General features: G+C 42.5%; 2 protein-coding genes across 3 annotated transcripts; one reads left to right on the top strand and one right to left on the bottom strand.

Annotated features, from left to right (window-relative positions):
• The first annotated feature begins 124,795 nt into the window (after positions 1-124,795).
• On the top strand, positions 124,796-177,898 carry JADE1 (jade family PHD finger 1). Of its 2 annotated transcripts, XM_081091521.1 has the most exons (10): positions 141,794-141,866; positions 151,287-151,372; positions 154,109-154,266; positions 156,082-156,269; positions 158,080-158,291; positions 161,234-161,401; positions 162,558-162,674; positions 165,718-166,239; positions 171,221-171,338; positions 175,020-177,898. In XM_081091521.1, the coding sequence occupies exons 1-10, from the start codon at positions 141,815-141,817 to the stop codon at positions 175,904-175,906; spliced, it is 2,508 nt and encodes an 835-aa protein (XP_080947647.1). In that variant the 5' UTR covers positions 141,794-141,814; the 3' UTR covers positions 175,907-177,898. The 2 variants fall into 2 exon arrangements, with proteins under 2 accessions (XP_080947648.1, XP_080947647.1); XM_081091522.1 differs by lacking the exons at positions 171,221-171,338; positions 175,020-177,898 and adding an exon at positions 124,796-125,008 and having other exon boundaries at positions 141,789-141,866; positions 165,718-167,970.
• A 6,489-nt stretch (positions 177,899-184,387) lies between these two features.
• Positions 184,388-284,603, bottom strand: SCLT1 (sodium channel and clathrin linker 1). The gene is made up of 21 exons (XM_081093496.1): positions 284,045-284,603; positions 274,144-274,211; positions 270,599-270,657; positions 269,983-270,055; positions 266,525-266,580; positions 264,487-264,622; positions 261,153-261,269; positions 258,765-258,830; positions 250,095-250,165; positions 235,704-235,794; positions 234,069-234,160; positions 230,102-230,279; positions 226,817-226,915; positions 224,361-224,432; positions 220,121-220,195; positions 218,054-218,199; positions 216,720-216,912; positions 211,922-212,118; positions 191,576-191,654; positions 188,795-188,890; positions 184,388-185,150 (listed from the first exon to the last, which is right to left on the bottom strand). Exons 1-21 carry the CDS (start codon positions 284,076-284,078, stop codon positions 185,088-185,090), a joined length of 2,061 nt encoding a protein of 686 aa, XP_080949622.1. The 5' UTR covers positions 284,079-284,603; the 3' UTR covers positions 184,388-185,087.
• Positions 284,604-288,358: the final 3,755 nt, after the last annotated feature.

Below are 288,358 nucleotides of genomic sequence, written 5' to 3'. Positions count from 1 at the left end.
TCAGAGGACCTTATATCTAGTATAATCATTGAGTTTTGTAATCCATGAACTCTAGTTGCAACATATTTTCAATTTTTAACTCATGAAAACACTAGCTACATGGAAAAGAAAGCAAATGCTATATATTGTAACATGAAAGGGACTCCAGTGGAATGAGAAGTGAGACTTTTTATTTGTAAAGACTGGGCTGAGATGCCTAAATTAATATCACAATCTGTAGACTTCATGTTACACTAAAACACAACCAGACTAAAAATGTTACAGCTTTGTTATAAAAAATGAAATTCTTAACAATTATTTCACTCTATCTTATAAAAAAAGGAAGAAAACATCTCTTCCCACCTCTTCAAATATTAGTTAAAATTCCAGGAAACAACTCTATGCTAGGTATTCTTAGCTAAGATTTAAATTAGATTTGGGAAAGTTGTGTATATATCATTTTCAATGGTTTATGGACCATAAAAATATAAATGTGTTTTGATTCTTACTTTTAATCCTAAATTTCCTTTTGTTTATTTATCTATTTGTTTTATTTGTTCTCTAGAAAATGTAATTTCTTCAAGAATTTAAAATATTTAATTATGTATTTTCTGAATTGAGGAGATGAATACACACACTCATCTGACCAATCTAGCCACACAGATGTCGATGTTTGTTCAAAGACTGATTCACCTATAGATAAAAGTATTTTTGAAACATGGTCTACGAAACCAGAGACAAATAGACTCGAAATGGGATTTTGTTACTTACAAATTGCTTTGAGTCTGGTGGTATTTTCAAATTCTGACCTAACTAGATTTGGCTCTATATAGATTAGCTGTTGAAAGGTTTTGCTATACATAGGTTTACAACCATTTATTCACCCACTCATTACACACCATTTTGCCTGTTGAGAACTAGAGAAAAGTGGAATAAGGAGCAGGTCCAGTGAAAACATTTTTTGCTAAATGTTTGTTATTTCTTGGCTAGCATGATAATGATGTTAAACTTTGGAGATGTATGTTTATGAAAATTAAAATTAAATTTGATAATTAGGTTGTTTTGCACAATGACTATTCAATTTATTTAAGCTCCACTACATCCTAGTCACCTTGCCAAACCTTAGAAGGGATATAAGATGAATAAGATAGCTCCCATTGCACATTGTGATCGGTGACCTCAGTACCTAAAGAAATAATTATTTTCCCCATGCATGGTCCTTTAATGTGCTTATTTATGTGCTTATTAATGTTTAACAATATAATAAGCCAACATGAATTTAATGTTTCATGTTTGAAACACTGACGATAATCTACCAGTGTACTACTATTCTATGCCATCTCCCTGCCTCATCACACCTAATATAATCACTATTCTTTGCATTTTATATAACTTTTTGTCCCTATGTGTGTTTATGTGTGTGTGTGTGTGTGTGTGTGTGTGTGTATACACCTACTTAATGAATTTTTTACTTTTTTACTATAAGTAATCTTTGGAACTTGCTTTTTCTTTCTTTTTTTTTAGATTTTGTTTTATTGCTTAAAGTATTACAAAGAATATTACATATGTCTCCTTTTTTTCCCCCCTTGACCTTCCCCCGGCCTCTCCCTCTCCCCCCTCCCCACAGTGTCTTGTGTCCATTGGTTATGCTTATATGCATGCATACAAGTCCTTTGGTTGATCTCTTAGCCCCCACTCCACCCCAACCCTCCCCAGCCTTCCCGCTGTAGTTTGTCAGTCTGTTTGATGCTGCTCTGCCTCTGTATCTATTTTTGTTCATCAGTTTATAATGGTCTTTATTATCCATACATGAGTGAGATCATGTAGTATTTTTCTTTCATTGACTGGCTTATTTCACTTAGCATAATGCTCTCCAGTTCCATCCATGCTGTTGCAAATGGTAAGAATTCCTTCTTTTTCACAGCAGCATAGTATTCCATTGTGTAGATGTACCACAGTTTTCTAATCCATTCATCTGCTGATGGGCACTTAGACTATTTTCAAATCTTAGCTATGGAAATTGTGCTGTTATGAACATAGGGATGCATATATCCTTTCTGATTGGTATTTCTGGTTTCTTGGGATATATTCCTAGAAGTGAGATCACTGGGTCAAATGGAAGTTACATTTTTCGTTTTTTAAGGAAACTTCATACTGTTCTCCACAGTGGCTGCACCAGTCTGCATTCCCACCAGCAGTGCACGAGTGTTCCTTTTTCTCCGCATCCTCCCCAGCACTTGTCGTTTGTTGCTTGGTTGATGATAGCCATTCTGACAGGTGTGAGATGGTACCTCATTGTTGTTTTGATTTGCATCTCTCAGATGATTAGAGACTTGGAGCATGTTTTCATATGTCTCTTGGCTTTCTGAATGTCCTCTTTTGAAAAGTGTCTATTTAGGTCCATTGCCCATTTTTTGATTGGGTTGTTTATCTTCCTTTTGTTAAGTTGTATGAGTTCCCTATACATGTTGGAGATTAAACTCTTATCAGTGATAACATTGGGAAATATGTTCTCCCACGCAGTGGGCTTTCTTGTTGTTTTGTTGATGGTTTCTTTTGCTGTGCAGAAGCTTTTTATTTTGATGTAGTCCCATTTGTTCATTTTCTCTTTAGTTTCCAGTGCCCTAGGAGCTGTATCAGTGAGAAATTGCTTCGGCATATGTCGGAACTTGCTTTTTCATGCAGTATCATACTGTTAAGATTTATCTATATTGTTGTATGTAATTGCAGTCATTTGTACTGCTTTCTAATCCTATATAATAAAGAGGTAATATGCAAATTGACTGTCACACCCTCACACAAGATGGCCGCTACAAGATGGCCAGCAGGGGAGGGCAGTTGGGGGGCAACCAGGCCGGCAGGGGAGCAGTTAGGCATCAATCAGGTTGGCAGGGTAGTGGTTAGACGGGATCAGGCTGGTGGGCAGGTGAGTGGTTGTGAGCCAGCATTCCTAGATTACGAGAGGGATGTCCTGTGGGATCGGGCCTAAACTGGCAGCCGAACATCCCCTGGAGGGTCCCAGATTGGAGAGGATGCAGGCTGGGCTGAGGGACACCCCCCAAGTGCACGAATTCCATGCATCAGGCCTCTAGTCCTATATAATAAAAGCCTAATATGCTAAGTGTCTGGTCGTCTAGTTGCCCATTCAACCAATCAAAGCATAATATGCTAATGATATGCTAAGGCAGGGGTCCTCAAACTACAGCCCGCAGGCCACATGCAAATACAAATATTGTATTTGTTCCCATTTTGTTTTTCACTTCAAAATGAGATATGTGCAGTGTGCATAGGAATTTGTTCATAGTTTTTTTTAAAAACTATAGTCCGGCCCTCCAACAGTCTGAGGGACAGTGAACTGGCCCCCTGTTTAAAAGTTTGAGGACCCCTGTACTAAGGCCTCTCAACTGTTTGCTATGATGTGCACTGACCACCAGGGGGCAGACAGTCAACTGGTCAACCAGTCACTATGACGTACACTGACCACCAGGGAGCAGATGCTCTGACTGATAGTTTAGTTTTCTGCTGGGGTCTGGCTGATCAGGACTGAGTGAGACAGGCTAGACGTGCCCTGGAGCCCTTCTGTGGTCCCTCCCCAGCGCTGATGTGCACTGGTGGGGTCCCTCAGCCTGGCCTGTGCCCTCTTGCAATCTGGGACCCCCTAGGGGGATGCTGGAGAGCTGGTTTCGGCCAGATGGCAGAACAACCTGTTGCTATGACACGCACTGACCACCAGGGGGCAGACACTCAACACAGGAGCTGCCCGTGGTGGTCAGCGCGCTCCCACAGGGGGAGTGCTGCTCAGCCAGAAGCCGGGCTCATGGCTGGTGATCACAGCAGTTAGGGGAACCTCTCCCGCCTCCACAGCAGTGCTAAGGATATCCGACTATGGGGAGCTGGCCTAAGTCATCAGTTGGACATCGAGAGGGCTCCTGGACTGCGAGAGGACACAGGACGGGCTGAGGGACCCCCCCTGAATGCACTAATTTTGTGCACTGGGCCTCTAGTATTTCACATGTGACTATGCCACATTTTATTTTCCTGTAAATCGTCATTTAGGCTATTTCCAGATAGTTTAGTCTACTTTGAATAGCTATACTTTGAACAGTTTTTAACATGTCCTCTGGTATGTATTGCAGTGACTTCTATTGGGCATGCATCTACTTACAGTAGTCCCCCCACCCATGGTTTCAGTTTCTGAACATTCAGTTACCCATTGTCATCCATGGTCCAGAAAGATTACATGGAAGATTCTAGGAATAAACAATTCATAAGTTTTAAATTATGTGACGTTCTGAGTAGCATGATGAAATTTCACACTGTCCCACTCCATCCTGCCCGAACATGAATCATCCCTTTGTCCAGCAGTGTGTCCAAGCTGTACACATTCCCCATCTCTGAGTCACGTAGTCATCAGATTAACTGTCGAGGTATCGCACTGCTTGTGTTCAAGTGACCCAGAAATTATGGAACACAATCCTGGGATGGAATGCAGCATTAAAGTCACCCGTTTGATCACTGGATTACAACCTCTGCAGTAACATTTTGATGAGTTAAAAAGAAAGAGACAGCAACTTCTGATTAGAATGTTTTTCCAAAACAGTTTGGCAAAAAACAAACAAACAAATAAATAGCAAACAAAAACCCTTCAACTGTCAAGGATCCCCAACTATCGAAATCGTCAGCTCCTGACCTCCAGGCATCGACGTTGCCATGCATCACTCGGGGAGCCAGGGTCAGCAGAAGCAGAGGATCCTCCTGGAGCATCATCAGAGGTCAAGTGCCTAACAAGGCCCACATCCCTCAGCTCACTTCATCTCATCACGTTGGCATTTCATTATCTCCCATCATCACAAGAAAAGGATGAGTACATGACAATAAGATTTTTGAGAGACAGTGTTCACATAAGTTTTATTACAATATTTTGTTATACTTTTTCTATTTTATTGTTATTGTTGTTAATCTCTTAATATGCATAATTTATAAATTAGAGTTTATTGTAGGTTTGTGTGTATAAGAACATAGCTTATATAGGGTTTGGCACTATCTTTGGTTTCAGGCATCCACTGGGGGTCTTGGAATGTAACCCCCTGCAGATAAGGGGAAGACTACTGTATCTTGATTTAAATCTCTTTCTGGGAAGCATAGCACATTAGGTGAATTTTCCAATTGTAGAAATTCAAGTTTAAAATAAACATCTTATCCTAAGATGAATACCACCTTAAGAACCTTCTATGGTATGTACTCAAGATAAGGGATATTTACCAAATGTTTTCTTGGGAGATAAAATTGTTAGCAATAATTGGTGACCGATTTTTTTTCCCCCACTGACCCAATTCAACATCAGTGCTATTTTAAGGATACAAAAGGAAAACTGGGGACCAGAGGAAGAGTGATACCAGGTTCACTGAAGCTTAGGATTGCTTGGAAGCTAGTCCAGAATAATTCACCTTCATCTCCTTTGCAGGTCCTCTTATCCTACCCAGCAGCCCTCCTATGTGACAGTGAACAATAGGAACAGAAACACCAAGAAAATAGGCTCTGTCGGATTTGTTCTCTCAGCATCAGTTGACTGCCTGCCAAGAAAAGATTCTCACTCTGAAGAGGTTCTGAGCTTAAAGTCTTGTCATTTGTGAACACGTAAGCAAGAACCCTTTCAGTGCACACGAGCATGGACAAGCGAAAGGAAAGTGAGGCTGGACAGATGCAGAAGCTATACTGCTACTCTGCAGTAGTCTAGTCTTCCATTGCTTTCAAGTGTTACAAACATCTTTTCACTTAAGTAAAAATTGACGCTATAATCTAAATAACAGTAACCTTGTTGCTGAAACTTCCTACTCATTTTTACTTGCAGAAATCATATCTAGAAATGATGCACATTTCTTAGTCCAACTCCCTCATTTCCTGCTTTAACCAAGCATCTTACTTGGCCTTTGGCCCAATGGCAAACCTATGTACCCCCTTTCATACCCACCTCACAGGGTGTTACAAGGGAAGGAAGAGAATGGTTATCTGATTTTGTGCGATGCAGAAAGTAAGGGCCATAGAAAGGGCCGATGAATCAGCAGTGCCACAGGGGACTGACTGCCTACTGCGGGGTCTTCTGTGGCAAGACCTCAGGGAAGAATCTTATGGCCTCTAGCTTCCAGTCATTCGCTGTACTCCCATTCTTTTCTTCTTGGAAAATCATTGTGTGTGTGTGTGTGTGTGTGTTTTTAAAGTAAATAGTATACAAATGCCACACGTTTAGGTGAAATACAGTGCCAACACATTACCAATTATTGCAAGCCCACACATAAAACATAAAGTACTGTTTCTGAATTGCAATGTGTGTTCTACAAGGAGATATTTAAATCAAGAAAGAAACAGCAGAGGTTTCTTTCTCATTTGGACAGTACTTTAGGACATTACAGAAACCTGGAGTTCATTTTCCTCACTACATCAAATGAGCTGCATTTCCCAATTTGTTTTCCATCCTCCCCCCGCCCCCCCAAGAAAGGGCTGGATATAAGCTGTGTCCAATTAAGGTCTGTGCTTACATGTACATTTCTATAGAGTCGATATTATTTGGAAGTTCTTTATGTAACCCCATTTAATATGTATGTAAACATAATATTTACGTTTTATAGATTCAGCCCTATAAAATATTATTATCATTGCATGTTCACCCACCTCCTCTTTCCCATAAGAAAATACTAAAATTTGACTGTAAATGTGTAGAGAGTAGGAAATGTGAATTCCTCCTATAGAAAGAGCATTAACTGGAGCCTTCTGATTCTCGCTGAGAATTAGTGCAGCAATTTTTCTATAGATAAAGGAACCTCTTATCTTATGAAGAGCTGCATTAATTACAACCTGAAATTCTGTTCATGCATCTTCTTTCAGAGCCAAGGACAGAGCAGGGAAAAAAAAAGTGCTGTTGGAAGTCTGTACTCCCATTTTATTTCCCTTCTTGGAAAATAGCTTTTCTGAAAGGTAAACACTACACAAACATCATTTTAGGTGGAACACAGTGCCAAAACAATACTAATTATTCCAACAACAGCCGTGGTTTTAACTTTAAAAGCAAAAAACAAATTCCAATGTTATGAGTAACTTTGTTGATCATAATAAAAGAAGATGCAATTTGATGTCAATAGCAGTATGAGTGTAGGAGGTAATTCTATTTCATTTTCTTTTCAGATGAAACAGAAATGGAACATGGTGATGGAAGCAAAAGAAAAAGCCCAGGTAATAACTAGTATAGAGATATCTACCATCTACATCAAGGCCAAAAGCTTTGGTTTGGGCAGTTTTTACTTTCTAGAAACTGTAAAGACCTATACTTCTTACTTCCCCCCATTACATTACCCTTATTGGGTGATGGTAGCCAATGAATAAATGGACATGTAGGAGGAAAGTGAGAATAATCTATTGAGCAGATATTCATTATAACAGTGTTACTATTATACAGGCAAATTTCACCAATACCTGCTTCCTGTTTTCTTTGCAGCTCTTCCTGAAGTTAGCTCCCTTTCCTATTTAGCACCAACTCTTGCTCAGGCTTTGTCCAATGATTGGTTTTCGTCAAACTGTGTGTGCATGCGAACCTGCCAGATGGTGATGCTGCCTATATGCTCAGGGTTGGGGAAATTTCCTCTCCTGATTTATTTATGCATCTGTAAAAGAAGCCAGGATATTCTTATGCACTGTTACTATAGACCGCGTTCTCCATGCCACATCCACGAAAAGAATCAGGTCAAATAGAATACTTGAAAACATTAAAGAATTAAAAGTAGCAGCAGACAAGCTAACTCTGATTAGCTAATTCTATCAGTTGAAACCCCAGGTAACAATCCCATTACTCTTCTGTAAGAATCCCGAGGTAAGTAAACATGCTGAGTCTGTTAAAATAACTGGACCCAATACGGAATGGAGGTTCATCAAAGTAAAGCCAATTGTGTTTGGATTCTTGGGATGAGTTCATATTTGCACGTGGTGTTGCCTAGTGCAGTAGAAAGAGAACAATCCTAGGTTGGCATTTCAGATCTGCCATTGATTGGCCGATGACCTTGGCCAAGTACCTGTCAATGCTCCGCACTCCCTGCAGCAGGGAAAGTGACACTTGCAGAGCTGCTGGTAAAGGTAGAGATAGTGTCTAGGTCGGTGCCTGGCACATATGGGCTCAGAAATAAGTTGTTGTTGTTGTTATGGTTAGTCATTATCCTGGCACACTACTTTCCCACCACATACCTCTAATATTATAATAAAGACCTTACTGGACTTGAAATAATAAATAAAATAATAAACCGCCTTAAATTTAGAGACCACTTTTGACTGAAAGTACTCAAAACCCATTTCTATTTCTCCTCTGATTAGTTCTGTACAAGGACAGGAATGCTGTCATGGAGAATATGAGGACATCCCAGGTGCAACACAGGATATCACTGCCCAGCCTCAGTCTGGCTGCACGCTTTCACCAGCCAGCTCAGGCCAAGTGAAGGAACAAAATAGCCCCCTGAGGAAGGTGGGCAAAAGAAAACAGGGACCAACTCTTCCCATTTTAGGCCACTAGGGATGGCTCCAATGATCCCACCCACTGCACCAAATGCAAATCAAGTCACCTGAAAAATTAAAGAATATTGGGAAATGAGCAGTTTACACAGAAGCTAAGAACTGAGGCAAAGATCTGGATTTTTATCAAAAATCATTTTAAAAACTTTAGTTCAGAATTAGCCTCGTCATTGCTTCCGTTCTCAGCTTTTCTCAAGCTGTAGAAACAGAGCCAAACTCAGTGCCTTCAGGTTTTTGTTGGCTGCGAAATCATAGGAAGCCCTTCATCTCTCCCTGGTGTTGCAATTCTTTCTCTGTGCCACCGCCTCATACACCACCTGCCTCACGCCAACACGTTGCCTACTATTTTCCTCTCTCCCCTCCTTCCCCTGTGGCCGATTGGCCGGGAGCAGCGGGCCCTCCCGTCGCTGAGTCCAGTGCTTGTGAGGCACCCACGTCTGAGTTTTCCATGACGCACCTGCTGCCGTCAGGCTGGCTCCCAAGTAAATAAATGGCCAAATCTTTTCCAAAAGTGGTTTTGACAAAGAACAGCTTAAACCGCCAAAGATGTTGACAAATGCACTGCTATCTAGGAGAGGGGGTAAACCAACCCATTTGAACGACAAGCGCAGATAAGGCCAGGTCTTTGTCCCCTTGCCTTTTTACATTGATATTCCTGGTGAGGCGAAGGGAAAGCAGAAAAGGAAACAAAGGCGGATCTTTAGTGCTGGCTGCCCCAGGGTTGATTAGGATGCTGATCTGTGTGGCAGGTTTCTGCATTCTCACCCAACTTTTTGGCTACTACTCAAAGGATTTAACAGCCCGTTTGCTAACTAGTCGTGTACAAAGCCGGTCTAAAAATAGTACATTCCAGGGTCTGAATTGGGTGAGTGGAATGAGTGGCAATGACTGTATTGTAGAGGCAGATTACAAGGTACTCTGTGGTACTTGATCTGCAGGGTTATTCACATGCTTCATCTGGTTTGGTTAAAAAATGCAAACACATTTACCAACGTCCACAACCGTTTTGTTTACTTGTGCTCTGGAGTGCTCATGTGTGTGTATGACAGACAAATGTGCATGTTCTATTTTCTGACAATCAAACAAAGCTCTCCGGGGTGAGGCAGATAGCCTAGTGAACCAATGGAGCCCACACCTCTGAGAATCGCTGATGTAGTGCCATGATGGCTGTTAGTGACAGGTTTCCTGCTGCACTGGCCATCCTAAAGGATTTTTGCTGAAGGTAGGAATCCAGAAGAGGCTCTGACAACTGGTGGGACTGCAAGGCCTGGCTGAAATCTCCCTGGAAACCATGTGTGAGAGCTTGAGCCTTGCCAGGCATTTTTCCCAGAGAGAGCAACTCTGCTCATTGTCCAGCTATTCTTAATGGGCTGTGTGGGACAGCAACGGTAAGGTCCTGTCCCTACGTGACCAGGAGGACTGTGGCCACCACAGTCACAGGAGACTCAGGCTCAGCGAGGAGCCTAAAAGAACTTTACAGAAGAACAATATTCTCTGGAACGAAGATGCCAGGAAAGTGTTTAACAGTCTGAAAGAGAAGCCACCCTCCTAGTGTTTTCAGCTGTGAATGGTGCTCCTGCCTATATATTTTGAGGGGAGAATTTTTCTCATACCAAAATATAAAATAATTATTTCCTACATAAAAAATTGGGAAACTCTCTTATTTAATCCAATATAGAAACTCGTGGGTCATTCTGGCAGGTCTACTTCCTCTCAGAAGATGGAAACTGAGATCAGGGACTGCTTTTGAAGGAGTTAGACTACGGAAATGCATCACAGAAGATAAAAACAAAAACAAAAAAAAAACCCCAGCCCGTCACTTGGCAAACACTTGTCCCACCCAAAGTTCATGCCTTAGGTCTGACAGTCCCTAGAAGTGGACATATTGGCACCCCTCTCTCCCCTACTCATGCTCTATGACTTTGGGACAGTTACATAAACTCTTGGACCCCACCCCCCAGTTTCCTCATCTGTAAAAATAGTGAGAATAACACCCACCTCATTAAGTACATTGTTGTGAGGATTAAATGAGGTAATATAAGCAAAGCATGTAGCCCACGGTAATAAATGGGAGGTGTTTAACAGCATTACTGGGCAAAGTCTCTCCCCTGCCTGATGCAATCCTGGCCTCCCTCAACATAGGTATCATCTCATAGGCACAAATGTCTAATTCCTTTTGAGAATTACCACTGTCCTCCTCATTATTATCCTGGGTGTTGAAGAATGAACAACTCAGAAAGCATTAAATCAGAATTTTCTGTCATTTCCCTCTTTATAACCAACTACATGATAACAGGAGCTATTTCTTCTTGGAGATGTCTTGAATGATAACATAAACCATTACTTTGGCCATTCTGGAATTTCCTCAATCTGGCTTTTATTTCTTATGCTAAGAAATTATGATTTTTTTCAATAAGATAGACATTTGCTTACATCCCTAAAGAGTCAGGAAAACAATATACAGTTCATCTCTTGTTTGAGACTGCATTTTTCAAATGAACAAGAGGATATAACTGAATAGACTTTTTTTGGCACATCTTCAGGCATGAGCAGGGTGAGCTCTGAAGAGCCTGATGTAGTTATGGAGACATGGAGAACCAAATAATTTCCAAAATCATGCAAAAAATGAACCCACCATGTTTGTAAAGTTGAGAAGGGCAGATGAGGTAGCTCTATAAATGGAAAAATCAATCTGAAAACAAAGTGTAGACGATACCTCTGCTGGTAGCTATTTTCAAGATGTATGCTCAGCACCTGTGCTGCAGCGTTCTATAGTTATTCTACAAAGAAGGGCCTCTGTTACTACTACAACTTTTAGTGATCATTATTCAAAGTTTACTAAGCTCCTGTAAACAAAATTACCTCATTCAAATGCAAAAAATATCGGAATTAACCTGTGTACGAAATTTTTACATCTCAATACTTAAAGATCACATTGGATAGACAAACAATTTTGAATTGTCCAAGAGGGCATAATCTTGCCTCTAAGGTGCTTCTATTCTCAAAGAGATAAAATGTACACATACAGCAATGGAAAGAATGACATTTTCTTCTTCAATTCATTTGAGGTTTGTTTGTTTTTTGTTTGTTTTATTGTAAGGCTATCTATTAATGTACTGACTGTGTCTAGGCACCAAAGAGACTAAAAACTATCCCTGTAGGCGTGGATCTTGTGGAGAAAGGAATTACTTTCATCTAAAACCACTCAATTTCATTTAATTAGCCACTAAAAAAATTGACAGAGATCACCAAGGCTGTGGACAGTCCACACCAGGGTGGGCTGGTGTGGCAGAGATGTGGTATTTAGTAAGGTAGGTGAGTGTGGCTGCCATGGGTTGAATTGTGTTCCTTCCCCCAAATTCCTCTGTTGAAGTTGTAACCCCCACGGCCTCACAATGTAACTGTATTTGGAGATAGGGCCTTTAAAGAAATAGTTAAGTCATAATGAGGTCATTAGCATGGTCGTAATCCAATCTGACTAGTGTCCTGCTAAGAAGAGGTGATTAGGACACAGACACGCAGAGGGGAGACCGTGGGGAGACACAGGGAGAAGGTGGTCACCCACAAGCCCAGGAGGGTGGCCTCAGAAAAGCACAACTTTGGACATTCTGATCTCAGATCTCGCATCCAAAACTGTGGGAAAATAAACGTCTGTTGCTAAAGCCAGCCAGTCTGTGTCCCTTTTGATGGTAGCCCATGTAGACTAGGGATGAGTAAGGATGTTAAGGTAGAGAAAAGGGGCAATGGGCTCGGCACAGACCTCTCTCCCGTTATTAAATATCTAATTCTTGTTTGCATTTTATTTTCTTTGTTTATGTCTTTGGTGTAGATGGTGGGGAGAAGGGAGATGGGAAAGGAATTGAGAAGGGGCGAAGTGGAAACAGAAACAAAGAGACTATTTGACACCTTACTAGTGTTTTACTAGAGATGATTGGATATGGAAAAGCAGCAGAGAGCAGCAACCATAAAAGCAGTGAGCAGTTTTAAAACTAAGGGATAGCATTAAGAATAAGGAACTATAGAGTGTTTAACAAAATTATTGAAAATCTGAAATGTATCTGCATTCAATAGGAAGTCTTTATTGCTCACTTGTGGCCTCTTGATAAGTTCAACCTTTACCTTCTGAAGATAAATTCCAATATTATCATTATAGTTATGACTTCTGTGATATTTATAATACTCCAGGGTTGCCATCCTGCCACATTATTTTTGTACTGTTGAAATACTTTTTTAAAAAAAACAATGGATATAAATGAAGCAAATGTAATATAAAAGCATTTATATCAATAGCAAAGACATGGCTGGGCTATTTAGTCAAATAGGACTTGACACTCAAGTGATTCTTATTACCCCTGAAACATTTCCCAGTGATTCAGGGGCTTTCAATTGGTTGAGAAACGTAGGTAAGGACAAATGCCAATAGATGAAGATAAAATGCTGCCTCAAAACTAAGTTACTAAAATCTGGGATAACCCCCAAACTCATCTAATATGTTTTATCACCCAGACATAATTTGTTTTCAGTGGTGATGTAAAAAAATCCTGCTTAAGTGACCACATGTGCATTGTTGTTTCTTAAGGTAAGAGCTTATGTTTGGTCTGAGCTCCTATGAGTACTTTAATCTCAGTAGAGAATTTAGAGAAATATGCTCCTTTCATTACAATTTTGCAAATTGTGTTTGGGGTGGGCAGGAAATAGAATTACTGAGAAAGGTTTTTATACTCTGATGAAAAATATTTGTTAGAAACTATTAGAAGAAACATTTCTTACTTTAGAACGCTCTTATTTTTGTTCTCTCTAGGTTGAAAGGCCTGGGCTTCTTCAGAGGTCCCTCCCTGGCCACGGTCTGGAGGCTTCTCATGAGAGACTCCTACCTTGGGCAGCATGTAGTCTCTAGTCATCTTTCCCAGGAGAAAAAGGTAAAATATAAAACATCTTTGGTGCTTTTCTTTGTATCTCTTTCAATAGCACAATGCTCAGCTCGGCAAACGAGAGAGAGAGAGAGAGAGAGAGAGAGAGAGAGAGAGAGAGAGAGAGAGAATGAGAATGAATGAATATTGGCTTTATGTACAATTGCTGCACTTGGAGATGTGGTCTGCAGTGGTAGGAAAATTCCAGCTAAGTTTTATAGAAATTCTGTTCTAGTAAGTATGCTGTTCAACCATTGGCCCCAACCATCACCCCCTAACCCAGCTGCTTCCATAGAGAACACTTTGCTGCATAGAAGGATTGTTCCTGCCATCAAGGCATCAGAAACAAGGATACCATGTCCATCCTAATGACTTCCATTTCAGTTATGACAGGGCCCCACATGCCCCAGAATAATCTGAGCAATCATCCCCAATTCTTCTCCTAGGTTCATCATATCTGGAATGAGAGGAAAGAAAAAGAAAAATAACTCCCTTGTTAAGTGAAAGAGACTGGGCAAGGTACTGTAGAAAACACATTTTAGAAGGTTCACCCAGCCCATAAGGCTCTCCTCAGCTCCACCGCTCACCACAGGCGGAGCCCCTTCAGCCCAGTTACATTGTCTGAGCTCACAGCTCCCTCCCCCTGTACCCAACCAACACCCACTCCTGCCACAGTGAACTTCTGCAGCAGCTGAGACAATGGATAGGGAGTATGGGATTTTGTTCCCTCATTACTGAGGTCTTGGAAAGGGAAGACATAAACCCATGGGCAGTCACATTCTGTCAGCTCTGTTGGCTTAGAAGAGATAAAGCCAGTCCTCACAAAAAGAGGGGAAAAACAATACAGACATACAAAGCGAGGCTACAATGGCTCCTGATGACATTTTGTTTCTTGGTTCCAGCCTCATTACAAGGCTTAGCTGAATTCTTGATTTTAAGAATGATGGGATATCAGTGTAACCTTATAATTAAATCTCTCTCTGTCTCAATCTCTCTCACATTTTTTTCTTAAATTAGCTCAGGTGGGTTTCTGTTACCTGGAATGAAAGGAATCCTAACTAATAAAGCAATGCACATGCGTTACCTTATTTAACATGGTTTTCTCAACAGCTCTGTGAAGTATTTTTAATCTATATTTTACAGATGGAGGAACTGGTATTACTAAGTTGCATAGGCCTTATGCCTTGTACATTTCAGGGATAGCATTTGAACACAAGTTTTCTGGCTTCTAAAACCTGGGCTTTTTCCACCAGGCCCTTGTCCTTGTGGAGGTGCTCTGACAGCTGGGAGGATCTTCCCCACGGCCTTAGAGTGACACTAAAGTTTTACAAACCTGAAGTAACAAAGATTTCAGACACCACAAGCACCCCCTGAATACTTATTCCCTGGCAGGACATCAGTTACTGCCTGTCTTGCCTGCCCCTCCCCACCAGGAACACAGACAGGTATTCGTCTAGGGCTGGAGGAGCTGCTTCTAGGCTCCCCAGGGAACAGGGACCCTCCCACAGAAGAAACAAAATGAAGTCCAAAGGATTGTACAACTTTTGGATATGCTCTATGACCTCTGACATTCAGCCGGGTCCTGGGACACCAGGCTCATTGCACTGAAAACAGTCTTCCCTTGCGTAACACTCAGAGCACTCCTTACACTGGAAAATTTGACGAAGATGAGTCAGTCTATTCTTTCTCAGGAACAGAGGGTCCTTTATCTTTCCACTAAAAGTAGGCTCCACTGAAAGCTGTTATCTGATTCACTTGGTGATTAATTATTTGGAATTCATGATTCAGATTCTGCTGGAGAGGTGAGGATGCTGCCCGTGAGGGGCCTGTGGCCTGGGTTTGGCCAGGGAAGGGCTCTGGGGCTCATGTGTTTCTCAGGACCTGTGGTACCGGTATATGTGTTTGGGGACAGAGAGAGAAAATTGAAGCAAAATGTTAACAATTGTTGAATCTAAGTGAAGAACATATACTTACTACACTATTCTTTCAACTTTGTGTGGGTTTGAAAATTTTCAAAGTAAATTGAAGAGGAAAAAAGAACAAAGACCAAATTGACTTTCACCTTATGAATGAATTAGAAAGCCCAGGTACTTCTTTTCCTGACATACCGTAGATTGGAGAAATCGGAAAATTGGGCAGAATAAACAGGCAGTTTATAAGTTGAAGGTCCTTTAAGTCTATATTTTGACTGATTCTAAGAAATGATCTGCCAGAAGAAGTTTTCTGGTTAAAAATTTAGAGAAACTGCATACTCTATCTCCCTTTTGCAGAATCACAATGAATACCATTAATATGCCAAAGCTCTGATAGAAGACCAAATTCCGGGTTTGGAAAAAGGTAAAGACAATGCTTATTGGTATTCACAGAGACGGAGAAAATGTTTCTTATAAATATCATGCAGATTGAAATACTTAGCACCATTTCCACCAACAAAAACCCCATATTTTATCCCAGTTCTAGATGTTCTACATATAGGATCTGTTTTGCAAACATGACACCTTTGTTTATAACCATGGAGACATATGTTGTTTGCTCCTAATATTATACCGTACGTGTGAAAATGAAATGCCTTCTATATAGGATGCTAATTTAAGTTTCATCCAGTTATACAGACTAAATATTATTACATGAAATTGATAGAATTGCCCTGTCTTAAGTCACACTGTTTACTTTAACTGTTGTAGTAGACTGAGGAGGAAAAATACCCACGGTTTGTTGCTTTACAAGCCAAAACACATTAAGAACATACATCTGCTTTAAAACTACACAATTTCTTTCTTCGTGCCCAAGCAGATTTGCTCTGGGCTCCAGCCGTTTTCAACCTCGGCTCTGTCTCTGACGGCTGCGGTTTGCATTCTGAGCATGAGCCCAGCCTTGGTGCAGGACAGGCAGTCTCAGGCAACAGCTGTCAACTCCCCTTGGGGAAGGCACAACTCTGTCTCAAAACTGGCAGAGAACTGAAGGAGTTCCCTTCCCTTTATGGCTTTTATCTCTCTGGGTAATGGGGGCTGATGCTTAAGGGAGGCAATTCTTGAGCAATAAATCCAATTGCAAAGAAAGCAAGGGAAGAAGGAGGAAAATTACAGTGAAAGAAGTTTCCTTTGTTTACGATGTTTAATTGGATTCCACACTTGAATGAAGAAGGCTGAGTTCTCTCCCAGGGTGACTAGGAAGGGGAAAAGGTGGGTTTCCACTGTCTGTGTGCTTTTTAATGTGCAAATGAGTCAGAACCACAAGTGAGTTTGTGGTTCTGAGTCCCAGGCCACTGGATGCTCAGTAAATATTAATTGAAGAGGATGATGGTTGGGAGGAGTGAGCGTCATTACATTCTTCCAGGCACAGCCCTCTGGGATGCACAGAAAGGTTTCTCTTTCTCTTGCCCCAGGCACTACCTGAGTGACCAGTTCTGTTAATGAGAAAGGTCTCCGTATTCTCACTTGTCTTCCACTTCATCTCCTTCTCAACCCACTCTGCCTTCTGCCCCCAGAGGCTGATGAAAACAAAACAGGGAAGAGTAGAAACAGCAGCTGCTGCAACCTCATTTTCTGTGCGGTCTTTTCCCATGGAACACTCCAGGTGCCCTCCTTGAGCTAAAGGAAATCGTCTCATTCTTAGCAATTTGCACCCCTTCTGATGGAGGATTACACAACTTGCTGTGCCTCCTGTGGGCATGCGATTTCTCCACCCTTGAAGTCAGGCATGGGCGTATGAGCACTTTGGCCAATGGAATGTGGGTAACCTCGATGATGCTCCATCTGAGCAAAAGCTTTATGAGCCTGTTATATGGACTGAATGTTTCCATCCAAAATTCATATGTTGAAGCCCTAATGCCACGCCAATGTGATGGTAATTGGAAGTAGGGCCTTTAGCAGGTAAATAGATCATGGGGGTGGACCCCTAATGAATGGGATTAATGCCCTTATATAAGAAGTGGCATGAGAGAGATGATCTCTCTCTCAGACATGTGATGATACAGTGAGGAGAGGCTATCTACAAACCAGCAAGCAGACCCGCTCCAGATCCTTAATCTGCAGGTACCTTGATCTTGGACTTCCCAGCCTCCAGAACTGGGAGAAAGTAATGTTTGCGGTTTAAGCCATCCAGTCTAGGATATGTTTGTTACAGCAGCCAAAACTAAGACAGAGCCATTGTATGCCTCCATTAGCACTCGTTATTTCCTCTTTGCCAGAAGAATTTTACGTCCAGAAATGGACTGCTCTTTCAACTTCAATCTGGAATGAAGAAGACATGAGGCCAGTTATAATGCAATGTCTTCTTTATTTTAGATCACAGGAAAAAAAACACCTTTGTAGTTGTAACTGAGAGTCAGGGGGGTTGTTTGTTATGGCAGCAGAGCTAACTATTTCACACTGTTTGAGGGGAATCGGAAGATGAAGTTTGTGACTTGAACATTCCACCCGTCCTGGTCTTTATACATCAGGCTGCCAATCTGTGATGAATAACAAAAGCTCCTGCATCCCTTATACCTCCTGTTTTGACAGTGCCTTCCAACAGTCCCCTTGACTTAAATATAGCATAGTATGTTGTATAATGTGATATTCAACTCCCAACAGATCAAATAAGGGCCTTTTCTATGAAGATGTGTCCTCCCAGGTTAGAGAAGGCTTAGCTTTCTCCAGAGAGCCTCATGAAAAGCATTGTATTTTTCTCTTCTCTGAGCAGCAATCCAGATTAACCTCTAGCACTGGAGGCACCAAGAACCTTCGAGCAGAGGGGCCTATGGTAGAATAGCATGACCACTCATATAGCTTTGATTCATCTGTGCTTTGCCTTAGTATAAATGGTCTTTCCCCAAAGGATATGCCTTGTGTAAATTACAATTAAATACTTAGACTAATGTCCTAAATGGGGGAAAACAACCTAAAAATAATTTGAGATCTTTGTGTTACTATTAGTGATCATTATTTATTGGTTTAGGTTATGCCTTTATGAAGATGGTTGCATAAAAATATTGACTCACAGGGCCTCCTTGAGGAACTCTTTGACTATAAAATTCTTATATCCTCATGAATTTAAGCAGATTATGTCATACCAATAGATTGTGAGAGCTATCATAAAATAAGGAGTTGAAACCAACAGATGATTAAAACTGACCATAGGGCCCTAGCCCGTTTGGCTCAGTGGATAGAGCGTCGACTTGGGGACTGAAGGGTCCCAGGTTTGATTCCGGTCAAGGGCATGTACCTTGGTTGCAGGCACATCCCCAGTAGGGAGTGTGCAGGAGGCAGCTGATCGATGCTTCTCTCTCATTGATGTTTCTAACTCTCTCTCTATCCCTCTCCCTTCCTCTCTGTAAAAAATCAATAAAATATATTTTTTAAAAAACAAAAAAAGACCATAGGAATGTAACTATGACCTTTAAAAACATGCTAATTCATGTCTCTGTATAGAAATATTAGCCTTGCCCTAACTGTTTGGCTCAGTGGATAGAGCATCAGCCTGCGGACTCAAGGGTCCCTCCCTTCCTCTCTGTAAAAAAATCAATAAAAAATATGTTTTTTAAAAAAGAAATATTAGCCTAAGTTCTTTCTGTGACATATGTGTATGTGTTTATAATCTATTTTTGTAATAGGATAAAAATAATAAAAAAACCCGGCTCCAAAAATACCACTCTCCCCTTTGACATTTATTGGTGTTAGCAATAATGTCAGGAAGCATTAGCATACTAAAGCAGTACACAAATGCTGCCTAAAGCATATCTTTGGGTTTTATTTTTAAAAGAATTTGATATCTACCCTGATTCTTAATTTTAATGATGTTTTGGGCTAAATTCCTATATATGCTAGATGGGACTATGTTGAGATATGGGATCTTGTCCTATTCATTTTTAGTAAGAACTTGCATAAAGCCCAGTAAATAAGAGAGCCTTAAAAAACGGTTTGGATGGATAGACAGACAGATGGGTGAATGGATAGGTGGATGAAAGAATGAACGGGAGAATAAACAGGTGGGTCTCCTCTCCTCCCCAAAAATAAAATAAGAAAAAAAGTCATTATTTTGATGTTGATATTAATTCAATCTATTTTTAAAAGATGCATATTTTCTTTTAATATAAATTAGATAAATACAAATTAATATAAATTAAGTTGTTATAACCATCATCATCATAGCAATAATTCAGAATGTTTACCTCCAGGCATTTTTCTAAGTGCTGCTCTTTGATTTTTCCCCTGGAGGTCATGGATAACCCTCTTCATGCCCTGAAAGGTTTTCCTTGAGAACCCTCAACAGTGACTCCACAACAAGACCAGATTTCATCATCAGGGAGAGCATCTGGTTTGGAGTTCCTCAGTTATTCTAATGTAGTCATTAGGTGTGAACAAAAGTTTCCCTCATATTACTGTAATTCCTTTTGTAGGGAGGAGCTAGGAAATTCAGATTGGAATATGGTTTCCCTGGTGAGATTTGGTGAGGTCCATAATTGTCTTAATAAGAGGTTGGTTCCCATAGCACCAAGATCTGTTAGGTTTTAATTATCAACTATTTGTTTTATCCTTAAAAATAAGAACCTTTTAAGAAAAGTGTCACTTCCCTCCTTTGTACTCCTCTCTAGCTATTGCCTAGTTCTGTAGCTTTGAACCCTAGTCACCAGTCCATCCTTCTTGAAGTTGACTTCTCCTTTAGTTTTCATGATATCACTCCCTTCTTGTTCTCTACCTGGTTCTCAAACCATCTCTTCTCAGAGTCCACTGCTGGACCCTGTCCAATGTTGGCCTTCCTCAGGCTTTGTTTCCAGCCCTCTTCAATTCCTACTCTAGAGCCTCTTCTGCAGTGCTCTCACCCACTCCCCTGGTTTTAATTTTCACCTCTACACTGGTAACTCCCAACTATGTATCTGGTTTTGATTTCTCCCCAGCCCCAGACGTACAGATTCAAGTGACTACCCGATGTCTACCTCAGGGTGCGCATCACCTTCAACTCCTGCTAAACGTCCTGTATCTTCATTGGTGGCTGCCCTCTCTCTGTTTCCCATGCCAGGAATTTGAAAGTCATCCCCTGAGTGTCACAAACAGCAAACCAAGACATTAAACATCACAATGCTTATCTTATGGCAGTCATTATGCTAGATTTGGGGAATACAGAGATGAAAAAGATATTTCCGCCCTAACCGGTTTGGCTCAGTGGATAGAGCGTCAGCCTGCGAACTCAAGGGTCCCGGGTTCGATTCTGGTCAGGGGCATGTACCTTGGTTGCGGGCACATTCCCAGTAGAGGGGTGTGCAGGAGGCAGCTGGTCGATGTTTCTCTCTCATCGATGTTTCTAACTCTTTATCCCTCTCCCTTCCTCTCTGTAAAAATCAATAAAAATATATTAATAAAAAAAAAGATATTTCCAAACTTCCATTGTGAGGAGAGAGGAAGCAAACAAAAAATGACAAAGACAGAATGATAGTGACACTTAAGTAAAACACTGTGCCCTGGCCAGGCAGCTTCATTGGTTAGAGCAGTGGTTGGCAAACTGCGGCTTGCGAGCCACATGTGGCTCTTTGGCCCCTTGAGTGTGCCTCTTCCACACTCAAAATACCGACTTCTGCGCATGGGCCACAAAGTTTCAATCGCACTGTACATGCGCGCCCACGCGTGGTATTTTGTGGAAGAGCCACACTCAAGGGGCCTAAGAGCCGCATGTGACTCACGAGCTGCAGTTTGCCAACCACTGGGTTAGAGCATTGTCCTGGTACACCAAGGTTGCCAGTTTTATCCCCAGTCAGGGCACATACAAGACTCGACCAATGAATGCATAAATAAGTGGAGCAACAAATCGATGTTTCTTTCTCCTTTCCCTTCTCTCTCTCTCTCTCTCTCTCTCTCTCTCTCTCTCTCTCTCTCTCTCAAAAAAGTCAAATAAATAAATAAATAAATAAAATAAGAAAAAAACAGTAAAACACTGTAAGTGCAAGAAGGAGGGAGAGGGTGATACTGAGTTAGGACTTCAAGAAGAGGCAGCAGCAAGCTGAGCCTTGAAAGATGAGTAGAAACCTCCTAAATAAAAATGGGATAGTGGAAAGGGTAGTATTCCAAAAACTGGGAATTGTTCTCAAAGGCACAGGCTGTAATTGCACAGCTTATTTCATTCATTTATTCACCTAGCTGGAGCTCAGAAATTATCCTAAGCTCAGAGGAGAGGGAATAATGTACTAATAGCTTCGTGTGTGTGTGTGTGTGTGTGTGTGTGTGTGTGTATTTATGTGTGTGCACACGCGCTCGTTGGGTATAGATACAGAAGTGAGTATAGATACAGAAGAAACTAGAACAGTAAGTTGGGGCCAGCCGCTGGAAGCAGATGTTTGTTTCATTTATTTGAATGAAATGTACTTTGTACTTCCTGTGAGAAGGGTAGGCTGCTAAATTGCAAGGCTGATATTCACTTATGCGGTTACAAAATAATGCAAGTTGACATGAAGTTGAAAAAGCACTATCACATGACTTCCTGCCATGCAACAGATAGCAGTAAAATCAGGATTTAGTTGTAGATTCTTTTAGTTGTAGCTGCTTCTCTGGTCAGCTCTGGACAAAAATGCAAGTCAGGTTAAAAAGAAAAAGAAGAGGATGAGGAGAACAAGGAAGAGGGCTGGAGAGGTAAAGAGGAAGAAGAGGAGTGGAAGGAAGAGGAAGAGAAGAACAGGAAGAAGAGGAAGGAGTAGGAGGAGGAAAAGACAGCCAACAACTCTATTGTCCAGGTAGAATGTTCCCAGACTGACACGGTCTTAGCAGGAGTGGGGATGCAGATTGATCAGGCCGGTTTTAATGAGCCTACATACCTGCCAGCCTCACCAGAAGCATAAAATTAGGGCTCTCCAATCAGTGATGGATGCTTTTACTTTATTAGCCTTAAAGGGACATGGAACAAATTGCCATTCTTCAAGATAATAAACTGGCTAGAAAAATTTCTCATAATGGAGTCCCTTGCTTCTTCATCCCTTGGATAAGGAAAACAAGAGCATTTCCTGTAAAGAACAGCACCAAAACAGGTTGTAAAGAGACAACGTGTAAATTTGAGAACGTTTTTAAGCCCAGATTGTACGTATCGCTGAGTCAGAGGCTGAGATAATATACATTGTCTGCAAGGATCAAGAAAGGGAACAGGCTAATGGAAGTGTCGATTGGCTGCCATGATGGACATGGAAACATGGTGCTAGAGCGAGCGCTCTGTGTTGGGTTAATGTCGGGGACATCTAAAGAGGAAAACGAATCAGAGGTTGGGCTTCCAGAAGGATGGGAATAACGTTTGTATGAAAGGGCTGCTGGAGAGCAAAGGAAAGTCATTTCCCCTTTGGGCGATAAGTAGCAGGGAGAGACACACAGGAGAGTAAACCTTGCAGTAGTACTGGCATGAGTTTATCTGAAGAAGCCGTTAATGTGTTTGAACTGAGAACGAGGTTGCACTTATAGACTGTGTAAGTGCAGAATGCACCTCAAAGGGTTCCTGGGGATTTATAACTAAAGCTTGAGAATCCAGAGAGAGACAGTGATACTAACATGGTGTATTTAAAGGAGATGAAATCCAAGGGCATTTGCCAGACTCAAGAGGAACTCCTCTGTGTTCTATCCAAGCTGAACATTCCATTTTTTACAAGGGCTCCTTTGTTGTCATGTTTATACACAGACTAATAAATGCTTGACCTTTTTTAGTGATGAAGGAACAGTCTGTGCCTCAGGAGCATATTATTTCAAGAAGCACAAATGAAGAGAAAGTCCAAACCCCTCTGGGACAGATGGACTAAATATTTTTATATTGGAACCACATGGGGAAAGGCAGGGATGGGAAACAGAAAAGAAGGCCTGATAGGGGAACCTGGACGCAGCATCAGTCTTCTCAGATGTTTCCAGGGACTCCAGGTATGTGAGGAACTGGACACCAACCTCATGAGAGGAAGGGATCAAAGTGAGCTAAACATTTATCTTGATGTGTAGTAAAAGTGGAAAATAAATGAGAAAAATATTTGTGGTCTGGCAAAAGTGTTATTTCTCAAGTTTTGGGTTCTGTCTGAAAAGGACTAGTATTCATTAAGACTTCACTTTCTACCTTGGACTAAGTGTTTAATATGAACTAACTTAAACATCACACTGACCCTCTGATGCAGGCACTATTATTCCCACCCCACTTTTTTTCTTATATAGACATAGAGGTACAGCGAGTAAGTAACTTTCAAAGGTCACAGAATGTGAGAGTGACTTTGAACCCATTTAGCCTGATGCCTCCTGGTGACTGTCCCTCCCTCCTGGGATGCAGCGTTATTCCCCAATCCTTGTTCTAAACAGGAAGTGCTGCTAAATCAAGGGTGAGCTCCAGAGCAGAGGAGATACCTGGGAAGTTGCCTTAAAGTATCCCGCATGCCATGGTGTGGGGCATGTGTAGAATGTGGCATTTTACTCTTACCTACTCAATGTTGTGTCTAACATATTGTTAAGAATCCTTTAGAGAGCAAAGAATACACTAATTGATGATGATGGTGACAACGTTTATTTTAAAAATAAATTTTCATTCAAAAAGCCTTGCATATGGAGGGTCAGAGACCAGTGATGAAACGTGGGACTCCAATGACAGAGCTGAGGCCACAGGTATCGGAAATGCAGCAGAAAGAAGCACTGAAAATGTGAGAGCCCTATGTAACGTGAAGCGATTGGTCTCGCTGTTGGGCATAATGAACTCCCAGCAGCACTCAGTGCCACGCGATGCAGAGTTTATGGCACCCGTGAGACTGCATGAAGAGCAGCTTTGAGTGGGACTGAGAACAGCTCTGCCCAAGGCCAGCAGTATGTTCAGGGGGTGTCCGCCACACCCGTGCATCAAAACCAGCCTGGACTACTCCTCCCAGGGACCTAGGTGCTCAAGCTGTGACTCTCTTTCCTCCATTCTCCTCTCACTCAAGCCCTGTTGTCAGAAGCGATCAGATAAACTCATGCATTTGAAAAGTTTAATCAGTGACACTTCCAGAGGGAGTTGGTTTTGACAGAAAATAAAGCTTCAGAACAAAGGTGAAACAAGGTCCCAGATTTAACTCTCCATATTCAGGAGTGTGACAAACCAAAAGGTAGTTTTTTGTTTCCCATCAATGATCTAATCTTCCCCCTCCAACTTTCCCTCCACATCACACATAACACTGGGTAATATGGGGGGAGGGAAAATCTTAGAATTGGCACTTAAAGCCATCTCAGTCTCTTCTAGTCTTATTTTGAGCAGTTATCCCATCACTTACAACCTACCACCTGTATTAGTTTTCTGTTGCTGCTGTAAAAAGTGAGCACAAATTTAGTGGCTAAAAAAACCGTGAATTTATTATTTATGGCTCTAAAGTTCAGCAATCCGAAATGGGTCTCATTGGGCTAAATCAGTGGTCGGCAAACTGCGTCTCGTAGAGTGTGGCTCTTCCACAAAATACCACGTGCGGGCGCGCACGTACAGTGCGACTGAAACTTTGTGGTCACACTCAAGGGGTCAAAGAGCCGCATGTGGCTCGAGAGCCGCAGTTTGCCAACCACTGGGCTAAATCAAGGTGTGGGCAGGGTTGGTTCCTTTCTCGGGACTCTAGGATAGAATTCCCTTATTTGCACTTTCCAGCTTCTAGAAGTCACTCATATTCTTTGGATTATGATTTTTTCCATTTTCAAAGCCAACAACAATGGGTGGAGTTCTTACATCTCTTCCCTTTGATCTGACTCCTCTGCCTCTTTCTTTCACACTTAAGGGCTCTTGAGTTCACACTGATCCTGCCCAAATAATCGAGGATAATCTCCCTACTTTAAGGTCAATTGATTAGCAACCTTAATTCCATCTGCAATCTTAATTCTCATTTCTTGGGGAGAAGAAAGGTAAGGATTACAAGAGCAGAAGGAACATTTATGGCTCATTGCAGAGGGCAGAAATTCCCATTTTGGAAGCCAAAGCTTCCGAATGTTGGGAAAGATAAAATGGCTTTTCCTACAAGTTCTTCTATCATTCTGGTGTGTTTAAAGGGGAAAAGTACATGACAGGTGGAAAGCATGGTATGTAGAAAGGAAGTTTGGGAGATGTGATCTCAAATACAAGCCCATTCATAATCAAAGAGCAGTTAATAGCCCTGACTGGGTAACTCAGTTGGTTAGAGCGTTGTCCTGATATGCCAAGGTTGTGGGTTCCATCCCTGGTTAGGGCATATATGAGAAGCAACTAATCAATGCATAAATAAGTGGAACAACAAATTGACATCTCTCTCTCTCTCTCTCTCTCTCTCTCTCTCCTCTGCCCTTCCTCTTGCTCTCTAAAATCAATAAATAAAAATTGTAAAAACAGCAGTTTATGACTTTTGCTAATCTAACCCTACCCACACTGCTTTATACTTGGTGAGAAGCTGAAAGTTCATAAAAATGATTGGAAAAATTGTGTTATGCATAGCCTTGGTTAAAAGGAAACAAAATGCAAAGGACATAGATAAATCTTGTAGGAAGGACAAAATGCCAGGAGTCAGTATTTATTGTCTCCTGTGTGTCAAGAACCATATTGTTGCTTTACATACATGAATTATCTAATGTAATCATTGCAGTGACTTCCTTATACATATTAATATCCTGAGGCTCAAAGAAGTAAAACAATGTTCAAGGGTCATGTAACATGAGGCAGACCCAGGACTAGAACTCAAGTCTTGCACCAAAGTCTGCTTTTTGAAAATACCCTACTTTGCATTTAGAAACACTTGTAACCAAAGCAAAATCCCAGGCACCAGAGCTGGTAATCAAAGACCAAGCAGGAAAATTAAAGTTTGGGAACTTAATAAAACACTAGAAAATACTGTATTTCATAAATGTATCACTCAGTTCAGTGACCCCTGAGTTGGAGAATAAGGTGATGGGTGCCTTTTGCCTGGGGTGTGGGAATTTGGCTCCAAAATTAGCCCCGATGGATGGGACAAAGGACTGAGGAATCACTAATTGTGTTCTACATGGAAACTGGTCTGTTAGCCCTCAATAAACATTTTTAGTGAGAACTGTGATGACAAGAATTATGCCGTATTCAGAAAACAACAGTGAAGACGGAGGAGGTCTGGGAGTTCGAGGTGGAGGCTTGTTAACAAGGGACTTTGTGGAGGCTGATTTAAAGCCTGAAACTGCTGAGTAAAGACCAAAGGCCACACCAGTCCTTGCTGGGTAAAGGGGCAAAGTGGTAATGACAGTAGCTGGCCCCAGGGAAATGTGAAGTAAAAGCAGTGGAAGCCACAGAATGCTGACAAATGTTAAAAAAAAGAAATCATAAGAAGTCACATCAATGTCTGTTTCCAAATTTGAACAAAGTGGTGTTCTACTTTTCATTTGCTGGTCACTGCTTCTTTTCTGTCTCTGGAAGTAATTGTCATGTTGTTGTCTTAGGATTCATTACAATGCCAAATGAGCATGTGTAAATCAATACCTCTCCAATCCATATCGTCAGAAAATGAGGTGTCACAAGGAAGCAAGTTTTCTAGTGAACTGAAGTTTAGACCCTTTACGTACCAAGCTCTGTAAAACTTTAGCTATTTTTATGGAAATTGTAATAAAATGGATTCCGCTCTTTTGGACTCATTAAACAGAGTGTATTGAACATTGCGCGACATGTTCTGAATGGCTCTGAGTCCTTGCTGTGACCATCAGCTGTGCCACGGGGCAGTGATACCAGATGTCCTCAGGGACTGATGAGATGTACAGGGTCCCACTGCAATCTTTCCTGGACCCGGAGGTGGTGATTGTCCTCCCTGCCTTTGACCACTGTGGTGGCTTCTGCTTTTATCCCCGGGTCAACTACTGAGCCAGCCCTTTTTCTAAAAGTCAGTTCATATAGGTGCTATGACAAGTAAATATTCATTTTCTTCCTAGTTCATTGACTGCATTTTCTATTTTCTTTTCAGAGCTCTGTTCTTTCTTCGATGATTAAATGTGGGGTCCTGTCCTCACCCCCCTTCTCTTCCTTACATTTCCTCAGTAAATGCCTTCACTTCCACAGCTTCAATACAAACCTCTAGGTAGGTGATTTCACAATTTATATCCCCAGTTCCTAAATGTATTCTTAAATGTGGCTCTATTTTTCAGATGGCCCACTGAATATTTCCACTCAAATATTTTATCTATAGTTCCTCTGAAATCTATTTTTGGCTGCAAACTAAGAAAATAGTGCAGAGAACTGTATAAATGCCCTTGCAGCTTCTAGGTCATTTCATTCTAGATTTTCCTTCAGATAAAAGGGACAGAGAGTGGTGGAGGGAGCCAGCACGGGACTAACTAACATTTGCTGAATGCCTACTGTGTGCAAGGCACTGTGGTCTCTCCTAATTGACAGAGGTGAACATCTTCTAGGATTGCTTTCAAATAGTAGATAATAGGGGCTGATCAGACACAGATAAGGAATCTGCAGGGGTAGCATTGCAGTCACTGAAACTCCAGTGGAGGTTGCAGCCACACCAAAGGAAATGAGATCTCTGTTTGATGCAATAAATAAGAGGTGTCTGACAGCCTTTCAGACGACTTTCAAAGAGTTTCTGCTAAAGGTATCTTAGGGTTTGCAAAAAAAGACACATTCTTCCCGTAAGAAAGAGCTAGTTTCTGGGGAAGTGGATTATAAAATAAACTTGTAGTTCTCCTTTTTCCCCTTGATAAAAGCACTTAGAGACTTCTAGGGCACAAACTAAGGTCCTGGTAACATTTCTTCAATTCTGTGAATAGATTTCGCTCAGTGAACGTGAAATTTCTGGTTGTCATGAGATGGGCGGATGTCCAGTTATATTCTGTGCCACATTCCTCAATGGAGCTCTTCCTGATAGGCCAGCTGCAGAGCTGAGTACGTTCGCAGTCATACCTACTCCTCTAGCTTTGCTTTTCTGAGGGAACTCTGAGAAGCATAATTAATCCAGTCACCTGGCTTAATGTGGAGCAGATTCTGAAGATACTGCGAGAGGACTCTGATGGCCTAGAATGGTTTCTGAAACGATGTTTTCCAGAATAATTTTAAAAAGTGTAGTTGTATCTTTCCTTAAAAATATGGAATAAAATGACCTTTGTTCTGTTTTATTTTCATATCAATAATGCATACAGAAGTTTCCCGATGCACGCATGGTGTGATAGAACGCAGGCTGTTTAGAATCAATGAAGTGCCATTCTCCAAGAAGAAGCGACCTACTAGGTTGCCATATGGCTTGAATTATATTAGTTTATCCCTCTTTTTCTTTTTATTGGATTGAATAAGAATTTTTGAGTGTTAACTGATTCTTTTCCCCCTCCTTTTTGGTTTGTTTATATTGCTGTAAACATTCTTGTAGAGCAATTGTGACTCTTCTCATTGACCATATTCTGAAGGCTCATTCCAGGACACTGCTGTTAAATGTTGTGTGTTGGACATAAATTATCCTGCATTGTTTGTGCTCTTACTGTATTGTCTCTCCTATTGTCAGTGGCTCTAAGGATCATGATTCGTGAATTTGGCTAACCCTGTGAAGCAGATGAGATTTTAGCTCACTCCTTGGTAGCTGCACTGGCTCCATCCCAGCGAAAGCCTTATTTTCATTAAAGGAGCAGACATGCTGAGGAAGAAAGTGCTATTTTTACATAGGGACTTTTTCTACTGAAACCACATGACAACACTATGCTGTTAAAATGATCCCAAGCATGCTGAGTTAGCTGAAGAAACAATACAGTGTTGCCAACACCAAGACAGTACTGCTCTCACACCTCCTTCGAGGTACCCCAGCTCTTCTTGGTGGTCAAGAGGGGAGACTGGGAAGGTTGCTGTTGGGAATATACAAGTTCCAGGTAAAGTGGAGGTCGCATATGGTTGGTTATCTACAAGAATTATTCAAAGTTTTGATTATTGCCACCAGTTATTGAAATATGAAAAATTTTGTTATAAAGGGACCTTTATAACTCTCATCAACATTTCCCCAGGACATACTAACCTGGGATAAAGATAGAAGCATAGCATTAATAGAACAATATTTCTCTGACTCCATTTCTCAATATTCTGCAGAAAACCCATTCCTTCTCAAATTCCTTCTTAGATTAGCCGTGTCTTTAAAATGTTTCCTACGAGTTCTTAAAGAATTCCTCTTAGCTACCATTATTTTACTCCTCTCTAGCTCCTGGCTTCCTGTAGTGGTTTTTATTGTCAATGTGTCAATGACTTAATGAAAATTGATCTTTGTTGCACACTTATGTTTAACAAGCATTTTAGCAGATTTCTCAATCTATCTTCAGTCATAGTGAATCAAATAACACTTGATTTATTTTAATATTTTAAAATTTTTCACATGCATTAACAGGTATGCAAATAGGAAAAGTCTTAAACATAAGGTTGAGATTTATAAAAATCTCATTTTGCAATAAATTCCAAAAATTGCAATAATTTTCACATCTTAGATTATTTGGGGTCAATTCTAATGGCTTTCAAATGTCTCCACAGACACGTATTTTCCACTAAAATATCTTCTCCAGAAAAATTCATCATAAATTTTATTTATATTTGGTAAAAAATTTCTAAAGTTTTTCTTTTTGGCAAATATTCAAGAAAATAACTAAATGGTAGTAGATATTGGCATTGTTTGATCCATTGCATTAGAATGAGTGTCTAGTTTTTGGTGAAATGAATAAGGCATTTAAACATTACCCTTTGATATCTTTTGGCAACATCACAGCAGCATTTTAATAGTTTATACTAGTATCTACCTAACAGTTTGAACATTCATCTGTTGGCTATAGTCCCATAATATTTCATGTAAAACATTTCCAATAACTAATGAGTAAATTTTAATAAAAACCAAAACTTCAGCCAGAGGTACTTATTTAGGTAACTACTAAATTATATCACTGATGTAAATATTTTACTTTCTGGATTTATTTTTAGTTCAAAAGCAATTAAGAACTTAAAAAGAATAAATTACAGTTTTAAAGGTAGCATTCAAATATTCCACCCATGAACTAAAATTTGTGCTTGAAAAACTAAAGTACTGCATAAATAAACACAAGTGTTCACATAAAATGGAGAAATTAAAGTAACTGAAGTTTTGTGTCTTCATCTTTAAAGTCACTGTGCTATCATTATTTATCACACATCAAAATTTTAAATGCAGACATATGAAGTGCCACAGTGGTTGTAGAAATTACTGTTAAAACAAATGTGTAGGGCTGAGTCCATGTGTACGCAAGGTTAATTGGGTCATTGGAAGTTCTCTGAATTCATTTCTAGACAGAATACAATAAATATTTTAAAAATAACAAAATATGCTAATTTGAAGCTTACATAAATTACAACTAACACTAACTGCAGCAATTGTTTAGAATTTAAGCCAACATAAGACTTTTTCAGGGAGGACAATTTTATCACTCACATTGTTTAGAACGGCAGAGAATGGTGATAATAAAAAGCAGACCAACTCTTAGTCGGTTTTATTATGGTTTTAAAATTCTCTAGACAAGGCTCCCCCTTCCAGCCTGGCCTGGGGAGGCTGCTCCATGGAATAGCCGCTTGGTAGAGTGTGCCTGAAGGAGTTCTGTGACAAGCAAACTGCAGAGACTTGAAATTGACAACTATAATAAATATTTAAGTGCAATAAAGCTTTTTTTTTTTAAAGGTTGGGGCTGAGATAGTAATTTAGTGATAAAAATCAAAACAATATTATTTTCTCAGTTTTTAAGGTTTGTTATTAGCCAAATTTGTGGGAGGAGAGTCATTTAAATGTGTTACAAACACCCTGTGTAGGATTGAAGAAAGCATCATTCTCCATGTAAATTGAAGGGGTTGGTCTAGAATTATCTTGTACGGCCCTTTCAGCTCTAACAATGAGTGATAGTTATTATGTTTCTGTGAATGAAAGAAACTAGCCACCCCCCTTCACTTCCCACAGCTCTCCCACCCCCAGTCCTCAGGGGTGGGCTGCGAGAGGAGATTAAACCCACACACCTTTCTGCATTTCTATAATCTCCACACAGGAAAGAGAAGGAAACATAAACACTAACACTTTTTTTCAGGGTCTTTGTGACCCTAAGGATGTCCACAGAGAGGGAGATTGCTCTGCAATGAACCCCATTTCTTATGCAATGGCCGGTCTCCGGTGCAGTCTGAGGACAAACAAAGGGAACTGACATTGTTCTGCATAAAAATGTCAAGTGAGAGCTAGTTCCTTCCTGGGAAGAAGCAGCTTTGAAATTTTGTTGCAAATGGAAAAAAATGTGTGTTTTAAAAATGTATTTTTTAATTTTTCAATTACAGATTACCTTCAGTATTATTTTGTACTAGTTTTAGGTGTACAGCATAGTAGTGAGATAATCATACTTTTGACATAGTGTTCCCCTTGATATTTCTAGCACCCACCTGGTACCATACTTAGTTACTACAATGCTATTGACTATATTCCCTATGCCCTACTTGACATCCCAGTGACTTATTCTGTAACTACCAATTAGTACTGGAAAAAAATAGGTTTGATTCTACTGTTTCTGAAAATTCATTTTTGTGCTTGGAAAATTCAGTGTTTGTGTGTGTGTGTGAGAGAGAGAGAGAGAGAGAGAGAGAGAGAGAGAGAGAGAGAGAGAGATGCAGATACCACTGGACTACTGAGGTGGGGATGAGTGTATCATCACCTCACAGCTCACACTGGAGTTTTCTTAAAGGAATGTAGAGGGTATACATAAAAATAATATCATCTAATAATTATGGGTGTAATCATAATTGCTTGACACAGCAAGTACTTTGCACCCGTGCTTTACACATACCATATTCAACTCTGGATTATGTTAAAAGATAAACTGAGGCATATTAAAAATTTCAAGAATTTATCTGAAGAAAAATTTATTCAAATCAGGCAGCACTAAACCAGAGGTGGTTAGGAGTGCAGCTGACAAGCTCTGGGAGAGATGTTTATAGAGAAAAGGCTGGAGCGAAATAAGGAAATTATTGGTTGGCTGTTTTGGGTTGGTTGTCCTTAGGTTTCAATTTTGTAATCTTGAAGCATTTACAGGCTTAGATTTTGGTTTGCTTACATAGGCCACAACGACATTAGAGCCACCTCAGCTAATAGCTTCCTTGTTTAATTGGTTTACTTAATTTCTCTATCTTGCAGTTGAGGAACTGGGGCACAGAGAAGTTCCGTAACTTGCCACAGGACATACGTATAATTTGTATGTGGTAGATTATCAGGATTTGAATCCAATTCTTAATAACACACTACTTTTTAACAACTAACATTGATCTAGCATTTACTAGCATCAGGCACTATACTAAGTGCTTTACTTGAGGTATACCTCACAACATCTCTTTGAGATCAGTAGGGTTATTATCCCCATTTTATATAAAATACTAGAGGCCCCGTGCACAAAATTCATGTAGTTGGCAGGGGGGGGCGGGCGGGGGGGGGGAAGGAGTCCCTCAGCCCAGCCTGCGCACTCTCACAATCTGACCACCGGACATCCCCCTTGCAATCCAGGACCTCTGGCTCCTAACCGCTGGCCTGCCTGCCGGATCACCCCTATCTGCTCTGCCTACCTGCCTGATCGCCCCTAACCGCTCTCCTGCCTGATTGTCCCTAACCACTCTGTCTCCTTGCCTGATCGCCCCTAATTGCTCGCCTGCCTGATCACCCCTAACCTCTCTGCCTGATGGCCACTAATCACTCTGCTTGCCTGCCTGCCTGATTGCCCCTAACCACTCTACCTGCCTGCCTGATCACTCCTAACTACTCGCCTGCCTGCCTGCTCAGTGTGCATCATAGGACCGGTGGTTCAGCCATTCAGTCGATTTGCATATTACCCTTTTATTATATAGGATAATTATATTAAAATGAGTGAGCCAAGATACAGAGGGTTAAGCACCCCCTCCCCCGCTGCTGTGATTACACAAGAAACAAATAGTAGAGATGGGATTCAAACCCAGATGCTTTCCTGACACAATCTGGGCTCTTAAACACCAAGGAACCGTGCTCCCCTGAAAGTGGAACATTCTCAAAGAGCTGGAAAACTCAAGAAGGACTGGAGAGTGACTGAAGAGACCCCATATGAAGTTTAACTTTGGAGATTTTCCTTGCATTATGGGGGAAAGTCTTTAGCAAACAACTCATGAACTGCCCCCTACTCCCCGCCCCTGCAATGCAGTGTTTTTCAGGCAAGTCTGACCCAAGTGGTGTAGACCCTTCAGTGAGCCCCACTGAGTCTCTAGAGGAGGTAGCAGTGCTCTGTAAACAGGACTGTGTAGATGCAGAGGTTCCACTTTGGGCCGGTTGGAATGTACATGAGAAGGGTCCATGTAAGAGCAGCTCCCAGATGGACCACTCAGGAGTGGACTTAGGAGACTACTCACCCATCCCCCAAATCCTAAGGAGGAGACCCTCTTAGGGGGGCTGGGGTGAGGGGGAGCTGAGGGGGTCTGGCATTTGTTGCACTCTTAGCTCACCTTTGAACCCGGTCTCTTCCTTCTTCAGACACTTTACCATTCAGATACTTAAGGGCAACTTTAAAAGCCCTGCCATCCTTCTCAATCTTATTTTCCTCTTAAGCCCATTCTAACATGAGTTCAAGACATTTAGAAATGACTTTACTCTCTTCAGCCCTGGTGGGCTCAGTGCTCAGCTACAAGACCCTATAAGGAATCACACTGCTTCCCTAGAGCCCCCTCAAAAGCTCATCATTGTCCAATACATTGCACTTTCCTTCCTTCAATGTTTTCTCTCCCCTTGCATTTTGAGTGTTTATGAAGACTTCAATGGTCAGGCAATGTCTGGACTGATATCATTAGAAGCTGTGCAGAGTCAGGCTTAGTCCATACAAACTTCAGACACTGCTTTACAGTAGAGCAGAGTAGTGGAGAGGGCGACCTGCCCACTTTGGAGGGAGGAAAGATTTGTATCAGCCCTGGGACCTGTCTTTTTTTATAGATGCCAGAAAAAGTCTGATGCCTCCTGGGGGAGGAGGAGACATTATTAATGACAGTTGGAAAGAAGTAATAAATATTGAATTGAGGTTTAAGTTGTTAAAGGATAATTTTTTCAAAATTAAAATCAAGACTTTCATACAAATGTGAAATGGACAAGTACCGGAGATTTTATAAAAATCTTTCATTAATGAGGAAACCAATAAGATGTTAACAATCAGTTAAAGAGAAACATCTGAAGAAGAGGCAATTGGGAATGGGACAATGAAATTGCTAATAAATGCAAAGCTTATTAGGCCAAAAAAAATGTAATGTTTGGAATCTTCTTTTCTACAATGGAAAATCAAATGTACCTCTACAAAATGAAAATCATTTGCATCTCTGTGGACAAGAATTATTTGCATCATTGTCAGTGTAGTATAATTTACAGAGTTATAAAGTAGCCCTGTCAAAGGCAGTGAAAGCCACAGACCCCAATAAAATCAGACAAGCCCTGAAGGTCTTCTAGACAATGCTTAGCTTTCTACTGAAAAGACACCCAGTAATCTTTTGCATGTTTAAAGTCTTTCACAATTTTTTTTCTGAAGGATTCATAAATAAAAACTTAGTTATCAAATACAGCAACTTGGAGAGGTGATTTCTTGAATAGACCCCTTAAAATAGTAATTGATATTCAAAGAGGGTCTCTGTTAGTTTGTTACCGCTCTCTTGCCTTACTTCCCATTTCCCCTGTTATCTCTGTTTCAAGCTGTCATGAAGATTTGGTACTGGAGAAATGTAGAAAAGTTTAATATTGCATCCAACAAAGTTTGGCTTAAGACAAGTAATTGTCATATCCCTGTTGGCAGGTGGTTTACTTCTGACACTTTCAAACAACCTGCAGAAAGTTGATTACTTACCCCCCTGTTGGCTGCAATATAGTCTCAAAATCAGGCAAAATAAGGACTGTTTCTCAGCATACTTTATATTCATTTGCTATATACAACTTTAAGATAAAAGTATTGCCCAGCAGTCAGTTTATTGGTGTAAAAAACCCACTCTCTCTCCCTCCCTGTTTTACTGGCAGAGCCCATGGCTGACACGTAAGATGGAACCCCTGAAGTAAGTTTCCCACGTTATCCCCAGCATCTCTTCCTGGCTCCAGGCTCCTGGCACACTGGAGCAGCATTCTCTCCCCCTGGCTCTGAGCTTCACTGGGCCCGTCCATACCTGTCCCCTCCCACTCTTCTGGATCTTCTGTTCACACTAGGAGCCAGAAATGTTCAGGACCACAGTGTCAGAGCCTCCAGGAATTTCCTTTGGCTCAGGGGCAAGGGATCATGCCCACCAGTAGCCAAATATCAAAGTTCATGCCCAGTAGGATGATTATCCAAGCATAAGTGAGGATAAGATATTGAAATTTCAAATAGCTGCATAAGCACAGCATACTGGAGATAATTCTCAAGGGAAAGTACAATGAGATACTATCCCCCTCACAAAGTTGGAAAATATTAAAACAAAATAAAATACCCATTACCAAAGAGGGTGTAATGGGGTTGCTTTTTACTGGTATACTGGTAAAGACACTTGTGAAATTAAGTGGCTCCATGATCAGGAGCCTTAGAATTTCAGACCTCTTGATCCATCAACTTCTCTTCTGGGGATAATTCAAAATACAGTGAAAAGTTCATGCAAAAAAAAGGTGTATTCCAATATTATCCTATATAATAAAAGCATAATATGCAAACTGACCGAATGGCAGAACAACCGGTCACTATGACATGCACTGACCACCAGGGGGCATAGGCTCAATGCAGGAGATGCCCCCTGGTGGTCAGTGCGCTCCCACAGAGGGAGCATCGCTCAGCCAGAAGCCAGGCTCACAGCTGGCGAGCACAGCGGCAGTGGTCGGAGTGAGGGGTCCCGGACTGCAAGAGCCCAGGACTGCGAGAAGGATGTCTGACTGCCGGCTTAGGCCTGAACAGGCAGGCAGACATCCCCCAAGGGATCCCAGACTGCGAGAGGGCACAGGCCAGGCTGAGGGGACCACCCCCTCCCCCCCGCCCCCAGTGCACAAATCTCGTGCACTGGGCCTCTAGTGTATAATAATAAGAAATGAAAACACCCTAAATTCAACAATAAACATCGATAATAGTCATTTGTGTATATTTTCAAATAAGAAGTAGGTATTTAAATAATGAAGAGCTTAAGCAACACAAGAAAACCTGTGATGATGGGATTTTAAAATAGTTTTTATTATAGAAAAAATATCAAACATAAAAAAGTAGAGAGACTAGCATGATGAAACCTCATATACCCATCACTCTGCTTAACAATCATCAACATAGAGCAGATTCATCTCATCCACCCCATTCACTCTCCCACCCAGATTAGTGGAAGCCAGTCCTAGACATTGTATCATTTTATATGAAAATGTTTCTGCATGTACCTCCAAGAGATGATAATTCTTGTAGAAAAACAAAACCATTTTCCACTTAAAAAATAATAATATACTCCTCAGAAAAGAGTATTTAAAACTACCAATATTCCAAACAAATAACGACAATTATTATCATTCAGTAGTTCCTTTGGCCCTATATAATTAAATATTGTCCCACTGTCTCTTGGGTCACCAATCTGAGTTCACAAAGTTATCAGGTTCCAGACCAAAAAATAAGTTCTGTAAATTTTGACTCAGCATCCTGATATAGTTTGAAATTGTCTAAGAGCTACCAGTCTGTATCTGACTCTATTCTTTGAAGGAGCAATAGTTAAGAGTACCCAGTACAGTCTATTCCTTGAGGCTCTAAGTCTCTTTGTTGAAGATCTGATTTCTTGCTTGTAACTTATAGCAGAGCCTGCAGGCAAGCATGAGAAAAAAGCAGAAGGAACCTCTAAGACTGTGGTTAATTGATTACAGTAACCCACAATGTCAGAATGGAAAAGAGCAAAGTTGTCTAATGCATACGTTATTTCAGGAGGGTTTGATCACTGTTTCCCTGAGGATAAGAACATATTATGGACAGCAAGGACAGTGCCAAATCTTAAGGACCTTCCTGTGAAGTGTACGGTCTCTGCAATATTTATATTAGTAACATTTTACCTCTATAAACTTATCTAAAGGAAGACTGAGCATCCCTTCTGATTGCCCAATGCTTCCCATGCTACTCCTGCAATAGTATTGAGCTTATCTATACACTAGAGGCCCGGTGCACGAAATTCATGTGGGGGGGGGGGGGCAGGTCCCTCAGCCCGGCCTACACCCTCTCCAATCCAGGATCCCTTGGACATCCTTCTCGCAATCTGGGACCGCTGGCTCCTAACTGCTCACCTGCCTGCCTGCCTGCCTGATTACCCCTATTCGCCTCTGCCTGCCAGCCTGATTGCCACCTAACTGCCCTCCCTTGCTGGCTGATCGCCCCTAACTGCTCCCCTTTGCCGGCTTGATTGCCCCCTAACTGCTCCCCCCTGATGGCCTGATCGCCCCTAACTGCCTCTGCCTCAACCCCTGCCACTGTGGCTTTGTCCAGAAGGATGTCTGGAAGATGTCCAGTCTAATTAGCACATTACCCTTTTATTAGTATAGATATAAAAGCCTAAGCAACTGAATGATCAAATGACTGGTTGACCAGTTGCTATGGTACACACTGACCACCAGGAGGCAGAAGCTCAATTCAGGAGCTGCCCCCTGGTGGTCAGTGTGCTCCCAAAGTGGGAGTGCCGCTCAGCTGACAGACCCATCCCCACGGTCCACCAGCCAGGTGGCAGCCACTCACTCCCTCAGTAGTCCTGCAGGTCCAATCTCTCGAGAATGGGCCAGGCATCTCCTGGAAGTCAGCCTTGGGCACCATGGCTGCTTCCCCTCCCTAGATGCTCCACAAGGAAGAAATGATATAAAGTGGCTGCCAGGTGGCTCTTGACAACCGACGCGAATGTCAGCGGGACAGATCCAGATCACCAGCCAGCAAGGGCATCCCACCACCTGCCCAGAAGGCTGATCGCATTCCAGCCCCGCCCCCCCCCCCCCCCCAACAGGCACCAGATGCAGGGCTCACGGCTGGCACGTGCCACTGTGGTGGCACAAGCCCGCTACAGGCACAGTAGTGCTAGAATGAGTGCGAGCAGCAGATAGGAGCGGCAGGCAGTGTTGGACTGTGGGTTTCAGCCCAATTCCCGGCATGCCACCCTGAGGGACCCCACCCATGCAGGAATTTTTGCACCAGGCCTCTAGTTAAACAATAATGTGCTATCCAACAAATCTAATGATTTCTAACATTCTCTTTTGTTATAAGGTGAAAGAACAAATCTTTGTCATTTTCCAGACATTCTTTGGGAGTTTCTAAGGTAGTTAGTTTTAGGTGTAAAGCCAGTCTGAGAAATTAATTTTTTTTCTGAATCGAGGGCCTGCATTTAGGAAGGTAAAAGCAACAGATTTAAAAGAGGAGACTGAGTCCATGATTACACTAGAAAAGTTTAGTTACCTATTTATTAAAACAACAATACAATATTTTTAAATGGTCATAGAAGTATGTAAAATAATCTTAAGGAATCTTAGCTGTTTCAGGTGTGAGGAGACTTTGCTCTTAATAATCACAGACAAGATATAATCAACACAAAGTACAGGAAATTAATCTGGTAACTACATACATCTCAGCAATATGAGTGGATTATATGAAAGGTAAATAATAACTGCTCATTACCCTTTTTTCAGAGCTCTAGGGCCAGTTTATAGTTTTAATAGAGAGAAAGCCAAATTCTATTTTTGCATTAGTTCAATATTTGGCAATAAAGGGTTCCAAGTTCTTTTTTAAAAAAATTATCTTTTGAATAAGCCCATCAAAACCGGGGGAACTTGGCCAAAATCTCAACATATTTTATTGCTTCTTTTCAGACAACTATGACAAATATGATTTTCTTTCAGTAAACCTTCTACAGTTTTCAGTACTCAATCAAGTTTTGTCTTTCCCTGTCCTGCTTCATGTTCCAGAACAGACACTTTCCTTTAGAATAAAATTACTCACTTTTTCTTTGAAAAAAAACAAAACAAATTCCTTTACTTTACAAACATTGTTGTTCTTTTCTTCATTATTACATTTTAAAGGCCTGGTGCACGAAATTCGTGCACGAGGAGGGGGGTCCCTCAGCCCGGCCTGCACCCTCTCTCAATCTGGGATCTCTCAGGGGATGTCCTACTGCCAGTCGGACATCCGTCTCGCAATCCGGGACTGCTGGCTCCTAACTGCTCTACCTGCCTGTCTGATTGCCCCTAACCACTTGCCTGCCTGCCTGATCACCCCTAACTGCCTCTGCCTTGGCCCCCACAACTGTAGCTTCATCCGAAGGACATCCAGAATGATGTCCAGAAGGTCGTTTGGCTGTCTGGTCTAATTAGCATATTACGCTTTTATTATTATAGATACCATCATCCATTGTCGCTATTGCTGTCGTATGATGTGGGGTCAACAAAATAGCTTTCTTCCCACCTTCTAAGTTCTTCTATCAGGAGAAAATGTCCAAATTTTATTATGGATGTATGTGGGGGATGTTATAAGATGTAAGACCCAAAATGCATTGGGCAGTTAGGTTTACATGCTATTTTGGGTAAAGGAGAAGTAGGCAAGGGTCTGAGATTTCAAAGGGAAAGTGGGCAATTTACAGGTAGATGAGAAGGAGAAAACATGTGGTAATCAAATTCTTGCTGGGCCACCCAGAAGCAATGGGATACAAACAGGCTTTGCTGTATTTCTCTCTTCTCCCGGTCTGCCACATTCAGTTTATATTATGGAGGTAAGGATATGCTCCCTTCCTTTAAGGAGGTTTTTCTATCTCAGTTCCTTTAGGCAGGTAAAAGGAAGGGTCAAAGGGTCTTTCTGAGTCTTTTGTTTCTTAATTACCAACTTAAAATCAATATCCCAAAAGGCTTATGTTGGGATGGCAAAATTTTGGTCCTCCTCAATGGTCATAATTGTCTATGTTAACTATAAATTTTAAGTAAATTAACCTCTGTTTCACAGAGAAAACTGGGAGATGGATAATTGATAGTTGAGTGTTAGATACAAGCAGGAATAAACATGTTCATTAACATAATCCAAAGGCATGCCACTCCGTAGCATAGTAAAATAAAGCTGTATATATATTTAAAAACTATGTTCATTAATCAATGTTTTAGCATTCTATCTTAAAGATCATCTAGGTATCCTAATCTTATCCAGTAGTTAACTTGATTTCATATTAGCCCAATATTTTAAAGTTAAGGATATTAGAAATTATATTTCAGCTAACATAATATAAAACCTAATGATTGTTGATATAAAAAAGATGTTCAAAATTATAATTCTATTTGGTTAAACACATAATTTTATAATTTTCATAATCCTTAACAATATTAAGTAGTAATATTAACTTGTTTATTAATAAACTAGTATAGGAAGTTGACAAAACTCAGAAAACAAACTTAGACTTTCTAAGGAATAAAATATACAATATGTTAGACTTACTACAAAATGAGGAAAAAAGATATAGATTTTCTTAAACCAAAATTATAAACTAGCCTGATTTATACAAAGATTCACCTTAATTGTGTGAATTTAGATGATTATGTATTACATATTATGCATCTATATTTAGATTGCCATATGAAATGCTTCTGAGTTAGCACTTTCTGAAAGAATTTTTTTGTTATAAAACTAGAACATTTAGAGTATTTAAATTTAATTTCTTTATTTTCTAGGAATTCTGAGAATATTAGATTTATGTAAGCATAGTTAAAGTATAAATAATTGACTTACTCTATAAGTCAATTGGAAGAGAGTTTCTTTAATTTAAAAGACATTTTAATTTAATTTGTTAATACCCTCCAGAGGTAAGAAAATATTTCACACACACAATGAACAATAAAAGCTTTCCTCAATTACCAAGAACTGCCTGACTTTGCCTCTATAACCTCAGTTACAGGTCCTGAGTAAACATAGAAACAAGAAACTCACCAGTCCAGTTCTCAAAAGGCTGTTTTCCTTTCTAGTGGGCATGGAATTTTTCTTAGTTTGAGCTCACAAGTAGGCAAATAGACAAACAAAAAGACTAACAAACTACATTAACTGTCATCTCTCCCCTGATAGAAAATAGATCCCACTTATTCACCTGACAGAGGTCATCAAATAGTCAGATAGCAAAGCCAAATTCCCCATAATAATCAGCCATGTGCATATCAGAATTATATACACATACACAGGATCAAGCCCTACGTAGCATTCTGAGTCTGGCTCTAGGACAAGACATGGCCCAAACCAGAAGTTTTATACTAGTAAGGATGCTTTCTAGATAATGCCGCTGAGACTGGTCTGGTTAGAAACAAGACCTGGACTTACTAGTGCCTGGATCCAGCTGTGAAAAGAAACTTGTCAGTTCAGAAACACCAACCCTCCCCAAAACAAACCCTAACATGTAGCTTTTGCCTATTTCTGTGGTGTAAATTTTCCCATAATTGCTGTATCCAGTCTACCAACACAATTCCACAAGTGCAGAATAGGGGGAAGATGCATGTATTTGATTCTTACAAGCCAATGTATCTGCTCTAGGACACAACTGTGCTTGACCCTAAGCCAATCAAAACAGACAGAGCAGCAGACTTGGCCAAGGACAGAAACAGAAACACAAAATCAGAACAAAGAAAGAAAACCTTTAGCAATGCAGAGTTAGTCATTTGGGATTTGCTCTGGGAGACAAGAAAAGACAGGCCTGGGTTTAATCAGACCGTGAGGTACACTTCTCAGGCCATGCACTGTAATGGTATCAGCAGGCAAATCCATTTGAATATCTCAGTGGGTCTTCCAAAATGGCCCCAGTATTTAATACTTCACGAGACAGCTTATTGTATTTGTGAACAATTCTTGCAGTTAGAAAGCTTTATTTAAATACTCAGGCAAAAATCTATTTTCCTATAATTTCTAACTAGAGGGCTGTGGGGAGGAACAAACTTTACTCTCAAGGTTCTTCTGGCTGGTCTAATAATCAAGTAGTCATGAGACAGACTCGCAAGAGAAAGTGACCAAATTTAATGCATACATATGTATGTGAACCCTGCATGCAGGAGAGGCTCAGAGATAGAAAGGGGGACTGAAGTATATGACATTCTGAGCTAGGGTTGAGATAATGCACCTTGGTGGCTTCAAAGGTTCGTTGCAGGATGAGAAGAAGTTTGCCCTGACATATAGGTGGGTCAGAAAGAGATTATGCCTGATAATCTCTCATTATGGGCAAGGCCCCACATTCAAGTGCTCCTAGGTAGTTAAAGGAAGAGGCAGAGGATTCTCTTGAGCCTGAAGCTAAAATTGCCTCTAGCTCAAAGCAATCTATGTACCACAGAGGCACATCTTTGGGTGGCTGGTTCTGAACCCACAGGGCTTAGGTGTAGTATTCTTAGGACATGCACAAAATAAATCTTAATTTCCTGTATTCAATAAACTTTTAATGTTAAATACAGTTGTCTTCAGATTTTAGAGCTATTTCAACTCATTCATTTTACAGGTAAAGAACTGACACCTAGAAAAGTTAATGACTTGCTTCAATTCATACAGCAAATGTGATTTGTCCCATTGGATAGAATTAGAGATGAAAGTTAAAAATGGTCACAACACATCCCTGTTGAGTCTTTGTTCCTTAGGTCTATTACTACCTCACCTAACATGTTTTCAAGACCTCTCATCATCTCGGTTGCCCTCTTCTCGTAGTCTCTGTTAAGACCATGTCATTCTAAAAGTGAGGTACCTAGCCCTAACCAGTTTGGCTCAGTGGATAGAGCGTCGGCCTGCGGACTAAAGGGTCCCAGGTTCGATTCCAGTCAAAGGCATGTACCTGGGTTGCGGGCACATCCCCAGTGGGGAGTGTGCAGGAGGCAGCTGATCGATGTTTCTTTCTCATCGATGTTTCTAATTCTCTATCCCTTTCCCTTCCTCTTTGAAAAAAATCAATAAAATATATTTTAGAAAAAAAAGTGAGGTACCTAGAATCTAATCAAATACCACAGGTGTCAACTGATTCACGCAGGAAACAGTGTGTGTTCTGAATTCTGGATTTATTAATATTTTATTAACCATTTGAACAACCACTTCACTGTTTAATTCACATCTTTGTCAAATGTAATTTTAGAAAGTTAAAAACATGACTTTTATAGAAATACAGAATGAACACAGGTCAAAAATGTATTCAACTCAATTAATGAAGGAAACATTAAGATGATAAAGCTGGTTTAAATGTATTTGAGGAACTGAGACTTGAGCATAAAGAGCTACACACTTTTTAAACATTAAAAAATTTTATTGATTGATTTTTAGAAAGAGAGAAGGGGGAGAGAGATATCAATTTGTTGTTGCACTTATTTATGCAGCCATTGTTTGATTCTTTTATGTGCCCTGACCGGGGATAGAACCTACAACCAGGCATATTGGGACGACGCTCTAACCAACCGAGCTACCCAGCCAGGGTAAGAACTATATACTTTATTAGCAGACAAAATGGTTTCTCCCCACTTTTGCCAGATACATGTTTCACAAATATTGAAGGATTACATGTTTGCATTGTTGCCAAATTATGAGCTCACATGTCTCATTCTAGCTCTGCTGATTGGTTCCAGTTCTAACATCTGGAGCCATGCAAAGTAAGTTTAATCCAGTTTCCATATGACTGACCTTGAGAACAGTTACCCCATCTTCCAGCAATTCTCTCTTTTAGATTCAATAAGCACACCCTTCATTGGGAACAGCTTCAAGATTTGTCATTTTCATGATCACCTTCCTGTGGATGCTTTCTAGTTTGCCAGTGTGTCCAAGTGTGACTCCCAGTACCAAACAAAACATAACAGATGTCTAATGCTACATATATATCAGACAGTCATCTCACTCACCCTGTTTTGCCAACTCTGGGTTAAATAACAAAGGAAGTTAAAGGAAAATAAACATCCCACATCCCCGTAATGGAGTGGCTTAGTCTCTTAAACTTCCTGGAACATTTTAGAGTTCTCAGTGAGCGCAGGGGCACCCAGTCAAGGGACAGAAACCACATCAATTACTTGAAGATTTAATATAAAGAATTGTTAGCAAGGCAGTGAGTTGTTTTCCTGGGTGACTGAAAGGGTAAAGAGGAATATTAAGCATCACAGAGTAGTACCTGTAGGAAGCGGCAACTGTTCTGTTAGTTTACCTTGTGTTCAAGACTAAGACAGGATTAAACCTGCAAGGATTTCTTTAGAGGGAATGCCGGTGTGAAAGGAAGCCCAGAGGGAGCCAGGAGGCTGGGAGAGTTGTCAGACTGACACAGGTATAACCTGAGTGAAGGGAAAGGGGATCCTATTTTATAAGGAAGTTTCTGCCACGCCATAGACAGGTCATTGAGCCAAAGGTGCAGGTCAGAGGAGCCCATGTCCCCCAGGTCTGTTCCAGTGCCCTGGCACGTTCAGTCATCATGGGGAGCTAGAGAAAAATATCTTTTTCCTTTTCCCTTCCACCTTTCTGGGTTCTTGGCTGGGGCTCTATAACAGAAGACAGATTAATAAGAAGTCATATGATTTATTTATTTTTAAATATATTTTTTATTGTTGATATTATTACAGATATCTCCCATTTTGCGCACCCCCCCCCCTTAATTCACTTAATACAAGTTTTACCTAACACAGAGCTTTCATGAGGAAATGAAGACCTGAAGAAGGGGTTAAACTTGAACGTTAATGTTTTTATGCCTGGTTTGAGGAAGAATAGAAAGTTGTGTGTGTGTCAGGGGGGGGGGGGGGGCGGGGGCAGGGGAGAAGATGTAAAAGGACAAAGGTCTAAGCTGAGGGTAGTAAATGGGAGGGCACTTAGGAACGCCTGTTCTGTCAGGTTCTCCTCCCAGTGTCTTTGGAGATAAGGATGCTCCTTTTCTCTGCGTGTGGGGAAGGCACCTCTCATGTGAAGGTCTTATGACCTGCTTCAGGGACAAGGTCAGAGAATTCTTCCAACACCTGCGGTTTCTCAAATTCCTTCAGCTTAAGATACTCGATAAACCACGGTGCCCTGTTTGGGGTAGTAGGTCCCAAACCCCATTACCATCAACCATGAAATTTGTAAGTCTGGTGTCATGTTGAAATCATAAGAGGCCGGTAGCTACTCCTTCATTATTTCATTAACTAGTGGACCGGTGCACGAAATTCGTGCACGAGGGTGGGGGTGGGGGGTCGCTCAGCCCAGCCTGCACCCTCTCCAATCTCGGACATCGCTCTTGCAATCCGGGACCGCTGGCTCCTAACTGCTCACCTGCCTGCCTGTCTGATTGCCCCTAAGCACTCTACCTGCTGGCCTGATTGCCCCCAACTGCCCCCCCTCTGGCCTGATCACCCTTAACTGCACCCCCTCCCTGCCGGCCTGCTCACCCCCACCTGCCCACCCCTGCCAGCCTGCTCACCTCCAACTGCCCCCCCCCCCCCCCCGGCAGCCTGATCGCTCCTTACTGCCTCTGCCTTGGCCCCACCACATGGCTTTGTCTGGAAGAATGTCCGGAAGATCTCCTGGTCTAATTAGCACATTACCCTTTTATTAGTATAAGTTGGTTGTCATCTTCTACACTTGTGCCAGTTACTCATTTTTTACCTTTAATCCCAAACCCGATCTTTAATGTTCTGCTCTGCATTTCTGCTTTGCCTGTGGCTCCCCGTGAGGCTCTGCAATAGGGGGAGCTGAGGGAGCCTGCGGGGCTGGAGGAGGGAGGAGGAACTGTTTCATCCAGTGGTTTTCTTTCTGCTTCCCTGTGACTTCCTGTCTGCTTATGGTCCTGTCCAGCAGCACGTCTTCCCCAGAGCAGCAGTTTCTTCCCACAGCAGCAATTGAATATGCTTTGTCGTTTTCCAACAGCTGCAGAAGGAGTTCCACCCCCTCCCTGATTCTGGCAGCAGCTGGTGGGGACCCTTTCCTTAGATGTCTGAGTTTCAGCTTCTCAGGATCCTCTTCTAATTCAACCTCTTGCCTTTCCTCTCTGAGCCCTTAGTGTGGCAGCCGTGAGAATGCCCTTCACAGACCTTCAGCAGTAGCGAGTGTAATTAGGGCTGGTAGATTTCACAAGCACAAACAGGATGGATGCCAGTTAAATGTGAACAACAAGTAATTTCTTAATATAAGCATATTCTATGTACTATCTTGGATATACTTATATTACAATGTTTATCCATCATTTATTTGATATTCAAATGTAACTGGATGTCCTATATTTTTATTTCCCTACGTTGTTTTACAGAAAGATGCTGGTCACCAACTCCCATCCATCATTTCAGTTGGATTACATTAATAGCCAGCATGACTAGAGATGGCTGTGCCTTGCTTTTGAAATGTCCTTCTTGACAAAAACAAATGAGTTAGGATCTCCAAGCCCAGGATGAAGATTGGCAGAGAGATAGGGAAGAATACACAGTCTTGTGTTCTGTAGAAAATAACAGTAAACCCCAAAGACTCCACTAAACCGCATCACCAAGGAAAACAGGTGTCAATGACCTCAGGTTGCCAGCGAACTCTAGGCCCTTTGGAAATGGAAGACCTTGTGCGGTATCATAGAATATTAGGGAAGAGGATATGTCATACTTCTAGTGCCTGCCCTTTAGAAAGCATTCTCCCAGACGCTGTCTTATTTTGAGCCCTGTAGATATAACCACACATGGAGTGGGGGGCTGATGAGTGACCTCCATGCAGACTATAATGAGTAATCTTTGAAAGTTTTTGAGTGGAAAGGTGATATAGTCAGAACTGTGTCTTAGAAGAGAATCTTGCCAGAGAGCAAAAAAATGAGGATTTATCAGTAATTCACTCAAGGGGTGAATTACTAACCTAAGCTAGTACCTTTGAGCTAACACCAATCCAAAACTGAAGCATTTTCTCCAAGACAGAGAGGATTTCAGAGGAGATGAAAGGTGTGAGATATTTAATAAGAGGGGAATTGTATCTAGCTTTCAGTTTTCTTAACCCTTTTTGGCATTCCTGTTCCATTCACGTCTATGCATCCACATGTAAATAATGCATATCAACCTTTCAAATGTGAACAGATGGAAAGAAAAGTAGAGATTCAGAGCATTTTGGGTGGGATTTATGGGATCCAAATGAATGAGAATGAAATGTAAGTAGCTGGGGGAAAAAGAATCCTCTGATTGTACGATAATTGGTATTTTCATTTCAAGGGTTTCAAGAATAGAACAGTATCCTCTGCTAATTGCTTCCCGTATTAGTTATCTATTATCACATAACAAATTTCCCCAAAACTTAGTGGCTTAAACAATGATAAACATTTATTATCTCTGGCAGTATCTGTGGATCAGGAAGTCTGGAGCAGCTTGAGGTCTCTCCTGAGGCTCAGTGTCTGAGGCTTGATGGGGCTGGGGGTCCCCTTTCATGGCTCACACATGTGACTGGGCTGTGGGGGAAGGGCCCAAGTCTTCTCCACATAAACCTCTTCTGAAGCTGCTCCAGTGTTCTCATGATATGGCAGCTGCTTCCCCCAGCAAGTGATCGGGGAGAGCAAGCGCCAGGCAGGAGCCATCCTTTCTAATGACCTGGCCTTGGATGCCGTGAAGCCTCGCTTCTGCCGTGTCTGTTCATCAGAAGCTGTTTGCTAAGTCCAGTCCCCAGTCAAGGGGAGGGGAATTAGGTTCCACCTTTGAAAAGGAGGTGTGTTAAAGATTTCATGGACATCTTCTTTAAAAAACACACACAGCCCTAGCCAGTTTGGCTCAGTGGATAGAGCATCGGCCTGTGGACTGAAGGGTCCCAGGTTCAATTCCAGTCAAGGGCACATGCTCAGGTTGTGGGCTTGATCCCCAGTAGGGGGTGTACAGGAGGCAGCTGATCAATGATTCTCTCATCATTGATGTTTCTATCTTTTTCTCCCTCTCCCTTCCTCTCTGAAATCAATAAAAATATACTTTAAACAATTTAAAAAAACAACAAACTTCTTTAACTTAATATAGATTTTGTTATTTTGTGCTCCAAATAAAATTGCCAACTTATTGAACAATTTCACAAAAGCAAGAAAGCTGGGGATTGATGTCTCCAGTTCTTTGGTTGACAACAGTCTGCCCGTTTGCTCTGAGAGATCTCAGAGTTGAGTAGTCGTAGATGAGAACAGTGTAAGCTTGGAATCCAAAGGAAGAGGAGGAGGAGGAGGAGGAGGAGGAGGAGGGGGGGGGGTGGAGGAGGGCAAGAAAACACAGTAGTTTTGTCATTTGAATTATTTTGTTTGAATTTGCATAAAAGGGGCAATTCTTGCAATTCAAGCCACAGTGTCAGAGGAAAGAAAACCCCTAACTGGTTCCTAGGAGTGTAAGCTGTAAGGGATGGAATTTCAACAATTGGATATTTATTAGGAATCAGGAAGACTGTCCCTACCTGGAAAACTGAAACATCATTACCCCAAAAAGGAAACATCTCTGCATTCATGTCTTAGTCTATTTGTCACTATCACAAAATATCAAAGACTGGGTGGCTTATAAACCACACACATTTATTTCTCATGGTCCTGGCAGCTGGGAAATCTCAGGCCAAGTCATCGGCAGATTCCCTGTCTGGTGAGAGCCTGCTTCCTGGACAGCTGCCTTTTCAGTGAAACCTCACAAGGCGGAAAGGGGTGAGGGATCTCTCTGGGGTCTCCTATATAAGGGCACTAATCTCATTTATGAGCGTTCCACCCTTAGGACCTAATCAACTCCCAAAGGCCCCACCTCCTAATACTGTCACTTTGGGGGTTAGCATTTCAAACCATGAATTTGGGGGACAACCATTCAGCCCATTGCATTTCGGCCAAGTGGAGCAAAGACTCCTGAGGGTTTTGAGAATGCTGTCTGGGGGAAGGATAGAAAATCAGCGCCCTGATGACTCCGGTGCTTTTCATCTTCAGCGATGTGTCAGCTGAACTGGGAGCCCTGACCTGTTTTGCCTGTTACTGCTTTCCCTTTGGAAGTTCTGCAGCTGCAGCAATTAGACCCCAAAGATAGATAGATGGTTTAGTTCTCTTACCTTCTGCCTCTTGGTTTGATTCTTGGCTTGTCAGAATTTCTTTGCATCTCCAGGAAACAAAGCTCCTTCGAAGGAAGGCAAGTCAAGCTAAAAAGCAAAATAATATTTTGCTTAGAGCAGCAATGGTGACAAGGACCCTCCCAAACGGGTATTGCTTCCTTCCTTCAGGAATAAGGGAAACATAATTCATGGCTATTGCTCTCTTAGGAGAAGGAAGAAAAATCGTGCACTGTGATTGGGGCGCGGGGGGAGACTTGGAGTCTCAGGAAGATTAAAATGAACTTAGACTGAAAAGCTATCACGGTCATCAAGCGTGGGCGGAAAACTGAGTGTCTACTTGAAAGTCATGGGACTCGATGGCAAGGGCACGATGGTGTTTATTGTAAACTTGTAGGAGAGGCAAGCGTTGGGAAAACTGACTTCTAAGAGTTTAAGGTCTTAGGAGTAGTGGGGAACCCCAGAGGCATCCTCTTCTACTCGGCCTGGACACCTGAATTTGCTCTAGAAGAATAGAGACAGTATTGATCCAAGGCAATCAATCTTCTGCCTCCCTAACCAGACTGATTTTTAACTTTACACCATCTGGGGATTCCCTTCAATGCTAATGAATAGCCCATAAAGGGCTCTATACAGCAGAGGCAAGCGGTAACTTCAAGGACCCAGTTGTGAATTTTTGACAGTTTCCTCCATGAAGAAATCGAGGTTTCATTCTGATCTAAACCAACGTTCTTCCACTTGTCGCCAAATCCACGGGGATCTGCCTTCTTGCTTTCAGGAAGTTCAGTTCTCCCCCTTTTCATCAGTGGGGGAGTCCCTGCCCCCACTGCTGTATTTCGATTGGATGCCTGAAGAGGACGTTCCAAGTGTGGGCCTCTGAGCAGCACTTTTAGAAAAGGTCGTTTTACCTCTGCTCATTCGGTGAAGAGAGCCCTTCCTTTGTTAGGTCCCTTCCCGCTGGAAGTTGGACAGGTTTTTTTTTTCAACAGAGTGAGCAGTCCAGTGTGGAGAGAAGAGAGAATCAAACCACCACAAGAAAGTTAGCTTCAGAAGAGCTGTGCCACAGAGTGGGGCAGGGACCCGGGCATCACAAGCCTTGCCTGACACACCTGGATTACTGCTGAATCATGGATGACCTTGTGAAAGTCCCAGGATTTTCTGGATCTTAGTTTCTTCTCTAATGAGGAACTTGGGCCAGTTGCTAAGGTATGCTATAGTTCTGAAACAACATGATTATATTTCAACAAGCTTCAACAGTTATTGACCGTGTGACATTTGCCACTATCCTCAAAGCCTAACAAATTATGTTCTCTGCCTGGGCATGACCCCTTCTAAAATCAGTGTGAAAACTCTTCCAAAAGGTCCTCAAGAAATAAGCAGGCAATTGGGAGGCAGCTGCATTGTGGTTGTTCGTCTAGCTGAGGGGTGAGGAACCTTTTTTCTGCCAAGGGCCATTTGGATATTTATAACATCATTCTCGGGCCATACAAAATTATTAACTTAAACATTAGCCTGCTATATTTGATCAAACATTTGATTAACTCACCCCTAATACCTTGGCAGGGCCAGACCAAATGATTCCGAGGCCCACAGGCCAGACATTCCCCAGCCCTGGTCTAACTCCACTATAGACCACTCTTCCCCAATTATACCTAACACTTCATCCCATCTCCACTCCCTCAATGCTCCCTCACCCCAGATTCCTAATTCTGCGCCAGGGCCCAAAGTCACAGAGGGAACCGACAGCTTCTTCAGAGCCATCCAGGTAGCATCGCCACCTGTAGATGGTGTTGTAGCAAGATCTCTTCCATTTTAAAAGTAAGAATCATTTGGTGGGAGAGGTAGAGATTGTTTTTAGACTTAGTCCCTTTTGCTACTCAAAATAAACATCTTTGTGCTCAGTTAAAAGCTTTCCAAGATGTTCACAAGAGAAGGGGAAATTCTTGCCAAAAACTTAAGCCCAACCAGACAGGGATACTGAAATTTTGCTGCCTGTAGGAACACGTGGCCAAGCAGGACTCTGGCATGAAAACAGTAATCTGTGTTTAAATGATGGTGGCACAGAGCTGGAGTGGTTCAGAGCTATGTTCAGGGCACACTGTGGATGGGGTCCATTCCGTTTCTAGTTTCAGTTCATAGCACACTCTTGTCTATTTACAGAACTTACAACTCGGCAAACCTTGGTCCTTATGGTTGGAGGGGTACAGAGAAACACTTCTCTCACTCTTCTCACAGCTTTAGTTCTGCTTCCAATTCTCAGCAGTTGCAAAATGCTTAAGAAGATCGTAGCCCAAGAGTCCTGTCTGCAATTTTACAGGGTCATGACCTTGGGCAAGACACATAACCATCTCTGAGCTGCAGTGTTCTCCAGCCATAAAACCGTAAAAATAATGCCTGTTTTTCTTTCCTTTCAAGAATGTGGTGAAGGTCAAATAAAATAACATAAATGTAAACACTTTTCACATTAAAAGGTACTATATGAACACAAGGTATTTGTAATTATCAAATGCTCTCCCCCTCCCCCCCCCCTGAAAAACCAATTTATTTCAACAATAAGTTTCTCATTTCTGCTCTTTCTTGTACCTCATCTGTTTCTGGGTCCTTTAAGCATCGTCATGGTCTTTTTTTAATCCAACATTCTCTTCGTGGTTAATAGAAACATGAACTTGTTACCAAACAGGCCAACCTGCATCTACAGATCTCTCTAGCTTTTTTGGGGGAGACCAATATACAGCCTTTAGTAGAACCTCATTTATTTTGCAGTTACGTGCAGAGCATTTAATATGAATGGGCAGGTCCAACATCAAGGAACACACCATCACATCTAAGCATTTCAGACCAATCAGATATATTGAACTGGTCTAGATAGACTGTGGCTGAATCTTCTCTCTCTGGCCTCTGCTCCTTGAAGTTCAGATATACCTGGACCATTTGAAGTGCAAGTTGAACTTTGTTGTCCCTCAATCCTGCTTTTCTGGAGAAAGCAGGTAACTTTATCCAAGTCTCTGAAATTGCTGTGCACATCCCTTTTTTGATTGGCCCCATACCCCCCTCTCTTTTTCCTATTTCACTGCTGAATTCAGTGTTGGGTTCTGCCAGTGTGGGATTCCTAATACACAATGGGAACAGATTTTCCCTGCATCTACATATCTTAACCACCAGGTCTGAGCACTAAGACCACCTGTGGCAACATAACTTACTACTTGCTCTAGGAAATTCACCCAGGAATATAAACTTACGGAATAAAAAGAAATTTCACTGTTTGCATCAAGAAATTCCCTCAAACTAATTTATATCAACAATAAATTTCTCATCTGGGCAAACAGCCCTGTTCTCAGGACAATCGATTACTTACCTGGGCAAATGGTTCTCTTATTAAATAACTACTTACTTATCAGGACTTCTGCAGGAGCTCTCAGAGCTGTGTCCATCACTCCCAAACTACCATATCATAACTTCTCCCAATCTTAACCTGATCCCCACTTTAAAAGACTCACACTCTAGTCTAACCCCTATACATTTCTGCCTCTGACCTCCCCTCGGAGATAGTCCCAGGACTCTATTGAGGTGGTAGTCTCCCTCATTGCAGCAGGTTTAACAGACTTAGCCATGCTTGATCAACAGATCATTCTGGTGGCTTCTTGGGGAGTTTATATTTGCCAACTTTGTGCATTAATCAGCAAAGCAAGAGAAACAAGGAAAAATTTTTTTTTAAATTTAACATCTGCCATTAAAACAAACAAACAAACAAACGAACAAACAAAAAAACTGTGTAGTCACCCTCACCTGAAAACTCAGAATTTTATTGGAGCTCCTTATTCTTATTAATACGATTTGAAATAGTTCTTATTTTGGCTTGGATAGGAGGTAGTACACTGTAAGTGTTTTATTGTTTGGACCTTCTAGATGGTTCCATTCAGTCTTGGGTCCTTCAAAAGATCTTTCTGTTACTCACTATTCTATCCATCGTATTTCCATTTTATGTCAGAAAGTAATTAGTTGTGTTCATGTGTAATTAGCTAACATTTGAGGAATTTAATAATCTTGAGAAGGGCTATATCAGAGCTACTTCACTGTTGACACTAAGCAAAGTGGCTTGTAGTCCAGCTCTCTTAGCCAGTTAGAAACCTGGACGTTTGTAAAAAAGGTCGCACATGGGAAGGAACACTTGTGGCACTTGTTTAAATTCATGAAATAGCAGTCATTTTAGAGAGAGGAGCTTGTGAGCCAACAGCCAGTCTTTCAGTTCAGTTTGATCATTGCTGCAGCTAGCTTGTTCTAAGTGGATAATCTGAGAAAGTTGAAACTAGCATAGCAATCAGGATTGTTATCCTGATCCATGATACCATGGATCCTGAAATCATGATACCATGAATAACATGTTTTCTAAAGCTTCTAGACTTTACAAGGAAATACTTAAATATCTGCCTTTTGTTAGCTTCCCATGGTAAATTTAGGCTTAATATTTTCCCTCATGATGCCTTTTATTTTAGGTTTATTTCAGAAAATCCAAAGATTGGAATATTTTAAAATTTTGACTATTTTGCGTGCAGAAATTCAGTGTAGCCTCGTTTCCTGAGCAGGTAAACTGAGGAGAATAACATTTCTTGAATATTTGTGTGCTCAGCAAGATGCTTTCAAATACATTATGTTATTTTGACAACAATCATGTTCGGTGGGTAATAATCTCCCTGTTTTAAAGCTGATGAAGCCAAAGCTCAGAATTTACGTAGTTGTTTAAAGACCTTGTGAGTGAGTGGTAGAGTCGGGCATAATCTAGGTCTGCCTGATTTCAAGGCCGGATCTCGTTTTTATCTTACACAGTGTCACAGACATGAAGTTATAACCATTTTTGAGTTGCCTTTATCTTCCAATTTTATCATTAACTAGAGGCCTGGCACACGAAATTCGTGTGTGGCTATGGTCCATAGGCCTAGCCTGCGATCAGGGCCATCTTCCCCAGCTTTCGGCAGCTGGCCCCACCCCCGGACTCCCAGTTTGCCATCGGTTGATCGGAGCCTGATGGCTGGTGGGGAGAGACCAAGAGGTCGGCCAGTCCCACCACTCATGGTCCCACCCCCGCCTCGGTCGCCCTCTGTGTGGGGGGCAACTGGAGGGGTGGGGGCCTTGGCCTGCTTCCCCCGCCACCCACCCCCAGGTCACCATTTGCCATTGGGTGATTGGAGCCTGCTGGCTGGGGAAAGGGACCAAGAGGTGGTTAGTGAACCTCATAGTGACTGGTCGAGTGGTCATTCTGGTTGTTCTGCCACTATGGTCGCTGGGCTTTTATTTTATAGGATAAGCATTGGTGAATGGTGTCATTTTTAAAGAATATATAAGGATTTTTTAAAAACAGAAAGTCAAGCTTAAATAATAACTTTAAAAATGAATGACTAATTAAGATCCACAATCTTACTTACGTGAATAAATTATTATCCTAAGATGAAACTCTGAACCCAATTCTAATTTATGAATCTGTTCATTTGTCTTCTCTGTTTGAAAATATTACTCTTTGTTTCTAATATATGCATATTTGTCTTAATGTGTTTTTTACATATTTAATGTATGGACATATTATATATGTTCATTATTTATCTTATAAAAATGTTACTTTTCTGACATTGCAACCAAGATGGCGGTGTAGGCAAAATGCCTGTACTCACTGCCTCCCATAACCTCATCAAAATCACAACTAAAATACAGAACAACCATCATGCAGAACCACCCCAAAGCTGGCTGAATGGAAGTCCTACAATTAGAGAAGTAAAGAAGAAAGCACACTGAGGAGGTGTGAAGATGTGGAATGGGCGGGTGTGGCACCCACGTGTGCTGCTTTTTAATTGGGAAGGAGATCACCTCTGCGGAGGCAGCCTGGAGGAGCTAGGGGTCCCAGCCCCACACCTGACCCCCAGCTCAGGGTCCCAGAGATGAGAAAAGAAGTCCCTATAGGCAGTAAGAACTACAGGTTGTAAAAACCAGTGCAGATTGGGGCTGAGTGACACACAGGCTGCTGGAGACCCAGCTGCTCCTCTTAAAAGCCAACACTATGAACTGAACTTAAAAGTTTCTGCTTCCTCTGAGCTCCAGTGCCAGGTGAGGCTCTGGGGGACCCAGACACATATAAGGAGAAACTGGACTGTCTGGCATCGGGGCAGGAACTCAGGGTGGCAGCTTTCTTCCAGATGGAGGTGCTTGCAGCAGTCATTGTTGTCATGCTGGGACCTTCCTGATTGCAGGGTTGACTGGCAGCCATTTCTGTTTGCTCTGCCCTGGTGATTCCCTGAGACCCCACCCCACCCAATTTACAACCCCACCCAAGCTGTGGGCAGTGACTTTTGCATATGAATGGCCAGTCCTTTCTCAGGCTAAAAACCTGTAAAACAAGCTGCAGCTGGGTCAGGGAGCCCCAAACCTATCAATAAAAGGCCCAAGACCAGGCACCAGCACCCGCCTGCCTTGCATCTGCAGATCTCTCTGTAGCTCCTGCTGGGAGGCCCCAGGCAGTGGTTGACTTTGCACCTCCCTGGAGACCCAAGAGCCAGTGTACCCAGTGGTCAGTGTGAGACCATACCAGATTACAACTCTTCACATCCATAAGCAACACACTCAAGGGGCAGACTCAGTGAGCACCAAAGCCCCACTGAAGCAAGTCCTGCTCCATAAGAGTGTCTCCTGAACAGCAGCTCTCCCACTGTAGTCACAGCTGGTCGTCACAGCCAATTGGCCTTCAAGTCAATTCCTCCCAGTGACACCAACAGCAATCAAGGCTCAACTACAAAACACTGTACACACAGCCCACAAAGGGGTGCACCTAGTGTGTCTACCTCAGGTGATTGGGGAGGCTGAGCCACTGGGCCCTATAGGACACCTACTACACAAGGCCATTCTATCAACTCAAGGAGCCTTAGCAGCCCTACCCAATACATAGAAACAAACACAGGGAAGCAGGCAAAGTGTGGAGACAAAGAAACATGTCACAAATGAAAGAAATGGAAGAAAGCAAACTACTGGATATAGAATTCAAAACCACAGTTATAAGGTTACTCAAGAATCTTCTAGAAACCTCCAAGGGACTTAGTGAGACTTTCAAGGATCTTAGTGAGAATGCCAAAACAATGGAAAAGAACCAGTCAGAAATTAAGCATACACTGACTGAAATAAAGAATAATATGCAGGGATTCAACAGTAGACTAAGGGATCCCGAGAATCAAGTCAATGCTTTGAAATATGAGAAAGCAAAAAACACCCAACCCAGAAAGAGCAAAAAGAAAAAGGAATCCAAAAATATGAAGATAGTATAAGTAACCTCTGGGACAACTTCAAGCGTACCAACATCTGAATTATGGGGATGCCAGAAGAAGAGAGAGAGCATGATATTGAAAACCCATTTAAAGAAATAATGACAGAAAACTTCACCTACCTGGTGAAAGAAATAGACTTACAAGTTCAGGAAGCACAGAGAACCCCAAGACAAGAGGAACCCAAAGAGGACCACAGCAAGACACATCCTATCTAATAAAAGAGAAACGTGGTAATTGGCGTACGACTGCTACCCTTCCCATTGGCTAATCAGGGCAATATGAAAATTAACTGCCAGCCAAGATGGTGGCCAGCAGCCAGGCAGCTTGAAACTAACATGAGGCTTGCTTGCTTCAGTGACTGAGGACTCCAATGTTCCCCGCCTGCCGCTGCAGGCCTCTGAGCTGCAACTCTAAGCAACTATGTAACAAATATAGAAGCTAAACAAAACCCCAGAAACCTGCTTTAGTCCCCAGGCTTCAGCCAGCAGAATCACAACATTGTAAGCAAAGGCCAGAAACCTACTTTCAGCAGCGGAGGCCTAAGAGCTGGAGCCAAGCCTCAAAGCTAAAGCTGGCCCAGAATAAAAAGAAAAAAGAAAGAAAGAAAAGAGCAGTTGGGAGCTTCAGTCACCCCCAGCCTGAAAACAGCCCTCAGCCCCTCACCCAGGCTGGCCAGGCACCCCAGTGGGGACCCCCACCCTGATCCAGTACACCCTTCAGGGCAAACCAGCTGGCCCCCACCCGTGCACCAGGCCTCTACCCTATATAGTAAAAGGGTAATATGCCTCCCAGCACCGGGATCAGCAGAGCCGCGAGGCCTCCCGGCACCGGGATCAGCGTGACAGGGGGCAGTGCCCAAACTCCCTGATCGCCCTGCAGCTCTCTGTGTGACAGGGGACGGGGCCACAACCTCCCTATCCACCCTGCTCTGTTCATCACAGGGGAAGGCGCCCCAACCCCCTGATCAGCCCTGCTCTGTGCCTGATAGGGGGGAGCTCCCCAACCCCCTGATCACCCTATGGCTCTGTGTGTGACAGGGTGCGGCGCCCCAACCCCCTGATCGGCCCTGCTCTGTGTGTGACAGGGTGCGGCGCCCCAACCCCCCCCACACACACACGGGTTCTGCTCTGTGTGTGACGGGGTAGAGCCATAACCTCCCCATCTGCCCTGCCCTGAGTGTGAGAGTGGCGGTGCCCCAACTCCCTGATCGGCCCTGCTCTGTGGGTGATAGAGGGCGGTGCCCCAACCCCCTGATGGGCCCTGCTCTGTGGGTGACAGGGGGTGGCGCCGCAACCTCCCCATCAACCCTGCCTTGAGTGTGACAGGGGACAGTGCCCCAACCCCCCAATCGGCCCTACCCTGAGTGTGACTGAGGGTGGCATCACAACCTCCCGATCTCCCTGCTCTGTGAATGACAGGGGGCGGCGCCCCAACTCCCCAATCGGCCCTGCTCTGAGCCTGACCAGGGGCTGCACGTAGGGATTGGGCCTGCCCTCTGCCACCCGGGGGCAGGCCTAAGCCAGCAGTTCGTTATCTCCTGAGGGGTCCCAGACTGTGAGAGGGCACAGGCCGGGCTGAGGGACCCCCCTCCCCCCCGAGTGCACAAATTTTTGTGCACCGGGCCTCTAGTCATAATTAAAATGCCAAGGGCAAAAGACAAAGAGAGAATCTTAAAAGCAGCAAGAGAAAAGCAGTTAGTTACCTACAAGGGAGTGCCCATATGACTGTCAGCTGATTTCTCAACAGAAATTATGCAGGCTAGAAGGGAGTGGCAAGAAATATTCAAAGTGATGAATAGTAAGACCCTATAACCAAGATTACTCTACCCAGCATCGCTATCATTTAGAACTGAAGGTCAGATAAAGAGCTTCACAGACAAGAAAAAGCTAAGGGAGTTCATCACCACCAAACCAGTATTATATGAAATGCTGAAGAGTGTTCTTTATGAAGAAGAGGAAGAAGAAAAAGGTAAAGATAAAAAATATGAATGACAAAGTGGCAACAAATACATATCTACCAACAATTGAATCTAAAAATCAAACGAATAAAAAAATCTGATGAACAGAATAAACTGGTGAATGAAATAGAATTAGGGGCATGAAAATGGAAGAGACTGACGAATCTCAGAGGGAAGGGGGTGGTGGGGATGAGAGAAGAGATTAGACGAAGATCTTATATGCATGTATGTATGCATTACCTATGGACACAGACAGTAGGGTGGCTAGGGCTTGGGGCAGGGTGGGAACTGGGTGGAGGGGAACTATGGGGGGGAAAAAGAGGGACATCTGTAATAATCTCAACAATAAAGGTTAATTAAGAAAACAATAATACCAAAAAAATTACTTTTCTAACTTTGAAAGTATAATTTGTTTCCTATTATATTCTATGAAATGACCAAACGCCAAAAATACTGTTTTTCAAAAATATGCTTGATTAACTAAAGTTTCAAGTTACTGAAGAGATGAAGTCATATTGAGCTACTTTTCTTTTTAAATGTTATTTAACAAGTTCTCTGAATGATCAGAAGGGATTCTCTCCTGCTACTTATTTTCATCTTATACTTTTTTCCTTCTTGGTCTGTTTTCTATCCCATTTTATTTTTATGACTCCATACTTTTAAGGACATTTATCGCATCCTGAAAATGCCGCTTGAGCATCTCTGTTCTGTTTCTGTGTAGGGTAATGTAATTGGCATTTTATTATTTCACAGCAGCAGTCATAAGCAGACATTCCCCTATTTATTTTTCTTCCTTTTTTAAAAAAATTTTTTTTAATTGATTTCAGAGAGGAAGGAAGAGGGAGAGAGAAATAGAAACATCAATGATGAGAGAGAATCATTGATTGGCTGCCTCCTGCATGCCCCCCACTGGGGATTGAGCCCGCAATCCAGGCATGTGCCCTTGACCAGAATAGAACCTGGGACCCTTTAGTCCGCAGGCTGATGCTCTCCACTGAGCCAAACTGAGTAGGCCTACTACTTCATTTTTTTTTAATTTTATTAGTCTTAAGCCTGAATGACTGAATGATAGAGTGCCTATATGAAATGGAAAGAAAGCTGATTTTTAAAGGGGATGACCATAGTTTTCAGGAAAACACCAAATATGTGCCCTGACTACTCCACAAGGAGAAGGATCCTGGAATGTGAAGGCCGTGGGAAGGATGCTCGTTGTTGGAAGAGAAGAGTTCCATTGGCCCAACTTTTTGGGGGAGGTTTTTGAAATGAGGAATGCCTGTTGGGATTCCCCACACAAAACCAATAAAGGCTCACCAGCCATCTGTGGATTTCCATTCACCATGCAGAGCAAGGCATCAATCTCTTGGTTAATCCTTGGTAGATTTCTTCTAGTGTGGCAAGAAGTCTGAACTGATGACTTCCAGGTGTGCATTTAAAGTGCTGTTTTGAATGGGTAAAACAATGTAACTGCTTTTTTCAACTCAGGCATAAACGCAAGGAAACCAGCACTGCTTCTTCATGTACACAGTGGCATTCAGCCTTTCTTTAGTCTTCCCCTCCTGTCTTCTTATCCTCTCTCAGCGGCAAATGTGATAAGTGGCCTAAAGGAAAGCCAAGCTTTTGATGAGAGAGTGAGTCACCAAAGCCCTAAATTACCACTAGTAATAGTAAAACCTACTGAGTGCCAGGAACTCTTGGGTGATAGGATACAGGCAAGGCTCCTGCTCCATGTAGCTCATATGCCAGAGCAGTGGGGGATGGGAATAAGTCAGATAATAAGTAAACAATAAATGAACAGAATATTTCCAGGTAATAAAGTGGTAAAGAGCACGAGTCTGGACTCTGACTGTTTGATTGGGTGGACACAGAATTTCTTAGACCACAGAGAACTTTAAGACCTATCTCTGCCCCCTTCTCTGGGCAAATGCCCTTATGCAACACACAACCTACACAAATGTATTTGACATCCCTGTCGATGAAGCTGGTATACAGGGGAGTCAGAATGTGACCCCTTGTTTCTCTGGGCAGAGGAAAGTCATCTAGAGTAACAGGCTTTCCTCAGGGAGCGTGCAGGGGACTGGTGCCTCTTAGTTATGTAGGTTAGGACCCACTTCCTGGGGGAGGATGTGGTGACAATTTAGGGGACCTGTCAAAGGCAGGTCTTAACCTCTTGGTAGGCTGAGCTTTTTGCTGAAAAGGGTGATCTTTCTTAGGGAATTTCTCTAGGGAAGGGACTGAGCTCTCATAACTGAAATCTAAAGTCAGAGAAACTTATTAGTATGGAGAGTCCTAACTAAGGCTCAGGGGCAGAGTAAAGCAATACCACACCTGACATACAATTGGCTTGAGATATAAAAAGGCGGAACCAGAGCGTGTTGAGGTAGAAGGGAAAAAAGAGATCAGTGGTGTGGATCCATGAAGTGGTAGAGCCAACATTATATCAGTTAGGATTTGGTTTGTATACAAGGAAGCAAGACCCCCACATAGTGGTTTAAACTAAATAGCTTGTTTCTCATAAAGGAAGGAAGTCTGAAGGTGGGTAGCCTATGTCAGGGACCCAGGCTGCTTCTGTCTTTTTGTTCTGCCATATAAAACGTCTATTCCCAAAGTAACATTGTGGCTCCAGATCATATTCATCTTGTAGGCAGCTCTAAGGAGAAAGGAGACAAAGAGGATGCATGGCCTTCAGAAGTTCCCCTTGGCATGTCTGCTTATATCTCACTGGCCAGAATGCAGTCATGTGATCTATGTGCAAGAGGGGCTGGGAAACCTAGTCTGCTGACTGGCCATGTGCTCAGCTAAACTCAGTTCTGCTTTTACAAAGAAGCAGAGAATGGATGTTGGAAGGCAACCAGTAGTCTCTGCCATACCATCCAGACCCAGATCTCCTGTGTTGGGTCCAGGGACAGGTGGTGTCAGTGTATGAAAATTGAAAGAGTTGGTCATTGAGAGTTGTAATATTTGGGGGCTGAGTCTGCCACTTATTAGCCATGTGACTGTGAGCAACTGACACATTCTTGTTTAGCAGTAGATTTTTTTAGTATTGGGAGAACGCAGATGATATCTAATTAAGAATTTACTTCCTCATGATTAAGAAGTAATATTTATAAAAATAGAGTACCTGGCATGTGAGAAGTACTTAGAAAATATGCTTTTTTCTTTCTTCTATCTGTTATAAATATTTTTCCTAACTCTGTCTACTGCAGCTCCCTTTTTAGTTTTTTGTTGTTGTTGTTCTGTTTTAGTTTTTTAAAGAAGGTCTCAGGTTAAGCCTATTTATTGCCTCTTCTCCCAGTCCCATTCTCCAACAATCCCAAAGTATGTGCTCAGGGTGCTGCTCATGCCTCACTAGTAGGGCTGGCTAGAACGTCATTCAGGAGTGGCTCACACGTGACCTGAACAAATGCCGGCTGTGGGGCGGAACAGCCAAAAGACTGGCCCATGGCAAGGCTGCCATGCAGCAGTGGTTGCCACCTCTGAATGTACAGGTTGTGTCCTGTGCAGAGCACCTGGCCCAGGGCTCCAGCAGGGGCTGGCAACTAGCCCGATACCCTCCTACATCAACTGGGAAGAAGGGGTTTCTTTTCTAAAGAGTCTACTCTGAAGGGGCATTCATATGCCTGAAGGGACCCTATTTTCTGAGTCCCACAAAGGAATCTTTCCTCTGGCTTCTGTCCTGCAGGCATTTTCCCCACCCCACCCCCACCCCATCAGAACAGGCCTAAATTTCAGCCATTCACCTCTCTTCAGGGCCCTGGCCACCTGCCCACTGCCCATGCCATCGAGGAACACAGGACCTAGACTTGCTCATCAAATGTGGCCCTTTCCCTGCTGCCCCCATCGCTTAGGGGTCATGAGTACACACCGTGGTCAATTGGCTACAGCTTTTTTTTCTCTTTGAGAAAGGAAAAGGCAAAATCTCTGTGGCTCAAAAGTAGAAGTGTCAAGATGGTGTGACAATTATAGCACCAAAGTCTGGAGAAATGTCTCAGACATGGAAAGCATTAAAATATAGAAAGCTGGTTTTCTAAAATAGTTTTATGGCACTGATTTAAATGGTTTGGATTTTCTCCCCTTTTCTTTTTAGGTTTATTTAAAACTTTATTTTACTTTTTTCCTCTTTTGATTGTAATCCGTCATCTAAAAGACAGCTGGAGAGGCCGTTGGGAACAGTAGTTTTTAAATGATGATGAGATATCAAAGTGACTTCAAGAGAAAAAAAAAAAGAAAGAAGCTGCAAGTACTGTACAATGACCTAGAAAGGAGCTATATGCATGCAAGGAGGCTCAAGGCCATTTCTCATTGCTTAAAGGCTTGAAAACAACGGAGAAGAAAATTCCACAACCCTGAACAACAGCAATATTAAAAACTGTCCCCCAAAGTCTTTCTTCCCAGAGGAAAAATGTCAAGGATATTTCTAAGTTAATTGGACAAACCACCGATAGTGACTATCTTTTTAGATGTCTCCTTCCTTTAAAAGACTTTTGGGTTGATATCACTGAACCAGTCTCTTCTTGGAGATATTTGAATTCAGCACAAATGTGTGGCAAGTCATATTTATTTCTACTATTTAATGAGTTTAGAGCTAATTCTTTTGAACCATCAACAATGTTGGGTCTTCTGCTCTAGATGACTGTGATATAAGAGTCACGTAATCTTGAGTCCCGCTACACTCAGGAAGTCCACCGCCTGGGCACTTTGTCAATGTCTGTAGCTTTAGGAAGAACTTATAATATTTTTTCTGTCTGTTTCCAGCATTTTCTCATTAAATTAATGAATGGCACACACAATGAAAAGTAACATTTTCTGAACTAGAGAGAGGAAAATAAGGTAAGATACTAATATCACTAACCATTTCTTTTGTCTACATATCAGCACCTGCAGCATATATCATACCATTTCCCAATCATGTAAATATAGCCTCCAAAGTGCTCTTTCATCCCATGCCTACATTGCAAAAAGATTAAAGTAAAAATTTTAGTTTAAAGTTCATTTTTAAGAAAGATTAATAACCAACTTGTGATAACTCAAGTAAAAAAGTCTAGTAATGGTATACTGGAGAAAGAATAACAGACAGATAAATGTAGAATGCAGACTCGGTGATAAATGACTGAGCAAAAGTGTCAGGCAGTTCACAAAGCAAAAAGCAAGCTGTAAACAGCACGAGGCAGAGGGCAGTCTTCATCTGCATGTTACTGTTTGAAAAGCCTGCAGGGCATCAGTCATTTCAGTTACAGCACATAAATAATAGAAAACTTCTGTGATAAAACCTAACTGAAAGGAAAATGGACATATGTGTATAAACAGAAAGGTTTCGATGATACCCCAAAATATACTAATTTGGGTGCTGTGGTGCTAAGTCCTGAAGGAAATATAATGAGCCACAGAAAGCATCTACTTATTCATTCATTTAGCAAAGATTTATTGAGTATCTACTCAGACACTGGTATGTCCTGGGACTACAAAGATAAAGAAAATATGGTCTCTGTACTATAAGTCTCAGGTTTTATTAAAACAAATGTCGTCTACATATACTCAACAGACATGCATTCATATGTGCACCAGAAGATAGCACAAGAATTTCGCTGCAGCTCAATTTGTTACTCCCCAAACTGGAAACAACCCAAATGTCCATCAACATGAGAATGGGTAAACTATGGTATATTCATACAATGAATACTGAATGAAAATAACAGCACCTGCAGCGATATGGATGGATTTACAATGTTGAGTGTAAGAAGGTAGATAAAGAAAATCATATTGCATGATTCCATTTATGGAAAGTTTAAAATAGGCAAAAATAAAATGGGCAGAAGGGCACAGAATAAGGCTTACAGTGGGGCTGAGGTAGCAACTGCTTGGTATACAAGGGAGGCTGCTGGGTAATGTTTTGTTTTCTGATTTGGGTAGTGGGTAAACACTCGTGATCACTTTGTAAAACTTTCTTAATCTATACAATTATGTGCACATTTGCATTTCCATTAAAAATGTAGTGAAAAGCAAATGCCAGTTGTTTTAAGGCTGTATCTTAATGTATGTTAGGTGTTGGTAGTGTTTCTAGTCTAGGACCTACTCTTGGCCTCTCGATGACTTTCCTCGGTTTTCCAATCCTGGCCTCTGTGCAAAAGAGAATGAATATTTGGAGCTATGTTATTGGAGATGTCATTAAAGACCCTTGAAGAATTACTGCTTTTCTTCCAATTTTGATAAAAGTTAAGCACATTTTGGTCTACTCATAATTTTTAATTTGTTTTTATTGATTTCAGAGAGAGAGAGAGAGAGAGAGAGAGAGAGAGAGAGAGAGAGAGATGGGGGGATTGAGCCTGCAACCCAGGTATGTGCTCTGACCAAGAATCGAACTGGCGACCTCCTGGTGCATGGAACATTTTACCACTGAGCAACACCAGCTGGTAATTTAACGGCTCCTCTAGAATGTTTAGAATTCTGCTAAAAATTTACCCGTAAGAGCAATTAGTGTACAAAAATTTGGCTAATATTCTTTTAGACAAGTTTAGATCTCAAATAGTTATTTGATGTCTAATTTCTTCATATTAAAACTCCATGAAGAAGCCTTTGACAGAATTTTAGATTCTGAGAGATATCTGGTTAGGGCCCAAGAAACTCACAAGCCTGCTAACTACTATTTAGTAGCTTTTGCTTCTATGGGCAGAGGCCCTAGAAGAAACCAAAATTTGTCATTGAGTAAGGTTAAATTCTCGTATGGTGTTGGGTAGAGCACCATAATTTGTATTTGCCCAGAGCTGAGACCTTGAACTGACAAGTTTTGCTCACCTTAAATAGCAAAGCTTAGAATTTTTACCTAAGTCCATGCCTGTGTTCTCTGGATGAAATGAACTTTCATGGGTAGCCTGGCGGTTTAAGAACTCCTCCTGTTTCATCTATGTGTCTCAGCTTGGGGACTCATGCAGTGTTTAATTTATAAATGTTATTTCATAAAGCACAGAATTCAAGAGCCAGAAAATACAGAAGCAGTGAATAAGCAGGAAATGAACAGTCCTTCAACAATAGTAAATTATGACACACAACAATACTGACATGAGTCCAACCCTAAACCATCGCCACATGTGTCCTGTAAGTGCTACTACATAATTTCCTTTAAATTAGGATGAACAGTTCTCAGCCTATAAATCCCAAGGGGCAGGTGGACTGCCATCAATATCACATCCTCCCAAATGCACCAAAGCAGCCACTAAAAAGCATGTTTTTATGGAAATTTTTCACTAATTAGGGAAATTTTCAAGCATACACAAAAGTGGAGAGAAAAGAATAATGGACCCCCATGTATTAATTCCCTAGTTTCCACAAACATTATTTGATCAATCTTGCTTCATCTGTCCCCTCCCCCACATACTTTTCTTCTTCCTTTCCCTCCCTCCCTCCCTCCGTCTCTCCATCCCTCTTTTCCTTCCTTCCTTTTTTTCTTTCCTTCTTTCTGCTAAAATGTTTTAAAGAAACTCTCAGATATTATGTCATTTCCCTTGTAAACACTTTAGTCAACATCTCCAACTAACAAGACATTCTTTAAAAGCACAACCACCACACTATTACCGTACCTAACAGAATTATGAATAACATCTTAATATCTAATGCCAAGGCCATCACCAGATCTTCCCAGCTGTCCCAAAGATGTATTTTCCAGTTGGTTTATTTGAATTAGGATCCAAAAGTCAGCCACATAATGCATTTGTTTATGGTTCTCAAGTCTTTTTTCATTCTATAAGAGCCTTGCTCCTCCCCATTTCCATCACCTTTTCCTTTTTAGGCATCAAACTGTTATAGGAACTGGCTCATTTTTTCCTGTGGGATGTCCTCCATTCTGGATTTGGCTGACTGTTTCTTTGTGGTTATTTAACTTGTTTCTCTGTCTCCTGAAAGTGGCAAACCTAGAGGTCGACTAGATTCAGGTTCCATTATTTTTTAGCAAAACAGCCAGTTTAAGCCTTAATTTGCTCCAGTTTTAAGCCTTAATTTGCTCCTGGGCTCTGCATAATTTCCTTTTGCATATATATATATATATATATATATATATATATATATAGTCTTTAACTCCTGTTTTATATGGTATAAGTATACCTACTTTTATTGCGTTTCACAGCTGTTGCATTTTTTTTACAAACTAAAGGCAAGACCCTCCACCACCAAAAAGGTTACGACTTGCTGGTGGAGGGTCTTGCCTTTAGTTTATAAAAAAAAAAAATGCAACAGCTGTGAAACGCAGTAAAAGTAGGTATACTTATACCAAAAAGGTTACGACTTGCTCCAAGAAACCAGAAACACCAATCAGAAAGGATATATGCACCCCTATGTTCATAGCAGCACAATTCACCATAGCTAAGATCTGGAAATAGCCTAAGTGCCCATCAGTAGATGAATGGATTAGAAAACTGTGGTACATCTACACGATGGAATACTATGCTGCTCTAAAAAGGAAGGAACTCTTACCATTTGCAACGTCATGGATGGAACTGGAGAGCATTATGCTAAGTGAAATAAGCCAGTCAATGAAGGAAAAATACCACATGATCTCACACATTCATGGATAATAGAGACCATTATAAACTTTTGAACAATAATAGATTCAGAGGCAGAGTTGCCTCAAACAGATTGTCAAACTGCAGCGGGAAGGCCGGGGAGGGTTGGGGGGCAGGAGGTAGGGGGGTAAGAGATCAACTAAAGGACTTGTATGCATGCATATAAGCATAACCAATGGACATAAGACACTGGGGGATAGGGGAGGCTAGGGGACTGTCTAGGGCGGGGGGATAAAATGGACACATATGTAATACCCTTTGTAATACTTTAAGCAATAAAAAAAAAATAAAATAAAATAAAATTAAAAAACAAACAAACAAAAAGGTTACGACTTGCTTAATTGCGACACACGCTTTGTTGCAGTGGTCTGGAACCAAACCGCAACATCTCCGAGGTATACCTGTACTTGATTCTCTTAATGGTCACCCAACCACCAACATAGTAGAGCTGAGAAGAGAACCTGAATTTTTCCAGGCCTCATCCTGGCCCCTTCTATGCCTCTGAGGGAGAGGAGGGCTCCCTCTTCCTAATTCTCACATTCATCATAATCCTTTGAAGTTAGAACCCTGCAGCAGTCTTAGAAGTACAGGGACACTCTTCCCAGTCAGGGTCTCATAAAACCCACAGTGAAGGCAATGCTCATGTTGTTGTTTCAGCTGAAAATTGTCTTTACCATTCAGTAATTACTTTTACAGTAGTGAACAAAGCTGAATGCTGGTCAGAGGAAAGGCAGCTTCCAATAATCGGCTAGCATCCTTTTCATTTTCTCTTGCACAGTTTTTCAAATAAGCTCATCATATTTTCATTGTGACTGTCTTCATTAGTGTAGCTCTCCCGAGTACTGAATTATTTTTTTTCTCAAGTCTGGCAAAATGTTGATAATCGTCGAAGTCAGATAATAAGTAAAGGGTTCGCTAAAATAATCTCTCTTTTCAAATAAAAGAAGAAAACTGGAGAATCATTAGTTTTTTCTCCTCTCATCATACCCAAATCAGGTGCCCAGGAGATAATGAAACCTTAAATGCGGTTATTTGTCACACTGACCCAGAGGTCTTGGACGTTGTCTTCGGATGATTCAAACAAGCCTTTTTGGGCCTTTTCTGGGGTGGAAAGTCCACTGCATTTGGTGCTGTTGTTACAACTGCAGTCAGTTACTGTGGTTTTAGCCTGGCCTCTGTCTGTTATCAAAAGGTGCTGTACACTTTATGTTCAAAGACACCCAGTAATGGATATGGAGTCAGTGCCGTTCTAGGTCAGGGGGATGACCATCGCTGAAGAGCCAGGGGAGATTACAAGCACCTCTGAGCCCACAAGGTTCTACCCAAGTGAAGCCATAAAATTCACCAGGCACTTTTTTTTTTTTCACTTGAAAAAGGAAAGTAGCAATTTCCATGGAATTATGAACCTTTAAAGGCAAATAAATAAACATTAGAGAAACATTATAGTTTCTTTCCTGAAGCCAAAGATCTTAGGACCATTGTGGAAAGAAACTCTCCAACAGCATCCCCTAAGCGTAGTTTAATTTTGGGGCAGAGTAATTCAAGACGTGAAAAACGACATGTGGGCAATCAAGCGTTCCCTATCCAAAGACTGTATTTCCTGGATTCTGGGATTTTCTTCTACATCTTTTGTTTGTGTCTTTGTAACTCCTGTTTTACATAGTATTTTATTCTGTTCATGGCCTCTTCAAAATCAAGTTGCTTTACACCGGATGTGCTTGGGGCAAACTACCTTCTCGTGAATCTCCTCAGGCCTTCTTAACCCGGTTTAGCTTCTGAATTTCTAGTATTTAACTGCATATATTAAATCCCACTGTAACTAGTGTGGTGGCATTTTTCAGTTAGTTTATTGTGATGGTATCATGAAACAATGAATGTGGAGCTGGAAGGCATAGTCTCATTTTACAAAAAATGATTAAACACCAAGAGTTTAGGTGCAGTTTTCTTACTGTGGTTGTTTATTTTTGAGGTGGAGAAAAAGTGACCAAGTTAAAGGAAAATGGCAAATTGCATACTGGATGAAAAATTCCAAAGTGCTTTTCTCTTTCCACATGCAGTGTTAATGGCATCCAGTCAGGGACTCGGACTGGTCAATCTCTCCTGGATGGAGATCATTGAAAACAGTCGGTGTCCAGGTTTACTTACTGTGACCGGAGTAGCAAAACGCTTCGATCTGCTCAAAGACAGAAGTGTGTGATCACATAGGACCCTTCTTAAAATTCTACCTGTTTGTTTTGGACGCCAAAGAATGATACTTTCCCAGCATTTTTACTTACATGAACATAAGTTTGCTGAAGTGAGATACTTAGGAACACGTCTTACATTGGACAAGAGTTCCTGACAGTGGCTTACCTCAAAAATATATTTAATGGTGTTAAAATATTTATATTAAGGTTTAGAAGTATTTCAATAAATTCTTATAACTACTAATCAGCAGAAGTTATCATAGCTGTTCACGTGTATATTTCCCTCTGTCTCACTCTCATCCAATGCTTCCAATTTGACTGTTGCTGGGCATGTTACAATCTGAGTTTAGTAAAACAAAAAATTAGGATTTCACTGGCTTAGATTTTAATTTTACACATAGTTTATAGGGTGATTTTTTTTTCCTTGTGCAAAACAGGGAAATTTGAGGTTGCAGAAACCAGTTCCTCTGAAGCGTACATGATATGAGTCTTACAGCAGTTGAATGTTATGCTGTATGTTACCAGTGTGTTTGTGCATATACACACATATATATGCATATAAATATGTCTCATGATATATTTGCCTTAGTAAAATCATTGAGACCTCTAAGAAAAGTACCAGATGGAAAATTTGGGGATTCTTTTGGGGAATGTCGAATCCTAGTGAACTTAAACCCCGGTGAATAAAAATAATAGAATGAAGATACAAATAATTGTTCTATGATATCAAAGAACAGGGGCTGGGAAGGGAAAACAGCAGGGTGAATGTTGTTAGTATCTCAATAAACAACAGACATTTAGGAATTAACTAAAACCTTCACAGTATTTACAGTTTCTGCAATGTATGTTTTCTTATATCGTTTGTTATATGGAAAATTCTTAAAATGAAAGGGACTCTTTGCAGGAGAGGAATCGGGATAAATGGAAATGTTTATTGTATGTCCTGCCCCAAAGGAGGTAGGACAGGTGCTTACAGCTGCAGAAAGAGGCCCTCTAGCCAGATTTCAAGGGGCTTTGGTAAGAACGACAGACATTAGCTTGGGATGAAAGAGCCATGGAGAAGTGAGCAGGAAGCCTGGCCAGCCCGAGGTCTGACTGCTTCCTCAGTAGGTGATGGTTGGGAGGTGGGCCCACCTGGCTGTACACCTGGGAGCTTTTTTCACTTGTCCGAGCTAGGCTGGTATAAGTAGGTGAGGTGGCTCTGGGCCTGAGCGTGTTAAATGCTCCCAGGAATTTCTGTGTGCTAGTGAGGTTTAGAACCACTGAGTTAAGATTTTTCTCACTTAATATGTTTATTTTTGCAAGTTCAGCATCTGAAGGTGTTTCTTTCTGGTTTATAATGTGCAGTTACTAAATCATGCTGTTATATGATTAATGACCCCTTAGTTCTGTGGGTCAGGGTCTAGCTAAGCTTAAAGTATTAAAAAACTGCCCGGCCAGCGTGGCTCAGTGGTTGAGCATTGACCTATGAACCAGGAGGTCATGGTTCGATTCCTGGTCAGGGCACATGCCCAGGTTTGGGGCTGGATCCCAGTGTGGGGCATTCTGGAAGCAGCTGATCAATGACTCTCTCATCATTGATGTTTCTATCTTTCTTTCCCTCTCTGTTCCTCTCTGAAATCAATTAAAAAAATATATTTTTTAAAGTAGAAAAAATACTAGCACATTCAATAAAGAAAAGTAATACAAAGTGTACTTTAAAAACAGCTAGAATTACTTTACCCCATCCTATATAATAAAACCCTAATATGCAAATCAACCAAACAGCGGAATGACCGGTAGCTATGACGTGCACTGACCACCAGGGGGCAGATGCTCAGTGCAGGAGCTGCCCCCTGGTGGTCAGTGTGCTCCCACAGGGGGAGTGCCGCTCAGCCAGAGCCAGGCTCATAGCTGGCGAGTGCAGCAGTGGTGACAGGAGCCTTTCCCGTCTCCATGGTAGTGCTAAGGATGTCCGACTGATGTCTTAGATCTGCTCCCTGTGGGGAGCGGGCCTAAGCCGTCAGTCAGACATCCCCAGAGGGCTCCTGGACTGTGAGAGGGGGCAGGCCAGGCTGAGGGACCTCCACCCACCCCCCACTGCACGAGTCTCGTGCACTGGGCCTCTAGTTTTAAGATAATACTTACAATAAGCTTTAAAGAAATAAATACCAAAACCAAAATGATACCTTTAGCCGAAACCGGTTTGGCTCAGTGGATAGAGCGTCGGCCTGCGGACTGAAAGGTCCCAGGTTCGATTCCAGTCAAGGGCATGTACCTGGGTTGCGGGCACATCCCCAGTAGGAGATGTGCAGGAGGCAGCTGATCAATGTTTCTCTCTCATCGATGTTTCTAACTCTCTTTCTCTCTGTAAAAAATCAATAAAATATATTTTTTAAAAAATGATACCTTTATACTAATCCCTAATTGTTACCACTTGGTGTTTATTCTTAGCTTGGTTATTTATAATCGGACTACCTTATTATTTTTTTAAAATCCTCACTCGAGGATATGTTTTTATTGATTTTAGAAAGAAGGGAGAGGGAGGGAGAGAGAGAGCAAGAGCGAGAGAGAGAATCATGTGAGAGAGAAACATCGATTGGTTGCTTCCCAAACACGGCCCCTGACCCAGGATCGAACCCCCTTCCCATAATCAGACTGCTTTAGAATGTTTCCTCCATTCTCTAAATTTTTATCTTGGAGACAGACCTCTTTATATCAGACACTAGTTTTGTCTTTGATGACTGTTTTCATCCAAAAGAATTTTCTACTTTTGGGAAAGAAAAAAATCAGTTACGTGTTCATTTTTTCATACCTGTTTTATTTCCTTTTTTATATCTCGTGTAGGCAACAAATGTGATTCACTTTTTTTCACAGTAATGGCCATACTGTGAATTTATTCCTGAGATGTCTGCCATGTAAAAGAATGAGTTTACTTGCTACAAAAACATTACATTTTAAAGCAACATTCAGTAAAAGAGGTGATAGAGTTAGGAAATTACTATTTTGCAATCATCATAGAAGTAATTGATTCAGGCCAGATTCATCAATGAATGTTAAAACCATTGAGTTCAACTTTGCCAGGATACTTAATTAGTCTTAAAGTACCTCCCCACAAATTCAATAACAAAGGGGAAAGAAGAGTGACCCCGTAGAGGAGAAAGCTGGGGGACAGAAAGGACAGGGAAGAAAGGACACACTGGTGTCATGAGCCTCCTAATGTGATACACTGAGGAGGACACAGCATCACCCTTGTAGTGTTCCTCCCCAAAACCATAGCATGAAGCTAATCATAGAAAAGAATCAGACCAGCTCTATTTGAGGGATGAACTATAACTGGCCCACACTACAAAATTGTGCATGCTCTGAAGAACTGTTTTAGATTTAAAAGAGATTAAAGAACATAACCCATAAATGCAGATCCTGGTTTTGATTCTGTATAGAAAAGATCATTATTTTTCTATACATGACATTAAAGAGATGTTTGTATATGCATCGTACAGTATTGGATCAATGTTAAATTTTCCAATTTGATCATTGCCTTGTAGTTGTGTAACACCAAGTAATGTTTATGAAAAAACATGCTAAACTTATTTAGGGGTAAAGAATCATGATGTCTGCATTTTACTCCGTCATCATTACTAGTTCATCGAAAGCAATAATAAAGTTAAAATAATGATACATTAAGAGAGAGAAAGATAATAAAGATAATGCAGCAAATTGTTAACAATTGATGCATCTAAATGACAGGTTTAAGGAGGTTCATTGTACTGCATCTGTAAGTTTTGAGTATTTTTCAAAATAAAACATTTGGAAAACCGTATAAACAGAATACTCAGTGGCCTTGTGAAGTCAGACACAGCTTTGCAAAGGTCTCCAGTGTATTCTTTTTTACTCATCTTTTCCTTTTGCCTACTTTTGATTGCTTGAACAAGAGTCTAATGATCTGTGAAGAGACATAAAGCTCTAGGAAAGCGTCTTCCTTAAAGGAAATCATTTAAAAATTGACAAATCTTTTAGAGTTCCATAACCATCTCCTAATTTATTGGTTTAATAAATTCCAGGTTTTGGGTAGTTAAGCTTTTCTCTCTGTGTGTTTTTTTTATTATAGTAAAATATACATAAAATTTACCATTTTTAATGGAAGTAAGTACATTTTTCAAATTGTTGTGCAACCATCACTACATCCATCTCCAGAACTTTTTCATCATTCCATACTGAAACTCTGAACTTTTAAATGATAACTTCCCTCCTCCCCTGTGCATATCTTTATATATTTTGGATATTAATCTCTTATCAGACATGTGATTTGCAATATTATCTCCTGTTCAGTGAGTTGCCTTTTTGTCTTTTTACTCTTTGATGCACACAAGTTTTAAATTTTGATGAAACCCAGTTTGCCTATTTTTCTTTTGTTGCATGTGCTTTTGATGTCATATCAAGAAATCATTTTATTTTTTAAAATGTTTTTAAAATTTTTTTTTTATTGATTCCAGAGAGGAAGGGAAAAGGAGAGAGAGATAGAAACAATCAGTGATGAGAGAGAATCATAGGTTGGCTGCCTCCTGCACACCCACATTGGGGATGGAGCCTGCAACCCAGGCATTTGCCCTGACCAGGAATCGAACAGTGACCTCCTAGTTTACGGGTCGATGCTCAACCACTAAGCCACAGTGGCTGGGCTATTTTGCTTTATAAAGTGATGAATAGGCGTATATTTTTTTTTCTTTGAGTTTTAGAATAAGAATGATAATTCTAGTTATTTATAATTTCTGGAATGTGCAACCATATATATTGGCCCCAACAGTGTGTAACTTCAAAAGGAAGTTACATATCCTTTTTGTGACTAAATTATCACCGATCTGTTTGCTGCGATATAGTCCTTTTATGTCTTTCCTCCGCTATTTCTGGAAATTTCTCAGGGGATTTCTTCCTATGCTCCAGAACAAATCACTGTTTGTTGTTGTGCTTTTTTTCTTTCTCCCATGCTGCTAGTGACCCTGGTGAAACATCCATTCTACTGGGCACAGGTGTCCCAAAGTGTATCTGCTCCTGAGATCTCCAACTTGCACTCTGACCCAGAGAGGAGGAGACCTCGCCTCTCCCTCACCCTCAGCTGGCCTGGTGCCTTGAGCTCCCTGGTGCAGATGCCTGTCTTGACTTGTCTGCACCCAGGTGGGCACGGAGTGTGGCCCGCAAGAGGCAGGAGGGAACCTAGTGGGCCATCTGCTGTATCTCAGGATGGGAGCCTGGAGTACTAACTGTTAAGGAAAAAATTATTCTGACACTTATTAAAACAGTAAGGAAAACTTTATCCAGAACTGTTGCAATAGGTGTCAAGACTATGGCAACAGGGGAGAGAGATTAGGCTGAACTTGAGAACGGCAAGGACAAGTGGAGATTTATAGCCAAGGATCAGAGTGTGGGGGAGGGGAGTCAGTGGATGAAAAATGACTAAGAGGAGACATCAAAGGTGGAGAGATTCTTGTTAAACTGACCTAGCAGCATTCTTGTGAAGGCAAGTCAGGGTGATCAGGTATCAGAGGTAGGGATGTGGAATTTGATCAGATTCAGAGGGTGGGGGATTCTCTCTAGACCCGGTTAGTGGGATTCTTGCTAAAACTGGGTTATGCGAGCCCAGCAGGGATCCATGTTGAGGCCCAGTCAAGAAGAAGGCTCAGAGGAAGCTGTCTAAAGGGTGGTCAGGAGAGAGAGTCTTTGTTGGTCCCTCCTCCTGCTCAAGGAAAGGAGAGACGTTCTTCCTTCCTTTAGACAAGATAAGTCCATTTCCCATGAGTTGCCTTTTGTTCAAGGACTAGCTGAACCACCTGTTGAAACTCAGTAGTAGGGCAGCTAGTTGAGAAGATTTGTAAATGTTATGCTTGAAACATCCTTAAAGAGTGGAGTGAGGGCAGCAGGGGCAGTCTGGTGGATTTTTTGGTTTGCAGTTTGAATGTCTCTGATGATAGGGTAGACATCACTGTTATAGTCGAGGTTACCTCTTCCTGATGCAGAGGTGGAAGATGTAGGTTTTTCAGTGAACTTCCTGGCTGGCCCACCCAGCAGCCGCAACAGGCACGAAGACTGCCCAACATCCACCTCCAGCTTGCAGGCTTCATTAGATACAAAATAACCTAGAATCTCACTTCTGGTCTGGACAGTCAGGTCTTAGTTCTCAATGGCTTTAAGGCATGGTTCGATTCCCAGTCTGGGCACATGCCCGGGTTACAGGCTTGATCCCCAGTAGGGGGCTTGCAGGTGGCAGCCAATTGATGATGTTTCTCTCTTATTGATGTTTCTCTCTCATTGATATTTCTATCTCTCTTTCTCTCTCCCTTCTTCTCTCTCTAAAAATCAATAAAAATGTACGTGTTGGTTTTTTGGGGTTTTTTTTGAAGAATGAGCTCTGAGGCCCAAGGGCAGGAGAAGATGGATGTCTAAGCCCAAGTAAAGAGAGTGAATTCACTTCTCCTCCATCTCTTTGTTCTGTTCAGGCCCTGGTTGGATGATGCCCACCCACATTGAGGAGGGCCTCTACTTTACTCGGTCTACTGATTCAAGTGCTCATCTCTTTCAGAAACACCCTCAGACACAACAGAAATAAAGCTTACCAGTTCTCTGGCTATCCCTTAGCCCAGTCAAGTTGACACATAAAATTAACCATCACTCCATCTCACAATTTTGATAGGTATATGCTTCCTCGTGGTACAACTTTTCAGTTTGACAAAAAGAACACATTTATTAACAGACCCAAATACACTGAGCTTCTCTATAACTGTAAAAATAAGAAGCAAAAGTATATGCACTTAAACTTATGCATAGTGATGAATGTTTCAGTAGTTTATCTTACTTAGAAATGATCTAGATATTTAACAAATATCTATTACTTAACTTAGCATAACTCTAAGATTGCAAGTTACCAAAAAGACTTTGGAAATGATTTTCAGGCAGACATATTGTGTCATTAAACAAAGCTAGCCATCATCTCACATCATTTCCCTTTTAACTGTTTTTTGAGCATATGTACATTAGGCAAGTATCACAAAAGCAAAGCTGATAAAAGATGAGATACAGTGGATTTTGGTTTTACTGCTGTGTTTGATATACCTGAAGTAATGGTTAGGATTTCAACAAATTCATTTTTACTGCATCCTTACTTATCCATTTGTTCTTAGGTTATATTTATCATTTTTATAATTTTAAACATCTAACAGATACGATATTACATTACTTGACCAGTGACTACAACAAAATAAAACAAGCAAAATAAGCCAATTTGTTCCTTTTCTTTTTTTCTAAGTCAACTTGAATAGAGCTCCTTTATGGGGTTTTGTAAAATAATTTGGTAATACAATTCAAAGGTCGAAAAATATCACACATATATGACCTATATACATAGTTAAACATACACAAATATATAGGCAGATACAAATAGAAATCAAATAGCTTTTATTCTAAAATTTTAGCCATGAGTTTGATAAACACAGAAACATAAAACTCACTGGTTTAATGAAATAAATGGGGCTCATCTTTGCTCCACTTTATAATTTTTATCTGAATTGTGTTTCTGTCAAATGGGAAAAGTTGGGGTTGCCTACTTGATAGAGAAGACATCAAGAGTAGGGGGATTCTTGTCAAATTGACCGGATTCTTCCTGAAGGCAGGTCAGGGTGATCAGATGTCAGGAGTGGAGGATTCTTTCTAAACTGAGTGAGCAGGACAGGACTCTTGCTACAAAAATGCAGGCCATGATTGAGGCCTAGTCAAGAAAAGAATCAGAAGATCTGTCTACAGTTTGGTCAAGAAGAAAGTCTTTGTCCGTACCTGTGAGGATCTGCCCTTGGCCATAAACATCCCCAGGCCAGAGAGGGTGTGCTATTAAATACAGATAAAAGCACCATGAGAAATAGAGTAGAAAAAAGGAAAAAGCTTTATACTTTAGTACTTTTAATGGCATGTTCCCTGTTTTTTGAACAAGGGACTCTGCATTTTCATTTTGCACTGGGCCCACAAATTGTGTAACCAGCCCTGTCTACCACCCAGGTAGCCTGGATACATGTACATCTCTTCCCTTGGAATTCTAATTCTTCAGGCAGAAACTTGAGAAAAGTTTAGCCTGAAAACCCTTCTTGCCACAATCTGGTTTCCTGACCTCCCTGTGAGCAAATGCTTGGACAAGGCCAACCGCGTGTCTCCCAAGAAAGAAATAATTGTTTGGCATGGGGAGGTTGAAATTGAGATTATGGAAGAAAGTATTCTCTCTCTCTGGAGAGGCAAGTTTCTGTTGATAATGAACTAATCCAAATGCCTAAGCAGAACATTAACATCAGTATTTGCATTGGTGCAACTTGCTGGTCCAGGGCTTCCCTTGAGTGTTGATACTATGGTGTAAATGTTGTGTTCCCCTGAAATTCGTATGTTGAAATCCTAACCCACAAAGGTGATAGTATTAGGAAGTGGGCCCTTTTGAGGTGCTCAGGTCATGAGAGTGGGGCCTGCAGGAATGATTAGTGCCTTATCAAAGAGGCCCCAGGGAGACGCCTAACCCCTTCTACCCTGTGAGGACACAGAAGAAAGCACCAGCTGTGAACCAACCAGAGGGTCCTCACCAGAACATGACCCTGCTGGTTCCTTGATCTTGGACTTGCAGCCTCCATAACTATGAGAAATAAATTTCTATTGTTTATAAGCTACCAGGTCTGTGCTATTTTGTGAAGGCAGCCTGAATGGACTAACCCAAGTGGGGACTAACTGGCCTTATGTTTGTATTCCTAGAAGATTTACCAAAGTGGTACTTCCTGAACAGAAATGAGGACTTAGCACAAGGACAAATTATAGTTCCCTGTCCCTACCCCTAAATTGCAGATTTCCAACTTTAAACACATGAAGGTCCAGCCTCCACAAGTTCCCTGATAGCAAAAACTTTTGAGGCTCTAGTTATTGTACTAAGATAGTTTTTCCAAAAAATTATCTATTGGTTTTTAGAGAGAGGAAGTGAGAGAGAGGGAGGGAGGGAGGGAGGGAGCGAGAGAGAGAGAGAGAGAGAGAGAGAGAGAGAGAGAGAGAGATCCATCAGTTGCCTACCTCATGCACCCCTACCAGGGATCAAACCCACAACCTGGGTATGTGCCCTGACTGGGAATTGAACCTTCACCTTTTGGTGCATGGGATGACACTCCAACCAACTGAGTCACACCAGCCATAGAAGATTCTTTTACTTTATTTTTCACCAGGCTTTATAGTATGGACTTTGTCTGTGGACCATACTTTTCTGCCTTCTGGACTTGTCCTTGAACTGTCTTTTTCACTTTCTCATTTTATAGAACACGAAAAACTTCACAGGAGAGGTGAGAATGGGTAAATTATTATTGAAAATAAAATTATTTCCTGATCTCCCTTTTCTATCTACATGTTAAATATTTGTGAAACTCTATCATTAGTCTCTGATTAAGTAAAATAGTAACAAATGGATTGAAAGAATAGTGTTTTCATTCTAAAAAATTACTCTTTTATGAAAACTTCATCTGTACCAGATAGACAGTGTCCAGTGTGATTATTCATATTACAGTCTAATTCTCCCTTTTTCAGGATATTTTACAGAGAGCTGCTCCTTGCCCCAAACTCATGCCTCAACTTTCCCTTTCTTTCTTCTCCACCAAATAGTTTCCCATTTTAGTAGGTCTTACAGTCTGTTGATGTAAACGTTTGATCTTTGGAGTTTTTGTGTCTGAGAATGACATTGTGTCTGACATTTCGTTTAGTTTTTAAGACATCAAAGCCTAACCTCAGAAGAGGAAATCGTTTCTTGTAGAGAGCTAGTGCCAACTGTTGATAGTAGCTCTCTGCGGTGCATTGAGGAGTATGTAAGGGCTGAGGAGTATGCTGAACATCTGAGTTCAGCAAGGCAAAGTCAGATTGATTAGTGCTGTCTACCCTGAGGGTGAGATGGGGAGTGAAGTCAGGGATGCCACATATTCTCTAACCCTCCTTAGCCCGAAGGGGGAGTACTATGACATTTTCAAACACCATGGTAGAAGCAGCTGTGGTAGGAATCAATAAAGGAAGACAGTTTGGACTGAGGAGGCCTTTTGACGTCTCTAAAATCTCACTTTGCCTGCTCCTTGGCCTCTTAACACCCTCACGGTTTTGCCTCCTCTGGGTGGTCACCTTTTGATGATTCTCCTGTTATTATATGTAACCCATGATGGGTTGGGTGATCGAACATTGTAGATAAGGTGTAGTACAGATCTATCAAATGAGGCTTTTTAATTAAGTCAATTTGACTCACTCAATAGGTCCAAATGCCTTTCCAAGGCTATCTATCTCTGTAGAATTTTGTAGGGGAGAAGAACAAATAGAGATCAAGACAAGATGGCGGACTTAATGCATGTTTGAACATCCTAGACTACTGAACCTGCTGAGGCTGGGGGTGGGGGACAGGGTGAAAGTGGAAGGGAGGAGGGCAAGTCAGAAACCTGTGATGACTGCAACTTTCATAAAGAAATGGGTAGAGGTCCTGGCCGGTTTTGCTCAGTGGATAGAGCATCAGCCTGCAGACTGAAGGGTCCCAGGTTCGATTCCGGCCAGGGGCACATGCCCGGGTTTCAGGCTTGATCCCTAATAGGGTGCATGCAGAAGGCAGCCAATCAATGATTCTCTCATATCACTGATGTTTCTATCTCTCCCTCTTCCTTCCTCTTTGAAATCAATAAAGAAATATATTTTAAAAAAGAGAAAAGAAATGGATAGAGGATGGATGTGAAAGTTTGGGCGAAGTGAAGGTTGTACTTTGTTCTGTACCTATCTCTGATTACTGATAATGAGCTTCACGATCCTGAAAATGAAGTTACATATAAATCTTCTCAAATATCTTCCCTTTCCATTTAGTTGTTACTTTACCCCATCATGATCATGTTTATTTGACATGAGTTTTCCTGAAATCTGGCCTGAATCCTTTTGATTTGGGGACCACATGAGTGCTCACCAGCTTGGGGGTAGCACAGCTGCAAAGCACAGAGCCTCTGTTCTTCATCACATTTTTTCTGAGTTTAAAGATTTCAGAGGGATGGAGGAAGGAAAGGTTTCCTTTTTGCTTCAAGTTGCCTCAGGAATAAAAACGTGGGCTAGGTTCTCTGTAAGCTTCTTTGAAATGAAAGTTCTGTTTTGAGAATTAAATTGGGTCAGACTAATTCTGTGGGACATCAAGGTTTCTGGGATTCCGAAACACTACTCATCTTCATAAAAGTCAAATAAGGATAAGCCTGGAAGTTGACCCACCAACTAAGGAGAATTCTGACTATAGAAATCGACCCTAAAGTGGCTCTTCACTCTCTAGGCAACCTCAGTGTCCTCCAGGACCAACACAGAAGCAAGCCAAGCAGTTATTAGAGATCTGATTCAGTCCCTGAGCAAAATATGAGCATGTGCTTTGGGTGAAAGGTCATGGAATCCTCTTGGTCACATCTTGATGGCTCCACATGTTATATTCTCTGAGTACAGAAGACTCCAGAAGGAAACTCCTCAACACAAATCACTTCTGTGATGGGTGGTGATGCTTGGCAATGTCATGTTGCTTGCTGCTCAGGCTTGTTGAACTTCATGTCAAAGTATTCGTGTGAAATACTGTGGTGAGGGTCCCCCATGCAAAGTTGGCTCTAAACATTTTCATTTTCTTGTAAATAATTACTGTCGGGGGGAAAAGATCAAATAGAAAGAAAGAGTTCAGTGTTCTAAGTCCTTGTGTCCCATCCAAATCTGTTTTATAAAGTCTCTGTGGAAGAAGCAGAAATATGATTTTAATGGCCTGGGTGGGTTCTTGCATTATCCGTGCACAAAGCAGTAGGTTGAGAAAGCTTAGTGCTCTGAATCACCCAATGTACTTTATACATTTATTTAGAGAAGAATAGTTTAGTTTTAATTATTTATGGTAATAGGTCTCAGTGCACCAGTAAACGTCCTTGGGTGCATATTTTGTAAAAGTAATGAAGTCTTTGTAATGCGAGCTTTCTCTTCAGCTACAAGCTGCCCTCTCTTTGCTAAAGAAACCAGAGCAGAGGAGTGTGTCTGTGTTTGTGTGTAAGAGTGTGTATAAATTACCAGGCTTGAGGTTTAGCAAGACGCTATTGAACTTGATTGAGGACTTTTGAGAATTATCTCTGGATGTAGTGAGTACATTCCCCCAATCACCCTCCTTTCCAAGCATCACATTAGCAACTCAACCAACGAAAACATTACCAAGAAGGAGATGAGCAGTCTGTCAGAATATTTTTTGTCATTGTTATTTTCTTTAGGTGTTTTTCTTGTTGTTTCTTCCTCTGTTGCTACAATCTTAGGGTATAGTAATAAAACACACTATAAATCTACTCTTTCCCTCTGGCCTGAGTTGTATATATTGCAGTTTCTGGGTAAGTCTTATTATGTCAAGGAACCTTCTCTCTTCTTTGCTTCTTTCCTCTGCTTCTTTCCCTTTGTCTCCTCACCCTGGGATTAGCTCCCCTCCCCCTCCTGGGAAACTTCCACACGCCAAAACCAGAGAGACTGTACAGCGGGCAATGGGCATGCATGTGTCACCCATTTAACTAACAATTTGAAGGGCTAAGATCTCCAAAATTACAGGTTCAGTTTTGCGCTATTTTAGGAGCCCTCCGCAGAGCCAAGTTAGGAGGCCCAGCAAATAATTCGCATTATTGAATGTAATGTGAATATGGTTGATATTCGCGTTACATTAAATAAAGCAAACCCCTGGCCCACTTTGATTTAACATTTACAGCTTTGAAATTTGCAGGTGACCTAAAAGGTGCTGGTGTGTTGAAGTTTGCATTAGGAATTCCCATTCCATAGGGGTTTTGTGAGTTGTAAATGAAATGATGCCTGTAAAGTACTTCTCAGGAAAGAACCAGCCAAACTTGAAAGCTGGTGGGTGAGAGCCACTTAGCTAATGGACAGACCTGATCACATCTTAATTACTGATGCCAGAGATTTGGAGACTCAAGAAGTCCCTTAAAATTTGACTATAAAAGTGTTATTCCATTTAGCCTCACCATCGCTCTTGGGCTCCAAGACAGAGACCGATTATTAAGAAAGCTGTATGGAGATTATTATGCTAAGTGAAATAAACCAATCAGAGAAAGATAAATACCATATGCTCTCACTTATATGTGGAATCTAATGAACAAAATAAAATGATGAGCAAAATGGAAACAGAGGCATGGATACACGGCACAGATTGACAGCTGTCAGAGGGAAGGGAGTTTGAGGGATTGGACAAAAGAATGTCAAAGGATTAATAAAGAAATATATATGCATAACTCATAAACACAGACATCAGTGTAGTGATAGCCAGAGGGAAGAGGGAGCAGGGGATGGGTAGAGGTAGGCAAAGGAGTAGGGGGTGGGAGGATGGGGACATCTGTAATAGCATCCTATATCCTATACAATAAAAGGCTAATATGCAAATCAACCGAACAGCAAAAGGACTGGTTGCTATGACACACACTGACCACCAGGGGCAGATGCTCAGGAGCTGGCCCCTGGTGGTTAGTGCACCAGAAGCTGGGGCTTACGCTGGGGAGCTCAGCAGCAGCAGTTGGACATCCCTGAGGGCTCCTGGACTGCGTGAGGGTGCAGGCCGGGCTGAGGGCTCCCCCCCCCCAGTGCACAAATTTCGTGCACTGAGCCTCTAGGCCAGTGGTCAGCAAACCGTGGCTCGAGAGCCACATGTGGCTCTTTGGCCCCTTGAGTGTGGCTCTGCCACAAAATACCATGTTCAGGCTCACATGTACAGTGCGATTGAAACTTCGTGGCCCATGCGCAGAAGTTGGTTTTTGGCCTGGGCGAGTCTATTTTGAAGAAGTGGCATTAGAAGAAGTGGGGGATGTGGGTCGGTTGGGCAATGGGAGACACGGCGCAGGCGGGCCACAGGATACGCAGCGCGGGGGGAGGTGCATGCGATTCATGCACGAGTTGAGTGAGCCAGTCAGTCAGCGGTCTCATGTGCAGTGGTTAGTGCTAGTCACGTCCACAAATCGCGCGCGGGTGACAAAAGATAGAAGAAACAAGTATATAAGACGTGTGTGGATGGGAGAGTTGCAAGGGGTCGACCTCAGTGAACGTACCTCAATCAGATTGAGGACGTTTTTAGCAAAGGCCAGCTTAGGAGTACCCTAATTAAGTTAATAATAATGTACTACCGAAAAGGAAACTAAGATGGCGGCATAGATAAACACCGGGAAATAGTCGCCTCACACAACAATTGAAAAATATCCCAAAGGACGGAGCAAACATCGTCCAGAACAACAGGAGGCTGGCTGAGTGTAAATTCTACAACTAGAAGAAAAGAGGGGCACGCTGAGAGCCAGAGGAGCTGCGGAGGTGAAGTGCAGAGGTACAGCGGCGGCTGGCGCGCGCGGAAAGGGGGTGGCACCTGAGGACGCGGCTGTCTTTTTGAATCACAAGCTCCCGACTGCTCTGAACTCCGGTTCCGGGAAGTCTCTGGGGACCCAGGACTCATACGGGGAGAAGCTAGTCTGTCAGGCGGCAGCGGGCGAACTTGAGGGCGGCTTTCCCTCAGAGGTGCTTGCAGCCGTTACCGGGACACTGAGACGCGCAACTCCGGGCGCGGAGAATCACCATAGCTGCTTTCTCCGCCCTTTGATTCCCTGAGACCCCGCCCCACCCAGGCTGCAGCAGAGGCTTTGGCATGTGAATGTACCTAACTACAGCCCAGCCAGGCAGACCCGGAACTTCCAAGAGAAGGCCCAAGGCCCCGCAGCGGCTTGCATTGCTTCACAGCTGAGCCTCTTCGTGGCTCCTGCTGTGTGGCCTCAGGCAGGGGCTGAATTAGCATCTCCTTAGATCCAGGAGCCACTGTACCCAGTGGTCAGAGGGGGACCATTCTCCCACTTCAGACACAGCTGATTCCCACAGCCAATTGGCCTGGAGGTCAATTCCTCCCAGTGATCCTACAACAACCAAGGCACCAAGAGTGCACCAAGAGTGTCCACCCCAGGTAACTGGGGAGGCTGAGCTACTGGGCCCTACAGGACACCTGGCGCGCAGGGCCACTCTATCAACACAGGGAAGCAGCCAAAATGCGGAGACAAAGAAACAGGTCACAAATGGCAGAAACAGAGGAAAGCAAACGACTGGATATAGAGTTCAAGGCCACGTTTATAAGGTTTGTCAAGAATTTTATGGAAACCGCCGATAAATTTAATGAATCCCTCAAGGAGTATAGTGAGACCATGGAGGACATGAAAAAGGACCAACTAGAAATTAAGCATACACTGACTGAAATAAAGAATAATTTACAGAGATCCAACAGCAGACAAGAGGATCCCAAGAATCAAGTCAAAGATTTGAAATACAAAGAAACAAAAAATACCCAACCGAAAAAGAAAAAAGAAAAGAGATTCAAAAAATATGAAGATAGTGTAAGGAACCTCTGGGACAACTTCAAGCGTACCAACATCAGAATTATAGGGGTACCAGAAGCAGAGAGAGGGCAAGATATTGAAAACCTTTTTGAAGAAATAATGACAGAAAACTTCCCCCACCTGGTGAAAGAAATGGACCTACAAGTCCAGGAAGCGCAGAGAACCCCAAACAAAAGGAATCCAAAGAGGACCACACCAAGACACATCGTAATTAAAATGCCAAGAGCAAAAGATAAAGAGAGAATCTTAAAAGCAGCAAGAGAAAGACAGTCAGTTACCTACAAGGGAGTACCCATTCGACTGTCAGCTGATTTCTCAACAGAAACCATGCAGGCCAGAAGAGAGTGGCAAGAAATATTCAAAGAGATGAATAGCAAGAACCTGCAACCAAGATTACTTTATCCAGCAAAGCTATCATTCAGAATGGAAGGTCAGATAAAGAGCTTCACGGATAAGAAAAAGCTAAAGGAGTTCATCACCACCAAACCAGCATTATATGAAATGCTGAAAGGTATTCTTTAAGAAGAGGAAGAAGAAAAAGGAACTCTTACCATTTGCCACAGCATGGATGGAACTGGAGAGTGGATAAATACCACAGGATCTCACTCATTTGTGGAATACAATGAATAACATAAACTGATGAACAAGGACTGATCCAGAGACGGAGAGGCATTGATTGGACTGTCGGGCCTTGGAGGGAAGGTAGGGGAGGGTGGGGGCAAGGGGGAAAGATCAACCAAAGGACTTATATGCAAGCATATAGGCCTAACCAATGGACACGGACAACGGGGGGGGGGGGGGGTGAGGGGATGAGCGGGGGGGGGGGGGGGGGTAGAGGGTACACATATGTAATATCTTAATCAATAAAAAATATATATATAAAAAAGAAAACTGAAAAGAAAAAAAATAATGTACCTACCTATATAGTTTAAGTTTAAAAAATTTGGCTCTCAAAAGAAATTTCAATCGTTGTACTGTTGATATTTGGCGCTGTTGACTAATGAGTTTGCCGACCATTGCTCTAGGCAACAATAAAAATTAAGTTTAAATAAATAAATAAATATAAGAAGTGAAACTGATAGATGGATAGAGGAGTGGGTAGATGGGTAACTGTGTTGCCAATATAGCAACATATTACTATTTAAATCTAGATGCTGGGCATATGTGTTCACAAAAATTTTTTCAACTTTGCTATATGTCTGATCAATTCATAATAAATTTGGGGGAACTATGTTCATGTAATCAAAAGTAATCTTATTAATTATTTTTAAAAAAGAAAGAAAGCTGTATGGAAGTGCTTCATTCTCAAATGAGAGTCCAAACATCATAATCATTCAGACAGAACAGTTCTACTAATATCAGAATTATCCACCTATAGATTAGACATGGCTTTTGTGTGAGTGGAAAAGACTGAGCAATTCTACATCACCTGTGACATCATCTTGCCAGCAACAAAGTCTTGAAATTGATCAAGCCTTTGGATCTAACTATGATTTCACAGGAAATATATGAGACAGTAGAACATTAAAAAAACAAAAAAACACTGTGAGGATGGAATCAGCAAAATCTAGACTGTGGGAAATTCAATAGGTCAAAAAACCAAGTTTCTTCAATTAAAAAAAAAATTACAGGATAAAACAAACATAGCGATAGGAAAGAAACAGAAAGTAAGAGAAGAGACTTAACAAACTTATCAAACAATTGCAATGTAGGGATTTCATTTGGATACTGAGCCAAACGAATAAACTGTAAAAAGAAAAGAAAAAACATATAAGACAAGTGAAGACGATTGGGAAAGTGGGAACACTGACTGGAGATTTGATCATGTTAAGGAATTATTGTTAATTTTTGCAAGTGTGATAATAAAAGTATTATAATTTTGCTTTTAGAGGGGAAAGAAAGCCCTTATTTTTTAGAGATACACAAGTAAAATATGTGAAATGACATCTTGTCTGGTATTTCTTAAACACAATCAAAGGTGGAACAAAACTGGCTGTTCATTTATGCCAGATGAAGCCAGGCGGCAGACGCCCTGGGAAGTCGATACCGTTTTCTCTCTTTGTATGTGTTTGGGAAATCCCATCTTTCTTCCCCCCCCCCCCCCCCATTAATGGAAACCACTAAAAAATGAAATCAGTGTAGGATGAGAGGAGGAGAGAGAGAGGGCCCAGAAAAACAAAACAAAAACAGAAAACGTCATTGATCTAATAGAAGGCAGGAAAGAAAGAAAGGGAGAGAGGTTTGCCCAAATAGTAGTCTCCCAGGACGGGAATGCTGTTTGTGAGCCTTACATAAGCACTTTTGGGCTCCCCAGCGAAAGTGCACTTGGAGCGAGGACCCGGCCCTGGACCCGGCCCTCCTGTGGCAGGTCCCGGGGCCTCTCTGGGCCAAGGTGTGTCTGGGTTCTCAGGCTATATTAAGAGCCGGGCATCCTTTGACCGCTGGCAGCTTGGTGACAGCTGGCTGGGGCTCGGGATGCAGTTTGCTGCCACCGGAGAAAGCAGAGCCAACTGGATCACATGAGGGAGTAACCTGAGCCCTCCCCTGCAGCCCGGTGAGCTAAATTTGAACTTGCCTGCCTCTGCTGTGGCTCTTCAGGGACAGCCAACCCTTCACACACTCGTCCAACAGCGTCAAGTCTTTCACAGACTTTTGAAATAGGATTTGGCAGCTTTCTAGTAAGAGAGATTTTCAGCCTATTTGAATGAAAATAAATGTCAAAAAAATAAGAGGGGAAATGAGGTTACAGTAGCGAATACCATAAAGATGGCTGCGTGGTAGTGACGGTATTTTCAGAGCATATGGGGCTCTCGCGGAGGAAGAGAGCCTTTCTGCACCCTCTCCAACAGTGCTGTGCATTTCAGCTCCTCTCTTCTTCCCAGGTCGGTCCTTCCAGCTGCTTCTAGTTATTTTCCCATATGTTCTCTGATTTCCCCCCCTTTGATTTCTTTTTTCAAAGTAGAACCATGCTTACTTATCGTCATCTACTAAGCACTGCGTTTATTCCCATATTTCTCCCCGGATATTTCTCTCTTATTGCATTTACCATCTTCATTCCTGTCCCCACTACCTCTCTGTTAAACCTTGAAACACACACACGCACCACACGCACCACCTCTCTCCTCTTTTTCCTCTGGATTTCCATACCTTCTTCTCTCTGGAACTCGGTGGGGTGTTCTGTCCGTGCTTTTGTCCCCTCTGGTGTGTGTGATGCCCATGAAAGGATCAAGTATGGAGAAGCTCTGAGAACGGTCAGAATATGTTTGGACGTGGAAAGCTTCTATCGTACCTCCTTCGCTGGTGGAGGTTGCTGTCCCTTTTTTATCCTCCTGGAGCATTTACGAGGGGTCATGTCTAGATCTTTCTTCGTTTTGCTCATAAAATCTCTTGGGGCTCTACAAGTCAGATTGCCTTTTTCTTGACCTATTGCTCAGAGAAGGGATTTCCTGCGAAATGTAAGATTTTGACTAGGAGCCCAGACAGACAAAGGTGTTGAGTCTAAGTGTGAGCTCTTGCCCCCTTGAGGCTACCAAAAAGCTGTCTCTTAAGTCGTTTACAGTGGATTGCCTGTAATCTTTTCATGGTCGGTAATGAATTTCCTGGGATAACTGAGTGGTTAGCATTTCTTAGACTGCACAGGTCACTACTCCAACTTAAACTTGGGACGTAGGTTTCAGTAGGCTGGGAGGAGGAAGAAGCTGACCAAGTTGCTTTTCCAACATGCCTCATAACAGGTGGTGTGGGAGAGTAAGCTGAAATGGAACCTCCTGGTTAAATATCTTTTAGACTCTAAAGTTTGGAAGATTATTCCAGAACATTGAGGGTGACTTGGACCCACCTCTGCCATAACTGGTTTCTGGTTCTGCTTTAGTCACATCAGTGTGTGTTGTGCATGGCTTCTAGGCCTTGATAATGGACTTGGACCTTCTACCACGGTCATGTCCTTTTTGTCTTACTAATATAGGGTTGAGTTAGTGGCATCATGGTACAAAATTCTTGTGCAGTATTGTACAAGTGTGTATTCATGCATACCTGTTTTTTTTATTGCATATCATAAATATTCAGGACATTTTCTTTTCTGACCCATCAACTTTTTAAGTTCAATTTTTTTAATTTTAAAAAGATAATTGATGTAACTCAAATTTTATTTTACTTTTAAATGTTATGTATTGATTTTAGAGAGAGAGCCAGAGACAGCGAAACATCAATTTGCCGTTGCACTTACTAATGCATTCATTGGTTGCTTCTTGTATGTGCCCTGACCAGAGATCAAACCCACAATCTTGGTGTAATGTGATGACACTCTAACCAACTGAGCTAACCAGCCAGGGCCTGTAACTCAAATTTTAAAAAATATAAAAGTATATACAGTAAGAAATCTTCCTTTTCTCTCTGTTCCCATTACATCCAACCAGTTCCCATTCCTGCAAACAACCAATATAATTAGATTTTGTGTATCCTTCCAAATATATTTTATGTATATACAAGAAAAAATATATATAGATACACTCTTTTTTCCTCCTTTTTTCACGCACATGGCATTCTATTTTATCCACTTTTTCGCTTACTCTTTTTTTTTTTAAGCTTATTTTTTTCAGGCAACAATAAGATTTTGATATATTCTAACACTTCCCTCATTCTTGGCTGTCTCTCCTCCCTTTTCTCACTCTTCCATTTCGCATCCCTAAAATGCATTAATCTGAATTTTTTATATTAGATACACATTACCCATTCACTGATGAGTTTTTATCGTGTTAATCCTACACATTTTCCACTCAATGTTGTCTGTTTATATGTAATCCCCCAAACTATGTAATATACACATGTCTTGTTAGTACATAATTCAGCATAGCACCAAGAATAATTATGAATTTGACAAATATATTTTCCCAACTTTGACCCCTGACTTCTTTGCCACCCACTTAGTGTGTCAAAAGGTCACAGGAACCCAGCCGCCATGGCTCACTGGTTGAGCGTCGACCTATGAACCAGGAGATCATGGTTCGATTCCCAGTCAAGGCACATGCCTAGGTTGTGAGCTCCATCCCCAATGTAGGGTGTGCAGGAGGCAGCTAATCACTGATTCTCTTATCATTATTGATGTTTCTATCTCTCTTTCCCTCTCCCTAACTCTCTGAAATCAATAAAAGTTTTTCTTTTCAAGAAAGATGTCATGAAGTCAGTGGTCAATGGAATATGTTGTAAAAATGGGTCTGATTTGTGCTTCCATCCTCCTCTATGTATAACAAAAACATTTCCCTTTCCTTCCTTCTAGCTGGGAAGTATTTAGCTTGTTTTGGGGTTTTGTTTTGGGTTTTTTTGCTAAACACAGAAGAGACCTTTGCTCGGACACAGAAAGTGTTCTTTCCTTCCACTTCAGTTGAGCTTGCCAAAACTGAAGGCAGATGCCCTTGAGTGGGTAATAGAACTATGTAACGAGTTTGAACTTGAAGAGACTCCGAGGCAGCTGAGAAATGGCTAATAGTGTACACTGATGGCCAGTAGCTTCTAAGCATTAAAACAGTGGTGGACCCATTCCTACACAATTTTCAAGGTTCAGCCACATGCAATTAGAATGATAGTTCTAACCAATCTGATGTAACATAGGTGAGTCTAGTTATAGGCTCTCTGACAAGTGTTCAGACATAATTACCTGTTTGGGCTTTCATCTCCTGTTCCTCGCATGGTCTCTGGAACTCAGTAGGTACTTCAATGTTCATTAAACAAATGGTAATGTGCTCTTACAGTTCAGTGCCATATTATAATATTTCACATATGGTTCTAATAAAGTAAAAAGTTGTATAGCCTGGCTGGCAAAATAATTATCACCCCTCCCCCAATTTTATTAAATATCTTTTGATTCATGAAATTTATATTTTATTAGTTCATCTATTACTTGCGAATCTCTGAATAACAGAACTGTGTCTTTTATGATGGGGAATGTTGGACCAGATGTCACTTGAAAGGTATCTTTCCCTAAGTATGTATTAATGTGCTAGCTTGAACTCAAAACTGGCCTATCAGGAATGGTTAATGTTTTCCTCATGAGGAACCTTGAGGCAGTTGAATGTTACAATTTTTGTGTGTGTTTTTATTAGCTACAGAACCTTGCCAATTCACTCATTCTAATCTGCCAGTGCTGTAATTATCACACACAAAAAGTATTGTGGCAAATTAACCCCACTTCTCAATTCAAGCTTAATAGGAAAGAGTTATTTTGAAAGCTCAGTGGATTATAAGTACTACTTTACAAAACACACCGTAACACATGTATACTTTGAGATACAGCCCTAAATAGTTAAACAAGTTCATTGGCATTTAACTGGGCATATTTCCAGCCTTTATTTTCCCCTACTGACTTTGTTACATAGATGTGTCTAACTAGGTGCTGGCCAAGGGCCTCCTGGAAGCCTGCAGCTGCGTTGGAGGGGAGCATAGACAGCCCCATGTGTGGGGTGAGAATGGACATCATTGGAGATATGTGTGACTTGAACAATAGCTCCATTGGAATATCACTGAAAGAGTGATACTTGATTATAATCAGGGGTTATGCAGTGAATCTGTGGATTCAAGGCAACCATTAATTTCTTAGCATAATCTAAGACTCATAATAAACTTGCTAGAAAGAATAAAAATGCAGTCTTGGATGTTGTGACCGTTGCAGCTGGAACAATAGGGATAATCATGACAGCTTATCTCTAAAATAAGTTCTTGCAGGAGTCAGTGAGTGGAGACTTACAGCAGACTTTTAGAGAACTAACTTCAAACGAGATTCTCACTGTAATAAGGGTCAAATTGTTCAATGAAAATGACCAAGACCTTTTGAGGATTCTAGATCCTGCCTAAACCATCACAGTCAACTGGGACATTTCTAGAGACCTGGTATGCTCTCTCTTCCGCCCTCGGCCCCACTCATGGCCCAGGCTGGCTTGAAGTTTTCCATTGGCCAGTCGGCCAGGCATCCAGAGAGACCTCTCTAACCACAGAGCTTCCTGGACACTGCAGAGCCCAGGAAGAGCTCTTGTGAGAGCCGTGGTGCAGCCCGAGTGTCTGGTGAGATCAGACCTGAAGAGAAAGTGCGATAAGGAGAGAGTTGAGTCATTAGTCACCTCTTTTAACTAACTCTCTGAAGTTGGCCGGCTTCACACTAGACCTAGTGATTAATGGTAAAGAGATAGCTCTTGCAATTCAACTGCTGTAAGTAGAAGGAAACTTAAAGCTTCCCCTGAGCATTCGCTTCCTCTTCAAATGCTTCAAAACAAGTCCCTGCACCATAGGCTGATGCCGGTTCTCATCTTGCACGCAGGCCTGGTGGGGTAGAGGGAAGGGCTAGGCGTGCCCTGCTGGACAAGGACCTGTGGTTCTCTGCCTTTTCACAGCAATTTCCCAAAGGGAGAAACAGAGCCACACAATCGTGGGACACAATGGCAGGCCTGAGAGACCGTTCCTATCAGAAAGCACACACACGCAAAGAAAACCAATTTGCAATTTTCTAAAGACAGTTTGGAGTTTGCCGAAGAAGTGCTTTTCATTCAGGTATCCCCTGTAGAAAGGTACATATGCAAAAGTTAAGAAAATGCAATACTGAGAATAATTCTTTTTCTGGCTTTGAAAAATTTCCTGATACTTAAGCAAGAGTCTTAGTTCCGGAGTCTCAATTACCCAGTTAACAAAAGGTGATACTGTATGGATCAAGTGAGCCCCAGCACGCACCCAGCTGCTCAAACGGAAATCTAGGAGTCATGCCCATACCTCTCTTCTCATACCCAATCCGTTAGCCTCATTAATTTACCCACTTTTCTCCCTTCCCATGGCACCATTATAATCTAAATCACAGCCACGTCTCACCTAAACTATTGCAATAACCTCCTAAGTAGAACTTACTCTTGCTTCCCTACAAACTACCTCTTGGTGGCCTGAGAGATTTAAAAAAAATATTCATGAGATCATGCCATTCATGAGACCATGTCATCTTCAATGGCCCCCTTCGAGGGCCATACTACTCCCAACTTTATTTCCCACCACAATCTGCCCTTATACTGCTTCCTGTGTAGGGCTCCCTAATTAAGCCAGGCTCTTACCTGCCTCAGGGACTTTGCCTGTGTTTCCTCCTATTACTGGTTCTTTCCTTTAAGGCCTCAGCATAACTCTTCTCCACAGAGAGGATGTCCCTGACCAAGCCCTCTCCCTCTTTTGTTATTCTCCCTCATGCTGATCTCTTCTCACCCACAACAAAGTCTAAGCCCCCTCCCAGACAGAAACCAGGTGACATGGATCAGTCTCCCACACATAGAGTAGTGCCTGGAACATAGTAGATATTTAGTGAATGTTTGTTAAATAAACAAAAATAGAAAGCTCATCCAGCTGGTAATACTTTAGGTGCTTGTCACTTAAAATCTCTGTTGCCTATTCTTCCTCATGTAAAAACCATTCTCAGCTCTTACAAAAACAGACCATGTGCTAGGTTTGGCTGAAGGCCATAGTTGCCAACACCTGATCTGGATTGAGGACGAAGTATATCTATGACCTAGTTACCACTATTGTGTAGCTTTAGGTGTAGGTTATAATAGAAAAGGTGGATCACATGTGCCAGTTGTTAGGTCCTTGCCCAGGATTAGTGCACCTGTCCCACTCCTGGACAGGCAGTTCCTGGAGAGGCAGCTCTATATGCTGATTCCTCAGCTCCTCCGAGCTCCCAGTCATGGCTGTGAGCTGAACACTGTCCCAATCAGAATGTCTCTACAAAATTTGGAATTGAGCCAATACATAGAACCAATTAGATATTAATAGGCTCCTGACATAAAAAATACAGTTGACCACTGAACAGTGCTAAGTTTAGGGCAGTGATGGCGAACCTATGACATGCGTGTCAGATGTGAACTCATTTTTTTGGTTGTTTTTTTTGTTAAATGGCATTTAAATATATAAAATAAATACCAAAAATATAAATCTTTGTTTTACTATGGTTGCAAATATCAAAACATTTCTATATGTGACATGGCACCAGAGTTAAGTTAGGGTTTTTCAAAATGCTGACACGCCGAGCTCAAAAGGTTCGCCATCACTGCTCTGTATCCTTGGCGGATTGGTTCCAGGACCACCTGTAGATACAAAAATCTGAGGAAGCTCAAGTCCCTTATATAAAACTAGAGGCCCAGTGCATGAAATTCGTTCACGGAGCAGGGGGGGGTGTCCTTCAGCCCGGCCTGAGTCCTTACACAGTCTGAGACCCCTCAGGGGGAGTCCGCCTGCCAGCTTAGTCAGAAATCCCTCTCGCAGTCCAGGGCTCTTGCAGTCTGGGACCCCTCGCTCCTTACCGCCTGCCACTGCGCTAGCCAGCTGTGAGCCCAGTTTCTGGCTGAGTGCACTGACCACCAGGGGCAGCTCCTGCATTCATTGAGTGTCTGCCCCCTGGTGGTCAGTGCACATTGTAGCAACCGGTCATTCTTGTCATTCCACCATAATGGTCACTTAGGCTTTTATTATATAGACTAGAGGCCTGGTGCACAGATTCATGCACTAATGGGGTCCCTTGGCCTGGCCTGTGGGGATCGGGCTGAAACTGACTTTCTGACATCCCCTGAGGGGTCCCGGATTGCAAGAGGGCAGTTATCAACTGGAATTGGGCTCCCTCCTCTCTGGTTTCAGGTGTGTCACCCAAGAACTGCAGCTGCCAAGTCATCGTAGCTCAGCAGCTCCTGCATTGAGCATCTGCACCCTGGTGGTCAGTGCACATCATAGCTACCGGTCAGAGCATCTGCCCCCTGGTGGTCATTGTGCATCATAGCTACCGGTCAGAAGGTAGGATGGTTGCTTAGGCTTTTATATTTAAAAATACTATAGATCAATGCCTACAGTTGCCCTTCTGCATCTGTAGATTCCCAACCACAGGTCAAAAACTACCTTTTGATTCACAGTTGGCTGAATCCACAGGTGCTAAACCCAGGCGTGTAGAGGGCTGACTACATATTTATTGAAGAAAATTTGCATACCAGGACCTGTACAGTTCAAACCCATGTTGTTCAAGTCAATTGTAGTTGGTCAGGTCCATGACAAACCAAAACAAACATAAGCTCATGTTTTCAGGGAATGGAGATGCCACAAGAAAAAAGAGGTCAGTGCACTAAAGAAGCTTAAAAAACAAGGAGATACACAGATAGAAACAAAACCTGGAGCCTGAGTGTCACCAGAGGAATAGACTAGCCTTGGGTCCGAATGAACGGCTCCATGTCCCACATGGTCTAAATGGCCTTCACTTATGTCCTTGTATATCTTTGAAGTGGTTTGTTGTTTCCTCTCCTTAATTGACCTAATTTGATAGAGTTTCTACTCCTGACTAGAGGAATGGGTGTTTCAAGTTATCAAAACTGTCAATCAATACACACATATTTATGGATATCTGTTATGTTTAAGACACCAGATAGACATGATAAGGGCAAACAAGTACATAATACAAGAAGTTGCTATTGCACTCAGGGAGCGTAAATCTAATTGAGGGATGAGGCTGAGATACATGAAATGATAATTAACAGTGGAAGGCCGTGTATGGTAAGTACCATATGTGTCTCCAAGACTTTTTAAAAATCAATTTTAATGGTATTGAAAGCAAAGTGCTGAGGAAATAATGGCTACTATTTCAAAAGAACTACACAATAGTGACTTTTGGCAAATGAAATTGCTTTTATCAAAATTACACTTTCATGGAAGTACTAGCATTTAAGGCACATTTGAGCAGGATTTCAAAACTGCTAACCATGAGTCCAAACTATGCTGAAAGAGAAAATTACTATCTTCAGGGGACCTAAAAAGTGTTTGGTCTTAACCACAAAGAATAGATAAAGTCTCTGGCGTGTCCAAAGTGAACTCTTGGGTATTTCAGCAATATGGGCATCGTGTTACCAGTTGCTTGAAAATGCACTGGCTGGTATTGTCTTTGTGCTGACAAAATATTCACTTAGAAAGGAAATCTTTAGTGGCCTGTGTCCGATGGGAGTGGATACAGGGATTAATTTGTCCTGATTTGTAGAAACACCTCCCTCCTCCTCCTCTCCACAAAATTCATCTCTCTCTCTCTCCCTTTCATGCTAAAAATCAATAAAATATCGTGTGTGTTTTTTTAAATAAGAGAAGTTGCAAAAACTTTAGATCAAGCATCCCTAACATGAGTTTCAGGGAGTGCTAGTTCTGCAAGTTGCCTTGGGATAAAAGTTTAGAGTTCAAGTTTGGGAAGCCTGAATTTCTTTATCCTCTCTTGAAGAGCCATGATCAACATTAGCATATTAAAACTCTTAAATTCCTGTAACAAAGAAAACATGTTTAACTACAGTTAAATGAAGATTTTCCAAATTTATTTTATCATATATTTTAGTTTTTCTCTCAAAGGTGACCTAAGATAAGGACTTGAGTACAGTTAGTTTGTTGAGAGAAGATTTCAGAAAACAAAAGTAAGGGGATGGGAAAAGTGAGGCCAGTTAGGAAAGAAAGACAATCAAGAGGTATTAATGACCTCATTACCGCTATAAACAATCGAGAGTTAGTTTTGCTAAGAACTCTCTAAAGATTCATGTAGAATGCACCAGAGAGTTGTCGTGCTTGAGGATAGAAAAGATTCAGCATTCATCCACTGACTCACATCCCTTATTGTTTGCGAGTTGCTCTAAGGGACTTTAACCTTTGTGTACTACTGAGTTCATCAGTTGATAAGCCTTCTCCAGCTTTGGAAAAGCAGACTGGAGAGATTCCATGATTCAATATGGGATACTGGCAATGGAATATGGAGCTATCTACCACCACAGTGCTGAAGTCACGAGGATGAAAGAGGTGTGGCATGGTGGTCACAAGCACCTGCTATATTACGTACTCTTTTAAAAATTAGAATTCTAAGTTATTGACATCTAAAATACCTGTATTCCATGTACATCATTTAGGAAATGCTGCTCTGTTTGAAACTATAGTGTCACCTATATCTAGTTCACCCTCCCATCACTCACCCCACCCCCAGCCCCACCTGGAACATAAAAGTCAACATTTCCAGCCCCCTGCAGTGACAGTGCTGGTCAATAGACTAAGAGTAAAGTTACATATGTCACTTCCAAGCTGAGGCAGTAACAGTCTCTGCCAAACTCTTCATCTCTCTCTTCCCCTGCAGTGGCAACTCTAAATGTACCTGTTGAAATGGCCCCAAGAAGGAAGCAGACAGGATCCCTGAGTGACACTGGAAGAAATGGCCCCAGTGAGCTGATTGACCTGCAATGGATTTTGGGTGAACAATAAATCAGTTTTTATGTGTTGATCCTTTAGAATTTAAGGCTTTGTTTATTACAGCAAAGCCCAGCCTATTCTCAACAACAGAACATCCTTAGAGAAGCAAAAGTCATTGTAAATCTAGGGTATCCCTTATACAGATATCTGATATGGGTAGCTGGTATTATAGCAGAAAACCAGGAGAGGATACAGAAAGGCTGAATTGTTGTCTGTGTTTTGTACTATAACTAACAGAGAATCATAAAGACAAGTGAAGAAAGGATCAAACCAGTGGCCCAAGCACTACATGGAAATGTCCTATTTCTGCAGAATGAGATGGTCAAGAGGGAGGTGTACCATTTGGTGAGGGCAGATATTAGCAAGCTCTCCCTGAAAAGTCAGTGTCATCTGGATGCTGTGCTTCTCTGCCCTGCTCTTGACTCTATGTGGGCTCATTGATCTATAAAATATATACTTGTTGGCAGATAGATGTGAATGATTGAAGCAAGTCTCCTACCCATAATTATTCTAATTTGTTTTCAGTACATTTTCCTATGAAAACTAGCTCTGTAATCTTGGCTCTTTAAACCTTGTTCAAATATTTTTCTGCTCCCTCTTTGGGGAATCTAATTGCACATATATCTGACTGAATTTATCCCACAGCTCATTAATGCTCTGTTAATATTTTAAAATTTTCATACTTTAATTTTGTTTTTTGTTTTTTTTAAAATATATTTTATTGATTTTTTACAGAGAGGAAGGGAGAGAGATAATTAGAAACATCGATGAAAGAGAAACATCGATCAGCTGCCTCCTGCACATCTCCCACTGGGGATGTGCCCGCAACCCAGGTACATGTCCTTGACCGGAATCGAACCTGGGACCTTTCAGTCGGCAGGCCGACATTCTATCCACTGAGCCAAACTGGTTTTGGCATTTTAATTTATTTTTTCTTTTTTAATATATTTTATAATACTTTAATTTTGAATAGTTTCTGTTGCTATGTCTTGAAGTCCACTAATCACTTCTTCTGCCACATCTAATATCCTATTAATCCCATCTAGTTTTTTTTTTTTAAATGTCTACCTAAATTTTGAATATTTTGAATCTACTTATATAAAAACCCTGGGTGTTTTTCACGGCCAGAATCTCGACCTACCAGAAGGAAGTCAGTCCTGCAGGGGTCATCTTGGAAACGGCTGCACCCTCCCCCAACTGTTTCCTGGAGGGCGAGGTTTCAGGCAGGAACCCGCCTTCAGAGAGGAGCATGGAAGTGAAATGATTTGTAATGGATCTATTATTGAAGCCACCTTTGCAAATACGACATCTATAGATCAGTGGTTCTCAACCTTGGCTGCACATTAGAATCACCTGGGAATCTTTTTAAAATCCTGATTTCTGGGCCTCATCCTCCAGAAATTGTTTCTTTGTTATGGGGTGGGGTCACAACATTAGTAACAAAGAAACAGAATTAAAACTTTATTGTGGGGAGCCGCTACAGTGTTTTGGACAGGTTCAAGCCTTGGACTGATGAGAGGGCACAGTCCTCTCATTGCCATGTGCAAGTCCCAGCTTGGAGGGCAGGGCCTTCCCAGCACAATTATAGCCAAGAGCTGTAGTTGTAAGCTTGAACCTATGGTCCGAACACATGGCCCCACGTGCCTGAGCAATGTAGGCTTGATAGAGTTCAGGTGCATGTAGTTGAGTAGGATTCAAACACAGGAGAATGTTGTAAACATCTTGGTCACGCCCTTACTTTGCCTCATAGCATCTGCTATAAAATAAAGGCATGGCTGTGGGCATGGTCGCTGTCTCTCAGAGAAGCAACGTCCCACTTTCATTCTCTTGTCTGTCTTTTCTAAGCCTTTCAGCCGCCCCCACTCAGGTTCACCCCTGGCCATGCTGTCGCACGGCACACTTTAGAAAGATCTGCCTCCACACTCGGAGGGTGGGTTCCTGCCTCAAACCCCACCCGTACAGGAAACAGCTCAGGGGAGGGCACAGCCGTTGCCAAAACAACCCCTGCAAGACTGACTTTCTTCTGGTTGGTCACCAGCCAGACCCCGGTCATGATGAACACCACCTGTGGTTTTTATATAAGTAGACTATTTTTAAAAAGGAGATAATGATGGGAGATCTGGAGTAATAAAATTAGTTGCCTATCATATCAATGCAGAAATTCAGTGTATGTATTATCTGCTATTTAGCCCTAAACGGTGTTTTTCTTCATGCACTGGATATATATATGTACTTGGTACAAATCAGAGTATGAGTTAGCCATTAGTGTTCATGTGCCCATACTGACAGTGCTATACCTGTAAACTAATCAGTGGTCCTCAGACTGAAGTGTGTATCCAAATCACCTGAAGGCTTGTTATAATACAACTTTGCTGGACACCACTCCCAGAATTTCCGATGCAGTAGGTCTGGGGTGGGCCCTGAGAACCTGCATTTCTAACATCTTCCCAGGTGATGTCGATGTTGCTGGTCGGGGGACCACATTGAGAAACACTGAACTGATAAGCATTATATTCACATAAGCTTCAGCCCTATCACTAGCCTGGACATCCCTGATGGATATGCTCAGGAAGTCCAGTAGAACTGTATGAAGCAATGGTCTGGGTGGTTTTTTTATGAATTCTATTGCTCAAAAGCCATACAATGGTATAGGGGATGCTACCTGTAATTCTGAATAATTCATAATTTCTCATCTTCATAGAAGGCCCAATGCCAGCTGGTGGTTGTTAGGTACAGAGGCACATGTAGCAGGTGGCAGTGAGATCTGCCAGCAAGGAACCATTGCAGGTGGAATATTCTCATCAAAGCTAACAGATTTGTTCACACTGATCTCTCCAGTGACAGTGCCAGGCCAGCCTAGTATTTGTGTTTAGAAAGGACGGTCCAGAGGAATAAGGTACTGACACAAGGAAACTTGAAAATGTTATGCTGAGTGAAAGAAGCCGTCTCCAAAGACCACATATTATATGATTCTGTTGATATGAAAATCCCAAACATGGACTCATTAGTAGTTTCTTAGGGTTGTTTGGGGTTGGGGGTAGGGGCAGGATGCTGTCTGGAAGCAGGGGAGTGGGGAGGAGGTCAGCAAAAGGACATGAGGTGTCTTTTTGAGGTGATGCAGATGTTCTAAGATGGTGGTAATGGTTGCATACATCTGTGAACATGCAAAAACCGTTGATTTGTCCACTTTCAATGGGTGAATTGTGTGGTATGTGATTTATATCTAAAAAAAGTTAAGAAGAAAAAGGACTGCCTGTGTGCACACTTTGTTCATCCTCACACTATGCTCACTGTCTCCCCAAAGCTTTCCTCAGTCTTATGCATGCATGAGCTTCAGCCTTGTCACCAACCTGGACTTCCCTGTCTCAGACACACACAAGGCACTAGTATTAGTGGCCATATCTAAAAGCGAAGGAGGGATTCCCAAAATATAACTAAGCCTTTGTTAACTATTATGTTTCTCTGAAGTGAAAGAAAAATATGGTATTAAAAAAGCACAAAAGGGCCTGGCCGGCATGGCTTAGTGGTTGAGCGTCAACCTATGAACCAGAAGGTCACAGTTTGATTCCCGGTCAGGGCACATGCCTGGGTTGCAGGCTTGATCCCCAGTGTGGGGCGTGCAGGAGGCAGGCGATCAATGATTCTCTCTCATCATTGATGTTTCTATCTCTCTTTCCCTCACCTTTCCTCTCTGAAATCAATAAAAATATATTTAAATAACAATTAAAAAGCAAAAAAGGAATAAGACTAATAAAATAGGAAAAAAATTCTGGCTTCTTTTAGAAAGTGATTTGTAAGATTAAAATGAAGTGTTCCAAGTATGAAAATCCGGAAGAAACTACTGAGACCTCCACTCCAGGGAGCACAGTTTGAAGGGGAACATGAGGCTAAGGCTGGAAAACACCATTATACATCCGAAGGCATAAAGGTAGTGTGGAGAAGCTAAGTCCTATTTTCTCTCAAGAACCATGGGGAGAAGCTGGTATATGAAGAAGAAGGCCTTGAACAGTCCAGGTCTCAGACACAAAAAAAGGAAAGCAAATGCTTCAGAAAATGAAACTCACTCCGGAAACAAATGATCTGAGTTAAATGATTACTATGTTCAGAAAGCATTTTCTGAGTACATATAATAGCCCCCAACATTATTGTCAGGCACTATCCTGGGCTCATGCAATGCAAAGAAAAGAGATGCTACCCAACTCTCAAAGCACTGAGTACCCGGTGGGGAAATTGGGCAAACCAGCGGCCATGGCACTTTCTGGTAACCACATTGATAAATGGCACTTTGGAAGCACAGAAGAGAGACAGGTAAGTTACACTGTGGACTCGGAGACAGCTTCCTGTAGAACGTGATCCTTGGTTGGGCTGAATTTTGAAAGGCAGGTAGGCGTTACCTAGAGAATGAAGGGGGTGAGGTGTGGCAGGTAGGACTTGAGAGCAGGTGAGGAACCCCAGCTTTAGAGGGCACCGTTTGGGTGGCTTGTCTCTTCCCTGACCCCAGCTTCTGCAGAACAGGTGGTCATGGTTTTAGATGTCCCTGAGGAACTCTGGCCCTTGGGGTCTCGTGACACCACGTCCTCCTTTTAGTCCTCCAGCCCGGGATGTGCTATTGCTGCTCATCTCCGGTTGTCTCCTCGTCCTGATTGACGTCTGAACTGTTCCGTTGCCTCTGTAACCAATTCACTACACCAAATGCCCTCCGCGCCAGACTTCAAAACAAAACACAATACAGAACAGGCAGGGAGGCATGGAAATAACCAAATAACCAGTATCATTTCTGATAGGAAGCTGCAATTACCTGTGAATAGCTATGGTGAACAGAGAAGAACAAATAAAACAAGAGAAGGAGGGTGTTAGTGCTAAACTGAAAGAACAGGAGCCATTGAAGGATTAAGCCGGGATCTGACATGCATGTGGGAAGATCATGCTAATTCCGGGGAGCATTGTAGAGAATGGGGTATTGAGGTTGACCATGGGTGGATTGGCGGCAGAAAAATCATTCAGGGAACTGTTTCAATAACCCTGAGGAGGGATGATGCTGGCATGGACTAGGCAGCAGTTCTCAAACCTTTTGGTCTCAGGAGCCTTTACACTCCTGAAAATTTAAAAGGCTCCAAGGTGGAGTCTTAGAAACCACATGCAGACACAGCCATGTGCTAGATGAGAGATGATTGGTTCATGCATATTTCTGTTTAAGGGTCAGGATAACATTTCTCAAACATCCCTCAGCTGACTCTCTCCCAGGGCTTAAATCAGTCACTGAAAGAGGGGGCAGACGGAATGTCCTGTTTGATTTAAACCAATCATTATTCTCTCTCAGGGGCCAGGGTTGGGGTGGGGTCCAGTCACCTCTGCAGCTTAGAGAGACGCCTACTCACAAGGAAGAATGTGGAGAGGTCAGTGCTGTGGGGGAAGAAATGATAGGATTCATCAAAGGCTCTAGCCTCCTTGTGATTAAACAGAGGGGCAATGAAGTAAGATGAGTCGAGACCCAAGGACCGGACTCTAAGGAACATGGACACCTGAGGAATGAGCAAAGGAAAAGGCAGTTCTGGAAGCAACTGAGTTGGTAGGAGGGACAGCAGAGAAGAGCGTGTCCTCCAAGGCCATTCTGGAGTTGGGCGCTACTAACATTAGTAGTTCTGACCTTGAGAAAATCACTCAGGTTTTCTCATCTGTAAAATGGGAGAAATAATTATGCCCATTTCATCCTTGCCGTTAAGAGGGGAATTAAATAGTATAGTATGTATAGTTTGCAGAGAACCCTGAGTAAATGTTAGTAGTGTTAGCATTCCATGAGGACCTGCTTCAGAGCCAGAAAGATAATCAGATGTAACAGAAGCCAGGAGAGAAGAGAATTTTAAAAATATCTCCAGTGATAAATACTAGAAAAAAGTCAGATAAGGTAAGGACCATCATGAAATGGTTAAGGGTTGTCTTGTTCACATTTTTAGTATCTACTATTGCCCTATATTAAACTAGTGCCCACAAAGGTTTTTCTTTTTTTGCACAAACTCCAGCCAAAGCAGGTCTTTCTTTCTGTCCCTGTGTAGCTGACTGCAGGACTTAGATTTTATCCACCACATTGTATCTAACGCTTGGTTTCAGTCCAGTGTTTCAACCTGACAAGATCGATTTGCATCATGGTCTGTCATGCTTACATCAGATGGATATTCTTCCATTGTGAATATCTATATATGTAATGAGTGCCTCCTGTGTATTTATTATCCAGTCTTATACCACTTATGCGCTAAGAATTTTTTAAAAAGAAGTAAATTTTCTCTAAGCTCCATTCAGTTTCCTCATCTGTAAAATGCTATAATTATATTTTATTGATTTCAGAGAGGAAAGGAGAGAGAAGCATCAATGATGAAAATCATTGATCAGCTGCCTCCCTCATGCCCCCAATCTGGGCATGTGCCCAAACCAGGAATCCAACCTTGACCTTCTGGTTCATAGGTTGACGCTCAACCACCGAGCCACGCCAGCTGAGGTATATTTTATTTCATACAGGGCTGTGATAAACAAGTAAAGGCCTGAGCATGTCCAGTACTCTGTCTAGCACAACCATGTCTCTTTTTCCTTGTTTCCTGCTCTGAGTGTCCTTCCTTTCTTACTTTAAATTTTTAAAAAAGTATTGCATTGCCCTAGTTGGTTTGGCTCAGTGGATAGAGCGTCGGCCTGCTAACTGAAAGGTCCCGGGTTCGTTTTTGGTCAAGGGCACATGCCTGGATTATGGGCTCCATCTCCATTGGGGGAATTGCAGGAGGCAGCCGAACCATGATTCTCTCTCATCATGGATGTTTCTATCTCTCTCTCCCTCTTCCTTCTTCTCTGAAATCAATAAAAAAAATATTAAATAAATAAATAAAATTAAAAAGTATTGCATTAACATATTGGTGTGCTTATGAAGAGAAATGACACATAGAACAGAACAATGTATTGAAATACCATTGATTACACTGAACGTGATGCTTTTTGAGTTGGTGACAGCTCCTTCTGGCTCCTTTTCTCCAGGTCCACTGATCCCTGCTCATGCCTCTCCCCTCACTGTACCTCACCATCCCCTCTAGCCCTCAGAGCAGGTCACAGTTCCTTCACTGCGAGGGGAAATATATTCATTAAGTCTCTGTGATGCCACAGTACCGGGTCAGGGCAGAAGATACTAAACGCTGAAAACAGCCTGTCTGCCTTTGTGGCCCTACTGAGCTGGAGTTCCTGGTTCTAACCTCCTCAGGCTAGAGTCTCTTCCTGTTCCTATATATCAATGATCTCTTTTCCTGGGGGAGACAGTTAAAAGAACGCTTCTGGTTCTTGCCCTCGCTCTCAGGTAACAGGCACATTTCACATGCATCTTCTTTCATGCTTTCAACAAATACTTCTTAAATCTTTATAACCCTGGGCCAGTCACAATAATAAATGCTAGGGATACTGCGGCGAGCGAGGCAGCAAGGTCCCTGTTCTCCAGGGATTTACAGTCTAGGGGGGTGGGGGGGGACCAGACAATAAACATACGGAAAAATGCACAGACAAGACAATATTAGAAATAAGTGTGCTACAAAGCATTTGAACAAGGGACATGCTAGAGTGTGGCTCCTTTAGATTGGGGGGAGTGGGGAGGGGACAGGAAGAGCCCCTCTGAGCAGGCAACATTTCAGCTGAGACCTTAATCACAAGGAAGCACCAGGCACACTAAGATCTGCTAGTAGAGAACATTCCAGGCAGAACAGATACTAGCACAAAGCCCTTGAGGTAGGGTGAAATTGCTGTGTTCCCAGAGCCGAAAGGAGGCCAGTGTGTCTAGATGGCAGCGCCTGAGGGGGAGGGTGGCAGGAGATAAAGTGGCAGAGTTGAGGGCCAGGGCTTGCGGGCAGGGGCTGGCAAGCCTGAGACCTGTTAGAGTCTCTTGGGGGACTTCATTTGGTGCCTCCCCCAGAGGTCAGCTTCCCTTGTTCTGCGGTGGGGCCCAGGCATCAAAGGTGCCCAGAGGGTTCCTGTGTACAGCCAGGGTTGAGAATCAGGGATGCCTGGGTTTCAGGGAGTTTGATTTTCTCCTAAGTGGGATGGGAAGTCACTAAAGGGCATTAAGCAGAGCAGTGATGGGACTGGAATAATTTATTTAAAAGATCCCTCCAGTTGCTCTATGGATTGTGGTGGATCATGACAGGAAGCAGGCTATTATTGTCTTTGTGTGGACATATGCTTTCATTTCTCCTGGGTAAACACCTAGGAATGGAATTGCTGGAAACAGCCCAAACATCTATCAAAAGGTGAACGAATAAACACATTGTGACATGTTCATACAATAAAATACTACTCAGCAGTAAAAATAAAGAACTACTGGTACGTACAATAACATGGACAAGTCTTAAAACCATTATGTTGAGTAAAACCAGCCAGATACAAAATAGTATATACCAGTGATGGCGAACCTTTTGAGCTTGGCGTGTCAGCATTTTGAAAAACCCTAACTTAACTCTGGTGTCGTGTCACATATAGAAATTTTTTGGTATTTGCAACCATAGTAAAACAAAGATTTATAGTTTTGATATTTATTTTATATATTTAAATGCCATTTAACAAAGAAAAATCAACCAAAAAAATGAGTTCGCGTGTCACCTCTGACACGCATGTCATAGGTTCGCCATCACTGGTATATACTATGCTATTCCTTTAGAGCAGTGGTTCTCAAGCTTCCTAATTCTGCGACCCTTTAATACAGTTCCTCATGTTGTGGTGACCCCCAACCATAAAATTATTTTCATTGCTACTTCATAACTGTAATTTTTGCTACTGTTATGAATTGTAATGTAAATATCTGATATGCAAGATGTATTTTCATTGTTACAAATTGAACATAATTAAAGCATAGTGATTAATCACAAAAACAATATGTAATTGTATATGTGTTTTCCGATGGTCTTAGGCGACCCCTGTGAAAGGGTCGTTCGACCCCCAAAGGGGTCACGACCCACAGCTTGATAACGGCTGCTTTAGAGGTTTAAGGAAAAGGAAGACTTATCTATAGTTATGGCAACCAGAAGTGGCCGCCTTTAGGGTAGCAACTTACTGGAAGGGGGCTCGTAGGGAATTTATTAGGGTAACAAACATGTTTTACATGGGTGTACACATTTACCAAAACTCACTGAATTGTACACCTAGGATCTGTACATTTCAGGGTATGTGAAGTTTGTCTCAATTAAAAAAACGAAACAAAACAAAAAGACTGCCACACACCTGCTGGAATGGCTTTAAAAGCAAAACCCAATACCCGAGTGCTGAAGAGGATGTGGAACCACTGGAACTCTCGTAGATTGCTGATGGGAGTGCAACATGGAAAATAGTTTGGCAGTTTCTTATAAAATTAAACAGGTACTTACCATATGACTCAGCAAGCTCACTTCTAAGTGTTTACCCAGAAGAAATGAAATATGTCACACGAAGACCTGTATGTGAATGTTTACAGAGAGAGGCAATAGGGGTTACAGTCAGGAGGCTATTTGCAATGTCCTGGCTGATGGGAATGGAGATGAGCAGTTAACAAATACAAAGTATGCTCTGGAGGTAGAATCTAAGGTTGTTGGTTGTGTGAGAAGGAGAGAGAAATCAAGAATGCTGCTTAGGGCCCTGACTGGTTTGGCTCAGTGGATGGAGCGTTGGCCTGCAGACTGGGGGGTCCCGGGTTCGATTCCGGCCAGGGGCGTGTACCTTGGTTGCAGGCACATCCCCAGTGGGAGGTGTGTGACGGCGGGGGGGGTGGGGGGGTGCAGCTGATTGATGTTTCTCTGTCATCGATGTTTCTGGCTCTTTGTCCCTCTCTCTTCCTCTCTGTGAAAAATCAATAAAAATATATTAAAAAAAAAAAAGAATGCTGCTTAGGTTTGGTACCAGCACTGGATAGGTGGCAATGTCCTTTGTGGAACCAAGGAAGACAGGGAAGAGGAGGCTGGGAGAGGAAAGTCGAGAGTTGTTTGCTATCCACAGTAAGTCTGAGTGTTTATCAGACTTTGTGGACACCTTAGCCATACATTTTCAGAAAAGATGCTTCCAACTTTTATTGTCAAAAGATGAGCTCTCGGTGCTGTGATGCTAGGTGGCGGCAGATGCACCTCCTTGAAGTTGGGATAGTAGAGTCAGGAATAGGCTTATGACACACAGATTTAGATATACCCTAAAGTTTTCTATATCACTGTGGACCAAACAGATAGAATAGGAATCTATTCAGGATGAGAAGAAGTCATAAACAGTTCAATCCAAGCAAAATGGTGTGGTCACCTGAGTGGGGGCTATAGGAGCGGTAGGCTTGAAGATTAGATGCTGATATGATTTCCATTCAGGGAAGTGGGCTAATAGGACCATTCCTTATTAGTTATCAATTAACATAACAAATTAACCCCAAATTTAGAGGCTTACCATGACAACCAATGCTTATTATCTCACAGTTTCTGTGGATCAGGAACTTGGGAGCAGCTTAGTGATCTTTGTATTTTTGAGTAGGAAGGAACTGCTTCGTTTTGAGGTGGGGTGTCTCACAAGGTCAAACTGTTGGCCAGGGCTGCAGCTATCTGAGGGGTGAGAGAATGTGTTTCCCAGAGGGGTGAGTAGTATACACGGCCAGTGAATGCTGGCTGTTGGTCGGAGGCCTCAGTCCTTACCACACACCTCTCCCCAGGGCTGCAAGAGTAGCTGGCTTCTTCCAGAGCAAACTGTCCACGACAAGCAAGGTAGCAACAATGTCTTATGATCTGGCTTCAGAAGTGTCTCTCATCATTTTCACACAGTCCTACTGGTTACATAGGTCAGCCCTGTTCAGACTGGCATATCTACTCAGGAGGCATTGGGGGCCATTTTGGAGGCTGGGGATGTCTCCCTTTTAAGTTTTGGGGTAATGACATATTAAGAGTATAAAGGGACTCATCTTGGTAATGGTGTCATGAGCAAAATTCCCCTAGGTATTTGTGGCTCCAGACCTCATATGAAATTTAACCAGCTTTGGAAGTATGATCAAAAGAATATGAGATATAAAAATTTTTTTGAATGGTACGCATGTCTTTAAACATTGAGAAGGGTTACAGTTATACAGAGAAAAATCTTTAAGAAAATCAAACACATTGTATTTATATTTTTTGTGCAAAAGAATCTGTATATCTAGTTTTTTAAATATTTATCATGTTTAAGAGGATATAACCTATTAGAATAACATAGTAAATGTGTAGTACTATTTAAAATGTAATTGTAATGTAAATATAATCTAAGTAATTGATTCACACTAGTGATTTTAAGTGGTAAGCTTACAAAATGTAAATGTAATATTAGACATTTAAAAGAACTTAAAATTAACATATCAATAAGATTAATTTATTGGATATATATGAATTACTTAAGTACTTGGAAAGAAGTTCTTTTTTGTCAGACAACTGAAGTACTTTTAAAAAATCAAATATACTAAACTTCAAATGCAGTTCAAATATTTAAAGTAGGTCAACTCAGTAAATTTGTAAATGTGACCAAACATTAATCAAAAGCCCCCTTAGAAGTGGTTGTTGAAAGGTAGCTGTATATCTACAAAATTATAAGTTGAATTTACAATATTAATTTCAAAATCAAAGTAACTTCTGAACAATTTCTCTGTGCATGAAAGTCAGCCTGGAGTAAGTAAATTCCCTTGGACGGCAGGTGGGGAAGGGGGGAGAGAGATTTTTGGCTGATGGGCCAGACGATGCCCAAATAAGCTTGAGCCTGACCCTTGCTCCTGCCTGATGGCTAAGCTGGTTCACGGGGATGAGCTCCCCCTTGCCAGGGCCAGAGGGTGGGGGAAGGGAAGCAGGGAGCCCTGGCTCAGCCTGGATTGGCTGTGCCCACCCCATCCCCCTTCCTCACTGTGCTCTGTGCATGTCATAAGTGCTGCTCTGGCCTTAATAGCAACTCACAGCATGATTCTTGCTCTGTGCAAAGAAGCTGAGCACATGGAATAATGGCCTTTCTTTATTAACTTGCTCTTTGATTGTGCAAGGGGCTGCTGGCTGACCTGGACTCTGTGTGGCTGTAAAACAAAGTACAGTAAAACCCTGCTGAGGTCCCTGGGCATAAAAGCTGCAAATGCACCGCGTTGTAGTAATATGACTTGTGGATATGAAAGAAAAATACAGCTGCCCGGGCTGGTTTGGGTCAGTGGATAGAGCGTTGGCCTGCAGACTGAAGGGTCCCAGGTTCGATTGTGGTCAAGGGCACATGCCCAGGTTTTGGGCTCTATCCCCAGTGTGGGGCGGGCAGGAGGCAGCCAATCAATAATTATCTCTCACCATAGATGTTTCTATCTCTCCCTCTCCCTTCCTCTCTGAAATCAATAAAAATTAAAAATAAATAAATGACTAATCAAAAAAGAAAGAAAAATACAGCCAAACATGGTTGGTTGGAATAGCAGAGTCTCACATTGAATTTTTGGTATTAATATTGAAGATTTAAATTTACCATAACTTATCTCGAACCCCCTACCCAGCTGAGTTGTGGGCAGGAGTGCTCTAAAGTTTCCTAATAATTGTCTTTTTGTGTGTTTAACTCCTAGCTCATGCTCTTTGCCTCGGATGGCATCAAGGTGTGGAAAGGGAGCCTCAGAAGTCCCAGTGTGCCGAGGGAGGGGCTGCTCTCTGATCCAGGGTGGTGGGTGGCTCCGTGCTGCCATGCCCCACCCCCGAATTTCACATATTGCTAATTGGATTTTTGGGAGGGTAGGGATGGGGAATTTTATTTAACAAAGAATTACTGCCTGTTATGTGCAAAGTACCCTGTCTACAAGGATTCAACACCGTGGAAAGGGAGGAAAATGTGTTTACAGATATCTTCAGTAGAAGCCAGAGATGGCAGCTATGATGAAGGAAGGTCCCACAGAGTTCCTCCAGAGCCTGGAGGGGGGCGGGGATTCTGAATGGACAGATCCAGGGAGGCTTTCAAGGAACAGCCACCAATTCTGAGGCCCGCTTAGGGGATCAGGGCAGAGGAAGGAAACAATAGATGGCTTCTGCTCTTGAGGATTCATGGTCTAATGGCAGAAATTGGCATATTTTGTGGAAAAGGTGACATTTTAGCTAGACTTTGAAAGGGGTGTGATTTGAACAGGCAGAGATAGACAATAAGAGAAAAAGGGATTTCCAGAAAAAAGAAAGCATGAGGACACTAATGTCCCATGGGTACTAATGGTTCCTTTTTCTCTTCCCCCTCCCAGTTCCTCTTTGTCCATAAGGTTTCCATAAACATCATCTTCTTGGCCCCGTATGAGCACGTGGTTTCTGTAAGAATCTTCTGACCATATAATATTGGTTGGTGAATGTAGGTAGAATACTAATCTAACAGGCTAATCAGTTCTTCCTTGCAAATTTTAGAACTGAAACTGAAAAAAAAAAAAATTTTTTTGGGGGGTATCAGAAGAGGTAGTCAGCTGTTGATGACTATGACCTAGAGAAATGTAGGAAGAGAGAGCGAGGGAAAAAAAAGAAAAAAGAGGAAGAGAAGAGAAAGAAATGATGATTCCCCAGCCCTTGGACAAGGTTTTATATAACACTAGAGGTCCGATGCACGAAAATTCGTGCAAGAGTAGGCCTTCTTTCCCCTGGCTGCCGGCACTGGCTTCCCTCCAGCACCTGGGACCTGGGCTTCCCTCCTCCAGTCGCCCACAGGCACCCAGGACCTGGGCTGGCTTCCCCCAGGCCACCCGCAGGTACCTGGACCTGGGCTGGCTTCCCTCCAACCCCGGCTTCGTCAGGAAGGACGTCCAGAATGATGTCAGGTCTAATTAGCATATTTTCCTTTTATTATTACAGATTATTCATATTCTTGGCCTTGGATGCCAGTTAGGTCTCTCAAGTCTAAAACTGCTGTTTAAAGAAATCTGCCCACCTTACAGACCTGCAAGTTAACTAACCAGCCTGTTTGGTTTTGTTATTTTTTCCTCCCAGGGGATTTGGCTCTGTTGATTTCCTGCCAGCTCTTACTTTCAAATGGAAATAGTTCAATTTCTCTGTTTCTAGAACATAGAATTCATTATGCCTGGATTTTTGCCAGCAGTGTCCTTCTCGTGTTTTTAAAGCTGAGATGAATGTTACAGAGTGGCCTAGTGGGCTCGACCCAGGATTAGAAGTCAGGCAGTGATATATTAGATGTCTGTGTGGATGCTCTGTTCTGGGTGGTGGGGCTGCTAGGGGAATGAGATTCAGGGGGGAGCGGGGAGAGAGGGCACCCAGGGTGAAACCTTGGGACTAGAGTGGAGAACTGTGTCCAAGAGATTAGGTAAGATTTGGCTGATGTGAGGCAAGATTTAGATTCTTCCCCTGCCCTCAGAGCTCCGGTGAGTATTTACCATAGAAAGGGCATCGTTGTTTACTCCTCTTGGCCATGTGGGTAGAAAGTAGAAAACCAGGTGACAGAGAATATTTATAAAGGGCTCTAGGAAGAACCACTCTATTTTTTTCTATTTGCAATGCTCCTTTTCTCTTCCTACCTCTGCAACCCTGCTCATCCTTTTACTTCTGCTAGTGCTGAGAAGACGTGCCTTCTTGCACAGAGCAGGAACCTGAGGAATGTGTACATCAGCATAACCTGAGGGCCAAAGGGATTTCTCATTCATGAGGCTCTGTTGAACGACCTAGGGAAATTCCTTAACTTTTATATTAGATTACTTTCTAGGAATATGTTAATGTTTAAAATTTTTTTTCTCTTCTAATTGACTATATATTTTTTAAACTAAACTTTTCATTTTGGGACAGTTGTAGCTTCACATGCAGTTATAAGACATAATGCTGAAGAAAAAAGAAAAGAAAAACAAGAAAGAATACTGAGAGAACTTGTGTACCCTTTACCCAATTTCCTCCAATAGTAACATTTTGTAAAAATATTGTACAGTATCATTGTATGATGCCTTCATGTACAAAATAAATGTCATCAACATTGATATAACCAAGATACATAACAATTCCATCACCACAAGGATTCCTCATGTAGCCCTTTTATAGTCACATACACTTTCCTCCTTCCCTGGCCCCCTCATTATCCCTTAATAACCCCTAATCTAGTCTCCATTTCCATAATTGTTATTTTAAGAATGTCATATAATGGAATGACACAGCATAAAACTTTTTGGTATTGGCTTTTTTATGTTTTGTTTTATTCAGCATAAATTCCTAGAGATTTGTGTATGTAGTAATAGTTCTTTCTTCCTTCCCTTCTTTATTTTTGTTGATTGATGGATTTGAGAGAGAGGGAGAGAGAGAGAGAGAGAGAAACATTAATTTCTTGTTCCACTTATTCGTACATTCATTAGCTGACTCATGTATGTGCCCTAACTGGGGATTGAACCCACAACCTTGGCATATTTGGCCAACACTCTCACCAACTGAGCTAGCCGGCAGAGCTCTTTTCGTTTTTTAATTGCGAAGTAATATTTCATGATATGGATGTACTACAGTTTGTTTACTATTCACTCATGGAAGAACATCTGGGTTGTGTCCAGTTTTTGGCTATTTGAGTAAAGCTGCTACAGGCTTTTATGTGAACACAAGTTTTCATTTCTCTGGCATAAGTGCCGAAGAGTGCAATCGCTGGGTCTTGTGGTAGCTGCATGTTTAGTTTTATAAGAAATTGCCAAACTGTTTTCAAGAGTGGCTGGACCACTTTACATTCCCACCAGCGATGTGATCCAATGTGATCCTCCCCATCTTTGCTACCATTTGATGTTGCCACTATTTTGCATGTTAGCCATTCTGCTGATAGTGCAAAGGTAGCTCACTGTGGTTTAAATCTGAATTATTTTCCGGATGGCTAATGATGTTGAACAGTTTTTTATTTGCTCATTTAGCACCAGTGTATCCTCTTTGGGAAATGTGTTCATGTTCTTCACCCATTTTCTAAATGAGTTGTTACAATTTTTTAAATTGTTGAGCTTCGTGTGTTCTCCATTTATTCTAGATACCAGTTCTTTGTTGGATATATGGCCTTAAAATATTTTCTCCCAGTCTGTAGCTTGTTTTTTCATCTTATCAGGGTCTTTGGAGAAAATATTATTTTGAGAGATCCAATATATCAATTTTTTCTTTTTATGGATTGTGTTGTTGGTGTCTTTGAAAAAATCATGAAGGCTTTTTCCTAAAAGTTTCATAGTTTTACATTTAAGTCATGGCCACATATTTTTAATTAGCTATTTAGACCTCTGTCTGAAACAAGCCCTAGCATGCGGAGTTCTTTCTGCTCTCATTTCCTTTCTCAAGCATCCACTGAATGTCAGCTATGTCTCAATCACTGATACCAAGTCCTGGACACAGTTCTCGATTAGGTACATGCTTCTGACTTTGTGATGAGTCAGTTGAAAGATGTACTTAAAAGCGTGAGCATTGGAGCCGGACTCTTTTGATTCAAATGCTGGTGCCACCCCTCCAAAGCTTCGTGATCTTTAGCAAGTGATTCAGTCAGTCCCTGGAACGTTAATTTCACATCACTCACATCTGAATGGAAATAATCATAATACCTCTTTCTCAGGATTGTGAGAAGAAAATAAAATATTACATGTAAAATGCTTAGCCTGGTACCTGGCCTATACATAGAACACACTCAGTAATTTTTGGTGCCCCTCCGGACCACCCCCCAGGCAAAGATGCTTCATGTACCTTCCTCACCTTAAGAGTCTCCTTCCCTTGTGTCCATTTCTTCCTCTTTGACCCTCCTGGTCCTAATTATTCTACATCTTTTATGAAAACTTCTCAGCCTACTTCAGCATTTGCTAGAATTCTTTATCTCCAAATCACTGTGGTATTCGTATATTGTTTCAGGGATGTGGTATGTGCCTCCTTGAAGGCATGCCCTAGCTCTCCATGGAGTCCGGTGGGCATCTGGCGAAGACTCCTCACGTGCACAGGACACTGATAGTGGGATCTTAATTATAACATGTTTTGTAGAAAGCAATTTGGCAAAATGAAATCCGGAGCCTTAAACCCTCTAACCCAGTGATTTGACTTTTTCAGGTTCTGTCCATAGAATGGTTAGATACTTGAACCAAATTTTATGCATAGGAATGTTTCTCACAGTTTTATTGGTAAAAGTAAGGATTTAGAAAAACAAAAGTGTAAACAATAAAAAATCAGGAATCATGCAAAGTCCATTTATGTGGTGAAATATTATATTGTCAATAAAGTTCTATTTTCCTAACCATAGAGAATATAGCTGTAATGATATTCATAAAGACCTCTTTATAATAATGGGAAAGCCCAACTATATGGATAAATGAAATCTAAAAATTGTCACAAAATAGAATTATAGTAGTTCAATATTACTAATTTCAATAGAATTACAATATTAACCATTTTTTTGGTTAATCCTCACCTGAAAGTATTTTTCCCCATTGATTTTTAGAGAGAGTAAAAGGGAAAGAGGGAGAGAGAGAGAGAGAGAGGGAAACATAGATGTGAGAGAGACACATCGATTGGTTGCCTAATGCACCCCTTCAGGCCTAGGGAATTATGACCCCCCCTCCTTTTTTATTCTATATTATTATTATTTTTTAAATATATTTTTATTGATTTCAGAGAGGAAGGGAGAAGGAGAAAGAGATAGAAACATCAATGAGAGAGAATCATTGATTGGCTGGCCCTCCTGAAGGCCCCCTACTGGGGATAGAGCCCACAACCTGGCCATGTGCCCTTGACTGGAATTGAACCCAGGGACCCTTCAGTCCCCAGGCTCTATCCACTGAGCCAAACAAGTTAGGATCCCCCTACCCTTTTTAAATGTATGTATATAGAGACACACCTACACACACAAACATATCTAATCTAATAAAAGAGAAACATGCAAATTGACCGTACCTCTGCTACACCCACAAGCCACACCCACTAGCCAATCAGGAGCGAATATGCAAATTAACCCAACTAAGATGGCGGCAGCCATGGAGCTGGAGCAAGCAGGAGGCTTGGGTTGCCCCCAGCAGTGGAGGAAGCCAAGCTTCCCACTTGCCCTGCCGGCCCTGAGCTCCGCTCAAGGCTACAAAGTTTCAATTATAGAAGATAAATAAATCCCAGATACCTGCTTCCAGCCTGTGGCCATGGCCAGCCTGAAAATGGCCATCAGCCTCTCACCCTGGCTGGCCAGGCACCCCAGAGGGACCCCCACCCTGATCCAGGACACCCTTCAGGGCAAACCAGCCAGCACCCAACTGTGCACCAGGCCTCTATCCTATATAATAAAAGGGTAATATGCAAATTGACCCTAGCAGCAGAAAGACTAGGAATGAGTGGTCACTATGACACACACTGACCACCAGGGGGCAGATGCTCAATGCAGGAGCTGCCCCCTGGTGGTCAGTGCACTCCCACAGGGGGAGCTCTGCTCAGCCACAAGCCAGGCTGCCAGCTGCCAGCACAGCGGTGATGGGGGGAGCCTCTCCTGCCTCCTCAGCAGCGCTAAGGATATCCAACTGCAGCTTAGGCCTGCTCCCCGCTGGCAAGTGGACATCCCCTGAGGGCTCCCGGGCTGTCAGAGGGATGTCTGACTGCCAGCCTAGGCCTGTTCCCCTGGGAAGCAGGCCTAAGCCAGCAGGTGGACATCCCCCAAGGGGTCCCAGACTGTGAGAGGGCACAGGCCAGGCTGAGGTACACCCCCCCACCCCCGCAGTGCACAAATTTTTGTGCACAAGGCCTCTAGTAAAAAAATAAACACCAAAATTTTAGTGGGGATTGTTTTTAAGTAATAATGTTTTTGGTGACTTTAACTTTGATTTTGGCTTCTCTAAAACATAACATTTATTACTTTTAGCATAGAAAATAAAAATGACAGTTATAATCTGTTGTAGGTTTTTTTGGAGACTGCTTACACAAATATAATGGTCATTCATTCATCACATTCAAAATATTTATTAACTGGCTACCAGTTGTTAGGCTCAGTACTAGAAACACAGTAGAGAACACAACTGACACAGTCCTTTAATCACCAATTCAAGTGAAGGGTACAAAAGCTTAGAAAACACAGAGAGATGTGATAACATAGTGATAGTGCTGAATGTTGTGGAAGCTTCGAGAAGGGTGGGGGTTAGGGAATAGGATAAAGGCTATTTGGTAGAACGTAAGTGACTTAGGGCCAAAAGAAAGGATATAGAGAGGGGAGAATGATCCAAGTTTAGGGATAAGCATTTTCAAAGGTTCTAAAGGGACCCACCACTAAAGAAATGTGAAAAGTCACATGGCAGGGGAATGGAAGGGGAGATGTTGGAAGGAGAGCTAGAAAAAGAAAGTAGGAATTGGAACATGAAGGTCCTTATGGGCTATGTTGATGACATGTTCTATCCATAAGCGTAAACAGGAAAAAAATGGCATCTAATGGGTTTTAAATGTGATCATATTTTTTCTCTAAAGAGATCACACTGACTACTGAGCAGGGAATGAATTAGAGGGGGACAGGACTGGAGGCAAGGAGACCAGTTAGCAGTAGCTTGGGTCACTGTGATGATGATAAGGGCTGTAGGGATGGAGGGTGAGACCTGATGAAGAAGTGACGTGGTGATTGATTGGGTTGGACTGGAGGTGGTGGTGGTAGGGGAGGTGTCAAGGTAAAGCAAGTGTCAAGGACAATGTTTTGGCTCCTGGGCTGGCAATTGCGTCTGGTGGTACCACTAGTTGAAATATGGGACAGATGAGGAGGTGCAAAGTGGGAGGGAAGTTGAGCTCCGTTTGGGACATGCTAAGTTTGAGTTTCCTGTGGGAAATCCAATGGGGTGTTTAGGAAGCTGTTGGGTAGATTCAAGTCCAAAGGTGAGGTGTGGCACTGGCCATAGAGACAGGCATGTTGGGGGGTGGGGGGAGGGAGTGGCAATAATGAGGGTAGATGAGATCACCAAGAGATGTACGTAGAAAGGGAAGAGAAGAGGGCTGAGGACAGGACCCTAAGGAAAACATACCTTTAGGGGACTGAAAGTGAGAAAGAAAATGGGCTCAAACCTGGTCTGGGACAGAAATTTGGTGTGTGATGTAATTTACAACTCCTTCTGGGAAGCAATTAGCATTCCTGATAAAGTGCGTGAACAGTTTTCTGACAGACTTTAATAAGACTGAGAACTCCTTCTGGGAAGCTAGGGTTACCCATCCAGCTGATTGACTAGCCTAATAATCTTTAACCAGATGTTCTTTTTTAAAGTTCCATTCTAAACATGGTTGGTGAACCATTCTTCTTTCTTTCTTTCTTTCTTTCTTTCTTTCTTTCTTTCTTTCTTTCTTTCTTTCTTCTTTCTTTCCTTCCTTCCTTCCTTCCTTCCTTCCTTCCTTCCTTCCTTCCTTCTTTCTTTCTTTCTTTCTTTCTTTCTTTCTTTCTTTCTTTCTTTTCTTTCATAAAATGCCTCAACCAGAATTACTCCTTCAGTTGATTTTTTTTTTTTTCAAAATGCTTCTCAGGTACTCAAAAACAATTGGTTTGAGGCCTTGCTTTAGCCAAAGAGAAAGAGAAAGCTGCAAGAGAGTAAGAAAAGGCAGGCAGGTAGGAGAGAACGCATTGGTGTGTGGACGCCAGGTGGGAGCAGGGCATGCGTGGACCACCATGTCACATGCCAGTGGATGTTAAGGACAACAAAGGTGGCAAATCGTCATTGGATTTAGCACCAAGAATGTCAGTGGTGATCTTGGCAAGAGCAGTTTCTCTGGGGTGATTGGGAGCATAATTCAGACTGCAGTGGGCCCAAGTGAGTGTAGACCATTCTTCCAACAAGTGTGACTGCAAAGAGGAAGGAAGAGGGAGAGAGCTTTCAGAGGGTTTCTTTTCAGTGGGAGACGTAAGTACATTTAAATGTTTGGGAAGGACTCAGTAGCCAGAGAAGGAGGAGGTACCCACCTGAAAGGAGAGTTAATCTTTTTTTGTTTAATATATTTTTATTGATTTCAGATAGAAAGGGGGAGGGCAAGAGAAATAGAAACATCAATGATGAGAATCACTGATTGGCTGCCTCCCGTACGCGCCCCCACTGGGGATTGAGCTCACAACCCAGGCATGCGCCCTGGACCAGATCCGAACCTGGGACCCTTCAGTGTCTGCAGGGCAGCACTCTATCCACTGAGCCAAACCAGCCAGGGCAAGAAGAGCTAGTCCTGAGTTAGAGGCTAGCGAAAGTGAGTGAGGCTCAGGGCATCCTCAGCCCGTGGAAGGTCATCTCTCAGCCTTTGTGATAGGAAAGAAGGGGGAGCGTGAAGGTCAAACTGGGCCTGTGCAGTGGCCTCTGTCATTCCTGTGACGTAGGAGTCAGGAGCGCTGCAGAAGGTCTGCGGTAAGAGGAAGGATGGGAGGCTGAGGACCAGAGGAAGCTCTGAGAAAGATCCTGAGCACAGCGGGAGATTGCTGACTGGGGAAACGGTGATTTCAGGACATCCCCGAGGTGGCCAAGGCTGAATACATTGTGGACCCAATAAGTCTGTGGTTTTCTCGAATGGTGCTTAGAAATCGTGATTTGGGCGTGAAGAAGGCTAAAATATTTCAACTAATCTGGACTGTGCTCAGTGACACCATGGAAGCTTTGCAGCTTCCTCTGCCCATCCTTTTAATACGACTCCTTCGTTTCCAGCTCAGGCAGGCTCTGCGTCGAACTCTGTAGACACTTCTGAGTGAACTCGACCATTCCCATGGCCTGTTAATCTCTAAGCTGTAGCCCAGCCTTTCCTTTCTGCCTTTTGGGCATCTTCAAATGGGTGTCTCCTCACATCGAACTCAGCAATGTCCCCACTCTTTCATTTCCTTTCCTCTGAAAATGAATATAAGCTCCAGGAGGGCAGGTCTTTCCTTGCCTTTCACTCAGCACGCTGGAGCTAGAGCTCAATGAATGCCACTCAGTTCTCTAAACCTTTCTTTTTTTCTTCCAGTTTCTTTTTTATTGAATTTATTTTGGTAACAATGGTTAATAAAATTATACAGGTTTCAGGTATACAATTCTACACACCATCTAGATATTGTATTCTGTGTTCACCACCCCAAGTCAAGTCTCCTTCCATCACCATTTATCCCCCCTTAACCCTTCTATCACCCCCTCCCTTCCCTCTGGCAATCTCCACACTGTTGTGGGTCACCTTTCATTCCAACTTCTTCCTCACTTCTGACATCCAAACCATCAAGTCTTGTCTACAACTAAATGTGCTTCAGAACAGGGGGGTGGGGGGTGGGGTGAATTAGCAAATAATTCTAACAGAAACTGCTTGCTTTCCCTCCTTTGCTTCATTAGCACTGGAACTAAACCATGGGGGGGCACCTCTATCCAGCTTCCTTACCCCCCCCCCCCCACATCCTCCAGCACCCACCCCCTCAGCCTCAGAGAATAGGGAAGTCAGTTTTTCATTTGCTAATGATTGGGGCTCAGCTTATAATGGGCCATTAAGGGGATTCGGAAGAGAAGAGGGAAAATGGAGCTTTCCTGTGGAGGGATCAAGAGGCACTGGAGTCACAACCCCGGGAAGTGAGGGAGGAGGGGCCTGGGATGGATGGGGCTGGGAGACCAGGGCCCAGAAGGACCTGCAAAGGCCCAGCCCCCCTGACTTCTGCCTGGGTCCAGGCCTGAGCCTCCGCTCTGCGGGTGGCCACTGGTTGGAGCCCTCCGCCCGGTGTCATCAGTGAGACCTCCGACTGCTCACCACACGACGGCCAACAAGTCAAGTGACAAGAAGTTGGGGCAAGGAAAGCGACTTTATTCAGAAAGCCAGCAAGTCGAGAAGATGGCAGGCTAGCATCCTGAAGAACCATCTTCACAAAGCACAGCATTCAGGCTTCTTCATGCCAGGAGAAAGGGAGACGGGAGGGACGTGAGGTCAGGAGGTGGCTTATGACCCGGACATCTGGAGCTCAGCAGGGGCCCCAGGGTGGTGGCGAAACTTTTTTGCTTTTGGTCAACAAACTCGTTGCCTGGTCGCAGTCACAGGTTCCCGTAAGTCTTTTGATGTACAGTCATCATTTTTTCACATACCTTCCTTATCTCCTGGGGGAGGCAGTTTCCAGCAGGGAGGCTGTTTCGTCATTCCTAGGCCACCGGTTGGATTCCTTTAGTGATTAGCATCGCTATGTGCAGGACTAAGCAGAAGTCGCCAACTGACCTGTGATGGGAACTAGACAGGCTCCAGCAAGGTGGGGTCGGGCAGACTGATTATTTTATTCCATTACTGCCCAGCACCATGGCCTCTACTCAATGGGAGCCCTCCAGAGGTGTCCCAGAGACATCCCTGACTGGCCGGCAGGGCAGGAAGGAGCGCTCACCCTTTCCCAAGCCCTTGTTGAACTGAGCAAGCTGGAGACCTCTGGAGGGCTGGGGCTGTGTTAGCCGTGCCTGCATCACAGGCTGCCGTGCCCGCTGTCTCCACCCATAGTCGGTGACTGCAGTCTAAGCCCCTATCTCGCCTGGTCACTGCAGAAGCCTCCTATCTAGCCTCCCTACCTGTGTCTCACCCCCACCCATGCATTCTCCACACAGAAGCCGGAATTTTTGTAAAAAACAAAAAACAACACTTGGTCTCCCACCCCCCTTCCTCACCTGGCTAATCCCTATAATCCTTCAGGGTTCAGGTTCAGGTCATTTATTCTGAGGCGTCTTCTCTGACCAGCCTCCTCACCGCACACACACAAGATTAGGGTCCACGTATTCACTTCCTCAAAACCCTGTGATTTATTGTAAAACTTGTTTATATTTCAACTGGCCTATGGGCAGAGAATAAGTGGGCAGGGGACTTGCCACCTTGTCTGGGGCCTGACTCTGTGCTCCAGTGTGGAGGATGGAAGTAAGATCTACATGCGTGGCTCTCAAATGTGGGTGTGGGCCAGAATTAGTCGGAGGGCTTGTTAAAACACAGATTGCTGGATCCCCCTTTCTGATTTGGTAGGTCTGGGGGGGGGGGGGGGGCTGGAAATAATGCGTCTCTGCCACGCTCTCAGGTGCAGCTACTGGTGATCACATTTTGAGTTCACACAGCCCTGTGACTGTTCAGAAAAAAAGGAAAGGTCGAGTGAGAAGCATAAGCTTTGGAAGTCTCAGAGAGAGTAAAGTGAGGTACTTCAATCTAAATTAAAGATGGCAGCACTTTCCAATGGTTGACAAGGTCCAGCGAGTAAGTATGAGAGTGTGTGGTTGAAGTGGCCAATAGATGAAGGTATGATGTGCAGGCAAAGATCTGAAAGTTAAAAAAAATAAATAAATAATTTTTACTTAACAAAGTACAGGGCTGAAATGAAAACAATGAAAGCGGTAAGTGAAAAGGAATATTGTAAAGTTGAATGTGTGACATTATGGCAATTTTATTTAAAATGCCTAGAAAAATGACTGAACATATGTGGCAATATTTATAATAGGCGAGTTTTATTTCCTTCCTTCACCTTTCTAAATTTTCAAAATTCTCTCCATTATCATGTTTTCTTTTCAATAGGGAAAATCTTTTCCTATGTTAAACCTCCTCAAATGTCAAATGTCTTGGACACTTCCATCTAGTTGAAGTAATTTATCTCCTCTCCTGTCCCCTTGTCAGACTTGTCTTTGATATCTTAACTTGTGCTAAAAGTATGAAAACCAACAAAATGCAAACAATCCAAAGTAGACAAAAGGAGAAGAAGAAAAAGAAAGAACCTCAAGGAAAAAACAATTTAGTTGGTACTGACATCAACAAAAATGTATCTTGGTTATTGGCCTTCCAATCATTCTTACAATTGAATGTTGTAACCACCTACCTGGCTATTCAGGATGGGTGACCTCATGGACTGGTCTGACAGGGAGCTCTGGTCCTAATCGCCTATCTGTGACCTCCTGTTTCTTCTCATGTGGTTCAGGCATGGGCTGAACATTGTTCCCAACTTCACTCTTCTTGTTCAGAGTATTCCATATATTCCTCCTTGAATTAGATCCCCTCCCACCCAAATAATGTCATTCAAAAAAGTTAATAAAGTTATTCTTTTCTGTCATTTAGTTATTAAAATTACTGTTTTTAAAAATTACTTAACAAACTAAGCTCTCTTCATAACAGGGTTTATTTGGGGCATAAATTCAACCAAAGTACATAAATACAATCAAAGTACAAATAAACTTTTAGAACACAACCCATTTTATCCAGGAGAGTACTTGTGCAATAAAAAATTCTCTCTGTGCAGCATAATGTATACCAACTGGCAATGGTATTTGTCAGTAAGAATTTCTTGCTCGTTTCTGTAAAGGAATGAGACAGTACTTTAGCATGTGAATCTACTTCACTTCAAGTATAAATAATGCGGAATTTCTTGTCAAGACCTTATAATTCTTTACCTACAGAGTAGACACAAAGGAAATGATTAAGTAAACATTTAGAGGTGTAATTATGAATGGTTTCACAATCAGAAATATGACTATCCAAATTTTTATTCCATAAAAATCCATTATATGGAAGAAAATAATTAAACTGTATGACTACAGCAAAATGCAAGGAACATATAAAATTATAATTATCACCAAGAATACTGATCAGATCAGAAAAGACTAGAATCTTAATATTTCAACTACACTGACAACTTTAGTAGCTATTTTCTTGACTATCCTTTCATTTCGAAAAATAAAGTATGAATTAACAAAACCATTCGAGAAATCGGGAAATGGCAATCCTCAGCGATTTGGTAAGGCAAGAACTAAATGACAGAGTGAAACCAGAAACTCGTTTGCCTAACTGCCAGCGTAGTACCTCTTATTCTAGCATGTATTGTTGGTGCTGCCAGAAGGCAGGCCATGTCACCGCCTTTCCTATTTTAGAAATAAGTTTCTTTGGAGGTCTGATGGCAAAAGACACCTGTTATTTTTTAAATGTTAGCAGCTAATGATTTAATGACAATTTTTTTACATGTTTTTTCTCCATTCAAGTTGTCTTCTACTTGTTAAATAATCACTTTTTAAATTAGGTAAGAGCAATCAGAAATTAGGAGGTAGATTTAATCTTGTCTATCATCTCACTGGGAAAACTAAGACCCAAAGAGATTTGTCCAGGGTCTTCTGGTCCAGGGTTATTTATAGCACATGACACTGCCTCAGCCCTAACTATTCGGAAGAATTGGCATAATTGAAAGGATGTTCCTGGAACCATCAGTCTTCATCAGTGTATCTGTCTGTGTGGGGTATTTGGGTGCCGTTTTACTTCTTTAATTTTCTTATCCATTTATTCACTTCTTTGATTTTGTGGCCTGATGTTTTGGGAATGGAGACAGTCAGTAAAAGACATGTAAAATGGCCAGGGGCGAGTGCAACTTCAATATTTTAGGGGGAATGAGTAAAGCAAGTCTAGTTGGAATTTAGAAGTTGCGGTTTTCCATGGAGAGAAGACCAAGACAGGGATATTGGAGGGATGGCTGAGGGATTGATAACCTCCTACTGCCAGGGCCTCTGCTGGGCACTTTTATGGGTTTATCTCATTCCTCTTAACAACCCTTTAGGTAGGGGCTGTTAACCTCATTTTATTACTCTTGAGGCTCAGAGTACTGTTATTTACCCAACAGATACACACTGATAACAGGTAGAGCCAGTCCAATGCAGGGTTTGTCTGGCTCTGCACCTGTGTACTTCACTTCCACAGTAGAGTTTGTGTGAGGTGAACCGATGAAGACAATGACTGCAATGCAATACTAACAATAGTAAGAATGGTAGCCTAGTGCTTTACATCCGTGATCACTTTGGACAGGATTAAGTGAGCACGTGAATTGGGCCGATGTGGTGTCTTTGTGCTCTTTGTTAGTGAAATAGGCTATGTCTTAAAGATTTCCTTTGGCTTACTTTGCTTTCTGAAAAGGAATGGGAAGGCTCAATTAGTTTTGCCGCGTTCATCAGATTGTATATTCTTCATGTGGGTGGATGGGTTGGTGTGTGACTGTGTGAGGTCAAACTGGATATATTCAGAAGAATGCATCCAATGCCTTTGGGTTAGATACTGAATTTTGTAATTAGTGATCACTGTTCCTATTTACTGAATGGGCGTTTTAATCCCTACGGAGTTCTTTTTTCCTTTTGAGGCTGAATGTCATATGCACCCTTATTTCTGTAGGGCGGGGGTCCATGAAAGAAATATGTCAACCTTCCCATGAAAAAGCAAGTCTGTATTTAGTGGAAAATCAATAACCACCCATTTTCACCCCAAAACGAATCTCTGATGACTAATTTTGTGTTAGTCTCCAACTCCAGTTTTAGCTTTGGGATCAATTCTCATATTTGGAAGGTGATGCCCAGTGGTGTGGTACTGTGTAACAGAAAGGTGGTGTCAATTTATAAAAATGATCCCTATCTTCTAATGAATTAATGCTCATTTGCAATTATCAGTTTGATACTAACTTAGGTAAAGACGTGTTCCAGCTCCAACATTGGATTCTCTGTCTTTAAAAATGTCATTCTAATGCGAAACTGTTACTACAAAAGAGTTATTTTACCATTCAGTCTAAAAATAAAACCTCTCACCCAAATTTTACGCCTTAATAGCCACATTTTTTTATCTGCACAATTTTAAACTAACTTGAAAGAATCCAGGTCTAGGTTCTGTGATGTCGGACAAGAGTTGGGACTGGGACAGTTAGAAGGGGATCATGTGAAAACCCATTTGCCTGCCGGGAGACACCTCAAGAACGTCTAGGCTGGCAGGGGAGATGCCGGAAGAGCCTCTCGCAGCTGAGCAGTGCCCGCCCCGCGGCCGCAGGTCGAGCGGGCGGCGGCAGGCCCGCCAAGAGTTAACCCGGGACGCGGAGCCCCCCGCGCCGCGGGCTCCCCGCGCTCCCTCCGCCCTCCGCCCTCCTGTCCCCACCCTTTCGTTTTGGCAAGGGATTAAAGTGCTCCCCCCTGTGGCAGCAGTGACCCAGAAATGAGTTTGATTCACACAGTCCTTCCTCCATAACCAGCCAAACGCCCGGCCGAGAGTGCCTCCCCGCGCGAGTGCCGGGTGTGTGCGCGCCGGCGAACGCAGGGGCCCGCCCGGCTGCCCGCCCGCCCTCCCGCCGCGGCCCGAACTCATGCGGCGCGGAGCCCAGCGCCTCGGCCGAAGCCTTCCGCAGCAGGTACGCGCGCGGGCCGCGGGGGGCGAGGGGCGCGCCGCGCCGCGCCGCGCGGGTGTCCGCGCGTGTCCGCGTGTGGGGACGTGTGCGCGTCCCGATCCCGCGGCGGCGGCGGCGGCGGCGGCGGCGGCTGCAGGACGAGCCGAGAGGCTCAGCCATATTTGATGGTTTTGTTGCTTTGCTCGGGAGTTCTCGGGAGTAATTTAATGCCGAAGGTCGCTGCCTAGTGGAAATAATATAGTACGTCATTAATATGGCGCCAAAAGATTGGGTTCTCGATACGTAGCGAGGAGGGAGGGCAGGCAGCCGGCGAGCGCAGCCCTACTATCCCACCAGTAACTTGGGCATTGCCGGGGCGGGGGCCAGAGGAGGAGGAGGAGGAGGAGGAGGAGGAGGAGAGGATGATTTTTGGAGCCTGAGAATTGATTTATGTTGGATCAGTAAGTTTTACTATGATTATTTTTCAATGTTGGGGGGCCTGAAGACTTAGAGCTTTTCCTTCTTTTGGATTTGTGAAGAACATGCGGTTTTCAGGTGAAGCATCAATTAAACGCGTTCAGCAGCAGAAGCCGAGTTTAGTTGGCCCAAAGTGCATTAGGCTGCATGAAAGTGGGAAGCATAGTAGCAACTTGGTAGACAGATGGCAATGGCAGAACGCAGGTTCGCATACATACATGGATCCAGGGTGTGTGTGACCGTGGAGGGAGGGGGACGACTATATTTGTCTAAATATAGGTGTGTGTGTCTGTGTGTGTGCGTAGAGGTACATTGTGTAGGGTGGCCACAGCCCCGGCTCTTGTCACCGCGTCACCACATGTCCAAAATATTCATTGCATCAATTCAAGGGCAGTGAGCAGGGGGTGGAGGGACAGCTTGGCAATTAGATTCTTCCCAATTGGGTTTCCAATGATCAGACCTTTTACTTACAGCGAGTCTGCCTGTAAAGTGTAAAGCCCTTCCTCGGTAAAATTAGGAAGGAGTTGCATTGGTAGAGCAAAGTACCGATTAACCATGAACTTACTAGTAAAACGGATTGCAAATTGCAACCTTTGGCACCATCTGCAAATTGTGGGGGTGGGGTCGCTTAGCATTCGCCGCCTGAAAGGAACGTGCAGTGTGTACCCCGGGACTGCAAGTTGCAAAGCCCTTCAGTGCACGTGTCCTGTGCCTGTGAGTGTGTGTGTGTGTGAGTTGGGGGCTGTTGTTCGGCAGCCAGCAGGCTTTCCGGGTTGTTGGCGCTGGCTTGCAAATTCGGGAGAGGGATGGAATGTGGAATGTTGACCGGGGAACCGAATCCTGTCGGAACGGTCCCATTTGCTGGAGAAATTCGATCCCTTCCACCTCCTTCCCGCTCCCCCCCCACCCCCCCGCCCGCCCGCCTGCGGGCAGGAGGCGGGGCCGAGGACCGGGCTGCTGCTCAAAGTGGCGGAGCGCGGCGGCGGGAGGCAGGTGCACGGCACCCGCCAGTGGGGGTGCCTCAACTTCCGCGGGCGTTTAAATAGCTTCTCTCCCCTCCCACCGGTAATAGGTGACCTGGCGGCGGAGGGCGGCGGGGGGGAAAGGGCCGGGGGAGACTCGCGAGCGAGCCTCCGCGGCACGTGGGCAGGTGCTGGGTGGCCCGGGGGCCAACTTTTGGAGCCCGCCTCTGGCGGCGGAGGAGAGGCGGCTCGGTGTGGAGATGGGGGCGGGCGGCGGCCGAGGTGCTGCTTTCTCGGCCGTGGTCGGAGCGTCACCTAACGGTCCCAGCAGCGTTGCGGCGGCCGGGGTGGGGGGGCTCCGGGATCGGGGATGCCCGGCCCGCCGCGCCCGCGCCGCGGGAGCCCCGCACAAAGCCCGCGCGCCGCGGGGGCGACCGCCGCGCCCCCGCCCGGGGAACGGCCCGGAGCCCGTCGCCGTCCGCACGCCGATTCCGGCGGCTGCCGCAGGCGTTTGTTTGTTGGTTCCGCGCCGCCTTCCCCGCCGGATGGCTTCCTGTGACAGAGGTGATCCACAGTTTCCAGAACTGCCTGGGGGCGGGGGCGGGGGCGGGAGCCGAGCCCGCTCGGGGCTGCTCGCCGCCGCTCCCACCTCTCCGCCGTGCTCGCCGAGCGCCCGCCCCGGCCCGGAGGTGCCGCCCGGGAGGGACGCGGGGCGGGGGCCGGCGCGGCCGTTGGCAGCGGCGCTAGTGGCTTCTGGACGCGAGGGATCGTTTGATTTGCCACTGGGGCCGAGCGGATTGGTGCGGCGGCGGCGGCGGGGCGGGCGCAGGCGGCGGCGGGGGGCGGCCACTTTCGAATGGAGAGGGCGGCGGCGGGCACGTCGCTGCGGAGCGAGCGGCGCTCGGTCGCGCCGGGAGAAGGTGTCATCGCTGCACCCGGGCTGATTCCGGCGAAGGTGCCGGAGTTACTTTCCCCTCCTCCCGCGCTGTTGTTTCTGTCGCCTCGGGGGGAGGACGGCGAGGGAGGGCGGGAGGAGGCGGTGCCGCGGCCCTGTGCGCATCCCGCGGGCGGGCGCTGCGCGGTGAGCTCCCGGTGCGGGGCGGCGGCCGCACCCCAACCCCGGGTGGCCCCTAGCCCACCCCGCCGTCTCCCCCTCCCGCCGCGTCCCCATCCCCACCCCAGGGTCCTCCGCCCGGCTCTCCTCGCGGCTTCCCCTCCCAGGCGCACGGGGTGGCCGCAGCCCCGGGGCCGGGTGAATGCAGCGAGCAAACAAAAAAGCGGGCGATTTAAACGTGCCTTCGAAACCCGTTAGGAATGCGTCGTGGCCCGGAGGTCGGTGAAAAGCCGCCTGGGCTTTCTAGTAACGGAGAGCCGGGCGCCTCCGCGGCGACCGGGGTCTGTCGTCCTCGGCTCACCCCAGCCAAGAGAGAATTCACAGTTTCCTTTTGTAAAATGATAAGCTGCAGTGGAACGACCTAAGACACCTACGTTTTCAGGAAAGTGGCAGAGAATCTGAGGTTCCCCTTAACCGGAGTGCTTGGGGGCTTCTTTCCCAAAGGTTTTTATAAGGTGATCTATTTTTCCTTTTTAGAAAACCCCGCTGTGAAAGGCTAGCTCTCTAGTTCCTTGTAGCTCAAGGCTAATAAATGAACTAGTTTTAAGATTCAGAGACAATTATTTCCCTGAAAGCTGATTTAGGTAGTGGTCACCAGTGGTTAGAGATTACAATAGTAAGTTGTATTTTCATCAAATTACCACTGATCGATATTTAAGCGCTTCTAAGTGGAGAAAGGAAGCCTGCGACGTAACCATAGCTAACATTTTCGGTGGGATAATTTGTTGTAGAGGGAGCAGCACGGGTTGGAGAGAAGCATGGGATATTCTTGTAGGTGATACTTTCTAGCAAATAACTGCAACCCAGAATTGTTTTGTCCCAAATATTTCAGTTTCATGTAATGCCACGTTTAAATAAGATGACTTTTGATTGTTTGGCCTTTTGCTTTCGTCCTTAAACTTGTGTGTTTTTCATACACAAATGTATTTTGTATGTGATGCCAGCACTTTATTTCCACATCTAGAACCATGACAGCTTTCAGGTATTTGGTAGGTTTCCCCATGTCTCTCTTCACCTTTACACTAGTCAGAGATAAAGGGTGTTGCCTGACATGCAGGAGAACTTGACCTTGATTCCATCTTAACATCACATAGATCATGCACTGCTTTCTAATAAGTAAAGTTGCCACAGACACGTTTAACTTTGAATAAGCTAGAGAGAAGGAGCCCCCCCCCCCCCCCGCCCCCACTGTATTGCCCCCACTGTATTAGTTCCTCCTCTGTCGCAGGCTTTCAGCCTACAGAAGGGTGTTTTAGCTTTTATATTAGTTGCCAGGGTTGAAAGAGTAGCTATAAAGGGAAAACGGTGAAAAATTATTAGTGTGCCTGAGAGAGAACAGAGAGTAAAAAAAACTCTTTGGAGTTTAAGGAAATGTTATATTTTAAAAACGACTGTTGCTTAGCCCAGAGGCTTGGGGAGAAGGATTAACTGAAAAAAAACTTGGAGGCCTTGGTGAGAATAAAAGCAGATCTCTGTGTGTCTCACCTATAGTAGGCACTTCATAAATACTCAGGTTTGACTTGAATGAGCCCTTGGTGGCTTGAAGTATTATTACAGAAGTGGTGTTACATGTACATTGTTGAAACTTAGAAAACAGAGAAGCAAATATAATCACATATTCCTACCACCCAGAGCTCACCATTGTACTGCTTTCCAGATAATTGTCTATGCATATGTATGCATGTTTTAATCGAAATGAAATCGTACTGTATATACAGTTCTGTAAGGAGTTTTGTTTTTCCTGTCAGCTAGCTTGGTAAGTTTTCATCTCATCTGTCACTGGGACATAGGTTTACTCAGTTGGCCCCCAAATACGACAGCAGCTTTGTCTATAACATGTCTGGTTGAGGCTCATTTATTGCATCTGGTTATTCTCCATACATAGACTTTAACCTACAGAAGCTCTTTGATAGAACCTCTGACATTGAGGAGCCAAGCCTTTGGAAGCGATCGTGATGGGGTTTTTAAAGATTTGGAAATCAAAATAGCATTTTATTGTCATTTGGAAGTCTTAGATTTGGAGATTTTGTTTGAAAAATACTGCTCTAAAGAAATTTGTCTGATGCATTTGTCCATAGACGTGTTGGAGAAAGAAGGATCAGTTTCAGTACTGAGCTGGTTGGAACAGCAAACATCCTCATCAAACACTGATTACATCCTGTGTCTGTAGGGTTTGCACGCCTGAGGAGGAAGCAAGCATATGAGTCTGACAGTTGTGCTTCCTTACTTCCTGTTGGTGAAGCTCTTCCCTCCTTAGTATTATGGGCACCTGTTACGCCATCACAGTTAATGGTTTGTCAGAATTGGCATTACAGACTCAGTTTTCCCACAAGATTAATAAAATAGACATGTTCTGGAGGAAGATATGGCATCTTAGCCAATACACCTTGCTTCTTTATTTGGATTGGCATTAAAAAGTTTGTCTAGATTGTTCAAACACTGAGTTATGTCAGTGTTACGCTTCTTTCCTCCCCTCCCGGTCCAAGCCTATGAGTTAGAACATTGGCACCATATTCAACAATACTGTTTAAAAAATTTTAAAATACAGGGCGGCTTTGCTTGGAGTTGTTTGTTTCTTACGTGGTATCAGAAGCTTGGTAGGAACCTTAACTGGGAAAGTATTTTAATTCCTGAGACAGTAAGTTGTTTGCTTAACAGTTCTGGTATTCAGTCTATTTTTTCCATTTTCAAGATGTTGCAGCACTTTATGTGGTCATGCATTTAAAATTTGAACAATTAATGTTTATTATTTTAGTTCATGATAGTTCAGAAAGTTGAGACTTGATTGAAAATCTATTGTTATTTATGTGGTGTACTTATTCAAACTGTTGGCCTGGGACTGTGAGGGTATAGATTTTGATGTTTTCCCAGTTGGCGGGCTCTGATGGCGGCAGTTACCTACATTCCTAATAAATGCAGGATTGGCCCTCCAGGGCCTTTGTACCTCTCTCTGAGTGACAGTAGCGGCCTGTCTATACGTTGAGTTCTAGTGGAGTAGCTTGGAACTGAGAGGAAAATCTAGTCTAAGGGGATATTTACCCTGACTCTGGCCATGTCATTTTGGCCTTATCTAGTCTAGACCTTGAATGATTACTAAGGATGTCTTTCCTCAACAGAAAGCACCACAAATAAAGATGGCCAGACATGGAGAAGAAAGCGTGGTCATTGGCGAAGGGATTGTGTGCTTCCGTTTTGAATCCTTTATTAACTCCGTGGTATATGATGTGCACTTAACAAATGTTCACGGACCAAACTTTTGGTTACGCTACAACCAGTCCAGCATTTAACTTTTGATTTTGGCTTTTTAGGTAGCGTCAAGACATACTAAGGTGATTGAGGACAGTTGGAATAGTTCATTTTTAAAAACTTGGGTTCTGTTGGACTTATTTCTTGAAAGAATTAAACCATCCTTTTCTGTTGTTTTGAAAGCATTCCCAACTGGCATTAATATATTTTTAATATTGATCAATTAATGTCTGCATATGAGACTATTAATTTGAAACTTCACAACAGCTTCTAAGATACTTTCTAAGCACTTATTTTAAGTGAAGCTTTCAGTGGTGAAGGTACAAACCAAAGAATAAAACAAGCATTTGTTTCCTTTACTCCTTCCTCCTCCAGGGCAAGGAGCAGGAACTGGCAAGGTTAACAAGCAGTTGGAGTGTGAGCTGCCTGGTTTGCTTTTGTTTGGCCCAAAGTACTCTAACTAAACATGATTTAAAATTTTTCTTGATGACTCATGGTCAGCTTTTTTATGCACCTCAGTTATTTCAGTGTTGAAATATAATGACGCACTTAAGAACTGTAGGCTGAGTGCTGGTGGCTCATAACTGTTTTAAAAGTCAGATTTAAACCTGGGGGACCTCTCCCCCAGAAAAAGCCGGGGCCGCTGAAATGGACATGTCATTTCAGGGACGCACTGGATACTTTTAAGTGCATCTTTGGATCCCAGTTTAGTGTTTAAATTTTGGGGACTTCTTTTTATGATTTCTGCCTGATTCTTTTATATCACTATTAACCACGGATTGTCATTAAAATCCCTGTCTAGAACAGTCATTTTTCTGCTTATTGGTTATTGGCTTGAAAATCAGATAAGAAGCTCGCTATAAGTTTTTACAACACTGGCCCAAAGTAGGAGCCTCAGGGGTTTTCTTTTGAAAAAAATTCTCAGTTTCCTAGACATGGCCTTTATTTAAGTTGCTCAGAGCACCCTTCCCCCTTTCACTTCCCCTTGTGATTTCTGCCTGTTCTAGTTAAGGACTTCTCAAGGACAGAGTGTGTCCGATCCTTAACTTTGTAAGCATTAAGGTATTTGTCAGTTGCCCAGGACCTGGTAATTGACTCACATTTCATTGAACATGCATAGTGCTGGTTTCTAAACATGCTGCCAGTCTCTTGATTTATAACAGGGATCAGTAAACTTTTTTTTTTATGTGTCAGGGCCCAGATAAGATACTAAATGTCAATGTGTTAGGCTTGTGGGCCTGACAGTCTCTGTTCAGCCATACGAAGTACAAAGGCTTACTGTGGGCAAAAGGGGAATGAATGAACATGGCTGTGTGCCAATAAAACTTTATTTAGTCAGTGAAATTTGAATTTTGTGTCATTTCTATGTGTCATGGCATGTGCTTTTGATACCCTCTACCCCAACCCCAAACGGTTTCATATGTGAAAACCATTCTTAGGTCAGGGGCAGGACAGAAGCAGCCCGGGCTCTGATTGACAGTGAGACACAACCTGAGCTGGTCACCGGATTGTCTCTGTTGGGGCTCAGTGTCCTTTCTGGCAGGAACCTGAAATCAGAAGTTGAAATCAGAAGTGTGATAAATACGGAGGGAGATGGCTAGTCTGAGGACTGAAGCTTTTAAGCCTTTGGTCCCAAGATCCCCTTTGAGGATAGGGTGTATAACACGGGCCCTGTGTGCCTAGGAAAGAAAGCACGCTGGGTAGTTGCACCCGCCAAGGGGGCCCCGCCAAGAAGCCCTGCGTAAGGGGATATGCCTTGTAGACCGCTTTCCTGCAGAGGGAGATAACCTCTCTCCCAGTAGGGTGTGTGTGCCGCGCCCATCAGAAGTTAGTGCCTGCTGCTCAGCGGACGCGCTGGGACGGTGTTCAGGAGCTTCTGGCTACACGCCCCTCCGCTCCACAGGCAGCAGGGCTTTTGCAACCCTCGTCACATCAGCTTGCCAGGAAACCGCGTTTGCATTTCCAAGTTCACAGACCGTTGTTCACTGATTACATTTTAGTTGTCTGCTCCTCGACAACATGACAGGGCATGGCCTTCACCTTCTAGATAACTTCTTTCTAAATCCTGGTAGGCCTCCAGGGGGAGGAAGCCAAGCCGCAGGCACCCAGGTGCCCACCCACCTTGGGGGCTTGTCTTTGGTTCGGGGATTGGCTTAGCCCTGGACCTGAGCCTTTACTCATGCTGCTTCACCTCCAGAATTCAGTGCACTTGTCTTTAAAATTTGGAAAGGTAGGTTTAATTATCCTTGAGATGTTCTTTAGCACCACAATTCTGACTTCATGGGCTTCTTTTGGGAAGTTTTCCTGTAGATACAATCCATGGGGGTAGACTCACCAGCTTTAAACCCAGAGAGTATTTCCCAGACCTTGCTGCTGAGTTTGAGACCATCCTGTGCTTCTGTTTCCATGAACAGTAACAAGAAGACGTGTGCATTGTGATGAAATGTTTCTTTTCATACGTAATTCAGATGGTGTATAAATGCAATTTTTGTTCAGTGTGCCATCTAGGTCTTCCAATTCATACATTGGGAGGCTTTTTTTTTTTTTTTTAACAGTACTTTAAAATTCTTGGAGAGTTAACATTGTTAGTGGTAACTGATAGTTTCTGACACCCGGCTATAATCAAGGAACAAAGTTCCTCAAAACAGCTGCCTTTCAATCTGTGCGCGGCGTAATTGTCATTAGCTGGTTGAATCTGGTTTCCGCAGAAGCTGCTTTGTATATCCTGTATAAGAACATCTGGTTTGAACATTCAAAAATCTTTTAAAATTCCCCTGTAGACACTTTGCATTTATTGACTTATTCTTCCAAGGGAGGAATAGGGGTTGTAGACGCCTTTCCTATCCTTACCCTTAACTATGTTCTTTCAGAAACCATCTCCTCTGAACACTTAGTTTTTTTAAAGTCCTATTTTTGTTGTTAATACTCACCTGAGGATATTTTCCCATTGAGTTTTAGAGAGAGAGGAAATGGGGCGGGATGGGTGGATGAGAAACAGTGTCAGAGAAACATATCGATTGGTTGCCTCCCGCATGCAACCCAACCGGGGCTGGGGATCGAGCCTGCAGCTGAGGTACATGCCCGAGGTACCGTGGGCCGATGTTCTGTCCACTGAGACAAACTGGCTAGGGCTAAAGTGTTATTTTCAGTGAACTTTTAGTTTCCTGATGTGTATACACGCGTTATGTAAATTAGAACTTGGTTCAGAGACTCCAACACAGAATGGAACACAAATCTCTGATTTCAGTGAAATGCTTTAGACTTTATTTTCATCTATTCTGAAGAGATTGGTCTTACCAGGTAAATGGTCAAAAAAGTGTGCAAGGAGGCGGATTCTGACGGAGTGGGAGCACTGTGTATTGAGTAGGATTCTGAAGTCATGTCTGGAATTGTTGAAAAGAATGACCTAATATGGGTGGAAGAAATGGTGGTTGGTAGTCAACTCTAGAACATAGCTGTTTTACTTTTATTTTTCCTTCCAAATAGTACTACTCTTAAAATGTATAAGAAGTTGAGTGTTTATTCTTTAAAGGTAGTTTATATCCTAGTTTTCCAGTCTGGGTTAGTTTTTCTATTCTTATTACAGACATTTCTAGGGACTTGCTTCTGGCATTGGCTATGCTAATATTTTGAAAACTTTTGCTTTTGAACTAAATAATGGCTGATAGTAGCATTTTACAGCCTTATCCTAGTACCTTTTCATTTTTTTTCCCTTCTGCACTGTTCCATCGGGTATTCTTTTGAAGCAAGACAAGCCTTTGATAACCATCTCATGAAGGAGGTGGAATATATACTTTATTGATGGCTGTTCATTTTAGGCTGGTGCCTTGCATGGGGCCAAGAAGCTGTGCCCCAGGGTCTTCTCTATATGGAGAGGAGCAGGGAGGAAAGGTTTTGGACTTTAAATCGTGACTATTATAAGTGTATCACAGGATCATGGTAACAAAGAAAAATTTTATAATGATCATAAAGAGAAGTAAAAGTTCCCAACCCATTCTGTCTAGAACACTTTGGTCATATTTCTCAACGATTAAACACTATTAGCCTTTATGATCTTCCAGTAATTTTTCATGATTATGCAAGCAATTGGTGTATGTATTCTCTTCCCTCCTCCCTTTTATGGATAAATGAATCTATATTATATTTCAGGTCCTCCCCCTCTGGGCAACCCCCCCCCCCCCCCCCCCCGCAGTTTGCCTGTGTTTCTTTCTTAATATGTCTTTGGCATCTTTCCATATCTGAGCATATAAATCTAACAGAAAGGATTCTGAGTACATGAAATTAGGGATAGAAGCTCCAGCTTGGAGGCCTCGGTGACTGCCTTCATCTTTTGGGTGTGAATTCATTTATTTTTCCTGTCCAGGAAAGTAAAAAAAAAAAAAAAAAAAAAAAAATTCCAAATACAAATGATTGGAATGTTTGTAGCTGCTTTTCAGTCGTTGACTCTGACTGAGTCAGCAATGACAGAAGCCTGGGAGGGGTTAATAGATTATTTTAGGGCACATAAGCAGGAACTGGATTATTTATAAATTGGCAGACAGTGGCTGCTTGTGATTCACTTAAAACCATCAAATTTATAAATTCCTTAAAAATCTTAAAAAACACTCATTGATTTTTAAAATCTGAGTTTAAAAATAATTTATGAAGAATTTACAGTTAATTAATGATAGTACTTGGACTTTATTTGTAACGTTCATAAGAGTAAATGTTGTAGTTATGATTATCTGGTCAGTTTTAAAATTTGGGGGGAGAGATGGTTATTGCTAACATAAACTCTTTTCAGCTGAATATTTTCAAGTGTAACAACTTTGCAAAGGCTTATGATAGTAGCTTGGGCAGCATTTTCTTTAAACAAATTTTGATGTATGACATAAAGGACACATTTTTTAAAGTTCCATTTGTGGGGGGTTTGAAATATGTAGACAAGGTTAAAACTTAACAGCTAAGGTCTAAGCAGTTTGTCAGTCAAATCAAATCTATATTACTGTTTTTAAAAAAATATGTTTTTATTGATTTCAGAGAAGAGGGAGATGGGGAGAGGGATAGAAACATCACTGATGGACTGCCTCCTGCACGCCACCTACTGGGGATTGAGCCTGAAACCTGGGCAGGGGGCTTGATTGGGAATCAGTTGGTGACCTCCCTGTGCGAGGAAGAACACTCAAACTGCCGTGCCACTCCGATTGGGTACGATCCTTTGACTAAAGTGAGAAACCTGGGTTTGAATTATAGTCACATTAGTATTTTTAGATTCTCTGGGAGCATATGAATTAGATAATGTTGCCAATTTGAAAACTTCCATGTAGGCAATTAATGTTTGTTTTAAAACTGAGGTAACAGTCCTGCTGGAGTGGCTCAGTGGTTGAGTGTTGACCTATGAACTAGGAGGTCATGGTTTGATTCCCAGTAGGGCATGTGCAGGAGGCAGCCCGATCAGTGATTCTCTCTCATCATTGATGTTGCTATCTCTCTTTTCTTTTCCCTTCCACTCTGAAATCAATAAAAATATAAAACAAGAACAACACAGGTAAGAAACATCGGGATTTCCTCACATTCACTTAGGGCCAGGAAATTACTGTGAAGTGTTGGTCATTGTATTTGGGTACTTTGGTACACTGAGTACTGCATACTCCATAGAGGACAAGAAGGTGACCTATTATGAAAATGTAAGTCTTTTTTTCATTGGTGTGGATATGCTATCATCAACAACTTAGGAATCAAATTACCAATAACATAGTGTTTAAAGATAGTATTCAAATATTGTGAAATTAGCAAACAAACAGAAAGGAGTAGTTCATTACAAAATACTTTATGTATAAGTAAGACCCCCTTGGTGACTGAAAATACATTCTTTAACATTTTTATATTATACATTTTCTAAATACATTTTTAAATTCTACATTTAAAACACATATATTTTTATTGATTTCAGAGAGAGAGAGAGAGAGAGAGAGAGAGAGAGAGAGAGAGAGAGAACACCAATGATGAGAGATAATCATTGATCAGCTGCCTCCCGCATGTCCCCTACTGGGGATCAATTGAGCTTGCAACCCGGGCTTGTGCCCTGATGGGGAACGGTGACCTCCTGGTGTATAGGTCAACTCTTAACCACCGAGCCACGCCGCCGGGCTGAATTTCCTACATTTAGGTATTAGATTAACTTTCACAAAGAATGGAAGGACACCAATAAATTTAAAAGTAATTTAATGGAAGTTACTCCAGTTAAAGGTCAATTAGATATTAAAGTGAAAGCTTCTCAAATTCCATAAAGCCTGTGAGCGTTGGATACAGTTCATGTATGGGAATTCAGTCGTTGATCCAAAGGTTATTGTGATGTCCAGCACTGCAGTAGGGGATAATCCAGAAATATAAGAGGTCTTTAACTGAACCTTCTCGAACTTCTTGAGAGCGAAATAAATAAGAATGGAAACAGTAGAGAAAATTGATATTTTGAGGAAGAAGCTAGCCTTTCTGAGTATGAGCCATAAGATAATTAAAATCACTAGGGTATAATTCTTATTACAGCTGTAGAGTTTATGGCCGGATAAGTGGTCCCTGTTCAACCACAGAGAGTAATTCTGGTAACTGGACAAGTTTGTTTTCCTCAAATGGGTCCCTCTTTCCCAGGAAAGGCGTTGAATAAACATCCTCAAAATCTTAATCATCTTATTCTTTTGTGAAAGCCCTTCTCTCCTTGTCCCTGAGTTCATTTCTCATTCTTAGAGTCACATACCAGTCATGCCTCCCTGGGACACACCCTGGTCACTGAACTTGTTCCCTTACAAATTCCTGAACCACCTTCGGGATAGGTTCCTGCAGCTAATGGCTGCTCTTAGTACTACTGGTGTCTGCCCCCGCCCCCGCCCCCCCCCCCCCCCCCCCAAGGAAACTGCAGTTTCAAGGTTGTCAGGTACATTGCTATCTCATGGACAGTTCCATGTCTCACCATAATCCATGAACGGTAATCCAGTAATCTTTCTAGCAGTGGCCACACTGAAAGCTGCTGGTCTAGTTGTGTACTTGCTGCGTCTCCCTGTGGACCATCCGTATCTTGTTCACCGTGTCTCTGGCATCAAACTCCATGCACGTTTAATTGGATTAATATTAGCTGATCCAGCACTGCATTTTAACTGAGTGACAGAAGAGACTGAAAGAGGGTGATCTGCATGTAATATTGAGGCTTGGGCCAGTGAGGGGAGGAGCCTGCTCCCCTAGCAGGTGCTGCTCTGAGCAGCCACCACACCTCCCCACTGTCTTGGCATGTCCCTCTCTACAGCGGGCAGGTGAGGAGGAAGGGGCAGAGGAGCCGCGTTAGCAGAGGCTTGAGAACAGAGGAGGAGGTGTCTCCAGGGCAGAGGCCTGGCCCAGCCGAGGTAAGCTGGTCATGTTGGGAGAGAGGCTTAGGCAGAGCTGAAGGGCCAGGTGACGGGAGACCTCTGTTCTGCCTGGACCTGTTTGCATTGTGGAGCAAAGGGAGAGATTGGCTTGGGGCATGGCTCGATGAGGTCACCTCAGAGGGAGGATTAGTTTTTAGAATAATTGGAAAGGGTAAGAAACTGTAGACAACCAAGAATGGAAGGGTGGTGCTTTAAGCAATGTAGGTATCGGTGGTTGATGACAGACCTCTGGGGCAGTGGACTTGAAGGATTCATACATTGTGAATCGACAAGCCTAGGATAAGAAGGGACGTGTATTAGTACAGAAATGAACAAATAGGTTTTTAGTGCGAAGAGGCTGCTCAGAGTAATATGCTAGGTTGGATACATGTTGTTAAATATGGTAGTGCTTTGCCCAAAACGTGTGCTTCCTCTTCCAGTTCCCACCCCTTTGTCCCTCCCGACTTTGCTCAGAATCCGTCCTGACTCCCTCAGCCTCTGTCCCACACAGCATGCGTTGACCACTGTCAGGCACTGACCATACTGAGCTCCTGTTGCCGTGCCTTCTCCTCAGCTGCACGGGGTCTGGATGGTCACTTCCCTCTAGAGCAGGGGTGGGCAAACTTTTTGACTCGAGGGCCACAATGGGTTCTTAAACTGGACCGGAGGGCCGGAACAAAAGCATGGATGGAGTGTTTGTGTGAACTAATTTAAATTCAAAGTAAACATCATTACATAAAAGGGTACGGTCTTTTTTTTTAGTTTTATTCATTTCAAACTGGCCGGATCCGGCCTGCGGGCCCGTAGTTTGCCCACGGCTGCTCTAGTGCCTCCTAATAGCCCAGGGATTCACGTGCTTGTGGGTCATCTTCTTGCAGCTATCTCTGGAGTGTTGAGAGTAGCCCTGTGATTGATTACTACTTAAACTGTTACCATCCAGATAATAGTGAGCCATTGCCCTAAAAGAGGCAGCAAAGTAGTGATGCAGGGGCCCTCTGCTCTCTCCCACTGGCTTTTACTGCACAGCTGGTTGTAGCATTCAACCACTGTATTGTGTTGCCTGAAGATAGTTACATGTATTTTGATTTCTTGATATAGTAAGTAACCCCAGGTGAGATAACAGCAGCCTGAGGTCAGTGTGTAAGTACATTAGAGCCTTCGAGGAGGAAATGGTGCCCAGCACTCACCCCATCACCGCTCAGGGTTCCCTACAGAAGTACGGTGCAGTGTTCTCAACTCCATCACTCAAGATCTTTCAGGGCAGATGGAAATGGAATTCTTTAGAAGGAAAGTACTGTTTTCACTCTGCTTTACTTGCATGTGTTGATGTGTGTGTAGGAGAGGAGTATCATTGCATTTGGGGCGGTGCTTGCATTTTTCATTTAGTGAGTGACTGCTAAGTAAGTGCTTTCCCTGGTTGGAGAGGAGGAAGGCACTTTGATGCAAAAAGATTCTTCATTCTCCATGTTCTCCTATCCAGGTACATTTAAGTTGTCTGCATCAGTGAAGATGTGTAATCAGCCTTTGTTTTCCTGTTTGTCGCTGGGGTTTGAGGGGCCTTCTCAGCCTCTGCACTGCTCCTCTCCACAGTTCTCACACCAGCTCAGGAGGTGGGAACTGCATTCTTCCCGCTGTGTTCTGCCGCTTCACGCTGTTACTTTAAGGAATTCCTCTTTTGATAGCACTTTCTAGTTTTTGTGTTTTTTTTTTTTCTTTTTAAACTCACTTATAATGTAGGCTCTGGGAGCTGCAGCCTTGGGATGAGTGCTCCTCTCTCTCCCTTTCCTCCTTGTGCTGCCTCCTGTGGGGTCCAGAGGGGAGCAGGGTGTCACTGTGAGCAGTTAGTGTGCATGGTGACAGGGCCAGAAGATGAGCATTTCAAGTGGGGAGTGGGCCACAGGTGTTTGTGGGCTGTGGACCACTTTGACTTCCGTGAGCCTGCCCGAGGCCCAGTTGTAGGTAGCTGGGTAGTTATGGGTGATTGGGGTTCTGCAAGGGGGTTGGGAAGGTTTAGGACTGTGACCCTGTCCCCAGGATGAAACCCTAGCCCATAAGACAGCTCATGAACCAGATCAGGACTCATGTCCTGGCTTTGTAAATTCTTTCAATGTCTTTTTGAAGAACCCATTGGCAGACAAATATCCACACACCTTAACTGGGGTAGTGTCTCAGAAAGAAAATATAAAATATTGGAATTAGAGATTAGGGGCCTGAATATTTGCATGAATTGCATAGGTCTATTTGCAGGTGGGAACGGCCATCCTGTGATCATTTCTGCTTGTTTTACAGGTCCGTTTAGAGAGGAGCTCTGGGTTTTTTTCTTGGGTCTTATTCTAGCACAGCAGTTTTCCATACCATCCTGTAGCCACACTCCTGTTCACACCACATTTTGATATTGTGGTTCACACCATCCTGTGGCCACACTTCTGTTCACACCACATTCTGATATTGTGGTTCACACCATCCTGTGGCCACACCCCTGTTCACACCACATCTTGATGCTGTGGGTCACACCAACTTTTGTCTGCACTCTGTTCACACCACATCCTGATGCTGTGGGTCATACCAACTTTTGTCTGCACTCTGTTCACACCACATTCTGATGCTGTGGTTCCCTGTGACTCAAAAGCCCTTCTCCCTTCCTGCGAATCATTGATCTGCAGTAAGATCAGGGCCCTGAAGATACATCAGGGTGATCAGTAATTGTAGTTTGGGAGAGTTTTGGGGTAGCTGCCCTGTGCAAATATTTCGTGAGTCCATCTAAGTTCAGTGACCGGGCCATTCAGGCTCCACCCATGGCCATTTTTCCTAAACACAGCCTTCCTCTTACCCCATGGGGCTGAGGCCTGTTACCACCCGTGTCTGGAAGGAGCTGGCAAAGTGGGCTGGGTGCCTGTACAGCTGATTTCTTAGTGTGCTGTGTGAGGTTGGACTCGTGGACCTCCTGGAAGGAGCTGGGGTGAAACGTAGTGAAACTGGACCACAGAGTGACCTTTTTTTGGCTCAGTTTCCTAATGTGTCAGGGGGAGGGCTTGAGTCAGAATCCTATGGCTGTCTGGTCCTTTCCTGTCCCAGCTGTGCATTGCTGAGGTTTGGAGGTGGCTACGGGAGGCCTTTGCAATCCCACCACCCCATTTGTCTTCCCTAGAATCTAGGTTATTCGGCTTTTAGGGCTGTTGCAGTGAAATATGCCTGAGAAGCATAATCATGCCCAGCGCCGTGTAAATATTCACACGTTCCGCACACCGCCCCCCTTCCTAAGACAGGAGCCTGTCTGCAGAGGAAGCACCGTGGTCGTTGCCTGGGTTTTTCCTGCAGTGCTTGCCACCGCCAGCTGAAGAGACTCCTGGAGTAGTTGCCATGCTGTCACAGGAATGAGCGAGGAACCTGGCACCTCTGGGAGACTCCTGATACGTGACTCCCCTGCCCTTCCCCCTCGGTTCTGAACCTGTTCTGTTAATGATTGCACCTAATTATGTATCTTTGGGCTTTTCACTGTTTACCATTCAAATGCTCCTTAAAGCCGATTGTTTGCTTTTGTGTGCTGTAAATCCTGGCTGCCTTCTGAAGCACAACTTGATGATCGTGTATTATCATCTTGGGTTAAGTGCTGTCTCATTGCTTTGCAGGCTGCCTGCTGTTTCCCGGGGAGATCATGAAACGAGGTCGCCTTCCCAGCAGCAGTGAGGATTCTGACGACAATGGCAGTGAGTCCTGCTTTGTTGTTCTTGGAGCCCACCAGGGTTTGGGGCCGAAACATGATTTTTTAATGTAATGCTTTAAATAGCCGAGGCCCTTGGCCTCCCGGGCAGGTCTCGCCTGTCAGGCAGGTCGTTGAACGCCAAGGCCTGGCGAAGCACCTTGAGTGATACTGCAGGTCTGTAACCACATCTGTCCGGTGAGGTGGCTGCGTGGGCATCCCTCAGGCTTCTGTCTGTTACCCAAGGGCGAGGAATCCAGTTCCCAGAGCCACGGCCTGTGTGTTCCTCCTGAACATCACTTCACAGTTGCTCTTTATGAGAAGGGAACTTAACCGAAGCCGGTTAATTATTGGCCAGTTCAACCCGATACAAAGGGAGACTGAGGACTGCCTGGCGGGGTGTGAAGTGTTCAGGACGGGTCTGCAGTGGTGGCGAGCCGGCCGGCGCCCCTCCCTGGCTTTGCCGGTGACTGTATTTCATACGGCTGCTGCCCGCACCGCAGCTCGCTGGCATCCTCATGTTTTCACAGTGCAGCTGAGACCCAGAAGTTAGTTGGCTTCCAGGCAGTCAAAATAAATGTCACACAGCGTCTGTGTATTGAGCAGCTAACAGACTGCTCCGCAGCTCCCCTCAGATACCGAGGGAATTTTGTCCCTAGCACAGTGCCTGAGCTCCAACCCACTAGCTGGTGTTTTACATTAGAGATGACCCGCGGGGAACCCAGAAAGAATGCTTGCTTTCCTGTGCGAAGGCAGAGGTATCGGGCCAGCTCTCCGAGTCAGGTATTTGTAAACTCCAGCTCTGATAGACGACGTCTTGGGCTGTGGCAGAGGTGTCTCTGGTGCTCTACGCAAACGGTGGATGCAGGCACGGTTCACAGGAGTGGGGGGACAAGGGGACCTGGGGGGTCAAGGGGACCTGGGGAGGAGATGGAGGTTGGGAGGGGAGGGGGCCTGGGGAGGGGAGGGGTCCCCAGGGAGGAGGTGAAGGCTGGGAGGGCAGGAGGCCCGGGGAGGAGATGGAGGTTGAGCAGGTCCTGAATGATGAAATAATTTTTAGGTTAACAGGATCGTTTTGGTTTTCTGGTCTCCCTGTTTTCAGTAGATTGAAAGCTGCAAATTAGAAAGCAGGGCTTTGCTGCCGTGGGGGCTACACTGATGGCCACAGGGAACCTGGAGGGAGGGGACCGGGTACATAAAAGCATCTCAAGCACAAGGGATTCGGTTGGCACCCTGGTCCAGGTGTGGAGCAGTGGGAAGTAGAGTTGGTGGCTGTGGGAGGGGGGGGTCAGAGTTTGGGGCACGAGTAAGTTAAGCCGTGACCAGATCAGGAAGCAGCTGAGGGATTGGGACTTAGGGGCCGGCTGTGGGGACGCTGCTGTTTGGCACAGGGAGGAGTGAGGGGGAGAGAGAGAGGCCAGGAGTGGGGCTCCGGAGAGAGGGTTCTCCTTTTATTTCCGGGAGAGCTCCTGAGGGTCTGAGCCCGGGCGCAGGCGCTCAGCCTCCTGTCCGTGCCTTCACGGTGCCGTCTGAGCTGCGCGGCCCTCACTGCCTGTTTAATATCTGCTTGGCGTTTCACTCCTTGAGGCAAAAACATGCGTAGGTAATGTTGTCTGCCCCCTGTGGTGCCTATCAAAGTGTCCTCGGAACGGACGAGAGCTCAGTAAATGCTGTGGAGTACACACTGTAGTCCTGCAGCAATTTTAAAGATCTTGGTTTTTGGTCACAGAAGGTTTCCAGAACGGGCTCCGCACTGGCTGTGCCGGGTGGAAGGCCGAGCCCGGTGTCAGTGTCCTGGTGGCACTGGCAGCAGGTCCTGCTCCTCTGTCCCCACCACTGCCTCAGCTCCTCCCCGGCAGAGCCCGGCTCACAGAGGTTCTGGAATGTTCCCCCAGAATTAGGCCCTCCCCTCTCTGGGCTCCAGCTGCCCAATTGGATGGAAATGTTCTAATCCAGTGTCACTGAGGAAGTGAATTTTAAAATGTTATTTAATTTCAATTAATTTAAATTTAAAAAGCCACGTGTGACTAGTGATGACCGTATTGGACAGTGCAGCTCTGGGTGGCGGGGCCCCATCCGCTCTGCAGGAGCCTCAGCTCAGGCCGGGGCTTCAACAACACAATTATTTTCTCACGGTTCGGAGGCTAGAAATTCAAGATCGCGGTGCTGACAGGTTGACTGTCTCTCTGAGGCCTCTCTCCTTGGCGTGCAGGTGGCTGCCGTCTCGCGTGTCCTCACGTGGCCTTCTGTGCGCGGGCTCCCCTGCGTCCGTGTGCCCCAGTGTTCTCTTCTTACGGGGACACCAGAGAGCTTGGACCAGGGTCCACCCGTAGACCTCACTTAACTTAATCCCCCCTTTAAAGGCCCTGTCCCCAGATACACCCCATTCTGAGGCACTGGGGGCCTGGCTTCCACCTAGGAATGCTGGGGGACACAGCTCAGCCCGTAACAGCCATAGAGGACCACATGCTTCACCGAAACATGCACCCCTCCCCACCCTTCCCAAGCTCTGGTTAAAAATGAAGGAGGAGAGCGGCCACAGCCCCCACTAAAAGCGTGTCCATCAAAAGTCACCCTTCTGGCGGTGGGCTATTTTCTTCCTCCTCCTAATGCGCTCATATCCATGTGGGGGGCAGAGGGTTCAGGTCGGTGTTTAGAGGGTCCTGGGGGTTAATTAGAGAGACAGCCAAGCTGTAAACACGGCAACGCCGCTCCATCCAAGAGTAGGGCTGGGCAGGACGAGACGTGGACAGGCCATCTTTGTCAGGCAGCTGGTTTGGTGTAGAGCAGGCATTGATGCCTCATAGCCGTGCTGTCCATCCAGGCCTAGTGTTGGGCAGTTACGGTGCCTGGTGGTAGGGGTGAGCACCCTGGCACGCCCAGCCTTAGAAAACATGCACATCACCCACGGAACCACCCCTCTCCACCTTCCCCGAGGGCAGCTCCTTCGAGGCCCATAGGCACTGGAGCTGCCCGTCCTTTTGTGAAGTGAGGTGCCTTCTGCCGCTGCAGTCAGGTCCCCAGGCCCGAGCCGGCCCTCAGTGGATCTGGGCACTTGGAAAGCCCTGCTTGCAAGAAGGGCTGGGTCTGCAGTGGCCGCTCTCCAGCCTGCAGCCCTGACGGGATTCTGGCAGCAGCTCCAACCCAGTGCAGAGCGTGTCCAAGTGGAGGAGAGGGAGCTGCTGACGTCAGCGTGGGGCCGCAGCACCAGCCGCAGCCACGCCTCGCCGCTGGCCTGGGGCTGGAGCCCGGTCAGGGAGCAGCAGTGTGGTATTTACCATGGGGAGTGGACGGGCATTTTCTGTGCCAGTGCGGGCCTTCCTCCAGCTGCCGGAGCCTCTCCAGGTGCCCCGGGGGGCCAGCCCTACTCTTGGATGGAGCAGCGTTGCAGTGTTTTCAGGCTGCGCCTGTAATTGCTGGGCTCCTGGGACGGGGTGGCCCTGCCAGCTTCTGAAGTTGCACACGGTGCCAAGGGGTGGCAGGAAAACAGGCCCTTCATTTCCTGCTTCCCTGCTGAGGATCCTCAGCCCTTAGGGGTTTCTGCAAATGTGCGAGAGGGGTCCACCAGCTATTTCCAGCATTTCCAGACCCTAAAGGAGGTCTCATTTCACCGGTAATAAAGCTGCAGAGGCTCATTGAGACATCGTGTTCTTGCTTTGGCAGGAATCATGTGTTGCTGGTTATCTCAGGCCAGTTAACAGCTCTGATCAGCATCCTTATATTTTTTTTTTCATGTAAAAGTAAGATGAGAATTAAATAGTAGAACAGAAAGAAGACTGTTCATTTGGCCAGATTTTTAAACACGTGGGGGCTTTGGCCAGGAGAAGGGAGCCAAGTGTAAGTGGTGTTTTTGGTGTTTTGGTTGTTTTAAAATGTGCCTCTCTCTCAAAGACTCAGAAGGAAGTTAAATTGGTTCTTTTATTTTCCACAAAGAGAGCAGAGGTGTGCTGATAGGTCAAAGTTTTTCCTAAAATTGTGAAGCAAGGCTTCCTTTTTCGGTCTGATGTCCTCCGTTTCCAGTCTGGGTCCAACTCCCTGTGGAAAGCCGGGTGTGGCCGGGGCCCAGGGTCCACACCTGTGCGGCTGGGACACACTCCTGTCAAGGGCAGTTCTGCAGCTGAGCTCGGCTCTACCTCCTGTCCCACGAATGGGCAGGAAAGATTGCTGAGTCAGATTCACACCGACTACAGTTGCAGCTGGTAATGCAGGCCGACGCCTGGCAAGCATGAAGTTATGTGGGGGCTGTTTTTCTGGGCTCTCCAGCTTACCGGCAGCAGTGGAGGCACCATCCTTTTTAGCGGATGAAACATACTCTCCATATCACTGCATTTGATGGATTCCCATCCAGTTTTTAGTAACTTGTCTTCCTTTTCTGTTTGGCTGGCTGTGCTTGGTCACCTCCACACACATCTTCGGTGGTTTCTGTGCTCTGTCTCTGTTCTGCTCCTGTTTGTACCTTTAATTTGCTCCTTTTCCACAGGAGTTGCATCAGGTGACACACCCAGGAGTTGCATAGGAATCACTGAAATGTGAACTTTGGCTTGAGTACTACAGAATGTACACCGTACCCGTGTCTCCTCAGGTGACACAGGTGGCTTTGCCCCTTTTCAGACCCAGCTGGTGGCTTGGCTTTGACACTGATGAAAAGGTTAACAGCTTGGGCTCGAGGAGCCACTGGCACAAAGGATCCTGGGCATGGACTAACCTCTGTGGCCCTGGGACTTGGACCTCAGCAGGAGGGCTAGGGGCTGGGAATCAAACGCATGTGCTAGTTGGTTGAAGAACCTGGTGCACTAAGTATGTCGGAACGTGCCTGGGCCAGTTCTTTGAATGTATGTGTTATGCTTCTGTATTTTGGAAGTTGACAGTGATTTGGACCATGGAGCTGAGCTCTGCTGGGGAGGAAGAGCTGGGGTAGGCATAGCGTCCGCCCCGGATAGAAACGGCGGCTGTATCCGAGGCTTGCTTCCTATCATCCTGTTACAGTGAATAGCCAGTGACTACATTAACTCAGCTAACTTTCCGATAGGAATTTCCATGGCTCCGCTTGACTTGCACAGGGCTAGGCTAGCCGTCCCCGGGAGTAACGCACGGGCCCTCTCAGGTCTGCGCTGGCAGTTGAAGCTGGCCGGCCACTGGACGTCATGCTGGCCAGCCCTAAGCATCTTACCTGGTTAAGCCGGTTTAACAGGACGGGAGCCACCAGCATGTTGTTTTCTAGTGCCAGACGCAGGGTCTGAGACACAGGAGGCGCACCACTAGGTCTGTGGCCAGGTTCTTCTGTCATTTGCATTTTGTGGTGTGAACACCTGGGCCACCGTTCATTCTAATTCCTGAACTTTGCATGCACTGCACAACCTGGGAGGCTTAACACACATGAACTACTACGCGTGAAAGTCATGTGCAACACGTACTAGATTTACTCTTGAGGCTTTTCCTTATTTTAGATCTGGGGCAACTCAGTGTGGCTATTTTTAATATTTCAAAGGAGCACGTTTGCACTATCAGAAAGACCTGTGCCCACGGCATTGCCACCTGCGAGCCTTTGTAACTTTTTAATGGAAGGTGGGGATATTAAAACAAAACATTTTTTCATTCATTCTTTACAGTATTTAATATGCAATATTGTTACCCTAACAGCATAAGAATTTCTGAAGTTGCTTACATTTGTCACGGAGTGGACTTAAGTTCAGACACTCTCTTGTGTGTGGTCAATAAAATAGTCACAGACATCATTACCAGATTAGAGTTCCCAGCTCCTCTCCTGAAAACAGAAAGAAAACAAAACAAAATGTTGCCTAACTGGTTTGGCTCAGTGGATAGAGCGCCGGCCTGCAGACTGAAAGGTCCCAGGTTCGATTCCGGTCAAGGGCATGTACCTTGGTTGCGGGCACATCCCCAGTGGGGGGTGTGCAGGAGGCAGCTGATTAATGTTTCTCTCTCATTGATGTTTCTGCCTCTCTATCCCTCTCCCTTCCTCTCTGTAAAAAAATCAATAAAATATATTTAAAAACCAAAACAAAACAAAAACAGAACAAAATGTTACTCGTCACATTCTTACTTTAGTCTGCCATTAAGCGTTAGCACTCAGAACAACGCAGAACGCAGCCCCACCCAGCGCAGCCTCGGCACACGGCTCTGAGGACTGGCCAGGGCAGGTGTTTGCCGAGATAAGTCTGTCTCCCCGTCCTTTCAGGGTTTGAAATGCTCTCATTTCTGGTTTTATAATTCTTTCCCACCCAGCATCACCTAGCTTTTTTTCAGTTACAAAGGGATGCAAATTATTTTTGTTTGGACCATATTCTGAGAGCTTCTTGACCATCTGAGTACCGTCCGGAGAGAGCCTGGCTGAGGCGGGAGGACTGGGCAGGGACGGCAGGACACTTGCTCGAGTCTCGGCTGTGGACTTCCTGGGAACCTGTGGATGTCGCCGCATTCTGATCCGGAGGCCGTGGCCCCACCAGGCTGCCTTTACATGTACCATTGCTTTATTTTCCTGGAGCTCAAACCTCACTTCGATAGGCAAAACGGGAGCGTGTTCTCTGTGCCTGCTGCCTCCAGTTCTGAAGTGACAGGGATGGTTCTCGCCGAGTATGACAGTCCTGAACAGCGACACCACATTCTTGTCCACTTTTTAAAACATTCACTGAGGATCTGCTGTGTCAAGGAGATCAGGAGGAAGAGACCACCCGCAACAGAGACCTGCAGCTGGACCCGCCGCTGACGTGGGAGGGTCCGCTGGTCCCGTCCCACATTCCCATCTGGGTGGGCTGCAAAGTCTCGGCTTTACGCGAGCCACCTGTGCCAAGTAAAACGGAGCATTTTCTTTTTCTTTGTTGTTAGTGGATGATAGAAAACCATCAGGTATCTCCTGCCCACCTTAAATATGGATACTCTGATAAGTTCTGGCATGTTTACAGCCATAAAACTCAAAGAAATCCTTCCCTCCCACCTTTCCCCTCATCAGAGCATCCACTTTCTGTCGCTGGAGACTTGTGTATATTTTTCAGAGTTTTTTGTAAGTGGAGTAATATGCTACAGACTGTCTGGTTTCCTTCACTCGAAGTAGTTATTCCAGCATCGTCCAACCCGGCCTGCCTCAGAAGCGCCGTTCTTGGTGCAGGGTAGGGTTCCACTGATTGGATACACCACCGTTCGGGAATCCATGCTGTCTGTTGGCGCATATGTGGGTACTTTCTGGGTTTTGGCCTTTATAATTAGGCTAAGAACATTTCTCACATCAGTGATAATTGAAACGCCCCCCGCCTCACTTTCTATAAAGTGGGTTTAATAGGATTAACTTTTACTTCTCTCCCGTCCTATGCATCGTGCCCATTGAAAGGAAGAGGAATGGACCGCTGCTGGGTGGACCGGTGTTTCTTTTCGGTGGTATTACTATCAGGTGCCCGATCTGCAGTGCCTTCGGTTCTCTGTTGTAAAAAGTAAGTGTGGTGCAGACACCCACTTCTCAAGGATAGAGAAGCAGCAGTTTCTGTGTGGCTGTCACTGCTTTGGTTGTTCCACGCCAGCAAAGCTGCAGGCTCCTGGCGGCCCCGGAAACGACGCTGGAGGGATGCTGACAGATGCCCGAGAAAAGGCAACAGGTCCCCAACCCACCAATGACAGGAGTGTGGTTTCTGCTTAGCTCTGAAAGGACTCGCCTCCCTCCGCCCCATGTGAGGTTTACAGTATAGCAATGGGATGAATGGTCCTTGTTAAATTTTTGGGTTTGTTCCTTTCATTATATCCCTTCCATAGTCACCCAGAGGGAAGGATCATGCCTTCCTGCCCTAACAACTCTCCCTTCCCCTCCTGAGATCCCTGGGCCCTGAGCCAGCTGAGGGGGCCTGCAGGACCCCAGGGTGAGAGAGGCCTCCTAAAGGCACGAGCCCCCCAGCACCTTCCTCTCCAGGTTCCTGCCTTGGCTTCTGTCTTTGCTTTTTCCAGTGATGACAGGATTTGGAACCTCTATAAGTTGGGTTCACCCCAGTGACCCAGAATATTTCTGTGTGGGCGTGAAACAGTCTAGTTTAAGAAAGCATTTTCTAGACGCTTTACTGAGTGCGGTACAGGGGCCACCTGTAGGAGGAGGTCTGATTCTGCTATCCTAACAGTCGCCCCACTTACAGGCCTCAGAACTGGTGAGTGTGGGCTGTGCCAGAGCGAAGGTTGGCGATAGATCCCCTTCAGTCTCCGTCATCGCAAATCCGATGATAGGCTTATGTGCAGATTCTCTCTCTTAGTGTCCCCAAGGTCTCATGCGTACTTTGGTTCTGTCCCTTATCTCTGGAATCTGTAGAGATAAGAGTGACAGTAGGATGGCAGTTTGCTCTGGTTTTGGCTTTGAAAGGGGGGGGGGGGTGGGTGGGTGTTAATTTCTGGGAAATGGTAGGTATGTGTTCAGGGTGGAGGTGAGACATATTGCAGGTGGGGCATCCACAAACAGGATGCCGCAGCCAGTGTCTACACAACACATGATGGGCAGTGGTGTGAGTGGGGGCCGACCAGGAGTCTGGGGCGATGGGCAGTGAGTTAATACAACTTTGCCATTTATTGGACCTGTCCTGAGTGAGGAGGGCCGAGGGCAGCGGTTCTCAACCTGTGGGCCGCGACCCCTTTGGCGGTTGAACGACCTTTTCACAGGGGTCGCCTAAGACCATCCTGCATATCAGATATTTACATTACGTTTCATAACAGTAACAACATTACAGTTCTGAAGTAGCAACGAAAATGATTTTATGGTTGGGTCACAACATGAGGAACTGTATTTAAAGGGCCAGAAGGTTGAGAACCACTGGTCTAGGGTGACTTAGATTTCTGACTTCAAGTAGAAACGTGATGCTCACCAGGCTAAGAATAGACGGGGGAGGACAGGTTTGGGTCACAGGTTGGGCCCAGTTTTGTAGCGCTGTGGTGACAGCTCTGGGGCGATGTCTTCATTTGAGGTGAACATGCACCTGGAGCCGGGGCAGGAGGAGAGTGAGGTGCAGGTCTGACCATCTGCTTGAGCCGGGCAGGGTCTGGGCCTGGGCGAGCGGAGAAGCACAGAGAGGGGCACCAGGAGTTTTGAGGTTGGCCTTAGGATTTAGCATAAAGATCTTAATCTTCGCATTAAGAAAGTTTCCTAAAAACTCAGTGAGATGTTTTCCAGTATGTATTTAGCATCGGGAGACTTTGACCGTCTTAACTTCAGACGTGCAGGCTTCTGGCCCAGAGCCTGTGTCCTCCTGTGTGCGGTGCTGGGGGTCCCAGGAGGCCCGCCCGGGTGAGCGTTAGGAGGGGCTCTGAGTGTCCAGTGCTCTGGCCCAGCCTCATGGCTGTCTCATGCGGGGTGTGGAAGTGAGCCTTGCTGAGTTTGGCTAAAGAAAACAGCACTCAGTGATTTCTGCACTTTTAATTGTTCCTCTGTGGCTATTTGTGTCTTTAGGCCTGTCCACCACTTGGTCTCAGAATTCCCGGTCCCAGCACAGGAGAGGTTCCTGCTCCAGACATGAAGATCGGAAGCCTTCCGAGGTATTTCCCCAATGCTGGCGTGACGTATGTCAGACACGTGTGCATGAGAACACGTGACGACATACAGGCCCGAGGCTGATACTGATGTCTGTCTGTGAAACTTGGGCAAGTTATGTAACCTTTCTGTGCCTCAGTTTCCAACCCTGTAAGATGGAGATAGCGTAGGTGGTTACCTCAGGACTATTACGAGGATTAAGGGGTTAATACACAGAGGTCAACACATACAAAGCACATAAAAAAGTGCTCAGTAACTGTTAGCTATTATTTTTATTAATTATATTCTTCTTTTCCTTTTCTGTTCCCTGTTTGCTGGCTCCCAACAACTTTTCCTCTGGCCAGGACATGAGCGAGTTCGGCTGCTGCCAGTCACTGCCAGCCTCAAGTTAGTTTTAGCCATAAATTTGTGGCTTACTTGGCAACAACAATATAATTCTGGGAATTTTGTTTTGGGGATTACGCTTAAGGCTTTTCCCTTCTTTTCCATTTTGTTTCTCATCTTAATGTCTCCCCTGCTCCCCATTTTGTTCTCTCTCTAGCTGTCATCTGTCATTCTATTTAAGATTGTTTTTTGGTGCGTCTCTCTGCTGGCTTTTGTTGACTGGGGGCCCCTGCCAGCCCTGAGGTGTTTCCTCTGAACACCTCTGCTGGGCTCCGAGCACTGACATGGTGGAGAAAAGGCACTGTAGTTCAAGTGAGCAGGTTGTAGGAAAGGCAGTCTTTGGTTCTGCCCCTTGGTGTTGTGCTGCCTCTTGGCGGGGTGACCTCACAGACGGCCTCGCCCACGGCCTCACCTGCAGCCTCACCTGCAGCACGCCTGTGTCTCTGCTGCATGGGGCGTGCGGGGTGCTGTGTTGGAGTGTAGCAGAGACTCCTTCTCTAAGAGGAAGTAAGGAGCACGCATCCTTTAGAATCGTAGAAACCTCCCCAGGAGACACTTAAACGTTGGGGAAGGTGGTGGTTTTACCGCCCGGGCTCATTCCAGGCTCTGTCCCACGGAGCCCGCACTGCCCGCTTCCCTTTTGGTGGCCCTGGAGCGGCCAGGCCTGCTCCTCCTTTTTTCTTTAATTCCCCGTGCTGCCATTAACGCCCGCTGTCTTTCTTAAGTACTCCTGTGACTTCAGGGCAGGAATGCGGGGGCCAGGGGACATCAGTGCCTCCCCCCCCCCCGCCCCGCCCCCGCCCCGCCCCGCCTCCCCGGGACACCTGGACTCCGCCTTGTCCCTAAGCCATGTTTTTTTTCCAGATTTTTTCTAAGATTTCTCTGACTTCAAACACTTTTATACTGAAGCACTAGCGTTGAATTCTGCCAGGGACCCGGGTGTCCATTTGGGGGCACCTGTTTTGGTTCTTGAGCATCCCTGCTGGAGTCTGAGTAAGGGAGTTGTGGCTGCCATTTATCGTTACTGCAGTTTGATTCTCCTTCTTTGGAAAACGCCTGATTTTTTTTCACTTGCAAGACAGTTGGGATGTGTTTTTAGTCTGATTTTCTTCCTGAAGTTGTGGACCTAGACTTTTGTTTTATAGGACTTTTTCTTTGGGGAGGGGCGGCCCCAGCCTGGCCGGGTACTTGCTTTCGGATCAGTGCCGATCTTCCTGTGCTTTTGTGGGGACTGCGAGGTTCTCTCTGTTCCTGGGCGCTGGGAGTGGGGAGTGGCGTGCTGGGCAAAGCTCAGACACTGCTCTAGAGAAGTGTATTAAAGTCATCACCAGCTTGAAAAGCCACCAGGAAAAACAAACATGGCCCTATTAGCCGGGATAGAATGTGAGCTGTGCTCCGCAGCACAAGAAAGAACCCCCTGTCCTTCTCAGGGGGAGCGAGCTCAGCATTGTGACTTGTGTAAACAGAGAGCATGCCCTTCAGATGCAGGCTCGCTCCCTGCCAAGTGCGGCTCTGGTGCCAGGGTCAGCGCTGTCGCCCAGAGACGGGCGTGGGCGAGGAGACGGTGCCGGCTCCTGCCCCGCCAGGGCAGCAGGCCTGCAGGACGCCTTTGTGTGTCCCCTGAGGGCCCTGACACAAGCTGGAGGAGCTGTCTTGGCTGAGAGTCCTTCTGAGACTTGTGGGTCTGTTTCTGGCAGGGAGAGGAGAGGGCAGTACCTTGCTTGTCTTCTTTCCCTCTCTCTCTCTCCTGCCTCCTCCCCATTCTGCACACGCAGCGCCTCCCTTGGAGCAGTTGTGCCGGGAAAGGTGTGCAAGTGGGCACGTGCTGTAAGGCCCGTTCTCGGAGCAGACTCCCAGGCCTGTCACTGCTTCTGTCCCAGCCTACTCTTTGCCTGGCAAGAGCCAGCTGGGACCTGACCTCCCAGACACCTCGCTCTATACCCTGGGGCCTGAGGTGGGGCTGGCAAGGTGGAGTGCAGAAGGGGAGGCCCTGGTGGTTCCGGGTTCCGGGTTTGGGTTTGAAGTTGCTACACGGCCCGTGGAGCTTTGTTTCTTAAATACCGTCAAGAGCACGCCTCCCTGCAGGGGTCCCGCCCACGGTTTCAGCAGCGCTCCGTGAACTGAGAGTTCGGGGAAGCTGCTTTGCTGATGCTGTTGCAGCTGCTGTGTGGACGTGGAGCCACCGAGCCTGAAGCCAGGGTGTGGCAGGCTCAGGGCTTCCTGTCACAGGCCAGACTGGTTCTCTGTTGATCCAGTGACCTTGTTACACGGCAGCGCCATGGTTACCCTGCAGCTGCCAGTGCTCGGAATAAGAAAGCAAAGATCAAATGTCCGTGACCCTGTCTCTCCCTCTCCAGGTGTTTAGGACAGACCTGATCACTGCCATGAAGCTACATGACTCCTACCAGCTGAACCCCGATGAGTACTACGTGTTGGCAGATCCCTGGAGACAGGAGTGGGAGAAGGGGGTGCAGGTGCCAGTCAGCCCTGGGACCATCCCTCAGCCTGTGGCCAGGTAGATATGCCTCGAAGAGAACAGCTCTGCCTCCCCCGTGGGGCCTGTCTGCCCCTCAGCCAGGTGCCGAGAAGAGCAGTGTGTCCTCAGCACTGAGGTCCCCGTGGGCGCAGGAACACGTCAGGTCCACAGGACAGTGACTTGGAGGACTGGCTGGGGGATTTGGATGTTTGCACCCCCTGCTGTCCCTCTTCCTGCACTTGCATCCCCACCCTTGGTCACATTCACGCTGCAAAGCAGCTCTGCTGGGCCCGGGGAAAGGTGGCTTCCTGGTCCCCTGGTGGCCACTCCCCCTTTGGAGGAGGACAGGTGGGGTAGCCAGCTTAGGTATGTGGAGGGGAGTTTGGGGAGATGAATGGATTAGGTGAGCTCTCCTATGGATTGACTTTGCCCAGTTCTTCTTGTGGGGCTTTGTCTGACTTACAAACCACTTTCCCCCCTGAGGGTCGGGTCCTCAGTGACTCAGCTTAGCTAGAAGCTGCAGCGGGTTTGCTCTTGTCCTCCCATCCAGCTCCCCCGACCCTGGGCTGCCGGCGGGGAGAGAGGAGGGAGTGCCCTGTGCTCAGCTGGCGCCAGGCTTCTCTGCTGTTGCATCCTCACCATCCCCGAGGGTGGACGGAGCTCGCCTAACCCTAACCCTAACCCTCGCCCACTCTGTGTCTCTCCAGGCACTGGAGATGATCGAGTTTGATCATTGCTCTTCGGGATCTCTGCGACAAATGTCCCCCTAGATCTGCAGGTTTAGATGCTGGGTGGTTCTGGTTGGAGGAAAGGGATTAGATGATGGATGGGGCGGCCTCCATAGGCCGGACTCCTGGCCTGTGGGCGGGCCCGTCACTGGGCTCTCGGGATGAGCAATGTGTTTGCCTTAGAGTGCACACCTGCCCCGCAATCCCAAGCTGGGAGTTTTTCACCAATTTGTTCACTACATTTGGGAGCCCACAACACAGCCTATGGACATTTTCAGCTGAACCAAAGCCTGCTCTTGGTTGAGGAGGAGAAATAACTGTCCAGTTAGCCCATCTCAGTGTCCTGTAGATAAAATCACTTTTGTAATGATAACGATGACGAAACTTTGACACCTTCAAAGTTTTGGACAACTTGATGTTCACGCAAGCTGCTAAACAGATGTGGAGGGCTGTGTGGACTCCCAGTCGGGGTGGTCTCATAGTCTCACGTGCCATCACAGCCTTCGAGGGGGGCGTGGTGGATGAGGCTGCTTCAGGTGTTAGGTGGGGGCAGAAGGTAGGGTAAGGAGGAGAGGGAGCGTGGGTCTTTATCCTGGCCCTGGGATGTTGGGAGAGGCCCCAGCTGGGCTCACTCTGGTTCTTGGGCCACTGAGTAATGGCTGAGGTCTGGTTTATTTTTAAGGTCAGACAGAGGGCATTTCTCCCCGTGGTTCCCCAGCATCAGCTGTGGCTGCTCTTGCTCCTCGATGTTCTTGAGAACCCAGTGCTTGGCATCCAGCAGGCTGGGTGGTTCTGGTTGGAGGAAAGGGCTCGAATGGGCAACGCCGGACACCTAAGCGGCCACAGCACCTGCCGCTGTGGGTGGGGTGGGGACGGGTGTCGGGGAAGCCGAGTGGAAGGAGCTGGTTTTGAAGACTTCTGCAGGGTGTGCACTGGGATGTGTTTCCCATTGGGTGTGTTAAGGACTCCTTAGTGTTATTAGCAGTGACGGCAGGACTTTAAGCCTGTTAGTCTGGCGATGACCTGGGTTTTGGGTGGCGGTGGAGACTCCCCTGGGGCCTTGCACAGCCTGGCTGGTCTGTGGCAGAAAGGATGACCCGGCTGCCTCGTGTTTGCTGTTAACTAGGGTCGTGTCGGAAGAGAAGTCACTCATGTTCATCAGGCCCAAGAAATACATCGTCTCTTCAGGCTCCGAGCCCCCGGAGCTGGGCTACGTGGACATCCGTGCGCTGGCCGATGGCGTGTGTCGGTATGACCTCAATGACATGGACGCGGCATGGCTGGAGCTGACCAACGAGGAGTTCAAGGAGATGGGTGAGGCCCGTGCTACTGTTTGTAACCAGCGCTGTCCGTTGAGATGGACTCAGGGACCGGGCCAGTGAGCGGCCTTCCCACTGGCCGTGGAGGCAGGGTTCCCGCCCTGCCCTGCCCGTATGTACCTCACGAGCCCGGAAGCCAGAGAAACTAAGTGACTGTCCCTGGACCACAGGGGGCCGGCACTCCTTTCCCGGTGGTGCAGTTCAGATCGCTGCCCCCGCCACTGAGTCCACCCCAGCCCGGCTCCCTTCCAGACCCCACAGCGATGCCTCCTCACCAGGTCCTGCTCCTAAGCTGGAGTTCCCGCCTCCTCTGTCCCCAGCGATCTGTCCTCTCCGGAGCCCCGCCCTCCCAGGAGCCCTGCCCCTCCCTGGTGCCCAGCCCTGCTCAGCCGTCTCTTTTCCCTGAGTTTGCTCGTTTTCTGCGTGAGGCGGGCGGAGCATCTGCGCCACACTCACTGCATCTCCAGGGTGGAGACCGGGTGGCGTGCGGGTTTCCCTCCGCACTTCTGATTGCTGAGGGTCTCTCGAGGTGACCTGATGAGCAAGACTGTGAAGTCTTCTCAGAGCTCTCTTGGAGGTGAATGCTGCCTCAGCTTCATCCACCTACGGCCTGCTCTATAGCAGTTTTGTAGAGACCAGGTGCGCTTGACTGACCAGTGGCCTGTGTTAGGCACAGGGTACAGCCAGAGCCACTGGTGCCTTTGAAGTGGTTTAGTGATGAGTCCTGGGCTGACTCCTCAGTCGGAAGGAAGTGCCCGGTACGTAGGCAGCTGTGTAACATAAACTGGACACATGCTTTTATTGGTCTTTTTAATGGTAAGAATTAATTACAGGGCACAGGATTGTGTTTTCAAGACCAGTGGTGTTTTTAGAACTACAGACTCGGAGCACCTGGCCACGCAGAGGCTGTCTCAGAGTTAACCAGGGTTTGCGATGGCTGGTGCTGCTTTTTTGAATAAGTGTTTAGGGCTTATCACACTGTCAGCTCTATTGTGGCGGTTCTCAGATTTTTTTAAAAACCCAAGGAGTGTTAATTTGATGGTTTTAAACTTGCGATAGTGCACAGAAGTCTAGTGACATTTCTGTTGTTTCTTGCCACTTCGGTGTTCTGTGTGGATAGTATTTGCAGCCTATTTTTTTCTGTCTGCATGAGTGTCTTCATTGTAGGGAGTTTGGACTATATCCACACATGGAAGAAAATAGAAGTCTCATCCCACCGCTGGCTATAACCACGAGAACCACTGGAGATGTATTTTTGATCCTTCGTGCCTCAGAATGCAGTTTATTTGATTCACAATGAGCTGTCTCCTAGGCTTCCGACAGTCCTTGTGTTTTGGCCTCTCATGTGTCTGATGAACTGTGCCTCTCGATGTAGTCAGTTCAGAGGGTGAAGAGCGATGAACCGGGTAAAAGCATCCAGTGCTCACGGGGGATCTTGTCAGGGGATCTTGTCAGGGCACCGTCACAAGTAGTAAGGAAAGAAAGTTCTCAAACAAGCACCCAGGCCACAGCACGGGGTCAGGTCACTCCCATGACCGTTTATGTGTAACACTGTAATGAAATGGCAGTTGAACGACAGTGCAGTTAACATCCTCGGTCCCTTTTGGGGTTTATCTTGTGTTTTGTACTTAAAACACAGCGTCTCCCGTGGAAGGGTCTGAGGGCATGCAATGGAAAATGTGTGGGACACTCAGGATGGCTTTACTTATAATATCACTTATTCACTGCAAATTACTCACACATGTAAACGGATGCCTGGCGATGCCTGTGGCCGGGGGTTACTGAGCTGGGCTCTGCGCCCCCAGGCATGCCGGAGCTGGACGAGGGCACCATGGAGAGGGTCCTGGAGGAATTTGAGCAGCGCTGCTCCGACAACATGAACCACGCCATCGAGACGGAAGAGGGCCTGGGCATCGAGTACGACGAGGACGTCGTGTGTGACGTCTGTCAGTCGCCTGACGGTGAGGACGGCAACGAGATGGTGTTCTGTGACAAATGCAACATCTGCGTGCACCAGGTATGTGGGCAGCGAGGCCCAGGCAGAAGCACCGGGCCTGAGCCCGTCTGCCACCAGGGCACCCAGAGGGACCGGGTCTCCCTCTGGACGGGGCCGTTCTCCTGCTGCCCCGAGGGAGTTAAGAAATGGGTCCTGACATCTCACTGTCCCTAAGCGGTTCTCAGTGTTTGAAGTATCTCTCGATACTTTTACAACCAGAAGCATAGACTCCTTTGTGAGACTCTCTCTCCTTTACATGTTCTTCGTCCTGCCCATGGAAGTCAGGTTTACTTAAAAAGAGTATATGCGCCCTCTGCCCGGCGCCAGCACCTGAGTCAGGTATTACGAACACTGAGAAACCTTAAAAAGGTGGTTAGTTAGCTGGATCGGTTCCCTCCGACTGCCATGACGAAGTGCCACAAACTGCATGGCTTAAAAACAGAAGCCTGTCTGGCTGTTCTGGAGACTAAAAGTGTGAAAGCAAGGTGCGGGCAGGGCCGGGTGAGGGCAGGGCCGGGTGCGGGCAGGGCCCATCACCCGAGGATCCTTCCCCGCCTCTCCCCCTCTCCCAGTGTCGTGTGCTTTGCTGGCCGTCGTTGGTGCTCCTGGACGTGCAGTTGCACAGCTCTGTCTCTGCCTTCGCCATATGGTGCCCTCCTGTGGGTGTCTTCACACCTGACATCTTCTTATAGGGTTCCCTGTCCCATGGAATTCGAGGCCCACACCTCCCCCAGGGTGACCTCATCCTAACTGACCCCATCTGCAGGGACCCTGTTTCCAAATAAGGCTGTATTCCGAGGTATTGGGTCAGGACTGTGACATCTCCTTTTGGGATACAGTTTAACCCATGACACTTGCAAATGTGTTAGTGTGTACACTGAGCTGTTAAGAAGAGGAAGGAGTTCCCTTTTCTGGAAACGGATTTCCTGTCCTCCCTGATTGATCCCAATAGGACTTGGTGGTGGCTCGCCGTCTTCTGTGAAAAGCAATCCGCAGGCGTCAGTAAGGGTGACACTGGGACAATCTCCGTCTTTCTCACCTCTCGTTTATTTTTAACGCAATAATGAAGTGACTTGGATTTCTGTGGGGACTCACGTTCACAGTCACTATTAGGATTTAAAGGACTACCCTGAGGTCCTTTCTGTGAATTCACCTGTTTATGCCGACATCAACTCACTTAGACGTTTGTGGAGGTTGCTCGGGGACCTTCGTGGGAGAAGAGTCAGGTTTGCTCTGGAACTTTGTTGGATTATCCTTTTCTGTAGGATGTGCCTGCCTCTTGGCCTCCGCTCTGCCTGGAGACCTGGCTGCCTTGGTCCCACCCTGCTCGTCCTGAGAGAGCGACACACAGCCTCTCGCTGCAGTCACTGGAGCCCGCCTCGCAGCCTGGGTTTCCCGTTGTCGAGGACGCTTCCTTGGGATGATGGAGAATCCCTGCAGGGTTTCGCTGTGACAGATTGTGACACCGTGACTACCACAGTTGTTTTTTGTTGCTGGTGATGTTAACTTGGATGACTTTTCAGAGTTTTTTTTCCTCCTATTTTACTTATTTTGCCCCTGAGAAACAGTTTGTTTGAAAAAAAGGGTTCTGCGTGGAAGCTCTCAAACCCCCTGTTTCATAGATAAGTAACTGATGTCAGGGGGCTGCTCAGGGCCCCTGTGGGTCAGTGGCCATTGGAGCTGGAAGTTGGGGTGTCCAGGCCCCCAGCGACCCTTCTGCTTGGTCTTTTTCCTCCTGCCATAACCACGTTGTGTCTTTCCTTAGCATTTCCTTGTGGTTCATTTTCCTTTTGAGATGTTCTTCAGGGCTTGACTTAAAGGCATATTTTATTTAATCTTTTAATTTTGTTTAGACTTGCTTTTCTAGTAAAAAAAAAAGAAATGATCTTTTCAATTGTGACTTTCTCTAGGGTGCCTGACAGTTTGAAACCTTGGGGTGTTTGAAACCGTACTAGAGTCATTTAGCTCTATTTAAAGTTGTTTCCCGTCCGTCTGTGTTGACAGTGGCTCATTCACGGCGCTGACATCGCGCCCTGAGCTCTGCCTGGCTGCTCACTCCGCCCGCTCTCATCCCTGCGGTTTCCTTTCTGCGTCCTGTGCTCTCAGACGGCACTGGGCTGCTTTCCTGTCTGGAGGGCTGGAGCCCGTGCCTGTCTCCCGACTTCCTGACTTGCAGTTCATCTGAGGACAGCGGCTCGCAGTTGGTGTTTCGGAGGCTCTGAACCTGCTACCATCATGGTTTTGTTTCCTCACTGACTTAACACGTTGCCTTTTCGTGCTTTGAGCCATCATAGCGACTTTGCTTGTAAAAGCTTGATTTCTGCAGTTTGGCCTTCTTGTGCAGGACAGGTTTTGCTCTAAGTATCAATTAAAAGGACCAAATCCTCTCGGACTAGAAAGTCGCCCCTTTCTGGGCCTGGGGGTTCGCTTGGGAGAGTGTTGGGGTCCGGTTGGCAGCGTCTGAGCCTGGGGAGCGAGGCTGCTCCTCAGCTGGTGTGTGGCTGCCATCGCGTTTCAGAGCTGCGGGAGGCTCTCGGTTGCCCTGTGTTGTTTTATCCCTTTGAGTCCCACCCACACCAGGAAGCAGGGGACAGCTTCCCCTCCCTCTTTAACCCCGAGCCCTGCCTTGAGGACCCGCGGCTCAGTGTGGAGAGCTGGGTGGCCCGTGGTGTCCCTAGCCACACAGCAGAGCAGACGCTTTGCAAACCTTTCTGTCCTCGGGGCGTGTTCACAATCACCTGGTGGTGAGCAAGTCGCATTGTACCCACAGACGTCACGCACCTCCCGGCTGCCTTTTACCTCAAGGGAGAGGGTCCCTGTGAGGTGGGCACCGGAGTGCTTCTGTTTTGCCGCTTGTCCTGTTAAAATCCTTCTGGGTGTTTTCAAAGTAACAGATATAACGGGAAAAATGAATCCTTTACTTTCTCTCTTTCCTCTTTTCCTCGGGGTGCTGTGCCTTACAGGCCTGCTATGGAATCCTCAAGGTCCCCGAGGGCAGCTGGCTGTGCCGGACGTGTGCCCTGGGGGTGCAGCCCAAGTGCTTGCTGTGCCCCAAGAAAGGCGGAGCCATGAAGCCCACCCGCAGTGGGACCAAGTGGGTCCACGTCAGCTGTGCTCTGTGGATCCCCGAGGTACGTGTGGTCTTACAGGAGGTTCTGGCTTTTAGCTGGGGCGGAGGAGGGAGCCGGTCACAAATGGGCCATGTTGTAGCTGATGAGGAAAAGGACACCTTTTAAGTGCTGCCCGTTTCCCCCCCTTCACCTGAACCCCGCGCACCTCCCTCTAGCTGCGGGGTGCAAACTTGTGGAAATATTCACCAGGCGGCAGTGCGTAGGATGGTGTTCAGGCTTCCATTCAGCTGTCCGTCACAGCTAACCTCCCACTGGGACACGGGCCCCAGGAGCAGACCTGTAGCTTCTCGGCTGTGGCCTGGGCGCCGAGCCCTTCCCCCAGGACTGCGCCTGGCGACGGTCCACGGGACGCCACCATGTTTAGGAGCCACTGCTCTAGGTCACATTTCTGTGATTTTTATTGGAATTCTCCCTTAGCCTCAACCTTTTTAATTTCAGGTCTGGTGTAATTTATTTCCAGTCCCAGACCTTGACTAATTTAATTTGCATGGTTCACTGTGGAGAATATCATTTTCGATTCAAATTTCAGCGTTTTTGGTGTATGATTCTTGGTGCATTTCCCTCCTGAGGAAAATTATCTGGGGACGGTTGGGGTTGCGGCTTCATGCCTCGGGTCCCGGTCGGGGCCTCGTGGTTTGCTATTAACAGGGACCCGGTTCGGTGACCCAGGCCCCGTGCCAAGGAGAGCTGTGTGTCTTGGTAGTTTTCCACTGTGTAGTAACCTTTCCGGTTTGAAGAGGATGGTTTTCTTTAGCGAGACAGACCCTAAGTCAGTCTGTGTAGACGCGCTCCACCTTCAGCCCTGACCGCTGCAGGTGGGCCAGAGCTGTGGTGGCGCCTCAGGCTCAGGTGAGCAGTGCACACTCGGTTATCTGAGTGTTCTGGGACCCGGCAAGTCTGCGTCACATGACTCCCAGACGCTCAGGGTGGAGGGAATGGACCCTGGGCTCCGGGCTCTCCTGTCCCCGAACTGTCCCCTGAGCTGTGCTGATGCGTTAAAGTTAGGGGTGTGCCCCTCCTAGGAGGCCGAGTGCCCCTTGCCCCTGTCTGGTGGGAGGGCACGGGAGGTAGCACATCTTCCAGTTTCTGCCACCCGTGTTCAGCCTGGGTCGGTCTCACGGCCTCGGGCGCACTCTCGCTGTTTCTTGGGCCCTAGGTGAGCATTGGCAGCCCCGAGAAGATGGAGCCCATCACGAAGGTGTCTCACATCCCCAGCAGTCGGTGGGCGCTGGTGTGCAGCCTCTGCAACGAGAAGTTTGGGGCCTCCATACAGGTATGGCCTAGTCCCAGCGGCTTCATTTTCTTCCCTGTGTCGCAGGCAGCAGGATTGGGTGTGTGTGTGTGGGGGGGGGGGGGGCGGGGGGGTCTGTGAACTCTGGAGATTGAAGGTGAATTCAGGAAGCAGGATGGGGGTCTCACTCTTATGGGGAGACTAGGACTGGCTCCAGCGTGGTCTGATCCTGTGTTGTGGGCAGATTGTGTTCTGTGTAAGCAGAATGCCAGTTTGGCCTTCACAGGGCCACTCGGGCTCTGCCTGAGCTGCGAGGACGGTCAGTTTGTCCTCCCTGCTCCCGGCCTGGCAGACGCCTCCGGGGAAGAGCCAGCCTTGACGCTGGAGGGTGGGCCACCCTCTTACCTGTTTGCGGGCTGACAGGTGACCCACCTCCGGCTGCCCTGACACTGATTGCCCAGGTGCTCAGGGTGTCCTGTCTCAGGTGGGACGTGGCAGCAGCCTGGCATAGCTGATGAGGGGCACCACAAGGTGCTGCCCCGAACACAGCCTGGCTGGCTGGCTCTCCGTGCACCGTGCGCGCACTGTCGCTGTTATGTAAGCCTTGCCTGCTTCTTCTCTGTCCGCCCACAGACAAGTGTAGAAAATCTTCAGGTAGATAGAGTTAAGGAGAGAATATACAGGCATGCTGCTCTTTTTCATGTTGTCTGAAACTACTTGAAGTTAACTTCTGGGCCTCACGTTATTGGCATCTCCAGATAGTCGCGACTCGAGGCCTGCAGTGCTGTCCCCATGTCTGCAAACGCCGCGTGTCGCTGACGGTGGCCCAGAAGGCCGGGTGCCAGCTCAGGGCCACGGCTCCTCCTCGGCCTCCCTCTCGGTCCCCGTCACCCTCTGAGCAGGCGCATGCTCCAGGAGCTCGGTCCAGCTGCCAGTCATGGGTTTTAAGAAAATGACCTCATTTGGCAAAACCGATTTGTACATGGCCAATAAATATTTCTTTCATTAAGGTACCCACGGACTGGTGGTTTTAAAAATTTCTCATTATATACTGGTGTTCGAGAATCCAGAGTGGGACAGAAATGTTCAGAGGGTGAGGCCTGAGACAGCTCGTGGGATCGGGTTGCGGACCTTGAAAGCAGTGCAGAGTTTTGTATTCGAATAGAATCTGCTTAAAACGAACACATGGCAAGAGCCTTGAATTTAAAAAGAACGCATCAGAGGCGTGCGTGTGCGTGTGTGAACACTTGCAGGAACAAGCGTTGCAGAGCCAGGAAGGTGGAAATCCTTTCCTTGCCAGTTACCTGCCGTGTGTCTCCGAGAGGCTGAGTATCTGCCTTCCCCAGCACCCGTCCTGGTCCTCACAGGAGGTGGGCGAACAGGGTCTCTTTTTCTCTTTTGAAGAAAGACAATCAGATGATTTTTGTGGCCGTTGACCTCTTTTCCCAGAACATTCATTTGAAAGAGAAGAGGCCAAGGAAGGCTGGTGATTTTTCATATCTGCACAGAATGGGCTGATGTTATTAAAGAATTCCTCCCTGGAATGTCTGCAGCTGTGGAGGCTGTGGTTTATGGTTCTGTAACATCTGTTTGCTGAGTCAACCTGAATCGGAAAACCCAAAGGAAGGCTGTTTGGCGCCTTTACAAAGTCCTGTGTAAATATTCCGCTGCAGCGCCTTCCTCCTGGCGGCCGAGCGCCTGGGTTAAGTGTAGTGCGAGCCAAACCCAGACCGTGTCTCCGGCATCCGAGCCCATTCCCACCCCCTGGGCTGCGCGCTAAAGGGAGGAGCCCTCCTCCATGCTCTGATGGTGGCGGCCAGGTGTGTGTGTTTGTGTGTGTGTGTGTGTGTGTGTGTCCTGCAGATTTCACACGTTCCTGGGAATTGAGGTTATTTATAGGTAAAATTACAGATTTCTCTTCTTTGGTGCAAGTGTTGGTGAGGAGGGAATGGTGAAGGGAGCTGGATTTTCCGTACTTGTGGGTAAGGGACTGTATAATAACGGGAGAAGTCCTGAGTGGCAGTGAGTCACGACCTGTTACATACTGCAGTGATGGGAGCAAAGCCCCAGCTCCATCCTCTGCCCTCTGTGGTCATGGATTTCGGCTGCTGAGTGAGTGTCATTAAGCTTTTCAGCTGGCCCGGGGCACTCCCTCAGCCCTGGCGAGCCCAGGTCACTTGGCTTCACACGACACAGTTGCTTTTAAGGGACTGGCTTCAGTCACCACTAGCAGCCTCTCCCAGGGGTTCACCCAGTGAGGTCAGATGGGAGACCTTATTTGCTGTCCTCCTGCCTGGCCGCCAGCCCTCTGAGCTGCAGATTGTAGCCCCGATGCTGGGGCAAGCGGGAGACTCCCAGGTGACCTCCTGACCTGGGGGGTCAGGGGCCGCTGGGAGCAGCCAGCTCTGCCAGGCAGGGCGCATGTGGCCTAGTGCCACTTCCACTGCCCTGGAAGCATCAGGCGAGGGTCCCTTGTGGGTGTGGAGACTCGTGCTGACCTCCCTGGGCTGGGCTCTCCTGTCTCCTGCTTTTTTCTCTTCAGGAGTTTGCATTCACCTGCCTCATCCTGAGTGGCAGGCTTGGAAGGAATGCCCCGCTGGTGCTCGGCTCTGCTGGCCGGGGTGAGAGCGAGCATTCAGGTTCCCGGAAAACCTCCGACTAGCTGTCCCTCCTCCCAAGGAGGTTCCTGACATCCCGGCCTTTTATGTAAACAGTAAAGAGCTCAGATCCAAAGAAAAAGCACATCAGTGCTTCCGCGTGCACTCTGCTAGTTGCGCACATGCTCTTTTGCGTGCAGCGTCAGTGCCAGCCCCGCTCCGGCCACACGGCCTCGTGCAGGCCGTCTGTCCCAGACCATGGGCCACAGGGGCCTGTCTGACAGTTAGGGTTGGTTCACGAAACCTTCCATCTGAAGTTTCCTGAACTCTCAAGCCTTATTTACAATGCCACTGGGTTAGTGTGCCAGGGCTGACTCGGGGGGCTTTGTCATGGCCTCGCCGGGCGCAGCTCTGCTGTGTGTTGGGGTGCCCGGCACCGAGGGGCTTCAGCACTGTCCTGCTGACGTCTTCCTTCTTGTCCTCACCAGTGCTCCGTGAAGAACTGCCGCACGGCCTTCCACGTGACCTGCGCTTTCGACCGGGGCCTGGAGATGAAGACCATCTTGGCGGAGAACGATGAGGTCAAGTTCAAGTCCTACTGCCCGAAGCACAGCTCCCACAGGAAAGCCGAGGGGAGCCTCGCGGCGGGGGCCGCTCAGGAGAACGGGGGGCCCGAGTGCGCCCCCCGGAGCCCGCTGGAGCCCTTCGCCAGCCTGGAGCAGAAGCAGGAGGAGGCCCACCGGGTGAGTGTCCGGAAGCAGAAGCTGCAGCAGCTGGAAGACGCCTTCTACACCTTCGTCAACCTGCTGGACGTCGCCAGGGCCCTGCGGCTGCCGGAGGAGGTGGTGGACTTCCTGTACCAGTACTGGAAGCTGAAGAGGAAGGTCAACTTCAACAAGCCCCTCATCACCCCAAAGAGAGACGAAGAGGACAATCTAGCGAAGCGGGAGCAGGATGTCTTGTTTAGGAGGCTGCAGCTGTTCACGCACCTGCGGCAGGACCTGGAGAGGGTAATGATTGACACTGACACCTTGTAGTGACTTAGAAGAGGACTGCTCAGAGGCCACGCTTGCGCAGAGCCAGCGAGGCGGCCGGTCACTCGCTCAGACCCCGTACACACTGCAGCATGAGGGTGTGTCCGTTTAGTGTCCCTGGGCCGGGAAGCTCGCACAGGGGCTTCTCTGTGATTTACTTTTAAATATTTCCCCATTAATCCTTATTGTTCTTCTGCAAGATCAAATGGGGTGTGTTTTCCCTCCATTCTAGAGCTAGAAAGATCTGAGCCCCAGGAAAACGACCAAGAGATTGGCCCAGAATTATTTGCAAACGGTTAGAAAACAAGTTAGAACGGACTTGCCTAATGGTGGGGCGGGCAGGGGGCTAAGATCTCTCGATCAGCCTGGGACACACCGGGTGCTGGTCAGGGTGGCTCTGAGGAGAGTGGGGCGCTGCCTCTGCCCCCTATTCCCGGCTGGCTCATGGGCGTCCCGTGCTGAGGGGCAGGGCAGGTTGTGGGTGCTGGCGCGTGTGCGAGCGCTGACACACGCGCGTCTGCCACAGGTCCTCCTGGCAGTGAGGTGCTACGTCATCCCTGAGGCTGTGTGTCTATCACGTGTGCATGTGTGTCTGTGTCACGTGTGTCTGTGGTGTGTCATGTGTGGTTGTGGGGGTCCCGTCCTGCTCAGCACGCACAGTATCACTGCGCATTGCTGTGTGAGGCGGCTGTGGGCTGCCTGGGGCCACTGCCGCTTCCTTCAGCTGTTGCTGCTTTGTGCCTCCACCCGTGACCTGGGGAGTCCCAGGCGGACTTCCCTTCCTGCACAGGTGTAATTAGGAGAGGCTCTCCCCCCAGAGCCTCCTGCTCCCGGTAGGTAGTTTCTGACTGAGGCTTGCTAATTGGAGATGGGTCTTAGAGCACCTTCTGCGGCAGCTCCCGACTGATTAAAGTCATTAGCGCACAGCTGGACTCGGCTCCTGGCCTGAAACAGTTAACGCACCTCCCTGAGCTCAGCGGGAAGGCACTCACCTGCCTGGGAGAGGCTGCCTCGGATGATTGGAAATGAGAGTCTAAGCATAGGGCGAATGGAAGTGTTGAACCAGAAGATGCAGATCTCTCAGAGGGACCTGTACGGCTCTGGGAGAGGTGGCATCGGCGTGCGAGTGTTTTTACGTGTTCACTGGAGACCTTGTCTGCACAGGACCCAGGGCCAGCTGTGACACCCCTTCCGGGAGCAGGGTAGGATCGGGGTCAGGCCAGGCCAGCAGGGGGAGGAGGGCTGAGGCTTTCATGCTCCCACACGCCCCCTGGTGGTGAGTGCAGAAGACCTCGCCTCCGACCACACGGATGTGTGGCGTTTTTGTTAAGAGGAGAAAGGGATTCAGAGGGGTAAGCTGGAACTCCGGCGAGGGGCCAGCACGTGACGACCGCTGTCCTGGGCGCACGAGCCCGGAGTCAGGGAGTCCTCAGGAGGGAGGACGAGAAGTGTGATGTTTGGACTGTGTTTGTCTCACAATCACCACAAAATAAAAGTGTAGAAAATGTTTGTGGTGTACTAACTCTTTTCTGTGCTTAAGTTACTCAGATTAACATGGACTTATAATTAAATTCTAAACATCTTTTTGGAGTCATCACTGTTGCTTTTTAAGTAGAATGATACCAATTATGTATGAGAAACAGGGAATAAATCAGGATTTCTGTGTGTGTGTGTGGCATTACTTACATTTACTTTAATAAAGAGCTTAACAGATTTTAGGGTATTTAGTGTCAGTTTAAAACGGGCTTATTATAATGAAAAATACGTTTTCCAAAATGTGCCATGAGGCCTGTGATGGTGGGGCTTTAGAAGATTAAACCTTTGCCGTGCCCCAGAGTCCCGCGGGTCTTTGTGATTATAAACAAGAAGTGTATCAGGCCAAAGGCTCATCAGAACAAGTCATAAACGTATGCTCTCTTTGTTCTGCCTACTTCACACAGTAGGGCATCCTAGCAGGCACACAGAATCAGGGACCGCCCGGGACAATCAGGGTCCGTGGTCAGTCCCAAACTGACCCATGAGCAGCCTTCATTAGAAATGCAAACAGCTGACAAATGATAATGGCAACTGCTATTTCCTGCAAAGACACACCCTGAGGCATTGCACACCTGGTACCAGTTCTGGACCAGGAAGGACAGGGATGGCTTCCAGGAGGGGCTGGGAACCCACACCTTTAAGAAGACATGATTGCTGATGAGTGCTGGCTGGTGACGGCAAGTCCCCCAGGCCTCACCTCCCGTGGGACTCTTCCCCCTCAATGTGGTTTGCTGGGGGAGGCAGCTGAGTGCCTGCTGGGATGGACACGCTGCCTCTACGTCAGGCGAGGCATCCAGAGGGGCCGGTCCTGCGGCTTGTCCACTCAGTGCCCAGTGGCACGGCCACCTGTGAAACGAGCTACCATTGTCCCTGGACAGAGGCACCTTGAGCTTTAGTGTGGCCAGCAGTGCTTGGGATTCAAGAAAACCCTGAAAGCACTCTTGGATTCCTGAGGACAGCAGTTCTCGGAGAGGTCCCCAGCCGGCAGCATTACCTGGAAACCTGAAATGCCAATTTTTGGACCCCACTTCTGACTCCAGGAATTCTGGGGTTGGGGGAGCAGCATTCTGTGTAGGGAAACATATACATATTTAGATTGATTTTAGAGAGAGAGAAAAATAATCGATTTGTCCCACTTCACGCATTCATTGGTTGATTCTTATATGTGCCATGACGGGATTGAACCTGCAACCTTGGCGAATCGGGGTGATGCTCTAACCACCTGAGCTACCCTGCCATGGCCGGCAAATGCTGCATTTGATGAAAGCCTGACTCAGGTGTCACGTGGTGTGAGGGTGCACCGTCAGCTGGTGTTTTGGGGTACCTCCTTGCTGGCCTGTTTGTGGGGAGTGTGTAGGAAGGGCCAGGCAGGGACTGTTTTCAGGGCAGAGCCTCCTTTCAGCTCTACACACGGGGGCTGCTCATGCCCTTATCCTGTGAGGAGTGTGTGTGTGCACCAGGGGGTACCGTTTAGGGTGCTCACTCTTCTAAACAGCCAGGCCTGGGCTCTTCAGGGGCCGATTCGTTCCAACTCACAGTGAACCCGGGCCTTTGCCTTTTGGGGTTCTAGTTGGATGTTTCTCATCAGAGGTCGTGGGGGAGAGAAGTGGGGATTTCCCAATTAGCAGCCAGGTTGAGGCCTTCCCTGGGGAGTGGCTGAAGCCCCTGAAATTAAATTTGAATAATACACACCGTCCTGGCCTCTGGCTCCGGGGCCTCTGTTTCTGTGGATAATTTCAAGGGAGAGATGTGTGTCTGCTGTACATCCAGCTGGAACAGAAGAACGACCTATCCCTAGACTAGAGCCAGAATTAATTCCCATTTCCGGAGGCCAGATTCTCCTGTTTGTTTTCCAAAGGTTTTGAATCTGTGACCTCTATCTAGGTCTTGCCTCTTTCCCTTTGAGCTCCCACTCTAGTCCTCCCTGGGTGGAAGAATGCTCATGAACGAGAATAGCCTGTTAGCCACCTCTGTCCCCAGTTGGTCAGGCTTTTAATAAAGGACACCTACTTCCTGGCCTGGGGGGTCTTATCCTGTGAGATGAAGAACCAAAATATTTACTCAGGGACAGGGAGCGAGGCTTTCTTCTCAGGTCTTTAATGTTAGATTTATATTCTTTTTCAGTGAAGAAGTGTTAGGAAGATGCTAAATACGTTGCACATGGATGTAAATGCAGGAGCCAGCGAGCTTCTGCAAGGAGAGAGTCTCATGTCCTCTCACCTTGAACTCAACGGGAATCCTTGGGGCTCAGGACAGACTGAAGACGGGGGGCGGTGTCTGCAGAAGCTGGTGCAGTCCTGTGTGTATGGCTGGTCCTCATCCTCACTGCCAATGGCAAAGGACCTTTGACCTCTTATGTTTCAAGGCAGGCAGCGGGGGAAGGGATTGCCAAGCATAAGGAAAGGGTTTTTTAGGAGAGTTGGGAGCCGATGGGGAACAGGAGCCACTGTTCACCGCTGCCCGGAGGATTGGGGACATCTTGTCCGTGTCCTCCTGCAGGAGGCCGGACCGTGTTTCTGCTCTGCTGTGTTTTGAGATCTGTGCGTTCAGGCCCACGGAGTCTGGTCAGGTTTACCAATAGGTTTTAGGACTGAAGGATTTAAGGGGGTTGATTGACGAACCCTTTAAGTTTTGTTTCTGTGTTGACTGATCCCAGGTGGCTTAGGACTGAGTCTATATTGGTTAGTTTCAAGCGTGTGCACGTGATCCCTGGAGGTCAAACGTCAGGTACAGAGTGGAACTGTGAGCACTTGGGTCTTTTCAGTTCCGTACAAATGAGTCAGGAAGAGGGCAGCGTCCATGTCTCACATGTGACTCAGACAGCATGGACGGCATGTTCTGTGAGCATCAGCTGCCTGTGAGCTGCAGGTGGTGCAGTGCTCAGCTGACCGAGACATTCACGTGGGTTCTTGGAGACCACTGGGTCTTCTGGTGAGCCTTGTGCAGGGGGTGGGTTTCTCTTCTGATTGCCCTTGACCCCGTGTTGACCTCACTTCCCCTTCGGAAGGTGCTGGGTGAAGTGCAGCGCAGGGGCTCTGACCTCGCTAAAGCTTTTCACCTGCAGGTGCTGGGGCGGGTCCTTGGGAGAGACATAGCTGGTCCCAACTGGGCCCCAGCGGCCCTCTCTCTGCTGGGATGAGTCTAAGGCTGGGTGTGGTGGAGGCTGTGGGACTTTTGTGGGATCCTGTAGGTGCTCCTCCCACCATCTCATCCTGCGTGGAGGGGTATGTGTGGAATCCTTGTTAGCAGCCCCAACGAGATAAGAGAGTGGATAACATATTTAAAGTACATTTTGATTTCAGATGTCACTCAAGGCCCTAGTAGGGCAATTTCCTCTCAGGTAAAAAACAACAACAAAACACCCACCTAAGTACTGTTACAATGCATTGCTTACTTAGAATCTTTATTCTCTACATTCTAGGTTCGGAACCTCACTTACATGGTGACCCGCAGGGAAAAGATTAAGCGATCTGTGTGCAAAGTCCAGGAACAGATATTCAATCTTTACACTAAGCTCTTGGAGCAAGAAAGAGTTTCAGGTATGCATCAGCCTCGCAGCTCCAGCGGCAGGTGGGGCTGCACGCCTAACGCTCTGCTGAGGAAAGCAAGAGTAGTTCCTTTCATTTCCTTGTATCCGACAGGATAACCTCAGAAGCACAGACTTGCATACGTAAAGAAAACCTTTAAGCATCTGAGGCATGGGTACAGGGGAAAGGGCTAAGGATTTGGCCTCAAATATGGGTCGCATCCTTTATCCTCTACGTCCGGGCCAAACAAGCACGTCTCCAGTTTTCCCCGCCCCATTTCCTCATATGTAACTTGAGGACGGTATCTCCAGCTACTGCCCGGGAACTGTTGTAAGGCTCAAATGAAAGTGTAACTTCTATATTGCAAAGCACTTGATCAATGTAAGGCATCATGGGGAGACCTAAAAAGATGGGGGGGTTACCCAGCCTGGCACCTGCCTGTAGCACATGCTCAGTGGATCCTAAGACCGTGCTCGAGGCATATGTCTACATTTAGAGAACATCCCAGTGGACTTTTTTTTGGTGTAGATGGAATTTGCATCTTTTGGAGATTCAGCACCAAGTATTTATGTATTTTGTGCCATCGATTTTACATTGCTCTGGGCTAACCAAAGGGGAAAAAGGAAAAACCACCGCAATTACTTGGAAGTCACATACACAGTTGGGCCCGTGTGTAACCTCCCTGGGACTCTGTTGGTCCGTGGAAGAGGTTGTCCAGAACCAAAGCTGCCTTTCGGCGCTTTCGGTCTGTGCGCATCAGTGCCGGGAAGCAGGGTAGAAGGCTTTCAGAAAAGGTGATGTGCTGAGCGTGGGTCAGGCAGAATCACGGACTCGGGGCACAGGTAGCTCTTAGGTGAGCTTGTCTCGTCTCATCTCTGTGCCTGTCTGCCCTTTAAAGTTATAGCAGCAACATTTGAAATACTTGCATTGTGCTGAGTCATGGCTGGCTCGCTGTAGATTATTCTGACACGTGGAAACATTTACACCCTATAGTGTTGTTACACCCCATAGTGTTGAAATTCGAATTCTGATTTACCCCAAACCAGTGGTCGGCAAACTCATCAGTCAGCAGAGCCAAATATCAACAGTACAACAATTGAAATTTCTTTTGAGAGCCAAATTTTTTAAACTTAAACTGTATAGGTATAGGTAGGTACATTGTTATTAACTTAATTAGGGTACTCCTAAGCTGGCCTTTGCTAAAAACGTCCTCAATCTGATTGAGGTACGTTCGCTGAGGTTGACCCCTTTTCCAACACTCGTCTTGTATACTTGTTTCGTCTCTCTCCTTTCGTTCATCCTCTCTATATGTCCAATCCTCTCAACATACCTTTCTCAATCCTCGACACTACATCTTCTTTCACTCCACAACGTTCCCTGTACGTGGTATTTTGCGGAAGAGCCACACTCACGGGGCCAAAGAGCCGCATGTGGCTTGCGAGCTGCAGTTTGCCGACCACTGCCCCAAAACAACCAGATAAATGTGACCAGAGGTACAGAGGTCCTCACATCGCGTAATTTTGCTCAATGTCGTTTCATTAGAACTTTGAGGAGATGCCATGGGAACTCCACCCTTGTTTATGTCATTTGGCCTCTGGTAAGTTGGTTTCCCGTGTGCCCTTTCACGGGACGTCACTGAACCTGTTGGCGTGAAGTGAGGACTTACTGTAAATTGGTCCATGGAACAAAGAGAAAAAAGCCTATGGAGTATTAAGTGACATTTTTGAAGTAATACATAATTTTAATGGCATTAATTTATTAATAATACCTTAGATTTTTTTTTTTCTCGAGGAATGTAGCAAGCTAATATCATCAAACTTTCAAAATAAAACTTACGAAGTAGGGTGTCATAAGTAACAGCAGTTCAATTCAGATTCTTTAAAATGAACTTCTGTCTCTTCATTGACTATTCGCACGATGTTTCCTCTGAGGAAGCAGCAGGTCCCCGTCTGTAGCCGCGTTGGAGCTGGGCAGTGCGGAGTGCAGGCTGTGCCTGGGGGCGCTGGGGGCTTCCTGTGACTTTTGCTAAAGTTTTAAACACTTTACCTCTGAAGATGAGCTGTAAGGAGCATGTGCATCTGATTTCTCTGAGTCATTTTTCACGGGTGTTGCCGGCAGCTCTGCATTTCCCGGCTGAGGCTTTTCCTTGGCAAAGTGGTTGAGACCCTGAGCCAGGTGAGGATGTTTGTTAACAGCTGTAATGCATCCCTCCACTCAAGTCCTGCTGCTCCTGCAGGAAAGGGAACCCAGTCGGCCCTCCCCACCACACCAGTGGGAAGGGCTGAGCGCAGCATGTGGTCCCTGCGGGAGCCACCGCCGGTGCAGGGCACACCCAGGGCCTTGGTCCCTCCTTTTCCAGTGTTAGACTCTCAGTTGGGCGCTGCCTCTGCCAGCCCCTCTCCTGCCCTGCGCAACATGTAATTCCAAGTGACGCAGCGCAGACGCCGTGACTTTCCCGTGTCATTCAGGGGCCATGGTTCAGGCTCTGCTGTGAGTGACTCTGAGGACGGGTAGGGCTGTTCTGCTGGATGAGTGTCCCCAGTGGAGAGGCTGCCTGTAGAGGTCATGCGTCGGAGACCCTAGAGAGACACGATTTCAGGTCAAGTAGAGAGAATCCGAGTCAGAAAACGCCCGCCCCCCTTTGCTCTATTTTCCCACAGGAGGTGAGAAAGAACCACCAGTGTGGCGTGCGGGCGGCCCTGACCTTTGATTCGTGGGAAAGCAGGCACTTCCAAGCCTGCAGGTTATACGCACCCTCCCCGGGTGGTGGCAGTTCTGTGTTTAGAGTCGCTGGCTCTGTTCCGTTTCACGCTTGGTCCGTGTCTGCTCGGCAGTAGGTTCCTATGGGCGCTCCGGCCTGGGACTCCGGTGGAACCCACTTTCCTGCTGGTTCTCACCCCACAGGAGACAGAACCCCGAACCCGCTCTGAGGCCCAGGCGGGAACGTGGCCCTTCTGATGAACTCACCCAGCTTCTCAGACCGAGGGGTAGGACTCAGTGGGTGGTGAGATGAGCTGAGCAGTTCATCACTAGCTTTAAAAACAAGGGAAACAGAAAAGGTCAGAGTGCCTATCAGATGATGATGGACAGCAAGACTTCAGGAAAAGTGGGCTTTTACTGAGTAATGTGAAATTTAGTTCTCACTGTGATTTGCATGAAAAAATGTTTCAAAAAGACCAATTTAACTTATCTCATGTTGGGTTACATTTCAGTTTAATTGCACCAATGGGTTTTACATCTAATCGTAAACATTTAAAAAACATTCACTGTATGTCTGGGATGCTTTTAAACACCTTCCCTTCCCCATTTCATAGTTCCACACATTCCTCCTCATCACAGCGCTGTGAGAGCGCACACCCGCCTGGGGAGGAGCCGGAAGGGCCGCAGCCTGGCCCCAGCCTTGCTGGGAGGCAGCGCCGGGCCACCGCCACCTCCCCTTGGGCCCTTTCCCCGGGAAAATCAGGCCAGCTCTTGTGTTGAAGACCAATGTATTCCTTGAAAAGAGGTTGTTTCATGACAACTGCTGTGACTTCGGCTGCTAGAAAAGGCAGCCTGCTGGTTGTGTGCACTCGGGTGCTGATTCCCAGGCAGGTGCACCTGTCCTCGCGCCGGCGCCTTACAGCCTGGGCCCCTGTGTTGTCTGCGGGCGTTCCCTTCCCAGGGTAACCCCCTTTCTCTGCTTGTCCGCCGCAGGTGTGCCTTCGTCCTGCTCCGCCGCCTCCCTGGAAAGCGTGCTTCTGTTCAACAGCCCCTCGGTGGGCCCCGACGCCCCCAGGATCGAGGACCTGAAGTGGCACTCGGCCTTCTTCCGGAAGCAGATGGGCACCTCCCTGGGTCGCTCCCTGAAGAAGCCACATCCGCGAGCCCTGCTGCAGGGCAGCCCGGGGCGCGGGGCCCAGGCCCTGCACCGGGAGGCGGCGGGGCTCCCCGAGAGCTTGCGGAGCTTGGACAAGACCTTGGCCGACGCCCGCCTCCTGTCCGCGCAGCAGAGAAATGGCGCGATGGTGCCGGATCCCGGGAGCAGGAGGGACCACCGCTTCCACTGTGACCCCGGGAAGGGGGACGGGAAGGACAGGCCTTTCAAACAGAGTCACAAGCCTCTCAGGTCCACGGACGTGTCCCAGCGGCATCTGGACCCCGCGAGGGCCGCCGCCTCCCCTGCCGGGGGGCAGTCGGCGCCGGGCGCGAGGAGAGAGGGGTTGCCCAGGTGCAATGGCTCCCTGATGCGGGGGAGCTACAGCCAGACCGCAGTCAAAGTGCCTACCACGCCCGCCAGCCCAGGGAAGAACTGGGGGGGCTTCCGGATTCCAAAGAAGGGGGAGCGGCCGCCGCCGGAGGCCCCCGCGCCCGGGGGCGCCTGCCACCCGCACGCGGACTACCCCTACCTGGGCTTGGGCCGCGGGCCCGCCAAGGAGAGGGCGAAGAGCAAACTGAAGTCGGACACCGAGAGTGACGGCTACGCCCCCGACGTGGAGATGAGCGACTCGGAGAGCGAGGCCTCGGAGAAGAAGTGCATCCCCGCGGGCAGCGCCATGGGCCGGAGGACAGACTTCATCCGCAGGAGCATCCTGGCCTCCTGATGCGCCCGGCGCCCGCCCCCCCAGCTCCTGAGCCACACACACACTTACTCGCCCTTAGGAGGGATTTTTCTCAGTCATTTATACATCGTGGGAAGTGTGTGTTATTTGCAACTTGTTGAGGAAACACAAGAGTAGGTTGTAACCGCACTACAGAAGCGGAATTAAACACTAAGAATGAGTGAGGTGCGTTTTTGAAGAGGGAGAGGCTTACGGAAACCTCGCGAGTTTTTATTGCTCTGTATACTTCCCAAAGCACAAACTCTTGGTTCCCCGAATACACGGAACCAGATATGGTTCTAGACACCCTCACGTACCGTTTACTAGCCCCTGACTGACTTTCCAGGACGGTGGTGGGTTGGAAACCATGTTCACCGTGGGCCCCAGGCTGTTCTTGTTGCATTGCAGTCTGTAGGCAGCAGCTCCGGGCTTGAGGAACTCCAGGGGACTTGTGTGTAAATGTCCCAGTGGGAGGAGAGAAGTGTTGCCTGTCACCCCTGGAGGACCTGAATTGGGGGCAGCTGGAATGTAAGGGAATGTGGCTCCTCAGCCTGCAACCCTGGGAGGGGGATGGGAGAGGACCGGTGCAGAGCGAGGTCACTGGGAAGTCTGTGAGAGAGGGCAGCTGAGGCCCCATTGACCAGTCCTCTTGACACCCTCTTCCCTAACTGCTGCCTGTGGGCCAGCGGGGGCGGGGTCCCTAGCCATTGGCAGTCCCTGGTCAGCTGGCCTCCAACAATACAGCAGTCATTCACGTTCAAGCGATGAACTTCCAGACTCGGCTGACTCACACTTCCCAGGGTCCCCCACCGGGACAGATTCCTTAAGAACAAGGAAAAAAGGAAAAGAAAAAAAACCCAAACCCCAAACAAAAAACACACACACGTGAAATAGGCTATATTTTAGAAAAAAATAGAAAGGCAATAAGTTGCGATAACCTCTTACCATTGACCAATTTCTACAGGAAAGAGTTTTAAGCGTAGTAGGTTTTCTGGAGTCAGTTCTAGGCTCTGATTGGTAACTGGGACTTTCTAATTGCAAATGGCAATAACTCGTAAGTTATCAGCAATAATAAATTTAGCATTACTTTGAGTACACTGTTCTGTTTCTGCACTGGCGGCAGTGCATATGTGTTAAGACAATAGTGTTAAGGTCCTGTTCATTTTCTTTGGAATTCAATGTTGTTGTGCATCAAACTTAAGAGAAGGAAAGTTTAAATAGCAATGAGACTTAGAATTATGGGCGCTTGGAACAAGCCCAGCTTCCCCTAAATTGCCCCTTAGTTTGCTGGTATCAGTATTCAGATTCCTGGTTCATTTATATGTCTGCTTCCATGTGGCAGGGACATTCTGATACTCGATGAATAATGGTTTGAGTCCTGCGGTTAACTTTCAAGTCTTCCAGAGGATTGTCAACAACAAACAAGGCTTATTGAATTCCATCTTGCTATGCAAGTTTTGTCAGATGATCAAATAGTAGATCGGATGCATCCCCATTGTATGTATGACATTTTCAGACCAAGTCTTAAACTTTTTGAATACATTGTAGTAGCTAATTCAGGGGAGGGGAAAGGATGACCCAGGTTTAGATTGACTATTTTTGAGCTACGGGGCTCGTTTTGAAAGACTGTTGTCCAGATAAGCTGTTGCTGCAGATAAAAGTTTCTTACAAATCCAAGTTGTACTTTCACTCATAGCCTAATTTAAAAGTCAGATTTTTTTGCATAGGAGCAGAAACCTTTTGCTGAGCACAGAAGGTGGACTCTAACCTTAGGACCACAGTGACAGCGCTGGTGAGAGTTAGAGGATATGGATTTGTCAAGCCATAGAAAGAAAACCTAAATTCTAGTGAGCGTATGACCTCTCACCGTTTTAAGAGGTACCAGATTCATTTGCACTATTAGGAATGCTAGTTTTGTGCAAAAATAATGCCTTACCTGTTTTCCCCCCACATTTAGGTTGAAAAGCTTTCAAACGTTTCAAGTTATGCTGAACCAAAAAAACAACAAAAACAACATAAGACAAAAAAATAAAAAAAATAGCCCAAGGAAAACAAGACACACAAAATATAAAAAGCCCACTTTTTATTTCTACTTTGAAATGCAAATGGCTAGAGCACGGTTTCTCCGGTGTAATGATAGCTTTGTAGGTCAGTTTTCTGTCCTGCTGGGATGTCTGTGAGGCCACCATCAGCAGCAACCCGCCCCCCAGCCCCCACCCCGGCCCCCCATGTACACTTCTTAGTGTGGGACCTACCATTTGCTCTTTTCTTTCTTTCTTTTTTTTTAAGCTTTATCTTTCCTTGTGCACCCTGACCAAGAAGTATCTTTGATTATGATCAATGTATTATGTCAAAATGTAGGCTAGTTAAACTTTTGTAAAGTTGCCTGGAATGTCATTTGTTAGGTTATAAACACAAAATCTCGATGAAGGGTTATATGTGTTGTGTACAAATCTTAATTATTTTCAAATGGACAAACTTGTCATTACATTTGTAACCTTGTACAGAGGATTTTTCACTATGTGCCTAGCTTGGTGTCCATTCAGCTAAAATTGAAAAAAAAGGTGCATGAAGAGTTACAAATCAGAAATTAAAGTATATGTAGAGATGACTATTTTATATGACATGGCCCAATCCTGTATTTATTTCTACCCCCCTTTTTGAAAGTATTTATAAAACTAGTTGAGGACAGCTGTATTTTTTTGTTGAACTATTTAGTAGAATTTGTGCCTTTTTGTCTGTATGTGAATAAATGCTGTACATTTTGCAATACATCTTAAGTGTCTTTTGAAATCTGCTGTTGCTAAATGTTTAAAGATGTACATGACTTAGTTCTGAATTGGCGTGTAGCAAGTGTGTCCTGGTTTAGATGATGAATAAACTGCAGGGAACAGGACAAGAGGTAGGCGCTACTGTGCCCTGCCCCGCCCACCCCCCCCCCCCCCCAACCCCGCTGAGGGGCTGCTCTCTGCCCAGCTCTGGTGTGGAGACACTGAAAGATGATCACGGTTTGATTTTTGTCTTTCCCACCTCAATGGAGTTCTTTCCGGAACACAATTTTAGATCTGAAAACAACTAGTCGTTGAAGCAACTTAAGACTTTAGGGTCAGAGAGACTGGTCACATGACCTTGGCCAGATCGCCTAGCCTTTATGAGCCTCAATTTCCCCTTCTGTGGAAAGAGGGCCACGTCCCACAGTGTGCCTGGCGTTACTGTGACACCTCAAGCAAGTCCACGCAGTAACGTAGGTAAGGCTGCAGAAGGATTTAGTAGCTGGGAGGCTATTTCTATGATGAGGAACAAGACCTTTTTCCAACATATTGTTGACTGGTGAGCATTCTGAGGCGAAAAAAGATGTTATTCCTGAGTGCAGGAAGATTGTTTCACAAGGCTCTTTAAAAAGATAACTTTTAAGAGCACGGTTTTATTAAACGCATTCCTAGGTATTATCTGCATTCTACAAAGACATGTCGAGGTCACCTCATTAGGCCTGGGCTTCAGCTCCACTTTTTTTTAGTACATTTTAAAATATATATATTTTTTATTGATTTTTTACAGAGAGGAAGGGAGAGCGATGGAGAGTTAGAAGCATTGATGAGAGAGAAACATCGATCAGCTGCCTCCTGCACACTCCCCACTGGGGATGTGCCCGCAACCAAGTACATGCCCTTGACCAGAATCGATCCTGGGACCCTTCAGTCTGCAGGTGGACGCTCTATCCACTGAGCCAAACCAGTCAGGGCTCGGCCCCATTTCTAATGTCTACCTTGGTGCTCTCCCTGCCTGAAGCAGCATTGAGTCACCACATGCAGAAATTCACATCCACGACATGCAGTTTTCTGTGTTGAGGACAGCCAAGCCGACGTGGGTCATGCATCCTCACCTAGATTGGGGTGCACAGGAGCCACACCAGGGTAGCGCTACTGCCCTCATGTATAATTTGGCCAGTGTGTGTGTGTGTGTGTGTGTTTTTTTTTTTTTAACATGAATTGTTCATACATTTGGCTAAAAGTTAATTTCTCCTGGTTCCTCCTTAGTGACTGTTTCCTTCCATGTTGCTTGCTCTCCCCAGAGAGAAAGAACTGGGATTCTTCCTACAAGGTCTTCCCGTTGAATAACCACAATAGTTCCCCAGGGAAGTTAAGTCCCCAGGAGGCACAGGCAGGGCTTAGCCGTGGCCGGGCTGCACGTGATGGGGAATGCGGCACCAGGGACCCGTGCTCCCGTGCTCACCCAGATCACTCAGAGAGCGGTTTCTACTTTGAAAGTCGCCATCTGCAGCAACCTTGGCGATTAGCTTCCAGGGTGCAGGAGGGTTTCTCTGGAGGGTTTCTCTCTATTGCTCACAACTGCGTCGGTGATGTGGCCTGGCCTGGGGAGAGGAGGAGAGCTTGGACTGTCTGGTTATTGAAGAAGGGACATGAGCACATCTTGTATCTACTTCCCTGGCTTCAGCTGCTCTCTCCACGGCCGAGTCCACATCTGCACTCCGGCTCTTCCTGGGCCGAGCCCGCGCCTTTCCTCGGGATGTAGGCAGGTGCTGGGGGTTTCGGAACTCATCCTTTTCATATCCTGCCTCAGAGACAGCAACGCAAGCCTGGAGCCTGGGAGTGCTGCCCGAGTCCTTTCTTCCACGCCCACGGCCAAGTCGTAGGTCTGTGGATCCCACTTAGTATCTCCTCAGCATTTTTCACTTCTCTCAATCCCAGAACCACGTGCCACGTAGCTCAAGCTGCACCAGTCCTTGCCTGGGTGATTGCAGCTGCCTCTTGTTTCCTTCACTCCAGTCTTGCTGAAATTAATCCCTCCTCCCCCTCAATTAGCTGCAGCTTTGCCAACGCTGTCTCCATAGTGATAGCTTGTGCAATTAAAATCTGAGTCTGTCATTCGGCGCATAGCCTTCAGGAGAACCTCCAGACTCCTGCAGGTATGCCAGGGCTTTCACCTCGCAGGCACTGGGCTAGTTTATGTACAATGACTGTGTTTAAGCCTCACATGTGAGGGAAGTGTTATCTAATTTGCAGATGAGGAAACTGAGGCACAAAAGTCAAGTTAATTGCTCGAGGTCAGTAGGTGGTAGAGCTGGGAGTCAGTCAATCCCTCGAGCTCGGCTGCCTTACAGAATATAAAGGTAGTTCCCCTAAGGAGCTCTGGTGTTCCTGAGTGTGCTGAGGATTACACATGGGAACTTTAGGTTAATGAATTTCTATAAAGTAAAGCTGATAATCATGGCCTGAAGCCTACGTCAATGGTCAATGTCCTGGCCGAATGACTCTGAACGTAACCTAATGGATAATGACTAATACAGTCAGCTTGTGGTCAGTTGCTGCCTTCTTCTAGGGCAGTGGTTCTCAACCTTCCTAATGCCGCGACCCTTTAATACAGTTCCTCATGTTGTGGTGACCCCCAATTTCATTGTTACAGCTTGAACATAATTAAAGCATAGTGATTAATTACAAAACAATATGTAATTATATGTGTTTTCCGATGGTCTTAGGCGACCCCTGTGAAAGGGTCGTTTGTCCCCCAAAAGGGTTGTGACCCACAGGTTGAGAACTGCTGTACTAGGGAGAATGGAATTAGTTTCTGTAGCATCATGTACATTTATGTAGCGAGCACGCATACACATTTTCAGATAGAACATATGCATATATGAGCAAAAAAAAAAAAGAGCATTGCTATCAGAAACTCAGTAACAATTTTCTATATCCCAACACCTTCCTGGAAAGTTAAAGTTATTTAGAGTCACACAGTTTCTTAATGATGAATCTAGAATTAGGACTAATGTCTAAAAACTTTAAATTGATGCTATGTCAAACCTTCAAATCATATTTTTGTAATAGAAGGTATAACAAATCCAGTTAATTTTTCAAATAAACCAAGCAATGACTTATTTGTCAAATTAAATAGCCAAGATAAACAATTTTTATCAAATTAAATAACAAAGATTTAAAAAATAGTAGTCACTCCTAATTAACACTAATGTATCTTGATATTCTCACTACTACTTGGCTTATATCTGGCTGAATTTTAAGTAGCACATTTATACCTATGGATTAATTATGGCTATTTTACCCACTCACCTGGCGGAAGGCTCTAACCCAGGATTACCACCCCTGTGGCGCTCCCTCCCCACGCAGCAGCCTCAGGGCGAGTTCCTCCTTTTCTTGCGCCTTTCGGCCCTGTGCCAGCTTCACTGTTTGAATTGCTGAACTTTTTTTCATATCAGATGCTTGTGATCATATCTTTGCCTCTACTGGTCCCAAGTCCCAAATTTTGACACAGCAAATCATACAATATTATACCAACCACTTTACAACTGCTAAACCAGATTTAACATATTTATGATTTCTGGTAGATGCTTCATAGTTTTTTTCCCCCTTTATTAAGATATTATAAATGTGTCCTTATCCCCCCAATGTCCTCTCATCCCCCCAATCCTGCCCTCATCCTCACCCCCTGTTGTCCACATCCATCGTTCATCACTTCATAATTTTTTGGTGCAATTTTTACCACCCATTATAGAAAAAAACTACCAAATCCCACTATATATGAAGTTGCTTTTCTTATACCAAGTTTTCTCTGTAATGCATATTAATTAGATGACCAAAAGGGCTTTTTTGGCTTAATCAGAAAAGGTAAAAAGGAGATAAAAAGGGCTCAAAGTTCAGATTTGTTATAATAGGGTTGATGAATGAAAAAGTGGAAGTAGAATTTTTCAAATCCTAATTTGCATTAGGATTAGGCTGCTTTTCTTCTCTGCACCTGTATTTCCCATCAAGAACACGACCCTTGAACCGAGAAGGACACACTAATGGGTAGTGAGTAATACCAGTGTGGAGGGTACTGGTAGAAGTTACGTGAAGTCCAGGATGGGGCCCAGGTGAACTCCATCCCAGGGCATCAGAGAATGAGAAAGGTGACTGCTCAGTCCCTGTCAGCAAATAGGAGAGAGGTCAAAGGTGTAGCTTCCGTGGCCCTGGAGACGTCGCATGGCGAGTAGAAGGCGTCTGGTGTGGGAGAGGCTGGGTGTGAAACCTCAGAGCCACTTTCCTGCTTTTGACCCAGAGCAAGTTGGTTAACTTCCGTCATACCTTCTATCTTAGGAAATGGAATAATGTCCCCCTTGCAGGGGTGTTGTATTCTATGAGCTAACAAATGCAAAATGTTAGCGAAATGCCTATGTATGTGTGATAGGTGCTCAATAAACAGGCATCATTAATACAGATCAGCATGTTTACTGCAGACCCAGGGACGCAGTCTCCATGGATTCTTTTAGTTATTTATAGAAACGTGATTATAGCTTCTCTCCCCTTTCTAGATCAGTGGTTCTCAACCTTGGCTGCACATTAGACTCACTTGGGAATCTTTTAAAAATCCTGATTGCTGGGCCTCATCCTCTGAAAATTATGCTTCTTTGTTACTAATGTGTGGCCCCACCCCATAACAAAGAAACAGAATTTCTGGAGGATGAGGCCCAGAAATCAGGATTTAAAAAAAGATTCCCAGGTGATTCTAATGTGCAGCCAAGGTTGAGAACCACTGTTCTAGATGAAAGGAGATGCTAATCTCATGTTTTAATCTTCACAGACGTTAAGTGCTAACAGATTTCCTTATATATCACATTATGCTCTAGTGGCTTTTTTATTCTTTCAAAAAAGGGTGAAAATATTGAATGAAAATTTCCATGATGCCATGTTAATGGGCTTAAAGGGCTTTAAAAAGGAACAAGCAGTAAATACTAGGAACTCTGCTGAGTGCTAAGGTTACAGAGACGCAAGTCCTCCTCTCGCAGAGCCTGCGGCCTGCTGGGGTAGAGAGGACCTTAAAGGAAAAACTCAGAGTTACTGACAAGCCTTGGTAAGCGCCGTGGAGAAACCCTATAGCACACTCTGCGAGCAACACGGCAGCCCCCACCTAGACTGAGTGGCAGCGAAGAACGTGCACACGGCGAGGTGTGAACGCAGCCCTGTGTGGGGAGAGGAGGATGTGGTGATGGAAGGAAGGAAAAGGCAATGTCAGGGAGAGGGCAAGAGAGGAGGGGCGAGGGGGAGCCAGCCCAGCACGCAAGGCCCAGGGCCAGCTCCGCGCCACAGCCTCAACTCTCAGCTCCAGCCAAAGACCCCACGACATCCTGGCTCGTCTGCATCAGTCCTAAACTTCCCACTGCTGGCTGAATATCAACCCACGAACGTTTCCGTGTCACCTCAAACTCAAGGCGCTATCTTTTGTTTGAGCCACACAGGTCTCCCAGCTTGCTGTCCAGAGCACACCTGTCTGCCCCATGCCCACCAGGAGCGAGAACAGCAGCAAAGTCCGCAGTCCCAAGAGCACAGGCGGCACAGCCTCAGAACCAAGTCCATCTGATCAAAACCCCCCACACCTCCCAAAGCCTTATCGTCAGCATTTGATAAATCCTGGAAATTATGTCAGTGAGAAACAGAATCACTAGTTACATATTAAAATACACGACAGCATCATTTTAGAACACATAATTTATTACATTTACGAGTTCATAATAAAATGGATAACTTGGGAACCTTAAAAATGAGTTAGAGGTAACAATCTGATGTAAAATTCTCAAATCTCAGAAACAGAAATATTAACATTTTAGTATATTCGTAAAATCTCTTTCTCATGATTAGCATAGTCTAGAACAGTGATGGCGAACCTTTTGAGCTCAGCGTGTCAGCATTTTGAAAAACCCTAACTTAACTCTGGTGCTGTGTCACATACAGAAATTTTTGATATTTGCAACTATAGTAAAACAAAGATGCATATTTTTGATATTTATTTTATATATTTAAATGCCATTTAACAAAGAAAAATCAACCCAAAAAATGAGTTCGTGTGTCACCTCTGACACGTGTGTCATAGGTTCGCCATCACTGGTCTAGAAGTTATGCTCTTCCAAAGGATGGGGGGGGGGCGGGGCGGGGGACAATAGACACACTGGCGGAGGCAATGAGTCTTCTCAGCTGCTTTATTCTCCACTGAAGTCCGTGCCGGTTATGTTTCCTTTACTCCCAGGAAGCTGCCACTGTCCTGCTTCCCAATAACCCCCCAAAACAATGGCAAACGCGCGTGCCAGGGGCAGGGCCTTTGCCCTTCTCGGCAGGCTTTCCCATTCAACCTCCTAGTGCAGCAGCTTCCCCTCTAAGGCTGGGGTGAACTACGGGCCTTTTTAGATATTTTCCAGGTTCATCATGGAGGCTGCTTTTCTTCTCTGCACTGTAACCACACTGAGCTGCAATTGAAATGAACAATCAGTAAGCAGTCACTTTCCTAGGGGAAGTCTTAGGTGAATTTTCCACACAGTGTAACCCGCCACAGCTTACAGTCATTGAACATCATCCTAGCGGAAAGGGCCTTGGAAGAGGTCGCCCTCTGTGCTCACTTCTATTTCACTCCTGAGACACTTAAAGTGCCTGCATCACACTAGACACACAAGCCAAATACGACATCCCACAGCTCAGTGACATCCCGGGAATTCCAAGACATATTCCACCGAGGGAGGGAGAACAGCCAGAGGAAAGGTAATCGGGAAAGTGGCTAAGATAGAAAGTAAGTGTAAGCCAGCACACTGCAGGGCTGGTAATAAAGAGATGATAGGTCATAGTAAGAAAAGTCCAACAGGAAAATAATCTTTACATATTAATTGGAATTGATTAAAATATGGAATATACACATAGTAAAAAAACTTAACAGTGCAAAAAATAAAACGAACGGTACGACATAGCATAAAGGAAATCTTCCCACTACTGTGCTATTTCCATAGCCCTCCTTCCAGTTCCTAAGCATTTTTCCTGAAATATTCTAAATGAGGGTATATGCATATATGTCCTCACCCCTTTTTATTTAGAAAATGATAAAGGATGATGCAGACTTTTCATCTTGGTTTTTTTTTCTGCTACAAGATCTACCTTAGAAATGCTTCCATATTATTTTCTTATTTTTTGTTAATCCTCACCTAAGGATATTTTTTCCATTGATTTTCAGAGAGAGCAGAAGGGAAGGGGAGAGGCAGAGAGAGAGAGAGAGAGAGAGAAACAACGATGATGTGAGAGAGACAAATTGATTGGTTCCGCATACACCCCAACCAGGACTGAGGATTGAGCCTGCAACCGAGGTACATGCCCTTGACTGATATTGAACCTGGAACCCTTCAGTCAGCAGGCCGATGCTCTATCCACTGAGTCAAACTAGCTGGTGCGAAATGGTTTCATATTAGATCTATTTTATTCCTTAACAGCTGCTAACTTTCCCCTGCATGGGTATTCTTTAATTTAGCTGGTTTTCTGTTGATGGGCATTTAGATATTTTTAATATTTTAAAAGGATAAGCAATGCTGCAATTAGGCTTCTTCATGCTTCCATGTACAGCTGTGCCCAGAGGTAAGGGACCACCTGCAGAACATATTCTTAGGAATGCTGGTCCCAGGTTATGTACACTCACAGCCTGAGAGATCCTGCCTAACCTGCTACCGCACCAACAGCCATCACACCAATGATGTGGGAGCTGCAGACTTCTTTGCTAACGCAGCCACTCCTTATATGCATCCACGACATTAGCCTCTTGGTCATATACTTGTTGCACATACTTTCCTCAGTCCGTCATTGACTTTATGTAGAAATTTGAAATTTTACATCGTTACATTTACTGATTTCTTTCCTAGTTTCTAGGTTTTGTGTTCTTGCAGAGAAAGGCTGCACCGCCCTGATTTCTAAGACACGGCAGTCATGGTGCATGGTGACTTAGAACACGTGGCCACAGTACTGGCCGGGAGCAGGGTCAGGGCCGGCTGAGTCAGGACTGAAGGGCTCTCCCTGGACCCAGCAGGGTGCTGGGCTGCACTGGTGAGTACAGACAATGAGGATCTCTCACCTCCATCACTGCGTTAAATATCAGGCCCTTAGCAGGATATCATTTCTATTAGAAGTTTCCATTTTTTGGAGGAAAATGAAAAAAATTAATTAGAAAGAATTCAGAGAAGGCAAAGATAAAGGTTTAAAAAAAAACCTGAATATATGTCTCATAAAGAAAGTTTATAACTTGGACTCACTTAAGGAAAAAATATTAACTCCAGGGGGTAAATTCCTTTTTGTGTATGGGCATAAGGCTGTATGGTTACTTTCCATCTTTAAAGGAGAACAAAATAGGAGAAGAAAAGCTTAAGGAAAAATTTGTGAAGTGTTTACTGAAAAACATTAAAAAAAAACACCTCACAAAGAGCTAAACTCAGGGCAACTTTGCCATCCGAGTTTAACAGGAGGCCGCTCAGGTGTAACTGTCCGGAGGGAGACGCAGCCAGATGTCACCGGGACACTACAGCGAGGTTCTGTAACTGCACCCTTTTACTACGGGACTCGAGGTAGGTGATTTTAAGCAGGCATTTTCTTTATCACATTCATTAAAAAAGGCAAACTTGAAGCTATAAGGATTGTGATGTAAGAAATTTAATTTCTTCTATATCTGTCTACTTACCATTTAATGACTAAGTGCTTTGTATGTGTGAATTCCCTTCATCTTTCAATAACTCTAATGGAGGCGTTAGTATCCTATGCTGAGCAAGAAGAGCACGAGGCGTAGCGAGGTGGAGGCGGCCCTAAGTCACATGGCTACGGAGGGACAGCAGGCTATTTGTCGACACCAAACACACGCTCCAGACACTGCCCAGCACAGCCTCGCTCCTACTGCCATATCATCCACATGAATGGAGGAATTCTTGAGTAATTAAGTAGTCCATTACTTCATTATTCCATAAGAAATTAAACATATTTAATAAAGCTATAATTACTGTCAAGAGGGAGGGGACAGAAGGAGAAGGGCAAATTATGGCTGGATTTCATTTAAGTGTCACCTCATGGTCATACCAGAAGTAGATTTAAAAAGAAAATCTGTAAATATCACAAACATAAACTGAATTCAGTATTCAGAGTTGCTTTACTATGTATAAAATGGTATAATATCTAAGAGTAATATTAATTTTAATTAAAATAGTACATTTATAGCCAAATATAACTAATAATGTATTAACTTGTTTTTGTCTGCCTGCCTGCCTATCCATACCTATCTATCGATCTGCCTGTCCGTCTATCTGCCTATCTATCTACCTATCTAACTATCTATCTGAACTGTTTCCAGCCTATGTTTATATTCACTAAACTGATCTCATTTTGTTCCCAATAGGAGGGACTATTGCTCCTATTGTAGACAAATGGCTCGTTTCCTAATGATGTGTGTGCATTATGGATAATTACCCCCTTATCAATATTTCACGAATGCATTTTCAAACTCTATTTCCCACTGGACTTTATATCATATTTTAGAGTGATAGTCATATACAAATGTGCATTAAATGGAGTTAACCTATACACAAAGTAATTTTTTCCATTTAAAAACTACAATTAAAACAAAGTTAGTGCATTTGAAATAGTGTGTTCAGAGCAATGCTACCTACTTCCAAATCTGTTGGAAAACACCTGCCCAGTTCACATGCACAGCCTCTGGGGCAGGGCGTCCCTCGGACTTCCTCGGACAGAGAGTTCCACATTCATGCTGTCTGATGTGACGCATGGTCATTGAGCACCTGGTATCTGCTAGTCTGATTGCAGATTTATTTTAGTTTATTTCATTTTAATTAATTGGAGCAGCTGCTGGTGGCTAGTGTCTGTGAGGGACAGAGTGGTTCCAGAGGTGGGAGTCAACTGCAGAGACTGATGTTTATTTCTGACTTTAAAGTTTACTCTTAACCCCAAATAATAGAGATTAATTTCAAATAGTTTAATCAGGTAAAAATAATCCTACTAGTTCTCTGGGGACTTCTGAGGAGCCTTTCTTAGCGTGACCCACCCGGACGGTTACTGTCAGGGGCGGCGAGGCGCTCCCTACCTGCTGAGAAGCGGACGCGGCTCTCTGCTCCGCCTGACTGAGCCGCCTCTGGAGTCTGTTGGCTTTTTCTTGATGCTCGAGAATTAACTTTTCACTCTGTGAAGAGGAAACATAAAACAAATGGGTTAGAGATCCACGCGTGACATGGAGGCATTTGTGGAATAATCAATGGGAATCTGGACCTCATCTGAGATACCACTATAAAATGCAAAGATAATGTCTCCAAATGTACATTTTTCAAGTTATGAAATTCAAAGCTGGTTGTACATCCTCACTAAACCGTTTTACCCCTCCATGTCAACAAAAAAGTGGATTAAGTGCAAAGCAAAGAGAATCAGAAGTTGAGAACAGGATTTTCAGTTTTTGACCTGTTAACCTTGAGATGCTAGCTCAGTGCTTCCAGTGTGGGGAGTGTGGAAACACAGACTGCTGGGCCTCCCACCTGGACCTACTCCCAACCTGAGAATCCTTGTGTCTACCATGTTCCCAGCAGGCGCTGGCACTGCCTGCTGGTGTCCTCAGAGCCACTGTGCTCGGACCAACTTCCAGGGCAGCGGTTCTCAACCTGTGGGTTGCGACCCCTTTGGGTGTCGAAAGACCCTTTCACAGGGGTCACCGAAATACATCCTGCATATCAGATATTTACATTACGATTCATAACAGTAGCAACATTACAGTTATTAAGTAGCAACGAAAATAATTTTATGGTTGGAGGCCACAACATGAGGAACTGTATTAAAGGGTCGCGGCATTAGGAAGGTTGAGAACCACTGTTCTAGGGAAACTGGGACATCATCATTATTAAACCTTCAAGAAACGAAAATATTCATTCTGGAAATCCTGGTTTTTACAGTGTTAGATGTGCCTTAAATGATTTATATGCTAAAGGTTTTCTTTAAAAGGTTAAGAAGTCTGTTTCCACATGTTCCCCAAACAGCTATATACTCCACAAGGTATTAGGGTCAACAGAGTTATTAAGACATTGTTATGGGTTGAATTATGCCCCTAAACATATATTGAAGTCCTAACCCACGGTACCTATAAATGTCTTTATTTGGAAATAGGGTTCTTGCTAATGATTATGTTAGAATGATACTACTAGGCTTGACCTTAATCAAATACGACTGGTGTCTTTATAAAAAGGGGAATTTGGACAGACAGACATGTGCAAAGGGAAGACCATAGAAAGACTCAGGGCGAACACCATCTGCAAGCCGAGGAATGCCCGAGGCTGCCGGAAGCTAGGAGACAGGCATGGACCTACCCTCCTCCGAGCCCACGAGAGGAACCAACCCTGCCGACCTCCTGATCTCCAGGACCTCGGCCCTCCAGAGCCGAGACTGCACATCACCAGTGGTAACCTGGTAGAGCAGCCTCAGGAGACTCGCAGCGTCACGAACATAAATCTGACACTGCATGCCATCACGCACATGGCTCAAAGAAGCTTCAGTTAAAAAACGCACCAGTCCTTCCATACTTACTCGCCTGAACAAAATGTTTTTGTATTAGTACAACTGGTATTGTTATTCAATTTTTCTGGCACTTGTGGGAATTGAGAGAGTAACCAGCCTAATCAGGAATAAAAAGAAAAACACACTTTCTATGAAGAACAATATAGTTCCCATGTCCTAACACACAAGTGATTACAGGGACTGTCAGGCCTAGTAACGTAAAATATTGAAATAACAGTATCCTGTTAAAACAAGCTTATTATATTTCTCAGTGTGCCCAAAAGCAAAATTAAATTTTATGATGAGAACTATACTGGCTATTCCAATTTACAAAATTGTTTAAATACGAAGTCATAAATTTAAGAGGCACATTTTAAAACTAGAGAGAACTCAGGGAAAAAATGCCACCATCTATAATAATGAATTTCATAGTCACTATCAGACTGCACATAACATACATCTTTCTATCTGTCATAATAATAGTTAAGGCACAGTCCAGAAATCATAATATATAGACAGTCGTTCTTTTTTAATGGTTTATTGTGGTTGCTTCTGATCTTCCGATATTATTAACATTACTGTGTTGAATATCTTCCTTTAAATTTTTTCCCATTTTAAATGACCCCCTTAGACCAGATTCCTGGAAGTGGGAGCTATACCAAAGAGTACTTTAATGGCTAGGGTGGAATTGTTTTCTAAATTGTTCATATCAATTTATAATGCCACAAAACTTAAGAGTAATGATTTCTCTCTGGCAGCTATAGCAGGCCACAAAGAGACGGTGGGCCAGACAGACTGTTGAAGAAATTCCAGCAAATACATTCGAAGGTGGAACATCAAAAGGAGAACTAGAGTTCTAGAATGCCCTAATCATAATCTAGAAATTACTTACTTTTTTAACACTTCAAGGAAAAAACCTGAATTCTTGCTCTAGTTAGCTCTCCAGTTATCTACAGGAGTATGTTAATATATTCCAGGAGGCCAAAGTATTTTCTACGCATCTCTTGTGATGGATGAAAACTAAACAAAAGGAACAGGTTAAAAAATAATCTCAGACACGCACAGACCTCCGAGGGTCCTAGCAGAGTCTCTGAGACCGGCACCAGCACCACCTCTGTCATATGCACATGATGGATCCCTGACTCTCAGGCTTTTATTCACACGGTACCACCTGAGGACTTTTGGGTTATGGATGATTTCTACAGGAAATATACACATCTGTACAGCCATTTCCAAGTAGAGAATTAATTTGGACTTGGCTCGAGTAAAAGTCTCTAACATGTATATCAGGCTGCAGCAGAAGGGCCTCCCGCGGGAGTCATTATCTTACCTCAGCTACCTTTTCATTTGCCATTTCCAGCTGAGAAAGCAGCTCTTGGGTATGAAGTTTCTGCCGACTCAGCTCACTCCTATTAATGAAGGGAAGGAGGGAGGAAGGGAAGGAGGGAGGAGGGAGGAGGGAGGAAGAAGGAGGAAGGAAGGAGGGAGGGAGAGAGAGTGAGAGATTGTTTAAAAAAATGATCAAGTAGAATCCTTATTAGTGAGATACATGTTCATGTTTCTGTGTGTAAAATAAAATTTCTTATTAACAGACCATATCTAAAGGACTCATTCATTTCTTTATAAAATGCACATATATTTTGGAGGTTGATTGTACAGTAATGTGAATACACTTAACACTATTGAATTGTACACTTAAAAATGGTTAAGCAGAGAGAAACCAAGATGGCGACATAGGTAAACACCTGAAATCGCTGCCTCGCACAACCACTTCAAAAATACAACTAAAAGACAAAACGGACATCATCCAGAATCACAGGAAGGCTGGCTGAGTGGAAATTCTACAACTAGAAGGAAAGAGAAAAGCACACTGAGACTCAGAGGAGGTGTGGAAGTAAAGTGCAGAGGTACGAAGGCGCACGCAGAAAGGGCTGGCAACTGAGGACATGGTTGTCTTTTACAATCGGGAGGGACTCACAAGCTCCTGACCGCTCTGAACGCCAGTTCTGGGCGAGTCTCTGGGGACCCAGACTCATACAAGGAGAAACTGGACTGTCTGTCTGTTTTTAAGAGAGAATCTTAAAAGCAGCAAGAGAAAACTCGAGGGCGGCTTTCAGAGGTGCTTACAGCGATTACTGCAGGACACTGAGACGCGGGGCTTCTTAGGGTAGGACTGAGGATCAGCCATAGCTGCTTGCTCCGCCCTGTTGATTCCCTGACACCCCGCCCCACCCAAGCTGTGCGCAGAGGCTTTTGCATATGAATGACCTGGCCCTTTGCAATCTAAAATTACCTAACAAACTGCAGCGGGGTCAGAGAGACCCCGAACATCCAAAAGAAGGCCCACGGCCCCACAGCAGCTTGCATTGCGTCACAGCTGGGCCTCATCTGGGCACCTCCAAATCCCAAACAAAGAAGAAGAATCTGCAGATCTCTCCATAGCTCCTGCTAGGTAGCCTCAGGCAGAGGCAAAATTAGCACCTCCTTAGAGATCCAAGTGCCAGTGTTCCCAGTGGTCAGAGTGGGACCCGACCATCCAGATTACAACTCCTCAGATCCATAAGGGACACACTCAGGAGGCAGACTCAGTGAGCACCAAAGCCCCACTGAAGCAAGTCTTGCCCCAGAAGGGTGTCTCAGCACAGAAGTTCTCCCACCATAGACACAGCTGATTCTCACAGCCAATTGGCCTGGAGGTCAATTCCTCCCAGTGATACCTACAACAATTAAGGCTTAATTACAACAAGACTGTGCACACAGCCCACAAAGGGGTGCACCAAGAGTGTCCACCTCAGGTATTTGGGAAGGCTGAGCCACTGGGCCCTATAGGATACCTAGCACAGAAAGCCACCCTATCAACACAGGGAAGCAGCCAAAATGCGGAGACAAAGAAACAGGTCACAAATGGCAGAAATGGAGGAAAGCAAACTACTGGATATAGAGTTCAAAACCACGGTTATAAGGTTTTTCAAGAATTTTCTAGAAACTGCCGATAAATTTAGTGAGACCCTCAAGAAATCTAGTGAGACCCTCGATAATATGAAAAAGGACCAAATAGAAATTAAGCATACACTGACTAAAATAAAGAATATTATACAGACTTCCAACAGCAGACTAGAGGATCGCAAGAATCAAGTGAAAGTCTTGAAATACGAAGAAGTTAAAACACCCAATTGGAAAAGCAAAAAGAAAAAAGAATCCAAAAATATGAAGATAGTGTAAGGAGCCCCTGGGACAACTTCAAGCGAACCAACATCTGAATTATAGGGGTGCCAGAAGAAGAGAGAGAGAGCAAGATATTGAAAACCTATTTGAAGAAATAATGAGAGAAAACTTCCCCTACCTGGTGAAGGAAATAGACTTACAAGTCCAGGAAGCACAGAGAACCCCAAACAAAAGGAATCCAAAGAGGACCACACCAAGACACATCATAATTAAAATGCCAAGAGCAAAAGACAAAGAGAGAATCTTAAAAGCAGCAAGAGAAAAACAGTTAGTTACCTACAAGGGAGTACCCATAAGATTATCAGCTGATTTCTTAACAGAAACTCTGTGGGCCAGAAGGGAATGGCAAGAAATATTCAAAGTGATGAATACCAAGAACCTACAACCAAGATTACTTTATCCAGCAAAGCTATCATTCAGAATTGAAGGTCAGATAAAGAGCTTCACAGATAAGAAAAAGCTAAAGGAGTTCATCACCACCAAACCAGGATTATATGAAATGCTGAAAGGTATTCTTTAAGAAGAGGAAGAAGAAAAAGGTAAAGATACAAATTATGAACAAATACGTATCTATCAACAAGTGAATCTAAAAATCAAGTGAATAAAAAATCTGATGACCAGAATAAACTGGTGAATATAATAGAATCAGGGGCATAGAAAGGGAGTGGACTAACAATTCTTGGGGGGAAAGGGGTGTGCGGGGTGCAGGAAAAGACTGGACAAAAATTGTACACCTATGGATAAGGACAGGGGGTGGGGGGGAAAGAGCAGAGGGTGGGGTGGGAACCGGGTGGAGGGGAGCTATGGGGGAAAAAAGAGGAACAACTGTAATAATCTGAACAATAAAGATTTAATTTAAAAAATGGTTAAGCAGATACATTTAATATTTTATCACAATTTTAAAATGGTTAAAACAATACATTTTATGTTATACTTCGCCATAGGACCCCTCTACCCCACATATATACATGCATATATACTAGTATATTAAAAGTACAAAAGCATCTTAATATATCTTGAATATTATTTGGCATTAAATAAAAGCACATTCATATTAAACAGATACAGTATTCATTAGTATAACTACTCATAAACTACTGTGATTCTTAGCAATAGCATTCATTTTTAGAGTCATACACAGTGCTTCTTAGAGAAGTTCAACTCTGGGAAAATTGAGGTAATGTCAACCACTCCACCATCATTTCAGTGTGGTCATTCAGGACTGGTGTTTTGGTTGCATATGTGCTGTATTTTATACATTCATATCTCTTATGTTTTATTAGCTGGAATTTTCTTATGCACAGACCTTTTTTTTTCTATTCAACATATATGCATTATATTGTTTTTGGCCAAAAATTATTTGAAGAGTCCCAGGTTAGAAGTAGATACAATGTAGTCTTAAAAAATAGCTTAAAAAAAGGTCAACTCAATGTCTTGCTTACTAAAATAATAATTCAGGATTAATTTTTCATCCTTTGCCCTTACTTGTTCTTAAAAAAAAATCAACAGATTAACACTTCCAAAATAACTTCAGCTTTGATTTTTTTCCAAAGGAGCTACACAAACAGCTTAAAAACTTAGTCTGTCAGGTGTCCTATACCTAAGTGAATAGTTATTAAAGTCAGAAAGCAATCTGGTATAAATACATAGGAGAGAGAAAATGATAATGTCTACAAATCAATTCCACAAATAGTTACTGAACATTCTTCGGGCCAAGTGCAAGGTACACAGTGGTAAACACAGACTAAGAGGGGCACAGCTCATTCGAACTCACATAGCTTAAAATTCCCAACATAACAAAAAAAGCAAAATGACTGAAGTGGCAGGTCTTCTAGGTCAAATGCAATTAAAGGTAAATGATTTGCACACTGGTGCTGATGGGAAATAACCTTTGAGTACTACTGAGATGAAGATGAAACAATGATCATATTTATAAAGTCGGCCAACATTCAGTTTATAGAAAACACCTACTGCATAATTTGATGACTAAACTATTCACTTATATACCCATGACAATTTACCTGGATAGTAATAATTTCTAATAAATACTATTAGTAATAATTTCCCCCAAAATTTAAAATCACAAAAATACACATTAAGCCTAAGTTAATTTTTTTAAAAATATATTTTTATTGATCTCAGAGAGGATGGGAGGGGGTGAGAGAGAAACATCAATGATGAGAGAGAATCACTGATCAGCTGCCTCCTGCACGCCCCCTACAGGGGATGTGCCCTTGACTGGAATCAAACCCGGGACCCTTCAGTCCACAGGCTGACACTCTATCCACTGAGCCAAACCACCTAGGGCAAGCCTACGTTACTTTTTAATCTGTGTAAATACTATTCTCTTGTGCGTCAAGCTCTGTCACCCCTGGATGGTGAGCAACTGGATTCCTCGTGGTCCCTCTTAAGGCCTGGTTCTCAGCAGAGCTGGGCAAGTAATAGTGCAGACAATGATGATGATGATGGTGATAACAGCAAACACTTCCATGCGCTTCCAACGTGCCAGGCACTGTCCTAGGCGCTTTATTTAAATAAACTCATTCGCTTTTTATGATGGCCCTGTGGGACCCCATTCTCACATATGAGAAAATTTAAAGACAGAGACATATAAAAATAAAGTGAAGTACTTGTCTAGAGTCACGCAGCTAGTCAGCATAGAGTCAGGATTGAAAACGGGGCCTTTGCTTCCAGTGTGTGCTCTGAGCCCTCCCTTGGATGGCAGGCAATTACTAAATGAGTAAGTGAAGGGCTATGCATTTGTGTGCATATCAGGCATTCTAGATTATAAATAGTAACACACTTACTGAAAACCGAACAAGTTTATCTTTATTTTTTGATGTATTGCCCAAAGGTTGAGTCTTACATTTAAACTTGATGCCCAACATCAAACTTCTTGCACTGCCTCCAAAACCTACTTCTCATCCTGCCACTCAGATTTCATCCCGCCCACACGTCTGCCCTGGTGGCTTAGGTTAAAAGCATAGTCTCACTTGCTCTGCAAAGCAGGGTCTAGATTGCCCCTCAATAGACCCTTCCTTTGCAATGACTCTCAGATATATTCTTCCCTTCTACTCAGTGTTACCGTCACAACTCAAGTTCTTAATTTTTAGATTGAGGGGTATAGCCAACGGCTCAGGCTTCTGCGAAGCACCCACCACCACGCACACAGAAGTGCTCAATGAACATAGCGGCCTTCCCTTTCTAATGCTCACATCGCCAGCATGTTCTCTTCCTGAAATACCACTTTAATAACTTGCTTCCTTGAATGATAACTTCCAGGACATTCTGCTGCTGGACAAAACAGTCCAAGACTGGCATCAAAATCCCCCTGAATCTTCCCGACCTTATCTCCGATAGGAGTCTTCCTTGTTATTTAGGCTCTCACTGTCCTGCAAACAAACCACATGTATCCCCATTAAGCTCGCATTATGTCTTTTTCTGAATCCTTGTGTTTAGATTTGCCATTACAATCCTGCTCTTTCTTTAAGATTCCACTCTGCCTCAATTCTTTCTACGCCTTATTCCGAATTCATTTTAATTTCATCAAAGCTTTATGCTTATTTTATGTATAGACATTTAGCAATTGTAATGCTGTATTGTAATGCTGATTAGTAGTTTACACACACACACACACACACACACACACACACACCCAAGAATAATGGAAAACTTTTAAAATGGGGATTGCTTTGCCTTGGCTGTGCAGGACAGTTGGTTGGAATGTAGTCCCGATATGCCAAGGTTGTGGGTTTGATTCCCAGCAAGGCACATATAAAAATCAACCAATGAAAAAAAAATAAAGAACCAATAAATGCCTGAATAAGTGGCAACAACCAATGTTTCTCTCTCCTCATCTTCCTCTCTTTAAAAATGAAATAAATAAAAATTTTTAAAATGGGGATTGTTTTTAGTTTCCACAGTATCTACCAAAGTTGCTTTACACATAGGAATTCAGTAAATATTTGCTGATTTATGGCTAACTTTTTGTAGAAAACCTAAGTTAGAAAGTTCTATTCCTTATTTGCTCAGCAAACATTTACTGAGGAATCTACCACAAAACATATTTTAGATAAAGATAATTTTTATTTATTTAGATTTGTATATATTCCACCCATTTCTACAAAGGATTTGAAGTGGCTAAAATAAGGTTGTGTATTTTTTTTTCTTTCAGTTAAACATTTCATTTCGTCTCGTTTCTGAATGAAATTTAGGGAGGTGTGAAAGGGTGAAGAGAACAGTGGTTTCGCCAGCTCTGTCCCCTGAGACCTTCCCGGAGCCTGCCTGTCAGTACTTTGCAGCTGCTTATTTCTCTGCCTGGATGTTTAACTGCAGGGTAAAGGGAAGACCCAGGGGATGATCCGACTCTATTATCTGTGAGAAATTTTCTCTTCATTAGAGAACATCATTGAGAGATCCCAATATCGTTAGTGATTTGGAAAAAACATTAAACAAGACTTTCCAGAAAGTTTCACAGTGGTAGTATAGTGGAAACACTTGCCAAATAAAGCTACATAATCTCTCCCCTGGAAATCCTTAAACACAGAAGCATCCTTTCCTATCAGGCGTGACTGAGGTACAGCCTGCCAGAGGATAGCAACAGATGACATTTCCAGTTTCTGTGTGACACTGTGGTACTTAAAGAGTACTTTACACTAATTAAAGAATTTAAATGAAACTGTACCCAATTTCTCTCTAATCTCTGGCATATTATATGTTATAGGTTTAAGGTAAAATGATCTTCTACCTAGTTAATGTAAGTATATAAGAATGAGGAATTCCTTATAATATCACTTGACCCTCTGAGTCCTTAATATTTTTAGTTTACTTACATAATTTATGTATATGTAATAAAAATCCTAGTTATGCTTACAAATATAATTTAGAAATACAGTTGTAAAATGTAATTGATTTATTACCTTCTGTGTAAGTAAAATTTAAAAACACACACACAAAAAATAACTTATATCACCCAGCTAGTATGGCTCAGTAGTTGAGCACCAGATGTTGAGCACCCATGAACCAGAATGTCATGATTCAAATCCCAGTCAAGGCACATGCCCAGGTTGCTTATCCTATATAATTAAACCCTAATATGCAAATCGACCGAAAGGTGGAACAATCGGTTGCTATGACACGCACTGACCATCAGGGGGCAGAGGCTCAATGCAGAAACTGCCCCCTGGTGGTCAGTGCGCTCCCACAGGGGGAGCGCTACTCAGCCAGAAGCTGGGCTCACGGCTGGCGAGTGCACAGCGGTGGTAGAAGCCTCTCCTGCCTCTGCTGCAGGTGGGCGGTAAGAAGTGAGGGGTCCTGGACTGTGAGAACCCCGGACTGAGAGAGGGATGTCTGACTACCAGCTTACGGACATCCCCCGAGAGGTCCTGAATTGTGAGAGGACGCTGGCCGGGCTGAGGGATACCCCCTCCAGTGCACAAATTTCGTGCATCGGGCCTCTAGTTTTACATATAGCCATTTTAGCAATTCTGTATTGTAATGCTGATTAGTGGTTTATATACATATATAGGTACACACACACACACACACACTTAAAAAGACTTACTTAAACTATCCTACAAGATTCTCATGATCTGATCCCTGCCTCATTCCTCAACCCAATGGCCTTCTTTCTCCTCGCTCACTACACTGTAATTGCATGGGTCTACCCTCTTCTAACATGGCTCGCTACCCTTCCATCTGCCTGGAATATTTTCCTGGTGTTTTTGTATAATTAATTTCTTTTATCATTCAGACTTCAGTTTAAATGTCAACTTTTCGGATGACTTTTTAAAACACTGTCCAGCTCCTCAGTGCCCACCCTGTCCCAGATACTGTCTCACATCACCCGATTTGTTACTTTATACCATTGAAGACATCTACACTTGTCTTATTTGTTGGTTTGCCTCATTGTCTGTCTCTCTCCATTAGAACCGAAGCTCCAAAAGGAAGCTACACTCCCAGGCTTAGCACAGTGCCTGGCACATGTAAGATAGTCCTGAGCCTGAGCAGATTTCAGTCAATTTCACATAATCAGTCACCATTTATAACATTTCTAATATCCTATGACTCGCTTTTTCAAAGTTTTCACTACCTACAGTACTTGCTGCCATTGCAGAACTAACTAGATAATTCAGTGATTACATTTTCACAGTAGCCATCAAGTGGTGTAATAAATTCAGGAGACTACTGCTAGGAAAACCAATGCAACTTAGAGCTTTATTTATAAATACCACTCATAGGAAGCTTATTTTAAGAAGCTATGTGAGGAATGGACTCAAAGCGTACAAAGTGTGGGTAAATTTCCTCACATCTCATTTTAAGTGTGGACCTAAGGATGCGACTGGGGAGACTGTAAAGTCCATTCATTTCATTAAATACTGAGATGAGTGCCTGCTGCGCGCTATACATAATGCTGGTGCTTGTGAGATGGGGGGAGGGGAGCCTGAGGAGGAGATGCAGTCACTGCCACAGTGAAGCCGAGGAACACCAGAAATACTGAGAAGCTCCTAGGCTGTAACAAGTAAATGCTGTAACAGTCCTGTGGAGGATGAGGGGATCAGCACAGCTCTCCAAGGAGCAGGCTTTTAAGCTGATATATGAAAGATGAACAGACATTAGGTGGACAGAGGCAGGGTGAGAAAAGGAAGGCCGTTACAATGAGATCCACATGGGAAGGCCAGGAAATGAGAAAGGATCATCAAGGTAGAAAACTGGGAGAAGTGCAGTGTGGATGGGCCATACAGACTTACTGGAAGTCGGGTGTAGGGGGGAAAGGAAGAAGCTGAAACACAAGGAAACACAGATTGCAAAGGATCTTCTGTCTTGATAGGTCATGGAGATTTTTTCAGGGACATGATAGGGAGGTGCTGAAGTATTTTAAGAAAAGGTGACAAGATTAGATTTGAGTATCAGGAGATTTTGCTGATTACAGCAGGAAAAATTTTAAGGATCTACGACAATAGTAAATTAGGGGGTTATAGCAACAATCTAAGGTGAGCAATGTTGACACTTGAACTACAAGAGGGCAATGGACAGATTCAGGATATATTTTGGTGGGGGAGGCGGGAGCGGGGAAGGGTAGAATTAGCAGTACTTGATTTAGGGTTATGAAGAGAAGGGTTCAGGATGATTTTGCTTGAGTGACTTGGTAGATAGCACCACTCATGGAAAAGGAAATGCAGGGTGAAGGACAAATGTGGGCCAGGCACGGAGGAATCGGTTCAGATCTGAATACATCAAATTTGAGGTACCTATGTTCAGGAGAGAGTTGGAAATATCGATTATTTCAAAAGGGCAGCATTAGAAGCTGTTCTGTAATAAAAATTAATCCTTTTCTTCTTCTCTATCACAGAAATGGGTGTCCTAACCCATGCTGAGAGAATTTCCACTCTAAAGCACTTCGATTCCCCATGTCGTGGGCATGTGTAGTAACTGAAGAGCTATGGTTACAAGGTTAAGAGCAAAGTGTTCCCTGCAATGCATTCGTCTCTTTGGAAACACAGCAAATACTTTTTATAAAAGAAGAGAAGTTATGGCTCCTTAAGGCATGGAATAAGCGTTTGAAATTTGGGCCAATATCTTAGGCTTTATAATTAATTACTGTAATTGCTCAGATCGTTATCACTGAGGCACAATTTAAGGTAAGAATGGACCATGCACATTTTGGTTAATACAGTGTAAGGAGAAATTTCCTAATGCATGAAATCCTTTAGTGGTGTCTGAAGAGTAAATCACACAAGACTCTGTTCTTATTAGACAAGAGAATTACAAACAAAGGTGTGCTGTTCGTCTCAGGGAAATGATGGATCTGCCAGCTGCAGCGAGTGCTTTCTTCGAAACTCTCTCCTATGACAAATTAACATAGCATGTGCCAGATGTTTTTTTTCCTGTTGAATTATACTATAATATGCTTCAGTTACTTTTAGCAATTATACATTTTGTAATCTGCCAGTACCTGCAGCTGCCTCTCATCCTGTTAATTTAAAAAAAAAAAAAAAGCAGTATGGCAGCCAAACATTATAAATATATAGCCAAGAATAATACTTTAGAGATTAAAGAGAATTTTTTGGGGGCTCAGATGCTGTGTAATTGCATACACACACAGTTTTGGACATGAGGTGAAAATATTACATATTGTACATTCATTTATTCATTTATTCAATACAATTTTATTAAACACCTATATGCCTAGCAAGATGTTTGTTCAGAGTCTTGTAGAAGAGATGAACCTAAATGATAGTTATACTACAATTCAGTAAGTGCCATAAAGAAGAATGAGCAGAGTGGTATGGGAGTGTAGGGAAAGGAAAGACTCAATCTGTCAAAGGAATTAAGAATGCCTTACAGAAAAAATAAAGATATTTGAGATGGGTCTGGAAGGAAGAAAATGTTTTCAGGTTGGGAGTTGGGAAAAAACATCTCTAGAAAGAAATAGCACGTAAAGACTATCCCTAGAATCCTCGATTCCTCTCTTTTCCTCCATATGCCACAGTAAGTCCATCAACTCCTTCTATTACCTCTAAAAAAAAAAAAAAAAGACTCCCATCTTTCTCTTTCTTCTTAGTCTGAGCCATGATCATCCCTTAACAAGACTTGCAATAGCCTTCCCAGCTTTCTTACCTACTTGTATTTTCCATTCAGAAGCCAATAGTCTTAAAAAAAAATCTGATCAGGTGACTTCTTTTAAAACTGAACACTGGCCTTCATTCACACTTAAAAATCTTTAGCTGGCTAATAAAACCCCTGAGATCAAGTCTCGGACTGGAGCAGAAGCAATCACCAAACATTCTGTGTGCTCCCTATGCATTTCCTAGACTCTTATGCAGTTAGATTAGTTTGGCCAATGAAGATAAAAGGAAGTGATATGTATCACTTAGAGCCGACTTAGTTAAGAGCCAGCGTTCTTCCTTCCCACCTCCCCCGAACCTCGCTGGTCCAGTGATCTTGAAAAACCACACCTTCAAGGCGGTGGAATCTCTGCCACCAGAGCCTTCCTGCCAAACCATCTTAGACGGGTAATACTAAGGTATAAGCAAGAAATAAACCTTCTTGTGTGTTCAGCCCTGGGGTTTCAGAGTCTGGTGGCACTTTATGGCACTTCACTTTGTGTACTATTTCTTATATTCAAACATACCAAGTGTCTTCCTGCCTCTTCACATTGGCTGCTCTCTCCACTCAAAATGCTCTTTCTTCTGATGCTTTAAATGACAGGATCCTTTCTGTCACTAGAGCTCACATTAATTCCCTCACAGGGTCTTCCTTGTCTACCAGTCTCAAGTGTCCACCCAGCCATTCATGAGCACATTGATTTTAATTTTCTGTATAGTACTTTTTATCTGACTTTAAACACATTTACTTGACAGTTTCCACTGCCCATCACTCAATAAATACGTGATGAGTGAATGGAGTGCAGACTAGGAGTTGTAAAGGGCCAGCACGTTTGGTTTATTGGGGAGGTTGTTCAGTGTGTCTGGAACACAAGGAATGTGAAGGACAGAGGTAAACAGGCAGACTGCTGATAATAAATAAGGTGAAGGAAAGACTGTAGAAAACCTACAGGCAACAATAAAGCAGAAGCCGTTGAGTAGACAGGGCAAGGATCGGATCTGCCTGTTTAGGAAAATAATTCTGAAAGGTGGAGTAGAGTGGAAAAACAAAACAAAACAAAACAAAGCAGAGTGAAGGATGCTACTTTAAGAGCCCTAGCTGAGGATGTGCAGGGCCTGACCGAAGGCAAGAGCAGGTATGTTACTGCACGTTTACACGTATGCAAGCGTTTCTGTGGGATAAATGCTGCACCTGAGATTGCAAAAGGGTCTGCACAGACTCAGTCTTATTGGATAACGCCCCCCCAAAAAAGGATTCGCCAGTTCCCACCAATACCATACACTGGTTCCAGTCTTCCCATGTGCTTTTGGGCACTGCATGTTAACCATCTTTTACATTTTTGCCAACTTGCTGGGTAAAATAATGCTTATTTTGCATTTCTTTAGTGTGACTGAACCTGGTTTGCGTTGTTTAATGGAGCGTTGCTTCTGTGAGCTGCCAGTTCACATACTTTGTTCCTCATTCTATTAGGTTGATAATCTTTTTCTTAATTATTGAAATCTTGGTGGATTCTTCATATGAACCCTTTGTTTTATATTTTGACATTTGTCTTTTATCTTTGTTTGGTATCTTCATATAGAATTTTTATTTTTTCATAAAATCAATTATTTTTCTTTTTTAGATTCTGGGTTTTGTGTTTTGATTAGAAAAACTTTTATATTCCAAGATAATAAAAGTAGTCATTTCTTTTAATACCTTCTTTTTTACTTAGCTCTTTAATTCACCTGAAATTCATTTTATGTGTATGACTAGAGGCCCGGTGCATGAAAATTCATGCACTGGAGGTGGGGAGGGGTCCCTCAGCATGGCCTGCCCCCTCTCACAGTCCGGGAGCCCTTAGGGGTGGGAGGTGACCTGGCAATCAGGGGAAGGCAATGCCCCATCACAACCAACAGTTGGACATGCCTCTCACAATGTTGTTGCTGCTGCTGCTGTTGCTCCATGACATCTCTCTGTACTGTGGTTCATACTCGCCATGCTGGGGTTATGCCCCGGGTTCCTGATTTTCAAGGTCTGGCCCTGGGGGTTCAGGCCTCCCATTGCTTGCTGCTGAGGAGGGACAGCAGGTCGTGGCCCGCTGGCTTGCATGGCATTCAGATTCAGCAGGCTGGGCTAGAGCTGAAGGCCGGGCTGGCTGGCCACTTGCTTGGCTGTGTGCTATTTGATGAGAGCTGCCATCAGCTGAGGGTTTGACTTGAGGATGTTGAGCATGTGCTGCTGCTGGGGGAGCTGGGAGACTTCAGGGTCCCCAGCAGGTCCTGCAGGGCACCTGGAGAGATGTTCTGAGGTGGCTGCACCTCCGGTCTGCGTAGACATCACGGGTCTGGGCATGCCTCACATTGACTGTTGCTGGGGGATGGATGCCGGCTGCCACTGCCGGGGCTCGAGGGGCAGAATAACAGGCCCACTGACCTGGTTGGGTCACATTCAGGCCCATGGGGGCCATCTGGCTCTCAGTGGTCACTGTGCCTCAGGGGCATAGCGTTGATGGTGCTTACCCAGTACAGATGCTGCTGCTGTGCCTCACGTGCAATCTGCTGGGCGCCTCCACTGCTGCAGGTGGGCCTGGGCGGGGGTGGTGGTGGTGGGGCTGGCATCTGGTTGGTCGTCTTCCCAGTGTAAACTGTGGTGGGGGGTTGAGTTCTGGCCACGCTGGAGAAGCCGGCTAGTGACATGCTCACAGGTGAGGTCTGGGGCAGTCGGGGCTGTGGTGTCCAGGGTGTGCTGGGATATAGTGTAGAGGGCCAGGGTGGTGCTGAAAGAGGGGAAGGCAGACTCGGCTGAGGCAGGGTGTGGGTGTTGATGGTGGCATCCACTGGTGCATGCTGCTGGTGGTGCTGTGTCTTCTGCTGGCGGAGCTTCTGCCTGATGTTGAGGTAGTAGGGAATGGGGCATGTGTTTTCTTGGCAGTGTTTGGCATAGTAGCAGCAAAGGGCCATGAACTGCTTGCACACTCTGCAACCTCCATTGGTCTTGCGCTGGTAGCCCTTGTTGTGCTGCACAACCCACCTCATCTGGCAGGAGAGCTGTGGGCAGTTGGCATCGCAGTACTGGTGGGCATGCCTCAGGGACTGGATGCAGCACTGGAGGGCCTGGCACCACCACTCCCAGAGGCTCCTGAACTGTGGCTCATGTGCCCCGCCGTGGGAGCAGAGGCAGCCCCACCTCCTCCGTTCCGGCTCCCCCACCTCCTCCACTCTGGCTCCCCTGCCTCCTCCGTTCCGGCTCCCCCACCTCCTCCACTCTGGCTCCCCTGCCTCCTCTGTTCCGACTCCCCTGCCTCCTCTACTCTGGCTCCCCCGCCTCCTCTGCTCTGGCTCCGCAGCTGCAGTTACCACCTCCTCCCCAATGGCTCCCTTGGTGGCGTCAGCGCTGTTTCCTAGCAGCCAGCAGAAGAGCTCTCAGGACCCCCTCCTGCCCAGACTCGCCAAGAAACAGGCATTTTGGAGCCAACTTTTATTGTACTTGCCGTGGCAACGAAGCAAGCATTCTGCCAGGCTGCTCATGCTGCCCGCTCTCAGCGGCTGCCCCCCGGGACTGGAGGACTCCAGCGGGGCTGAGAGGACTGGGCGCCGCCATCTTGTGGCTATGGGCGCTGCCATCTTTGTGACAGAGTGACAGTTAATTTGCACATTACCCTTTTATTAGCTAGGATAAGAAATATTCTAAATGTTTTAAAACATCATGTTTTCACCAGTGATTTAAAATGCCATATTATCATGAGCAAAATTTCCAATTTTACATGGTTTGTTTTTCTGTATTCTGCTCAGATGATCTATCCTGTGCATTATCACCACACAGCTTTATCTATTTGTTATCAGCAGGACAAATGTCTCTCATTTTTAAATTTAATCTATAAAAACAATATATCATTCAAGTAAGATTAGTACAGCTATATTACAGTTACAGATGTTATACATTAACAAGCAATTATTAATACTGTCCCCTCTTGAAAGCTCAAAATTCTCTGCATTACATACATCCTATACAATAAAAGCCTAATATGCTAAGTGTCTGGTCGTCTGTTCAACCAATCAAAGTATAATATGCTAATGACATGCTAAGGCCACTCAACCACTCACTATGATGTGCACTGACCACCGGGGGCAGGCGACCAGTTGCTATGACATGCACTGACCACCAGGGGGCAGACGTTCCAACCAGTAGGTTAGTTTGCTGCTGGGGTCCGGCTGATTGGGACTGAGCAAGATGGGCTGGAAACACACTGGAGCCCTCCCACAGTCCCTCCCTGGCTGGCCAACCTCCAGCATCTCTCCCCAGCCCCGATCGTGCACTGGTGGGGTCCCTCGGCTTGCTCTGCGCCCTCTCACAATCTGGCCTGAGGGACACCCGCCCCCCCCCAAGTGCACGAATTTTGTGCACCGGGCCTCTAATTTCAAGATAAAAGAATAACCAAGAAGGAATGATTATAAATGAATAAAATTTTATAAATGAAAGCAAACTTCAAACTGAAAGAAGATACCACAAAGGAACTCACATTTTTAAAAAGCTTCTGATACTTACATGAAAAACTTCCTTCTATGGAAAAATGATTTTAATTAATGTGAGTTAAGTGTCATTATGGCTATACTTACTTATTGGTAGATCTTAAGAAATCACAGGTACCTGGTAATCATATTTATTTGTCAGTTGTGAGGAGGAACAGAAGTTTTCTAAGGCAGCAAAACCAGTCCCGAGAGGACTCTAGCATCTTAGGGATGTTGTGGCTATGCTCTTTAACTATAGTAAGTAGGTGGACACATGGGAGGCAAGAACATAGCCAATGTATAAGTATTGGTTAAGAAGTAAAGAGGACATATTTCAGAGGAAAGCTTTAATGCATATAGCACGGTAATGGTGTGCTGGCAATGGATGCTGGGATGCAACCTGAAAAAGCTCATTGTCGACAGTGATAAATAAACACATTTTATATGAATAGTAGAATGCCTGAATTGGTGGCATATACACAGAAATCTTCATGGGGAAAGTCAAATGCATCAAATGAGCCATTTGATTTTTAAATGTATTGCTCTGTAGTTTATGTTGTAATTTATTATTAATAAAAGACATAGTTGGTTGAAGACTTGGACTGTATCACTGAATCAGTCTAAAACAAACTATTTCTGAGGAAAACAAGTGAATCCTTCTTCAAAGACACAGAAATACTATCTAGCAGTTAGCCCAGAGAGTTCCTGGAATAATCACATTGCTAGTACTAGTATGGTATGGGAGCTGTCCTAAGTATGTCCAGTGGAGAGCAACACATTCGTAACATATTTTTTCACTGGAATAAACATAAATTTCTACTTCAAAATTAAAAATTATAGCTGCCATGTAATTCTGCTTATGACCAATAGGTGAGGGATAGAGAAAATACTTCGATAGATACTATTTTTATTGTGGAAAGATTTTTGGCTTGATTTCATATATATCCCTCAGTATTATTTATGTCTCCAAAGAGGATACAATTCACATATATAAATCTTGCCTAAAATCTAGTGCTTTCTAGAATTAGCAATGCTTTTTTGTACAATTAAAAATGAAATAAGCACATAAACTTCTCATATACATATCCCATGCATTATAATATGGTTTGCTTGAAATACAACAATCTCTGCAATTATAAAGGCTATCCCCTAAGGCCCGGTTTTACTGTTTCCTTCCTAAATATTTTACATGTCAGACATGGAGTTAACACCGTATATGTAACCTATAAATAAAGCCTTATAGGAACACATGGGATTACAGGTAAATGTAAAGTGTTGGGGTTGGGTGGGATTCAAATTCAGGCTTGACTATCTCCCGAGTCAGTGCTCTTCTCTCTAACCATTGTGCTGCCTCCTTACGTGCTAAAATATTATATGTTTTTCTCAATACTGTGTAATATATAATCCTTTTATGAAAGGAAACAAGTTTCAATGAAAACTCTTGTGAAAATATTTTCTATTTTGAAAGTAAACATTTTCGTTTTGACATGCCGGAGCATACTAACATGCTTTCAGGGACCCAGCGGAGACATGCAGGAAGTCTCTCTAGAATAGTGGAGTGTCTTTCTCTTGCAATCCTGGTTTAAACAACTAACACAGGCATACCAGGTAAAGGTTAAGGATGCCTTATGAAAACCAGACTTTCCTCTGCAAAATCCTAAATGTATGTAATGAAACCCTAATAAAATATAATGCTTTCTCATATTAAAAAAATTATAAAAATTATTACATAACCAAGAAAGATTTAAGTTAAGCATAATTATTCCTTTTTAAAAAGATTTCTAAAGAAAATAACGAAACCTAAAAATTTCAAAGAATGTAAGATGTGTAACCTATTTATTTTTTATAACAAATTTAGTTTTAAGTAATCTTCCTCAACCTTTTCAACCTACCAAAAATGCCATGGAACATGGGGGCTTTTAAAATTTAATAAGAATAGTGTTCTAATCCCTGGAACAAAGACTGGATTATCAAACACACAGGAGAGGCTGGAAAAATCTGGTTCTTTTTCTTCTGTTTTTAATAAGAGCATTCAAAGAAGGATTCTTTCCTTCTTTGTTAAAAATGGGGTTACACTGAACTGGAATGGCAGAAGGAAAAGCAGTCACAATAATTAGTATCCATATGAACTTGAAGAGATAAGATCATGATAAAAACTAAAAATTAGGATACTGAAAATATCTCAAGGATAGTCAAGGGCAGTAAGGCAATTGAAATATGAATCCTATATAATAAAACCCTAATATGCAAATCGACCGAATGGTGGAATGACCAGCCATTATGATGCACACTGACCACCAGGGGGCAGATGTTCAATGCAGGAGCTGCCCCCTGGTGGTCAGTGTGCTTCCACAGAGGGAGTGCTGCTCAGCCAGAAGCCAGGCTCACAGCAGGCGAGTGCAAAGTGGGCGGTAAGGAGCAAGAGGTTCTGGGCTGCGAGAGCCCTGGACAGCGAGAGGGATGTCTGACTGCCAGCTTAGGCCCAATCCCCGGGGAGATCAGGCCTAAGCCAGCAGGTGGACATCCCCTGAGGGGTCTCAGACTGCAAGAGGGCACAGGCCAGGCTGAGACACCCCCACACAGTGCACAAATTTCATACACCGGGCCTCTAGTATAGAATAAAAATATGAGCACAGGATATTTCTAATAATATATAATATTTGCATGATGCTTAGAGATGATAATATTGATGCTTCGAAAAATTAAGTGGTTTATACATAATCACACATTTGTGGAGCAGGCCCTGGATTGGAAGCTATGATTTTAGCTTTTTCAAATTGTATTTATTGGGGTGACATTGGTTTGCAAAACTATGCAGGTTTCAAGTGTACAACTCAAAAACACATCATCTGCATTGTGCATCATGTGCCCTGATCATCCCAAGCAGTCTCTTTCCGTCCTCATTCTCCCCCATTGCCCACCTCCACTTCTACCCCAGCCCCCCCTCCCCCTTTCCCTCTGACTACCACCACACTGTTGTCTATGTTAGTTAGATATATATACCTATATACACATATATATATAAAATCACACACACACACACACACACACACACACACGTATTTCTTTGCTTAATCCCTTCTCTTTCTTTCATCCAGCCCCTCAACACCCCTCCCCTCTGACAGCTGTCAGTCTGTCCCATGTATCCATGCCTCTGCTTCTATTTTGTCAGTTTATTTTGTTCATTAGACTCCTTTTTATATACCCTAACTGATTGCTATGTGAAGTTCTTAAGTCAGCTACTCATACTGTGGAGAAAAATTTTAGGTTTTTAAAATTGTTATTTCAATAGTTTATTGTTTAAGGCTGTTGATAAATATGAGTCTAAAGCTTAGTTTTTCAGTATTTAAAGGCTGTCATATTAAGAGTTATGCATAAAAGATGGAGACTATTTTGGGAAGACATACACAGTGTTCTAAAATTCTATGTAAACTGAAAATAAAATGAACATAATGGCTTCAGTTATGTGTCAAATGGATAATTTGAAAAGTTTATATTACTTCTACCTAATAAGCTTTGAGAATCATGTAAGTTCTTAGCAATGACATACAGAGTGAGTTTGCTGTAAATTCAAATTCATAGATTGGCAAAAAAAAAAATAATTCACTAAAAGTAGAGTTCAAATTGCTAAAAAAAAAAAAAAGGGTACAACTAGAGCTAGGGTACGAAATGTTTCTTTAGGCTCGGCAGGCTGTTCTGTCTATGTGAGCTGCTGAGCACTGTCCCCGACTCCCTCTGTCTTGTGCCCAACCCCAGGCTTCCCCTGTGGGGTCCTGTGTGGTGTGCTGTGTTCATCCTTGGGAACCTGGAGTACAGAAACTGTAAAACTCTGTCTGGTTTCTCTCTCTTTTGGTTTGCCTCTGGCCTCACTACTTCTACTCAAGGTAGTAGTGTAAAAACACAAGGGGTATAACAGCATATTTCCTGTTAAGAAATAACATGAAAAGCAACTGCTAATGTTTCTTAATTAGAATATGTTGTGTAATAAATACAACATTAATTCTAATGACCCCAATATTAATTCCCTGCAACAGTTCCAATTGAGTTTGAAGCTACAGTTGATTTCAGCTTCCAGGATGCTGTAACTGACCACAGACACATGTACCATCCATATAAAAAAAAAGTTACCCAAAGACTAGCTTTCACCAATATATATTATTATCATGAAATATATATTTCACCAATATATATTATGCCAAATGAGGTGGGATATTTTTATTCTTTTTTTAATTTTTATTTTTTTTAATATATTTTATTGATTTTTCACAGAGAGGAAGGGAGAGAGATAGAGAGAGTTAGAAACATCAATGAGAGAGAAACATTGATCAGCTGCCTCTTGCACATCCCCCACTGGGGATGTGCCCGCAACCCAGGTACATGCCCTTGACCGGAATCGAACCCGGGACCTCTCAGTCCACAGGCTGACGCTCTATCCACTGAGCCAAACCAGTTTCGGCAAGGTGGGATATTTTTAAAGAGTATGTTTGGATCCACTAAAGGTATATTAGTTTATTCAGATTAATCAATTCATTAAAAACTCTGCAATACTTCAAAGTATTAAAGAGATGAAAACACAGCAAACAGTGCTGAGGCAATTTTTGAACGAGAGCTTGTAATGAGAAAAAGCAGCAGAATATTGGAGCATCAATGATTCCTGTGCCGTAGAAAACATTCACAACTCCCCACATTTAGGTCTGGTCTGTTCAGCATTTAAGTCTGATCATATCACTTTGCTCAAAGCCTCTATAGCAGCGGTTCTCAACCTGTGGGTCGCGACCATTGGAAAACACATATAGCCTATCAGATATTTACATTACAATTCATAACAGTAGCAAAATTACAGTTATGAAGTAGCAATGAAAATAATTTTATGGTTGGGGGTCACCACAACATGAGGAACTGTATTAAAGGGTTGCGGCTTTAGGAAGGTTGAGAGCCACTGCTATAGCATCCCATCTCATTCAGCATCAAAGCTTAAGTTCCTTCTGGGCAGGGGCCAGTAAACGTTTTCTTAAAGGGCCAGAGAGCAAATATTTTTGCAGGCCAAATGGATTCTGTTGCAATTATAGAACATCACTATGTTAAATCTACATGCAAATAGTATTAAGATTCTAAATGGCCATATCCAACAAAAATCAAATTTTGTGGAATATGAGGAAAATTTATAAAAATACACTATCAGTTTTGGTTTATAATGCTCAGTATTTTTTATAGTGGTTCAATAAACATTTGCTGAATAAAACATATAAATATAAGGTCCAGAATTATACACTTTTATAAAAAGATTATGGCACAGACCTTACACTAATGGTTAATTTCTTCTGTAGAATGTATGAGACAATTAACAGTGGACTTACTTCAGGTTACTGATCCTCATTTCGGCACTTTCAGTAACTCTCTTCGTTTCTTCTTTCCACCTATTGGCTGCCTTCTGCTGCGTTGCTAAGAGATGCCTCAGTTCAACAGTGGAGTTGCGGTTACTATCTTCCATCTCTCTCAGCTGAACTTCAAACCCGTGCTCTTTTACAGAAAATTCATGTTCCATTGCACTGATCTAGGGAATAAAATGCACACAGTGTCTTCTCTTTCTTTCCCATTATTCTAAGGGATATACTGACCAATGACACACCCAAAAGGAATATTCATTGTGTTGTCTGTACACGTAAACTTTTTTATGGGAAATCCACATAAAAATTAAGTTTACAATTGGTTTTTCTCACCACCGAGGACTCATCCTGTATGACAGTAAAATTTAGCGGAACCAGAATTATGATGGACCACAATTTTGCGGCACTTTCCCCAACACCTTAAAATGTCAGTAGGAAAAAGTATACTCTATAATATAAAACTGCTCTCATCATTTACTTTTACTTCTATTGCCATAATCCATGGGAAATGTTCAGGCTCTCAGTCATTAAGAGTTAGGTTTCTACTCAAGCCATTTAAAAAAATGTTTAATGGTATATTATAAAGGCTACAACTCCAGAATAGCAGATGGAAGAGATACACAGGGCGAGGTTGGGAGGTAGGGGCTGCGAGCTTCCAGGCCCTGTCCAAGTGCATACCCTAACCCCCCGACATGTTTACCAACTCAGGAGCTCCTCCAGTCACTTTAGATTAATATACTAAACTTGAGACTGTCTTGCAAAGGGCTTTGTGAAGTCACAGAATATTATATATGGGAGTTCCTTCATCATTTCAGTTATGGTATAAATGTGTTTTGTGTTTTTCAGGAAAAAGACTATAATAATGATTTTGAGAATCTCATATGGAAATAAGTTCAGTTCATTTCTAGGTAGTGTATGTCATAGTAAACACATCTTATGAACACACAAATAAATACTGTTGGGATACCCTAGCGGTTTTCTCATCTGGCCAGGGAGAGAGCGAAGCCTCGGTGCCCTAAAGCATGGAATGAAGTGCCTACTCCTGGTGCATCTAGAATGAAACTATCTATGACCATCCTTGAGGCAACTGAGAAAATGGTCACTACAACAATTTCCTTGGTGTACTCTCAGGACATCTTTATCTTGTTACACTAAAGAAATATTTTTTTTAAAGTTTTTTTTTAATATATTTTATTGAACTTTTACAGAGAGGAAGGGAGAGAGATAGAGAGCTAGAAAACATCGATGAGAGAGAAACATCGATCAGCTGCCTCCTGCACATCTCCCACTGGGGATGTGCCTGCAACCCAGGTACATGCCCTTGACCGGAATCGAACCCAGGACCTTTCAGTCCGCAGGCTGACGCTCTATCCACTGAGCCAAACCGGTTTCGGCTACACTAAAGAAATATTATAAAGAATACCTAACTTTGTGATTTTTTTTCAAGTATTGGGCTTTAAAATGGTCATAGCTGGCCTGGCTTCTAGTAATTCGTTAAATATGGCAACTTCCAAACTCAAAAAAGAATGAACAAAGGACTGAACTTTACCAATTCAAAAAACACCAAAAAAAACCCAACAGCAGCAAAATTCCTGGCTCATGGGGGAAAACTGCAAACAGTCTGTCTTCACTGCCCCTAAATGCAACATGCTTCCTAAGACTCTTAAGTTTGCTTTCTCAAATAGTACACAAGTAGAAATGTAAGACTTTATGAATGCAGGCACTGGAAAACAATATTGATTTCTTAATTTTGTATTGCATTACTGTTGGGCAAGCCTCCTGAGGCTCCCTGACTCCTGCTTTTTAACACTTTTCTGAATTACTGGAGTCTGAAAATTTAGATTTGAATATGCTCCTCCTCCTTCCCAGCCTCAATCTCCACCTTCTCTGGAGAAGCCCTGGTTCTGATATCTTACGTGGAATTGTCTATTTCTCTTTCTCTCACACATATACTAAAAATGATCTAAGCGTATTTATATACACACACACATATATAGTTTTAGAATTCTGCCTATCAAGTTAACTCCCCATTGCCACCTGGAAAATCTATTTGTGACAAGCCTTGCTTTAGGTCAGTGATGGCGAACCTATGACACGTGTGTCAAAGGTGACATGCGAACTCATTTTTTTGGTTGATTTTTCTTTGTTAAATGGCATTTAAATATATAAAATAAATATCAAAAATATACATCTTTGTTTTACTATGGTTGCAAATATCAAAATTTTCTATATGTGACATGGCACCAGAGTTAAGTTAGGGTTTTTCAAAATGCCGAGCTCAAAAGGTTCGCCGTCACTGCTTTAGGTCCTTCATGATAGCCTGGTCTGTGCCTACTTCTACTAGTACACGCTTGTATTATGCCACCTTCCCCTTCTTTCTTCGTTTCTGCCACAATGTCTTCTCATTCTTGGGTCCTTTTGATAGGTTCTCTTTGCATGGAATAATCTTTCCCCTTCTGCTCCATCTTGGTTATTTCTATCCAACTTTTAGAATCAGCCCAATTATTGCTTCTACAGGGTAATTCTCTAACTATCCAGACAACGTTAGGTCCCTCTCTGTAAGTTCTCACAGTGCCCTATGCATTTCCTAAAACGTTTGTAAGTAGATGTTTAAAGTTTGCCCACCTCCATGCACATTTCAAGGTTTTAAAGGTGGAGACCATGTCTTTTTTGTTTGCTATTGCATCTTTAGGATCTGAAACATAGTAAAGTCGTCAAAACACAGCTGTGGATTGAACAAATGATGGCTTTTTGGTGTCAAAATTCAGTCTTTAAACAAACCTCAGAACCTTTACTGGATGCAATTCTGAATGTTAAACTGGATAGGTCTGCAGTGATATCGAAAGGCCAACAGCTACAACAACTGGACCTCCTGTAACGAAAGTCCTACAAATGATGGACTTCAGAATGTTGGGTAGGAAAAGAGGACTTACGGTCTCCCTCCCATCTTCCTTTGTGCCCTTCACTGCAGAAAACATAGGCACTCTTGTTGGGTAAGTAACCAGGACTATTTGGTATAGAATGTATGTCTGTCCAATTTTAAAAGATACTGTCAAATGGTGGTTATACTAGTTTACATTCCCCAAAGTATCATTTGAAAGTTCCAGCTGCTTTACAACTTCGTCAACACTTGATACTGTTGGTTTTTAAAATTATCCATTCTGGTGGGTATGTAGTGGCACTTGCACCATAGTTTTAACGACATTTCCCTAATAAATAATGAAGTTGAACATTTTTTTCATATGTGCTCTTTATATAAAGTACCTATTTAAGTCTGCCCATTTATGGAAATGGGATGTATGTTATTTCCTTATTAAGTAACTTTTTTCTTATTAATAATTTCCTTATTAATTGGTAATAGTTTTTATATTTCGAATGAGTTCCTTTGATTGTATATATTATCCTTTCTTCTACTTCTCATTCTCTCGATGTCTTCTGATGTCATTCATTAATTTTAGTAAAATTCAATTCATCTGTGTTTCCATTATGATTATTGTTTTTTGTGTTCTGTTTAAGAAATTCTTTCTTACTCAAGGACATGAAGATTTTCTCCTTGAAGCTCCACTGTTTTATATTTTCATTTAGGTCTAAAACGCAAATCAATTTGCATGGGTGGTGTGATACGAGTCAAGGTTTATCTTTAAAATATGGACCCAACTGATCTAGCATAATTTATGGTAAAGATAAATCTTTCCCTATTGAACCGCAGCGGTGCCTTTATTATAAATGAGGTGATTATGAAAAATTGGTTTGCTCCTGGACTCTATTTTGTTTCACTGATCAAACTGATTATTCTTATGTTGATTACACATTTTTTAATTACTATAGCTTTATATAAAATCTTCATATCTTGTAGAACAATTCTTCCCTTATTGTTCGACGATTTCCCACTGACTAAAATATAAAGTACAAAGTTCTTTGTAAGAGACATAAGGCTCTCTTTTTCAGAATTCAAGCTTTTACCAGTAACCAATGTTAATACTTGGAAAAAGAGGCATTCAATAAACATGTCGATATTAATTTGCTTGAAATGTGACTTTATGAGTCCTCAAAGTAACAAAAAACAAAGTGAAACACTAGCATTACCACCCCGTATCCCTACTATGAAACTAGAAGATACAGATCATAATGATGTAGAATTAATGCCACTTTTATAAAAGTCTCACTGAATGGGAAAGGCAAGCAACATGTTGGCGGTGATACATGTGCCTCTTGAAATTCCCTTAAACAGGTTATCATGTTCCTATTGCCAAAGCATATGAGCGTTAAAGAAGGAGAAATGAGAGAGGAAATGACGGGGACTTTTTCCTGGAGGAGAGTTCGTCCCTTGCCTTCTTCTGAGTGGAAGTTTCAGACTACCTAGGAGTGATTGTCAGAATACTCTGAGGTAGCATCCTCTGTACAGCCAGTTTTAGAGGTCAATTTTCAAGAGGCTATTACAGAGGGAGAAGAGAGGTAGTCTATAAAGTTATCTAATCTATAGTTTTGCTAGCATTGCTTAAATTGCTTTGGCAGGAATCTTAGTGTACTTCATGGTTGGAAAATAATTTTTTGTGTGTGGACAGTGAAAGCAATCATTTTCAAGTATGCTTGCCAAGTTCTACACCACAGAAAGGCCGGTTAACCCTCTGCATTATGATTTAGTGCTATCTGATGAGAAGGCAAAAAAAAGGGGGGGGCCTTAATAATGTTTTACAAGGTCTCTAAATATCCTCTACAATCTGATTTTCACAAGTCCATATTTAACTCTGACTAGTATTGAAAATACCTTTAATTTTGCTTTTTTTTGAGCCTCGAGAGCCATCTTTCTTAAATCCTCGGTCTCCTTCTGTAACTGTTCATTTTCTTGCTGAAGTTTTAGCCTTTGTTCACTGACGAAGCCACAGTTCTCTCTCTCAGACTCCAGGGCATTTTGAAGTTTCTGAATCATTTCTTGGCAACGTGATATCTCTTCTGAGGAACTGATTAAAAAAAGAAAACAAAAGAAACTTAATGATAGGTAACGGACATCAAGAAGTCTGTCTATATATTATAGCATAGAGTTCATTTTCTTTGTTCTGAGCCATTTCTCTTCACTGTACACTTAACCGCACGGTGTCACAATTCTATGTTATGCCAGGAAAACACATTCAATGTAGCAATCTTAACTAAGAATAGACTAACATTGAGAATCACTGTGTAAAGAGGACTGTGAGAGGACAAACTGAAGCTAATGGTATGAAAGGTAAAGTAGGTAATAAAACTCCTTTATTTCATCAAGCAACCCCCATAGAAAGACATTAGCTGGCCATATTAGCCAATTATAATAAGACCTATTTCATATTTTCCTGTTGTATGTCTTAGAAATGGTTTTTACATCTTTCTAGTTCTATAAATGTCTTATTTAATTATAGTTTAAATAGATTATATTTTTTGAAATTTCTCTACAATGGATTGTTGGGTGATACAACCACCAAACATGTATAGTGCTAATTTTTATCCCTCTCGTTTTAAATCTATCTTTTCAATTCTAGATAATCAAATACTGTGAACATTTCCTGGTTAATACAAGGCCTTCATTTCCCATAATATTTGTAGATCTGTTTTTTTGTTTTGTCTATATCAACGCTGGCTGATAAAGTTATTAGTGAAATGATGGATGTAGGCAATGATCGAAAAAGAGTGAGAGTCAGAAAGATGCTAAGACCAGAATTAACCACACATTGTGCTCCTCCAAACAAAAGTCCAAGATATCAACACCTATGAAGAAATCCTACAGAAAAAATGAAAACTGGATACACTCAAGACTCTTGACTTAATTACTAGCTTTTAGGAACCACGTGGCACAGAGAAACAAGGTAAATGATTACACATATATGCATCCTCCTTCACTGCCAGAAAGAAGAAATTTTAAAAAATGATAAAATACTATTAAATATTTTCTTTCTGAAGAAATCAGTCTTCAGAAATAATTTTGAGCAAAAATATCTATTTGGTGCTAAGGTTTGTTTGTTTTTTTAACACAAGGTATAATTATTAATCCTATGAAAAAAGTAAAGGATCTGTCAAAAATTGTTTGCATTCTGAAAATGTTATCACAGAAAATTCTAAAGAGTGTCTTACTTTATTTCAAGTTGTTTCAGTTTATTTTCTGCTGTCTTAAGTCTTAGCTGAAGATCATCTTTTGAACACTCTGCAACCAGGCATCTTTGGTGCATTTCTTCCAGTTTTCTGTGATGGTTTTCATTTACTTTGCCTTCACGGTAAACCTGCAGAAGAGGCTCATATGTATATTACCTTACAGAGGCAATGCTCTAAGAAATTATAGGTTTAGAAATGGAAATCAAAGGTGAGAAATCAAAACCCATGATCCTGTGTTTATCTGTTTCCACTGTAATGTAGTAAAGCACATCAATAATTAAGATGGGTGTTTCACATTTACAAAATACAATGCTAAAAACTGACAAAATAATGACTGCTTATTTTTTGAAATGATTCATGTTCATTGTAAATTATTCCAATAGTTCTAATATTTTAAAAAGAAATGTAAAATAATCGAAGTAAAAAAAAAAGTGCTCTAGATGTCACCCCTTTAGAGGTAACTGCATTATTTCTTTGATGAAGATCCCACCAGTCGATCATTTAAATTTTCAAACACAGATACATGCTATGGTGCAATGAGCAGAACTATCTGAAAGTGACTCCAAAATGGCCTCTGTGTTAACTAGACAATGACCTAGCTAGAATGGGGGTTCCCCCTTGCCCAGCAGGAGTGATTGTACCCAAGCTCAGCTTCCTATGAGACTGGCCTTCTTCCACAACATCCTATATAATAAAACCTAATATGAAAATCAACTGAATAGCAGAATGAGAGGCGGACCAACCAGTCACTTATGACATGCACCGACCACTCAACACAGGAGCTGCCCCCAGCCCGCAGACCCCAGGCCAGCCAGAAGGGTGCCAGCAGGGGCCCCCTGATCACCCTCCCCACCCCTCACCCCCTATCTCCCAGCCAGTCACCCCACAGATTGGCCCTGAATGCCGGCCAGGCCTAGGGAGGGACCCTATCCATGCACAAATTTTGTGCACCGGGCATCTAGTAGAGGCTATAACACCCCAAGAACGGCAAGGTCTAGGCAGCTCACATTTTCAGACAAATCCTACACAGCCACCCTTCAAATCCAGACTGCCTGGATAGGTAACCCATGTCTTCTCCCACTAACAAGATGCTTTGTTGCTCCTGCTTTATAAAAAAGATAGAATATCAGCACAATATCCTGCTACCAAAATGCAGACTCATACTGCAGTGTAGCAGGGGACTTTAGCACACTTGTCTGTGGACAGTGGGAGAACCTGTTGCCTTTAGCCTTGTAAGTTTTACGTTTCTCCAATACAGCCTATTCCTTAACCTATGCTTTGTGACATTAAAAATTCACCCCAAGTCCTGATCACAATTTAAATCGTACATATATGATGAAAACTGAGAAGGTATCAACCATGAAGGAGACTGGTGACCATGAACATAACATGTGTGCTTTTTCCCCCAGATAAGGGATTAAAAAGATATTTTGCTTTTAAATTACTCTTTTATGATCCTATGTTGTTATGATTTCTTTATGTTAATGATGCAAGTATATCACATGCTTTTTATGCTATATAGCTCTTTGAAGAAAATCAAACTTTGACTCTATTACTTACTATATTTTTAAACACTGGGTAAGCGTGTGCTGAGTCAAATGTATCCCCCTTCCCCCAAGGCTCTTGAAGAGAGTGGGATACTTACTGATAAAAAAAGAAAGTTATCTAAGTAAGAAAAAATGTTAACTATAGACTCCTTACAATATTTTTTCCTCAAATATCATTGGGGTGTTTTTCTTAACTATGAAATAAAAATAAGTATTTTTAAAGGTAAAAATCACAACGTTATAATTTTCAAGTTGGCATAAAATTTAAAATGAGAAGACAAAATAAAATTTACCATTGGGATGAGGTTTGAGCAAGGAATATAACTATTTCATAAATATAACTATTTATACTTTTAAGTATTCCAAGCCAAAAAAAAAAACACTCACCAGAGGAATACTTATAATATAGGGGTTGTTAGTAGATAGTGTAATGGAAGCAGACAGTAATATTGAATATTTGCAGTTGGGTTTTAGGCAGTTATTTTTTTCTTTTTCTTTTTACCTTTTCTAGTTCTTCTTCCACTGCTTTTTTCTCCTTAATGACTCGTTCAATTTGACCTTGTTTTTCGGCACACTCCTATAAATTCAAGTCATATTGTAAATAACTATAGTATTTGTAAATCCTTAAGAAAAATGGGAAAACATGGAGAAAATGATTTGTTCATAACAGAATGCCAAATTCACCTTATCAGTACAGCAGGGCCACTGATTAAAACAAAAACAAACTAACAAACTCAATCTTCAAAGAGCTACCTACCCAGGATTTCAGAAATCACCCCAATACAGAATGCCAAGTTCTAAGTAAATATACCAGGTAGGTGACAGAAGTTGAGGGACAGCAAGGAGAAAAATAAATGAGACCCATTTCTCATGTTTTAGTTTTTCTTTTCATAAATTCTTATCATATTTTAAAAGAAAATACAAGACTAGGCAAAGGCACAGCACCCTGAGGATACCTGTGGACTAGAAGCACAGGTATATAAATTCTAAAAGTAAAACAATTTTTTTTTGCAGAACTTATTAACAGCCAATGTAAGGAAAACCAAAACTAAAAACAATCATCATAATGACTAGTTCTTTACATTTATTTATTTTTATCTTTTTCCTTATTTTTGAGAATGGGTATGGTTATTTTCTACTAATTATAAATTACGCTTTGGATGATCCTGCTTTGCTGACAGTACACTGCTAATGTTCAATTATCTTTATAACTTCATCATCAATTTTATCAATATATTTAAAAATTTTTAAATGAACCTCTAAATTGTGACCCATAATTAATTAACTCTGATTATAATAAGACCTTTAACCCTATGCTACAAATCAGATGAGTAATCTACATTAATCATATTTTATTAAGATAGACTAAGTGTATCAGAAATAAAACTTTAATGTTCCATATATATTCCTATAGTGAGTTGCTAATCTATGAAAAAGATAGTTTTATGGTGTGAAACTTGGGATTTCTCCTATGTTCATAATTCATCCTATGTGATTTTTTTAAAGACACTATTTTTTAGAGACATTTTAGATTCACAGCAAAATTGAGTAGAAGTTACAGAGATTTCCATTAGAATTCCTGCCCCCCATACATGCATAACCTCCCCATCATCAACATCTCACACTGTAGTGGTACATTTGTTAAAATGATGAATCTGCACTGATACATTATCATCCAAAGTCCGCAGGTTATACAAGAATAAGCTTTTAGTGTTGTACATGCTATGGGTTTGGGTACATTTATAATGACATGTATCCACCATTATAGCACCATACATAGTAGTTAATGTTGTTGTTGTTAATCCTCACCAGGGGTTATTTTTTCTATTGATTTTTAGAGAGAGTGGAAGGGAGGGGTAGAGACAGAGAGAAACATCAATGTGAGAGACACATCAATTGGTTGACTCCTGCAAGTGCCCTGACTGAGGCCAGGGTTTGAGCCTGCAACTGAGGTACATGCCCTTGACCAGAATCGAGCCTGCTAGCCTTCAGTATGTGGGCCGATGCTCTAACTACTGAGCAAAACCGGCTAGGGCCAGAGTAGTTTTACTGTCCTAAAAATTCTCTATGCTATGCCTACACCTATTTATTTTTCTCTCCTCAATCTCTGATAACCACTGATCTTTTTACTGTCTCCATAATTTCACCTCCAGAATGTCATATAGTTGGAATTATACAGGATGTATGCAGCCTTTTCAGTTGAGGTTCTTTCACTCAGTAATCCTATATAATAAAAGGCTAATATGCAAATTGTCCCTATGGGCGTGAGTTTGGCCAACTGGAAGTTAGACGTGTGCTGACCACCAGGGGGCAGCGCAGAACATGGCAGCCGTTGGCGACATGGTGCTGGCAGTGGGTGGCAGCGGAGGCGCTGCCGGCCCTAAAGGGCCCTGATGAGAACAGGACCATGGTGGGATGGTGCAGCAGGTGAGTGGACAGTGCCAGGCCAAGGTGGGTGCGAAGGGAGGCCCCGGCTGGCGGCAGTGGCAGGCAGCGGGGGGAAGGGAGGCCCCGGCTGGCAGCCAGCAGCCACTAGGGACCCTACCCATACACGAATTTCGTGCACTGGGCCTCTAGAATGCATATAAGTTTCCTCCATGTCTTTCTATGGCTTGACAGCTCATTTCCTTTCAGTGTTAAATAATATTCCATTGTCTAGACATACCATCATTTATCCATTCACATAGTAAATGATGTCTTAGTGCTTCCAAGTTTTGGAAATTATGAAAAAAGTTTCTATAAATAGTCATGTGCAGGTTTTTGTGTGGACATGTTTTCAACTTGTTTGGGTACATAAAGAGGAGTGAAATTGTTGGATCATGTGTAGGGGTATCTTCAGTTTTGTAAGAAACCACCAAACTGCCTTCAAAAGTGGCTGTTCCACTTTTCATTCCCACCAGCAATGAATGAAGGTTCCTGTTGCTCCACATCTTTGCCAGTGTTGGTGTTCTGGATTTTGGCCATTCCAATACGTGTATCTGGCACCTACTTGGTGTAATGAGTGGTATCACATTGTTGTTTTAGTTTGCATTTTCCTGGTGGCATATGATATGGAGCAACTTCTCATAAGCTTACTTTATATCTGTTGATCTTTTTCAGTGAGGTGTCTATTAAGGTCTTTGGTCCATTTTTCAGTCGAATTATTTGTTTTCTTATTGTTGAATTTTAAGAGCTCTTTGTATATTCTGGATGAGACTTTTATCAGATATGTCTTTTGCAAATATTTTTTCCTAATCTGTAGCCTGAGTTTCCTGAGAAAATATAAATGCTTAATTTAAACACTTTTCTCTTTTTCTTTCTTTTTATTACATTTATTGGGGTGAGATATACAATGGAATACTACTACTCAGCCAGAAGAAAAGATGAAATACTGCCATTTGCAACAACATGGATGGACCTTGAGAATATCATGCTAGTGAAATTAGTCAGACAGGAAAAGTTAGAAACCATATGATTTCACTCATACGTGAGATATAAAACTGAAAGCAAAAAATAAACAAACAAACAAAAACTCATAGTAACAGAAACACTCATAGGCAACAGTAAACACTTTCAATTAGTCAGTACAGTTTTCCTAATGGAATCAACATGATATCAAATAACATTTAATATTTTTAGTAAAAGCCACTTACCTATGAATTAGAATTGTTTCACTGTAAAGCCCAAGAAACATGTATGAAAATAACCTGAAATTATAATTTTTTTACTCTAAAGTGAGTTGACAGAGCTCTGGTTATTACACAGCTAACAGTTATTTTTAAAATCCCTGCAGGTCTTATCTAGTACATGTTCTTTTGGGAAAATATAAGGACAAATGTTCTTGTCCTTCCTGAGTTTACAATCCATTAAATAATCCTGGACTAAGGCAGGCCCTTCTTCCTCAAAGCCGTTAATCCTTTGATAGCTAAATCACTCCATGTAAGAGAATAAGCAAAATAGCAGGGTGATAGAAGAAGAAAAAAAACACACAAAAAAACCCCCAAAGAATTAGACATGACTAATTTGCCACACTGCATCCCATTAATTTTACCTAATGTTTCTGTATCCTTAAAACAAATGACACTAAACAGACAAAAAGTAACACTGTTGTACTATTGGTCTCAGGACTTATGCACAATGACTAAGTTCCCATTATGAACACTCGAGTTTGCATAAGGTGGAGAAGATGTGATCCCTCTCTCTGGGGTGGTTAAATACCAATCAGATATCCTCCCAACTTCAGAAATTCTTATACCTTTATTCGCCTGTAAGCAAGATTGTTAAATTACATTTCATCTATCTTCAAGTTAAATTTATTTATTTAATCCACCTCTAGCCACACAGGAACTCTTTTCCTCACCCCTCTTTGCCTACTCATCCTTCAGTACTCCTTCCTTTGGGAAGCTTGTCTAGCTTCCTTCTCACTCTCATATATACCTTTTCGTTCTCCCTGGTCTCCCATGTGAACCCAGCATGTGGTAGCAGTTGTAGCTGGCTGGCTGCTTCACTCGTGCCAGGTGCATTCTTTGTCAAAGACAGGTAATCACAGTAGATGTGATAAATGCCATCCATCTTTCCTGCTAGATTGTAAGTTCCAAGACTTCAGATAACATGTTCATCTTGATTTCCTCTCTGTCCCTAGCATCTAGCATAGATCTTGTCTTAATAAGCACCTTTTGAATGAACTAGGTCCAATACTATGTCTCTTGCCCTTTAAAGTAAGCAATTTCAGAAGAAAATATCAATACAGGCTTTTAACATACCATCTGAAGGACTGACAGTTCTTCTGTTAGTTGAGAAATCTGTACATGATATTGTTTTCTTGTATTGAAAATCTGTAAATTAAGATATTTATGAACTATTCAGGTCTAAAATAAAAATTAATAATATCTAATATACACATTGAGAATAATAATTTTGATAAAAAATAAAGTTTTAACTTTTAGGGCATAAAAGAAGTAAGCACATGATATATTAAAGAATCAAGAATTTATCATGGAGTGGGAGGAAAGAGACTAAGATAAAGGACAGTGGTTATGAAGCATTTTGGTCCAGGATCCTTTTACACAATGAAAACAGAGATCTTTTGCTTATGATGTGTGTTTTTTTCTATTGAAATGTACCATATTAAGGGTTAAAACAGAAATTTTCAAAATATTTACTTATTAATTCCTACATAACTAACAATAACTAACATTTTTACAGGTTAGTACAAATAATATATTTTCTAAAAAGTAATTAATTTCTAAAATATTTTGAGAAGAGTGGGATTATTTTACATTTTTTGCAAATTTCCATAATGTCTGCCTCAAAAGACCTAACAGGTTGAACAGAGGCCTGGAAGATCTTTAGATAGGGAGAACCTAGATTTTTAGGAGGCAGCTGAATACTCATGTTTGCAGAAAGGTTTGGACTGAATATAGAGATCACAACACTTTTGAAAAAATTACAGAGATTATTAAAGGATTCATGCAAAAGACAACCTTCCATTGACCATAAAACTAATGTGAATTTATTTTAGAATTAGAAATCAATTAGAGGATGTCTCATATCATGAGCACTTTGATAAAAACAGTTTCATCACATATATATGATGATAGTTAACACTCAGTGAAGGAATACACAGTGTATCTAATTATTTTCTATAGGAGCTAACTTTTCTTATTTATTAAATTTATTTATTTTTAAAATATATTTTTATTGATTTTAGAGAGGGAGGGAGAAACAGAGATAAGAGAGAGAATCATTGATCGGCTACCTCCACTGGGGATCAAGCCTTCAACCCAGGCATGTGCCTTGACTGGGAATCAAACTGTGACCTCCTGGTTCATAGGTCAATGCTCAACCACTGAACAAACTGGCTGGGCAAATTTATTTTTTATTAAATACAGTTGGCATACAATATTATATTAGCTGGAGGTGTATGGGAGCTCATTAAGGTAAAAGGTATTATTTTACAATAATTTACATTAATCATTTCATTGATAAGTCTTTATAAATATGTAGGCAAGGATTTTAATGTAAATATTATAGTAAAAATTAAACTATAAATTTCTGCTTTTTCTAAACCTTGTCTCTGACAAAAGTGTCAACTTAAAAATTACAACCAAGGCTTCTTGAAAAATTGGCTGATTCCAGGTCTGAGACAGGGAAAGCACAGGATGAGAGAGGAACATCACTTATGCAAGAAAGCTAGAGAGACAATCCTATATAATAAAAGCATAATATGCAAATCGACCAAATGGCAAATGACCGGTTGCAATGACACGTACTGACTACCAGGGGGCAGACGCTCAATGCAGGAACTTCCCCCTGGTGGTCAGTGCACTCCCACAAGGGGAGAGCCACTCAGCCAGAAGCTGGGTTTGGCTGGCAAGCCCAGAAGCGGTGGCGGGAGCCTCTCCTGCCTCTGCTGCAGGCGGGCGGTAAGGAGCAAGGGGTTGCAGACTGCGAGAGCCCCAGAATGCAAGAGGGATGTCTGACTGCCGGCTTAGGCCCAATCAGGGATTGGGCCTAAGCCGGCAGTCAGACATCCCCCGAGGGGTCCCAGACTGCAAGAGGGTGCAGGCCAGGCTGAGAGACCGCCACCCCCCCCCCCCCCAGTGCATGAATCTCGTGCACTGGGCCTCTAGTTTGAGAATAAAAAGACTGATGGTAATATAAAATAAATTCACAGATATTAAAAAGAGGGGCAGGGCACTTCTTCTTTAGTGAAAAAATGACAGCTTATAAATGTATAGAAAGAATAGAATATTATCATTTTAATCACTCCATATAATATTTATTTCTGGCAAGAACTATCAATGAATGACAAGACCACTGGATGAAAGATTTTGGTGAAAAAGGATACCTGCATGGTTTTCAAGAATCTCCCCCAATTATTTATTAAGTTACAATGGAGAAATTTGATCTTACTAACTTAACCACGTGGTCAAGCTTAGCATCACCAATGCATACCCTAACATTACAGCTTCCTGATATGTCGGGATGGGAGGTGGGAGGTGTGTATAATTATCACTCTGCCATTTCCCCTCCACTGCTGTCCCACTCCACCTCAAATTGTAGGTGCTACTATCCTGAGATGGTTTTTATTTGAAATTTGGTACATTGATACAATTAGCTGATATTGAAGTAACTAGGTCCATCAGGCAAAACTTAGGTAGAATTGAGTCTTAAGCTGTAAAATTTTGAATTTTAAATATAGTTAAAAGCCCCTTACCTCCTTCTTGGCTCTTGTGGCAGCCTCTTGCATTAACTGAGAAAATGATTTTTTTATTTTCTCTATATCTTCTTCTTTTTGCTTCCCCTCAAGCAGAGCCTGCAGAATATAATTGATGCTATTACAGGTCACATAATTAATAAAGATAACATAATAAATGGGTACAAACTTATCTACCTACGCCCTTCTTGAAAGCAAACATCTTATTTTAAACTTCTGAGACATCTCTACTTGGAGTTCTTATCTCAGTTATGAGTGGTATTTATTTTCTCTAGCCTCCTCACCTGACCTTGTCCTAACTAAAATTTATCATTTTCCTTTGGTATTTATTTCAGCCAGTGCCATCACTCTCTAATCTTTACAGCTGGAGGTCTTAGAATCATTTCTGAATTTTTCTTCTCCCTCAGTCCCTTTACAAAATAAGTCCTCAAGTCCAAGTGTTTCATTCTTGGAAAATCTCTTGGATTTCCCTTTCTATTCATTATTTGGTATTATTCCCATTTAGTCCCTTGTCATCTCACACCTCAATCACTGTAAATGCCACCTGCTCTGTCTTCTTGATGTGTTTCTATCCCTCACATCATTTTCATCTCCCACCTAAAAACTAGGCTTATACTCCCAGTTCTGTTGTCAGTCACACTCATCTCTCTGCCTCCTTATGGAGGAAACTCCTGGCCTCCAACACTTTCTCCTTCAACCCATGCCAATCAGGCTTTCACCACCACAATCTCCAAATGCCCACTCAGGAGTCAATGTGGAGTAATTATCTTATTTAATCTGTCAGCAACACTTGAGATAATGGGTTACTTTCCCCCTTGTTTTACTTTCTTATTTGGCTTTTTGTGCATCCAATTTGGTTTTCCTAACTCACCATTCCTTTTCAGTCTGTGTTATTGCTTTTTCCTCTTCTCAACTTTGATATTAGACTCAGGCCTTGGTCCTTTGTCCACCTATGTCCATCCTTGGTGGTCTAATCCAATATCATTATTTTAAATATCACTTAGATGCTAACAATTCCCAAATTTACCTCTCCAGCCCAAATATCTTTCTGAGCCCCAAATCAATCAATCAATCTCAATTACTCTCTTTCTCTCTCTCTCTCATCATCCCATAATAAGCAGCCCTGTGTTCAGATCCTACTATCTTTCAAAGGTACCACACACATTCCCATCTCTTTTTTATTTTTTTTTATTTTTATTTTTTCTTTTTTAAATATATTTTATTGATTTTTTACAGAGAGGAAGGGAGAAGATAGAGAGCTAGAAACATCGATCAGCTGCCTCCTGCACATCCCCCACTGGGGAAGTGCCCGCAACCCAGGTACATGCCCTTGACCGGAATCGAACCCGGGACCCCTCAGTCCGCAGGCCGACGCTCTATCCACTGAGCCAAACCGGTTTTGGCTCCCATCTCTTTTTTAAAAAATCATTTAATAACTTCCCTCCTGCTTAAATAGGTAAGCTAGTAAGAGTAACAGCTGTTTGGCTGTGACAACCTGGTTGGGGAGAAGGAAACACTGAGGATGGGGCAATCATCGAAAGAGAACTATGCTGGGCCGTGCTTCATGTCTGTTTGTGTGACCAGTTTAAAGAACCCTTGACTTCTTTGAGTCAAAAGGCAGCTTCATATTGTAGCCATAGACAGTCTCTATAAGGGTCTGCTAACTTAGGGCTTGGATGAGGGTTAGACCAGTGGTCAGCAAACTCATTAGTCAACAGAGCTAAATATCAACAGTACTTCTTCAAAATAGACTCGCCCAGGCCGAAAACCGACTTCTGCGCATGGACCACGAAGTTTCAATCGCACTGTACATCTCGGTGTACGTGGTATTTTGTGGAAGAGCCACACTCAAGGGGCCAAAGAGCCGCATGTGGCTTGCGAGCCGCAGTTTGCCAACCACGGGGTTAGGCAATGAGTGTCACCACCTTCTGTCCATCTGCTCTACACAAAATGTTCATCTTTCACAACCTGATGTCAAGAATGCTCATATAACTAGGATTCAGAGGGCAAAGAAGAACTAAGAAGAAATTTCCCCTTCAACCCATGCCAATCAGGCTTTCAACACCACGATCTCCATACTGACAACTTAGGAGTCAATTTGGAGTAATTATCAAAGAAGAAATTAAGAGAACTGCTCTTAATTTTTTTAAATTAATTTAGGTGTTAAGAGAAATTCCTAAGCATTTTTATGTCTATTTTGCGCATTTCAACCATTCTAGCAGACAGCATTCAGATGGGAAGATTAGCATTCCCACAGTTTAAATTTGGATAATTATTTATTTTTTATTTCTTATTAGCTTCTTAATATACAACTTATAGCTTGCTTTGTTTTAATAGCACTCTTGGAAAACACTCTATAAGAAAGGAAACTTAAAACAAAGCATTTTCATTGTATTTCCCAGCATTATTACACATATACTAGGCATTCAATTAATGCTGGCTAAGCAAATTAATGATCTCTACATAAGGGAGGCAGCAACATTAAAAAACAAATATGCATGCTTTATGATTTCTATAAACTATATACCATTCATATGGAAGTGGTAAAAGAAAAAACATGATATGTGATAACATCAGAGTCAATTGTTAGAAGGTTCAAAAAAAGTGAAATAAAGGCTCCAGTTAATAAATCTCTGCAGCTAAATTTAATTCCTGTCAATTAAGCTTCTGTTCTATTAAAGTTATTGTGTAGGTGATAAAGGGGAAATAAAGGTAAGATTCATCTAATTCAACTGAATAAAATACAGGGTATACTGCAATAAAGTGCAGTAATAGGTCTTTTAAAAAATATTTTTATTGATTTCAGAGTGGAAGGGAGAGGACGAGAGAGATAGAAATATCAGTGATGAGAGAGAATCATCGATTAGCTGCCTCCTGCAGGCCCCACAGCGGGGATCGAGCCTACACCCAGGCATGTGCCCTGACCAGGAATTGAACTGTGACTTCCTGGTTAACAGGTCAATGATCAGCCACTGAGCCACACTGGCCAGGCTATAACAGGTCTTTTAAAGAGTATAAGACTATAGGGGATGAAGATTAGTTACACAAGGATTGTAGACAGAAGAAAAGTCTGATATGTATACATAAGCTTTTGGAGAGGGCTGACACTTTATTATGTTTTATGATATTAAGTCTTACCATCAATAATGTAGTATGCGTATTAAAGGAGAGCATAGCAATGTCATTTTCACGTGTTTATTCTGTAGTTACAGATTCCCTACTCTGTCATATGGGGGAATATTCAATATTTTATTTTTTTATAAACATGTTAACTAGTTTTCTTACCTGGTTTTTTTGCAGGTTAGCTTCTTCTAAGAGTTGCATGCTATTTCTGGCAGTTACAACAGCTTCATATCTCTCATTTTCTAATTCATTGTACTTTGCTTGTAACTCTCTGGTCTGTTTTTCCAAATGTGTTTTATCTGCTCTTAATTGGGTGGCTTCTTGGACTGTCACACATAATCTAAATATTAATAGTCACATTGCAAAAGTTAAAAATTTTTAAAGAGAAGGAAGGAGATAGCATATTTACTGAGCACCTGCTACAGGACAAGCATTATTCCAGTTACTTTCATGTGTAACTTTCTCATTTGGTTCACACAAAGTTCTGCATCGTAGATTTTGTTATTGCCACTTTAAAGGAAAACAGACCCATTTTAATAGAGGTCAAACATTTGATCAAGGCCGTATAGCTAACAAGCCGTGGGGCTGATACTATGCTTAGATATTCAGACTCTAATTATGTTACATTTTCTACAGTATCACGGTATAACATAGAGTAGTTACATGATAATGTTATAAAGCAAATTCTTAAATAATGAGTGGTTATTTCTATTTATATTGTTTTATTTCTTTCCTTTTTGCTTGGCTCCCGGTTCCCATACTCTACATTCACATTTAAATTTACAGTCACCTTTAAATTTTTCTTCATATCCTTTGCCCATTTTTTCTAATGGGTTATTTACTTTGCCTGCTCCTTTATAAGAACTCTTTGAATATTAAGATATTAACTTTCAATCTGTCCTACATGCTACAAATATTTTCCCCACATCTACATTTTTATTGTTGTTGCCTGTTGTCTCTACATAGGGAATTTTTATTACAAGACAAAATTTCATTTTAATACAGTTAAATTTGACTATTTTTTCCAACTTCTTGGATTTCATTTTTTATAAAGATGATCTCCCTTATCCATAGATTGTGAATGTAAGCTCCTAGATTTCCTCAAAAGATTGCTATGTCTTTCATCTTTTAACCCCTAAATCTTTAATAACATGTTCCGGTAGGACAACTCTTCCCTCACGTTTCATCCTTCCCTTTCTATTGAGGCATTTTTTCCCTAAGTGGTGGCAGGAGAAACCAGCTCTGTCCTCTCCCCATCCCCATCCTCACCCCCAAATACACAGCACCAGGAGGAAGCTTCCCAGCGCCCTAGCACACCCCGACTCTCCCGCTTCCAGTGGACAGAAGTCAGCCTGCTTTTTATTTCATTCCTCTCCTTTTAAACATTTTGTTCTTGTTGTTTAGTACCTCTGCTTAATCCTAAATGGAGTTAAGGTCCGTCACTTAGTCAGGGTTCTGAGCTGCCAGCAGCAAAAGCCAACCTGAGTGGAAGAGGGTTTATTAAAAGGATACTAGGGTAAATTCACAGACTCACTCACTGGGAGAGCTGGAAAACCAGGAATGAAGCTTTGTAGCAAGGAACATGCCCAGAACTTCCCCCACATAATTAGCTGGTCTCCCTTTTGGAGATGAATCTAGGGAATTCCCCAAACATGGCAGAGATGCGATGTAGATGGCCAAAAATAATGACCATAACTGTATTTTTATCAAATCACCTTTGCACTTCCTGGCTTTTGCATCACATATTGAGCTGTCCTATTATTTGCTGCATTTAGGTTTATTAATGTTATCTTTTTCAAAAGGGCACTATTTTTATTATTTAAGGTCCCTTTTAATCTGTTTATTGCTTTTCCCTTTACACCCTACCTTGTGATAGCAGTATTATCACTCCTGCTTTCTTTGTTTATAAAGTTGCTAATATTTTATACTAAAACCTTTATTTTAAACTAGAGGCCCGGTGCATGGATCCATGCACCAGTGGGGTCCCTCAGCCTGTCCTGCAGGGATCAGGCCGAAACCAGTTCTCCAACATCCCCTGAGGGGTCCTGGATTGTGAGAGGGTGGTTTTCGGGTGACACACCTTGGAATCGGGCTCCCTCCTCTCTGATTCTGGGTGCGTCACCCGAGAACTGCAGCTCAGAAGCTCCTGCATTGAGCGTCTGCCCCCTGGTGGTCAGTTCATGTCATAGCTACCGGTTGGAGCATCTGCCTCCTGGTGGTCATTGTGCATCATAGCTACCAGTCAGATGGTCACTTGAGCTTTTCTTTTTTTAATATATTTTTATTGATTTCAGAGAGGAAGGGGGAGGGTGAGAGAAATAGAAACATCAATGATGAGAGAGAATCACTGATCGGCTGCTTCCCTTACGTGCCCCCACTGGGGATCGAGCCCACAACCGAGGCATGTGCCCTGAACCAGAACAGAACCTGGGACCCTTGTGTCTGCAGGCCGACATTCTATCCACTGAGCCAAACTGGCTAGGGCGGCTTTTATAGATATATAGGTTTAAAACAAATCCTCTGCTCTCCCCTCTTAAGATCTTTGTTCTAGTTCATTTATTCTCTGTTTTAGGTGTTTTCTAAAATAACATATTACTGAGCCTTGCTTTTTAATCAAAATCTGCATGTCTCTGCCTTTTAACGGAATTTGGTCCTCTCATACTTTAATGTAATGATTTCTATGCAGGACATTATTCATTCTGCCGTAATTGGCTGAAGCACCTGTGGCAACAGGTGAAGCACTCTGCCTCTCCCAGAGACCCAGGACACCTGCCACTCTCCTACCATCCCTTCACCCTTCCCTTCACCATGGCCCCCAGGCAGGCAGAGCAGGTGGACTCACCAGGGCTTATGAAGAGCGAGTCAAAGCTAAGCTACTCATTTAACTCCTGTCTTATTTAGCAGAGCAGGATCCACAGATCATCTAAAAAGCAGGAGGAGGAAAGAGTCCTTTTTTTGGAAGATGGAAAGAAGTGACTTATGCTTCTTAGATGCTTGTGGCATTTGAAAAGATCACAAACCATTTTAATTATAAATAATAATTTTAGTAACTATAATAATAAGCATTTATTGAGCTCAAAAATGTCTTTGATTTTTATGGATGTAAGATGACCATTAAAAATATAGCTTTTCAATTGGCAGTTCCATTAAATTGGATACATTCACACCTTAACATACTGGCTGAACAATGCTGGAGACACATATCAAGGACACTAATAACTCTGTTTCCTCTTATACAAAAATACAAGAGATTTTTAAAAATCATAATGTGAATTTACAGGTAGGCTGCAGTCACGATATTGTTAAAAGATTACAAATGACAATTTTCAAGTTTCTTAAGGGAACAGCTAATAAGAGGAAATAAGCAAAACAAAAAAAAGATTCTAGAGTGAATGTTTGCACTAAGATAGCAATGAAAAACAAAGCTATAGAAGTAGTCCAGCCCTGGCTGATGCTGCTCAGTGGTTAGAGCTCTGGCCTGCACACCAAAGGGTCTCGGGTTTGATTCCGGTCAAGGACAGGTACCTGGGTTGTGGGATAGATCCCTGGCCCCAGGCAGGATGCGTTCGGGAGGCAACCAATCGATGTGTTTCTTTCACAATGATGTTTCTGTCTCTCTCTCCTGCCTTCTTTTCTACTTTCTCTAAAAATCAGTGGAAAAATACCCTCGCGTGAGTATTAAAGCACAAAAATTAAATAAAAATGAAAAATAAAAAGTATCTAGACCTTTAAAGATAACTGAAAAGTATTGCTTCGGAAACCTCCAGGGAAACCATCTATAATGATTTCTCAAGTATTTTTTCTCTTTTGTATCTGCTTAGTAAGAAATGGTTTTTATAAGATTTTTACCCAACTTCATTATTATTTTTCTCTGCTTCAGGATAAAAAGAACCTTTTTGATTTTGGGATTGATTAAACTTAACTATTATTGCTGTAGAGAAAAGGTAAAGATAGAAACGATCTTTGAATATATGTTCAAAATATACCAATCTTTTGAATACATTTTTTAGGTAAATAATGTTCAAAATATCAGATTTTTTGTTTAGCACTTATAAAATACATACTGATACTCTAATGTAGAATATCTTTTGAAAAGTATAGGCAAAGCTAGACGTATTTAACAATTTACCTCGTTTCTAATTGTTTTATACTAGATTGCAACTGCTGTAAACGCCTATCTGATGCGTCCTCTCTTCTTTGGGAAGACACCATATCCTCCTCCTAGAAAATAAAGAAACTGGAAACTTATTTTGAGCATGTGAAAATTCAATTCATCATTCTACAGCACAAAGACAATAGTTCACTCTCTAAAGTACACTATTAGAATTTGATTTATAAGTTTAGAAGCAGGACCACTTGAGGAACAAATATGTATACTAAAAATGTTGAAGAGAACCTCCCTGTATTAGATACCATCAATCCTGTATTAAATAATCAATAATCAAAATAGTCATTGCATATAGATTTCTACTACAGTATTTCTATAGTGCAGTCAGTCTGTCTTTCACACAAGCTCTGTTAACTAGGTTATACTGCATCCTTTATAATAATAGGATAGTTCTTCTTTGACATGGAGATGCTTTAAAATATATTTAGGTTTTATTCGAACAACCTTTAAAAAAATTTCTATCTTTTCCTATCTTCTGGTGTGTTATTTTTTATACCATTTTAATTCTTCTATTGGCTTTTAGCTATATCTGTTTGAATTACTTTTTTAGGGTTGCTCTAGAGATTATAATATGCATCTCTAACTTACCCCAATTTACTTAGAGTTAATATTTAATGAATTCAGAGAAAATGTCAAACCTTGCAGCAGTGTATTTATTGCCATATACCATCCTAGTTTTTAGTGCCTTGCCTGTCATATCTTACATCTGCATACTTCACAAATCCATCAAATACAGTGCTAAGTTCTGCTTTAAAGCAGTCAAGTCTTTTAAGGTGTTAATAAGAGAAAAGAAAAAATATGTCGATATATTATTTCATAGTTATAGTTCCTGTTGCTCTTGATTTCTTCCTATATCTAAGTTGCCATCTGGTGTCACTTCCTTTCAGTCTAAAGAATTTTCTTCAGCATTTTTGAAGTACAGTTCTGCTAGTTACAACTTCTGTTTTTATCTGAAAATGCCTTTATTTTGCCTGCATTTCTGAAGTACAGTTGCACTGCACATAGAATTCTTAGTGAGCATTTTTTTTTTGCCTTCAGCACTTCAGATATATTATTCCAATGTTTTCTGCTTCCACAGTTTCTTGATGGGAAGTCAGCCATTACTCATGACCGTTCCTGTTTATGCCATTTTTCTGTTGCAGTTTTCATGTCTTCTCTTTATAACTGGCTGTCAGTGCTGTCAGGATGTATCTAAAAGTGATTTTCTTTGTGCTTATCCTACTTAGGGTTACTGAGATTCTTAGATCTGTTAATATTTTCTACCAAAGTTTGGAATTTTTCAGGCATTATCTTTTTAAGCATCTTTTTTGCTCCCTCCCTTCTGCCTTTGCCTGCTAAATCCAACAGCTGGGTCCACAGAGAGTGAGTTTCACTGACTGCCCTCACTGACAACAACTACACTTTCCTATCTAGTAAGTTTTGGTAGTTATTTCCAATATTTTATTTTAGCTGCCTAATTTTATATTTAGAGGGCAAAAAATGATTAATGTCTTTTCCAGCAGTCCTGTTTAACCCCTAAACCAAATAGAACAGTAATAAAATACATGGAAAACACTAAGCTATGGGCAATCAGTTGTCTTAGAAATAAGAAAATACCTTCTTCTGCATCTCTCCTTGAAAATCTTCAGTCACTTTAGTTAACTGTTCCACTTTTGCAACTGCAACTCTCATATCTAACTTGGCTTGCCTAAAACAGAAAGTAAATTAGTACAGTTTTCATACACCATAAAGAATGTAAAAAATGAGAAAATGTAAATTTGGTAAAATGAGTACTGACTTTTGTGCACATACATGCTTAGGAAGGATAATCTGCTAAGACCAAATCTGTATAACAGATGGCTTCCTCCTTTCTATCTTGGCAGGTCATCTAATCCGCCTCCCTGCTGTTGGATATGAGATTGCTAAGACACTCTTGTGGTCAAGTGAACCAAACCTCTGTAGTAGATGGTTTCCTTGTTTCTATCTAATTTGCCTAATGATTCTACTTCTAAATAGTCTCTAAATTGTGTAATCCATTTTCACTTCCATTGTCTAAACTTTGGCCCCATTATTACTTCCCAAGACTATTCCAATAGATTACAAATTCATCTCTTCACTGGTGGTCTCCTCTTCAATTCATCCTCTATAATGCATCTTACTTGTCAAAAATTTTATCCAGTGATAAAAATTATCGTTTAATAATGATTTCTAGATTCTCCACTTCTTTGGGTACACAATCAACACTCCTCTGCATGGCATGTAAGACTAGCCATCATCTGGTCTTCAAGAGTCTCATGTCTTGCCAATTCCCCACATATAATTTATGTTCCAGGTATAACAGATTACTAGCTCACTGTTTCCTAAACACATCCTTGCCTATTTTTTCACCTGTTTGATTAGACTATCTTCCTCCATCTTTTTATGATAACTTCTTCAATCTTTCAGACTTTGTTCAAAAGTCTCCTCATTTCAAGTATTCCCTAACTTGTCCTAGGTAAAAGACCCTAAAATCCCAGTCCTCATAATACATGATACTTTGTACATTACTAACAGGTACCTCTTCATGGAATCTGAAGTTTATAAAGAATGAAATTAAGATCATTAAAGGGTAACATTCTTTAAATTATTAAATCCTCAGTAGAGACTATAGTATCTAGCACATAGTTGAAGTAAATATATAATAAATGAATGAAAGAGAACACAAAAGGAAAGGAGACAATCACAGGTATAGCTTGATATTTTACTTAGATCATGCCTATCCAATTTGATATTTAGTGTGCAAATCCTAGAATAATTTTGTGAATCTTTCATTTGAAACAGAATCTCTCTCCCACATAATTTAAAAAAATTTGAGACAATGGTCCTAAGACCTGTTTTTGTAAGTCATTAAAAAAAACTCTTAAAGTATTTAAATTATTATGTCTTCTAAAACACACAAAAAAACTGTTTTTTGAAGAGGAAAATATGTAGTTGCTCATATATACTTATTTATTTCTATATTATTCCAGAAGATAGAAGTAAATAGTTGTTTCTATCTACTTTTGCCATGAAATACTGAAAACTATCCTATATAATAAAAAGGTAATATGCAAATTGACCCTAACAGCAGAACGACTCGGAATGACTGGTCACTATGATACACACTGACCACCAGGGGGCAGATGCTCAATGCAGGAGCTGTCCCCTGGTGGTCAGTGTGCTCCCACAGGGGGAGCTCTGCTCAGCCACAAGCCAGGCTGATGGCTGCCAGCACAGTGGTGGTGGCGGGAGCCTCTCCCGCCTCCTCAGCAGTGCTAAGGATGTCCGACTGCAGCTTAGTCTGCTCCCCGCTGGCAAGTGGACATCCCCCAAGGGCTGCCAGGCTGCCAGAGGGATGTCTGACTGCCAGCTTGAGTCTGATCCCCCAGGGAGTGGGCCTAAGCCAGCAGGTGGACATCCTCCGAGGGGTCCCAGACTGCAAGAGGGCATAGGCCGGGCTGAAGGACCCCCCCCCCCCCCAAGGGCACAAAGTTTTGTGCACCAGGCCTCTAGTTCTAGAATAAAAGCTATAAGGTCTGTTGTCTAGACCTGGCTCTACCAACATAATAGTCATGTGAACTAGATCAATCACTTAACCTCTCTGAGTCTCAGAATTTCAGCTATAAAACAGAAATAAAAACATTTTTTTCCTGCATAGCTTACAGAATTATCATAATGTTTAAATAAGTTAATTCATATTAAAATACTTTATTGGAGTTTTTACAAATGTAAGCTATCATCATAATCTTGCACCCCCCTCCCTTTTTTTTTTAATCGCTAGGAACTGGTGGTCTAGAGTTACTGTACAGTTGGATTGATAAAGCTTGGGGAATGGATGTCTGCCCTTGATTCCTGGCCAAGAAATGAAAAGTGGGATTTATGATGTGCTGCTCAATGTCTGAACCTGTCAGGTAACCCCCAGCCAGGATTTGTTTACTGATGGTTTTCACCTGGAATAGTTGGTTAGATAGCCAGGTTGGGCTATGTGACTAGAAGGATAAAAAAAAGGCACAGCCTTGAGCTTTCTTGAATCCAAAATTCATTGCACACATGCTGGTAGTTCAATCTGGAGACAAAGCATATCTTTGTCTGAATAAAGACCCTGGGGCACTATGCCTGCCTATACAGGGCCCCCTAGGGTTGCCTGTGCTCTTTTTCTTGCTGCTCAATATCCTTTGCTTTTACATAAAAGCCTTAAGTGAGTAGCTCTGGGGAGTCTGGGGAGTCCCTTCAAATATTTAAACTTCGAATCTTTAGAGGAACTAACAAAAATAATCCTAATTTTATTTTATGAGGGAACTTCATTAACTATATGTTTATAATATTTAACATGCAAACGTACATATGTCTGCTTGTGTACAAATTATATCAAGGTCAAAAATAATTTTCATTCTAGAAAAATAAATTTGATAAAAAATAAACAAGAATAACTAAACAATCTTGATGTCACAACTACCCACGTATTTTATTTTTGCCCCAAAGGAATATTTTTAAAAGCACATTATTTCATTTTCACACATGCTTCCTTGTTAAACAATTTGAAATTTCTGGGATTTATCTTTAATTTAATATTAATCTTTATAAATATTTTATTATTTATAAAAAACAAAGCTTTGCTCTGTTATGCAAAGTATAAGCAAGTATAACATAAAAGACAGGATATAGTACTTTAAATTATAGCATTAACTTGGACACAAATTAAAATGCTTTAACATCATTACATGCTTTTGAAATTTAACATCAAACAGAAAGAGTCTACTTTATACATTTTTATCAGTTTCTTTTGCAGTCTCATATTAAGGAAATACTAGAAATGTTTACAATAATTTTCATACAATGAAAAATGATAAGAATCTGAGCAAAATAAGATACAGATTTGCTAATTATTTATGTTTTAAAAATTTTGATTTTTTGTTAATCCTCACCCGAGGAGATGATTTTTTTCTATTGATTTTTAAAGAGAGTAGAAGGGAGGGGGAGAGAAACATCGATTGGCTGTCTCCAAGGGACCAGGGATCAAGCCTTGTGCCCCTTTTTAAAAATATATTTTATTGATTTTTTTTTTACAGAGAGGAAGGGAGAAGGATAGAGAGTCAGAAACATCGATGAGACAGAAACATCGATCAGCTTCCTCCTGCACACCCCCCACTATGGATGTGCCTGCAACCAAGGTATTTGCCCTTGACCGGAATCGAACCCAGGACCCTTGAGTCCGCAGGCCGACGCTCTATCCACTCAGCCAAACCAACTAGGGCAAGCCTTGTGCCCTTGACGGGCATTGAACGTGGGACCCTTCAGTCCACAGGCCCACGCTCTATCCACTGAGCCAAACCGGCCAAGGCTATGTTTAAATGTATTGGGAACCCCCAAACTTAATTTTAGACAAAGTTCTGAAACTTTAAGATAATTTCTGCTTTAAAAAACTGATGGAAAACGGCAAAACTGAAAAATTTTTATTTTAATTGTTTTCTTCCTTTCAATCTTTAGTGGCTATCTAATGGTTATACCTATTTAAAAGACGAGCCTACCAAGAAACTCTGAAAGCAAAAGGTATTAATAACCCACATACTGAACTGTCAAAACTTTAAAACAGAGGCACTTGAGGTCTTTAAAAATTTAATTCAAAATTATACATAAAGTAGTTCAAATTCTAATTTCCATGTGAGAATATAATTTTCTAATATACCAGTTACAGTTGTCTATACTTTCTGTTCATGAACATGAGCTTTCTCCAATTCTGTATGCACAGACTCTCAGTCTCATTCATTTACAAGGTCTGGGGCTGGTCCCTGGTCATCAGTGTTTTTCAGCATCTCAATAGCTGATTCTGATATACAGCCGTTGTCTTAAATTTTACAGAATAACTACACAATCAACATGTTCATATTTACAGAATGATTGCAAACAATGATTAAAAATATAGTTTGAGTCATATAACTTTGGGTATCACTGACAAACTGGAGAACATTTTAATTCATTTTCTATTATTAAGTAGGCTATGCAATGGACATGCTCAACAATGTTTATCAAGTTGTGATGCTTGAGACACACAAGGTGTTTTGGAAGGTTGCACAAAACACACAGAGATAGGTGAGATACAGTAATCTTTAGGAGGGCCACAAAGCACACTTTAAGCATCACAAAAGTTTAAAATAAAGTTTTATGATTCAAAGTAGGTAGCACACTTGCATTTGTTCAAAGAATACTTAAGTGAGAGATATTTAAAATGAAAATTGGCAGAGGACTAGCAAGTTTCATAAACAGAGGTAAAGAGAAAGCTTCAAGAAGGAGCAAAGTAAGCTTAACGGTAGGAACCTGTAGGGCAGTGGTTCTCAGCCTTGGCTGCACGTTAGAATTACCTGGGAATCTTTTTAAAATCCTGATTTCTGGGCTTCATCCTCCGGAAATTGTTCCTTTGTTACTGTTACTAATGTTGTGGCCCCACCCCATAACAAAGAAAAGGAATTTCCGGAGGATGAGGCCCAGAAATCAGGATTTTAAAAAGAAACCCACGTGATTCTAACGTGCAGCTAAGGTTGAGAACCACTGCTGTAGGGCCTATTTAGGGAAGGTAGGAAATCAGACAAGAAAGGCGATGAAAATTAGTGTCGATGACCTTAAATTGACAAGTTAAGTAATCTGTATTCATGTAAAGGCAAAAGGAAGCTACTTGAAGAGTGGGATCAGGGCTGCACTTTAGGGATTTAAACCTGACATCTGTGAAAAACAATGGACTAGAATGATGGTTCTCTCTCTGTCTAACCAATATATCATAATTAAAGAGCAAGAAGCAGCAAAAGGCTAAACCAGAGTGATGGCAACAATGAATAAGCAGTTCCACTGGGAGAGATGGCATAGATGTGACAAAGACAGAATTTAGAGATTCTATTCAATCTTTCCTTGAACAAATATTTGTTGAATGCTCAAAATATGCCAGGCACTGCGCTTCAAGTGCTGGTGGCTCATTCAGTTGCTTTGTTTTTTATTTTTATTAAATTTTATTGGGGTGACATTGGTCAAAATGAACATACAGGTTTCAAAATCTGCATATAGCACCATGTGTCCACCACACGAAGTCAAGCCTTGCTTTGTTTTTCTAACTATATTTCAGGAGCGCTATATTTACTTTACGGAGCACCTACATAAACTAACAAAGCACTGTTAATTCAGTGGTAAACAAGAGAGACAAAGTCCCTCTTCTCATAAAGTTTACATTGCTGTGAAAGGATTCAGATAATATGTAAACAAGTAAATTAGGTAATTTTAGAAGTGATAATTCTCTGAAGTAAATGGCATAAAACAATGAGAGACTTGGGTCCTCAGGGACAACCCATCTAAGAAGGGATATTTGAATTAAGATCTAAAGCACGATAAGGCCAACTTACAATTTAGGGTGAAAGAGTTAAGGCAGAGTAAAGTAATAATAAATGCAGAGTTTGAGAAAAGCACTTAAAGAAATGGCAATTAGCTGGGATGTATCATTAATAGGAAGGTAGGAGATAAGGCAGAAAGGAAGGCAGAGGTTAGATCATGTAAGTGCAGAAAGTCTTCAATCAAGAAAAAAAAAAGAGGAGACATATGTACCACTCTTTGTAATACTTTAAGCAATAAAATTAAATTTATTTATTTATTTATTTATTTTGTTTTATTGCTTAAAATATTACAGAGTGGTACATATGTCTCCTCCCCGCCCCACACCTTCCCCGGGTCTCCCCTACCTCCCAGTGTCTTGTGTCCATTGGTTATGCTTATATGCATGCATACAAGTCCTTTGGTTGATCTCTTACCCCCCTCCCCCCAATTCTCCCCAGCCTTCCTGCTGTAGTTTGACAGTCTGTTCGATGCTGCTCTGCCTCTGTCTCTATTTTTGTTCATCAGTTTATAATGGTCTTTATTATCCATAAGTGAGTGAGACGACAACCAACGAAAATAGATGATTTTGTTTTAAATCAAAAAGGTACCAGTAATCTTGAGGAGAAGAAGACTAGAGAGGCAGGACTAAATCCAAATTGAAAGAAATTCCAGAAAGACTAGAGCAAATTCACTCTTCTCCCAAGCAATTTCAAAGACTAGAAAGGATAAAGTATAGTAAAATGAGGAATCATCAGGGAGTGGGAAATCTTGGAAAAGCCCCACAAAAGAGAGACTAAATTTTTAAAATGAATGAACATAAGTGAAGGAACAAGATATAAGAAGGAAAAGAAGAGATCTGGGGTTGTACAGTATGCAAGAAATGGGAATAGAGCTTAGTAGAAAGGATAAAATAAGAAAGGAAGGCTTCATCTAGACCTAGGAGTTATAGCAGCAACAACGTAGGTAAGGCTGATTTTCCAGAGCTAGGAAGGGAAATATCTACTGCCTATTTATGACAGAAATACCAACTCTCAAACCTACTGGCATCTGCTTTGTAAGCATTCTCCATGCCTATCTACTTGGAAAGGTCATATACTAAAGTAGAATGGAGATCAAAGACAATGAGAGTCATTGAATACTGCAACACTGCAAAGAAGATCATATTTCCATTCCAGAAATGAGGAAACTGAAGTTCATTCAGTTAAGCAACCTGGCCAAGTCAATGAACCAGAACCAGAATACAAAATAGAAAATAAAAAACAAGAAAACAAAACTAGAACTATCTGATTTAAAAGCCTACGCTATTTATACTTCATACTGCACAGAAACACATTTTTCGGTTAGGAGTGCAAATGTGAATATTTGCAAAATAAAATTATTATCAATAAAATACATATTTTGAAATAAATCAGTAATCAATTATTAGAGGCAAAACTTCCAAACAATGAAGTTATGGATCTGTTCCTACTCTTGAACAATATGTTCTGGACATAAAGTTTAATATTCCTCTTTCTGACCCTTAAAGATTAAGCATGAACAATATACTAGTAAACATTTAAATAATGGGTAACTGTAATTAAAACAGTGTGAACAGACAGAAAAATGACAGCAAAGCCCTATTTCTTAAAACATGCTAGTCTTAGAAGACTAGCAGCCAGCACATAAGGCACTGTCTGGCAAATTCTTATGACTAAGCTCAGGCCATTTCTCACACAGGACAGTTTCCAAGAGACTATGAATCAAACATAGTGATCCAGGGATTCCAGATTTCCATAGCATTCTTATAACAGAAGACATAATATTATTCAAATTGGAACATAAAACAGCTGAGAAAAAACTATTATCTCAGCTAAAATAAAACTATTACCTGGCAAAGGTACATATATTTTTGAAAAAAAGAGATTACATAAAAATTATTGGCACAGGCAATATTTTTGAAGAAAAAGATTAAAAATGAACATAATAAATATGCAGACTGATTTATGTAATTTAGCCTTTGTTGCATTAAACATAATAGATTGATGTAAAGAATCACACTGGTATCAAATTGCTCTTATGTTTTTTAATTAAACTTCTTATTTAAAAATCCTTTCACTATCACATTTTAAATATCTCCTGGATTTTATTTCATATTTAAATAGAGCACTAACCATTAAAAAATACTTAACTGCATCTATCATGCATTCAAACTTTGAGATGATTGGTACTAAAAACATTTAAAAGTCGGTATAGCTTAAAGCCTGGATCCATAATGAGAAACACTGAAAATCTTTTCATTCATTTTGCAAAGCTACTATTAATTATATTAAAAATGGTTTTCTCTGGTGTGTTGTTTTTGAAATCAACCACTAAATGGTCACACATTACTGCATAGCTGAAGAATATAAAATATAATTTTTATAAACAATGACACTCAAGAAGACAGTTGTGCCCCCACAAGATCAATGACAAAAGTACACAAAGAGAAAACCCACATAAATTAGTTTAGCTTTGCCCCTCCAATGAAGTGCAATTTAATTAATTATTTAATTAACTGAATCACTCAACAATATTTTTTGAGCACTTGCCCCGTGTCTAGCACTGGGCTAGATGATGGCAAGATAAAAATGACTAAACTATGAGCCATATCTTTAAGGATCTTAAAAACTAGTACAGAGAGATTAACTTATAAAGAATTAAAGTACACTAGAGTGTTAGAAATGCTAGGAGAGAAGCAACTGCAGTTACAGCTGAGGCACAAAGGATGGAACACCTGGTTCTACCTGGGGAGGAAGAAACCATTAAGATTCCGTAAAACATTTCTAGAACATGTCACAGTTGAATGTTGAGAGGATATTTATCAGAGAAGAGCATTTCAGGCTGCCTGAACAATGTGAACAAAATTAGGGAGTTAGGAAATAGCATGGCTTGTCTGGAAAACTAAGAGTAGTTTAGAAAATTGAGGTGACGAGTGACAAGATCTAAAGTAGCCAGGGGTCAAGTCATAGAGGACTTTATGTTGTGCCGAGTAACTTGGATTATATTCAATGGCATTTAGTAGCCCTTGAAGGACAGTGACATGAATCAGATTTTATTTTAGAAAGATCATTTTGATGACAGCATGAGAAAGGAAGATAGGGAAGAAATAAGCCAATTTGGAGGTTACTCAGATGAGATGACAGACTGAGCAAAGGCAATAACAACACAGTGACGTAGAAGTGAAGGATCTGAGAGACATTTGGAAGGCAGAGTTGAAACAGAAAAGAATTTAGGATACCTCCTAGTTTTCTGAAGCAGGAACTGGATGGTGCCAGTCACAAACATAAAGATTCAGGATACATGATAGATAATAAGCTCAGTTGAGAGCCTTCTGAGTTTCAAGTGCCTCTGAATCATCTGGGTGGAGACAACCAAGAAAAACTTGAGCTAGAAAAATTGAATGGGGGTCTCATCTTTATAGAGATCATTGAAGCCACGAAAGTGTGCATGAGATTAATGGGTCAAATTAATAATTTGAGGCTATCATATCACACATAAACTTATTAATGACCATTTCTACCCCAGAGCACACTTGTGTATGTTTAAGTTCTCAATAAATATAAAATAAATTGGCAAGTTACAGATTCTTTATATGAAGACTAGAGGCCCGATGCATGAAATTCGTGCAAGGGGTTCAGTCCTCTCAGCCACCGCGACTTGCCTCGGCCATCACAGTCCTGGCTTCGTCCAGGAGGACATCCAGGGAAGGTCGTTCGGCTGTCTGGTCTAATTAGCAAATTACACTTTTATTATTATAGCTACTATCTATGTGTGCTAATAAGATCATTCCTTAGTGGCTAAAATATTTTTCAATAAACATTCTAATGGTGACACAGGATAACACAGACCCCTATGCAAATACTTTAGTCAGTATGTATAGCACATCGTTTTACCAAGATAATATTGGTTATTCCTGAAAAATATCAACAGATGACAATTCTTTCCTTCAAAGACTTTACAAGGAAGATATAAAATCTGAGCAGGAATGACTTTAATAACAACCATGTCCATAACTCAGTGGGGCATACATTAGAAACAAATATTTTTTAAAAAGCACCTAAAGAGCCCTAACCAGTTTGGCTCAGTGGATACAGCATCCGCCTGCGGACTAAAGGGTCCCAGGTTTGATCCCGGTCAAGGGCATGTACCTTGGTTGCGGGAACATCCCCAGAGGGGAGTGTGCAGGAGGCAGCTGGTAGATGTTTCCCTCTCATCGATGTTTCTAACTCTCTATCCCTCTCCCTTCTTCTCTGTAAAAAAATCAATAAAATATATATTTTTAAAAAAGCACCTAAAGAGAAAAACACATTTGTTTAAATTAATTAATGCTGAGAAGAGCCCCAGGAAGAGTAAAAATCTGGTGGAGTGAATGAGAGAAGTCTTCCTGGAGATGACAAGTTTTAACCAGGCTTAGGAAGTTATAACATTTTGACAAACAGAACAATGATCAAAGGCAAAGGGGAAGGAACCAAAACTTGTTCCATGAGTAATAGTAAGATAGCTAGTGTGAGCAGTTTGTACATAACTGGAGGGTTGGGGAAACCAGGTGAAGTAGGTTCTTGGAAAATAGGCTGAAGAGTTTCATCTGCTATGACAGGGCATCACCAGAAACTCTCGGAAAAGGAAAATGATGAAAAGCTTTAATTATAAATTCACAGGATTCTACTTTTTTTTGTACCATAACATCAAACAAATGAAACCAGTATGTTTTCAGTATCAGTACAAACTTAATGCTGGTGTTTAAAGAGTTTCCGATCTAGTTATTCTTGGCATGGTTATATACGGCATCTCAAAACCTACATTCTGGTAATGTCAATATGCCCATCATTCTGAATCTGTCAAACTGGAAAGCAATACCCTCCTCCTTAAAAGAAGCATCTGCTTATCCTTCTGTTCCTTCAAGTCTGTGTCAGGAAAAGCAAGCATTAGTTTTATGTATACAACTCTGAACTGCTTAATGTTAAACTATGGAATACTGCCAGTAAATATTATGGCAAAACTGCTCATGGACAATGAAATGTAAGACCTTTTAGAAAACCACAACTAGCTTTATCAATCTCTATTGATAATCTTTGGGCCTGAATGTCCAAAAGCCAAATGAGATGTCAAAAAAAAAAAAAATGTAGCCACTCATCATCCTTTCTTTAACAAGCAGCTCTCATTGACTTCCTTACTTCGGTGAATACTGTTAGAGAACCAGGTATAGAAACTCACTAAATTAGCAATTACAACATGTGAGTTCTAATTTGGCTTTTTCATGAATTTTTGGGCAAGCATGAATAAGACAAATGATTTATGAGCTCTTGGCTCATTTTGGTTTCTTCTATAAAAGCAGAAAGTTAGCCCTAGCTGGTTTGGTTCAGTGGATAGAGCATCCGCCTGCGGACTGAAGGGTCCCAGGTTCAATTTGGGTCAAGGGCACATGCCAGGATGAGGGCTCGATCCCTAGTAGAGGGCATGCAGAAGGCAGCCAATCAATGATTCTCTCTCATCATTGATGTTTTTATCTCTCGCTCCTTCTCCTTCTCTGAAATCAATAAAAATATATTTTAATAAAAGGTAGAAAGTTATTCTTTTGTATATGCGACAACATGGATAGACCTTGAGAATATTAAGCTAAGTAAAATAAGCCAGCCAGAGAAAGCTAAGAACCATATGATTTCACTCATATGTAGCATATAAAACTGAATCTCATAGATTCAGACAGCACTGTGGTAGTTACCAGAGGGAAGGGAGTGGGCAGGTGGTGGTGGGGTGGAGGGGGCTAATATATGGTGACAGGAGATGGTTTCACTGAATGGTGGGCACCCAGTGCAATATACTGATCTTGCATCATGGACATGTACACATGAAACTTATATGATCCTATTAACCAGTCACCCTAATAAATTTAACAAAAAAATGTTAAAAAATAGAAAGTTAAAGTAAGACGATCATTAAAATACTTTTAGCAATAAAATTCAATGATTCTTCCCCTGTCCTTTATCCCAATATCACCAAGTTCTGCTCATTTTCCCTATACAAAAATATTTATATGCATTTTTATTTTCTATTTCCATTATCATCATATGATCGCAGGTCTTTATGAACCAATTTTCTTACTCATCTTTCTTCCAGGATCTCGCATCCTGTTTTATACTACATACACCATATTCTTTTCCTTTTTCCACTCTTTTCTGAACCTTAAGTGCAGAGTTAAATTAATCACACTATTCTTTCCATGATCTGTTATTATTAACTGTGAACTGTTGCTCTCATTTGTTTATTTTTGTTTTCCTGTGCACTCTCAGTCCTTCTCTCATTCTCTTCATCTTGTGGTTCACATTAAAATGTGATACATACTTTGGAGATACCTATCTATCTGCATATATATATATATATATATATATATATATATATATATATCTAGTAAATTATATATTGTTATTTGCATGTGTTTTTATGCTATAAATAGTATCTTTTTACTTTTAAAACACAAACCCTGTTTTATAGATCCATGTTGCTATAACTACATCTTTACATGTAAGCACATGTTTCTAAATGATGCATAGCATTCCACAGGATGCAATTACTGCACTTTACCTATCCATTCCTTGGTGACAGACACCTAGGCAGCCTCCAATTCCCTACTTCTAAAAATAGTCTTATTCCACAGAGGTAATCACTAATTAAAAGTTAGGGTATGTCATTCCTGGAAATGTTTTTATTTTATTCTTTTATAATACATATGCAATATACAGACATTTTATTTGTTTACTATATAAGTTGATATAGACATACATCTAAACATATAGGACATATATAACTAAAATATATATACATAATCAACACACACTATTATTTAAAACATTTAAAATGTATATAAATTGCATCATTCTTTAAGCTCCTTTTGCACTTGTTATTACATTCCACATTATATTTTTGACATTGATAACTGGGTGTAAAGAAGTATTACATTACTTCAACATGAGTTTTCCTGATTGCTATGACTTTTTACCAGCCAGAATGAGTTCTATGTTTTTTAATGATTTGTATGAATCTGAAAAGAGAGTAGATTCTGAAGTACTCTTGTTAAAACCACAATGACCCCTGCAGAGGGTTGAATAGTGACTGTATCCCCACCCCCAAATTCAGGTTTACCTGAAACTTTATTTGGAAACAAGGACTTTGTAGAAGTAATTAAGGTAAGGATCTCAAGATGAATTATCCTAGATAAGGGTGGGCTCTAAATCCTAAGACTTTTATGCTTATGAAGGAGGAGAGGGTACACAGAGACAGAAAACAAGGTCAAGTGAAGATGAAGGTGAGAGGAGATGAGAGTTATGCTGCCAGGAGCCAAGAAGTACCTCAGGCTACCAGCAGCTGCAGAGGCAAAGAAAGATTCTCCCCCAAAGCCTCGAGGGAGCACAGCCCTACTAACCCCTTGATTTCAAACATCTAGTCTCCAGAACTATGAGGAATAAATTTGTTGTTTTAAGCCACCAATTATCATTTGTTAAGGCAGGTGGGAAGCTAATACAACTTCTATGTTGCTAAATTCAATAAACTCATCCTGCTTTATCTAGCATTAATTGCACTTCACTCAGCAATCATTTCTTCCTCCTTGATATACGTCCTTCACTTAACCCCCAGGACACACTTCCTCGTGTCTCCTATTTCACTGGTCTCTTCTCAGCCTCTTTTGTTGATTCCTCCTCTTTATCCTTACGACTCTGAGCTCAGTTGTAGGTTCTTTTCTCTTTTCTATATACACTACAATTTAAAGATATTTGTAAATGTCTGCAGCATAGAACAAAACCTTAGAGGACTACACTTCTTAATTTTAAGTATCACGAGTGAGAGGAACAAAAAGTGCCAAAAATGTTTCTGTCACTTGGAAGTATTCTTGCGAATTTATTAATGCAATGATTATTAAACCACTGGACCACAATATACATACACAGTATTAAAATGCCTGATTAAAAACCCTTTATTGACGCCTTCTCTTCCTCTTCCCTGTCTCACTTCTCTACTCCCCTAACATCTAAATAAACTACATGCTCAGAACCCTTTTCTCAGGGTCTGCTTATGGGGGAATCCAAAGAAAGATACATGTGAAAAAAATTTTATCTAAGGAATTTGATTTTCTTCCATAACCACTGGTTTTAACATCATGAAACATCCCGTCATATATATATATTATAGTTGCCTCCTCACTAATAGTTGTTTTTTTTAATTAATCCTCACCGAGGACACTTTGCCATTAATGTTCAGAGAGAGTAGAAGGCCCGGGGACAGACAGAAACAATGATGTGAGAGAGTCACATCTACTGGTTGCCTCCAACATGCGGGGGTTTGAGCCTGCAACCAAGAACCAAGGTATGTGCCCTTGACTGGAATCGAACCCAGGACCCTTTAGTCCAAGGGCCGACGTGCTATCCACTGAGCAAAACTGGCTAGGGCTCACTGATAGTTTTGATTTAGTCTCTTCCCATCCCAATAGATCACACAAATAGCTATTGACAGAAACGTAAAAGGGAAGGGGGGAAAAAACCCATGGGAAAAATTATGGCATCATCAGTTCCTCTGAAGAAAAACAATTAGTAATACTAAAATAACAAAATTGATTTTTAAAAATACCTAAGTTGTTTTCGGAGTTTCTCGATTTCCACACTTTGGTCAGTTACTGTTTTCAGCAAGTGTTGGTTACTCTACCATAAGAAAAAAATAAGAATATTCAGTGTCAGGAAAAAAAAAGAATATTCAGTGTCAGAACATTTAAAACTGCTTCTTTAATACCCAGAAGTCAATGGAATTTTTAGACATCAATAATGAACTCTCAGAAATAGAAACTAAAAAAATATATATCATCAACAATCCCATTTACTATTGCAACAAAAAAGTTAAGATACTTCGGAATAAACTTAACCAAGGATGTAAAAGAGCTATACTTGGAAAACTACAGGATGTTGAAAAAAAGAGATGAGAAGATATAAACAATTGGAAGCATATACCATGTTCAGGAATTGGTAGAATTAACATCAGTAAAATGTCCATACTACCTAAAGTAATCTATAGATAGATTCAATGCAATCTCTATTAAAATACTAATCGCATATTTCACTGATCTAGAACAAATACTCCAAAAATTTATGTGGAACCAAAAAAGACCCTCAAATAGCAGCAGCAATCTTAAGAAAGAAAGAAGAACAAAGTTGGAGGAATCACAATATCAGATATCAATTATACTACAAAGCTACTGTAATAAAAACAATTTGGTTCTGGCACAAGAACAGGCATATAGATCAATGGAACAGAACAGAAAACCCAGAAATCAAAGCAAGCCTTTATGCTTAATTAATATTTGACAAAGGAGGGAAGAACATACAATGGAATAAAGATAGTCTCTTCAGTAAATGGTGCTGGGAAAATTGGACAGGCACATGCAAAAAAATGAAACTAGACCGCCAATTTACACCATATGCAGAATAAACTAATAAAAACCTGTGGTATATATTTACACAATGGAATAATATGCAGCTGCAAAAAAGAAGAAACTCTTACCCTTTGAGACAGCATGGAGGAACCTGGAGAGTATTATGCTAAGTGAAATAAGCTAGTCAGAGAAAGACAAGTATCACATGATATCACTTATATGTGGAATCTAGTGAACAAAATAAATTGATGAACAAAACAAATCCAGAGATATTGAAACATGCAACTGACTGACATATATCAGAGGGAAGGGAGGGCAGGAAGAGATTAATGAAAGAATGTATATGGATACATGGCTAGCCCATGGACAAACAATATTGCAGGGAAGGCCTGGGAGGAGGCAGGAGTGGAGCGGAGGAGGGTCAACAAGGGAACATCTGTAATACTTTCAACAATAAAGAGTTTAAAAGAAAGAATAAATTCAAAATGGAGAAAAGACTTAAATGTAAGTAATGAAACCATAAAAATCCTAGAATAAAATATAGGCAGCAAAACATCAGACATCTCACAGAGCAGAATTTTCACCAATACATCTCCTAGGACAAGAGAAACAAAGGGAAAAAAAATAAACAAATGGGATTACATCAAACTAAAAAGCTTCTGCACAACAAAAGAAACCATCATCAAAATGAACAGGGAACCCACTGTATGGGAAAACATATTTGCCAATGGTACATCCGATAAGGGGTTAATTTCCAAAATATATAAAGTATTCATACAACTCAACAAAAGGACAAAAAACAATCCAACTAAAAAATGGGCAGAGGACCTGAATACACAATTCTCTAAAGAGGACATACAAATGACCAAGAGAGAGATGAAAAAATGCTTAACATCAGTAGTCATCAGAGATATGCAAATTAAAACGACAATGCAGTACCACCTCACACCAGCCAGAATGGCTACTATCAATAAATCAACAAACGACAAGTGCTGGCAAGGATATGGAGAAAAAGGAACCGTAGTATACTATGGGTGGGAATGCAGACTGGTGCAGCCACTATGGAAAATAGTGTGGAGTTTCCTCAAAAATTAAGAATGGAACTGCTGTTTGACCCAGTATTCTTACTTCTGGGAATATATCCTAAGAATCCCAAAACACCAATAAGGAAGAATATATGCACACTTATGTACATAGCAATGTTATTTATACTAGTTAAGCTCTGGAAACAGCCTAAGTGCCCATCAGTAGATGAGTGGATAAAAAAGCTATGGTACATATACACAATGGAAAACTATCCTATCTAATAAGAGAGAAACATGGCAATTAGCGTACGACTGCTACCCTTCCCATTGGCTAATCAGGGCGATATGCAAATTAACTGCCAGCCAAAATGGCGGCCAGCAGCCAGGCAGCTGGAAGCTAACATGAGGCTTGCTTGCTTCAGTGACGGAGGACTCCAACATTCCCCGCCTGCCTTGCCAGCCTCTGAGCCTGCAGTCTGAAACATCGTAACAAATACAGAAGCTAAACAAAACCCCAGAAACCTGCTTTCAGCCGGCGGGATCTCAGAGCTGGAGTTATACATTGTTTCAATTATAGAAACCAGACAAACCAGATACCTGCTTTCAGCAGCAGAGGCCTCAGAGCTGGAGCCAGAGCTAAAGATGGCCCAGAATAAAAAAAAAGAAAAAAAGGAGCAGTGGGGAGCTTCAGTCACCTGTCAGCCTGAAAACAGCCCTCAGCCCCTCACCCAGACTGGCCAGGCACCCCAGTGGGGACCCCCACGCTGAAGGGTGTGTGACCAGCTGCAAACAGCCATCATCCCCTCATCCAGGCTGGCCAGGCACTCCAGTGGGGACCCCCACCCTGATCCAGGACACCCTTCAGGGAAAACCAGCCAGCCCCACCCATGCACTAGGCCTCTATCCTATATAGTAAAAGGGTAATATGCCTCCCAGCACCGGGATCAGCGTGACATGGGGCAGCGTCCAAACCCCCTGATCACCCTGTGGCTCTGTGTGTGACAGGGGGCAGGGACACAACCTCCCTAACCGCCCTGCTCTGTTCGTGACAGGGGAAGGTGCCCCAACCCCCTGATCAGCCCTGCTCTGTGCCTGATAGGGGGGAGCTCCCCAACCACCTAATCGCCCTGCAGCTCTGTGTGTGACAGGGTGCGGCACCCCAACCCCCTGATCGGCCCTGCTCTGTGTGTGACAGGGTGTGGCGCCCTAAAGCCCCCCATCCCTCCACGGGCCCTGCTCTGTGTGTGACAGGGTAGAGCCATAACCTCCCCATCGGCCCTGCCCTGAGTGTGAGAGCGGCGGTGCCCCAACCCCTTGATCGACCCTGCTCTGTGGGTGATAGGGCAGCACCCCAACCCCCCTGATGGGCCCTGCTCTGTGTGTGACAGGGGGCGGCGCCTCAACTCCCCTATCGGCCCTGCTCTGTGCGTGACAGGGAGTGGCGCTGCAACCTCCCCATCGACCCTGCCTTGAGTGTGACAGGGGGCAGTGCCCCAACCCTCCAATCGGCCCTACCCTGAGCGTGACTGAGGGTGGCATCACAACCTCCTGATCCGCCCTGCTCTATGCATGACAGGGGGCGGCACCCCAAGTCCCCAATCGGCCCTGCTCTGAGCCCGACCAGGGGCTGCACCTAGGGATTGGGCCTGCCCTCTGCCACCCGGGAGCAGGCCTAAGCCATCAGGTCGTTATCTCCCGAGGGGTCCCAGACTGCGAGAGGGCACAGGCTGGGCTGAGGGACCCCTCTTCCCCCCCGAGTGCAGAATTTTTTGTGCACCGGGCCTCTAGTATAGATATAAAAAAGAAGGATCTATTATCATTTGAAATAGCCTGGAGGGACATGGAAATGATTATGCTAAGTGAAATATACCAGTCAGAGAAACATCACATGATCTCCCTTATATGTGGAATCTAATGAACACAATAAACTTATGAATAAAATAGAACCAGAGGCATGGAAACACGGAACAGACTGAAGAAACTCAAAGAGAAGGGGGGCAGGGGGGGGTCGAGAAGAAATTAACCAAGGAAATTATAAGCATTGCCCATGGACACTGGCAATAGGGTGGTGGGGGACAAAGGGAGGAAAAAAGGGGGGAATTTGTAATATTCTCAACAATAAAAATATTTTTTAAAAGGTTATGAGAAAAATAAGGAGTGCTCCACTAAGGAAAAAAACAACAACAACAACACTTCCTCTTTTTTAAAAAAATATATTTTATTGATTTTTTACAGAGAGGAAGGGAGAGAGATAGAGAGTTAGAAACATCGATCAGCTGCCTCCTGCACACTCCCTACTGGGGATGTGCCCGCAACCAAGGTACATGCCCTTGACCAGAATCGAACCCGGGACCCTTCAATCCGCAGGCCGACGCTCTATCCACTGAGCCAAACCGATTAGGGCAACAACCCTTCCTCTTTAAAGATTAACTCTAGGGCATATAAGTAGAAAAATAAAATGAAGTAATGACAATAATTAGTTGTTTTGAGGGTAAAATAGAACCCTGGCCATCTTTTCTCACCTTTACTACTTCAGTGTCACCTGCTTCCCTCCAACTACCTGCATGTGCATTTCTGCCTTCTGCCTTTCTCTGGCCACCTGAGCCTCCTCTGCTCACCAACTGTGTAAAGGCTGTGGGTATTGCAGAATTCATGTCCCCACTGCTCTGGAAGAGCCTGATAACAATGAATGAAGGGAATTGGCAGAATAACTGAGTCTATACTGGCTTCCACAGTTCATTAGCAGAATTAGTTTCAGTTACCCACAATGTTAATTCACTTGACTGTTGAAAATCCTTTATTGGCTGTCTCTCTTCCCTTCCTAGTCTCACTTCCCCACTCCCCTACTGGTGCTCCCTGTATTATCTATAATAATAAAAGTGTAATATGCTAATTAGACCAGATGTCCTTCTGGATGACCTTCCAATCGAAGGCTGAGGTGGCCACTGCAATGGGCGGAGGCAGGGGCCATGCCGCTTGCAGGAATTTCGGGCATTGGGCCTCTAGTCTCTAAATAAACTACATGCTTTGAAATCCTTTCCTCAGGGTCTACTTGTGAAGGAAACTAAAGTAAGATATGAAGCACTTTGCCATTGTAGGAAAATTTTTCTACGGGAACTAATTTCCTTCTGTAAGTGCTGCTTTTACCATGATGGTAGAAATTCCTTATCTTTCTCTATATGCCTTAGATGCAAAGCCCTATGGATGACAGTTACTGACTAACTGACAGTCCTGATTTCAGTCTCTTCCATCCCAACAGATCATACATACATTTCTCCAGCAAAAGTTTCAGAGGCAATTTCATTATGCTTCTCTCATACTCTACCCAGTACAATAGTATTGACTTTGTATTGTTAACACACCATTGTATTTCCCTCTGCCTGGGATGTCCTCCTTCTGCCAGCATTCACCCCTCCACATTCCATGTCATCCGCCCAATGTAAGGCAGAATTAACTGTTTCCTTTTTGCATTTTGATAAAATGTACTTTCTATGTACTTCTACAATATGTATTGCATTATATTTAAATACTATATTTAAAGTTTATGTATTTCTGGCTACAATATGGCTATTTTTTGAGGACTAGCTTCTTCTAGAACTCGCAGTGTCACTTAGGATATGCACCTGATTTAGCACATTCTAAGTACTTATACCTTTGAGGAATGAATGAATGAATGTCTTTATGAGACCTGAAAGGAAGCCTCTGGACTACATCTTTATGTTGGGAAATAGACTACTGCAGACCAGAATTTAGTACTCAATTAACAGAACACAATTTAAGAGACCAAGTATCACATACAGAGACAGAACTAGAAATAAGTAAGCAAATTATACCACAGCCAAAAAATAACAACAAAAAATAGCAACAAAACCTGGGTGTAATAATGGTCACCCCTAACTGGCCTCCTGCCAGCCTGGTTGCCCCCAACAGCCCCCCCCCGCCCCCCCTGCTGGCCTGGTCACCCTTCACTGGCCTCCCTGCCAGTCTGCTCGCCCCCAGTTGTCCCCTTGCCAGCCTGGTCGCCCCTCACTGCCCTGCCTGCTGGCCTGGTTGCCGCCAACTGCACCCTCTGCCAGCCTGGTCGCCCCTCACTAACCCCCTGCCGGCCTGGTCACCCCATGCAGCCTGCTGCTCAGTCATTTGGTTGTCCCTCACTAACTCCCCTGCCAGCCATGTTGCCCCACGCAGGCTGTTTGGTCATCCATTCGGTTGTTTCGGATGTGATGGGACCTGGCTCTTTATATATATAGATACTATCTTGGCACTACCATAAATAATGCGTTTTTTATTATTATTTGAGAGTATCTTAAAGATAAATGATGTAGAATAATTAGTAGAAATATAAATTAGAATTGTGAATTATAAGAAGCTAGTGTTGGTAACTAACACACTTAACTTAGTAGCAATCCTAGCAGAAGCTCAACAACTGCACCTGAATTTGGCCTAGTTCAGCATTTGTGAGCAGATACAAATGTGGAGGATTCATAGAATGTGGAGATTCATAAAGGTCCCAGGAAGCATCCCTCTCAGTTATCATCTATTTCAGCACTTTATTCACTGATTATTTCTTCTATCCTGTTTGTTTTTTAAATGTTTTTCTTGATTTTAGAGAGAGAGGAGGGGAAAGGAATAGATAGACAGAAACATTGATGAGAGAGAAACATGGATTGCCTGCCTCCCACATGCCCTGTACTGGGGATCAAGCCCACAACCTGGGCATGTGCCCTGACTGGGAATAGAACCTGTGACCTCCTGGCGCATGGGTCGATGCTCAAACACTGAATCATACCGGTCAGGTGTCTTTCCTGTTTTACTAGACTGGGGCTCTGCAGACAGATGCACTTCCTCTTGCAACTACAACATCTATAACAGTGCAAGGAACTTAGTAGGTAATCAACAAATATTTTTTAGTAATTTTGTTGAGCTAAGAAAATCTCAAAAAAGAATATGATTTCAGTACAGAGAATCTGTAGGAAATATGAACTCTTACTGTAACTACAATCATAAAAAAATATAAACTTGTACTTTCATATACCATTCAAGTCAGGGCATTTTACCTTCTGCGTATTACTAATGTGCACTGGCCATGAAAGCCATTGTACAACTGTAGAAACCTATTCTTTTAATCAGTTTATTGATGTAATCAGAAAAGTTTTAAGTAGAAATTTCTTAATTTTTAAAGGAGACTTCTCTTTTTTTTTTTTTTTTAAATATATTTTATTGATTTTTTACAGAGAAGAAGGGAGAGGGATAGAGAGTCAGAAACATTGATGAGAGAGATCGATCAGCTGCCTCCTGCACACCCCCCAGTGGGGATGTGCCTGCAACCAAGGTACATGCCCTTGACCGGAATCGAACCTGGGACCCTTCAGTCCGCAGGCCGACGCTCTATCCACTGAGCCAAACCGGTTCGGCGGAGACTTCTCTTTATATTGATTTTTGACCTAAACTTGCCCTGGGCCTATGCTCTGAATGTACTTTGACATGTACAAGAGCATTACAATCACTCAGCTACCTCCATTAACACTCATTAGTCTTGTTTGATCATATGTATAAATATTAAGAAACACTGTTATACTTTAAAATTTATTTTAACCATTTTCCATATTTTAACCACAGTATAGTCTTTTATTTGCTCTTTATAACACAACTCTCTTTTATCCATCCTGTTTGCTCCTTTAACATTTTTCTTGTATCTAAATTCTGTGCCTTAGAAATTTTTAATGTGTTCCCGTGATTACTCAAATATTCTTTTCTCATGAGTTTCATCACAATGACTTTGGGTTGTTTATAATAAAATAGGGGCTCTATTGTATAATATACCAAAGAATTACGTAACTGCACAATTCTAGGGGATATACTGAAAGAAAGAAGGAATAATTGTGATGTTAAACTATTCATTTCATATAGAAATAGGATTTCTTAATTATGGAAATCAATCATTTTGTTCTGGATTTGAATACTATTTTAAAACCCCAAGAAGTGTATTATAAAAATTATAAGTGGCTGGAAATTCTAAATGTTAACATAAGTAAAACTGGGGAAACTGATTTAATATTTTTACAGGGTTAAGAGAAAATTTAAAAATACAGGATAAAGTTAGATAACTTACTTTTGAGGGCACAACTCTGCACTTAAACAAAGACATTTTCATTAGGTACTAACAAAAATAGCAGAATAGCAGAGTAACTAAGGAAAACAAAGAAAGGAAGGAGAATAATTACCTGAGATGTCATAATCCTATTACTCAACAATGAGGTAAAATAAAATTCCAAGAAGGAAAAGAAAATGGAAGGAAAAAGAGAAAAAAAAATCTGAAAGAAAAGGAAGGAAAGAAAAGGAAAGTGAGAGGAAAAAATGGTAAAGAGCAGAAGTGGGAGGGCTGATTATATTTATTTAGGGAAAAAAATTACAAGGAAATGTAGGTGTACCAGTTAGTTCTAGTGGTCAGTCAACTAACAAATTGTTCTTAGTGCCCTGTTATTTAAGAAATGAGGCTATTCACTGATTTAACAGTTCTCTTCCTCCTATTACACACCTACCAGTGCATGAGTCCCTTTCTTGCGGAGGTCCCAGTCTAGGTTACTCTCAGGAGAGCCTACCAAGAAACTTATGAGTATTTTCAAGTTAAAATATATTTCAGATAGATGTTAGCTTCTGATCTCCAGAAAGTACTGTGTCATGTTATTAAATGTGAAAAAGACAGATGAAGAGAAAAGAGTACTGCTTACCTATTTTAATTTCATGTAACAAGTTTCTTGTTGTTGATTTACATTAGCGTAAATAAATATTCATAGTGACAATTTAAAGTTTATATAAATAAGTACACTAAATGGTATTTCCACTTACCTTTTCTAGGCTCCCAGAATTAACAGAAAGTTGCTTGTTCAGTTGATGAAAATTGGTCAGCTGATTCTACAGTGAAAAAGGTGGGGCACATAAAGAGCATTTGGTTTGCAATGCTTATTTAAAATTAAACTAAAATCAAATTTAAAATAATTATGTCCAGTCTAGATGAAATCAGTGGCATTTCTTCTATTATTGTGTGAATTAATAATGGAAGAAATGGTAAACTTTTAAATAAATGATTACTGAAATTAAATAAGATGGCAATATGGAAAGCAATGTAGCTATTTCTGTTTGTTTTTTGTTTTTTTGTGAAAGCATAATCTAGAAATCAATTCATTAGTTAATAGATATGCTAGAGAAGTCCTGTCCAATATTGGAAAGCCACATTCAAACCTATACGAAACCTACAGTGCAAAACATGGCAAAAGAGTTACTGTCCCACTCCTCACTTTTAAAAATTCTCACAGCTTGAGTGCCACAAGGTTTAAATCATTTTATTATCTGTTATGCTCTCACTAAAATTACATGTGCAGGTGACAAATAGTTGGGAGTAGCTGTTAGTATGTCTGGTGACAGAATTAAAGATTGTTAGATAACTGGGAAAATAAGAACAGAGTATTATTTGTGAAGTTCTGTAAAAAAATAATTACTGCAAAGCTACAGGGCAAACATCATCTTATTCAGGTGAAAAACAAACAAAACAAACACCTAATTGCTTGGCTGACTGACCTAAACAAGGAAACAACCTTAGAGAACTTAATTACATTAGAAATGGTTTATAGATCTCTAGTCTTACGGATGAGACAACATGGGTTATTTTTAACCCCAGGCACACAGAGAAGTTATTTAGTAAACTGCAAAGCATCATGTAAATATTACTATGACTTGTTTAGATAGAAATGTCCAACAGTTGCCTTCTCAAACTCTACAGAAAAACCACTTGAACTGGAATTATTCCACAGTTGTCAATGTACCTAGCAGAAAAAGAACAAAAGGATAAAAGAGACAGGTTTTCCAATGGAATGGATGGTCCTGTGAGACAGTGAATTCATATCAACATGAAGTATGAGGTGAAAGCTAGATGTCCACTTTGGAAGAATATAAAATTATTTTTGCTTTTGATAGAAGTCTTTAAGCAACCATTAAGATACCTTCCTATTGTAAAATTCTATTCTGATTAATTTATGTTAGACAAATTTGACATCTATTTTAGTAAAAGTTCACATTTAAAGGTGTCAATTTTTAGCCGGTAAGTGTGGCTCAGTGACTGAGTGTTGACCTGTGAACCAGGAGATCACAGTTCAATTCCTGGTCAGAGCACATGACTGCATGGTGGGCTCAATCTCCAGTGGGGGGCATGCAGGAGGTGGCAGATCCATGATTCTCTCTCATCACTCATGTTTCTATCTCTCTCTCCCTCTCCCTTCCTCTCACTGCAATCAATAAAAATATATATAAATAAGGTGTCCATTTTCATTTTATATAAAGTGTCGTCCCTATAGTTGAGCAGGTTTCTTCATTTATCACGATCCAATGAATAGTTTTTGTCTCTCTTAAGCCAGGTGGAAATGAAGACTGTAAAAGCTTTAGAGGTCCATTTATACATAACTAGAGACACAGTGCCGGAAATTTGTGCACTGGGGGGGGGGGGTGGGGGTGAGGAAGGTGTCCCTCAGCCTGGCCTATGCTCTCTCACAGTCTGGGAACCCTGCGATCAATCGCCCCAAATAGATAGGCCCCACACACCCGGCCAGGGCTCTTCGATGGATCGTCCCAAAGAGGGAGGCCCTTCCCACCTGCCGCAGTGCTGCCATGGGGTAGCCTGGGTCTCCCTCTTTGGGGCAATTGATTGTGCCCCACAGAGGGAGGCCCCACCCACCTGCTGCAGCCCGCTGGTCAGTGGCCTGGGCCTCCCTCTTTGGGGCAATCGTGGAGCCTCCCGATTGATCCATCGCCCCTCTGGCTAGTGGCCTGAGCCTCCCTCTGCAGGGCGATCGTGGGGCAATGGCTAGGCCCCCAACCAATCACATCACACCCACCTTGGCTGGCCTGGCGCCAGTGGGTGTCATAGCATGGTCATCGGGACGGACATCTAGAAGGTCGTTTGACTGTCCGGTCTAATTAGCATATTATGCTTTTATTATTATAGATAATCTAATAGCTGCTTCTTAACACTAAATATGACTTTCACTGCTGATCACATTTTAAAATCCAATGTACAGTAGGAACTGCTTTAATTATTAGCTCAAAAGATTTTTAACTATCAAAGATTTATTTACTGTTACATAAAGGACACACTAGAAACTTGGGTATTCCTCTCCAAAACTGAGTTTCTCCAGAATGTGATTCCTTATTGCTATACAAGAAAACCATGATAGCAAATTTTACCTTTTGTTTTCTTCCTTCAATTACTTGAATTTGGGCCTTATTCTCCTGGTAAATTTTCTTCACTTTGTCCAACTCCTGAGAAACATTCTGCCAGAGTTCCAAAACATAATTTTTTTCCTATAAAACAAAAATATTTGAGAACTCATTAAATTATTAACAGGCTACTTACTGCATAGTACAAATTAACCATATTCTTTTGCAGAATGAATTTTCATATAAAAGTCACAAAATAAAAGGAACATGGACAACAGTGTAGTGTTTGTGGAGGGGAAGAGAGATGGGTGGAGGTGGCAGAGGGTATAGGAGGACAGATGATGATGGGAAAAAGTAAAAACAAAGAAAAAAATGAAATAGAACTTCTGTAAAGAGGGTATAATTTAATATTTTTGGTGATATGAAGATGTATTAATAATTTAGAGAATAAAACAAAAGGTGAAGATTTATTTGAAATTTTCTTTTTATTTAGATTTCATAGGCAAAATTAAAACTCTTAAATCAGACATAGGGATGAAACCACTCTCCTTGTTCTTCAACACAGTGTAAGCCTTAGAAATTACTGACAAAGAAAATTGCCCCTGGCAAAATACAACTTTTTTTTTTATAATTATAAAAGTAATAAATGTAATATATGTAGAAAATTGGGAAAATACAGAAAAAGAAAAGAAAATAAGAATTACTTATAATTTTATCAGCTGATAGTAAATATTGCTAACATCTAGATATAATAATTTTTTATAAACGTTAGATGTATTGATATTTATAAATGAGATTTTGGGGGAGAATTCTGTTTTTGTTTTAACAAAATTGAAAATGATACAGTTTAATGTTTGTATTATACTATTTTCACCTGGCATTTTACAACGAGAAGCTTCTCAAGTTATTATTCTTTTAATATAGCCATTCTCAAATGTGCTTCAGGGATCCTTAAAGTCAAAATTATGTTCATAATAATATATACATACTATTTGCCTTTTTGACTCATCTTCTGATGAGTGTAGAGTGGAGTTTCCTGAAGTTTATATGATGGGCTGTGTAATGCTGTCATCACTGATGGTTACTGGAATGTGGTCCCATGCTTCCATTTGTTTTCAAAAACATGTTTAAATTTGAAATACAATAAATACTGAAAGCTACACAACCTACAAACACAAAAATATTTTTGGGGTCCTCAATAATTCTTAAGCATCCTGATGAGGAGTCATGAAACCAGACTCACTGAGAAACACTAAAGGAGCATGTAGAGAGCATTATTTTCTTAATGCTCTCCCCAGCCATTGACATAGGGTCCCTCAGCAAGTTGATGGCAGAGTCTGGAAAAAACCTTGTGGGGAAATTTGTAGCCAATCTGCTTTCCTTCTTTTGAGTGCTCAAACTTGGACCTCACCAAATCTTCTACTAAATAACTGATCCAAATGTAACAAAAAAGTGGGACTATCTTCAGAGATATGACAGGAGACCAAGCCAGATGCAGATGGAAAGGCAAAGAGAGGGAAGACAGGAGGAGAAAAGGGTACGGAATGAGAGTATGGTTTTAAAAAGAAAGTAAAAAAAAATATGTTAAAAAAGAATAAATAATTTTCAAGTTTATAAAATCTAGCACTGGACATTATAACAACAAAACTACTATAAGAGAGATGCTTTTTAGAGACATGTTATTTTGTTTGCTTGATTTTGTTTTTTGAAACTACAACATAGTAGTTTGAAACTACAAACTACTATATATTTAGTCTACATAAACATTTATAAGTCCTTCCTGATAACACTAGTCTAGAACAAAGTAAAGAACATGACTCCCTCATTTTTTCCTCTTCTATTACTTTTTAAACTCAATATTAGATACATGCTCCTTATCAAGGTAAATATAGTTAGCTGATTGATCTAAAATATCACTTTCATAAGTCAATTCCAAAACCAAATTTCCAAGTAATAAAAAAATATGACTCTTCATATATAACCATAAAATCGAAATTGTAATACAGAATTTCTAGTCCCCTTATATAAATGAAGAAACTGAGGCACAAAGCTAGAAGTAGAATAGGGATTCAAATCCATACAAGAGATGAGATACCTCGGATATGAAACTGTAAGTTAGAATAAAATTCCCTTAGGTATAACCACAAAAAATTAGTATTGAAAATAAGATATATAGAACATGGCTTCCTAAATAGTTCAATCACTATGAGGGAGGCTAAAACAAGAAAAAATGTAATTGTAGAAGTATCACTTTAGAAAAATATAATGAAGACAACAGTACCAGAAGAAAAATAAAAAACATAAATTTACAGAAATAGATAACTAATGATTTTTCCCTTTAAAAATTTCCTTGACATTAAATATTTTTATAAGATAAATTCATGTTAAAAGCTTTATGATTCAATTAAAATATAAGAATAAAAGCTAAATATGCTAATTAGAACTGATGGCCGAACAGCTGAACGACCATCCAGACGACCTTCCAGACAAAGCCGGGCTGTAAAGGCCTAGCTCAGCCGTGGGCAAACTACGGCCCGTGGGCCAGATCCAGCCCGTTTGAAATGAATAAAACTAAAAAAAAAAAAGACCGTACCCTTTTATGTAATGATGTTTACTTTGAATTTATATTAGTTCACACAAACACTCCATCCATGCTTTTGTTCTGGCCCTCCAGTCCAGTTTAAGAACCCATTGTGGCCCTCGAGTCAAAAAGTTTGCCCACCCCTGGCCTAGCCCCTTGCACAAATTTCATGCATCGGGCCTCTAGTCTATACTAATAAAAGGGTAATACACTAATTACACTAGGTCACCCGGACATCTTCTGGACATCCGACTTCCTTCTGAACAAAGCCACGGTGGCGGGGGCTGAGGCAGAGGCGGTTAGGGGCTATCAGACCAGCAGGGGAGAAAGCAGTTAGGGTCAGGGTCAGGGATCAAGCCTAAACCAGCAGTCAGACATCCCCCGAGGGGTCCCAGATTGGAGAGGGTGTAGGCCAGGCTGAGGGACACCACCCCCATACATGAATTTTGTGCACTGGGCCTCTAGTTCATAAATAATGATTAACACAGATTTTTAAAAATATATTTTTATTGATTTGAGAGAGGAAGCAAGAGGGAGAGAGAGGTAGAAACACCATTAATGAGAGAGAATCATTGATCAGCCACCTCCCACATGCTCAATGCCACGGGAATTGAGCCCACAACCTGGGCATATGTTTCGACCGTGCATCAAACTGAGACCTCCTTAGTTCATAGGACGACTCTCAACCCCTAAACCACACCAACCCAGGCAATTAACACAGATTTTACAAACTCTCTGTTTATTCAGGATATAATTTAAAAATATGTAAATGTCACTTACTTTATTGGCTAGTTGTAACTGTTCTTGAAGATTCCTGACTGTTTCATCATCTATGTATATATCATTTCCCATCTCTGTGCCAAAGGGAAGGGCCTCCAACTGTTTTACAACAGCATCTTTTAATTCACTGTGCAACCTTTAGAACAGTTAACATAGTAATAATCTAAATTAATTTTAGTAACAGTAATTAATATTTAAGGTTAATTAAACAAACATTTGGGTCAAAAAATCATTCTTAACATAAAAAATCATTTTTAAGCAGACCAAAAAAATTAGAAGTGTTTAATTGCCATTAAATACTGTGCTATAAGAGTGAAAATATCTTACAATTTCAAAAGCATTAAATTTCAAAAGCATTAATTACACTTGAATTCATAAAAATCATATGAATTCAAGTGTAATCAGTTTGTGTCTTTAAACTTTCAAAAAGGTAAAATTCAGATATTATACCTTATTAATTGATAAAACAAAACATTCAGAAAAATACTTAAAATGTGATTGTGTTTTCATACAGTCAATAAAATGGAAATGAGATATGAAATCTTATAGAATTATTTGTTGTTTTCTTCATTGTGTTTCACCAAGTTTATTTGACCTCTTACTCGTCTCAGTTAATAAATAGAGAATAAAATTGTTGCTATTATGAAATCAAGATTATTGAGGCTTTATTTTTCAGCACCTTCTTACATAAGCTTGATCATAATTCTGAAAACCTTAAATTCAACTTAATTTGAAGTAGAATTTAGGGTTTTCAGAATTATAGTCAAGCGACCTAGAGAGTATTTTGCTAAATGAAATAAGCCAATCAGAGAAAAACAAGTACCATATGATTTCACTTATATGTGGAATCTAATGAACAAAATAAACTAACAAAGTGGAGACAGACTCATGGATAAAGTTGTCAGAGGGGAGAGGTTGGAGATGCTGTGTGAGAAGGGTGAAGGGATTAAGCAAAGAAAAAAGAAAAACTCAGGTCACAGAGAACAGTATGGTGATTGCCAGAAGGAAGAGGGATGGGGAGAGGTAGAAGAAGGTAAAAGGGGGATAAATGGTGACGGAAGACTTGACTTGGAGTGGTAAGCACACAATACAATATACAGATGATGTACTATAGAACTGTATACCTGAAACCTATACAATTCTATTAACCAATTCACATCAATAAGTTCAATTAAAATATTAATCTAAATTATAGATAGTTCATACTTTAAAACAACTAAAAGAAAGCACAGGAAGGTACAAATTAATAGACTGATTAAGCGTTTTATTTTAAAATGATACAAACTTAGGAGGAAAAAAGTTTCATAATATCAGAAAAATTTCAAATCAATTCATATAATTATAAGCATAAAATATTTACAATAATCATATAAATAACAAAACTAAAAACTAACATATTGTTACAAATACATATACCTATAAAAAAACTTTAAAAATAAAATGACAAATACAAAATTCAAGATAGTGTTAACCTCTTGCAGAGGGGAAGAAGGATGGGATAGAGAAGGAACACATGGATAGACGCATCAATTTGGGAACATAAACGTAAAAATATTTTTGATGTTAACATCTTCAGCAAATTTGACATAGGAAGTTTTGAAGCCTGCTGTCAATACAACAAAAGAGCATACATATCAAATCACATATATATCAACATATGTGTAACTCCATCTATTGAAAAAAATCTGCATAATTAACTGGTAGACCTAGTAAGTTGGATGAGTGCTTGACAGGTTTTCGTTTTATCAGTATATTTTATAACATACATACTATACACTATACTACTAATAATTGCTAACATTTATATGGTGCTCATTATGTGCCATATTTCATGTACTTTATAGAAAAAAGAAAACTACAGTACAAAGAGGTTAAGTAACTTGTCCAAGGTCACATAGCTAGTAATAGAGCCAGGAATCAAATAAGAAATGAGGTCCAAGAGACCACATTCATAAACAGTATACCACATAAATAAAATATTAAATAAAAACAATTTATCTAAGACAATAATAAAATAAACAATAGTTAATTAATATACCTTTCATTTTCCTTGATGACACTTTCAAGTTGTAGTTTCATCTCACCCACTTGTTTCTGAAAGAATAAAATATCATTGTAGTCATACATTTCCCAATTAGATCTCTATGAAGTCTCCATTCGTATACAAGCAATCATATTCTATCACACTAGTCTCTAGATAAGAAATAATTATTCTTTACTTCTAACAAGCAATCTTAAATATGAATATTTTAATGATACACAGAACTTGAGGAAACATTCACTTTGAATAAAATATAAATATTTTATAAATACATTGAGAAAATTTATAAATGTAATTCCTATGATTTGTAGATGTTTATAGAAAAACAGATAAAAGATACTCTTCATTATGTCACTATAACAAATATCAGATGCTCCCTATACCGTGAATGCTTATTTTAATTAATTCGTCTTAGTTTAGGTGAAGCCCATGTAAGTGCCTGTATTTCAAAAGTCAAATGTTAACGGTGAAAAAGAAAATATGTGAAGATCTTCTTTAGCATTATTTCATTCAGGCTCTGATTCACTACTTTTATTAACTGTCTAAACTCTGCACTACACAAGGCTGCTATATAAACCAATGTAGTCACTAACATATACTTTAGTAGGGAAGAGGGTAAAAAATGATTAAAATACAAAGAAGAATAAAATATATTCTGTAAAGGGAATGAGATAAAGGTAGGACTAATTTTCCCTGAGGGGATAAAAGGATAACAGAATTTTATTTTATTTTTTTTTAAATATAATTTATTGATTTTTTACAGAGAGGAAGGGAGAGAGATAGAGAGTCAGAAACATCGATGAGAGAGAAACATCGATCAGCTGCCTCCTGCACATCTCCCAGCGGGGATGTGCCCGCAGCCAAGGCACATGCCCTCTACCGGAATCGAACCTGGGACCCTTCAGTCCGCAGGCCGACGCTCCATCCACTGAGCCAAACCGGCTTTGGCAGGATAACAGAATTTTAATAGGAAAGAAAGGGCATTTCAGGTAGGGAGAAATGTAAGGAATAGCAAAGAAGCAAAAGAATGTATAACCCAATCGGAGTGAATGGAAAGTGAAGAACAGAAAGAAGGCCATGTAAAATCACAATTAAAACAAAACTGCAACCAACTCCTGATCTGCCCAATTGTCTTGACTAGGTACTGAGCCTAAAGGAGAGGAGGCACGCCTGGAGGAACCTGGCAAGGGAAGGTGGGAAAGGCGATGCTCCCAGCCTTTCTCTCCACTTCCTGCCAAAGAAGCTGAAGGCAGCTTGGCCCAGAACATCAGTACCAGCTAATTCTATCTACAAAGCTGGCTCAAACAGTGAACCTTTTCCAGCTCCCTGCTGTGCCTGAATCACAATTAAGCCAAAAGGAAGGAATTTACTACCAGATAATTGAGAACTGACCATACATGGAACAATGGCAGTGAGAGATAAAATTAAAAAGACAGGTGGCAGGTCTTGAATGCCACACTAACTAGGAGGTCTAGATTTTAGTGTAGCAATTATTCCTACTTTGTAATTTTTAAAAAACTGATCTTTAAAAGTTGCAACAATGTCAGAATATCTTGAAAACTATTTATTACTCAAATAATTCTTAGGTGGAAGCTGTATCCATTAGCTAGGATTAAAGGTGGATCATTACAGTCACACTAAATATTTTTTGTGTAAAATATTTCAAATTACTTTGAGGTTGGAAGGAAACTAAATCTCACATCATCAAATTTTCCCCTATTATTTACATTTTCTGGAATAAAATCTTTTTGTTTAAATGTGATTTTATTGATCTCAAAGAGGAAGGGCAAGATAGAAACATCAATGATGAGAGAGGATCATCGATTGGCTACCTCCTGCATTCCCCCCACTGGGGATCGAGCCCAAAACCCAGGCATGTGCCCCTGACCAGGAATCGAACCCAGGACCCTTCAGTCCGCAGGCTGACGCTCTATCCACTGAGTCAAACTGGCTAGGGTGAGGAAGAAAACCTTTCATATAGAAAACTATAGTGATACTTATCTTGCTTTCAAGATATACTATTTTTTGACTGGGTCAATAAGATAAATCATAAGTACTAGTTCTAATCAATAATATCTATGTAAGCAACAGTTCTTAGAAGTAGCTATCAGCCTCTTTTTATCTATCTAAAGTAGCAACTATTCTTATCATAGACTCTTGCTTGGGCTTTCAGCTTCTCTTGTCATTATTCAGTAATCACTCTCAGATGGAGAATGCCAAATGGAAAAAATGAAGTTAAACACCTTAGTAAAATAGCTGATTAAATCAGACAGATTATGAAAATTTAAAATTTTATAAGTTTAATTTCAAGATAACAAGCTACTCCATTTTATAACAATTGAAACTATATGTCATTACAGCCAATTCCAAAAGAGGGAATCCAGCAGAAGCACACTGGTCCTAAGAATAAAAGCAAAATGTCATTTGTGCAAAAGAGGGCTTTCTGTCGCTATTGTCCATTAGAAAGATTAAAAGACGTTACTATGGTTGGCTCAAAACTTAAATGACCACAGGCATATTTTCTTCTTTTTGCATTACATTAAGTGAGCCCTGCTACTGTGTCACAACTAAATTGACTTAGGGATTTGTATCTGAGCCAAACAAAATGATGAGTATATTAACACTTTAAGAGGCCATCACTTTGGTGGACTTCGCTGGAACATATAGCATCTATTTAAGAAATGCTTCTACTGTGTGGTTATCCAACAATAAGAAAGGTCAAAATTTGCAAGGAAAATGAAAAATAATTCAAATCAAAGAAACAGATGACAAATATTAGGTATACTCTAAAAATGTAGCTAATTGAAATTCAGATAGTATCCCAAATAATAATGTGCTATACCTCTAGTTCTTCATGAACCTGCTATATACCCTAATCTTAAAAATACTGGGACCCATGATAATCTGTCGGTATGGACAGCTTCCTCGGTTTCTTCACTCCCCTTCGCTCCTAAAATAAACCCTAATTACTAAGAAGTGTTAGAAAAAAGCTGCCACAGCTTAGCCTTATATTAGAAGTGGATCAATAGCTTTTAAAATCTGATAGACATAATATTTGAAATTGGGGAGAAAATTCAGAATCCATATAATGGGAAATACAGATAAAATGAGGGTAAAGAGAAAGGTCTAAAAAGATGTAACGGTTTTGGGTATTTCTAGGGGGAAAATAAAGATGTAAGCAAATAATGGATTAATGGATGTTTCTACACATCTAAGAGATGCTCCTGCCAGGCAGCAGGAGCAAGGAAACACTGTATTAAAAAATAGACCAAAGATAATCTCCAAACACACACACACCACACACACACACACAAACACACACACACACACACACACACACAGGGCTAAATATTTTCTTTCTTATCAATGTTTTTTTTTTTAAAGGGAGTCTTATTTTACCTTTTCTTATCTTATAATAAAATATTACAAAAATCTTGATAACTATGATGTCATACCTGATAATATTTCACCTGCCCATTTAGCTCTTCCAGATGCTTATCATACTCAGTAATAAGAGGTGCTGAAAAGCTAAAGAAAAAATAACAAAAAAGGCATACTCTGTTTAATCTTGTTTAATAGCTATGTAACTTGTGAAATATATTGTACATCAAAACTTTTACTATTCTTATTATAACTTTCCCCACAGAAATCAATACTTTGCCTTTTCCCTAAACCAGGGGTTCTTACCCTTAGCTAAATTAATATTCTGTGCTGAATAGTTATTTGCTGTGGGGAGACGACCTGGGTACTGCAGGACATTCAGTGGCATCCCTGGCCCCACCCAATAGATGACAGTAACATCCTCACCCTCCACAGTTGTGACAAGCAAAAATGTTTCCAGTTATTGTCAAACATCGGGGGAGGGGACAGAAGCAAAAGCACCCCAGTTGAGAACCACTCTTACAGACTATGATACTGGCTTTTTTTCCCCTTTTCAATTCAATGACAGATCATTCAAATCTAATTACTGATAGCAGACTACAAAATAAACATTCCTAATCTACGGGAATTATTTTGACAATAATTAAATATAATTAAGAAAACAACATTTTTCTGGTAACTCAACCTTACCGTTGGTCAACTACTGAGTTTCCTAATAGGTCACCTCCCTCTCCTTTGAAGGCAGTTTTCTGTAAGAGAGAATCCGACTCTTAAAATGTTTTCTCAGATCATCCTAGCCCAAACTGACAGTAGTATAAACTAAATACAATTAAAATTTTTATAATCACAGAAACTCTATTATTGCAATTAAAAAAGAGAGAAAGGAAAAATCATCTTTAGATTTGGTAAATTTTAACACCTATACATAATAAAAAATCTTGGCGTACTAAAAAACAGGAATAACTTTCTCAAATTGTTAAAAAAAATATATTGATCAGAAATCTACATCAATTATTGTTCTTCATAGTGAAACATTAGAAACAATGCATTAAATTAATATAAGTATGCTTTCTACTGTTAAATGAACTATCTTATAAAGGTCTTTTCTTATGGGTGTATTAGAGGCCTGGTGCATGAAATTCATGTACAGGTAGGGTTCCTAGGTCTCACCAGCCATCAGGGCCGATCTGTGAGGTGACTGGCGGGACAATCGGGGGGTGGGGGGAGCCTACTGACACCTGCCTTGGCCGACCTGGTGCCGCCCGCTTGCCAGCACTGCCCCCTGCTGCCACTGCCAGTTGCCTCCCTCGGCGGGGCAACTGGCAGGGTGATGGAGGAGGCCCCCCACTGACACCCGCCTTGGCTGGCCTGGGGCCTGTGGGCTGGGGGCAGCTCCTGCACTGAGCATCTGCCCCCTGGTGTTCAGTGTGCATCACTAGGAATTGAACCGTGCCCTCCTCGTTCATAGGTTGATGCCCAACCACTGAGCCATGCCAGTTGGGCAGTCAGAGCACTCTTCTTGGCTTTTTGCATACAAATTTTGAAAACAGCTTGAGAAGTTTGAAGAAAATATCTTACTACCATTTTGACTGAGATTTTGTTGCAATTAATAACCCTTGCAATCGCCCTAGCTGGTCTGGCTCAATGGATAGAGTGTCGGCCTGTGGACTGAAAGGTCCCGGGTTTGATTCCGGTCGAGGGTGCATGCCTGGGTTGCAGGCTCAAACCCCAGTGGGGAGTGTGCAGGAGGCAGCCAATCTATGATTCTCTCTCATCACTGATGTTTCTATATCTCTCTCTCCCTCTCCCTTCCTCTCTAAAATCAATAAAAATATATTTAAAAAAACAACCCTTGCAATCTATGAACATAGTACATCCTTACATTTATTTCACTCTTAATTTTATCAATATTTTATTTTCCCATTTCCCCCTCTTTACCCTCTTATCAATATTTTATAGTTTTCAAATCTTATACACTTTTTAAAGAACTATTCCTAAATATTTAATGTTTTTTTTTCATGCTAGTATAAGTAGCACCACTATTTAAATTTCATTGTTAATAGTGGATTACTGCTCTTTATAGAAATAAAATTAAATTTGTAATTTTTGCCTTGTATCCAAAGACACTGCTAAATTCATTAAGTCTGAAAATTTGAAGGTCTAAAAATAAGAGGTAGGGATGAAGATATGATTGTATGACTATACGAATGGTACATGTAAGAGAAGAATGTATACTTTCAGAGAATTAAAGGAGCTTTATTTCACCATAGAATACACTATTAAGTAAGGTTAGATGTGTCCCTATTTGTTATGTTGCCATTAGGTTTTAAGGAATTATAATCACAATGCATAATATAGGTACATCTAATGGGCTGACTAGAGTCACTATTTTATCTGGTAAAATCATCTTTCATTATCAAATCAGCCATAGCTTCCAGGATATATGATGCAACACCTTGCCCAAAAGCCTTTTCAGGATTTAAAATGAATCTTTTGTTTGAAACCCCCCTTCAGGCTTCTATAATAATAAAAGCATAATATGCTAATTAGACCAGACATCCTTCCAAACGACCTTTCAGACAAAGCCGAGGCTGCAACAAAAGTCCGGGTCCTGGGTGCCTGCCGGCGGCCAGAGGGAAGCCCGGGTCCCAGGTGTCAGAGGGAAGCTGGTGCCGGCAGCCAGAGAAAGGAAGGCCTAATCTTGCATGAATTTTGAGCATCAGGCCTCCAGTATTCTATAAAACATTACGCAGGAGCAAAAGAACCTGAGAATTAGAGCAAAGTTCAGAGGCTATTGGATTACAAAAGATTCTCTATCACCTAAACACTAATAGTTTCTTAGTTAAATGTTCATAAAAAAATAACATAAGAAAGATATATGACTAACACAGTGAATTAGTGGATGGATTGTTTCCAGATCCTTGGACTCTGGTCTTTGAAAATAAAAACATAGAACAATAGCTAAATGTTGAGTACACATTAGGACAAAAAAAAAATATCTATAAGGATAAGTATACTCAAGTCAACCAAACTAACTATTCCTTTTATAATACTTTAAAAACAATTTTCTTTTTAATACCTTAAAAACAAATTCAGTTTTAATTACAAGATTCACTTACGTCAAAAGCAAAACACTTTCTGATTGACTCAGTAGACAGCTATCACTAATCTAAGAGCTATAGTTTTTCCTTTTAAAAAAAATATATATATTTTTATTGATTTCAGAGAGGAAGGGTTAGGGAGAGAGACATCAATGATGAAAATCATGTCCCCTACTGGGGATCAAGCCCGCAACCCAGGCATATGCCCTTGATTGGAACAGAACCTGGGACCCTTCAGTCCACAGGCTGATGCTCTGTACACTGAGCCAAACCAACCAGGGATATAGTTTTTCTTTTACTATTCTGTAATTCATAGTCCACCAATAGGTATACTTTATGGCTAATAAAATCTAAACAAAATATTTAAATAAAAACATACACCCAAGGAAAGAAATGTTTAAAACAATGCCATGTATTATATACTACTTTGAGCTAGTCTATGCTTCTGTTATAATCTATGAAAACTCAGGGAATTAAAGTTTACAACTGGCTGTATATTGAGAAACAATTTTAGAATGTTTCAAAACAACAATGAATTCTCATTTTAGAACTCAGAAATTTTAACACTATGCATAATATGTAAACTCCAACTCTAAAAAAAAGGCAATTTCTATGGTCAAAGAACTTACATTCATTAAGCAAAAATAAGCTTTTCTCCTTACATGCATCAAAATTTTAGGTAAAATTTCAAACTGCTGTAGGCAACGTCACATGAGAATAATCCAAAGTAGAATTTATTTCAATTCATATTTATACTAGAGGCCCGATGCACAAAATTTGTGCATGTGGGGGGGAGAGGGCCCTCAGCCCAGCCTGTACCCTCTCGCAATCCAGGACGGCTGGCTCCTAACTGCTCACCTGCCTGCCTACCTGGTCGCCCCTAACTGCTCTCCCCTGCCCACCTGATCCTCCCCTACCTGCTCTCCCCTGCCAGCCTGATTGCCCCTAACTGCTCTCCCCTGCTGGCCTGATCATCCCTAACCACCTCTGCCTTGGCCCCCGCCACCGTGGCTTTGTCCAGAAGGACGTCTGGAAGACATACAGTCTATCTGATCTAATTAGCATATTACCCTTTTATTAGTATAGATATTTACAACCCAAATGAACCAGTTTGTTAGGCTTTAATTTACATACCTGCAATGTTGAATATTTAGAAACATTTTCCATTTGACACTGCCTGAGAACTTCATTTAGTCTTTGAGCTGAGAAAACAACAACAAACAATTTGTAGTTCATTGGGTAATGTTCAATTTTTAAAAACTAGAAATAAAGACGTTATTATTTAATATAGCCAATGCAAAACTGCTAGCCTCCATTACCTCTTAAAATAAAATGAACCATCAATTTCAACACATCACTTCAAGTTTAAGAATAGGTCTCCTCCTACATTCCTAAACCAACAATTGCCAATGGGAAAAAGAACAACAGCTGCAAAGAACTACTTTTTCTGATCTCATAAATTTTAATTTTCTCTCTCTCCGAGCTTTCTCAAAAAATAGTCTGCACATTTCTTTTTAAATTCCTGCTACTAGAAGTAAAAAAAGTTAAAAAGATTAGTTGTAGCCATATTCTTTAGAACTGTTAAAATCTGCTGAAGTTCTTTTTCAGGACAAACTTTCACATTGAGGAGAAACTGCAGGATGAAGAATCCAAATTAGGCAGGAGTGAGCAAGAGACAAAAAGGAGGTCCAGTAAATACAAGGTGATACTTTTGATTCACAGTAAAACATAGCACCTGATAAACTTACAATACTCATTCTTTCAATATCTCCTGGAACATCTAAAATTGTCCTGGGGCAAGTCTCAACAACTTTCAAAAGACAGAAGCTAAGGACAGCAAGTTATCTGATATAGCACAATTAAAGTGCAGTAGAGAACCAAAAAGTAAAGGAAAAAAATCTCCAAAATTTTGAAGTTAAAAAATTACTTTTCAATAACCCACAGGTCTCAGGAGAAATTAGAAAACAAAGTTGAAAGTACTGTAAACTGAATGGTAGTGAAAACGCAATGCCTTGAAACCTGCTTAAGGAGAAATCTATAGCTTTAATCTCACATATTCTAGGAAACCTTGCATATACTAGGAAAAAAAAGACTGAGGACAATAAACTGCACTTCCACCCCCAAAAGTTAGAAAAAGAACAGCAAAGGGAATCACAAAGATTAGTCACCCTCCAAAAGAAATAGAAAATAAGCATACCCAAAAGAGGATCAACAAAAACAATCATTTCAAAAGTTATAGAAAAAACATCTGATGAATGGAACTCCCATTTGACCCAATGATCCCACTTCTAGGAATGTATCCCAAGAAACTAGAAACACCAATCAGAAAGGATATATGCATCCCTATGTTCATAGCAGCACAGTTTACCATTGCGAAGATCTGGAAACAGCCTAAGTGCCCATCAGCAGATGAATGGATTAGAAAACTGTGGTACATCTACCCAATGGAATACTATGCTGCTATAAAAAAGAAGGAATTCTTACCATTTGCAACAGCATGGATGGAACTGGAGAGCATTATGCTAAGTGAAATAAGCCAGTCAATGAAAGAAAAATACCACATGATCTCACTCATTTATGGATAATAAAGACCATTATAAACTGATGAACAAAAATAGATACAGAGGCAGAGCAATATCGAACAGACTGTCAAACTACAGTGGGAAGCCCGGGGAGGGTCGAGGGGATGGGGGGTAAGAGATCAACCGAAGGACTTGTATGCATGCATATAAGCATAACCAATGGACATAAGACACTGGGGGGTAGGGGAGGCCGGGGAAATGTCAAGGGGGAGAAAAAGGAGACATATGTAATACTCTTTGTAATACTTTAAGCAATAAAACAAAATTTTTTTAAAAGAAATTCAAGATATATTCATTATAAAGCTTTAGGAACGTAGGAACAGAATGTTCCTTAATATGATAATGGATTTCTATGTAAACACGCAACAAACATCATACTTAAGTGTGAAAAATGTTAAAAACTCTCCCTTGGAAACTGGGAATGACAGGAGATAAGTTCTTTTGACATGTGTTCACACTCTACTAGAGGTCTAAGTTAACACAATAAGGTAAATAGAAGAAATAAGAGGTATAAAAATTTAAAATATATAAAAAGTTGTCATTATTTAGAGTTATAAGTGTGTATGTAGTAAATCCAAAAGAACAAAGATAAAATTTTGAGAATCAATAATTAAGTTTAGCAAGATTACTGGATACAACAAGTCATTATAAAAAAAGTAATTATATTTCTATATACTGGCAACATAAAGTTATAAAATACATTTAAAGTAAAATAAAAATGTCAATGTCCAGAAACAAATCTAGCAAAAAAAAAAATGTGTAAGACTTGCATAGAAAACTATGGAACATTCAGAAGATTAATAAATTAAAGTCCTAAATACATGGAAAGATAGTCATGGTGTATAGGATTCAGTGTTGTCAAGATGTCAATTCTCCCCAAAGCAATGTCTAGGCTCAATGCAATGCCAATTAATATTCCCAAAGAGGATTTTTCAGAAATTTAAAAATCAATTCTAAAATATAGGTGGAAATACAATGAGAATAGCTAAGATGTTTTTATAAAATAAGAACAGGGGAAGACTTGCTTTACCAGATATCAAGAGCCCAGTCACCATTGCTCAGTGGTTGAGTGTTGAAAGATCTATATATATAAAAGGCTAATATGCAGTGTCCCCTCAGGAGTTTGACTGCTTGCTATGACGTATGCTGACCACCAGGGGTTGGCACAGAACGAAGGAAGGCCCTGGCCAGCAGTCAGAAGGCCCTGATCGGCCCTGATCGCCGGTCAGGCTAGGGACCCTACCCGTGCACAAATTTCGTGTACCGAGCCTCCAGTTTATTATAAAACTACAGCAATTTAGGCAGTGGGATCGTTATATAAAAATAAACAAAACTGAACAATGGAAGAGAATCCAGAAATATATTCATATATATATGAGCACCTGAATTATGATTGAAGGGGAACTATGATCCAGAGCAGAGCAGGAAAAAGAAGAATCTCTTTGAAAGTGGTTCTGGGTCAACTGGATGATCCTCATGGAAAGAATGAAACATCATCCATAAAAATTAATTCTCGCTGAAATGAAGATCTAACTATGAATGACAACAATAAGTTCTAGAAGAGAACAAAGATAATATCTTCATAACCTTAGGGCAGGGAAAGATTTTAAAATCAGAACACAAAAAGCACTGGCCATAAAAGAAAAAAAATGATAAATTGGACTACATTAAAGTTAAATACTGTTCATAAAAAAGAGACTGTTAAGAGTATAAAAAGACAAAAGAAGGTTAATAACCTTGTCTGATAAGCATTATTCTTAATGGCCCCAAGATGGAAACAAATGCAAATATCCATTAAAAAAAACAACAATGGATAAATGTGATACATTTAAAAACTGAAACACCCTGCCCTAACCGGTTTGGCTCAGTGGATAGAGCTTCAGCCTGCGGACTCAAGGGTCCCAGGTTGATTCTGGTCAAGGGCATGTTCCTTGATTGCGGGCACATGCCCAGTAGGGGGTGTGCAGGAGGCAGCTGATCGATGTTTCTTTCTCATCGATGTTTTTAACTCTCTATCCTTCTTCCCTCCTCTCTGTAAAAAATCAATAAAATATATTTAATAAAAACCCCCCAAAAAACTGAAACACCCTACAGGAATGAAATTAAAGTACATCTACATGCAAAAATATGAGTAAATCTCAAAAACATAATGTTGAATGAAAGAAGCCAAATACACAAGGATACACAATTTATGGTTCCATTTACATAAAGTTCACACACAGGCACAACTGAACTTTAGTGTAAACTTAAAGACATTGGTTATTTTCAATTATCTTTGAAGAGAAGTAGCGATTATGATTACAAGAGGGCTTGTTTCTGGGGTCCTAGCAATCTTGACCTGGGTTGCAGTTGCATGGTTTTGAACTTTGTAATAATTCACTTAGCTTTATATTTGTTTTCTTTACTCTTCTGTATATGTTATAATAAGCAAATATGCACATATATGGAATACATATGAACAATATATACACATATAAATAAAAATGTATATATAATGTACACACATTATCATTCTATGTTGTATCAACATTCTATGTTGAGGACTTCAGATAATAGTTTCTTCCTTAAAAGTGTACATAATTTAGATGAGAAATATGATGGATACATGTGATTCTCACAAAGGAACGAGTAATTATGGGGCATTAATAATGTAAATAGCTGGCCCTTTGACTTACAGTCAGAGCACATGCCCCGGTTGCAGGCTTCATCCCCAGTCGGGAGAGTGCAGGAAGCAATCAGTGATTCTCTATCATCACTGATGTTTCTCTCTCTCCCTCTCCCTTCCTCTCTGAAATAAATAAAAATCTATTTAAAAATAATGTAAATAGTTTTTGATTTTTTACTGAGTTTAAGAGGAATTTCCATAATTTTTTTACTGTTATTCTCAAAACTTTAAAGTTAACACTAAAACTTTACCACGACTATACGAAGGATCTAGCTTTTGCTTATTACTCTTCTTCCCTCTCAGTCTTAAAAGGAGATTAGAGTTTTGTCTCTGGATATAATAATTCCAATACAAACTACTTCTTTCTTCCCCTGAAAGTGTTTTCAAATAAGACAAAACACTAAATCTGAGTTGTGATTAGTATGTTAAAAAGTAATTAAATATGTTTAAAAAGTCAATTGTGGATTAATAATGAGGGAAACATCCAATCTTTACAGGCTGACTACTAAATGGAGAAAATTTTACTATAACTTAAATCTAGTATTTTTTTTTAAATCTAGCATTTCCTTCACTCGTTCAACAAGCACTTATCACACAATTATTTATTTTACTTTTTTAGATGACTAATAAGATTGATATCTTTTCATTTTTTTAGTAGTTTTTCAGGTTTTAAATTTTATAAGTGGCCTGGTCATATTCTTTAACCACTTTTCTATTAGTGTAAATGTATTAATGTTTGTGAAAGATCTTTACAATTCTACTGGTAGATGCTAATCAACTCTCAGTTATATTTATTGTAAATACACATATTCTCCCCTTCTGTAGCTAGAAATTTATTGATGACATCTTTTGTGATATCCAAGTTTTTATTTATAATGCAGTCTATTTATATATCTTTTCTTCCAGTCAAAAACCTTTGTCTGTGAAGAAGTCTTCTATCCTGAGAAAATAACGATACCCTCTTGTATTTTTTTCTGAAAGTTAGAGAATTTATCCTTCAATCAACCTGGAGGTGATTTTTCTATATAGTGTACAAAAGGCATCTTTGTCATTTTTTCTTTCCTATTTGAATAGCCAGTTATTCTAGCATAATTTGCTGAATAGTCTATCCTTTTGCCACTGATTTTTATTGCCTACTAGAGGCCTGGTGCATGAAATTCAAGCACTGGAGGGGGGTCCCTCAGCCCAGCCTGCACCCTCTCACAGTCTGGGACCCCTCGGAGGGTGTCCACCTGCCGGCAGTCAGACATCCCTCTCACAGTCCAGGACTCCTAACTCCTTACCGCCAGCCTGCAGCGGAAGTGGAAGAGGTTTCTGCCACCGCCGCTGCGCTCTTTAGCTATGAGCCTGGCTTCTGGCTGAGTAGTGCTTCTCCTGTAGGAGCACACTGCCCACCAGGGAGCAGCTCCTGCATTGGGCATCTGCCCCCTGGTGGTCAGTGCACATCATAGCAACTGGTCATTTGCCATTGGTCAACTTGCATATTAGGGTTTTATTACATAGGATTCTTTCAGATAGCATGTTTATGATATATGTGTCTTTTCCTGTGCTGATTTATTCCACTGATCCATACATTTATCAATCTGCCAATATACTACTGATTTAATAATTAGATATTTAGCTCAGCCAGCATGGCTCAGTGGTTGAGCATTGACTTATGAACCAGGAGGTCAAGGTTAAATTCCTGGTCAGGACATGTGCCTGGGTTGCAAAACCCAAAATAACAACAACAAAAAAGAAACAATGGTCTGCAAGACGCCAGACATCAGACAATAATATGAGAGATATAAAACAGATAAGGTGAGACATATAATTGCCCCAGCTTAATGGCCTGAAAGACGTTCCAAGCCATAGCACAGGGAGGGAAAATGCAGACAGAAATCAAGCAAATTCTCTTGAGTTAAGGTGATGGAGCTGAGTCGATGAAGATAAAGTAAATTAAAATAGGCAGTTCAAAGTGTAGGAGAGAAAGCTGCGCAGCGACAGAACTCTGGACATATGAGATCTGCAGAGAGCCTCTCTCAAGTACATAATAGGATATGGAATTGTCACTTTATCTATCAAGGAAATTGAATTTGTAGTTTAAACTTTCCACGAAGAAAATTCTAGGTCTAACTGGCTTCAGTGGTGAGTTCTACCAAACATTTAAGGAAGAAATAACACCAAATTTGCATCAATTCTTTCAGAATACAGTGAGGCCTTGACTTACGAGTTTAATTCGTTCTGAGACCGAGCTCATTAAGGAGCTCATTAACTCAAATTACTCTGTCAACTCAATGCAAAAAATCCGTGGAGAGACAGCTGATATCTCAAAAAACTCGTTAGTCGGGACACTCGTAAGTCAAGGCCCCACTGTATTGAAGAGAACAAAATATTTTCCACGTAACTTTATGAGAAGAGCATTATCTGAGACTAAAACCAGACAAAGACATTAGAAGAAGAAAAAAAAAAGCTTTATGAACATAGATGTTAAAATTTTAAACAAACTTTTAGAAAATGAAATTTAACAATATATAAACAGGATAATACATCAAGACCAAGAGGAGTTTATCTCCCCCGCCCCACCCCCAAAAAACACACCAAAAAACAGAAAAAGAGCTTTACATTTGAGATTTAATCAATGTAAATCACCCTATTAACAAACTAAAAATGAAAAAAATCTTATCTCAATAAAATGCAGAAACATCCTTTGAAAAAAATCTAACATCCATTCTGATAAAAACACTCAGAAAACCAGGAATAGAAAGGAACATCTTCTACCTATTAAGAACATCAATGAAAAACCTATAGCTAGCATCATACTTAATTTTGAAGGATAAATGTTTTCTTCCTAAAATTAGGAACAAGACAAGAATGTCCATTTCAACCATTTCTGTTCAGCACCTGTGCTGGAGGTTCTAGTCAGTGCAATAAGGCAAGAAAACGAAATGAACGGCATTCAAATTGGAAAGGAGTAAAATTATGTTTATAAGATGAAAAGATCGTCTATGTAGAAAATCTAATGGGCTTTAAAAAAAAAACTATTACAACTAATTAGTGGGTTTAGAAAGGTTGCAGGGTACAATTGGCAAAAATAAAGACTTCTCTATAGTAGCAATGATAAATAAAAAAATGAAGGTAAAAGACTAATACCATTTACAATAGTATCAAAACAGCAATACATCTGATAAAAGGTATGCAAAACCTATATACTAAAAAATATCAAATATTGCTGAGAGAAATTAACGAAGAGATATTTCAATGGATATATAACTTTTCATTGCTCAGATAACTCAATATAATCTACACAAATTGATCAGTAGTTTCAATGCAATGCCTATTAAAATCCAAGCATCTGTCTTTGTAGAAACTGACAAGCTGCTTCTAAAATTTATATGGAAGTGCAAAGGGCATAGGATAGCCAAAACAACTGTGAAAAAGAACACATTTGAAAGGCTAACACTATCTGATTTTAAGACTTATTATAAAACTTTAAACAGATTAATGGAACAGTATCAAGTCCAGAAATGGACCTACACAAATACAGACAACTGATTTTTAACCAAGGTCAAAGGTACTCCAATGGAGAAAGGATATTCTTTTGATTGGGCATCCATATACAAAAAAATGAGCCTCAACCCTTACAAAATTCAACTCAAAATGGATCATAAAACTACAAAACTTCTAGAAAAAAACACAGAAGAAAATCTTTGCACCCTTGGGTTAGGGCAAAGATTTCAAGATATGACACAGAACCATAAAAAAACAAATTGAGAAATTAAACTTCACCAAAATTAGCAAGTTCTGTTCTGTGAAAACACTATTAAAAGAATGAAAAGAAAAAATGAGTCTATCCCCACTATCCATTAATTCCCACTACAAGAACAAATTCTTCATTTCTTAACTTGACACACAAGTCCCTCTTTGAACAGATCCCTAAGAACTATCAGATCTCCCTTCTCAGGTGGAAATGGAAGAATAGTGTTCTGCAAATATGCTAGAAGTTTACTAGAAGCCTGACTGGGTGTGGAATTGCCAGTGCTTATGATGTGTAAAGCTGACACTTTATCATAAAGAAGTGGTGTCATGTGGAGTTCCCAGATGAAAAGTACCAAATCACACGGTCTTGAGCGAGACTCTGAAATCCCAGTGGAGCAAATGAAAAGAGGCAATTGAGTTCAATAGAAGCCAATGTAAAGAATGTCAGAGATGGGCTGAGTTCTTCACCACTGGTCTATAATGCTTCCAAAATGAAACCTGCTGTGTCCCCCCCCCCCCCCCCCGGCCCCAATCTTCCTGGTTGCCCTCCACCTCTTTCTCCCAAATCCCCTAATCTCCAATCTCATTGAACCAACCTTAGTTCATTTCTTACTTGGGTGGTAAGTCACCTAATTGCACTGTGCTCTAAGGCATGTTCCTCACAACAGCCACACTGGGCTTTCAAAATCAGTTTGATCATGCTATTCTCAATTGATTTCTTTTCAGTGGTTCCTGTAACCTGTGCAATGGTCCAAACTCCTGAACACATAGCAGACAAGGCTGTTGACCACCTAGCCCAGGGGTGGGCCAACTTTTTGACTCGAGGGCCACAATGGGTTCTCAAACTGGACCGGAGGGCCGGAACAAAAGCATGGATGGAGTTGTTTGTGTGAACTAATATAAATTCAAAGTAAACATCATTACATAAAAGGGTACGGTCTTTTTTTTCAATAGTTTTATTCATTTCAAACGGGCCGGATCCGGCCCGCGGGCCCCCACTCTTCCCTTTCAGCTGCACTTGTCATTTCTCTCTATAAAGCACATTCCGTCCAAGCTAGCCTCCTTGCAAGTTGTTAACTAAGCACATTCCTAACCTCCTCGATGTTGCAAATACTGTTCTATTTGGGGTGCCTGGTAAATTCCTATCAGTACTTCACATTCCAGCCCAATGGCACCTTCCTTGACCACAGTTAACAATAAGCCTGTACAATACCAGTTAGTTTTTGTTTAGCACCATGTGTCAGATACAATTCCAAATCCTTCACATTTTTTAACACTATTTTAACCGTGCCAACAACCTAGGAAGAAACGGAGACAGAGGAGTTAGCAGCTGCTGCCCCTTCAGTGTACTTATGGAATTTACTTATTTCCCTCCTTGATTTAAGTTCCTGGAGGGTAGAACTGTCCTCTTCACATTGGTGGCAGCTATGCTTATACAGCTCTGGCACATCACTGAAAGGGGAGGACTTCCACAAAGAGCCTCTGAACACACGGCCAGGGCTGTGCCTCCGGGTTCCAGCTGCAGCCTGAGAAGCCCTTCCCAGCTGTTGCTCTCTAAGGCAGTGGTTCTCAACCTTCTGGCCCTTTAAATACAGTGCCTCACGTTGTGACCCAACCATAAAATTATTTTCGTTGATACTTTATCACTGTCATGTTGCTACTGTTATGGATCGTAATATAAATATCTGGTATGCAGGATGGTCTTAGGCGACCCCTGTGAAAGGGTCGTTCGACCGCCAAAGGGTTCGCGACCCACAGGTTGAGAACCGCTGCTCTAATGTCCCCCCCCCCCCCCCCCCCCAGCCTGTGAGAAGCATATGAACATGTTTAGCGTCAGTCCCGGGTGAGCTTAAGGAACCTGCACGTGTTCACCAAGCGGTTCTGCTCCAGTATATGCACATCCTCCTAGGTACCACCAAGCTTTTCTGCAGCGGACTTAAGTTTCCACGCATTTCCACGCACCCAAGAGGTATTCAAAAAATATTCGTTGGTCAACGATGACATTAAATACTCAGGCTAAGAATTCTCAGGAAAGGAATAAGGAGCTTACTTTTCTCTCTCAGTGGGTCCATTTCTGCGGCCATTGGGATGAAATCTGAGTTTGGAGCATTCACCACCGTTACTTTCCTCAAAAAGACACAGGACTCGTGTGCGGGAAGACAAACCTAGGGCGCCGCTCCGGACGTTGCCCAGCGTTGTAATCAGCACCCGACTCCCGCGGCGTCCACGGGGGCCGCGCCTCCTCCCGAGTCCCAGCCAAGTCTCTCGATCGGGAAAGAGACTTCAGCTTTCAGGTTTGCTGGGGACCCGCCAAGTGCATTCTGTCCCGCGTTCACACGAATCTCAGCTGGGTGGGACGGGACGCGGGTGGGACGGGACGCGGCTGGGTACAGGCGTCCAACGGGTCACTCGGGGTCGTGTCGGGCCACCTTCCAGAGCGCGGAGGGCGCCGGCGGGCAGCCCGGTGGCGGCCTCCTTCGCGGAGCGAGTGGCGACCTCAGGGTGGCCGGGCCAGAGCGGAAGTCCAAAAGGCCCGCCCTGCGACTTTGAAACGGGTGCCCCGAACCGCTCCTAGGAGACGGTGATGCCGCGTGCGTCCTCACGCGGGCGTCAGCGCTAACGTCATCACGCTTCCTAGCGTCCTCGCACGCTATTGGCTATTTGTCAAGCTGGGAGCGGAGCTGTGGGAAGGGGGATGACAGCCAGCTGAGCCGGCGGAGTGGTGGCGGGAAAGCTGGCGGACCTGTGTCTTCAGGTGGGGGGACCCAGCTGGTATTTTTTTTTTTTAAGAAAACCCCCCAAATGTAAACCTAGGTAGGTTATTAAATAGATGTTTACAGTTCCCCAGTATCTTTCCTAGACTTCTGGACTGGGAGAACCCGCTCTCCAAAGCGGGGAGGGGGAGGTTTGGAAAGGATCTGGGGTTCTGGGGGGTGGGGGGGGGTGCAAAACTCAGACTGGCGTCTTCAGAGGCCACACCAAGGCTCACCCGCTGGAGGCTTTCTGAGTGAGGACTCGGTAATCTCCAGAAACGAAGTACCGTCCTCACCCTCTCGGGTCTTTGGAGCAAGGAGACAGTTGTTTGAATATTTAACTGAGTAGCAATGAGGCATGTAGTTAGAAGTACTCCAAAGGCCCTGCAAATTCAGCAGTTGTTTCTTTAGAGATAACTTTCTTCGCCCAAAGGGGGAAAAACAAAAATTACATTTTTGCAAGAAAAGAATTAGGCAAAACTTTACATCTGTGGGCGGATTACAATTCCCATTATTAAAATGGATTTTGTCTGGATTTATAAACCCTATCATTTTTTTTCAACAGCATTGGAGGAAATTTCAGTGCTAGCAATATAAATGTTAACTTGAACTAGCCAATAGTTTTAGTGCTTTTTAATAGACTGTTTTTATGGATTGAAGTAGTTTCACTAAACAGACATGTCATAGATGTAGCTCAATTTGGCTTTTTCTTTAACAGTTAAATTTTGTGGTCCTGTGCTCATAATGTTATATATACAAAGTAATGTTAGCAGAATGTATTGAGAAATTTAAAAAATTTGTCCAACGGTGTCCAAATAGGTACGTATTTGAAGTCCTGTTATGGGCTTTCTCTATATTCATTATTAAGAGAATATGATGGTCCCTTCCTCTAAAGTAGCGGTTCTCAACCTGTGGGCCGCGACCCCTTTGGGGGTCCAATGACCCTTTCACAGGTGTCGCCTAAGACCATCGGAAAACACATATATAATTACATATTATTTTGTGATTAATCACTATGCTTTAATTATGTTCAATTTGTAACAATGAAATTGGGGGTCACTACAACATGAGGAACTGTATTAAAGGGTCGCGGCATTAGGAAGGTTGAGAACCACTGCTCTAAACATTATTATGTTAATTATGGAGGTATATCTAATGACCATACAAAAGTTTAATTTAGCTTTGAGTTAGTGAAGATTGAACTTGATTTGGCTTTTAGCAGCCATTAAGTTAACATTAAAACTTGTTGAAAGGAGAAATTGAGTGTGCAAGCTCCAACTCTTTTTCAAAGGTCAGTGTATGACTTTTTCTTCGTGAACTTCTCGCTGACTCCCCAAGGGCTTGCTTGTATCTCCTCTTACACTTGAACTTTGAATATTGTCATATTGTGGTTTAAGTTGGCATCAAACAAGTAGGTATAAACTTGATTCTACAATTTACACTGAAAGTCGATAAGATATATTAGTGTTGGTGAAAGCAAAGAGCAAGCACATCCTGGATACATCTAATACTATATAGAAACAATAAGTCGACACTGTTGATGGAGACAGTAAATGTAGGCAAATAGGTCGATAAATACTGAAACTGCTTGGACAGGTGGAGCTGAACTAACCAGAACCAGGTGTACATCTCTAGAACACTTAACCATATTTTATGATCTCAAAGGTCAGTCAGACTACCTGTTTCATAGTCTTGTTTCCTATAAGATAACCACTTCAGTTCAAAAAGCACCAATAATACCCACCGGCACAAACTTTGAAATGAATTTCTTGCATGAACAGACGTATAAAAACTAGAATAATAGGGTAGATATATTTTTTTAAATATATATATTTTATTGATTTTTTTTACAGAGAGGAAGGGAGAGGGATAGAGAGTTAGAAACATCGGTGAGAGAGAAACATTGATCAGCTGCCTCCTGCACACCCCCTACTGGGGATATGCTGGCAACCAAGGTACATGCCCTTGACTGGAATCGAACCTGGAACCCTTCAGTCCACAGGCTGACGCTCTATCCACTGAGCCAAACCGGTTAGGGCTGAGTAGATATTTTTAAAAATATTGTAAGTAAGTGAAGATTATGAGACTGAAAATGTCCCTTATGCTCATGTAATTGAGTAAAATGTTAAAAATTTCAGAAAAAAAAGCAAGTTTATAATCAATTCATGATCAATATATTCTACATATAACTTTTAAAAATGAAACTGTGAAAAGGTGAAGTTTAGTCCAGCTTTTTACCTCTTCTATTTTTTAAAAAATTTATTTTTACTGTTGTATTACAGATGTTCCCTTTTCTATATTTATTCTGTAATTTATATGGAGCAATACAGAACTACTCCATTATTGCAGAAAGAGGTCAAGATATAAAGTCTTTGAAAATCTACCTTTCTGTTACCAAAGACAGCAGCTGTTATTTTCTTTTAAGAAAACGCCCATGCCAACAATTGCTAGTCAAAGAACATTTTAGGACTTTTACTTTTCACTGTTGTTTAAATATAAATATAAATATAAATATATATAATATACTAATATGCAGATATATACAAATATAATTCTTACAAAAACCTTTGAAGGTATGTGCTATTTTAAAATTATTTATTAACTTTCTGATTATAACAACTAGAAAGTGTCTGAATTGGGATTTGAATCCAGGCACTCTGGTTCCATTGTCACCATTGTTGACCACTATGTAGATGCCTCCCAGTAGAGTAATATAATTTACAGCTAGGGTAATATTATTTATAGCTGGTATAATATAATTTCCAGGTTTGGCTTATATAGCCAATTAGCATTTAGTTGCATTTAGTGAATTATCATTGTACATGTTCTATTTTAATCTTAATACTTTGCAGTTGATTTTAAAGTTGTTGCACAGGATTTATATTGTGGGGTTACTCTTCCATCTAGAAAACCATTCACACTTCAAGAGTCTTCAGATGTTCACTGATGGTCCTTCAACATTTTCTTTCCTAGAAAAATCATGTGTCTGCTTCAGTCCTCCAAGCTCCACCCCTAGAATGTGTAGGCAGCTGGGCGGAGCCTAAGCTGAGTCCTCTCCAGTGAAGTCAGCTGGATGTAACAAGCCTGGTGGGGGAAGAGCTTCCTGGTCTGTGTTCTCTTATGTTTTTGTTGTTGTTGTTTTCTTTTTCATTCTCATTCCTTGCACCTTCCCCCATTCTTTTCGTTAGCTTTTTCTCTGGTTACTTATTCAGCCGCCTCTTCCTGCTGGCACAGTTTACTCCCTCTCCGGCCTGACTTCCTCATTTCTCCTTTTCTCTTTTAACTGGAGGGGAAAGGGTGTGTGTGTATGTGGAGAATGGAAACGGAAAAGAAATAAGTTTTGTAGAAAACTAAAGAAAATTTCATGGAATTTGGAAATTGTCCTTGCAAAACATTCTGTTGAGAAACACCTTTTCCATAATTCCCTTCTTTTAACCTTCATGGAATTTCCCCCCCTCTCTTAAGCTTTTAATACTCTGAACTTCTTTCTCCTCTTTCTTCCTTCACGTCCTTTTAAATGGCTTTGCATATAGGGAAAGCATGACAATAATTTAAAATTAATTTTGACCTTTTTTGATGAAAGATTAATTTGAAGAATAGCAGTTAAAATG

The sequence above is a fragment of the Myotis nattereri genome, assembly GCF_964212035.1.
Source record: "Myotis nattereri genome assembly, chromosome: 5".
In the NCBI taxonomy this organism is placed as follows: domain Eukaryota; kingdom Metazoa; phylum Chordata; class Mammalia; order Chiroptera; family Vespertilionidae; genus Myotis; species Myotis nattereri.
Note: the sequence above shows the minus strand (reverse complement) of the source record. Positions and strands in the feature narration are given on the sequence as shown.

Excerpts from the sequence above, each read along its gene's own strand:
- JADE1 (XM_081091521.1), top strand. The coding sequence starts at position 141,815 with ATGAAACGAGGTCGCCTTCCCAGCAGCAGTGAGGATTCTGACGACAAT. Across the intron at positions 151,373-154,108 it reads AAGATCGGAAGCCTTCCGAG|GTGTTTAGGACAGACCTGAT; the intron begins GTATTTCCCCAA and ends CTCCCTCTCCAG. Across the intron at positions 166,240-171,220 it reads TGCGGCAGGACCTGGAGAGG|GTTCGGAACCTCACTTACAT; the intron begins GTAATGATTGAC and ends TCTACATTCTAG.
- SCLT1 (XM_081093496.1), bottom strand. The coding sequence starts at position 284,078 with ATGGCCGCAGAAATGGACCCACTGAGAGAGAAAA. Across the intron at positions 266,581-269,982 it reads GGCAGGTGAAATATTATCAG|AAACAAGTGGGTGAGATGAA; the intron begins GTATGACATCAT and ends TTATTCTTTCAG. Across the intron at positions 218,200-220,120 it reads TGGAAGAAGAACTAGAAAAG|GTTTACCGTGAAGGCAAAGT; the intron begins GTAAAAAGAAAA and ends CCTCTTCTGCAG.